The sequence below is a fragment of the Pinus tabuliformis genome, chromosome 2_2 (assembly GCF_031772625.1).
Source record: "Pinus tabuliformis cultivar Carrire ecotype Pingquan chromosome 2_2, CPIR1, whole genome shotgun sequence".
NCBI lineage: Eukaryota > Viridiplantae > Streptophyta > Pinopsida > Pinales > Pinaceae > Pinus > Pinus tabuliformis.
This window is the reverse complement of record NC_142300.1, coordinates 508,859,430-509,147,787: the sequence shown is the minus strand read 5'-3', so window position 1 is coordinate 509,147,787 and position 288,358 is coordinate 508,859,430.

The window sequence follows — 288,358 nt, the reverse complement described above, 5'->3', positions numbered from 1 at the left end:
ATTCAATAAAAAAAATTCCCATCCAATTTGGATTTGATTTTCTTGGTCATTCGGTGAATTATAGTTTCTTGTAGTAAATATGTTGTTTCCTGTAGTACTCTTCCAACATGTATATACTTGCCCATATTCACTCAAGAAGCTTGGTTATTTGTCCCTTAGGGTGAATCTAGACCCCTAGGCTATAATGAATGATTAGGGAAGACTAAAGACCACTTAGGACTTTCCACTTTACCCATGCAAAACATTTCAGCGATTTGGGTTAATGGACAAATTTATGAAATGGATAATACAATTATGATTGCCACATCCAATGAACTCTTTTAATGGACCTAAGCTATTTGAAATGTAATTATTGATATTTGCTTCATGATATTTAATTTACGAAATTGGAATAGGTTTATTTCCTTGTATTTTCCTTCTTGCAATAGGTTAATGTTTCCAATTCGCGCATTTCATTTTCTGCAATTAGTTTAGGATTTCATTTCCTTACATGCACTCCATTACATCATGATAGAAAAGGAAGGACACATTGTATGTTGCACATATAGTGTCAATACCTCTTAAGTTTGTACTAACCCTGGGTTGATAATTAAATTTGGTAGCCTTGGGAGTTGCAGCATTCTTGTTGCAATACCGAGGCTCATCAATATGTATGGTGATGAAGAGTTTATGGGAGAAGAAATTCAATAAGCCTTGTATGAAAACCCTTTCCAATATCAAGAAGAAATTTTAGAAGCTGGCTTCTATGATGCTCTAGAAAATTTCTAGTACAACATAGTAGATCCCTTGGCTAAAAATGAAGTAGATTAGGACCCCAATATCCATATTTGTAATATGTTGTCTAAGAATGATGAAGAAAGTCAACAGTCTTGTCAAATCTTAAGTGATCAAGATAAATTTGAGGATAGTCATTTAAACATTTTATCGAATCATATATTATCTAAATATTTGTTTCAAGAAGGATCTTACCAAAATCAAAGTTCTAAAATTGTATACATTAAAACTCAAAGTAGTGAGTGAGTCATTGGATAGGAAAACATTTTCATAGATTCTTTTAAAATGGAAGATGTTATCCAGAATTTTACATCTCTTAGAAACACAAAATCAAAATTTTTAGACAGCCAAGAAGATATACCTGTTGAGTTGCATGAAGAATTAAACATACAAGCTACCATTGTTCTATTTGAATATTGTCAAGAATACACAATTTTTTTCTCTCATAAGAATGATATAAATGAAAAGTCTATTGAGTTAGTTGATACCTTTTCATTTGAGAATGATCAACTATATATCATTGACCAAGGAGAAGCCATTACAAATGAAAATTTTCATTCAAATTTATTTATTAAACAAGAGCTACTTGTTCACGCTCTAGAGTATCTTTTTGCAAACCTATTAGAGACATCAATGAAGGTCATTTTTGTCTTATTTATGAACATGGGGATTAGTTTCAACTATTATGTTCAATTGTCATGTTTCAATATTTTCTTGTTTCTTGGAGAATTTGAAAGTAGGTTGTAGTCAAATATTAAGATATTTAGATGGCTTCATTGGAAACATTATTTTACATGACTGGAGAAACTCACGGGTTAGAATAGGATTTCTTGTAATAAGCTTGGATAATCAAGCGTACTTTTAGTTTCAGTGTGCTTCTGGATTGCAGTAAAAATAGTTTTCAGTAATGATATTTAGCATGATATTTTCAGTAGTAGTGGTTTTGAGATTTAGGGTTCATATTTCATCTTCAGTTTGAATTTCAATTTCCAGTTTGTACAAAGGTTGTTAGTTTTCAAAGTTATGTTTGCAGTAGCTTTAAAAAAATGGTCACAAGTATCAAGATGCGAAGCAAGTCACAGCTTTCATATTTGGAAGGTGAATTGATTTTCATAGTTTGGGAATTTCCCAATGACTAGGCACTTGGTCTATTGGTGTTCTTGCTACCTCTCAAGGTGACAACATCCCCTTTAGAGCTGGTTGTTATCATAGTTTAGTTTCAAGATAAAGACTTCAGGGGTATTGGCTTGGAGTAGTTTTTAAAAATATTCCACCAAAAATTTAGGCACATAGATAGATCATTTGCGAGTGCTAGTTCAAAAAATTTTAAACAGTGGCATTGGAAAATCAAATGGAAACACTCTGCTTTACTCAATTTTTTCCTATTTTATACATCAAATTTTGATACAGTTTTCGAATAGATGGAAATGAACTTTTGAAAACCAAAAGAGGTTTCTGTTGGATACTGGATCATCTAGAAAAACCTCTTTCATTTTTTACACAGGTATCGCATTTTGGAATATTTGAATGGCTCTTTGAAGCATATTTCTAAAAAATTCGCCATATTTAATTTTTTATATTTCTATAAAAATTCCCAATCAACTTTCAGTTGGATAGCCACCTCATAAATTCGACTTGGGAATCAAATCCTATCTCTTCCTTGGTTTTTTGATTTAGTAAGCTAAATATCATATCAATTAAAAAGGTAAAAAGACTTATCTATTAGGATGGAAAAGAGCTAAAGCAACAGATTCTGATTTTTGGGTTAAAAGCAGGGGATTGTTTCCAGATTCTAAGGAGAAAGATTAGACCAAATTTTAGTAGACAGTTTTCCAGCAAACTCAACCATTTGAGACCTTTTTGCTACCTATTCTAGCTATTGTTTATATTTATTATTATTTGATTTTGTTATGAGTTTTCTTAAATTATTTTTCTTTTGCAAAAGACATTTTATTCAAAAATAGGCTTCATAATTTTCCTATTTATTGAGCAGTTTGTAATGTAACAGAGGATGGGAATTTTTGGAAAAAAAACCTTGCATATTGCTGCAGACTTTGTGAATTGATATATTTCATCATAAATAGTCTTATATGCCTAGTTTCATAGATTCATGTATGAATGATTTCTTGTCTGTTTATACTATGTTTAACTTCTTATTAGCCACACCTTTTGAAAATTAGTATTCAGTATTTGGATAAAGCTGATGAATTAGAATTCATGTGGAATTTCTCAGATTCACATTATTCAGATCCTTAATTACTTTTCAGCTTAAATATCACTGCAAAAATCACAGTTCTCTATTTTGGTGCTTATCTTGTAGTCTTATACATACCTTGATGATAACTTGTCAAAGAAATTGTGAGTTATCCTACCTCTGTTTATAGTTTTTCATGTAATATGTGTTTAGCAAGTTTTTATTTTTTGTCAGAGACTCCATGCCCCATGGTCCCTTTCTATCCATTCCAAACCAATTTCATAGGTTACCAATTAAATATGGCCAATGGACTTAGTGACCTGTTGCTAAAGTGACCTTGAGTGGTAGAGTTAAGGAGAAATCCCTCTCCATATTGAAGGGCTAACTTTCAATCTCAAAGTGTTCTAAAGGTTTCCTCAATGGGTTTCCTTCCACAACCAAGGAAAAATTTTGAGTGATAAAGTCCACTAAATGAGAAAGTTGACCCAGTCCTCCAACAAAAACCTATTCAACCTCCTAGACAATTACATATAAAGGATAATTCGACGTTGAAAGCACCATATAGACTTGGTAGTGGTCACGTGGATGCCATGTAAGGGTCCAAGTGATGTGGATCACCTATGATAATAGGTAAAATCCATGTAGGCTACATGTGAATGACACATGTGAGTCCCTTGCTGGTATGACATTATCTAATTGGGTAAACTTCAAACATACATCAATTTCAATTCCAGAGTCGAATTAAAGATGAAAATTATATCATAATCAGAAAAATCTTGATGAGTTGGATGCAATGGTGGTATTAAGATTTAATTTCACAACCTTTTAAAGAGAGATATCTTTGTAATCCCATTTTCAAGACAAAATTTGGAATCTAGGTTAAGTCATAGGTAACACCTACCATAGTTCGAGGAAAAACAAGGGGGTGGGAGGGAGCGTTAAACATATCCTATGTAGTTGGAGAAATTTATAGGTACTTGCAAGAGGGACATGAGCTATGCCAAAAGGTAGGAAGGAATATTCTTAGATATTTTCAAGGGAATTACTAGCTTTGGTTTACATTATGCAACAAAATATTCCTTAGATCTTGTTGGATACATAGATTTATAATGGGATGGATATGGCATAGATTATAAGTCCACCTAAGGATATGTTCTCTACCTTGGATTTGGTCTTATATGGTTTTTAAGTAAGAGGTAGTTAGTTATTCTTTATCATCAATAGAGGTGGAGTATAAAGGTGCAGTGAACTCTAATACTCAAGCTATGTGGTTGCAACACTTTCTTACATAGTCGGGAGTCTAATTTCATCATCCAATAGTTATCTGGTGTGATGATCAAAATACACTTAAGTTCTATATAGAACTAGTATAAAATTTGAAGACTAAGCACATTGAGGTCCACATGAAATTTATCAAAGGATAGATTTGTGATGGAGCCATTGATATATAATATTTTCATTATTCTGGGTAGATTGTAGACATCTTCACTAAGAGTTTGATTGAGCAAAGCCTAACAAACTTGGAAGAGCTCTTAGGAGTGGAGGAAACAACTTCCTAAAAGCTAATATTGCTAGAATTAACATTATTATTTTGAGGGAGGGGTTTTTTTCCACTAGGTTTTCCCTCTTTATCTCACATTCTGCATATTTGTTTATATGTGAGTACCTAACATGGCTGAAAATTTCTAAGATTCGGTCATAATGCACATTCTTTGGTTCTCCTTCAGGGGAGATATTAGGGTAAATTCATATTTAATGCATTATCCATACATAATTAGGTCCACATATGACCAATTTTCTTCATTTACTAGACATGTCCTACCATTTAGGATCATCGTCCATTTTTAGCATTTTCTATTTTTAATAAGTCTACTTTTAGTGAGAGTGCCACCTAGGATGACATTTAGTAATGACTAGGCAGTAACTAGGCATTGACGTGGCTATTTCCTATCCATTTGTGCACATTACCTTATCCATAGGTCCCCTAATCAATAATTCACACTTCCTCTATTATTTTGGAAGATTGTCATATCCACAACCTTAGCCACTCACTTTATGACCTTATCATTTGACCCTTGGTCTTGATTTTGGAGGTTTCTTGCTATTTTTGAGTTAGGAGTTCCATGAGGAAGCTCTTCATTTAGTTGTAATTTATTTTCAACTTTACTTGTATTTTATCTCTATTTTATACTCTCACTCTATTTTAGGGTCTCTTACTTTAATTTCAAGCCATGAACTAATCAAGAAAAGTGCTTTTCCATTTTCTAGTTTGCATGCACTATGGAACCACAATCTAGCATGCATTAGTTCCATCTCAAGGAGGGCTATTTGTATCTATTGATGTCAAATGAATTCACACACTACATTATCAATAATTTGAGTTGGTCTTTTTAGCTATTTAGTCTTTTTTCATTTCAATTTCATTCTCTTTTATTTCTTATTATGAAATTGACGGTGTAGTATGTTTTACACAATAGTTTTTATGTTTGTTTTTAAAATGCAACATAATTGGCGAGTGATAATTCAACATATATACTCACAACCCATACATAACCCATTTTTTATCAATTCTTTGGTTAAACATTATTTGTATGTTAGCACTATTAGAAGATATTTGTAGTTGATTGTAAATTGATTATTTACATACAAAGATCACAACAAATATGAAATCTTAAGTGAGGCCAACAACATAACTACTCTCAAACTTTGTGATCAACCATTTTTTCCTACCTTTCCATTATTTTGAATTGAATGGGTTTCTTTTATTTTCTTTTCTACAACAATTCAATTGAAAATTAGTATTCCATACAATAATTAAATTTCATGTAAATAAAAGAATAAATCAATGATTACATACCTCTAATGCGCATTATGGTTGAGATGGCTTGCCCTACGATGAAATTATATTCATTTATTTTACCATGTCCTTATACACTTTTTGAATGCCCCTACGAGTACATCTTGACTTTCCCTTTGTTTTTCCTTTGAAAATTTCATAACATTCTTAAAAAAAAATGCAGAATAATAATTCTTTTAAATAGACATGAAAGTAAATATAACAAAATAACCTAATTTGTTAATTTTTGGGACATTTTATAGAAAAAAAATATTTAGTAATAATACTTTTCAAATGCTTATTATTTTTATTGTAAGCCTTTAATATTTTAAGTCTTATGAGTCTCATTAACCATTACTCTCGAAATAGTTCATATAGTTTCTATATAACTTTATTATTGGAGTTATTGGATTTATTTTTGTATTGTAAGTGAAAAACACATATATATGTTCATTGCACTATATCCCTCAATTTTTTTTTTTAATTCTCCCTCATTAACTTCGAATACCACTCTAGATAAACTAAGGACCAACTCATCATCATTTACATACATCATGAGTTTTTAACTCTTAATATGAAATTTCGTCCCTCCCTATCAATCCCTACAACATTTAAAAATAAAAAGTGAAATCGAGTGTTTAAAACATGTTAACTATTAATGTTTAGAAATTCATTTGAGTAAAAATTTAAAGAAAAGCTTCATGTTGATTATGTTTTGATCCTATAAATTCTTCTTTTTACAGCTTTTCTGTAAATATTTTATGCTCCTTCGCACTTAGATTGTGAACAAAATTATCAAGTTTCTTCAAGTTTGCTTTGCATGACATGCATTTACCAACATATGCCTTTACTTTCAACCTACAAATAAATTCAGATGTAAATTCTAATGAAACTTAAAGAACTTGAATTTATTTCTTGTTTAGATTGGCTATCATCACACTCATTGCAATAAGTTATTTTCCTTAAACTTCAATTTGCCATTTATTATCCAAAAAAACCATGAATCATCAAATATGGAAACTAGAATTTTTTTATTTTTATTTTTAACAAAATAAGTTATCAATGCACATGTTAAAAAACTATGTACTAGTGTGTTACACATACATACATAGATATATCCATTGGTATATGATTATCATGTTGTTACAAATTTGAATCATTTTGTTTACAACTTCTTATATTCATGCAGTGCTTTATAAAGTAAAATACATATTGTACTGCAATCACTATATGATGAGCTCCATTGACCAAGAAAATGTAAAAAAAAAAAACAAAAAATAAAACAACAACAACACCAATAACAAAAATTCAACAATAACATGGTTTGGTATTCAATGCAATATATGATTCAATTGCGATAGATACCAAATGCTCCATATACAAGTAAAAAAAATGACTCTAAAAATATATTGCTTAAAGAAAAAAGAACCTTATGATGAAATGTATAGAGGGAAACCAAGAGAAACTTAACAATAAATCTAGGGCTTTTAATATTGAATGTAAATATGAAAACCTTCTATTTTTTTTGGGAATACACTAAAAAATGTTTGAATAGAATAGGATAAAGGTTGAGATGATCAATAGACTAAAGTTACATACCTATAATTTTTTTTTGTATATTTGTATGTGATTGATGGTGATCCCTTACAAAGTTGATTCTTTAAAATATACCCACTTCAAAATATTTGATGGTAAATATCTCTTGCATAAATATTCCTTCTAACTTTTTGAAAATGAAAGAAATAAAAATAAGGTTTTTCTTTTATAAATACACATTTAAAAAATTTGAAATTCTCTCTTATTTTTTGAGATAGGATTGAAAACTATTTGAATCAAATAGGTGAAAAATTAAATTCATCAAAAGAATAAAGTCACCTACTTGGAATTTTTCCTTTGTAGATTTGCATGTGACCTAGAGTGATCCCTTACAAATTTTCCTCCTAAAAAAATATAGAAATTCCAAACATTACTACATATAGGAATAAATTTCAATGAAATAGTACGATGATATGGCTAGAATCAACTGTATGGTCGAAAATTACAAGAATAATGTCAAAAATTTTACTTATTTTTGTCTAGTCCATCCATGTTCATTGGTCTTATGACATGCCATCTCATGTCATCGTAATTGTGATGATATTCCTGTTTTGTCGCAAGACCAATGATGAGCCAATTTGATAAGGTAACTTTTATCCATTGAGTTATTCAAACAGTCTACCACTTTTTTTTACTAGTAAACATTGACTTTGTCAATGAATGTTGGAATTATGACGATACATAAATTTATAACTATGTTGCATTTAAAAGACATTGCACTCAAATGGTCAGTCACTTTTTTTTACTAGTCAAGCTTAACTTGGTCAATTAACTTAGGAATTTCGATGGTACATCAATTTATAAATATGATGCATTTAAGAGACATTGCAATATTTTTGTTAGAACTACAATATTTCTAAACGGTTATAGGCTCTTCTTGTAGAGAGAAAAGTATATGTGTGTGTGTGTCTGTTTGTGTACACACACACACACACACACACACACACACACACACACACACACATATATATATGTATATATATATATATATATATATATATATATATATATATATATTTTTTTTTTTTTTTTTTTGCATGTGGTTCACGAGCACCCTGGTCAGTGAGTGATCGCTACGTCCACGGAAAAATCTGGGCGATAGCTAGGCTAAATCGCCCCTCGGCCTACTACAAGACCTGACCCCAAGGGCTTCGAGTGGATTCGACCCTGTGACCTCCCGATGGCGAGGCACGGTTTTTGACCAACTGAGCTAACCCTTGGGGCTATATATATATATATATATATATATATATATATATATATATATATATATATATATATATATATATATATATATATATATATATATATATATATATATATATATATATATATATATATATATATATATATATATATATATATATTGTGGTTAAGAATGTCAAAAAATACTAGTAGGGAAAAAAATAAAATGGATGATGGGAGATTTTATTTCCCTTGCATTGAATGTGGTTGAATGCAAGAGCTTACAACTCACATGAGTTTTAAAGGAAACAAATAAAATACATTGTAGGAGACATGGGCACATTGAAGGGGGACTGAAGGAATATCAACCCTTGGTAAGTTGTATATTCATTATATATTTTATTTATATTAATCGTATTTGTGGAATTTAATATTGTTATAATATTTGTTATCGGATTAATTTTGCATGATTGCTTGTAATTACAAATTGAAGATGCCCCCCTCGGTGTCTGAATGCACCAAGTAGTAGTAGAAATGATTTTGCGCAAGTTGAGGAACATGGAGTGAATATTGAAGATCAATTTAATGATCCTAAGGAAGAAGATGATAATAATATCATAGTTCAAGATGATGGGGCAAATGAATTGATCCAAGACTTGTTCACTTGACCATTCAATCATCAGGATATTTTTTATGTACCTCTACTAGAAAAGGCAACGAACCCACTTGATGAACTCTCAAGAGAAAATATTCTCTCTACTATATTATTGTTGGTGAAATTCTATCCTAAGGTAGGTAGTATCTTTCATCACATGTTATACATAAAGTTTAATTTTTTCCCTTTTTTTAATTATTAGTTAATGTGTAAAATAAGAATGAAATATTTACGATTAATATTATTTACACTAGATGGATAGTTTTTTATGTTTTATATTGTTATGTTATTTTTTGTTACCATCGTCAAATATGTTACCTTTCACTTACTAAGATTTATATGCCATTATGAAAAAAATTAGAATGGAGTATCAAGTTATAGATGCATGCCATATTAACCATATTATATATTATGGACAACATGCATCAAAAATAAAATTGCCACAATGTCATAGCATTAGATATCGAATTAATCAAATAGGAAAAAAGGTGCCTCAAAAGGTTCTTCGTCATATTACCATAATTGCATGTTTTCAACGATTATTTAGGTACGAAAGCATAACACAGTTTATGGGTTACCATGTGTTATAGGCTAATTTGTCACATCTGATCAATCAGCCTCCAAATGGGATCAATCAATATCATATTCCCCCTTTACATCATCATTGCACAAATCCCTGTGCATGAATCTCTCGTTCCCCATATTTTCTACCCTAAATTGCATCATCTGAGCCATTTTTAGGACCAATGCACCCTGGCCTCTTCTTCAGCAGCGTTCACCTATAGGTTCTCCACTATGGCTTGCATTGATCACTTAGAAGTTGCTCCCTTTTGCACCTGTGTTGGTCCTAGAAATCCAGGAAAAAGAGAGAGAATCCTGAACCATCCATTTCCATAAGCTTCCAAGATCTATTGTAACCATTTACCTCAGATAAAAATTTCGAATCCTATCTCATCCTACCTTGGATTTTCCATCCCTTATCCTTGGATCTCATCCTTCCATCAAGAGTGGATATCAATCCCAAGATTGGTAGAAGGATAAGAACTCCCAACTTACCTCACTCCTCTATATATTTACAACCTTCTATATGAAAGGGGTTGGCTTTTTCAGAGTGATTCTACCCTAATGTTGTTATTGTGAGAGTTACCCTTTCATGCATTTAGCGTGATTAGAGGTGCACTTTGTAACAAAGGAAGGACAAGTCAACAACATGGAGGATCTCTTCTACAATATCGACACCTATTTATGGTTGTAACTCACTCCATTTATATCAATACAAAGAGTTCTCTTTTTTTCCTATATCTGATGTTGTTATTTCATGTATTTAAATACCATGTTGATCTGTTGAATGAAGTAGATAGATGAAAATGCTTCATAGATCTCGTAGTTTCTTGGCTTGTGTTTTCTGGTTGTGCAGGTTCTAATTTTTGCAACTGGAGCTAGGATTGGAGAATTAAATCGAAATAAGGAGCGAAACATATGAAAAATTCCAAGTAGGTTTCTTCCCCTCATCTACTTACTTTAAGGAAAACATTGGGTCATTTGTCATTCTGTTGTTCTAGGTTAGCCACCAAACCTAGGGGAGATATTTTTTTCTGCAATCATAAATCTTGTATAACAAATTAACAACTCCACTGGGGAATGATGTATTCCCTTAGTGGTTTATTTTTCCATTGTGTTTTATTTACCTCTTTCATAGACTTTTTTTTTTAACCATCCAAGAACATACTTAGAAAGTGATTGAAATTAGTATTGTTTTCAATTTTTGTGTTGGAATCATCTTTCCTAGGACCCACACACCCTCTAGTCTATTGATACAGCATTGTACCCCACCTGGGCCCTCTTTATGCCTGTGTTGTAAAGCACTGATGCCTCTTCTGCGCCTGTGTTGATCCCTATTTTTGCAAAAAAAATTCCTTGTTTGCTTAGTGTTGATTTGATTAGCCTACTTCCAACTAACCTTCCTTGAGTCTTGAGTGTCTTGTGGTCTCTCTGAAGCCTCCATTTGGTTTGAATTTGTGATTGATTGCCTTTGGTAAGAATTTGTTTTGATTTTTCTTTCTTCTTATCATTAGGTCGCTTGCAAACTTGTTTCATTTGATCATTGATCACTTGGATGAATTGTTGTTCTAGTCCTCATTTTGAAAAGTGCATTTGAATCAGATTAGACTTTACATCTTAGTTTTCATCATTTTAGAAAATCAAGTGTGGTGAAAAGTAAAAATCTTGCATTGGCATTTAGGGTTTTGCATCTATACTGATTTAGGAACAATTGCATGAAAATATAATTTCATTAAGCATCTTGTTTGCTGCATTTTCTATGCTGGATATTATTTGTCTCTTCCCTTCCTTAGCTAGATTTTCGTTAAAGAGAAAGATTCCATCTCCTCATGCTAGATTTTCAATTTCGGGAATTCAGGTGAATTTGTGGTGAGCCATAAAACTTAAAATTAATTCAAGATCAACTTAAAATTTACTGAATCAACCTAAGGATCATTTGTAACATTAACACAAACACATAGAGGTATAGGCTATAGACGTGTTCCGGTGTTGTTAAACATATGAGTTGACATTGTTTTCCATCATTGTATCCCGGGGGTGAAATCCTCTTCCATGTATGTGAGTGTATAAGATCATACTCCATGTATCTTTGGGTATATTGGTGGTGCTCCACACACGTAAAGTATATGGGAATTCTCTCATTGAACGATTACGCATTAGACATAACTACTACGGACTACACCCCCACGTAACGTCATGTATATTTTGGATTCCCCAGTAGGTTGTTATTCATCCATAGGTAACCAAGTCTGTAGTCTTGTATACCATGATACACTAAACACAACATTCAGGGAGATTTGTCGTTGTACGTTAAGTCCTTGGTTCTCCAAGGTGTATATTGCGGTTCATAGTTTCTCGGTAATCCTTTATGCCTAGGTTGCCCTCTTTTTTATTTATTTCTTTTTGTGTTAATAAAATTTACTATCCAACATGGAATAACAAGATCCCCCAATTTCTCGTTCATGTAGAATTCAAAATAAGCCTCCTCTTCCACGAGAGGCTACTCCTAGCTATCATCAGAAGCATAAAAGAACACAAACTACCGAATTGGGAAACTTGGGAACTACTTCTGTTCCTCCTCCTAAATTTGATCAACTAGAATAATTTGTTCCCTTGAGTACTGAATCCGAGGTTACATCTACTCTTTTGGGTTACCCTGACACAACCGATACCGAATTACCTGAAACTTTGTAGCCTGAGGTTATACAATCTAATCTTCTTGAGTCAGAAACTTTATTTCCTAGGGGTCATTGAACCCGAGGAGTCTCAGTCACCTTCACATGTTACTTTAGGTATTTCATCATCTCTCATGTTGTCTCAGATAGATTTGCCTACTATATATCTCGTCCCCAACGTTGAACCACTTCCACCTCGACTTGTGAGTATCGAGGAGGTCCCACAAGAAGAGCCTCATCCTTCTACTCATTTGGAGGGACTTTTCCTTTGTCCAACCCATCCTCTTCTTCCTCCTCAACCTCATGTAAAAACTCCTTTACCTGGTTCTATTGACTTACCTGTGAAGTTCATGTGAAAATCCACAATGGGATTACTGACCATGACTGGAACTGATATGGCTTCCCATCCTACATCTACCACTACAATTGAAACTTCAAATGTCGCTCCCACATCTATGTTTTAGACATCACTAGAGGCACATCTGTATGGTGTCGTTTCCATCCCACCAGGTTATGAGTCCTTATTTGGTACCTTCTCTGGTGCATCTTCCAGTTTATGGAAATCCCCCATGTCTTCCATGTCAGGAATTCCATCTCGCATTTCTCTTATGAGTGCTTCTTAGCCTACTCCTTCTCCTCCTCCTACACAAACAGTTGAACAATAGGCTGGCCCGTATATTAGTGGGCAGGGTCCTCTTCAATAGCCTAACTATCCTTATGTTGGGTACCCTCCGCAAGTGGGGAAGTTGCCTCCATCATCCCCTCCTCCTTTGGTAGGGGGGAAACGTGTTTTTGGTATACCTAAAATTGCTAACCAGCCTTATTATAGTCCTCCTTATCCTGGGATGGTTTCTAATGTTTGGAAGCCTACTTTTCCCATTAAACTAGGTTCAATGTTGGGTTCATCATTTGTTTCCCAACCTATGCCATTGTCATCTCAAGTTCCTATTCTTCAATCTGTACATCAACAAGCTCAAATTCATGTAACTCAATAAGTATAGGTTACAATCGCATATCCACCCATTCCTTCATTATCTAGTACCTCTCAGGTCCCACTTACTCAGCCTTTACAAGTTCCTTTGCAATCTCAATTGCTTGCACAAGGTATTCTTCAAATTCTAGTAGGATAGACTGAGTATAGCAAGGCACAACATCAATCAAACCCTCTTTATCATGGGACAATGAAAACTCCCATCGTAAAATATTATAGACCTTATCAAGGTATTCCTCAGGTGCCTTTTCAAGGCCAACAAATTCATGGTTATCCAAGGCTGGTCAACAAGGTCACTTGTATTTTGGCTATCATAATCCTCCTCATTCTTGTAACCATGTTCCTTATTACCAGAACCCTCCTTATTTAGGAATGCAAGTGCCTATTTCCCAGGGTATTCCTTCATATCAAGGTCATTCTCCATCAAACTTCAATCAGTTGTTGCCTTTTATAGTGACTCTCAAGTTTCCATATTTGACTTGGCTCACCAATGACCCAATCGCTCATTCGCCTTGCTGGTTGATTATTCCTACTAAATTTCCTTCTAGTATCCCTAAATTCAAGGGGAATCTAGGAGAAGACCCATCGACACATGTCATGATGTATTATCTATGGTGTTCATCAAATTCCCTTAATGATGATTCTATTCAAATTCATGTTTTCCAAAGAACTCTTATAGGTACCACTACTAAATGGTATATTGAGTTACCCATAGACTAATTTCATGATTTCAGCACCTTAGCCACAACCTTCCTCACACATTTCAAGTTTCCCATCAGATACAAAATTGGAATGGAATTGTTAACCAACTTCAAACAATCTGATTCCACTCACATTTTTTATCACATTCATGAGTGGAGGCATCATCGTCGATTGATCAACACGTATGTTCCTTATCAATCGCTTGCGGAATGGTTCAACAAATATTTGTTGGCACCCATAATATAAGATGTGGCCAAAGATGGAGTCATGACTGAAGAGAAAGTAATTGCTCGTACGAAATATTTGGATTTGGTTTATACCCAATTTGGCATGCTCTATGATAAGATATCAAACGCTCTGAGACCTTCGAATATTGTTCCTCCTACGCTTGGTAAATAATCTCATGCTATTTATGGAATTATTGGTTTTACCAGCTTGTATACAGCGAGTAAACCATCTATACTTTGTCCACCCTCATCTTCTCAAAACCCTCAATCCCATCCTCCTGCGACTTTTGCTTCTGAGATAAATGTCATTTCATTTGATAAAAGCAAGTCTCAACAGCAGTCTAGAAGAAAAAAGAAAGGAAAATATAAGAAGAAGAAAGATCCTTCTCCATAGGATAAACAAACAAATCAATATTCTAATGAGAAATGGAAGCCTAGATATCTATTGATGCTCCCAGAGACAACCTCAGATTGCTTACAAGACCAGTGCCTGGGCACATCTAGATTATGTGTGTCTCATATGATTTTCTAGTAATGGAGACATCACACATATATATATATACACACAGATATATATATATATCATATATATATATATATATATATATATATATATATATATATATATATAGAGATATAATGCATTTGTTCATTCACCTAAAGGAGTAAGACATGAATTTCTTGGTACTTCTTCCCATATACAAATCTCAGAGATATGTATAAAACAGTGGAGGCTGAGTACTCCAAGGACTTACATTTTAATAGACTTTTGCAGAGTAATGATAGAGGATGAGAAGGAGGAGTAACTCGTTATATGGAGCTTACAACATCAAGAATTCTATGCACAACACATAGAGCTTGAAGCTTTAAGAATTCCTATACTTATCTGAGTCAAAAGTAGATATAATGGGAAGAAGAGAGGTTGTGTGCTATGATTCATGAAGAGAAACTATTAAAGATATAATCTCAATAATCCATGTAGGCACTAACATTAATAATGTCGATACAAATGAATTCGTGAGGAACTTACAAGCACATGCATAACATAATGATACCAACGAATCTGTGAGGAAGTCTTTAAATATTTCTAACAACAGTAATTACATGAATTTAGAGAAGAAACATGAACAAATTGGGTTTTAATAGAGGGAAAACATATTGTAATAATTGGAGGGGGAATCACTGCCATTTCTCTTCATATTCTGGAAAATTTGTATTGTAAAGCCATACAGTCTAAAAATAACATATAGTGTTTCTTTAGAATTTCTAAACCTTTTCTAAGTCTTATTTTCCCCTATTTATCTGGTGAGGGGAGCAAGAAAATAAATTACAACAAAAATATTTATGGTCTAGATTCAGCTGTCAGGTCGACTAGCTGTATCAGTTATGAATGGCTCTGTGGCCTAAAAATATTACATAATCAAATGCCTCCTTGGAAGGCAGGCATGTTACAGGACAAAAATAAATAAATAACCAGATAGAAAAGTAAATGAAAGTCTATTTGTCCATCTTGTGATCGCCTCTACCTCAGGTTGTAATTTGTTCACAGTATGGCCTCCTGTGCTACTCAACCAACCTCGTCACTTCTGCCTTTACTGCTAGGATTCCTTGTTTTGTGAAGTGGGGGTTGGGTCAATTGTAACTACCCGTCTTGGTGGTCTTTTGCGATGTAGAGGGATTGGGTTCCATGCTGAGCCATTAATCTTCATGAGTCTCGTGTATCGCTCCAATGTTGCACCATGCTCTATCTAAGTCTTCTAGTTGTCGCCCATCTACCCATTAAACCTTTGTACTGCACTATTGGTGCCTTGATGTAGTGGGTGATATGCATTCCAGTTTAAAAGCGCAGTCTCATAGGTGCAGGTTTTTTCCTCTAAAATAGACGAAACGGGCATTTTTATTTCCCCCTTTCCCCCTTTATTATAGCCCCTCATGTGGCTTTCCTCATACGACCAGTTGCTGGAACCAGGGGCTTAGCCCTCAAGTGCTAATGCCTTCAGACCCGTGTCTAGGAGCCTTTTCCTTTGTATTGAAAAATCCTGCATATTGGCGCTTTACCATGCTTTTGCCTTAAGATTCTTCCCCAAACACTTGAGATCACTGATCTGTGGGATTAGGCCCACCTAAGACATCGCAATTGCACTGCAGGAGAGAGGGGCCCTTTAATTTTTTCCTTAGCACGGGGTGGCAATCCGGATGCTAGATCATTATAGATCATGCCATAATAACTTATCGCATTTAGGGAGGCCTTTTCCCTTTGTCACCTGGAATCTCACATCTCGGCGCTTAATGACCTTTTACCTTTAACTTTTCCCCTTAACAGTTGTGATCATCGATCTGCGGGGTGATGTCATCACTACCACATGTCACCCTATGAGTGGTGACACGTGGCACCCCGGAATGGCCCCATTTTACCCATGAAAATGTTGAAAATGAGTGACACATTTCTTCCATATGGCCACGTCACCCTCCATACTGCCACATGGAGGAGAGAGAAAGGGGTCGATCCACCTTGGTTTGGTAGGCATTTCCTTTGTTAATGAATTTTGGCCTTTCCTGGAACTTTGACACTATACTGCAGAATCGGCCCCGCATGGTCTTCGAATGAAAACCCCATCGATCCATCGATATTGCGAGATACAAGATGGAGGGAGTGCAGGATTGTGCCATGTGGAGGAGAGAGAAGGGGGTAACTGAGCCTTCAGTTTCCCATTCTTTCCTTTGTTAACTCTTTTCAGCCCTTCCCTGGCGATGCAACACTATGTTATCACAAAATCAGTACTAAGGGCTGCAACCAAGCAAGATTTCATGTAACTCTTTCAACCAGACTTTAGACTAAGGATTAGCCTCCTTAGTCAGAGAGGGCTCTCTCACAAACTTTTGATAAAAATCATTCACAACAACAGATGGCTAACTCTTCACACATTCATGAAAACAAAGCTGGTTGGACACATATCAAATTGGTCTTCATTGGGCTATGGAGTCTCACACATTTAGTAAACAAAATCACAGTCATTTCATGGAAGTCAAGGCTCTTTGCATCAGATGTTCAAACATATTTCACATAAACCACAGCTTGCCAAACATACAGGAAGTCAGAGCATTAAAAATAAATTCTGAGTGATTATGCTATAACAAGGCTGTAAAAGAACATTAAGAGAATAAACCACCATCATATTTGAACAATTTAATCCATTGAGAATCTTGAGAAGAAACAACCACTGCTTTACTATTACTGTAATAAGTCTTTACATTGGCCCAAATAAACTCTGTTTTTGTATAAAATCTCCAACCTTTTTTACATCAGAGTCATTTCTATATATAGGAAAACAAAAAAACAACTACTTGAGACTCCTCCTCTAGCATGAGGGGAGCTCGAAATCCTATCATTAACTGCCTTATCCATATCTAAACAAACTAATTAATTACAAAGGTATTGCGCTGTGAAAACATAGAGTCCCATTCCCATTGAAACTCTAAGTCTTTCTCCTCGTGTGCATTGATGCTTTCTTGAACTTTGACACCTGTATCATTTCAGTAATAGCCAATACATGCTGGAGAAACATTCACTGAACGAGCAGCTTCGGATACTTGTTGTGTGGATGACTCATCAGTTGATGAAGATCTGTGCCCTATTTTCACGGTCTCTGCCTCCCATTAGTCCTTATGCACTAATGACTATGCTCCAAGCCATTTAATTCCTTTAATAACCACGCATAATCCAATATGCCTTATGATCTGGACACTTTGTGAGCTGAACAGGTGTACCACTCAAAATTTCGGTAACCCTACCAGAACCCTAAAAATTCGGCTATAAAGTAACTTTAGGAAGACTTTAACAAAAATTTCACCTTTTCCTTCAATACTTACACCTGTCACCTTTTGAATATCTGGATAGCTTTGTATAATCTCCATGCTGGCCTCGAGTCATCCTTTTCAAGATTTGCTGACCTCAGCATCAATTTCATTTTTTTACATAAACAGTCATCTACAGCAGTTTCGTAGCGCGCTACGAAACTGCTGTAGGTAATCAAAACAGAATATATGAATCTTAAAGCACTGATGACTTAACTTCGTGATTTCTTCAGCTACTTTGTACAGGTGTAAGGGATCCAAAAAGTTTCAAAATGATGACAACCAAAATTTATCAAAACTTGAAAAGCAAATTTCCTCTTGGATTAATCAGCTAGTTTACCTAGCTTCTTCTTCAAACTGCTAACTTCTTCCTTCAAAGCCTTGTTTTCTGCTCTTAAGCTTGTGTTCATCTGTTTCATGATTTTTACCTGCTTCAGAGCTGGCACTGTCCACAAATATGCATCAGACACTGAGTCATTTTGGCTCATTAGACTTGTTCTGCCTTTTATTACAGCCTTTTTATAATTTGCATATCTCACTGCCCTTTCCTTAGAAACATTTTTAATCTGAGGCACTTCTTCTTGTGTTGTTCCTGCCTGTTGCTTGATAGCCATGACATTTCCACCTTGGCTGATGATGACCCTATTACCCTTGTTTTTACTTCTGGCTGCATGAACTGTTCTGGTCAAAACCTCAAGTACATCTGTACTAGGCACTTCTAAAGGTGCCTTCTCTTTCTGCGCTTTCTCCACCTCTTTCATTTGTCTTCTTGTGACTGGCCTACGTGGCTTGAAAGCATATTCTTTACTAGGCTCCTCAAATCTCAACCTTTTTGAAGCTCTTGGTTTCTTGGTACTTTCGGGTGAAGATTGAGTGAGGTCAATATGCATTGGCTGCACTGGGTGATCTTGCTCAAACTCTATTGGTTCAATCTGTATTGGCTGATCTTGCTCAAGTTCAATAGCTTCAAGTAAGTCACTTAAACTGCCTTTTGAAATAGAGCTTTCTTCCACAGTAATTGACTTACCTTCTCCTTGTTTAATTGACCTCTGGTTTTCACCCTTGAAATCTTTTCAACTTCACTTGGTTTAGCTTCATCCTTCTTTTTCTGGATCTTCTGCTTTGATGACTGAGGTGTCTCCTTAGATGATGACTTAGGTGTCTCCTTTGCTGCCACTGACTTCTCTGATTTCCTTAACTTGGTTTTAGGCTTCTTTTGGTCTGTCACCTCTTTTCTGAGCTTAGCCAGAGTAGGTTCTTCACTCCTTTCTTCCCTTTCTCTCACAGGCAATGGAGTGAGGCCTGTTTTGCTCGGAAAGCCGGCCATAAAAACAAATGAATCCCAATCTCTGCCAATATTTTGTAAACCATCCAATACCAGCAACTTTACCAAGCCATGATGAAACAAGGATGTTTCACAACCATCTTTCTTTAACTGGATTTTATCACACATTTTACTAATGCTTCTGAACAAATAGAAAGGGATATCTATTGAAGCCTTACCTGTGAAATGCAACAAAAGTTTGAAGTGATAGGAATAAACTTTATTGTACCTTCCCTCGCATGTTAGGTATTTCTGGATGCATGTGAGGAGCATAACATAATGTTCTTTTATGTAACTCCTTGGCACCGCTTTGGTGAGGTCCTCATTTACATACGGTTCCTTCAAAAACTCTTTACAGGGACTCATGTCGAATTTAAAGTTTTTGAACCATTCTTGACCTCCCCTCGGAATTTCAGTGATAATGGAAATGGCTTCAGGAGACACAGGAAATTCTAACAATAACACCTTTGAATTCAATCCAGTAAAATTCAATGCGAAAGCCTTCGTTACCTCTGCATGTCCTCCCTTCAATTTCTCACAGAACCTCCAGCAACCAGCATTTCGAAAGGCTCTTGCTACACCTTCATCCCTGAGTGTAACATCAAGCCCCTCTGGCTCTGCCCTCAGGCACTTACCAGATCAATGTTCCCTCTTTTCCATCTTGCTTTGAATATCTTCACACAGGAAACTAATGGCAGCTACAGCTCGAAAACAATCTCGACTTTGGAGTGCAGGCTCGCTTGCAATGATCCCTTTAAATGAGAACTCGGGCTTCTCATACAGCAGACATGTTTACACATTATGAAAAACACATTATGACACAACCATACCTCATAAAATCCCTTAAGATGATATTCATATGCGTGATTCTGGACCTTATGGCGGAATGATGATTTATCATGACCTGGAGAGGACATCAACTGACAAACATGAACGGACCTATGACTCACCCCTCCCAGATTTGATATTGCAAGAAAAAGCGCTACAAAAACCCCGAAACCCCGATTTCGTAGCGCGGACAGTTCAAATTTAACAAAACGCGCTACGAAATGGCTGGTAAACAGTACGCTGCGAAAAGACGGAAACATGATTGCGCAGCTAAATTGACCAAACAGATTGCGCTGCGAAACTGCGCAAAGTACTGATGACATGACATGCCTTAACTGACAATGATGGAGGGTATCTAACGATTTTTTTTTTTTTACTCGAACTTACATCAATACCTTTTGAAATTCAAATTTCAAAATGACACACACACATATAAACCTATTCACAAAACTGAAGACTTTTATATGAAACTTGTGGACAACATTACATACATGAACTATGGTTCTAAGTGATAACACACTATATCGGAAATCGACCCCCACACGGTCTTTAGAGCTTGCTATGGCTACGAGACTATGGAGTCATCGGGATGTGGGGTTGCACCTCATGGAGGAGAGAGAAGGGGGGCAACCTACTCTTGTTTTTTTTTGCATTCCCTTTTTTAAACTTTTTCTACCTCCCCCGGCGATGTTACATTATACCACAGAATCGGCCCCCGCAATGTCTTTTAAGTTTAGAACCCGCCGATCCGCTGATCTGCTAAGCTATGGGACTGCAAGGTCGTTGGGATGTGAGAGTGCGGGATTGTGCCATGTGGAGGAGAGAGGGGGGACTGCCCACCTTGATTTTTTCATGCCTTCCTTTGTTAACCTTTTTTGGCCCTCCCTAGGAGATTTCCCATCATATCGCAAGATCGGCCCCCTCACGTTTTGGAGTTTTTTGTGACTGCGAGACTGATGTGACAACCGATTTGCAAGATGTGGGATTACCCTCATACTTAGCCATTTTGTAGGTTTTCAAGGCTTTCCAAGGTAATCTTCAACAGGCTCTAACATCTGATCCAGGAGTCCTTTTTTGGACTTCTATATACCATTGGAAAGCTCTTCCTAAGAACTAGGCATTAGAGGGTTCTGATCGAGATCTGAGATATTATGTGGCCTAGGAAAGTGCCTCCAAACTTCACTTCTCTTAGACAACCTTGACCAATTGAAACCCACAATTCAGTGAGTGTCAACAATATCCTTGCTTGATTTGTAACGAGGAACTCTTTACACGTGATTGTCCTCACGACGCTGAAGTGAATCAATTTCTTAAGACCTCCACTTCTCCCATAGTGTTGACTGATTCGTTTCCTAATCAAGAGACTCACATGGTTTCTCTGGACCCATTTTCCTCTAACACAGTTTTAATGATTTCCTCTTCAAGACTGAGATATGATGTTTTGGTAGCTACTCAAAACAAGGATTATGGTAATGTGAATCTACCAAATGGTTAGGTTACTGATCAACATGCCAATTCAGCACCATCCTTTTCATATCCCACTCTACCATCGATTCCCACTGAATTTACTATTAAACCTCCAAAGGGAGTTATTCATAAGTCATCTTTCAACCCTTGTGCAATAGCCACTCATAATTATAGCGTAGTTGAAGACTTGGCTTAGTCTCCATCGGCTATGTCAACTTTTGAGGTGTTGCAAAACTTCCTGGCCCAAAAGAAGGCTTTACTTTTAGTTATTAGATGTGTGGATCCATCCAATTCCAACCATGTTTTTTTCTCTAATGAAAACTATACCCCTCAGCCTCCATCTCAGTTAGCTTTTATAATCCAAGTCGTCATCAATGGTAAAAATATTCATTGTTCTATCATGGACGAGGAAGCCCCAACTTGCATTATGTCCATGTCTCACTAGAAGGTGATTGGTTCTCCTCAATTGAGTCATCACCTACTACGTTGAAAGCTTTTGACGGGGGGGCATACAAACCTTGTGGGATTTTAAAATCCCTGCAAGTTGAATTAGGGGGAAAAACCAAGTCAATAGAATTCCAAGTTATTGATGGACCTCTCAATTACATTATTATATTGGGATGTATGTGGGTTTGTGCCATGGATATTGTCGTGCCGACTTACTTTTGTATGGTCGCCTTTCCTCATAAAGGCGGGATTATAGCCATAGACCAACTCATCTTTTATGCCTCCAATTTACATGTTACTGGAAGTGTCCCTCTTGTAGGGGAAACTCTACAGTCATATCATCTTGTCGGATTTGGATTGTTGAACGATATTTCGCTTATGGGGTCCTTTCCACTGCCTCCTCCTCTCCTTCCCAACAACTCATCTTTGGTAGCCTATATCAACATGATATTGTCTTCTACTATCCTCGCTAATCTATGGATTGTACCAGACAAAACTAACATCCAATGTTTTGGTGATTGAATTCCGCTAAGCCCCATTTAGCTAGATTAATACGAAGCCATTTATTCAGCTTGCACAGTTTCGTCTTTTGATTCTCTTAATTGGGTAGACAGATTGCCAAATTGTGGTACGTCTTCCAATCCTTTCTCACGTATATTCCCTATGGACGAAAGCATCATGGAAATCATGATGTCAAATGATGCATCGTGGGACAAAAATCACTATCATTCCTCCTTACCTGATTCCATTGAGGATAGTCTCAGTGATGTATATTCTCCCAATTTTGTCGATCATTTTATGAATTTTGTGTCTGTTCATGAGGTCGATTCAAAAAAGAACCTTTCGAATAGCGAAGAGATAATACCTCTTGATATTTCCATTAATCCAAGTGTTTTCAAAAATATCCATATTGAAGCATCTTGTTCTCCATTTGAGATCAACACTTATCAATCCCTTTTCCATGAGTTAGAAGATGTCTTTTCTTGGACCTACAAGGAGATGTAAGGTATCGACCCAAATATCTTTGTACATGAAATTAAGACGTATCCTGATGCCAAACCAGTCTAGAAGTGCCTCCATCTAGTCGATACCAAGAAGGCTGTTGGTATTAAGGTTGAAGTTGAAAAGCTTCTTTGATTTGGTTTCATATACCCCATTCCTTTAACTGATTAGGTGTCAAATGTAGTTCTTATCATGAAGAAACAGGTCACCATTCAAGTGTGTGTCGATTATCGGGATGTGATTTGTGAATATCTAAAGGAAAATTATCCCAGCTCGTTTATTGACCCGATTATTGGTGACTTCACTGGCTATGAAATTTATTCATTTATGGATGGATTTTTGGGCTATAATCAAATCAACATTCTCCCGGTGGACCAACCTAAAATTTAGTTTATTCGTCCCTGGGGCACTTTCTCCTATAGGAAACTCCCATTTGGTTTAAAGAATGTTGGGTCCAAATTTCAAAGTGCCATGGATTATGCTTTTCAAGATATCAAACACATCATTCAACCATATTTGGATTGCCTCCCTGCTCACTCCAAACATGGGACTAATCACGTGATGCATCTTCGAGATATTTTCCTCCATTGTATACATTATAATATTCACCTTAACCCACACAAATATGTGTTTTATGTAATTTATGGTCAACTTCTAGGTTTTTCCATTTCAAAACAAGGAATTTGTATTGATCCATTGAAAGTATAGGAAATTGTTGATTTCATTGCACCTTGTTCACTTGTTCAGCTTCAACGACTTCAAGCGAAAGATAACATCCCATGAAGATTCATCCCTAATTACACTGAGGTGACCAAAGGATTCACTCACTTGCTCAGAAAAGGGATTCCCTTCCATTGGGATGACGCAACTCAGAAAGCGTTCGATGCTCTAAAAGATGTATTGGTTCACGAATCTCTTATATATCACCCTAACTATCAACACGATTACTTATTGTATCTTACTGCTGCCATTTCTACTATAGAAATGGTATGGTCTAAGAAGATGATTTAGGGACTAAACATCCCATCTACTATATGAGTCGTAATCTTAATGATACCAAAATTTGATATTCCCATGTAGAAAAGTTGGCTTTAGCAATTCCTCAAGCTATCCAAATATTTCACCATTACATCTTGCTTCAGAAAACTATGGTTGTTTCAAATTGCAACCCTATAACATATATTTTGTCACGTAAACTACTAGGGGACAAGTACTCGAAATGGATTTTCATCTAACAAGAAATTGACTTGGAATTCATCAAATCCAAGTCGAAGAGATCCCTAGTTTTCACATATCTGATGTGCAATCTCCCTTCCCTTGATTCAAAATCTACATCTTAAGATTCTATTCCTGATGATCATTGTTTCTGATCTCGTCATCTGACCCATGGTATGGATATTTCCTAATTTATCTCCAGACCCAGAATTTTCAGTCTAATACCTCTTGCTTGGAGTAGCGACATATTCATTACCAAGCCCGAAATTATGTCATTATTGGTGACACCCTTTACTGTTGTGGTATCAATACAATGTTATGAAAGTGCCTCACACTTTAGGAGGTCGAGAAAGTCTTAAATGAATGCCACTCGAGGGAATGTGGTGAACATCTATCTGGCTATGCTACTGTCCAGAAAATTTTACATGCTGGTTACTTCTAGCCTACCATTGTTCGAGATTGCATCCTCGCTATCCAAAAGTGTCATGTGTGCCAAATATATGGTCGTAAGACTTGTGCTCTACCCACTCCATTGCATACTTTTATCATTGTTGGTCCCTATGTGAAATGGGGTATTGACTTCATGACATGTAACCCTCACTCGGCTAGGGGGCATGGTTATATTATTGTCGTTGTTGACTACTTTACTAAATGGGTTAAGGTGATGCCTACATTTAACAATATTGTTGAAACGGTTTCATACTTATTTTTCAACCACGTCATCACACAGTTTGGTGTTCCACAAGCAACAATTATGGATCACATTTCTGGAATCTTATGATGACCAAACTAACTGCTAATAGGGGACTTTCCAATGCACAAGGACTTCACTCAATAAACCTTTGACATATCATGTGTGTTCGTGGCATACTAAACAATACCCCTAATTTGACTAAATATTGGAAAATATGTCTAAAAAATACATTATTTAACCCCCTTCCAAAATGAACCCAATACACCTTCCAAATTAAAAATAAACCCTAATTTCACTAGATATCGTAGGTATACATTTTTTCATTAATAGTTTTTATACCCCTTTATATTTTTCATTAACGTTGAGCTCCATTTTTTATACCTACCAATATAAAAACTCTTTACCCCCTATATATCCCCCAATATATTATGTCATTTTTTCCTCTACATATATCACCCAATATGAACCCACATGGTATGGTATTGTTCCCACAATAAGGCCCCCATGTTCCCATAAAAGTTCCACTCCCTACTATCCTCGGGCTAATGGAAAGATTGAGGTCATCATCAAAGTTCTTAAGACAATGCTTAAACACATGGTGGGCGTCCACAAATTAGATTTGGATTTGCTCATTTATGCTACTTAATGGGTATACTGAACCTCAGTCAGTACAGTTATCGGATTTACACCCTTTTATTTTCGCATATGGTCTGAAAGCTATCCTCCTAATTGAATGTGAAATTCCATCATTGAAAATAGCTATCAAACTTCTTCCTACCACTTCCATAGAGGAGGAGCATATTTTACATCTAACTCATTTAGATGAAACTCAACGTGATGCTGCTATAACTAATGAAGCTCATAAAAGATGCATCAATGCACAGTATGAAAAAAGTGTGAAGCCTCATGTCTTCTCGGAAGGAGAACTTGCTCTTTTGTATGACCAGGAGTCTGATAAGTTAGGTTCAGGGAAGTTTCAACCAATGTGGTTAGGTCTATACATTTTCAAGTGAGCCCTTGCAAAAGGGGCCTATAAGTTAGTAGATTTTGATGCAATTCCCATGGTGCAGCCTAGAAATGGGTTGTATCTCAAAAAATACTATGCTTGATCTCAAGTGTAGTTTTCACTGTGTACATATAGTCTATATGTGTGTTAAGTGTGTTTGCAATGTGTCTTTTCAGAGTTTTACACGGTTTTTGTTGATATCCCTTTTACGTTGGGTTTGCAGATGTTGGTATCTCTTGAAATGTTTATCGGTTATGCTGGTGGTGCCAGTCGTAGTACTTGGAACTTAACTTCCACATCATGGGCTATCTTTGCTCCAAATTGTGAGTTAGTGGGTCTGCAAGGGATTTATATTAGTTGCTCCACCAACAAGATTGCTGAGTATAGCACAATGGTCGAGCTATTGTCTAATGCTATTGAACATGGTATCCATCATTTAGTTGACAGACTTAACTCACAGCTCGTAGTACTACAAATTGCTAGTGTCTATTCAGTTAGAAATCCCACCATCTTACGCACAGTTTTAAGAATACACCTTTTAGAAAGACTTTTTGATTTCATAAAATATGAACACATTTCTACAAATTTAAATACATTGACAAATGCCCTAGCTAATCATATTTTATATAGACATTTGCAATGAATATAATTAATTTTTAATTCACATGACATCATATTGAAAATACAATAGAAACCCAAAAACACTGATATATATATATATATATATATGTTTGGTTTTACATAACTTTCTGTCTAAGACACGTATGGCATATATCGCCCATATAAAAACTACATGCAAGATCTAAGTAGAAAAATCAAAGGTGCTCATGATAGAATGACACAGCACGAGCCATCTTGCACAGTAGTTGATCGATACACCTAGGCACTCCTATGGTGTAGCACTGAAGTCGCAGTGGAAGTTGGTCGATCATGGTATCATCAATTCCATGTGTTAACCCTTCCATGTGGCACTCCACCTCTAATAGGAACTCTGCCACATCTGGATCTCGTAACATATCTCGTCCCACTGTAGTGACTCGTGTTGGTTCTACTACCTCCTCCCGTTGTTGTTCCTCTGCACGATGGATATATGAAGCACCAATAAGTCGAACGAGTCCCACATCTGCATGGAAAATCAATAGTGTAGTATCAGAAACATCACAAAACAAAAAAAAAAAGTGTAAAACTTTCAAAACTTAAAAGGTCGAAATTTCTTACCTACAAGACCCCATTCCTCACCGTCAGGAAGCACAAGCTTAGGGTCATCATGGAAATCCATGCCTTTGTAACGATAGTCATTGATAATGATAAACTGTCAGCACAGCCATCTGAAGAAGGTTGGTGAAAAGCTTATCACCAATGGTCCTGCATGTTGGGACATGTGATCTATCCACCTCTTCAACTGTGAGACCCTCAGATCATAGGCTTGAGTATAATATATTGAGGCTAAATTAATGGAACCAAATGATGCAGCCTAAGCCACACATACCCATAGTATGCAAATAAAATTTCATGTCACCCGATGTCTCTGTCATGTCTCAATATGAACACCAATATCAATGGTGAAACCCTCTTAAGTTAAAGTTTAAGTCTTTTAATTGAATATCTAAGTGGAAGCTATCAAACTTTACCATAAAACATTAATCCTAATTATTTCTATTAAAATTCCCATATAATAGAAATATCTTATAACCCATACTTAAAACCTTACCTTTCCACCATTCCACAACCCTTTGCACGTATATCGATGCTTTCTCTAGTGCATTCAATCTCCGCCATTGATCTATCTCATCCAATCCAATGGCCGTTGTGTCGTCCTCTCGCCAACTAGCCCGGACAATCTCCACCGTCGATGTGACCCATCCAATCGAATGGCTATCACGCAATCTCGCGTAGATTCTTGCACGACTTATATTAGGTCGAAAGCGCACGAGAAAAGTAGTTTTCCCTTTCCATCGTTTTCTACATGTCACCTACTTAGGCTAATCGCATGAAATTATAGAATATCGTTTACCGCTTTGAGGGTGCGTGAGATACTGCTTACCACCTATGAAGACTGTGCCACTATTCAAATAACACGTGGTTTTTAATCTTCGCCATTCATCTTGACTTTATTTTTGCGTGACTTAATCCTAGCCATCTATCTCACACAATCTTGTCCATTGATCTGACTGATCCAACAGTTCTTGTGCACTGTTATGCTTTTTTTGTTTCTTCTTGTGTAAAAGCCCATTCGGCTTTCTACCTATGTATTTTTTCTCACCTTACTGTCTTCACTTGTTTTGATCTCAATCTCCACTCTGTTACTTCATTTCTTCGCGCTTAAGTTTTAGGAAAACTTGCAGTTATACCTCCACTGTAACATTGAAGGTTTTCTCCAATACTAACTGTTTGTAAACCCGTAACACTCTTCTCTGCACTTCTTCTCTGATTTTTCACATCCGCAAACCTATGTTATGCAGAATTACTCTAATCCACACACAATTTATAATTCAATTACTAAATACCACACAACTCAGAAATTTCACTTCTGTATTAATAAATTAATATTTACATAATGACTTCCTTCTCGAACTGATCTTCTATATCAGTGGCCTTTCCTTTCCTACCCATAGGCTTACAGTCAAACCCTATCTAATCTATGAACTCTAATTCTCACTCTAACTAACTAACTCTCTCTATGCCTTTTAGGCTTACATTTATACAAAAGGTTCTGTTAACCAATTCTGGTTCAGATCCTTAATCCGCTGAACTAAATCTTGAATATCCTCTAAGTCCACTTTTGACTCCTCTAATCCCTAAGAATCCTCTATAGTTCCACAAACCATGAAACCAATTTCTAATCTAAGATTTACAATTAATTTCCAAATCTCTCAATCCTAACTAATCACTCATCATCACTCATGGTCTCCTACATTCGAGAGCATTTACAAATATCCTCACAATATCTAATTAATTCCTATTCCAATCACTCAAAACATTAATAATTACATTAATTTGATACATAGGAATCCAACTTCCTTGAAAACACAAGACCCCCTAAGTTAACTAGAATATAATGAAATTGCTAAGCTGGATGCTCCTACATAAAACTCCCAAGGTTAAAATAATCATGATCTCCTGATCATGTGATTTTGACCTTTTTCCTCCTAGATCCCATACTTTGTTCTGTAATTTGTCTTTGGTTGTTGTTGTTGTTTGTTGTTGTTCTCCAAGTTTCCACACTTTATGTTGCTTTCCCCACTAGCTATGCTTTCACATTTTGTTGTTGTCTTCCTCTTGCTGTTGCTTGGCCTTCTTACTGCTACTTTCTTCCGAGGCACCTTCATCATCAATCTTATTATTCTTTCAATCTCTATGTCCAATTTATCTTTTGACTGATAATTACTTTGCCATTTGTTGTTGTACTTTATCTACTCATCTTCAAACTATATTTTGTTGTCTTCTCTTTGAAGTTGTTAGATTCTTACCACCACCCTTTCATCCTTACCCTCTTGTTGCTTTCCAAACAACCTCTATTCAATATCTATAAATTTACTTTCAAAAAATAAATTTCCTTCCAATTCCCCTTGTACTTGATTCCTCTCAAATACATCATTATGTTGTTCATCAATTCCAACATATTTTCCTTTCTCTTCATTGACAACCCTAAGTAATTGTCCTTCACTTCCTTGAATGATTTTGACAATCAGTTTAACTTCTTCAAGCATGATATCTTCATGCTTTTCTTTTTCCTCATCAGCGTGTCTGACCTGGCAACTTCCAATCTTCTTTAGTTCTAAAACTAACTATTCAACTTGAAACATGTCTGTCTCATTTTTATCAAATCCTGTAATCATAAAACAATTATTAGAATTAAAAATATAAGGCCTTATTACCTTTTCCATTTCTGGAAACATCTCAGTATGCTACTCTGAGTTTTCCTTCAATTCCTTTGTCAACACATTAGTATGTTGATTTAAACTCTCCTTCATATCATCTATTTCAATGATATCTCCCTGCTATGGTTCACAATAATGAACTCCTCCTTCTGTAATGTCAATTTGCTGAACTTTTATTACCATTCTCTTTTCCTTCTGATTGTCTTTCACGACAATTTCTTTGTCTTCCTTTTTTAGCAATTTATCCTAAGTATACATCCTCTACTTTTCCAACTTTCTTCTTTGAGAGTATAATTTTCCATATAACTCAAAAATTTCAATTGGAGTAGAATGTTATGAAACTAGCTCACAAAAAGATAGAAAAGATAGTTGAACGCCTTAGAATTCAGCCTCTTTGAGGGGGCAACCTCCTTTACATTACACAAATGAACAATTCTTGGATGATACAAATGACAAGACCTCCTTTCTATATATAGGAGTCTAAGGGGTCATAATATAATCAGAACCAACATAACAATAATAATGTAAGGGCACAATAATAACAATAGTGGGCTTCTATGGGGCATAATAATAACAATATGGGGACTACATGGGCACAACAATATAATAAGGGGATTGTACTAATAACAATACGGGGTTACACTAGTAGTATAGGGACCTAACATGCCCCTTTCCTTCAAAAAGTGTTGTCCTCAATGCTTAAGTAGTTCTTAATGCTTCTATATAAATTCTTGTCCTCCAATGTGGAATCTTCAGCGGGTAAATTCTTCCACTTGATGAGATACTCTGAAATTGATCTATTTTGTAACTGTCGATTCTTGTTTCTGTGACTGCTCCAAGCTCCAATATGATTTTTCCTTCCTCGTCAAGTTCTGGAAATATTGTTTGAACTGGGACCTTCTGCAACTTTTGATTGAGTGGCCACACTTCTTTGTCATTCTTCCATTCATACCTTGATTCGTTTATCCACTCTGGCTGGATAATAGAAATGGCACACAACAATTATTCCACATCCTCATCCTTTGTTGAGAGTGCATCTGCCACAATATTTCGCTTCCCTTTTTTGTAGATGATTTCAAAGTCATAACCCATCATATTTGTGACCCATTTTTGTTTCTCTTCATAGTATAATCTCTTTTCTAAAAAGTATTTAATACTATAATCATCTGTTTTTACCTTGAAGTGTCTTCCCATTAGGTAAGGTTGCCATTTCTTAAGTGCGTGTAGTATTGCCAACATTTCCTTCTCATAAATAGCTTTCTTGAGGGACATTTGTTTGTATGTATGTAACCATAAAAATACCCAATCGCCTACATCAAAACTTATTTCATTGTGATTTTGATCTGCCTGTTGTTTCATTCGATTATGCACCAAAGTGGCATTATCCTTTAAAATTTGGAGAAATTCTTGTTGATGCTCGATGTGATCTTTCACTACTTGAATCTTTTTCTTCTTGATAAGTCCTTCTATATTTAGAGTTTGAGGAGTGGTAATTTCTTCCAGTGCATTACAAGATATGGTCGAATTCATTTCTTAATGCTCTATGTGATCTTTCACTTATTGAACATTTTTCTTCTTGATATGTCCTTCTATCTTGATAGTTTGAGGAGTGGTAATTCTGGCCATTGCATTACAAGATATGGTCGGATTCATTTCTTCTTTCTTGATGTGGTCTTTCACTTCTTGAACCTTTTTATTCTTGATATGTCCTTCTATCTTAAGAGTTTTAGGAGTGGTAATTCTGTCCAATGCATTACAAGATATGGTTGGATTCATTTCTTCTTTCTTGATGTGATCTTTCACTCCTTGAACCTTTTTCTTCTTGATATGTCCTTCTATATTGAGAGTTTGAGGAGTGGCAATTCTTACCAATGGTTTACAAGATATGGTCGGATTTATTTCTTCTTTCTGTAGGGTTGGGTCCTAGCGTATATTCTCTTCTTTTGATGTTTCTTAATCCTTTTCTTCCTCCTCTTCATACTCTATGTAAAATAATTTCTTCTTAGCACACTTATGACCTTTAGTGCATTTTCTGTCACAATTGTAACAAAGCCCTTTTTCTCTTTTTTCTTCCAATTGTTGTGGTGTAACCCTTGTAGGTTGTGGAAGGCTAGGAGAAACAACACTTCCATCTTTATAGTTGTGTGGGGTAGACTTCCTTGTTGCCATAATTTTGCTTCCCACTTTGTAACAAAGCCATTTTTCTCTTTTTTCTTCCAATTGTTGTGGTGTTTCTCTAAAGAAGGTGTTGCTCTTTGTATCCTCATAATGTGTTATCATTTCCTCCGTGAAAATTGACCATGTAACAAGTTGCTTATGAGAACAAAGCCCTTTATACCATAAAAATTGATCTGATTCTAAATATGAAGATGCAATACATACCTTTTGTAATAGTGGTACACCATGTAGATCAAAATATTGCTCCATCTATAGTATCCAATTTACTGGATCATTTCCATCAAACTTCGTCATATCGCATTTTCTTGATTTCAGAAGCTCGATCTTGAAATGACTATAACTCTGTAATTTCAGCTCTTCTAGTTCTGAAATTGTGAATTGTAGTAGCCCTCTATGTCCTCTTTCCAATGCCACCAGTCTTATCAAATTTTGATTCTCCAAGAGAGAGTTATGTATAATATCTCAATATGACCTGATTATATACCTTTTCAGAAGAGCGAACTTGTATGAAGTGCCACGTGTGACTGTTTTGACCTTTGGTTGTGAAAAATATATAACAGAAACTAGAGTTCATCCTATTTCTGTAACTTCTTACAAAATTTCAATCTGATGCCTAGAGAGACAGTTATGATGATTTTCCCTAAGTGACCTATTTGGAATGTAATTCAGGGGTTTGCAAAAACCCTAATTTCCTCAGACTATATCTCCGAAAATATAGCGATATAAGATCTGAAATTTGGAGTTGAGATTCAGACTGACTTCTTCTCAAATGGGTTTTTTTTTTTTAGCTTCTAAAACTTTGTAGCGAAATAGTTATAGCGAAAATCCCATGATGACCTGTTTTAACTTAAATTCTGGAGCTTGTAAAAACCCTAACTTCCTCAGACCATATATCCAAAAATATAGCAAGACAAGCTCTGAGATTCGGACCCAAGGTACAGCACGATTTCCTATCAAATGGGTTTTTTTTCGCTTCTAAAACGTCGCAAAAAAAAGGTATAGCGAAAATCCCACAATGACCTATTTGGAGCAGCGAAACCCTAGAATCCAAAGCTCTAATACAAAATGTTATGAACCCAGCTCACAAAAAGATAGAAAAGATAGTTGAAATCCTTAGAATTTAGCCTCTTCGAGGGGGCAACCTCCTTTCCATTACACAAATGAACAATTCTTGGATGATACAAATGAAAAAACCTCCTTTCTATATATAGGAGTCTAAGGGGTCATAATATAATCAGAGCCGACATAACAATAATAATGTAAGGGCACAATAATAACAATAGTGGGCTTCTATGGGGCATAATAATAACAATATGGGGACTACATGGGCACAACAATATAATAAGGGGATTGTACTAATAACAATACGGGGTTACACTAGTAGTATAGGGACCTAACATAGAATTTGGAAATTTTACACAATTTTCCATACCTTCCTTTGTTATTGACAAATCATCAGAGGTCCTTTCTCACTTTGCTAAATCTTTTGCATAGTCTTCTTCTTTCTTCAATTCTGTGATTGTCTTTTCTTTGTCTTGAGACAAATCTACCTCCCCTTCTTCTTCAATACACTTTTCCTTGTTGTCTCTCTGTAAACCTTCTTCAAGAGCTATCCTTGCCCCATCATCTACATTAATATTCTCCTGCATTTTTTCTTCATCAATAACATTAATCAAATTCATTAGATTACCTCTCTGAGACAATATTCCTTCATTCTTCATCAGAATAAGATCCTGATCTTCCATCTCTATGACAGCTTTAAATGACTGTCTTCTCTCATTAAGTAACTCATCCATAGACTCTTTCTGTTGTAACCAGTCAAATTCTTCCTCTTTTGAGAAATTTTCTTTGTCACCTTTTACTTCAAGATCTTCATCCATCCTAAAGACATCTTCACAAAGTTTCTTTTCTCCTACAATACCTGCAATCATACACAAATTATCAGTTTTAAAAACATGATACCTTGTGGTCTCACTTGATGCTTCAATCATCATATCTCCTTGTTGTCTTGAATTCTCATAATAATTCAAAATATCTTCCACAGATCTCCAGTCTTCATCTTCACCTAGAACTTCACCCTGTTCTACTTCAGAAATGGAAACTTCCATTCTCAACTCAGATTCTCTGAGTTCTTCAGACTTCAATTGAACATTCATTAGCTGTTCAAGCTTCATCAACTCTTATGCTAACTGCATATTCACCTGCTGAATTCTCTTCTCTTGTAGCCTCTGCCACTTTACTTTCTTCCCCATGATACAACCATGCTTTTGGTCATCCTTATTCATCTGCAATATCTTCATCAATAACTCAAGATGAGCTACAATCTCAGCCTTCTCCCTCTCATATTCTTCTTCACTTAATTGTCTCTATATGCCATTTTCCTTGGCATCCTCCTTCTTCACTTTCTTCTACTGTGGTCTTTCTCAAAACCTCTGTTATGACTATCAGTGGTCATTTTCTCCTCTATCTTCATGATTTCCTCACTCGCTTACTATGAACTGTATTAAAGCCTCTACAACAGCAAGTCCTCCCTGTTTTTACTTTCCTCACCAAGCTTTCCTCTATACTTGGTATTTTGGCAAGAACTTGGTTCTCTATTCTCTCGAACCTCTTTGAGAACTTCTCTCTACTCCTTCTAGGCTTCAACTCATCTGCACCTTTTAGGAACACAACTGTCCTCTTGTATTTCAATCACAATGAAATACTAGGATATGGCCACCTCTTCTTTCACTCAGAAATTCTTACCATCTTTCTTCACCCCTTAGCAATTCTACCCACATCCTCTGTGGAATTGCCTTTATGATCTTTCCGTGAGCTGCAACAAAACCGCTGTAGTAACAAGTCCCCCTTGCTACATGATACCTCACTAAGCTTCTCTCCTATGAGCTTAGTCTTTTGGCATCTCTCTAGTTATCTCCTCTAGAACCAATTGAGCACTCCTTGCTCTAGGTTGCTGCAATCTTCTCACCTTCTTATGCCTCTATCTTCAAGATCTCTACATCATCTTGTTCTACCATTCACCTACACCTTGAATGGATTGTTCTCTGTTTCCTTTGAATCTGCAAATTCTGCTACACTTTATCTCTGTGTGCCTACTATTTGTCAGATTTAAAATTTGATCTCCTCTTGCCTGCATACACACCTCCAAAACATAAATCTGTTCTAAGTTTTCTCGAAGAATTTTTCACACAAAATTTCCTTGTTTAGCTCTGATACCAAATGATGCAGCCTAAGATGCACATACCCACAGTATGCAAATAAAATTGCATGTCACACTATGTCTCTGTCATGTCCCAAGATGAACACCAATATCAATGGTGAAACCCTCTTAACTCAAAGTTTAAGTATTTTAATTAAATATCTAAGAAGAAGCTATCAATCTTTACCATAAAACATTAATCCCTCTTATTTCTATTATAATTCCCATAGAATAGAAATATTTCATAACCCATACTTAAAACCTTACCTTTCCTCCATTCCACAACCCCTTGCACATATATCGATGCTTTCTTTAGTGCATTAAATCTCCACTATTGATTTGTCTCATTCGATCCAATGGCCAGCGTGTCATCCACTCATCAACTAGCCCCGACAATCTCCACCGTCAATGTGACCCATCCAATTGAACGGCTATCGTGCAATCTTGCGCAGATTCTTTCACGACCGATATTAGGTTGAGAGTGTGCAAGAAAAGTGGTTTGACCTTTCCATCGTGTGTTATGTATCACCTACTTATTCTAACCGCGTGAAATTATAGAATGTTGTTTACCACTTTGAGGGCACACGAGATACTGCTTACTGCCTATGAAGACCGTGCCACTATTAATCTAACATGTGGTTTTTAATATCCACCATTCATCTTGACTTTATTTTGGGTGACTTAATCCTAGCTGTCTATCTCACATAATCTCATCCATTGATATGACTAATCCAATGGGTCTTGTGCACTGTTACGTTTTTTTGTTTCTTCCTATGTAATAGCCCATTTAGCTTTCTGCCTATGTATCTGTTCTCGCCTTACAGTCTTCACTTGTTCTGATCTTAATCTCCACTCTGTTACTTCATTTCTCCATGCTTTACACTTCCTTCATAAATCCTTAAGTTTTAGGAAACCTTCCAGTTATATCTTCACTGTAGCATTGAAGGTTTTCTCCAATACTGACTATGTGTAAGCCCGTAACACTCTTCTCTGCACTTCTTCTCTGATTCTGCACACCTGCAAACCTATGTTAAACAGAATTACTCTAATCCACACACAATTTATAATTCAATTACTTAATACCACACAACTCAAAAATTGCACTTATGTATTAATAAATGAATATTTACACAATGACTTCCTTCTCGACTTGATCTTCTATATCAGTGGCCTTTCCTTTCCTGCCCATAAGCTTACAGTCAAACCCTATCTAATCTATGAACTCTAATTCTCACTCTAACTAACTAACTCTCTCTATGCCTTTTAGGCTTACATTTATACAAAAGGTTCTGTTAACCAATTTTGGTTTAGATCCTTAATCTGCTGAACTAAATCCTGAATATCCTCTAAGTCCACTTTTGACTCCACTAATCCCTAAGAATCCTCTCTAGTTCCACAAACCATGAAACCAATTTCTAATCTAAGATTTACAATTGATTTCCAAATCTCTCAATCCTCACTAATCACTCATCATCACTCATGTTCTCCTACATTCGAGAGCATTTACAAATATCCTCACAATATCTAATTAATTCCTATTCCAATCACTCAAAACATTAATAATTACATTAATTTGATACATAGGAATCCAACTTCCTTGAAAACACAAGACCCCCTAAGTTAACTAGAATATAATTAAATTTATGAGTTGGATACTCCTGCATCACCAACTCTAATGCAAAGGAAACTAAGATCACATCATATAAAAAAATCTTTAGTTTTCCTCTTTTTCTTTAGTCAGTTGTTCTTTCATATTGACCATAAATCCCTCACTCCAATTGAAGAGTATTGGCTCTAGACACTCGAATCCATATTTCATATATGATCTACTTGCCACATGCAATGTGGAGCTACCTATCAATCTTGCAATAATCAATAGGATCATTCTCAAAGGTAACTGGGCCACATATTTTATATTGATATTTCCATCCTTTGTTGGTTGGTCGTGAGGTCTACAATAGGTGGTTATATAATCTTTCACTATCTCCCCACCATTTTTCCCACCTAGAAGAGATATGGGGGCACCCTTCATGGAAAATCCTGTCAGAAAGAAGATAGCCTTTACCTTTTTCTCAAGTAGATGTTCCCCAAACCTGAACACTTGTGCCTAAACATCCCATGAATGAACAAGGTATTTCAACAACTCCATTTGTTCCCTCATACCATGGAGACAGAAGAATTTTAGTAATCCATAGTTCTTTAATTCCTAGATGGTAGTAGGATTATTTGTTGCATTTAAATCATGTTCCTCATGTTCTCTTTCTCTCCATATGAAAGCCATTTTATGCTAATGAAACCATGAAACATCAACAAGAGATTCACTAGGATCATTTTCATGCAAAATCCTTGAAAAATTTTGAGGAGAAACCAATAAACAAAATTTATATTTGCGCCCAATGCACCCCACAAGAGAAAACTAGAGCATTGCACCTTTGCCTGCAATGCATCATTGCTTAGGTATAATGCACTTTTCGACCCTCTAGGCCTATGTTGGTCCTAGGGTGAAATTTTGGAACCCGGGGCCCTCAAAAACTCAGAAATTTTACTTGAAATCATAAAATGGAACCACTGAAAGAAAAAGAAGTTTCATAGATCCTACCTAGAAGCAACAATACTCTAAATCATCAATTGGATTGGTCGTAATTAGTTGCAGAAGATCGAGGGAAAAAGTACTCAGAACTCTCACTGTTGAAGGAAAATTTGAAATGGTAAAGATGAACAGTCATTTTGAGTATATATGGTCATATTGTTCATTATTTTATTCATATTTGATGTTTTGACCTAGTGACTCATTTTTACTATGAAACATGTATGTTTAATCCTTTTCGTGTTGTTTTGAGTAGGTCTACAATTGTTAATGGATTTTGTTGTGCTTCAATCAGGTTATTTTGACCGAAGAGTACACTTTTATCTCCTTTTCGATCTCTTTAAACCTACGAAAAGGGAACACCTTGGAGTCCTCTTTCAATTGTTTTTAGACTTCCAAAATATGAGAAGATTGTTGAGCACTTGACTTTTCAAACTCGTAAAAGTAAATGAAAAACCGTCTACTAAGTATAATTTTACCCATTCTCTGGACTGAGATAGACTAATTATGAAAAAGGAATAACTTAGTCAAAGATGGCTAAGAGGTTCTCTTAGGTATCATTTTCTACCTTTTTGGGCCTAAGGGACTCCCTACGAAAAGGGACATCTAGAGTTTTCTTTTTCGCCTCTTTTTCAAACTCTCTAAACATGAAAAACAAGTTGATTTTTACCTTTGTTGGACTCCTTAAAACATCAAATAGTGATGTACTCATCGATCATGATGGGACCAAACCACTCCTTCTCTGGGTTCATTAAATATTCTCAGAAGGATTCATCCGAAGGATTCATTTGAAGGATGAACTTACATATCAAGCATTTGTTATCCTCCTCAAGCTTGTTAGAAAAATAAAGAGGTATTGACCAATATGGTTGGGAAAATTGGGAAAACATGGTACTCCATTTTTTAATGGTAGTGAGTTTCTCTTGAACATGACACTTCCACTTCATCTCCATGGTTGTTGGGTTTGGTAATCTGCTTGTCTTTCGGTTCATCATACCTTCATAGAACCTCCATTTTAGTTTTGGGTCAATGCTGCCAACTCCATTTCAAAGTCAACGATGTGTTCGAGAGATGTCATTCAGCTTATATCCATTGCAATACTCTTAAGCCATCATTCCATGTTTTCCTTTCTTGATCTAGTTCCATATTAGCATCTTTCTGTCTCAATCATCATACCCGTTTCGTGTCTTTGATGGGGGATACATCAAGACCCTCCTTCGATGGGTCGCTTCTTGTCGACATTAGCACATTATCTAGGAATTTAACTTTAAAACACCCATCATTACCTTGGTGCTTACATATACTAATGTAAATTTTCCTCGCTCGCGATGATAGGTTTACATCAGTTTCCTTCAACCGAAATATTTTGTGTGGAATTCAACATCAACTCATTTATTCACACCATACAAATTGTACTTGAGTACCTTAAGAACCATTAACATCATCGGTGTTTTCTCTCGTGTTTGTTAATGGCTTACGTAATTGTCTAGTAATCAAATGGTGTCTACCATGTTCAACTTCAACTCGTTAATTCACATGGTTAGACTCATACATTGATTGGTCATGTGAACGAGATAGAAGACCCTGGATCTACTTTCCTCCATCCGGGAAATGATTTCAGGATTATACAGAGATCACTATGTATGATGGCCATCATCATACTAACAGTCATCCATTCATGGGTCCAACATCAGTCATAAATGGACATGTATTTTGATCATTATACATGTAATGTTAGCTTATATGTTGAGTATGGGTATGCCTCCCTCAGAAAAATAATGTCATGATGTAAATGTATTGTAGCAGAAGATGAAACTCGTTGGTTTTTCTTGATCCCAACTTGTCACAAGGTAAAGCACTTCACTCGTCAGTCATCATATTTGAATTTGTGCTTTAGGGAGCACTATGTTATAGGCTATTTTTTCACATCTGACCAATCATCCTCCTAATGGGATCAATCAACATCCTATTCCCACTTTACATCATCATTACACAAAGGCCTATGCATGACTCTCTCATTCCCTGGAGTTTCTGCCCTAAATTGCATCATCTAAGCTAGTTTTAAGATGAACACACCCTGGCCTCTTACTGGACAACATTCACCTATAGGTTGCTCCATTGTGGCTTGCATTGATTACCTACAAGTTGCTCCCCTTTGCACCTGTGTTGGTTCTAGAAATATGGGAAAGAAAAGAGAATTTTGAAGCCTCCATTTCCATAATCTTCTACGATTTATCGTAACCATTTACCTCAGATAAAACTTTCAAATCCTATCCTATCCTACCTTGGAGTTTCCATCTCTTATCCTTAGATCTCATCCTCCCATAAAGAGTGGATCTCAATCCCAAGATCGATAAAAGGATAAGAACTCCCAACTTACCTCACTCCTCTATATAGTTACATCATTCCATATGCAAGGAGTTGGATATTGGAGAGTGATTCTACCCTTGTTGTTGTTGTGAGAGTTATCGTTTCATGCATTTAGGGTGATTGGATGTGGACTTTGTGACAAAGGAAGTACAATTCAACAACTTGAAGAAGCTCTTCTACAAGATCGACACATATTTATATTTGTAACTCACTCTATTTATATCAATATAAAGAGTTCTTTTGTTTTCCTATATGTGATGTCATTATTTCATGTATTTCAATACCATATTGATTTGTTGAATGAAGTAGATAGATGATGCTACATAGATCTCGCATTTTCTTGGCTTGTGTTGTTTGGTTGTGCAAGTTCTAATTTTGGCAGTTGGATCTAGGATTGGAGCATTCAAGCCAAAAATGGAGGGAAACATATGGCAGATTCCAAGTAGGTTTCTTCCCCTAATCTACTTACTTTAAGGAAAACATTAGGTCCTTTTTAATTATTTTTTTCTAAGTTAGCCACCAAACCTAGGGGAGATATTTATGTTCGTAGTCATAAATCCCGTATAACACCATGCATGGAAGAGAAGTGGAGATCCTGTTCTTCAAATGCCTGTAGATGGTTATGCATTTAGGAAATTTGAGAAAAATGGCCATGCTTTAAAGATGAACCTTGTAATTCTAGGATTTAATTAGCATCTGACAGCGTTGATCCATTTGGATAGCTCAGGTCTATTTACTTAGTGTGGCCAATTTTTCTTATCGACAATAACCTTCCTCTTTAGATGTTAATAAAGAGGGAGCACATCATGTTGACAATGATTTTTCCAAGTATTTGATTACATTAAATTTTAAATTAACATTTTCATTGGTCTTGTTTGTTGTATAATATATTGTATTTATTTATTTATTTATATATACATATCATGGTAGTAATTATGTGTAATTTCAAACAAGTAGGTAAGTACCAAATTAAATATATGAATTTATATATCAAGCATCTTATCTATGAGTTACTAAATTTATGGACCAACATCACTACATATGACATCTATAAACCAATAAGGCATAGGCAATTTTAATTCGATGGAATACTTGTATGTACAATTCATGATTCCCCGGGACTAACACATTTTTGTGGTATGTAACGTTCCAATATTGCACTTTAATAGTACATAACTATTTGAATATATCATGTGTGTTTTTTAAATAATCCCTAGGTATAATAGACATTAATCCATCTCTTCTGGATCTTCAAACAAAGGGTAAATTTGCATGTCTACTTTATGGTCTTAAGATGAAATATTTCCATTCAAAAAGTTTAGAAGATTTTTTAATGAGTATAGGCACTTCGTCTCTAAGAATCATAGGTATCATATTACTTAAAAACATTTCTTCAATGGGAAAGAAGAGGCTAGATTAAAACCACGAAGAATGGCACCTCACCTATGAAGTTGGAATATAGTAGAAATAATCGAGGTACATAATTTATGTATGTATCATATATGTAATGTTTTTGAATTTTTATTTTTATTGAATTATTTTACCGTATTTGATAATTATTGTTGTGATTTCTTCTATGCATCATCAAGGTCATGAATGCATTAATAATGGACTTCCATGAGTAATAAAAAGTTATCCCACTCAATTCATGAGGTTGCCCTTCTATGACGAGTTAGGAATAACTCATTTATTTGATACTATACATATCGGGAAGAATGTGACATAAAAGTTATGGAGAATCATAGATGGTAGGAGGGATAAATAAAAAATTATAAAAATTTGTAATGACATTTAGGAAGCCAATAATGCAATGCAAAGTTGGATCTAGTAAAATAACAATGGAGACCGAAATAGTGACAAGGTCTTCACTCAATGAATGTCTGAATAGCACGTGTTCTCATGGCATACTAAACAATACCCTTAATTTGACTACATCTTGGAAAATAACTCTAAAATCATGTTATTTAACCCCTACCATTACGAACCTAATACACCTTCCCAATTTAAAAAACCCTTATTTTCACTGGAAATTTGTAGGTATCCATTTTTTCATTAACATTTTTTATAACCCTTTATTTTTTTATAACCCTTTGAGCTCCATTTTTTATACACAACATATACCTTTTACCCCTATTAATAGCTCAATATATTACGCTATTTTTTCCTCAATATATAGCCCCCAATATGAACTCGCGTGGTATGATTATTGCTCCCCCAGTGAAGCCCCCATGGAAACAACCTTCCATGGTTATTAATAGAGAAGTAATGATGTAAAATAGGTGACTCAAAGAATTAAATTTCCCAAAGGTTTTTCTTCAAACATAAATAGTATCTTAATAAAGAAAGGTGAATTTGGTGGGGTAAAAACACATGATTGGCATACATTCATTAAGGTAATTATTTTAGTATATACATATTTCTATATTTGGTATACATCTTCATAGTTTTTTTGTCTAATTTGCATTAAATAAATAATAGTTGATTTTTATTGTTATAGTACGTTCTACCTCTATCTCTGTTACAAAGTAATTTGTCACTGTCCTCATCTCAGTCCCTCTTATGTGTCATGTGTTGAATAAACATGTTCATATCTTCCCACCAATGCAAGAAGATTAAGCAAATGCTCTCAAATGATGCAAATTGACCCTCATTTCCTAAGTTTATGCCTCGTTGTGCGTAAAACCTTAATATACATGATGGTCCTATGTCATAAACAGGCTCATCGTGACCCCATCATAGGTGTACACTTGTTTCCCGTGACGGTCGAATTTCAAGTCCCGGCACGAGGCTATTAACTATATATCGCGATGATCGGTCTGAATGCATTACCTCTTAGTGATGTCGTCACTGAGACTTAGTTCACAGCTAGCGACGATCCAGATTGGGCGAATTTGTTCCAATAGTCAGCCTTCTAGATGTCTCTAGACCTGGTTGTTGGGTCAGTTTGGGTCGCTGGAGCAGTGCAACGGAACTTCATCAACCATCGGTTTTAGGTAGGCCTCCAACGATGAATATTTAAGGGAATCAATTGTTGCTTTGTCTTTGTTGTGTCTAGACCCACTCTAGGGCTAGAGGGGTTGCCTCTATCCACAGAGGGAACACTTTCCTACCTCACAAGTTGGTGACTCCGCTGGGGAGTCCTTCGTATGTTTTTCTCTTTTTTGCTCTTGTTTCATTTTGATTTAGTGTCTCTTGAATTTTCGGGTTAAACTGTCAGTCTTTTGGGTTACCTGGGTCAATCTGGGAAATCCCTTTATTATCTGTAAGGATAGACTGGTCTTTGTTTGGGAGCTTTCATTCAACTTTCATTGTTTTTAAGTTTGTCACTGGGAAAAGCTTAACAGTCAGACTGATGTCACCCTGTCTGTATTTTAAAGTTTTGTGCGTCGTTGAATTCTGCCGTACAGTTGCGACGATTCCTGAAATTGGCCCGTCGCAAAAGAGACGTGTACTCTCGCGTCAACGTTGCTCTGTTGCTATGGCTAGTGGCTGATCATCCCTAGTTGCTAGTGTTATGCCCACGACGATTCCTGTAGAGTTTTTTTTTCAATTCTACCTCCTAAATTTACTAGTCTTGTTAATCCCCTGTTGTCTTTCTCTTATCCATTAGTTTGTTTTTAATTGCTTCTGGTTAAGATACTCTCTCTTTGGTTTCATTGAGTGAATCTTGCATTTTTGGCTTTGTGACCTAGTTTTTTCAAATTTTTGAATTATTTGGCTTGGTTGCTTGTCTGTCCAAGGTTCATCTACAACCGTCTTATTGATCTGTTTGAGGCTTCTTCATTACTTGTCTCTTGCTGGTTGATTTTTAGTGACAATTATTGAACCAGTTTTTGATATTGATTCGATTTCTTTTCACTACCAAACATAGATCACAATTGTTTGGATCGATCAATTCACACTTGCTTGTTTGTCTCTTTAAATTCAAAACAATCAAAATCAAAAGACTGCATTCATTTAGTATACGAAAGTGAAAGTATATGTGCATTTCAAATTTTCGTGTTTAAGAAATTGAAAAGAGAACTCTAAATCTTTCATTAGTAGTATCGATGCATCATGAGATTAGTGTATTGATGCATTGTGTTTCTTACTGTTTGCATTCGCTTGTGTTTGTTTGGGGATGAAATTTCTACCCTCCTTGAAGTAGGTGTTCATCGAAATGAAAAATGCTTTACTCATTCTAGTTGCATCCTAGGGTTTTTGATATACATACGGTAGGGCCTGGAAATTGAAACCTAATCCAAGATCAACTCTAAAATTTGTTGAATGAACTTAAAAACGCATTGGAACATAATGCAAATTATTGAGAGGTCTAGGCTAAAGATGTGCTCCGACGTCATTAAACCTAGTCACTAATGCTTTCACTTAAGGTTGGGTGATTCCTCCTTCTATGACTCAATAGTTGCCTAGCACGGATTTGTGCTCCCAGTACCATCGAGTATATATCAGGAGACCCCACTAGGTTATCTTCTTATATCCTTAGGAAGTAGTGTCTACTACCTTGCAAACCGTAATGCACCGAACACAACATTCGGGAAGATTGACTGTTGTACAGAAAGTCCTTGGTTTTCATATGATCGCCAAGGTGTATATGCAGTTTTACGGGTTGTTTGGTAAAACTTTTACCTAGCTCTCCAGAGTAGTCACTTTCATTCCTTTTCGACTCCTTAAAAGAAAAGGTCCATCTGAGCACTTGTCCTTTCAGGCTTATTAAACCTCCAAAGAGATAGAGTCACCTTTTCGTCCTTTTCTCGACTCTTGAAACATGAAAAGGTCAAGTTTTGTTCCTGTGTCATAAAATTTACTGCCCACGAAATATTCCTGGTAATAGTTCGAGTTCTTGATTAAAGTGCAAGTGTTTTTCAGGCTCGTTCCTGATGGCAACATTCCCCGAGTCTACCGGCCAAGGTCTTCCCCCAGATGGGAATCCTGATCCATTTCCGCCTTTTGGAAATGTTGGTGCTCCATATATGGCAACATTGTCTTTGCCTGGGTTAACCATCGGTTTGCCCGTTTGGTTGTTTTCAACCTCGGTGGTCCCAAGTGTCATGACCCCTATTCCGTTGTCTCCTTCATTTGAATCACGACACGATGATTCCAAGGTTGAGCCTCCACCTTCTTCCCCTGTTTCTTCGTCTTCATCTCCTACTTCGCCTGGTGAAATTTCCACATCTAGTAACCAGGAGACTAAGAAGAAGAAGAAGAAGAAGTATGATAAGCATGAGACCACCCATGCAACTATTTCCCGAAGTACATCTCAAGTCAGATCACCTTCTACCCCTCCGCGGAAGGTTAAGTTTCCTTGTAAATTATGCAAGGGTGACCATCTTCTTCGTGATTGTCTTGGCATTCCTAGGATCTTAGAAGTATGGTCTCACAATCTGGCTCATCCCTCATTGTCCTCTGAAGCTTATTTCGATGTTCAATCCTCAACTGGCAATGCTCAGAAGAAAGAGAAGATTCGATTCCCGTGTAGACTGTGTGAAGGCAACCATCCCCTTCACCTTTGTCCACTCATGGATAAAGCTTCAGCTATTTTGGAAAGTCTTACAGCTTCTTCTCCTCCACTTCCAGTTGGTTATCAGAGGCTCTTTTCAGACCCTCTCTTGGTTGACAACGAGATTAACCTAGATTCTTTTCTTGTCCATCCTTCTCTTCCCGAACCTGGTTGTGCTCAGCCTGTTCCTGACCAACCATTGGTCGGAAAGAGTGTTGAATTAGATTCACCACCCATTGATCACTCCGTTCTAGAAAAGCATCATGATTACACTGCTCATGTTCTTCTCGTCTCGTCAGATTCTCCTGAGTCCGAGAACGACCCTCCTATCCTAGTTGATTCAAAGAGTCCTTCTTTGGTTCTTGTAGGGCATGGGGGCAATCATATGATACCCCCACCAAGTAGTTCAGTCATTTCTTTCGACTGGTGTCATTTGAATACATTTCGCCTTCCATCCTACGTGCCTTTCCAGATTACCGTACATGCCTATGATAAGGCAGTACCTGGCACTATCTTGGATGAGGATGCATCATGTAGCCTCATGCCTTTCATTACTTGGCAAGCTTTGGGTTCCCCACAGCTTGTGCCGGTCACGCAGAATCTGTTGGCGTTTGACAGAGGAACCAGTCAACCTTTAGGGATCCTCCTGAATCTTCTTGTTACTTTAGGGAGCAAAACTATCTATATAGACGTCATGGTTGTCCAAGGTGCTTTAGATTTCAGTCTTCGCCTTGGCCGCCACTATGTTTATGCCATGGGGGCCCTCATCTCTTCTCTTTTCCATGTGGTTTGTTTTCCACACAATGGAAGAATGGTGACCATAGATCAATTATCGTTCTTTAGTCCCCCGGTGCCTCCGGCACAGCTATCATCCCCTCTTGGTTCTTACTCGCAAGCAGTGCTTTCCCAGCCACAAGTCAATTGTGGCTACCCATTTCATCTCCCCCTCTGCTGATGATCATGCAGATGGTCTCGTACATCATGTACTGGGGGCATTGGAACCCGATCAGTCGTTGTCTCCTCATGACATGCATTCCTCTCAGAGTGCGTTTCTTCCCTCCCGTGAAGACCTCTTGGGAGCCATGTTCTCATATGGCCTGTGAATAGGAGTACAAGGATAGTTTGTTCCTATGTCAACCTCATTAAAAAAATGAACTAAGGAATGATGAGCATAGTTCCCAGTCTTATGTCAAGCTCATTTAAAAAATGAAACCAGGAGTCTTGAGGAAAGTTCTTGATCTTATGTCAAACTCGTTAAAAAATGAAACAAGGGTTATGAGGATAGTTCTTTTACCATGTCAACCTCATTAAAAAATGAAACAACTCCCTTTCCAAATCGAGTCTTTTCTTAAGATCTCGTAAAATCCAAGTCGAGTCTTTCTAAGATCTCAAAACTGAAACTTCATTCCATCCACCTCGTCAAATGCAATGAAGTTTGGGGGGCATGTACCTTGATTTTCATCATTATGCTAGGGGCATGCGAACTTATAACACGCATATTTTTTCATTTCAAGCTTGTGTAAACATGAAACCGAATCCAAGCAGAGTTCTCCATGGTTCAAGCTTGTGTAAAAATGAACCCATACCCGATTTACATCTCGTGATTGTTGTTTTTATCTGTTAAATTCTACTAGATGAGCCTTGGTTGTTTCATTCCATTACCACCATCTCTTTGGCCAATCATATGCTTTCACTTGGTTGTCTTTCCTTTCCTGGGGGACCACAACAATGAGTGGTTTTATTAGCCAACCTCTTGACCATTACATGTTTTGAGTAGTTCCACCATTTCCGAAACCAGTTGCTACCCTTTATACCACTCGTTCCTCTAGGACGAGTCACCTTTAAGCTCTTTTATGACTCGTAAAAAATGAAAAGATTGCCAAGTTTTCCTTTTTAACTCGTTAAATGGAAGTAAAAAGGCAGTCCGCTTTCAGCTCTTTTCCAACCATATGAATGTGAAAAGATAGCCAGACTTTTGTCGTTTCAAGTTCGATTTTGGTTATGAAACGACGTGTCTCTGATCGCTTTTTTACTTTTTCAGATTGGGACCACTAATTACGAAAAGTACTCCTTGGTCGTAATGGTCAACCAATTCTCTTAGGTATTGTTTTCTACTTTTTCGGGCTCGAGGGACACAAATTTACAAAAAAGGACCCCCCTGGACTTTTCTTTTCCGTGTCTTTTTCAAACTCTCTAAACATGAAAAAGACTCCGAGTTTTCCCTATGTCGGACTCGTTAAACCCTGACAACATTGGACTCATCACCATGACGAGACTCGAGCTTCTCCTCCCTAGGGCTCGTTAAACTATTACTAGGTTGGATTCGTCCGAAGGTCGAACTTACATTACAAGCATATGCTATCCCCTTAAAGCTTGTTTTTCAAAAATAATTGGAGTACTCGCCAGCAATGGTGGGGGGAAATTTGGAAGTCATCATTGGTTACCTGCGGCAGCTAGTCACTCTTGAACATTGACACTTTTGCTTCTTGTTGGGTTGGGTTATCCATACATCGTCATTTGGCCTTTCGGGGTTTTGGGTTGCCATTTTGCCTCATTCCATCTTATCCATGTTGTATCCATCGAGTCTCTGATTCCTCGGCACCTGAATGCTGCCACATTCTAGAGTCGTGTTGCCGATATGTTCAAGAGTATAATCCTTTTGCAGTTTACAACCTTACCTCCTCCTCTAATACTCTGTTTCACCATCTACCACTTATTCCTTATCTCGTGTCGTTGATGGGGGAAACATTATGGCCCTCCTACCATGGATCGTCTCCTGTTGACATCAGCTCATTATCTAGGAGATTGGTCTAGAGATCCCTTTCGGTACCTTGGAGCTTGCATGCCTCAATGGCAAGTTTTTCGTGCCTGACAATTGACTTTCATCATTGGTCTTTGATTGGGTGATTCCATGAGTGTTCAACTTCAGCTCATTTTTCACACTTAGTGGATTGTACTGGACAGTACCTTGAGAACAATTAGCATTATTGGTGGTTTCTCTTCCACTTGTTAATAGTTTTCATCATTGACCGGTGCTCAAGCAACTTTCTACCATGTTCAACCTCAACACATCTGTTCGCATGCTAGAATTTTACTATGATCGGTTGGGTTTCAAGACCCCGAACTAAGATTACATATGTTTGAGTTGCGTGGATTGGTTGGTGATTACATACATGACTCTTTGATGGATGGCTGCGACCATACCTGAGTCTTCATGGGTGGTTGTGACCATACCTTTATCATTATCATGGTCTTATCAACTGGGTGGCTACGTCCATACCACAGACCAAGTTTCATATGTCTTTTGGATGGCTGCACCCATGCCTAGACTACATGTATTTCACTATTAGAGATATCATTTGTACTTGCACCTGTAGGTTCTTCTAGGTGGTATTCCAGTTTAGACAGTTTTTTGAAGCATTTCACCCCTCCCGCTCTCTCAGGCTCCATGCTTTAGGGGGCATTTGTTACACAGTAATTTGTCACTATCCTCATCTCAGTCTCTCTGATGTGTCATGTGTTGAATAAACATGTTCATATCTTCCCACCAATGTAAGAATATTAAGAAAATGCTCTCTAATGCTGCAAATTGACCCTCATTCCCTAAGTTTCTGCCTCGTCACACGTAAAACCTTAATATACGCGACGGTCCTCCATCATAAACGGGCTCATCATGACCCCATCGTAGGTGTACACCTATTTCCCATGACAGTCGAATTTCAAGTCCCGGCGCGAGGCTATTAACTATATATCACAACGATCGATCTGCATGCATTGCCTCTTAGCGATGTTGTCATTGAGACTTAGTTCACAGCTAGCGACGATCTAGATTGGGTGAATTTGTTCCAACAGTCAGCCTTCTGGATGTCACTAGACCTGGTTGTTGGTCAGTTTAGGTCGCTTTCCCCCCTTTGGGATGGTAGTTTTGTCTTTTGTGCTACCTTCTTTGAGGATAAGCTCCCTCTCCCTCATTTCATGGAGGCTCCTCCTCCTATAAAATCACTCACCATTGCTATGATCTGTTATTTTTTTAGTTTTTTTGATGGTATAGTGCTACTAGTGCATTTGAGTTTGGTAGATAGCTTTGGTGTGAGTATGACAAGTGTGGGATTGCTAAAAAGTTTGCAAGAGGTTGTGGAGTGCCCTTAACCTTGTATTAAATCTTGTGAGTGAGAGAGAGAGAAATTGTCGTTTGGGAGACCCATCCTTGAGAGTGAATGCTTGAAGAAACATACTGGCTGGACCCTCCAAGAAGGCTTTCGATGTCAAGACTTGGTTGTAAGCTTTGCTCTTGATTTATTATGAATACAATCAACGATGTTTTCCTATGTCTTGTATGTAATTTACTTGATAGCTCATGACTTCTTGACTTTATGAGTAAATAGATCATTGTTGTTCTCGGTTACGTGCCCTGTTGTTCTCTTGTGGTGTTTCGGGTTGATTGCTCATTAAGGAGAAGGAAACGAAAGCTGGAGCAGCGCAACGGAACTTCATCAACCACCGGTTTGAGGTAGGCCTCCAACGATGACTATTTAAGGGAATCAATTGTTGCTTTGTCTTTGTTGTGACTAGACCCACTCTAGGGCTAGAGGGGTTGCCTCTATCCGTAGAGGGAACACTTTCCTACTTCACAATCTCTCCCAGACAACTTCGACAACAACTTCAAACAAGTTATATATGATCTTGCAAAATACATGAAGTAAGTAGCTATTTATACGCAAAGTGTTTTTTCAATTTTTTGTTCAACTCAAAGACATGTGCTTTAATTTTAATGTAATATATTATGTTTTGTTGAAACATGTTATTTTCTTGCATCATCTATATATGGTTGTCATTCAAAGAAATCCATAAAGAGATATGAAGTATTGGAAGAGAGAAATTTCTCGGCTAATGTGTGAAATGAAAAATTATATACCTTTCAAATTTTTCAATGCAGAAGAGCACTATCTCATACACTAAGTTGAGGAGATGGAATTGTGTGGAACCGTACAAACAAGGTCAATGTGGATGGTGGAGAGGCACTTGATCTCATTGAAGGCATTGGTTAGACAAGGAGCGCGTCCTGAGGGTTCTATGGTGGAGGGATATACGGTACATCAATCCATGGTGTATATTAGTGATTTTATTTTTAAATTAGTAGCAATTGTGCATGTGGATCTCATTTGGGATGTGAAATCCATTAAAAAAATTGAAGGGGAGCACCTATTGGGGAAAGGCAGAATGAAAAAAAGTGAGAGGTAATTAAATATTTTTGGAGATTTATAATACATATAAATTTTAATTTCTATGTATTTCATGCTTATTTAATTTTTATTCTTTCATCAATTGTTAATATTGACCATGGTAACTAATATTTATTGGTGAATTACGATTTTCTAATATAGTTGGTCGAGAGTGGGATGCACTACATATGTACATTGCAGTAATATTGATTGGATGAATGTATGGATTGAAATATGTATATAACATGATGGTAGGTTATCAGGGGAAGGGTTGCCTACATTGGTTCTGGAATCCCATTGTAAAGGAGATACTAATCTTATGCAGAGGGAAATTGATTTAGAAAATTGTCTGAAAGATAAATAGGGAACCATGCATTTTCACCCTACAATATTTTATTAAGCTATTTTATAAATTAATGTGAATGAAGGTATGATTTTTTTTCCATATACATTCCAAGTTATATAAATATTCTTATTAATTGAAAAAACCTTTTTTATATGTTTGACATATTATAGTTGAAACACCACAAGACTATGTGGTATAATGGAATTTCACATCAAAAAGTTGGATGAAAATAGCAAAACTTTTGATTTTTGGATAATTACAGTATTCCAGGTCACTAATGTTCCCTTGATAAGTGAAAGACATCCAAAATTCTCTTAAAAATGATACTATGGGTATTTGGATGACATACTTGAATGTAACTTTATATACTTCAAATTGGTTTTGTTCAATTTCAAATGGTACATGCTATCAATGAATAAATGTGATCGTGATAGAACTATTATTTAACATGATAACTTACTTACTATGGTTAATACAAGGTCATTTGAGCTAGGAACAAATTGTTATGTTCTTCCAAGCCAATGTGAACAAGTATTTTACTCAAAGGTACCAGATAGAGGGGGTTGGTCATATGTTGTTAGATATGATCCAAGAGGAAGGTTGATAATGTATAATGTAGCAGAAGAAGACATTATTGAAGAATAATATTATGTAAAGGAGAAATCAATTCATGTGTCAAATGAAGACATCAAATAAGTTCAAGGAGATGTTCAAGACAATGTGCTTGACGATGATAATACTAATGATGTACTTTCAAGTGAAGAACTTAAAGAAGTTGAACCAAATGTATGAGACATTGTTCCTCATGATGATATATATGATGATATGATTGGAAATGACGAAATTGATGATGATGTTGATATGGAAAATACTTTCAACATCAATTCTAAAATAAATGATGCAAAGGTTGACTTGGATGAAGAATAATATTTATGAAATTGAAATGTTGAAATGTATGAGGTATGTGTTTATACGTTTTCAGTTGATTTTTTTGTCTATCATTTACCTTAACAAAAAATATTAGTTTGAATCTATGCTTTATTCTTTCTATGTTTCTTTAAAATATTCTATAGTAGATATATTGGGTATTGGGGAATTGAGAGTGATATGAGGGGGGGGAGGGGAGGGGGCATATGAGCTTCCACCTTCACGTAGTTGGCATTTTTCAGTAGAGAATATATTATTCTTGAAGCTAAGAGAATCTCATTGAGGTATACAAAATCATCTCCAATTTTATATTTGGTTTGTATAAGAATTTTCAAGGTTGTCCATTTACCAATTAGTGGAAATCATGCTTTAATTAATTGACCCCACTCAAAGGGGGTTGTGAATGGGGAAAATGTTGACTTTTTTCCATTTTGTACTTGTATGCACTAAAATTTGACATGGTTATAGTAGATGCATGTGTTGATAGTATGCAATGATTTCGCGACTCAAATACAACTCACACAAAGAATTTGACAATCAAACAACAAAATTAAAACATAAATGTGGAGGAGAGGAAATTATTTATTATTATTTAGTGTTTTTATCGTGGTATATATTTAGCCCTGAGGGTTAGCTGAATTGGTCAAGTACCTTCCATTAAAGCACCTTAATTCTATATTGAGAGATCATGGGTTCAATTCTCTCGATGCTCTCGAGTTCAGGTAAATGTTTAATTCACTTAAAATTTACCAATTAATGGAAATTATGTTTTAACTTATTGACCCCACATAGAGGGGGTTGTGAATAGGTCCAACATTCATTTTTTTTTTTCAGTTTGTGCTTGACAGATGCACTACAGTTTTACATGGTTATATTAGATGCATGATTTGACAGTATCAGAGGGTTTCGAGACTCAAATATGACACACAAAGAATTTGAAAATCAAATGGGTAGCATAAATGTTAGGGACATGAAATTACTTATTACGTTTAATGTCCTTATCATGGTATGTATTTATCCTTGTGGGTTAGTTCAATTGGTTGAGTAATCGTCATTAAATCACTTCAATTTTCTATGGAGAGGTCACAGGTTCAATTCTCTCAATGCTATTGGGGTCGAGTAAATTTTAAATTCACTTACCATTTACCAATTACTGAAAATCACAACTTAATTAATTGACGCCACACAAAGGGGGTTGTGAATGGGTCCAACATTGAAAAATTTTTCAGTTTGTGCTTGCATGCACTGAAATTTGAAATAGTTATAATAAATGCATGCATTGAAACATAGGATGGTTTCAAGACTCAAATATGACTCACACAATGAAATTGAAAATCTAACAACAAAATTGTAAAATAAATTTCAAAGAAATGAAATTATTATTATCTTTTATTGTCCTTATCATGGTATGTATTTAGTCTTGAGAGCTAGTTAAATTGGTCGAGTAACCATCATCAAAGAACCTTAATTTGCTATTGATATGTCACAGGTTCAATTCTCTCGACACTCTTGGGCTCACTTCAACATTCATTTCAATTAAAATTTACCAATTAATGGAAATTATGCTTTAATTTATTAACCCCACACAAAGGGGTTTGTCAATGGGGCCAACAATGAAATATTTTCAGTATGTGCTTGTATGCACTAAAGCTTGAATTGGTTATAATGGATGCATTCATTGATGACATGAGATGGTTTTGAGACTTAAATATGACTCACACAAATAATTCAATAATTAAACAAAAAATTATAACATAAATGTCATGGAGATGCAATTATTTATTCTTATTGGTCAAGTACTCATCATTAATGAACCTTTGATATTGAGAGGTCATGGATTCAATTATATTGACACTCTCAACCACTAACCCTTAACCACCTACCACTAACACATAATCCTTGATGCTTTTACCACAACCACTAGAACATATAACCCATCACCTATGTTGCCAATAATCATTATAATTCTAGATATTTACAGGCTATAATTCTCAACCAATAACTTATATAATATATAATCATTGACCATGAGCCTCATAATCCCTAACATGTATCAAATATCCACTAACTCTTACAAATCCTAACCCCATATATGTTAACCAATATAGAAATTAACCATTATTACTCTTAATCTCCCTCTCATTTAACTCCCAAGTCCTATATGCTCTGAGTGTCTTTCTCTACTACCAATGATAACCTCTAAACCTTAAAACATGGTATACCCTTGATAAACCTAAATCCATCCAACTTCCAACCCTTGTGAATCGATGAACTATAACCACTAGAAATTAACCTTGTAAATAACAATACAACTGACCCCTAAACATTAACCCTTAAAACTTAATTCTATTGCCCCTAAATCCTAAACCCCAAATCTTCATCAATTAAAACCTTAATAAATAAAAAAATTGTATTTATCCTTTTATCATTATCACCCCTGATCATAATAAAACTAACACATAGCCTTATTACCATTATGCCCTAAGTTCTAACCAACATAATCCTTATATTTAAACCCTTATAACCCATCACTCTTATAATATTTGGTTAATTTTAACCTAAATCCACTGCCTTGGATAACACCTTAACCACTATAACCCCCCAACCCCTGTAAACCAAACCACTATATCCCCTACAATTCCCAAATCTTAACACCTAATGACTATATCCCCAAATGCCTAATACTTGTAGCCCATTCTCCCATTACGTAACCCATTAAACCTAAACAACATCAACCTTAGTCCAATAACACTTGACCCCTAACTATTTTAGATTTTATAACCCCTGATCTTAATATTTATAAGCCATGATACATATCAACCATAGTCATTTATAGCCTAAAACCTTACCCCTATGCTTCTATGCACCCTTATCGTAATAATCCATTAACCTCATATTCTTAAAACGTCTAACCCATGTAGACCATAACCTATATAACCCATGTTATCCTTGATCCCTAACTACTATATGGAATAATTAATAAACCTTCCCTTCCTTTCATGGCATGTAAAGCTTATAAATCCTTATACCAATCCCTTTTCCCCTATAAGCCCTACGTAATGGCACCTATAGCTAAAATACTTATTCTTTACAACGTTATATATCTAAACCCATATCCCAACTCTAGTATCTATTATCCTTAAACACTCATAATGCATAACCTCTTGTACCCTTAAGCCATGTAACTCCTAACTAACTATGACCCATAGATCCTATAACACTTAAAGCTTAAATTACTAAAATAAAAAATTATTGAGTCTTATAGCTTGTAACCCTTAGGAACATTGATCATTTAAACTTCTAATCCTTAACCATTATTAATCCTAAACATTAACCCATATATCTAGACCAATATAATAACTAAATCTTATAAATTTTAGTGCATATGATTTCAACCTTCTTATATATTAACCATTATGACCCTTAACCCATAAAACCTATAATTCTTAACCACTATAACTATCAAATAACAGTTAACCCTTATAAACCTAACTCTAATCCATATGATTGCAACAATTTTATATATTAACCACTTTGACCATTAATCCCTATAACCATTAAATATTGAAGTATAGTTTCCATGGAATATCCCCTAACCATTATAACCCCAATCTCTTAAATCTTGTAATGCTTATTAAATATAAACTCTATTCTCAAAATTTTAGCTCCTAAACCATATAACATATACCTACTATGTCTCCTAATGAAAAAATGGTATAAAACATAACCCTTACATTCCTTAGCTATTATCTACAATTACCCACATCTTATAATCAATCATATTTAAAACTTGTAGGACTTAATGATTGTAATATCCTCTATCCACTCTAGAAGTTATCACATAACCCCTATAACTACAAACTATCATTGTATATAACCCAAAATCCAATTACATCATAATCACTAACACATATCCTATAACCATATAACCTTTTACCTTATGTACACATCCCCCCACCATTATCATGTATCCCTAATATTGTAACCCTTAAACCATATAATCCCTATCCCTTAAACCCTAACTAGTAATATTTATAACCCTTAATCACTATCAATACTTTATCGTTATCAATCATAACCATAATGAAAATAAAACACAGTCTTATCACCACTATATAAATAAAAGTTTATTTCAAATTATAATTATAAAAATTAAATTAAATTTATAATTTTTATTTAAATTTCAAATATTAATATGTAATGCCCTTGGGGCATAGAATAGACGTTGGTGAGGTATATTGTTAAGGAAATCTATGGCGTGAAGGTCAAAAGTTTGAAACTCCGTGGGAAAAATTCCAACCATGTTAAGGGTTAGTGTGGCTCAGGCCAAGTGAGATCCGTGGGTGACTTTGACAACACATATGCCCCTCAGTCACAGTTTCTCAAGACAAAGTTTAAATATTCAATCATCTTAGGACTCACACCACTTAGAAACTAGAAAGTATTATATATATATATATATATATATATATATATATTATTATATATATAACATTGTATATATAATATATCATATATAATGTATAATGTATAAATTACAATATATACAATAGATTACATATAATAGGTCTGTGGGCATTGTGTCGAGCATTTGAGAAGGTATTTGAAAAGGAATTTTATCAAACAAGATCACCATTGGAAACCAGGTGGAGCACAAGAGCACCAATGGAAAATAGGTGGATCACGAGAGCACCATCAGAGAACAAGTGGTGGAACAAAAGGAATTGAGTGAGCATGTATTCTGTAGGTGGTGGCATTGAGGCAAGGCATTCATATATTCAGAAATAAAGAGATGGTGTTGAGCACTAATTCCCCTAGAAGATCAATTTTCTTTAAAGGTTTTTCCTAGACTACACTTCTTAGTAAAACATATCCCCCACTTCAAACAAGATTTGTTGGTTGCATGTCTAGGTAGCTTAGTTCACTATACTCAATACCCATAAGGTACCAGAAATATGGAATTTCCTGTAAAAAGGTATCTATTTCTAGATTTTCAATGGCTAAATCTGTTGAATTTGATCATTGTGGATGTCCAACCAGAATCCCCTCCATTTTATAGTGGCATTCATGGTTTTCACAAAGTATCATCTATCATATGAACCAACCATATCTACTATAGGTAGTTATGGATATACCTCTACTATCGTTCTTAATGCTTTTACTTTTCCAAAATCAAGAAAGTACTAAGTAAAGTAGTTACTTATTGAAGGAAGTAATTGGGCCATAAATAAATTAATTCACCATAAATAATGTTCTTTGCTTGATTTTCTTGTTTCATATGAATAAGATAAAACCCTATCTCTCCTTCAATTTTCCTCACAAAGGTGATAGAAACCTATTAGGGTTTAATATTCCCTTTCATCTATTTTAGGGTTTAACCATATTATATTTGTATTTGTTGCACTATCTAGCAAGTTGTCGACCTAGATCCTTGTTACTTAGTAACCTCTATATTTACTTCATGTCTTGGATAACATGATGAGAGGTTTTTTTATGGGTGTTGATGATGGGTTGTTGGCCCATTGGCTAGTGGAAATGTGATTCTTTGGGTTGAAATATCTACGGAGGGGATGGTTGAGGTAGTGTTCTTTCTAAATTGAAAGGTAGCCATGAGAGGCACATGTGATCACCTCTTCTTGCAGAGGAATACCTTAGAAACCCATAGTTGGAAGAGGTTCACATCCTCTTCCTGTCACAATTTGAATCTAGCTTTGAATTTGATGAGCCTCATAAATGGGTAATTATATGGGCTCATTTTACCTCCTAACCTAGTCAAATCAACCATTCTCTTAGCTTATTGTATGATTTTCTAATTATATTTATGGTTACAGGGTGAGTTGAGTTAGTTATTATGCCATGTGGTCTAACATGTATTTAATGTAGATTATTGATGGATTTCAAGGTCAAAGTCAAGGATATAGTGGTCAAACTGTAGTAATAACTCGAAGTAGACAAAGGAGAGGACTTATAGGAGGGAATCCCCCTCTTTTATTTCTCCTCACTTCGAATTCCCTTCATTCAGCTCAGAGTACAAGCAGCTGAATCATGCACTAAAAGGCAACTGAGCAAGGGGAAGATGATTGATAGTTATCTCAAGTTTTGGGAGCCAAGCCTCCCTAATTTTAAGGAAGTTGCTGGTAGCTTCAGATGTATAAGTAGAGAGGCCTAGGGCCTCACTAGGGTTGACTTTTTTGCTTGTGAAAACTCTGCTCAAATTTCAAGCTTACTATTTTATGACAATTTTATGTAATCTTGCTATTTTTTGATAATGAAGATGGAATCCTTTTTGAGCCAGCACTGAGTTACATCAGAGGGCTAAAGCTCTTGGGTTAGGGCCAAATCCAAGTAGCCAACTTCTCTTTACTTGTATTTGTATGCTTTACTTTAGTTTGTAGATTAGTTTGTTGTTAGATGTATTTCTCTTATGGTTAAGAATAGGTTGCTTTTGATGATTTAGTAGTTTGATTCCATTTGTGCCTTGTGTAGCAGGTTAAGCAGTGATTAGAGAAGATTCAAGAGGCTAGCAATAGTGCCTTGGCCTCTTTTCCTCGCAAAGACTCTCTTGCTGCCCCAAAAACACAGATTTTCCTCATTCCTAGGACTTCTAGTGTTTGCAACTCTCTAGTAGGTTGATAGTACAGTTTTGCTTTACTTTAGATCTTCTTTATCATGTCCACTTCCTGATTCACAATAGTCCTTTTGCATGCTTTCCTTTCTTACAGTATTTCCTAGCATTTCCTTTTATACATCATAGTTTAGGCCATTTTAATGCAAAACTCTATTTTTCCTAGGATGCACTCATTTCATTAGTTGCTTGATTTTCTTGGTTGACTGTCAGTTTCTATGCAGCAAATCTCTTCCAGTAGTAGGCCAGCTTACCAGAAATCACACCCTCCATCTGATCCATGACCTATAGGTCTCCCAAACCTCACCTCAATTTTTCCCTAGTTTCCTTCATTTTTCATAGAACTTCTTCCTATCTTTTTGAGCAAACCCAATCATATTTCTCTCTCCTGGTGATTCATGGTAGACCTTCGGTGCCCTAACACCTCATTCCAACCTTCATCCACCTTTTCTACCCACTCTCACACCCTCAAAATAGTGAAAATTTCTCTCGGCCTCTTCCTGTAGGCCTCTTGTAGTTTCCCTGTTTTCCTCTTGTAGTTTTCCTATGTCCTCCTGTAGTTTTTCCTGTAGGCTTTCTTTTGAAGGCCGAGTGTGGGAAAAGCCTTTAGAAGGCCACCTAAGACCTCATAGGACCCATCCACACCATCCTACATCTTCCCAAGCTCCAAAACCACCCTCTAATGCCAGTTGTTCACTGTCACACTCACACACAATAAATTAGATGCATGTTAAATTCACATAAAAATCCAAAAATATGTTTTTTCTTATTTACTTCCATAAATAGCATGGTTAGATGGTGTTTACTTCCTTGAGTAGGTAATGGCATTTATTTCATGGTTTTCATAGTGCCTTTGGCAAAAGTAGACTTAGCTTGTTAATTAGGGTTTACTAGGTTTTGCTTTACATTCCAGTCTTTCTCCTTTCTGCAGTTAGAATAGCATCTGTAGAGTAATATTTATTTCCTTTCATCACACATAGAGCTTCTTATGAAATCTATGGAAGTTGGCTTGAGCTCCTAGTGATCTTGCATCGGCTGACCAAGTGACAACCTGTAGTGAGAACTAGTACTTGTGCATATAGCACCGACGCTTCCAAGTTTGTTACGAACTACCGGGTTGATAAAAGTAAAGTTGGTAGCCCAGGAGTTGTAGCATTCTTGCTGCAATACTAGCGCTCACCACTTTTTGGCACCATTGCTGGGGAAGTGTCAGAGTATTATGTGATTACTGCTTTCTTCTATTTCCTATTGCAACATTCTGCTAATAGTTTATTTCGGCAAAAGTAGACTAGTCATTTCTTTTCTTTCAGTTCTGCATTTCCTTGCTTTCCTTTTCAATTCTGCAAATTTCCATTCAGTAAGTTCATTTCAGCTAGTTGTAATTTTTTTTTTAAATCACAATTTCATTTTCTACAGGTACTTTCAGTTTGGGGAAAAAAAACAAAAAACCAACCAAAAATATTTCCTTTCATGCCTCGTAGGACTAGAGATAACTTAGGAAAAAAATTTCCCAACACCCCCACTACTTCACACAACCAACCTTCTCTCTTCTTCGGTGGCTACAATCAAGAAGAACCCTTGGAGGAACATCTAGACATATTTGAAGAACCTATAGGGGAAGAAGAAGAAGAAAACATTCCTCTGGAGCCAATGGATGAAAACAGAAATGCTAGGGGAAATGGAAAGGGAATAGAGGGTACCTTCCCCATTCGGGAGACTAATGGAGACACCAAAATGAAGAATATAAGTCCTTCAGCCCTACCTCACTACCATGGTCTGACTACAGAAGATCCTGACACCTTCTTGTTCGAGTTTGCTATCATCTGGCGAACTTATGACTATGCATAAGACAAGAAAAAGTTGAAATTGTTCCCTTCTACTCTCAAGGATGCAGCACTGTGCTAGTTCATGGGATTACCTGGCGATAGCATCACAACTTTGGTTCAAATGCAGCAGGTCTTTAACAACAAGTATCGAGACTATTGTAGGTCAAAAGACACTAAAGAAGAAATCTTCTAAATGACCATAGGAAGTGATGAGTCCATAGAAGACTATGAAGAGAGGTTCCAGCTCAGTTACAAAAGGGCCAGGTGTACACTTGACCCTGAGTTTCTGAAGTTGGTCCTACTCAGGAGAATTCAAGAAGACCTTTTAGACACCTTCCATCTACTGGTCGGGGGAGACATCTACCAACTATCCTATGAGGACAATAAGACTACTTTTAGAAACCATTCTAGAGTAGCCATAAAGAAAGGTAGGGGGAGTCAACCCATAGCCAATACCTCTTCTTCCAATTCATCCATTAAAGGTGAAATTGGACACATGCTGGAAGACTTCAAGAGTGAGATGCTATAGACTCTTTCCACACAAATGGATACCTTACATATCAAAAGAAAACAAGAGGAAGTAGAGAGGGCCTTGGCCATTTTTTGCCCTAGATGCACCAGGAGGCATCCTAGGAATGAATGCTCATTGAACTCTATAGAGGTTTGTTTATTCTGTGAAGAAGAACATTCTACAGATAAGTTCCCTTCCTTGCCCAGACTTAAAGCTATATACCAAGCAGTCGAAGGAGTCACTGAACAAATCTATTACATAAACCAAAGGAGGCTGCATGGACCTAGACCATACCACCAGGGGATGCAAGGGACATCTCAGGCATACTACAACCCCAACCAAGTCACCTCCATACCTTCTTGGGGCCCCCCTGCTCATCCTTCTTGGTCCACACCTCCTCCTTGGTCCTTCACATCTGAATATCATGCCCAACCAGCCACCCATTCATTTCAATCCTATGCTCGACCGCAACCTCAGTGGAATGCATCTCATCAGGGATGGAGGCCCCAATACAAATCTCTTCCCACTCTTTTGCCTCCACCACCTGCCCAACCACAACCGTTACCTTCTGCTCCACCAAGGCAACCCCAAATGCCTACCTAACCAATTCTGAACCTGAACAACAGACAGGCTCAGCAAGTGTATAGTGGGGAACCATCATGCCCAACTTATGCTGTGGAGATTCAAGAAATTAACTTGCGATTCGAGAAAGTTCTCCTAGATAGCCAGCCTCCACCCAGGGAGGTTGAGGAAGATAAAGAGGAAAGTGAACCTAAAGCAAATCCACCCTTTCTTGAGAAACTATCCATGACAATCCAGCCTACCCCAGAAGAGACTGAACTCCTGGGAGAATTGAAACATTTATGTGTGAAGATACCACTTCTCCAAGCCATAAAAGATGTGCCTATCTACAATAGGTTGATCAAAGAGAAGTGCTTTAGGCATCCAAGAAGGCGCAAGAGAGATGACCCAACCATCAATGTCATAGGACAACTGTCCGACTTGATGTTGGGGCAGATAATCTGTCCAAAATATCTAGACCCTGGAAGCCCAGTATTTGATGTCCACATTAATGACACAATGGTCCCACATACCTTGATTGATCTAGGAGATACCATTAATGTGATGACAAAGGGCACAATGCTCAAACTTAACCTCCAAGGCTCCTTAAGGAAGACCATGACAGTGTTGCAGCTAGCAGACTGCTCCATAGTGACCCCTGAGGGGACTATGGAAGATGTGATGGTCTCCATTGATTCTTGGGAGTACCCTGTTGATTTCTTAGTTCTCCAGCCAAAGGCAAAGCTCACTGGGTATCCTCTCATTCTGGGAAGAGCCTGGTTGGCTACAGTCAATGCCTACATCAGCTGTCGAGCTGGGAACATGACCATAAAGAATGGGCACATGTCCATGCAGTTAATCTTATATCGTCCCGCCCAACCCTTGTTAGAACATGATCTACCTCTCTAGTTGGAGGAGGAGGATCAGGATGAAGTTTATTTTGCACCACTTTGTACATTAGAAATAGCCATGGGGGGGAAACCGCAAGATGAGGATGATATGATTGAAAATTTGATCCATAATAAACCTCCTAGTGTATCACCATTAAAAGACATAGTAAGAGAAACCCAAAACAACCCCTCAACTGATTTCTGTGTCGCTGACCCCACTTCTCTCTGTGTTAAAAATATAGAGTTTGGCCCAGAAATAACATTGAAAATTAATCCATCTCTATCTACTTCCCAGGAGAAGGAGCTATGCAGCATACTGAGAAAACATCTAGATGCCTTTTGGAGTTATAAGGAGATGAAAGGAGTGCACCCTTGAGTATGTACTCATCATATATACATCAAGGAAGATTGCAAGAAAGTCAGGCATCCTCAAAGGAGGATGAACCCAACACTTAAAGATATTGTTAAGGAAGAACTGCAGAAATTGCTTGACATAGGATCCATCTATCCCATCTCTGACAATGAATGGATCTCTCCTTTGGTGCTAGTGCCAAAGAAAAATGGTAAGTGGAGAATCTATGTCGACTATCGAGAATTGAACAAAGCCACTAAAAAGGACCATTTTCCTTTACCTTTCATAGATCAAGTGTTAGACGGTCTGGCAGGGAAAAAGTTTTCCTCCTTCCTACATGGGTTTAGTGGGTACAATCAGATTCAAATCAGTCTAGAAGACCCAGATAAGACCACTTTCACTTGTCCTTGGGGTACCTTTGCATACCGGGTCCTTCCTTTCGGTTTGTGCAATGCTCCAGCCACTTTCCAAAGAGCGGTATTGAGTATATTTTCTAAATTGGTTCAGGATGCAGTATAAATATACATTGATGATTTTACTCCTTATGGCTCTGACTTTCAGGAAGCTTTATCTAACCTAGGAAAAGTTCTAGATAAGTGTATTGAGATGAACTTATCCCTCAGTCTGGAAAAAGGTGAATTTTTTATGACTAAAGGGACTGTGCTAGGTCATGCAATATCTCAACAAGGATTGCAGGTGGACCCCAACAAAATTTCCATCATCCAAAGGGTCCCACCTCCTCAAAAGGTGAGAGATGTCAGAAGCTTCCTAGGCTTAGTTGGATATTACAAGAGATTCATTAAAGACTTCAGTAAGTTAGCCTCTCCTTTGTTTGGCCTCCTAGGCAAAGATGTTGAGTTCATATGGTCGGAAAACTATGAAAAAGCCTTAGATACCTTGAAGATCAAGCTAGTGACTACCCCAATTCTCAGAGGCCCAAACTAGGCCTTACCCTTTCACATTCACACCAATGCCTCGAACAAAGAAATAAGTGTAGCCTTAGGACAAATTGATGAAAAGTTACCTTATGCCATATACTTTATAAGCAAAAACTTGTCAAAGGCAGAGTTAAACTATACAATGACCGAGAAGGAACTCTTAGCTGTTGTGCATTCTTTAAACAAATTCAGACATTATATCACAAGCCATCAAACCTTTGTGCACACTGATCATGCTGCAATTAGATATTTAATGAACAAACCATATATAAATGCTCACATTATTAGATGGTTGCTTTTACTGCAGCAGTTTGATCTGACCATTATTGATAAGCCTAGTAAAGAGAATTTTGTTGCTAACTTTTTATCTAGAGTAAATTTGCCTGTAGGTGAAGAAGGAATGGTGGATGACCAAATGCCAGATGAACACCTATTTTCTATATCAGTACTCTCTCCATGGTTTTCTGATATAGCAAACTACTTGGTTTCAACACAGTTCCCACCACACCTATCCTCAAAAGAGAAGAGCAAGATAGTAAGGAAAAGTGCCCCTTTCACCTGGATTGGAGGCAATCTCTTCAAACTTGGCCCAGATCAGATCTTGAGAAGATGTGTCAGGGAGGAGGAAGTCTTTGACATCCTCTTGACCTATCATGATGGGCCTTGTGGAGGTCATTTTGCAGCAAAAATAACTACCTTCAAGATATTGCAAGCAGGCTACTACTGGCCCATTCTTCATCAGGATGTGAGGAGATACACGAGCCAGTGTGATCGGTGTCAGAGGATGGGGAAACCCACTCTAAAGGATGAAATGCCCATGCAACCTCAAGTGACCTTTGAGCCATTTGAGAAGTGGGGCATGGACTTTGTGGGGCCTATCAACCCCCCTTCAAAGCAGAAGCAGTACATCATTGTGTGCACCGACTACCTGACAAAGTGGGCAAAGACAAAAACAATCAAAGCAGTGACAGAGGAAAAAGTAGCTGAGTTTTTGAGGGAAAACATATTCTACAAGTTCGGGTATCTGAGAGAGTTGGTCACTGACCAAGGCAGTCAGTTCACTACCAACCTGATTGAAGATCTGCTCACACATCTTAAGATCAAGCACAGGACTTCCACCCCTTACCATCCATAAGCCAATAGGCAAGTGGAGGTCACTAATAGAGCATTCGAAGGGAACCTAACCAAGGTAGTGAGTAGCAGCAAAAAAGACTGGGCAGATAGATTAGTTGAGCCACTTGGGCCTACAACACAACATGGAAGACCACCACCGAGTTCACACCCTATGAACTAGTCTATGGGAAGAAGACTTTGTTGTCAATAGAGTTTGAATTCAATACCCTAAGGATCGCAGCTCAGCTAGACCTAAACCTTAGCCATGCACAGAAGGAGAGATTACTTCATATCAATCGATTGGATGAATACAGATTGCAAACCCTTCTCCATACAGAGGTAGTTCAACTTCAGAGAAAGATATGGCATGATAGAAATATCAGGGAGAAACAATTCCAAGAGGGAGATTGGGCACTACTCTATGATTCAAGATATAAGGATTTCAAAGACAAGTTGAGGACAAGATGGTTGGGACCCTACACTATGGAGAAATGCAATGACAATGGTTCAGTTATGATCAGAACCATTGATGATGAAGCCATCCCCATTCTTGTCAATGGACATCGGTTGAAATTCTACAAGAAACCCCTCTCCAAGTGAGAGTTTATTGAAGATTTGAATAAAATAGTGATGGTAGTTGAGCATGTCTTAGCTTCCACTTCACCCACTCACTAAAGAAAAAAGAGAAAAAATAAGGACTCAAGTGAAAACCTCCATGAGGCGCTTGAGTCCCATCATTGGGTTGAAAACCTCTTCTGAGGTAGCCTAGTGATGTCAAAAGAAAAAATGGGAAAAGAATAATATCCTTGGGTGAAAACCTCCCTTGGAGGTGCCCAGGGCAGGCAATTAAGGTGAAAACCTCTCTAAGGCATCGTAGTTGTTTTCAAAAAAAAAAAAAAAGAGAAAGGAAAAATGAATTTTTATTGCATTGCAGCTTTGCAGGAGGACTACAGGGAGCAGAAGAAGGTGCCAAGGGGACCCTCACATTCATACCAGCATCCATCTCATCTTCTCCACACCTTCCTCCATCATTTTTGGCATCTCTTTCACCCCATTGTACCTCTTCTTCCAAAACTGTGTTTTCTACAGGAGGCTCCTGTAGGAATTACAGAGAGCCAAAAGTGTCTACAGGAGGCAGTTTGAGGAACAAGAAAAGCTTCATGAGGAACCTATAATCCCTCTTACCATCTTCAGACGTCCTTGCCATCATTTCCAAGCCTGCATCACACTCCAAGCATCATTATTATTTTTTTCCTTTCCATGAAAAAACACAGAAAAACAGTTTTTTAGTTAAAAAAAAAAAAAAACAAAAAACAAAAATAAACGAAGGAAAAGGCACCATTAACTTTACCTGAAGCTTACCTACTATCCCTCCATCATTTGTCTCCACCTCTGGCATCATTCTCGAGCTCCAAGCACAAGGAAATAGCTGAAGTTTCAAGGGGAGAAGCAGCTACAGGAGCTCCTGTAGGAATTTTTGTAGCAGCTGATCCCATAGAAGCCCAGCACCAACAGCAAGGGACAGCACATCTGAAGGTTGAAAAGGCACATGCAGCTCAGCTCCAGCAAAACAAGAACTTGAAAAAACACACAACAACACATCAGCAAGTAGAGACAGCATGCATGAAGTAAAATGAAGGCATGCAGCAAAGAAAGCCACAGCACCTCACAGTCAATGGCAGCAAATACACTTAGATTACAGGTAAGTAGCTAAGTCACTCCTCTATCTGCATTTTTGTAATTAGGAATCATACGAAGGCAATGAGATGGTTGAAATTGAAAGAGGGAAAGGTGGTCAGTTAACTTGGCCACCTTCATTTAGTTGAATCCACTTAACCGAGATATCACCCACACGTGCGCACAGTCAACTCAAGCAAAAGATGCAAAGGAAAGGTAGTAGGAGGAAGAGTTAACTTTGATGCAGTAATGAGGGGATGATTATGAGGGGGGTCATTATGACCAAGCAAGTGGGGACCAACGGTCCTAATCTGGGCAACGTACACCTTGCTAGCTCAGCACTCATAACCAAAAACAGCCATAAAAGGTAATGAGCACTCCTCCCCATGCATTCTCACCACCTTTTCTTCAGTTTCTCCTCGTAACTCAGTTGCACAATAGTCTTCTTATGCCCCCACAGCCTCGTATCCACCATCCTCCATCGATTTCCTCCATAGTTTTTCTCTCGGCATTTTCTACAAGAGCATGTACAGGAAATCTATAAGAGGGACAATGGGCTTCTACAGGAGGGGCAGTGAGTCATTTTGAAGGGAGGAAACGTGATTTTTGGCATGAATTTCAGTTTGAAGAGGTAGGGTTCATGAATGCCCTCTGTTGAATATCAAAATGTGAAAGATTTGGTCTCAAATTGAAGATAAAATGAGTCTTTAAGAGGGTAGAAATACATTAAAATAATAATAATAAATAAATAAATAATAATCTATTTTTTCTTTTAAACACAGTCCCCTCTATTTTCTATTTCACTCAAAATTCTTTGTCTCCACCTCCATATCTGGTTTTTCAAAAGAAGTACAGGCAGTATAACAGGGGAGTTTATGAGAAAAGAGCCCACTAACTCCACTAGACTCCATGCACATCCTCAAGTGGTGGAAATATTTACAAGGGAAAACTAGATGAACTTCTTTGAGAAGTTTAGAGGGTTTGATGATGAAATTGCCCATGAATTTTCTCTCTTTCTGGTCCCTCACACAAGAACTCATGCTACTGTAACCATTAGAGGCCTCTCCATTGAGATAACCCATGAATTCATCAGTAAGGTCACTACCCTTCCTCTTGGGCTACCTTGGAGTAAAGATGAGAAAATAATTGGCCAGGTTGCCAAGAGGAAATTTTTCCAAGATAATGAAACCCCTGGTGAAGACAAAAATGGAATTAGGATGGCTAGTGTACCATATCCCTGGGATGAGGTTAGCTACCAAGTGATCAAATACATTTCTTGTGAGGTGAGGCACAACATTGTTTATGGATATCATTTCAGAATCCTCCAAGAATTGAGATATGGCATGGATACCCCAGCACATCCAAAGCTCAGTATCCCTTACTTTCTCCTTTAGTCCCTCATTGACTCCAGCACCAAGGTACAAGAAGGAAATTCACAGCAGCTAGCTCACCATGGCCTAATCAAGATCCTAGTAGAAGAATCCCTCCATACCCTTATAATCCCTATAGCATGGGAAGTTTTCATAGATATGAAAACTGAGGATGACATCAAGGCATTAAACTATGATGTCAGTCCTGCTATCAGTGAGGAGGGAGAACAACAAGGAGGAGAAGATGAAGATAGTGGTGACATAGAAGAGCAAGAGAGGAAGGAGGAGAGAAAAGAAATAGAGGAGGGGAGAGTTTAAGAGACAGAACAGGAGGAAAAAGAGACAGAAGAGGGAGAAAAGGAGGCAGAGAGGGCAGAGCAAAGAGAAGAGTCCCCTGAAACTTTGGAAAGAGAGGCAACAGCTACCCTCAATGCCCTTGGTACACCAGTCAAGCAGAAACAGAAGAGGAAAAGAAAAACCTGCATGTATTTCAGGGCAAGGAAGAGTACCAGAATTAAAACAGGCAAACCTTAGCCCTGATCAAAGACTACCATTAAGATTGAAGATTCACCATCCACCAAGGTGAAAGAATCTCCTTCAAAGACACTCATAAACTATGAAAGGAGGACTACAAGATCTTCTACATTGAAGGGAAAGGCAATTCTGCAGGGCCACAAACCAGACCTACAGGAGGCTAAAAAAGTCCTATAGGAGACATTGTACAAACTATTCGAGACACAAAAACTTGAGGAAAATATAAGAGGATAGCTAGAGGTGAAAGAGAAAGCACAAGAGCTACAAGAACCTGACCCCAAGCCTAATCTTAACTCCTATTACACACTACTTGAGGGAGGCAAGCTAATCCCATAGAAATTTGCGGTTCCACTATTTTTCGAATTGGAAAAAGAGAGAGTGAGAATGCATAGGTGGATGCAGATAGTCAAGTCCAAAGGAGTTGAGGATATTGGACACATGGAAGACAAACTTAGGGAAATGGGCAGGGAATTGAGTGCTCTCAGAGACAGAGAAGTCATTACAAGAAGCCACCTTGAGAATGAGAATGAATTACTAAGGAGGCAGCTGCAGGAGAAAGAGACTCATTTGGCATACATGGCCAGCTTATCCATAGAAGCATTATAATGCAAAACACCAGCCAAATATTATGGCCTCTATCTGAAGGATCAATGGCTTCAATTCCAAATAAAAACTTTGGCACAAAGAGGCATAATGCCTTTCCAAGACTACAGGTAGTTTATGGATTTGTGTGACCAACGCACCTCCGAGGACAAAGTAAAGATGGCAGAGTTATATCTACACGACATGGCCCTCACAGACCTGAATTTGTGGGATCCCAATGCCAAGCTAGGGGATCTGCAATTAATGGCCATGGCATCATGGATGAACCATGAAGAATTGAGGGCAGCAAAAATGAAAAGATTATTAATAAAAGAGAAGAATGAACCATTGATGATAAGAGCTGAGCCATCAGATCCTATGGCACTCACCATCACACACAACCTACTTGCTAATGACCCTCAGATTGCCCTTAAATATCTAGCCAACCAGGAACAAGCCATTGCACACTTTGAAGATATGCTTAAGCTACTTGGGGATGACTATGTGCATGCATGCATGAGAAGATGGAACACCATACCCTATAGCTTTCAGATCAAAGAATATCATTCCCCCATGAGGCTGAAGGAGGCATTGAAAAGAGTGCCCATGTATAAGCACTCCATGCAAAGGATGAAGGTCAACTGGATTGGCCTCAAAATGAGTCCTCCACTCATATTAGGCATGCTGGAAGGAAAAAGAGAAGAAAAAGAGAAGGAGCAGTGGAAGGACATAGACAGAAAGGCAGGATTTTATGGAGAACATGAGCAGACCACATCAAGAGCCTGGAATGCTAGGGAGGCCACCAGGGCTATGAAGGACCAAGAGAATGACTAGGTTGCTCAGAGGATGAGCAACACCTTCAGTATGGGGGTGATTATGAGCCTCATAAATGGGTAATTATATGAGCTCATTTTACCTCCTAACCTACTCAAATAAACCATTCTCTTAGCTTATTTTATGATTTTCTAATTATATTTATGCTTATAGGGTGAGTTGAGTTAGTTATTATGCCATGTGGTCTAGCATGTATTTAATGAAAATTATTGATGGATTTTGAGGTCAAAGTCAAGGATCTAGTGGTAAAACTATAGCAATAACTCGAAGTAGATAGAGGAGAGCACTTATAGGAGGGAATCCCCCTCAGTTATTTCTCCTCACTTTGAATTCCCCTTCATTCAGCTTGCAGTACAAGCAACCGAATCATGCACTAGAAGGAAGCCGAGCAAGTGGAAGATGATTGATAGTTATCTCGAGTTTTGGGAGCCAAGCCTCCTTGATTTTAAGGAAGTTGTTGGTAGCTTCATATGTATAATTAGAGAGGCCTAGGACCTCACTAGGGTCGACTTTTTTGCTTGTGAAAACTCTGCTCAAATTTTGAGCTTACTATTTTATGACAATTTTATATAATCTTGCTATCTTTTGATAATGAAGATGGAATCCTTTTTGAGCTAGAACTGAGTTACCTCATAGGGCTGAAACTCTTGGGTTAGGGCCCAATACAAGTAGCCAAGCTTCTCTTTACTTGTATTTGTATGCTTTACTTTAGTTTGTAGATTTGTTTGTTGTTAGATGTATTTCTCTTATGCTTAAGAATAGGTTGCTTTTGATGATTTAGTAGCTTGTTTCCATTTGTGCTTTCTATAGTAGGTTAAGCAATGTTCAGAGAAGATTCAAGAGGCTAGAAACAGTGCCTTGGCCTCTCTTCCTCCCTTTGGGACCATTATTTGAGGCAAAGACTCTCTTGCTGCCCCAAAAACACAGATTTTCCTCATTCCTAAGACTTCTAATGTTTACAGCTCTCTAGTAGGTTGATAGTCCAGTTTTTCTTTGCTTTAGATCTTCTTTATCATGTCCACTTCTTGATTCATAGTATTCCTTTTGCATGCTTTCCTTTCTTACAGCATTTCCCAGCATTTCCTTCTATACATCATAGTTTAGGCCATTTTAATGCAAAACTCTGTTTTTCCTAGGATGCACTCATTTCATTGGTTGCTTGATTTTCTTGGTTGATTGTCAGTTTCTATGCAGCATATCTCTTCTAGAAATAGGCTAGCTTACCAAAAATCACACCCTCCATCTGATCCATGCCCTATAGGTCTCCCAAACCTCACCTCAATTCCACCCTAGTTTCCTTCATTTTTCATAGAACTTCTTCCTATCTCTTTGAGCAAACCCAATCATCTTTCTCTCTCCTAGTGATTCATGGTAGACCTTAGACACCCTAACACCTCATTCCAACCCTCATCCACCTTTTTCACCCACTCTCACACCCTCAAAATAGCAAAAATTGCTCTCGGCCTCTTCCTGTAGGCCTCCTGTAGTTTCCCTGTTCTCCTCCTATAGTTTTCCTGTGTCCTCTTGTAGTTTTTCCTATAGGCTTTTTTTTGAAGGACGAGTGTGGGAAAAGCCTCCAGAAGGCCACCTAAGACCTCGAAGGACCCATCCACACCATCCTACATCCTCCCAAGCTCCAAAAACAACCCTCTAACGCCACCTATTCGCTGCCACACTCACACACAATAAATTAGATGCATGTTAAATTCACATAAAAACACATAAAAATCCAAAAATATGTTTTTTTCTTATTTACTTCCAGAAATAGCATGGTTAGATGGTGTTTACTTACTTGAGTAGGTAATGGCATTTATTTCATGGTTTTCATAGTGTTTTTGGCAAAAGTAGAATTAGCTTGTTAAATAGGGTTTACTAGGTTTTGCTTTACATTCCAATCTTTCTCCTTTCTGCAGTTAGAATAGCATTTGTAGAGTAATATTTCTTTCCTTTCATCACACATAGAGCTTCTTCTGAAATCTATAGAAGTTGGCTTGAGCTCCTAGTGATCTCATGCCAGCTGACCAAGTGACAACCTATAGTGAGAACTAGTACTTGTGCATATAGCACCGACGCTTCCAAGTTTGTTACGAACTATCGGGTTGATAAAAGTAAAATTGGTAGCCCAGGATTTGGAGCATTCTTGATGCAATACTACCGCTCACCAGAATCACGTGCCTTACTCAAAATTTATGTTGGTAAGAAATTTTTCCAAGATTTGGATTTTGATTTGAGAACTGTAACCATATGATAAAATTTCATTGTTTGGGGGACCTACTACTGCTTGATCGTAATTTTTTACTATGCATGAACCATAGCCTTCACCTTTCATGGATAATTGTCTTCAATTGGTCCAACCCGATCCATTAAGTTAACAAGATAAACTGCCTCTGTAACTACTCACTTTCGATCTAAGGATGGATCTAGAATTTAATCTGGATTTATTCATTGAATCCATTCAAATAAAAGTATTTATAAAGTTAAAATGAAATAATTATTTGATACTTCCACAACTTGATAATTCTACATCCTCTTTCTCTCTCAAATCAGGAAAATTTTGGAAAGAAGGGAGAGCTAACCGTGTATAGAAATATCTTAAAGGGAGGACTAGTCTTATTATATCCTTCCAATGGTGGATGTGTGAACACTAGTCTTGATTTTACCAATGTCTTTGCTAGTCAATTTTGTCCCAAGTTGACAAAACTCAATCGATTGATAATTTGAGAGAATAATTTCACCAACAATAGCTTCAACAATATCATCAACTATTTATAGCTTCACACAGCTATTTAGCTTCATGCTCTGATGCTACCTTCAAATTTTTATCTTCTTATATTCTTTATAACATCCACATTTTTTTTGTAGTTAATTTTTCTTATTTACATATAGGTTGACACATGCTTGGAATCTCCTTCTAGCCCTTAGTGAAGTACAAAAGTATAAAATTAGTAGTCCCTTTCTTGTAGCCTACAAAAACCATAGAGTTGTCATCATGCATGCTCTCTCGAAAAAAGGATGGGTTACTACTCAACATTATCTACTATTTTCATATCCTAATATTCTACACCTACATCCTCCCCATATTCGACAGAATTTTTGGCACCAATGTGAACATCAACTACTACTTGAACAACCCACTTATGTTTCGCTTGAACATTAAGACATTTCTAGAAAATCTCGGGGCTAGTAAGGCACTGATGTAGTTGTACCAATAAGAGGCATTGATGTATTGGGATCTATATGCTTTGTAGAGTATGCGTGCCCTTACTTCGTCTATTGAATCTTGATACCCATAGATATAATTGTGTGACATGAATTATTCTAGCTGCTCTATGCCTAACGTAGTGTTGAAATTGGATAATGTGATGGTCACTTTTATATAAAGAGAGGATTTTCTCATCATCTCGTGGCCTTGGGCTCTGCCTATAGTTGCACTTCCATTGAGTAGAAAAAAATTGATGAGAGAAGAGTTTGTTGTTTGAAATTTCTAGAATAACATAAAATTTAATCTATGATATAACAAACAGAGAAGTAGTAATGCATTTAGAAGGGATTGAATAATATTGGAATGACATCTAGGTAGACATTTTGGAGCTCCAAAATTCCTAGAAAACCTAACATTTTGTCTTTCATGGTATCTAAAGTCTCTTCTATGCACTTGCAACAACTGAAGGAAGCACTATATGCTACGTACAAAAATGATATCATATAAATTAAATCTTTCTTTAATTTTTAAATGAGACCTTTAACTTCTTAGCATTGATTAGTCTCAATGTGCATTTATCTTCGCTAGGCATTCAACAAGTATATTTACAGTAAATCATGCAAGCAAAATTATAAAATAACTGACCAAAATTTTAAAAGTGAGGCTTACATGCATGAGAATGATACCAATGTTTCATGTTTTTTGGGGTGTAAATTCAAAACTACACATGGTTATTCTAGAATAGAACCATTCATTAATTTACTAAATCATGAGAATTTTATAAATTACCTATTTTTTTTTACAATCTTTTAGATTTTTTTTTCTAATTAAAAAATTTTAGAAGTAATTGATAGACATCCATAATTAATCATTACAATTTTCATGCTTGTCTTGGTCTCACCATTTTTTTACGTTGAACCACACTCATTCACGCTTCAACGTACATTCATAACGGGGACTACATTTCAGAAAGAACACAAGAACAAACATAATTCAATAAAGAATAGAAGTATCTTAGAAGGTTAACCAATTGAATTGGAATTCCTTCTTCCTAAGTGTATTTATAGTAATGAAATGTTTGAACCTACTCTAGCTAATCATTTTTTATCTTTTTATTTATCCTTTTATTACATGCATTGATATATCTATTTATGTATAATGTCTAGTGTGTGATGAACAATACAAAGCACCTAAAGGCCTCCCAAACTCATCAATGAGCTTAATGAGATTCCTCAAGATTTTATACCAGAGGGATAAGTGGCATGACAGAGGGTTAAGCGGCATGATATTTGCATTAAGAAAAATAAAGTTTAGGTGGGAATTTGGTCTTCCTTGTATTATAGATAGGAGGATTTCAAAAGAAACTTTTGGAGTTACTAAGATATTGTAATATGTGTAAATTAGACATTGTTTATAACCAAAGTTTGTTGAAGCTACATATTATTGATGAACACCAAATCCCTCTTATTTCAAATGGTATTGTTTGAAATTATATCAAAATTCATAGTCTAAGGATTCCCTCTTATGAGATATGGTTACTTTTTCACATCTAGAGGTCATTAATATAAAGGTTATGTAATATGTACATTCAATAGATTGATCTTTCAAAATAACACACACAACACAACCACATATATAAATTGAAATAAGGGGAAGATAGGGGAAAGAACAAATCATTTCCATAGTGGAAACTTGTTTTAGGAACTACAAGAATTAGTGATAATGCAAAATCAATCTCTTGTTGGTATTGTTTTGGAAAAAAATGTGTGTGTGTGTGTAATGCCCTTTTGGGCACATTTAGATATATTTCATCTATACCCATATTTTTGGGAGATGATGTTTACAAAGGAACAAAAATGAGAAAATGGAAGCATAAAATAGTTAATATGAGGTGATTCCTTTCCTTTTAATATTTCTTCTATCATTTTTACCCTTGAAAAATGTTTTCATGTCTATTTATATTACTCAAATATTATGTTTGATTTCATCTCAATTTTCCTTCTCTATTTTAACATCCACCGTAGAACCATTATTTTGTATCCTAGTTAAGAACTGCGATTGCTATAGAACATCATTCTCCTTGATGATTTCCACTATTTTCAATCTCCCTATCTACCAGGAAAACTACAAGTGTTAGATACTGGCATGAATAGTTCTGGCTTGCTTAGCTAGGAATTATTTTCATCAACTATGTAACACTTTCTGTAGAAATTATGTTGTATATTTGCAACTGCTCATGAAGTTTTAATCAAAATCACAAGACACAAACCTACTCTACTACTCTGTGGAATTCAATTCACAATTTAGAACATCAATCACAAGTACGCAATTGAATAACACACATGCATACAATATTTTTTCAGAGAAAGCAATCTGCTAAAAGCCCAATGCATGCTTGCATTAATCTAATGAATAGAAACGTATTACAATTTATTTGCTCAACTAACCACAACCTGTAAGTGAATAAACTATATTTATGCTCATTGAGAAGCTTTGACCCAGACTTAGTCAATTTCTATCCCTTCTTGAGAAGCTATTGCCTTACACAATTCTTGATGCATTAGGCCCCTATAATTTATGAATTTCTCCAAAATGGATTGTGCAGTTCCCAAGGTTGATAATATGACTGTATGCAACACCTATACACTTAATACTAGTCTAAAATTGATGTTACACTACCTTATAATCTCCACCAAAACTAGGGAACTCGAATTCTCTGCATGAACTAGGTATTTTGGGTTGACTGATCAATTAACTGGATGATCACTGAATTTGACTGAAGTCCCACTGCACAACTAACCTTCCACTAGTTCCTTCAACAATTAGAACTAATTTAATTGAAAACAACTTGAGATAACTGACTTTGATTTCTACAAATTAGAAATCGCACATGCTTAACTAAACTCTAACTTCTCCAACTCAAATTTAATGAGTAAATTTGGTGACACAAGTCCGTCACACAAGTTAACTACATCCAAGTTTTTCACTGATGTGTAAATTTGAATTTTCTCCATTTAATCAAGGAAAAATCAAATTGATAATTTCTTGCTACATTTCTCAACACTCCCTCTTAGCAAGAAATGGATTATCAACCACCCCTATCCTACACTTGTGGAACTCGAATTTACCTCTTGACAAGGCCTTTGTCAAAATGTCATCATCTTGTTCCTTACTCAAAATGTATTGAAGCAACATTATGCAAATCTGTACACAGTGTCGTAAATGGTGATATTGGATATCTATATGCTTGGATCAATCGTGAAAAACATGATTCTCAGAGAGCTTGATGCATCTCTAATTATCATAGTAAATCACAAGTTGGATCCATCATCTGACCAAATAGTCCAACAAGTATATTTCTCATCTAGATCGCCTCACATGTTTCTTTACTTGCAACCATGTATTTTTCTTCAATCGAGTTGAGTGCCACAGATCTTTGCTTCCTGTTGTACCAGGAAACAGTTGCGGACCAAACACTAAAAATTCCACCTAATGTACTCTTTCAATCTGATGGACTTCCCGCCCAATCTGCATTTGTGAAGCCACACAACTTCACACCCTTTTTCCATCTATACCATAGTCCAAACTGGGTAGTGCCTCTGAGGTATTGTAAAACATGGTTAGCTTCCCTCCAAAATAAATTGGTTACCCTAACCATATCCAGGCTCAGATAGTTGACTGCATAGCACATATTTGGTCGTGTGTTCACAAGGTACATCAGTGAACCCACTAGCTGCCAATAAATAGTATAATCCACTTCCTCACCTGAAGTGGCACCCTCCTTCCTCCAATTGGTCACTACAGGTGTCTCCATGGGTTTGAAACTCTCCATGTCGAAATTTTGTAGTATCTCATTTGCATACTTTCCTTGAGATAAAAATAGTTCCCCATTCCTTGCCATACTTCTAACCTGGGGAAGTAACGCATGAGACCCATGTCCTTCATTTGAAATTCCCTTACAAGATCTGATCAGTTGTTCATCACCAGTTAAAATCAAATCATAAACATATAAGAAAATAATAAGCAATTTACCTTCTACCAAGATGTGATAGAGGTATGCATCCACTTCAATTTTAGCGAAGCCCAAACTAGTGAGATAGTTATCGATCCTGGTGTACCAAGCATGACATGCTTGTTTGATATTATACAATGCTCGCTTGATTTTGCACACATGAGACTCCCAATAAAATGTCTCAAAAGCTTTTCTTGCTCAATGTACACCTCCTCCTCAATAACCCCAAGGAGAAATGTTGTTTTTATATCCATCTGGTGGATCTTCCACCCCATCTGCGTAGCCAGAGCAAGAATTGATCTAATGGATGAGTACCTTTCTGCAGGAGAAAAGGTACCCTCATATTCAATTCCCTCAACTTGAGAGTACCCCTTGGCCACAAATCTAGCCTTATACTTATCTATGCTTCCATATACTGTATACATTACCTTGAAGATCCATCTTGAACCCACAACTAATTTATCTGTTGGTCGTGGGACCACTTCCCAATCACTGTTCTTTATAATGGATTCATATTCCTCCACCATTGCATCAACCCATATAGGTTTCTCCATTTATTCCTCGAAAGAGGATGGCTCAGTCTCTACAAGATTGGTCATTAGATCCATGTAGCAAACGTACCGATCAAGTGACCTTCTCTACCTGCACAAATTTGAAGGAGCACCCACATTCTCCCTTGCATCCTGCATAAGTCTCTCAGCTTCCTTGGTCCTTTTCCTACCTTCTCTGGATAGTTCTAATTGAGTGGACATATCCATTCTCTGCTCCTCAATTTTTGGTTGCTCCACAACTTCTTAAGGTTCCTCCTTTGGAGCTAAAAGCTCTTCTTCTGGTGGAATCTAAAGCTCCCTCTCAAGAGAGCACCACATCTCTTTCTCCTCATCAAAATTTACATCCCTTCACACAACTGTCACTCTGAGGGATGGAACGTACACACGATATTTGTGGGGATTTTCTGTGTAACCCACAAATACCCCCAATTCTATTATTAGCTCAAGCTTCTTCCTTGATTCTTTGGAGACATGGTAGTAAATAGAGGCTCCAAAAATCCTGAAGTGTGACACATTTGACTTCCTCCCCGAGAAAGCCTCCTCTGGTGTAATAATGCCCAAAATATGATGAGGACTCTAGTTCTACAAATATATTGATGTGTTGCATGCCTCTTGTCATCACCAAAAAAAGATCATCTAGCCTAATTTACTAGATGGATCGAAGTATACCATGTAAAGCCAATTTCACCCTAGTAAAATTGCTTTCACTGTGAGAAATTACCTAATAAACCACCTTTATTAAGTAATTTATAGTAAAACCCATGAAGAATAATTAAATAAATCATTATTTATTTGATTTTCTTCTAGGAATAATTAATTTAAGGACTGTTTTATTATTATTCCTTGTCAAATTTGACCCAATCATGAAAAGTAAACAGATAAATCATTATTTATCTTATTTTTCTCTAAGAATAATTAATTAATCACTAATTAATTATTATTCTTTGTTAAATTTAACTAAATCCATTAGGAATAATTAAACAAATCCTTATTTGTTTATTATTCCTTAACTAATTCATTGAGATAATAAATAGAACATTTATTTATTTATTATTTCTAAATAAAAGTTTAAATGCTTTTTCCCACCTAAACAAATATAATAAAATATTCCAAGTGGTAATGCCAAGAATGGGATCAATAATATTTTATTATTTCTCATTATTTGATGATAACTCAATATTTTGTTATAAATAGGAGGGTTTTCCATTCATTATTCACTTTTGATTATTTTCATTGTTGCACTCACTATTGTAACTCTGATTATTTTCATTGTCGCACACCATATTTTTGTTGGGTTTATGCATTATAGAGGAGAGAGACTCTACAAAAGCTGAAAGCGTTTGAGGATAGCCAAGAACCCATCCCATAGAGGGGGACTGGTAACATATATTTGTTCCCTTCACAGGTGTTATAATAAAATCATTCTTTACATATCTAGTTTCCATTGGATGTTTTGGGGTTATTACTCTTTATTTCATTGTTTAACTATGATTGCAACATAGATCAGAATTTTGGCAGGTTTTGTTTCTATCAATAGCTACAGATATACAATTTTTAGTAGTCATTTCTATTGTTGAGATTGTTTGTCATCCACAATCTTAAGTGGGTTCTTTTTGTAAATCATTGACAAGAAAACACTACAACAAATTGGCGACTCCACTAGGTTTTATACTTCAGATCCAGAAACTTGGGTGACCTTTGCTTTTCAGCTTAGGGTTTCTTCTTTCTTCAATTCTATTAATGTTTCCTAATGTTTTAACCCTAGATCTGATAAATTTCTGACTTCCGCAAGCTTTCTGGTCATTTCCGCAGGTCATAGGAACCAGCTGTGACAAAGGTGACACTTTTTTTTGAAATTTGCAGACCAGAAGTCTTAGAGAAAAAATCATAGTTTTCAACCCAAAAGGTGTGATCTAGGATCCAGAATGCAACTTTCTACCCAAAAAGTGCGATTTCACCAAAAAAAGGGTCAGAACCTGCGATTTCTGGGTTTTAGGGTTTTTCTCAGATCTATTTCTGGGTTTTGCTGAGAGTCCTCTGCTGGGTGTCTGACCTCTATCTCATCCCACTTAGGCCTTGATCCATTTTTTTTCACTTGTCGAAGTCGAATTTAGCCTCCCTTAGGGCTTCAAGTACACTTTTTCCTTTCTAGGAGGAGTTTAGCTGAGTGAGAAGTCTGAGTTTCTGCAGCACTTTCAGCCACATTTTCTAGATTTGTAACCTTTTGTTTCAGATCTGATAAGATAGGTTGCTACCATACATATTTTGACATTCTAACTTGTTTGTTCATTCCCTTAGGGTTCCATCGGTTGCCCTAGGTGTTTCACCCATATCCCTATATTTTTACAGCAATATTTCCCTTTGGTTTTTTGTTATTATTGCACCACGTTCTAGTAGCTTAGAGTCACTTGATACCAATTACATCGACATTCAGATCTCTTAACCGTTTCAGTGTATTTTCCATCGGTTTAGCCACCTAGCAGTACAGTGTTTGCAAACCCAGTTTGGGCGAGGTTTAGTTAATTGTTTTGTTGTTTATTTTATGTTATTTATTTCAATTTATTTGCAACAAGCTTTTTTCTGTTTTACAAACACGATATGGGCTTAATTATTAATACACTTGCATACACAAGCACACCTTAAGGAAAGGGAACTTGGTTTCCACCGCTAAGCCAAGACTTAACATAATAAATTTATCTCACCGCATCAGAGACAAACGATATATTGTTGGTCTCCCTTCACCATTTCTGTGTTCCATGTGTCCTTCCATCATTGTGCCACCAAGGTGTGAGTCGCACAGACTATTAGGCCTTCACCCCCAGTTTCCACTTGGGCGTATTACTCCTCCCTGTCAGGTTTGAGTTCGTAGCCCTCCAAGTCCCCATCCCGACTCTTCTCCTGGTCCTTCTGATTCCTCATCTGATTCCAAACCTCCTTCACTTCATATCATCACCATGTCTAGACCCACAACTAGTGTAGGAACCCAAACTGGTGGTGGCTCTAGTAATATATTGGTGGTCACATCAAGCGGAATAGTCTCAAGAATGGTTCCGGCAGCTCCCATGCTCCCTTTTATGGTTGGGTTAAGTCTACGGATCTTAACAGGTTGATAAATGACCTCATACACCATGATGCTGGTTGGCCCTCTATGCCAACTAAGCTTCCCTCAGACATCCCAAAGTTTGATTGTATTGCTGGAGAGGATCCTACCAACCATGTCCAATCCTTCCGCATGTGGTGTTTGTCTAACTCCATAACTGATGACTCAATTCATCTTCGGCTCTTCCAATGTAAAGCATTCTTATCATATTTCAAGTTACCTCTCTGGTACGACACTAGTACTGAGCTTTGGACAACATTTTGTCAATCCTCCGCTACTCGCCTTTCTGACCATGTTCAAGAGTGGCATCGAAGGAGGAGCACGTGTCGTGCCCTGCCTTTTGAAGGCCATGTTTATATAGACTAGTTTCTCAAGAGCCTTTTATCCCCCATCGGGAAAAATGTCGCATCCCATTTTCCTTAGACCGAGGAAGAAGCTCTCTGGACTGCTTTGAGATATGATCTGATTTATGCTCAGTCAGGTTATGTCTATACCATTATTCCAGACCTCCCTCGTCCTGGTAGTGCTAATGCACTGGGGAAATCTCACACCAATGACGGTATCGTTGGATCCATTTCACACTCTTCACCATATTCTCACCAGAGTTATGGCTACCCGTAGGGGGGCACTAGTTCCTCCAACATTTATGCCCCTCCTACTAGCAACATGTTTCTAGAGCCCCAACCCATCTACCAAACTGTTGCTCCTTCTTATGCATAGCCTGGCACTCCACCCCCTCAAGAACTAGTTCCACAGCCTCTCAAGCATTCTTAGCCCCAACAGCTACCACCCACTCAGGGTCAAGTGCTCGTGCAGCAGAGTGATACCAATCCCTAGAATTCAAAGAAAAAGAATAAGGGGAAGGGTAACAAGGGTAAATAGGGTAACCAAGATAACCAACCTCGTGAACCCCAAGGGAACCAGCCTAACACCAAAAACCAGCAACAGGGTGGCCAGCCCAAGTAGAACAAGGTTATTCGTATGAACAAGCCTTATGCATGTTATGGTGTACATGGACACTATACACATGATTTTCCCCTCTTACCCCAGATGCACCAAATGTGGGAAGCTCGAGCAGCTTCTTGAGGCCAACAACTGCCTCATAATTCTGTGCCACTGCAACTGGTCGTGCTCACAAATCCTTTCCCTCAACAAGGATTTGTTTCTACTCAACCCCAACTAGGTCAAGTATCCCACCTCCCCCAACCTTCTAGTCCCGGTGACTATCAAATCTTGATGATGAACTCTGATGAGGTTAACCCCTCCCATGTCAACCTACAAACTCAATCGCATCAATATGACAAGCCCTCCACTTCGTCAGTTGTTGATTCCAAAACCAAAGTGTTCGTTGAGCCTCTTACGACACCAAATGGCCCTTTACAAATCCCTCAACCCAAATTTGAGGCCATTCCCAAGATCCAAAAGGTACCATTACACTGTAATACAGTTTCTAATAGAGTTTCCCATACATACAGTATAGTAGACGACTTGGCACAATCACCTACCGCCATGTCGACACTAAAAGTCCTCCAGTCATTCCCTTCCCAAAAGAAGGCTCTACTAACTACCTTCGGTGCAGTGGACCCTTCTGAGGATCTCTTGATTGTCTTCCCGGTTGATACATTAGAGCATCCCCCATTACCTTCATTTTTTGCTTTCCAGATACCAGTTAGAGTCTGTAATGCCATCATCTACAGATGAATTATTGATGAAGGCGCATCCACCTGTGTGATGTCTGCTGCTATTTGGAAACAACTCAAGTCACCCGAGTTGTCCCCCTCCACATTCACTTTGTGTGCTTGGGATGAACACTCCTCCCAACCCATTGGCATGTACCGCGATTGTCCAGTGACCCTTGTGGGCAAGACTGTCCATGTCGATATTGAAGTCATTGATGCCCCTTTGGATTACAACATCCTCTTAGGTCATAGTTACACATATTCCATGTCAGTTATCGCATCTGCAGTGTTCCGCAAGATGTGCTTCCCCCATGAAGGGAAGATCGTTACCATTAATTAGTTGACTTACTACGAGCTGGCATCTGTAACCTCCCATGAGTCCATCATCTCATCGATGTCTGACAACTAGTCTTCAACTCATTGCAACAGTGTCTCGCCTGGAGTCTATAAGGATTCCTCATTGTTGGGTGCCTTCCCTGGTCCTCCCCCTCCCATTTCTGAACCTACTTCCATGAGTGTTTGCATGTTACAAGCATCACGGACTGCCCTTAAACAGTTTGATACACCTAATCAATAGCAAGCTCCTTAGCATCATGTTGTTTCCCTTCTAGCTGAACCCTCTGGACTCCCCTAGGACCTCCTCCATTTGTGGGTGCCTCTCCTATGTTCCCTCTAGGAATTGTACCTCCAGGTCTCAACCATCCAGGAGCTATTCCGTTGGGGCATTATCTTGCCAACCAGATACCTTTCTTATTCCCCCCTCTGGGAATTTTGTTTGTACCTGTCATGGCTTCGCTAGTCCTTCCTAACATGACTCTCAAGATCCTAGTATGGTGAATCGATCCCCTTGAAAACATTCTGCCTGGTTAGCTAAGACCGTATCATGCTTTGACCCTAATTCAACTGGTCCCCATGACCCCTGTCACTGAATCAAAACCATCACCACCTCAACAAGAACCAAATATTGTTGCGAAAGAATTAGGCCAAGGGGCCAAAGCCAAAAATGAAGATTCGAAGGACAAGGCTCCTCAAGCTCCTTCAAACAACTAAGGCCCCAAAACTATGCGCTTTGTGTGAATTTGTTGGGCATGCCATCAAAAATTGTCTCGAACTTCCTCAACTCAAACCTTTGGTTCGTGAAGCATTCCCTGAGTCGAATATTCCGGAAGTCCATGTTGACATACCGGTCCCACTTAAGAAACTCAAAACGATTCGCACAAACCACCCTTGTGCCCTCTGTGATCTTCATGGTCACTATTCCCATTGTTTTCCTCATCTCGACGAGTTTCGCAATTTCCTTGGGATGATTTGTGAATACGAGGACACTCGTAGTAGAGCCTCTACTCCTCTACCTATGGATTATCATACCACCAGTCAACCATAACAGGGAAACATTGGCCCCTCTATTGTGATCCCCTCCCCTGATGTTGAGATGATGAACACCACGGGCCCCATTCTTTACCTGTCGTCATCCTTGAGTTCCTCTCCAACAAACCTTTTTAAGGTTGTTGTGTGCATTTCTATCGACCCTCCTTTGATGGAATCTGAGGTCTCAACATCAGTAGACGTAATTCCATCACATCATGTAGTCAGCCTTCCTCCTATCCGCCCATCTCCCAGCCTAATGAGGACACCATGGAAGCTATGTATGCCCCTAATTACCCCTACACTTGAGTATGGGGGAATTCCTTCATGAGGATTTTGAAGGCCATCTCCTTCCTAATTATCCCAATGCGCTCTACCTCCAGAAATGTTGCTCACATCACATCCCTTTGATTTGTGTGTCTCTATTTCTACCATAAAGTTAGGTAGATTGCATCATCTCATTCGTTGTCTTTTGTACCTTTCAGATGGATCCATCATCCACACCGTATATCAGCCATGTTGATGGTGTGAGTCGCTTCTCCTGGAATCTAGCCTCGACAACTTGGGCCATTTTTACCCCCTTGCATATGTTCGTCCTGTCAAATGGCATGTGCATTGGATCTACCACCAATAATCAAGCCAAATATGATGCAGTGATAGGCTTGTTAGTCGATATCCTTTCTCATCGAATCCTTCATCTTCATGTTCGTTTAGATTCCTTGCTACTTGTCATGCAATTGAATGGTGTGTATCATGTGCATAACCAACTCTATTTAGAAAATATCTACGAGTGAAGCTACTAGTACATGAATTTGAAACCATTACATTTAGTCATGTTCCTTGAGCCCAAAATCACTATGTAGATACCATTACGAACAACATTCTAGATTGGCATTTATCACATGTATACTACAGAAGACAACCACACAAATGGCGAACCATCATCATCATACAAAATGCATAATCATATTATGTATCATAAAAGTGTTTGGATCCCATATCTCTAAATACATCTGGTACGCCCATATCATACTGGGGGGGCACATAGGCCCCTACATCTCCTTTGGAGGACCTAGTGCCAGACGCTTGAATCCCTTTTTCAAGCACTTGGAACACAATGGCACTCCAAAAACTCCTCCTGTTAGGGAGCATCATTCCCACCTTTGCATACCAGATCAACATCCCATTCTTGGGGGCATGATGGTTTTTCCTTGGCCATATTCTCAATTAAGTCTCGGACTAGATCCCACTAAATCTAGGTATGGTCGATTATTCTCCCATTCCTTGGATAGTTTGTACTAACGGCCTCCCTGGCGAGCCATATGCACATCTCATATCGTAGATGTTTGATACCATATTTTTAGATGTTCTACTCCTTTACCACCTAGTCCCCGTGTTTAACTTCGTGGGTGAGGATGATTCTAGACCCTCTCTACTAGTTCATTCTCATTTTCCTTTTCCCTTAATTCTTCACTGGGAACCATCTTTCTAAGAATCATTAAGGCCATATTTAGACAAGTAAGGCCACTTGCCTGAAAGTCACTGGTCCCAATTCTGATGGTTGGTTTCTCTGCTATGATCTCCATGATATTTAGGATCTTTTCCTCCTCTCCAAATTCACCACAGCTCACTTAGCAAATGAATCCAAATTGGACGGAAAACGTCCTTCCATAGAAAAATCCACAATTTTTATGTCGCCCATTGTGACTACACCGTAGCTCAATTTGATGAACCATCAACACCATTGGAAAGCTCCCACCAAGCTCTAAAATGGGTCTTCTTTAGTCTTAGATGATTTGATACTTCACCCGAAAACCATTTTTCCAAGAAGGGTCACTTCATTGCCTCTCAAAATCGAATTTCGTCATAAAGAGACACTTTTATTTTGAGGTCCACCTCCTCTTAATATTTTTTATACCATATGATGATCTTTGTCATGAGTATCCATCATTTACTCATGTTTTCATGGTCCCTACCGGGCCTAGTCTGTGTGGTAGTTTCATCGAGTCACCCTTGTTCATAGCATCCGCGATGAGTCACTCTTACATCCTTGGAGTCTATTTCATGTCCCATCATCTCATGTCATAGTATTCCATCCATATGTTCATACCATCCATCCTTCGTTGCCCATTTTGGCCTCCAGTCATACTCTCCCCATCCCCTCTTGAGTTGAGTCTGTTGCTACTAGGTCAGCCATGCACTTTATGCTTTGACAAGGGTAATCGTCTATTTGTCCCCTTTTCCCCATTATCCCTGGTGTCAGTCCATCAGTCACATTACTATTTTCCCTCATGGTTTAGTTGAGGTTCCTCATTGCCTCATCTATCGCGGGCCCTATTCTATCGACAGCCTAGAGGGCAGCATATCTCGGTTCCATCTTCCATTCTTGTTCGATGCCTTTGATCGAGAAAAGGGTCTCATTATTGCCCTTTTCCTTGGTCGTTTCATGTTCGTGATCCATACACTTGATGGTCTATTGATGCAGTAGATTGTACCAGTGATTCCCAGGTATATGTGAGATGTTTCAGACCTCATGAGCGGGTGGCCCTTCAGGTAGCCCCCCACATGCCCGGATACATACCTACTATGCTACAGCCTCAGATGCAGTTCTATAGATTTGTTGGGTTCATTTCCTACCAATCACAGTGTTCATAGCATGCACATCTCCTCTAGATGATCAATTTAGTTTTGCAGAGCCCTTCCTTGTTCAGCAAGGCTTCTTTGGCTGTTCTACCCACCCTCCCACCCATTTTTGAGGGAAGGGACTTTGTATCTCATGTACTCAGATATTATTGTATTCAGTCCTGGCTCATGTTTTTACAAGGTGCATTATGTATATGGGACACATTATATTATTTTTTGGCTCTGTTATGCCAGTGTGTCATGTACCATTCAACATGTAGTTTATTGTTGAGTTTCATATTTATGGGTGAACAATTATTTTTGTACTAAGTTATTTCGACAATTATGGGTATGCCTCCCCCGCCTCATTGAGGTCCGATGCCACAACAAAAAAGGAGACTTGCATTAGTCTCGCCCCTCTGTCACTATCCTCTCTCAGCTTCTGCTTCATTGGTCTCTCTCTCTCTCCTTGACTCCCCTGTATTGTCTAAGTGATTATGTCTTTACAATGTACTTCAGTCATACGTTTTTCTCCTAACACTCGTACATTGGGGGGCAATCTATTATCACCAAAAAATTGATCATCTAGCCTAATTTACTAGATGGATTGAAGGATACCATGTAAAGCCAATTTCACCCTAGTAAAATTGCTTTCACTCTAAAAAATTACCTAATAAACCACCTTTATTAAGTAATTTATAGTTAAACCCATGAAGAATAATTAAATAAGTCATTATTTATTTGATTTTCTTCTAGGAATAAATAATTTAACCACTTTTTTATTATTATTCCTTGTCAAATTTGATCCAATCATAAAAATAAACAGATAAATCATTATTTATCTTATTTTTCTCTAACAATAATTGATTAATCACTAATTAATTATTATTCTTTGTTAAATTTAACTAAATCCATTAGGAATAATTAAATAAATCCTTATTTGTTTATTATTCCTTAACTATTTCATTGAGATAATAAATAAATCATTTATGTATTTATTATTTCTAAATAAAAGTTTAAATGGTTTCTCCCTCCTAAACAAATATAATAAAATATTCCAAGTGGTAATTCCAAGAATGGGATCAATAATATTTTATTATTGCTCATTATTCAAGGATAACTCAATATTTTGTTATAAATAGGAGGTTTTTCCATTCATTATTCACTTTTGATTATTTTCATTGTTGCACTCACTGTTGTAACTTTGATTATTTTCATTGTTGCACACCATATTTTTGTTGGGTTTATGCATTATAGAGGAGAGAGACTCTACAGGAGCTGAAAGAATTTGAGGATAGCCAAGAACCCATCCCATAGAGGGGGAAAGGTAACATATATTTGTTCCCTTCACAAGTGTTATAATAAAATCATTCTTTACATCTCTGGTTTCCATTGGATGTTTTGGGGTTATTACTCTTTATTTCACTGTTTAACTATGATTGCAGCATAGATTAGAATTTTGGCAGGTTTTGTTTCTATCAATAGTTGTCTACAATGTTTAGCAATCATTTCTATTGTTGATATTGTTTGTCATCCACAATATTAAGTGGGTTCTTTTCATACATCATTGATAAGAAAACACTACAAGGCCTCTACCCACAAGTGCGGGGGTAGGCCCTTTTCATGCAACATCACCCTCATTGCCCCCACAATGTTTTGGTTATTTCTCTTAGCCACCTCATTCTACTGTGGGTTATTGGGTGTTGTCAACTCTCATTGAATGCCTTCTTTAGAATAGAAACTTTTAAGTTCATTTGACACATACTCACCTCCATTATAGCTCCTAAGAGCCTTCACCTTCTTGTCTTTTCTTTCTCAACCATTGCCTTGAATTCTACGAACTTGGAGAATGTATCATAGTTCTTCCACATGAAGAAGATCTATCACTTCCGTGAGAAGTCATCAATAAAAATGACAAAATATTTGTGTATAGCAGTGGAGGCTATCGAGAAAGGTCCACCGACATCATAGTGAATCCTTTCCAAGACTACATGTCCTTTGTTTTCTTGATTATGGAATGAGGATTTTGTGTTCTTCCCCAAGGTACATCCTTTGCATACATCCTGCTTCGTAATTTCTCCTTAGAGGGTAGTAGTTATTTGTTGCATAATCGTCAAGGCGCAATTATGCAAATGGCCAAGTATTGTGTGCAAAATTTCACCAACATCATGGCTCTACACTTTCTCCACCTTAGGGCTTAATGTAGCAGAGTCTTCCACATCTAGCTTATATAGGTTCTTCACACAAAACTTGATCTGCTTCACCTGTCTCGTGGCTATGTGTCTCAAGAATATCTTTCCTTTATTGAAAATCACATCATAACCATAGTCTTCCAAAACTACAACAGAGATGATATTTTTCTTTAGGCCCGAAACGAACATGAAATCCTTGAGCCTGAGAGGGGATCCTGAATCCCTCTAAAAGGTTATTGTACTAATCTTGGTTTTGTTGTACCTTCCATTTCCCCCCAGATCGATGTGCATCTGGAGATATTTCTCCTCCAGGTCACTGAAAAACTCTCTACACCCTGTCATGTGTAATGATGCACCCAAGTCCCAGTACCACATTCTCCCCGTCATTGTGTCAGCCATGCATGCAATGAGGGTAATTTCAAGCTCGAACTACGAACCCAATGCTTCACCTACTACTCCTCCTAAGGTCTTCTTGATTTCCTTTTTTTCTGGAAACTTCATGGCATAGTGTCTGAATTCATGACAATCGAAGCATTTAATTTTGGAAAAATATTTCTTCTTGCCCCCTTGGCTGGATTTTGGTTTGGTTTGAGATTTATTCCCTTTTCCCTTCTTTCCCTTTCCAACCATTTCAAATTTTTATTCATCCTCATCCTTGGATGAGGTCCCATCTCTGGTATTCTGCCTTATTTACTCTTGTACCAAATTGGACCATTAGTGTTCCCGATTCGGTAGTTTCTCCATGCCATTCACTGAATATTGATAGCTATGCCATCTCTTGGGAAGGCTCAGAATGGATAGGCTTACCAAGTCATATTCTAGAACATTAACACCAACCCTACCAATTTCATCATGACATTGTGTGAACCTTCTCAGATATTGTAGAATAGTGTCATTCTTCTACATCTTGATACTTCAAACTTTATCCTTGAGTGTCAGCTTCCTATGGTCACTACTATTCTCTATTAATTCTATCAGTGCTTTCCACATTGTGAACAAAGTTTCTTTTCCATTGAGATTTGAGACAATGTGATCATGTACTCTATCCAAGGTTATTCTCCTAGCCTTGGCTACATAATTCTTCCATTGAGAAAGGTTCTAGGCATAAGATTCTAGTGGTTTTGGAACATTTGTCTTGATGTATTCTAGCAATCCATTTTCATCCAATACCACCTCCATGTGATCCTTCCATGCGATAAAATTAGAACTTCCTTCCAAGGCATGCTCTAGCCTCAGTCCATGGAAGGCCATCTTCTCAACTCTAAAGAGATCCTGCTTCAATGAACTTCAAATTAGATCCTCCTGGGAAACAACTTCAAAATTCCTACTCTAACATCAATCCTTTTATGATACCATTTAGAAATTATGGTGTAGATTTGCAACTGCTTGTGAATTTTTAATCAAAATCACAAGACACAAACCTACTCTACTGCTCTCCGGAATTCAATTCACAATTTAGAACATCAATCATAAACATGCAATGAGAAATAACACACATTCACACATTATTTTTTCTGAGGAAAGAAATCTGCTAAAATTCCCAATGCTTGCTTGCATTAATATAATGATAGATATGTATTACAATTGCTTTGCTCAACTGAGCACAACCTGTAAGTGAATAAACTATCTTCTTTCTCACTAAGAAGCTCTGACCTAGACTTAGTCAATTTATTCCTCTACTTGAGACCTTATTTCCTTACGCGGTTCCTAATAAATTAGGCCCCTATTATTTAGGAATTTATCCAAAATGAATTATACAATTCCCAAGGTTAATCATATGACTCCATGCAACACCTCTACACTCAAGACTAGTCTACAATTGTTGTTAAGTTTCCTTAGAATCTCACCACAACTAGGGAACTCAAATTCTTTGCATGCACTAGCTATTTTGGGTTGATTGATCAGTTAACTAGATGATCACTAAGTTTGACTAAATTCTCACTACACAACTAACCTTCCACTAGTTCCTTCAATAGTTAGAACTAGTTCAACTAAAAACAACTTGAGATAACTGACTTTGATTGCTACAAATTAGAAATCACACATGCCTAACTAAACTCTAACTCCTCCAACTCAAATTTACTGAATAAACTTGGTGACACAAATCATGTCACACAATTAACTACATCCAAGATGTCTACTGATGTGGAAATTCGAATTTTATCAATTTAATAAAGGAATAATCAAATTGAGAATTTGTTGTTGCATTTTTCAACACTTTCAACATACTACAAATCATTAGTGAGTTGTAGGTACTCCAACTATATATCATTAGATTTCTACATATCCTCATTATGGTCTAGATTAATGATTCTTTATATATCATTGGATCATTATAGACCCTCCATTTTCCTAGCATTAGTGACTTGTTATGGATATGAACTTATTCTAGGCCCATTTGAGGTATTTATTGCTTCAAAAGCCACTACAAGTATGTATTATTCTCTTATTTTTAGTGATCTATGGATGTGATAGTTTTCTTGTTGATCATACCTATGCTAATCCCAATAATCATTTCTTCATGTTCTTTAGGACTAGCAAAATATCTAAGGAAGGGAGGGTGTTGCCATATTTAGAAATTTTCTTAGGTCTTCCTTCCATGTATAATAGAAGTGTTAGCCATTATGGTGGAGGTCATGTGAAATTACTAACACCAATGGAATTAATCGATTCTCATATGTTGCATAGCCTTCCATGATTTTCAAACAATTATGACTATCTTGTTGTGTAATTCCCAAATGGTCCAACCAATATTGGGAATTGTTATCGGGAAATCTAGTGTCCATGCAGAGCTGCTAGTCCCACTAAGACTGGTAGCTATCTTAGAAACAAACAAACTAAAACTACTTTCGTTTTCCTTTATGAGAAGTAGATAAGAGGGGAATAAAGAAGACCAACCTCTGTCTTGTGCTTGGTTCCTTGCTTGATTCCTCTCCCTTCTGACAGATCTTTGCCACTCGCTTCCTCGTCTACCCAGCTTCAAAGAGCACCTGTAGAATCAAAGTAGCATAACACTATCCAAGAACAGAGATCTACTATCATAAACAATATAGGACCAGATATATATTGACCACACAAAAGCATATATCATCAATGATACAAGAATGTGGATGAAAACTTGAATAGCTTTATTAATATCAAGAATAGCAAAGAGGATTAAAACCAATTGTTCTGACCCAGCGTCATCCTCTAAGCAAGAAAGCCCTTCTTCACCTCATGAAAAGCTTAGATCACCCAACACTATGATGTTACACCAAGAAACCAGCAGCACTTCCTTACAAGATACAAAATTCCAGCCTCCTGGATCTCTGGGATGAGGGATCCATATATAGATGATTGCAGGGAGGTGAGTTAGCTTCTGAGATTTGATTAGTGTCCTCTCTCTGATAGTTCTTGATTCCACTTGGAGATTGATGATCTCTTACTCATCCCTGGGCGAATGTAGAGAGGAAAGTGTCACAGGAGAAGTTTCTGGAAGATTCCATGATCCTCCACCTCACAAATTGACTCTACCATTTTTCCACTCTCGCCCATCGCACCCCATAGAAGGGATTTTTAGTATGCATCGCACCTGCCGTGTGCATTTAGGTGGGATGCAGCGCACTTTGACCATGGAGCAGGTGAGATGGTCCAACTTTGACCCGTTCTGAGTAGTTTTTCAAGGAGAACTTCTGGGAGATGATGTAATCAGTTGACCTTGTTCTTTTAGGGGTTGGAACAACACTTTTAGAGACTTAGGAGCCCTCGGTTTATGGACATAATTTATTGGGATTGCAGTGCCCAAAAATGTCTATAACAGTTGCCCCCTAAAGCATGAGGTCGTTAATCTTTTAATGTCGGGTGAAATGCTTTATCATGAGGATCCGAAGTTTTTTCAAGCTGGAAGGTGACCTATAATAAGATACAATACAATACATTATCTTCATAATATTTTCATGATCTAGCTGAGGCGGGCATTCCCATGCTCAGCTTTATAAATTCATTTTCATGTACATAATACAGACAATCGTCTGTGTGCAGACTGATGATTCTGGTAGAGCCATCATCCCTTAGATTGGATGATTATCTGTGCAGCAATGATGTACATTTGATGTCTTTATTTCCCTGAATATATATTGCAGCCCAGATGGATGAAGCTAGATCCGGGGTCTTCAATCTCATTCGATCTTCACTCGAACTACAATTCGATCCATGTGAGAGATGTTCTGGAGTCGAACATGGAAAGACATCGCCTAATTACCAGCCAATGATGTAAGTTGTTAATAGGCGTGAGAGGAATCACCGATAATGATGATGACCCTCAAGGTACTACAGTACAATTCACGTGGTGTGAATAAGGGACTTGGCGTCAAACACCACGCAAAATCTTTTGGGTGAAGGCCATTGATGAAAAGCTATCGCCGGAAGTGAGAAACTTGCCATTGAGGCATGCAAGCTTCAAAGTAATGAAAGGGTTGTTCCTAGATCGACTTCCTGGATAATGAGCTGATGTCGACAAGAAGCGATCCGTCATAGGAGGGCCTTAGTGAATCCCACATATATGACACGGAATGGAGCAAATGATTTTAATGGAGGTGAAAATGATCTGATGATATAAGGTTTAGGGTGGCGGTCATGAAATAATGGAGCGTAAATGTATTGCAGTGGATGAGACACAGGTGAATTCTCTTAGTGACTTCTCTTGAACATATCGGCGACACTGACATGATGGATTGGTAGCGTTAACCCAAAATGTGGATGGTGTGATGGACCAATGGTGATATGACCAGTGAACGGAACAACCCAACTCGACTCGGATGCGGAGTGAAAGTGTCATGTTCAAGAGCGACTTGCTACCAATAAAGTTTCTTCAAGTTTTCTTCCCAATTTTTCCCCAGTCATTGCTGACCAGTACCTCTTTATTTTTTTCAAGCTTGAGGAGGATAACATATGCTTGTTCTATAATTTTCCCTTCGGGAAAACCCATCGCTATGTTTTAACGAGCCTAGCGATAGTGAAACTTGTTCTTGTCGGTATGGACAAGTTTGTCGCTATTCGGTTTTAACGAGTTTAACGACAAAGATAACTCGATCCTTTTCAATTTTAGAGAGCCTGAAAGGAACGTAAAGAAAACTCCAACAATCCTTTTTCGTCATATAATCCCTTAAGTCCGAAAAAGTATAAAATAATACAAAAGGGATGAATTTTCGGTAATTTTAACGAGCCGAACAAAACAAGCGCTCGATCTTTTTGTGTAATAATCCCTCAGGTCCAAAAAGATTAAAATCTAAAGGAGGGATAGCACTTCCGGTCACTTTAACGAGCTGGAGAGGCCAATTACTCAGCAATCTTTTCATATTTTATGAGTCAGATGAAAAGAGCTTAAAGGAGACTCGTTTTTCGAGGAACGAGTGATAAATTCGGGTAGCAGCTAATTCCAGGTAAGGTTTGGAATTTTCCAATCATGGCAGTGTCACAAGGATGGCTAACAGGATCACTCTTCGCAGTTGTTCCTCAAAAAGGGTAAACAATCAAATGGAGGTGAATGATCGGCCAATACAGAGTGGAGGTGATGATGAGAACACGACCAAGACTTCAAAGGCTGATGATAATGCATTCACGATGGTTATTTATCGAAAACTGGTTCATTTTTTAATGAATGAGCTTAAACTCTGGGGGAAACATTTGCTCACTGCTTATGTTTAATTTTTAACGAGCTTGAACTCCACAATAAAACTGCTCGATCCAGTCGTATAATAAGGATGTCTCGTCTAAGATGGCATTTTTTCAAATCTTTGCCCCGCATCCTTTCTTTATGCAAGTTAGGAAACGACCAATCCTACGAGTTTAAAGGGTTAGAAGACCTACAAATTTAAAAAATAAATGGTCTCTCTTCGCTTGCATGCCAAAAGGTTTGCATGCCCCCAGGTATAGCGAAAAATTTCTAGGTTACCAAAGATTGTTCTATCCGCACTGCAGATAAAACACTTCCTCGGCGATGTCTACCGAAATAGACAAAGGTGAGTGGCGCAAATTGCCTCCACTCACATAACTTTAATGGAGGAATCTTATTCCGGTCTAATCTCATAAACCAATCATATATCCTTCAGGGAAACCTACCCTATACCCAAGGTTTTTCTGTCGAAACAGACCAGGGTGCATGCCCCCTGGGTTTCAGTCATGTCCTCCCGAATCACTCGCGCTCATCAGGTGGACGGACTGGGGATTGATGAGACATTCCTTGCATGAAAATACCATTCAGGGATGGAATTTGACTATTTACTATGTGTGAGCCGGGGAATGAAAGCTAGTCTACGAGCTTGACCACTCTTCCTTCATGCGGAAAACACATTACTCTAAAGAGCGAGGAGACAATGGCTCCCATGCAATAAATATAGTCGCGTCCAAGGAGTAGATTATAATATAGGGGTCCTTGGACTACCATTACGCTCATGTGAATGGTTTTCCTTCTCAATGTCATCGGCACATTGGGAAGGATCCCTAACGGTCGACTGGTTCCTTTGTCAAAGCCTGTTAGATTTCTCATTTCAGGCAAAAGCGATGGCGAACCAAGCGCTTTCCAAGTAGTTGAGGAAAGGATACTCACAGAAGCCCCTTCATCTATGATGGTACCGGCCATGACCATTCTATATATTTGAGCAATGATTCGAAATGGTACACTAGCCGGTAAACGGGGTCTGCCTAGTAGATTCCAATCGAAGGAAACAACTAGGTTGCTTGGAGGTGGGACCGAATAGACGGCCGAATATGACTCTGACGAACTTCCTTCCTGCGGTAAAGGAACGAGTAGACTGCCCCCATGTTCATCGAAGTCTGTGTTTACGAAGAGAATATGAACGATGTCGCTCTTATTCTCTTCGGTGACTGTATCATCTGAAGATGGACCTTCTGAAGGCAAGACCAAGTGAACTGCCGCCTCAACCTTTTGACTTTCATCTGGTGTGAATTCAGATGGTTTATCTTCAATGATAGACGCTTCGACCGACCACAATGGCGTGTCAGTCGGATTTTCAACTAGTGATGGACTTGGCAAGAGTTTCTTATATCCAGGAGGAAGCCGTAACGGTGAAACCGGATGGTCGTCCAAAACTCTTTTAGCCTCATCTAGGAAGGGACAACGGTGGACGGCGTGATCGCCTTCACACAGTTTACAAGGGAATTTACTTTTCCTTTTCTATCCCGACGCTTCGCTTTCACTAGTTGACGGTGTACTTTCAACATGATCATCAGAGGTTGTTGACACTGGATTGTGCAAACGAGGCGACCAGTCCCTTAAGATCTGAGGGATGCAAGGACAATCTCGATGATAGTGATCTCCTTTACAAATGACGCATGGAGATTTAGGCTTTGATAGTGCAGTGTGTGGATTTTCACTAGATGATGCCTGGTTTCCCCCTGTCGTCTTTGGCTCCTTCTTCTTCTTCTCTTTCTTCTTCTTCTCTTTCTTCTTCTTCTCCTTCTTCTTAGTTACTTGACTTTTGGCTTTACCAGCTTCATCAAGCGAAGAGGAAGGAGGAGAGGGAGAACCGGATGAAGTAGAAGGTTGGGGGGTAGCTTTGGTATCGTCTAGTTGCTTACTTGATTGTTCAGGAATCACGGTGTTCTGAATGACAGAGGTCGAGAAGAGCCATACGGGCAGGCCGATTGTCAATCCTGGAAGCAACAATGTGGCCATATGGGGTGCACCAACATCTCCCCAAGAGGAGAAAGGACTAGGATTTCCTCTAAGGGGAAACCCTTGGTTGGTGGACTCCATTTTTCTCAACCTAAGACTAACGTAGGAAAGGTGACGTTTATTCCGTTTAAAATAAATTTTAGACGCTTTGACACAACTTGTTTTTTCAATTTTTAAGAGTCGAGAAAAAACAAAATATGACTCTAGTCGCCTTCGATTTTTAATGAGCCTGAAGTGAAAAGTGCTCAGATGGACCTTTTCCTTTAAGGAGTCTGAAAAGGAATGAAAGAGACTACTCTGGAAATCTAGACAGAGGGATTACCAAACCAATCGCAAAACTGCAGAATAATTTTTACGGTACGGCAGTCAATCTTCCAAAATGTTGTGTTCAGTGCATTGCGATTGATAGGGCGGCAGAGACGGCTTCCTATGGATAAAGGATATAGCCTATTGTGGTCTCCCAATATATACTCGACGGTACGTGGGAGCACAAGTCCGTACTGGCACTTATCGTCTCAAAGTGGAGGAATCACCCAACCAGCAATGAAAACAACAATTACCAGGCTTTACAACGCCGGAATACGTCTCTAGCCTAGACTTCTAAATGTTGTGCGTTAGGTTCCAAAGCATTTTTAGATTCTTTAAATTTATTTTACAGTTGATCTTGCTTAAGAAATTTGCCTTTCAAGTTCACCGCGTGATGTAGATATACAATTCCTAAAATGCAATCTAAGATGATAAACAATCGTTTAATCTTTTTTTTGTAATGAAAATCCTAGCTACTAAAGAAAGAGAGATGATATTCTTTCAATATAGAGCAGAGAGCACACACTATATGCACTGTCCTAAATCAAACCAACAAACAGTCTAAATGCAAATGCACATGCATGTATTTTTTTTTCAGCCTTCTTAATGTGTGAATGATAAAAAGAAAGCTAAGCGCAAATCTGAATTATTTTTCAAAGCGACATTACTAACAAGCTTCTTTTCAAGACAAAATGAAGACAATGACGACACTTTGTGATTTGAAATTGAAAAATTGCTTTCGACACTTGAAAAACTACTAATTCAAATCAAATACAAGAGTAACAATGTAATCGACTATCAAGAACAATCGGATTCTCTTCTATGACTGAAAACGACACTTGCGACACTTCCAAATCAAGAAACGACAGTTCAATTACGCTACTTCTTTGTAAAAGAGAACTGAAAATGGCTCACAATACATAAAAACATTTACAGTTCTTTGCACAATGGAGGCAGAATAATGGCAAGGAAGGGGGTTTCCAACAGAGGTATACTGACTACAGACAGCAAAACTCTTGAATAGAGCTGAAAAGAGTGAAGAAAAACCAAAGTCTGGAGGCAAAATTAGCCTTTTCTGATCAGTGCACCTGTTACACAGGGATTCCAGTATGCATCCCACCTACAGCACATGGGAAGTGTGATGCATACTGATATCCTTGAAGAGAGGGTGCGATGGTATAGTGCGAGACTTTTGATCCAGTTCTTGATCACAGTTTGCAGCACAGTTCAGGGATTTAGGCCGAGAAAGTGGTAATCAGTAAATGAATCACAGGGATAGATCTAAGGAGGTTACTAGATCCACCACAAGGGCAATTAGAGAGCTTGTAAATCGATTGTTCAGTTCATAAACAAAACCCGGAGATAGACTGAAGCAGCATTGATCTACTTTGCACTTGCATAGCAAATGCAATTCGAAGGCTAGCTGGCTTGACTTCAGGCTCCGTCTGTAAGTTTATAAATCAAACAAATATAGACAAACAAACAATCTATTCGCTCCCCAGCGGAGTCGCAATTTTGTTATCGGGAAATCTAGTGTCCATGTAGAGCTGCTAGTCCCACTAAGACTGGTAGCTATCTTAGAAACAAACAAACTAAAACTACTTTCATTTTCCTTTATGAGAAGTAGATAAGAGGGGAATAAAGAAGACCAACTTCTGTCTTGCACTTGGTTCCTTGCTTGATTCCTCTCCCTTCTGACAGATCTTTGCCACTTGTTCCTCGTCTACCCAGCTTCAAAGAGCACCTATAGAATCAAAGCAGCATAACACTATCCAAGAACAGAGATCTACTATCATAAACAATATAGGACCAGATATATATTGACCACACAAAAGCATATATCATCAATCATACAAGAATGTGGATGAAAACTTGAATAGCTTTATTAATATCAAGAATAGCAAAGAGGATTACAACCAATTGTTCTGACCCAACGTCATCCTCTCAGCAAGAAAGCCATTCTTCAGCTCATGAAAAGCTTAGATCACCCAACAATGTGATGTTACACCAAGAAACCAGTAGCACTTCCTTACAAGATACAAAATTCCAGCCTCCTGGATCTCTGGGATGAGGGATCCATATATAGATGATTGCAGGGAGGTGAGTCAGCTTCTAAGATTTGATTAGTGTCCTCTCTCTGATAGTTCTTGATTCCACTTGGAGATTGATGATCTCTTACTCATCCCTGGGCGAATGCAGAGAGGAAAGTGTCACAGGAGAAGTTTCTGGAAGATTCCATGATCCTCCACCTCGCAAATTGACTCTGCCATTTGTCCACTCTCGCCCATCGCACCACATAGAAGGGCTTTTTAGTATGCATCACACCTCCCATGTGCATTTAGGTGGGATGCAGTGCACTTTTACCATTGAGAAGGTGAGATGGTCTAACTTTGACCAGTTCTGAGTAGTTTTTCATGGAGAACTTCTAGGAGATGATGTAATCAGTTGACCTTGTTCTTTTAGGGGTTGGAACAACATTTTTAGGGACTTAGGAGCCCTCGGTTTATGGACATAATTGATTGGGGTTGCAGTGCCCAAAAATGTCTATAACAGGAATCCTTATGCCACCCTCATTTGACTCAAAGGTGGGGGTTTTTCTAGAGTTATAAGAAATTTTAGGAAACCTTTTGACATCCACAATGTATAACTTCTTCTTATGCATAATATTCCTAGTCATAGCCATGCTTTCAATGGGGAAAAGGATTGCTTTAATGAAGAGTATAGGGTAGGGCGTATTTCCTTTAATATTGAAATTGTAGGTTATAAATTGTTTTGGATCTATTCAATATTCTTCCACGACTCTCTAGATATACTAAACACCAAACCTCACATTCATATAAAATAACAGGAGTGACAAGTGTCTTAAAGAGGATCTTTTTTATCCCAAATCCAAATATTTTCTTATACAATATTTTCAAGCCCATAGTAAGCTTTCCAACCTCCAATTATCCCATCTCAATGCTATAATTCCAATTGATCTTATAATGGATTTTGATTCCCAAGAATTTGTATGAGGGAAATTCCTCAAAGGAGCTATTGTCATAAATGAAAGTATCATAGGTGATTGTCTTGTATTTAATTATCATGACTATTTATGTTGATGTTAAAAATTATACCCATCGTGGAGTAGAAATATTGGAGGATTATGAGTTTCTTGTGCATATCATAATGGCTCCATACTTAAAGAACAATATCCCTTGCATAAAGAGAAGAATTATGACCATACTAGTGAGTATGGGGCCAACACAACCTGCATCTTCTAAACAATCTTCTAGCTTATCAATGTATATGCCAAAAAGGGTAGTGGATAAGGGACACCCCTGCCTGACTCTAATATTGTATTTATTTTTTTCCAACCAACCCTCAGTGGTCCGGAGATTGGAAATGAAATTCTCGTACATCCTTGTCACAAAAATCCTCACTCAAGGGGAACCAATATCTCTTCTAGCCTCCGCCATAGCTTTGTTCTAGGAATGGTGTCAAATTTTTTTCTAAATTCAATAAAATGACATAAGAGATCAATTTTCTCAGTGACATTTTTTAGCAATTATCCTAAGAGTAATAAGTTGGTCCATGGTTGAATTAATTTCCCAAACCCATCATGGCCTTTAGCTATTTTATGATGGCTTTAAACCATAGGATAATCTTGTATTCCAAAAGCTTGGCTAAAATCTGGCTAATCATAATGGTCCTTTAATTAAAGGGAATGTGTTTATCCTCACTCTTAAAGCTATGCATAGTAAGGCTTTATGTCTAAGGCTTAGGGAAGTCTTTTAGACATTGTGTATGTGCAAGAAGATAATAGTTTCTCATATTCTAAAAATTTCAGCTTGGTTTCTTTCAATATCCTTAGCTTTCCCATTAGTGAGACACTTAACCCCAAAATTAATGTCTTCCAAAGAAAACATATCATCCTCTATAGGGGCATTCAAAATGGTGTCCATGGCATTGAGGGTTTAAATATATTTTATTTCTTTTAACAAGAACCTTATATGTATTTATCTTATCAAGTTTTAAGTTTTTTGTTAAGAGCATCCTTGATCATTTTTCTAGTAATTTTACAATCATTATCATACCAATGGTTGGCCGTTATATTATTATTTTTATATGACACCTTGGTAGAGAACTTGTTAATGGTAGCAAAGAGGGTTATTGTAAAATTTTGATAAAGGTTTTCAATGTTATACTTATAAGTTAAGAGGTACAAATCCCTATTTAATTCCTTTAAGAAGAGATCCATTTTACACTTGTCAAAAAGTAGGTGGTTTTTACTTTCAAAATTCTCATGCATGTGCTTCTTTTGAATGGAAAAGTTTAGAGGTAAGGTCAAAGGTATATGATCAAGGTCAGGCTCATTGTTATTTAAAAGGTCAAAGTTTACAATTTGGTTGGAAATAGGGATAGTGGATATCATTTAATCCATAATACTACTTCCAAAGCCCATGAATACAAGTCATTTAGTTGGAGTTTGGCCGCTTAATTAGGCCATTGAAAATGATAAGGTCTTGAGAACTATAGAGTTTGACTAACTCAATAACAAATAAATTTTGGGTTAGGTCTTTAAAGTTTCTTTTGAATTTACTAGCAAATCCAAGGTCTTCACATAGCCAAAGAGGATTAGGGTTTGAATCATTACTTAGAAGAATAGATTATTCAGATGCATTTCTAGTATTAAAGTCTCCTAACAAGACGATACTTCCTTCATTCCTTCAACTATAAATATCCCACTCTAAGGTATTATTAGGACAATTATTATCTATAGTGTTTTTCTTATAACATGTAGAGTTAATAGATGCAAAATAAAAAATTTTGATATAAATCCTCTTTGCATCAATGTTATAAGTTTTTATCAAATTGTATTGATTGAGAGGGTCTATCTTATGAATCCAAATGTGAGGAGAGACACTCTTTTTTATATAACAGACGATTCCTCCAATTTATTTGTGACTGGATTTTTTGTTCCAAGCTTACCACAAAATGAATCCATCTATGTGAGCGGACTTAGACTCATCATGCTTCTTGTTCCAACTAAAAAAAATTATATAAATTTCACTTGATATGCAAATTAACTTAGGACCTTTACACTATGGAAATCCACAATAGTTCCAAAAGAGGATTCAAAGTATTCCAAATTCCTATTTATTACTCTTCTTTTGGACTCTATCCTTAACAAAAGTTTTCCTACTTCTAATTCCCATTTTCCTTCCTTCCTGACTTCCTTTACCTTTTGACCTTCCTTCCTTAATTCATCCTAGTCTGTTGGGATGAGGTCTTCATTTATAAAGATTCATGTCCCTTGGTTTTGATATTTACTTAATACGCCAAATTTAAGGTCACTACAACTTAGCCTAACATGGATCACTCTATTATTATGCTTGAGTATCTTTCCCAACCTTCTTGCTTCTATGAGATAATTTGTTTCAATTTGTGACTTACTATTTAGTTCTTCTTTTACTAATTCTAATGTTTCCTCATCTTTGTACTCGTTTATACTGGTAATCATAAGATTCAAGGCTCCTTCATTGCAGTCGTGATCTAGCTAAATTAGCTTGTTTATTTCCCCTTTGATGGGTTTGATGTATATTTTATTATCTATACTACTTACAACCAAATTATTTCTTAGTGTTTATTTTAACTCTTTAATTTCATCTCTCAAGATGAAACTTTTTAAAATTGTTTATTGCTTCTACTTTTCCATTTCTTGTATCCTATCTTTCTGATTATTTTTAGCTCATTCTTGAGCCCTAATATTCTATTTTCTAATAGTTTGAATTTATTTTCAAGCATTGTAACTAATTCTATTTTATGTTCATTTCTCTTTCTCCTCTCCCTTTTCCTACTGGATGAAAATGATCATAAAGACTTTCTAGGGTAACTTTGTTTGGCCTCCCCTTGCTAGGTTAAGGTTTTGACATATGTGGTGAGGCATTCATAATTTTTTTTTAAACATAAAAAATAAAATAAAGAAGGAAGAAAGAGGAAAATATATAAACGAACTTATGCACTTGGCTTATGAGTGTCAGACAATTGACACATAGATATACCTAAGATTACAGAGATATGGTTTAAAAGTGCCATAGATCTGAGACCACGAAGCTCGTGTATAATACCTTAGTCATGTATAAATCTGTCACAGAGCTTAGTATGATATATTTCAATCCATCATAAAAGCTCATATGATAAATCCATTGTAGAGCTCCAAAAATCTACCGCAAATATTATTACAAGCATCTATTGTATAGTAATTATGAGCATCTATTGAATGGTGAAATAAAATCCACCAAGAGCATTATGAGCATATACCACATAGTATTTTGAGCATCCACCAAAGAGAATTACGACCACTAGTGGTAGAGTATATATAGATAGATAGATAGTTGTATTAATTTTTTCAGTGATTTTTTTTTATGTTGACTCCATATGAATCATTGAAGGAATTACAATCATCTTGCTCATAATAGAAAGTTAAATTATCTCTCTATAAATTTGATATAAAATGATGTTAATAAATAGATTAAAATATTTTATTTATGGTTGACAATAAAATATTTTTTTAATTGATATACACACACCCCACATATTAACTAAACACGTAATGGATTACACATCTCCCTTGTAATAATAATAAAAAAATTATATTAATTTTCATATAAAAAATCAAATATTTTTAATTTTTAATTTAATTTTAACCTATTCAACAAGTTTTAATGTTAAATGTTTTTTAAAGATATTTAAATTAGATGTTTATGTATAAAGAAATAAGTTTGAACATTTTTTTAATTTTATTTTTATAATTAATCAATTATGTAATTGTTAAATAGACGACGAATGAAATTTAAGAGTACAATTTATTTATTTATATTTTGGCTTTGAGAGATGGACAAGGCTCTGTTAGCATGAATATTTTACAGATTTCTTATGTAGTTTGTTCAATGGAAAATTCTAGTGATTCGGTGAAAAAGATAGTTTCTTTTGCAAGTATGGTTGCCAGTCACGCAAGCTCTTTTTCGGTTTCATACAATTCCATGTTGAAATTTGGTTTTGGTCTTCCAATGGTTCACTAAATTCCTTCCCTCAATGTTCTTGTGGATGAGGAAGCTCTTTGTTATGATTTTTTTAGAGCAAGGTTTGGTTTGCATGTTTAATGGTTTTTGGCCACAATTGATTGATCTGCACAAATGGATCACTGAGTCATGGAAGCCCCTTTTGACAAACTAACTGAATATTTACCCTATGGCTCAGGGTTTTTTCATTGTGGGTTTTGATAATATAGTAGACATGAAGGGCATTTGTGAAGTTGGGTCATGGTTTTAGGGTAGTGTCAGTCTCTTCAAGCAACCTTGGACTCCCAGTTTTGATCCATTAACGCCATTAATCTCTATGACTCCAATTTAGGTAAGGCTTCTGAACCTTCCCTTGTATTTTTTGAATCTTCCATTACTTTCCTCTATTAGGAATTTGTTGGCAAAGTTATATCGTCAATGTACAAAAACTGCAAAATTTTTCAAGGCTACTCATGTCTGTGACTACTTATGTCTAATTATGTGTGGAGATGAACTTCAACAAAGGTTTTCCCATGAAGACTCCAAACTGTGTTTGGGTCCAAAAGCTCAACTATGATAATATTTCATTTCGGTGTAGAGCATGCTATGAAATGAGGCACGTAATGAAAAAATACCTGAAGCATTTATAGAACAACAAAGACCGGAAAAATAAATAAATAAAAAATAAAATAAAATAATATATATATATCTATCTATATATATATATATATATATATATAGATATATAGATATAAACCCAAGACTCAAATGGTGGGAAGGAGCTAAGGGTGATTACTATACGATATTTAAAGAGGGAGAGCTTCAGGATAAGAAAGAACTAAAAGACAAGAAGGAAGAAGATATGACCAAAGAAATTGCATCAGTGAAAACAAAAACTGAGTAGGAAAAAGTGCATGCTAATGAGGATTCCCCAAACTCAGCGAAAGTGAAAAAGCAAAAAACCTTAGTGGAAAAGGTCCCCCCCCTTGAATCCACAAGGATTATTTCTGGAAATGAATCTTCTTGGGAAAATTTTAGGTCCCTATAACACTAGTGTATTCCATCATTATTATTAGTGCAGCCCCTTTATTATTATTGTTGTGCCCTTACATTATTATTGTTATGTCGGCTTCTATTATATTGTGACCCCTTAGACTCCTATATATAGAAAGGAGGTTTTGTCATTTGAATCATCGAAGAATTGTTCATTTGTGTAATTTAAAGTAAGTTTCCCACTTGAAGAGGCTTATTTTGAAGTTGTTGATCTATCTCTTCTTCTATTTTGTGAGTTGGTTACATAACATTTGGTATCAGAGCTTTGGATTCTAGGGTTTGGCTACTTCAAACAGGTCATCTTGGAATTTTCGTTATAACTTTGTTTTTATGATGTTTCAGAGGATGAAATTAAAACCCATTTGCATCAAAATCTTGATGAATCTCATGTCCAATTCAAATATTGGCTCGCTATATTTGTAGAGATATGATCTAAGGAAATTAGGGTTTTTGCAGGCTCCCAAATTCCATCTCAAATAGGTGACCTTGGGAAAATCGTCATAACTTTCTCTCTGAGCATTGGATTCCAATTTCGTAAAAAATTATAGAAAGAGGATAGAATGTAGTTTATTGAGTATTGATTTCAGAGCTGAAGGTTGAAACAGTGACATGTGGCACTTCATACAATTTCTCTCTACTGAAAAGATATATAATCAGGTCATATTGGGAGATTAGGCATAACTCTTCCTTGGAGAATGCAATTTTGATCAAAATTGTGGAGTGGTAAAGAGGACTCAGAGGGATACCACTGCTCGCAATTTCGGAACTTGGAGATCAGAAATTTCAAAGATACATTAGATTCAATATTGAGCTCATACAAATCAAGAAAAGGTGTGTAGTCTTTTTAAAAATTTGCATAAGTTTTGTTTGAAAAATTAGTATGAATTGATTCAAAGGGAATAGTGAAGTATAATTATCATTAATTGATGCCCCGAAGAAAGAAAATGGAAAAACCTAGAAGCAACCTAAAATATCTACTATGGATCATGAAGAAGAGGAAGAAATGCAACATGATATATCAAAATTACGATACCAAGTACAACAAATTCACTCTCACAAAAAGTAAAAGAAGCTGTGATGGATGATTTGAAGAATGGCATGGAATATAATATGGATGGTTTGAAGAATGACATCAATGAACCAAAAGGGAACATTGAATATTTGAAGAAATACATGGAAGGTTTGAAGGGAGGTTTGGCAAAGTTGCTACAAGAAATGCTTCCTAATGGCAAAAAGGTAGTAGAGGAAACTCATGGTGAGAACAAAAGAAATGTTAATCATGATTTCATAGACCCTAACGTTGGATTGAAGACCCACCATATTCCAAAGATCAATATGAGGAATTTTGATGGCAAGGATCCTGTAACATGGATACTACAAATGGAGCAATATTTTGATCTCCATAATGTGCAAAACACACAAGGTATGCATTGAAACTTTATATTTAGAAACCAATCAATGTGTATGGTATTGATGGCTTTGCTCTTGTAAACAAATTGTCACTAGGTCAATTTTTATGGAGGAAATGATAGTACATTATGAGGATACAAAGAGCAACACCTTCTTTATAAAATTGATAAATATCAAACAAAAGTGTTCAATAGTGGATCACATTGAAGACTTCCAAAAATTGAATATAAGGGTAAATGATATTCCTGAGCAGCATAGGATTGATGTCTTCATACGGACCCTAAAGGATAACATCCAACATGAGGTTTGCCTTTGGAAACCTCATTCATTGGAGAATACTTTCAAGTTGGCAAGAAAAATTGGAAGAAAAATTATGGCAACAAGGAAGCCTACAACTCACAACTATAAAGATGGAAGTGTGGTTTCTCCTAGCCTTCCACAACCTGCAAGGTTGACACCACAACAATTGGAAGAAAACAGGGCAAAAGGGCTATGTTACAGTTGTGATAAAAGATACACTAAAGGTCATAAGTGTGATGAGAAGAAATTATTTTATATCGATTGTGAAGAGGAGGAAGAAAATGAATAAGAAATGTCAAAAGAAGAGGATATACACCAGGAAACAACATGAGAGAAAGAAGAAATGGATCCAACTATATCTTGTAATGCATTGGTAGGAATTTCCACTCATCAAACTCACAAGATAAAAGGACATATTAAGAATAAAAAGGTAATAGTGTTGATTGATTCATGTAGTACCCATAATTTTATTCATTGTAATATAGCCAAGGAATTAAATTGCTTCTTATATCCAGCACCAGAGTGTCAAGTAATGTTTGCAAATGGAGGAATCATAAATTTCTTAGGAAAGTGCCATAATATCAAGCTATCCATGGGATAATATGTATTGAATAGTCCAATGCTTTCCATTCCAATGGGTCGTGCTAATGTTGTACTAAGAGTTCAATGGTTATAATCTTTGGGTATGATAGCTTTTAATTTTCAAAAATAATTCTTGAATTTTTTTTGGGAAGGAAAGGAAGTTAAATTAAGGGGTGTTGCAGGGAAACCAGGAAAGATAATCATCTCTAATGGCATGACAAAGATTTAAAAAAAAGAACAATGGGGTGTAATTTCATAATTATGTTCACTAGAGGCTCAAACATCGAAATCATCTATTTCTCCAGACCTCCAAAAAGTCTTGGAAAATCATTCCAAGGTATTTGAGACTCCCAAAGGCCTCCCACCTATTCATGATCATGATCATGCTATTCATTTGATTCTAGGAAGTATTCCTCCAAACATCAGGCCTTACAAATATTCCTATGCCCAAAAGACTTAAATTGAACGTATGGTTGCAAAAATGCTAGAGGTTGGTATAATTCAACCTAGTCAAATTTCTTTCTCTGCTCCAGTAGTATTGGTGCACAAGAAGGATGAATCATGGTGCATGTGTTTGGATTATCGAGAGCTCAACAAGCTCACTATTAAAGATAAATTTCCAATTCCTGTCATTGATGAATTATTGGATGAATTACATCGAGCAATTTACTTCACCAAGTTGGATCTTCGTTCAGGATATCATGAAATAAGAATGAAGTCTGAAGAATTTCTGAAAACATCATTTAGAACTCATGAGGGTCATTATGGAATTTTGGTCATGCCTTTTGGCCTTACCAATGCACCTTCTACATTTCAAGGTTTGATGAATTCCATTTTCAAACCCTTCCTTAGAAAATTCGTGTTAGTATTTTTTGATGATATACTAATCTACAACAAGTCTTGGAAGGAGCATCATTCAACATGTTGACAGGGTGTTCAAGCTACTAGAGGAGAAATGGTGGCCTGGGTGTAGGTGATATGGACAAACAGCTGAAACCTGAGATAATTTCTTCAATTTCTAGCTGAATTTCTCCTTCTGCTTCCACTAGTGTATCAGTCATCTACTGCTAGACTAACTGTTATAATATTTCCCTGGCTCCTTCATATAACCATTCTTCCTTTTTAAATCACCCCAACCCTTGTTATCGACACAACCAAAGGAATTATAAAAATACACTATTGCAGGCTTTTCTAATGGGAGTAACGCAAATAGTGTTAAATACACTATCAACGTTAAAACACAAGGGAAGATGTGTTTAATGCAAATAACACAATCAGCGCTTTAACATGGGTAATTCCCCGATGCGATATGCCATGTGGCTATCGGCGATGCCGAAAGTCCACACAATAGGCTCCTTCTGCTCTGACTGTGCGATGCGACAATCCTTGTGAACCCAAAAACTTATCCAACCCACTATATAGTATTTCGGGTCCGAGCTTATCAGGGTTTCGGACTTCGACAGTTCCACGGGTCTCTTCTGCGCCACTTAAGGTTCTACGATGTGAATAAGGGTTCGGACCCGATGAGGATATAAGCCAAACTTGATAATATTTCAGGTCGGAAACTCATTCCGGCTAAGTATTTCATGATTTCTCTGTGTAAACAGAGTTTCCGCTTGGAAACTCAACAACGTTTGTAATGGAAACTTTACGTGCCAATACAAAGGAAAAACACATTAACGAGCTTAAAGCAATTATCAAGAGATAAAACTAAGACGAATCACAATTAACAAGGGTTCATAAGTAAATAAGCGCATACAAATTCCAATTGACGGAGAATCATAAATGCACAAAGAGAGTTTCAATATGACAATGTCTCCAGGATCTACGAACTCAGAGAGTCCTGTTATTTCCTATTTAAAACAATAGATAAGCCCTCTCGGTCCTTATCCTTTACAAAAGCATGCCTTTTACACAGAGTGATTTAAAGCAATTAAACATAAAGCTTGTTACAGCTTATCCATAAGCGATTGTTACAGCATGATTTATTCTTAATTCTATCCTTATCTTAAACTAGAAAAGCATGGAAATTGCTGGCTAAAGGACCCCACTCCTTTTCCTGTAGATTTTTTTGGATTTTTGGAATAAATTTGAAGATTTTCCCTCCAAGTCTCATGCTCTTGCATCAAACTCTTGAGGACAAAATTCTTCATGGGTCCTGTCCATGATTTTATCTACAGAACCACCCAGTTTCTATAGCATGTCTTTTGTAACCCAAGTAGCTTCAGCGGTTGGTTGGTCCTTCCATTTTATCAAATACTGGAAGTACTCTTGTCCCCTTGTTTTCATAAACACATTCTTATCCAGAATTCTTTCTAGCTGCAAATTCTTTGCTGTGGGTAATTGTTTTACCCAGTCAATCTCTTGGGTCTGTTGCTCTTGTGCTGTATCATCTGTAGTTTCACCTTCATACTTGTACAGGTTTGCAACATTAAAAATTGGTGATATTCCAACATCAAGAGGTAACTCAATCTCATAGGCATTTGCAGAAAATTTCCTCAACACTCTACATGGTCCAATTTTTTTGAACTTCAATTTGTTATACTCCCTCTTTGGAAACCTCTCCTTTCTGAGATGTTATAAAACCAAATCTCCAACTTCAAAGTTCACCTCTCTTCTTCTCATGTCTGCTCTGGTTTTATACTTGATATTGCTATACTATAGCTGTTGTTTCACTTGTTCATGTATTGCTTACATTTCTAAAGCAAAATCTTCACCCTCTGCACTTCTCATCTCTTCTTTTCCCAAGTTTCTTAACTCAACTACTCCTCTTGGATGCATTCCATAAAAAATATGGAATGGACTCTGTCCTGTACTCTTGTTAGGTGAGTCATTATATGCATATTTAGCTTGTGCCAATACTTGATCCCACTTCTTTAGATGTTCTGCAGTAAGGCTCCTTAAAAGATTGCCCAAACTCTTGTTCCCAACTTTAGTCTATCCATCAGTTTGAGGATGATAGGCAGAGATGAAACTTAGTTTAGTTCCCAGCTTCTTCCATAATGTCCTCTAGAAAATTCCAACAAATTTGGAATCCCTGTCTGAGACTATACTCTTAGGCAATCCATGCAATCTTACAACCTCCTTAAAAATCAAATTAGCAATTTAAGAAGCATCACTAGTCTTATAACATGGAATAAAGTGTGCCATTTTTGAAAATATATCCACTACAAAAAAAATTGAATCATTACCTCTTTGAGTCTTTGGTAAACCCAAAACAAAATCCATACTTACCATATCCCAAGGCCTATCTAGAATTGGTAATGGGACATACAAACCTGTGTTTTGGCTCCTTCCCTTTGCATTTTGACAGACTTTGCAAGTTTTCACATACTTCTCTACTTCAAATTTCATTTTTGGCCAGTAATAAAATCTGTTCAACTGTTCAAAAGTCTTCTCTATGCCAAAATGTCCTACAAGTCCTCCATTATGTTTTTCTTTGATTAAATTCTCCCTCATTGAGCAGTTTGGTATGCACAACTGATTTTTCTTAAACAACAGTCCATCTTGTAAGAAGTAATCCAACGATTTACTCCTATCCATCAAAATAGGATTTTTACAAGGTTCAAATGCCTCTTTAAAATCTGAATCAGTTTCATATAATTCTTTAAGAAAATCAAAACCCAACACTTGGATTTGACTCTCTTGAAACAATACATTCCTCCTACTTAAGGCATCTACAACTTTGTTTGATTGGCCATTTATATGCTTCAAATCAAAATGGAAACCTTGAAGATATTCTACCCATTTAGCATGTTTCTTGCTGAGCTTTGGCTGTTGCATTATAAACTGTAGTGCATGGTTATATAAATAAAGGATGAATTCCTTTGACATTAGATAATGCCTCCACTTCTTTAATGACTACACAACTGCATAGAACTCCTTATCATAAGAAGAATAATTTCTTTTTGAATCATTCAGATTTTCACTAAAATAGGCTATTGGTTTATATTTCTGGCTTAAAACACCTCCAATAGCTTCTCTGCTGGCATCACACTTCACTTGGAAAGGCTTACTAAAATCAGGTAAAATCAAAATAGGCTTTTCAGTGATTTTCTTCTTTAACATCTGAAAAAAAATTTCTGCTTCAGCAGTCCACCTTGCTATTTGTCCTTCTTTATGGTCTCAATAATAGGTGCATTAATCTTACTAAAATTCTTGATGAATTTTCTATAAAAGCTAGCAAGACCATGAAAACTTCTTACCTCAAAAACACTCTTGGGTGAAGGCCACTCCATGATTGCCTTGATCTTCTCTGGATCCATCTTCAACCCTTCAGCAGAAATAACAAAACCCAAGTACAGTGGCTCCTCTTTCATAAATGAACACTTCTTCAAATTCAGCAATAATTTCTCCTACTGCAGCCTTTATAAGACATAATTCAAATGCCTCATATGCTCCTCCTTAGACCTACTATAAACTAATATATCATCTAGATATACTATTACAGATTTACTAATGAAATCTTTAAAAACTTCATTCATGAGTCTCATAAACATACTTGGTGCATTTGACAACCCAAAAGGCATTACTCTCCACTCATACAATCCTTCATTTGTCTTAAAAGCGGTTTTCCACGCATCCCCTTCTCTTATCCTTATCTGATGATACCCACTTTTAAGATCTAGTTTTGAAAAATACTTTGCTCCACTCAAGCAATCCATTAAATCTTCAATTCTAGGCAAAGGAAATATGTACCTAATTGTGATTTTATTGATGGCTCTTGAATCTGTACACATTCTCCAGCCTCCATCTTTCTTTAGACTCGGCACTGTTGGTAATGTGCAAGGACTCAATCTTTCTCTGATCAGCCCTTTGTCAAGCAATTCTTGCACCTGCTTCCTAACCTCTTCATTTTCTGTAGGAGTCATTCTGTAAGCTGCTTTGAGGTAGACTTGCTCCAGGAATCAAATCTATATGATGGCTAATTCTTCTAATGGGTTTCAACTCATTTGGCAAATCATCAACAATAATATCACAATATTTTTCCAACATTTCTTGAATTTCAATGGGTAAAACAGAAATTTTAGTAGAAGTCATTATTACCTTAGGCTTGTAAATTATAGTAAAATTTACCTCATTCTCTTCAATCTGCTTCAAGTATTCCTTTCCTCCTAACAACAGAGTTTTTGGATCAGTCTTCTTTCCTGGTACATCTTCTTCTTGCAGAGGCAGCGATGTATGATTGACACCATCCTTTCTAAACTTGTAGGTGTTTCTTTTTCCATCATGCATGGCTCCTCTGTTATATTTCCAAGGTCTTCCAACCAATATGTGACACGCATCCATTGGAATCACATCTCATACAATCTTATCTTTATACTTGCCCCCCTGAAATTCCACTTCACACTGTTCATTCACTAACAGTTGATGTCCCTTTTGCAACCATGACACGTTGTAAGGTGTTGGATGTTTCATTGTCTTCAGCTTCAATTTCTCCACCACTTCTGTAGAGACCAAATTATTAGTGATGCCACTATCAATAATCATTTGACAACATTTCCCTTGAACTTTACACACTGTTCTGAATAAGTCTTTCTTTGTGATGGTTCAACTATCTCCTTTACTGGCTTTAGCAAAACTTTATTAACTACCAAATATTCTCCCCTCTTTGGTATATTTTCTTCTTCTGCCACTGCTGCTACTCTTGCTTCTCCCTCAACTAGAGCAACAATTTCATTCCTCTGGCTTGTTCCTACATTTTTTGGGCACTCAAAAGCTCTATGTCCCAGCTTGTTACATATGTAACATCTTATTTCTCTTCCTCTTCCTCTGCCTCCTCTTCCTTAAGAAAAACTCCCTCTGCCTCTTGCATCACCTCTTGTGGGTGCATGCTGGGTTGAGATACTGCTAGCTCCATCTTTAGGTGTTGTAGATCTTCCTCTACCACCTTGACTTCCCCTTCCTCAGAAAGTAGCTCTCCCTCTAGTAGACTGCTTCCTCATGAGTTTTTCTTCAGCTTTTAGTGTTATCTGATAAGCTTCCTCTAGTGTTTTAGGAGACAGTAGACTTATCTCATCTTGAATGTCCATCTAAGGCCATTCACATATCTAGCAACCTTCTCATCTGTATCCTGGGCTTCTCTGGCTCTTATGCTTACCTTGTAGAATTCTTCTATGTATTCTTTCACTATCAAAGACCTCTGTCTAAGATTCCACATCTTTCTGAACAAGATTTGCTGATAATTACTTGGCAGAAACTTATCTCTTAGCTTTGCTACCATCTTGCTCCAATTCTTGATTGATTGCTTGCCAAGTCTCTTCCTTTTTGCTTACACACCATCCCACCAAAGTGTTGCATGGCCTTTTAACTTAGTGACAACAAACTTTACTTTCTTCTAATCTTCTGTTTCTTCATAATCAAAGAATTTCTCCATGCCATTAATCCAGTTTATCAGTTCTTCTGGATTCAGTCCTCCTTCATATATTAACACCTCGGTCTTTGGCCTAGCTATGGATCTCAATACTGACTGAAAGAACCTCATCTCAAGAGTAACTTCTACAACTTCCTCCTCTGCAACTTCAACCTCAGGTTCACTAAAATCTCCATCATCTATGTTTCTGCCTGTTGTTAATGCATCCAATCTAGCTTGCATCTATTGCACAACTTCCATTACTTCAGCGTTTGCAATAGACCGTCCTCTTCCACCATGCCCTTGTCCTCTTCCAACTCTGAAAGCCATAGTAACTTTCCTTCTCCTTCTTCTGAGATTCAATTCAATGTCAGGTGGTTGCTCTGATACCACTAATGGTGGCCTGGGTGTAGGTGATATGGACAAACGGCTGAAACCTGAGATAATTTCTTCAATTTCTAGTTGAATTTCTCCTTCTGCTTCCACTGGTGTATCTGTCATCTACTGTTAGACTAACTGTTATAATATTTCCCTGGCTCCTTCATATAACCATTCTTCCTTTTTAAATCATCCCAACCCCTGTTATCAGCACAACCTTATTACGCAAAGTCCCTTATCCTCTACTGGGACTATAATTCGAAAGGAATTATAAAAATACACTATCGCGGGCTTTTCGAATGGGAATAACGCAAATAGTTTTAAATACACTATCGACGTTAAAACCGAAGGGAAGATGCATTTAATGCAAATAACACAATCGGTGCTTTAATACACTATCGACGCTTTAACATGGGTAATTCCCCTATGCGATATTCCACGTGGCTATCTACAATCACTATCGCCAGTGCCGAAATTCCACACAATAGGCTCCTTCCACTCTGACTGTGCGATGCGAAAATCCTTGCGGACTCGAAAACTTATCCAACCCCTGCTATATAGTATTTTGGGTCCGAGCTTATCGGGGTTTCGAACTTTGGCAGTTCCACAGGTCTCTTATGCTCCACTTATGGTTCTGCGATGCGAATAAGGGTTCAGACCCGGTGAGAAGATAAGCCAAACTTAATAATATTTCAGGTCCGGAAACTCATTTCGGCTAAGTATTTCACAATTTCTCTATGTAAATAGAGTTTCCTCTTGGAAACTCAACAACATTTGTAATGGAAACCTTGTGTGCCAATATAAAGGAAAAACACATTAACGAGCTTAAAGTAATTATCAAGAGATAAAACTGAGGCGAATCACCATTAACAAGGGTTCAAAAGTAAATAAGCGCATACAAATTCCAATTGATGGAGAATCATAAATGCACAGAGAGAGTTTCAATATGACATGTCTCTGAGATCGACTAACTCAGAGAGTTCCATTATTTCCTATTTAAAACAATAGGTAAGCCCTCTCGGTCCTTATCCTTTACAAAAGCATGCCTTTTACATAGAGTCATTTAAAGCCATTATGCATAAAGCTTGTTACAGCCTATCCATAAGCAATTGTTACAGCATGATTTATTCTTAATTCTATCCTTATCTTAAACTAGAAAAGCATGGAAATTGCTGGCTAAAGGACCCCACTCCTTTGCCTGTAGATTTTTTTGGATTTTTGGAATAAGTTTGAAGATTTTCCCTCCAAGTCTCATGCTCCTGCATCAAGAAACAATTATATGCAAAAACCTCTAAATGTTTCTTTGGAGTACAAGAGGTGGAATATCTGGGTCATATTGTATCTCATGAGGGTGTTAAGGTAGGCCCTAACAAAATTAAAGCCATTAAGGAATGGAAAATACCCACATCCATAAATCATTTGCGAGGATTTCTCAGATTGACAGGGTATTATCGCAAGTTTGTTAAGAATTATGGGAGAATAGAAGCACCTCTAACAACATTACTGAAGAAATATGCATTTTCGTGGACTCTAAAAGCAACTAAGGCCTTTGAGTGTCTTAAAGAGGCAATGTGCCAAGCACCTGTCTTAGCTATACTAGACTTCACAAAAACTTTTATTGTGGAATGTGATGCCTCAGGAAATGGAATTGGTGTTGTTTTAAAGCAAGAAGAAAGGCCCATTGCTTTTGAAAGTATTCCAATCAAATGAACGTATTTACACAAAGCTATTTTTGAGAAGGTAATGTTGAAAATACTACATGCACTTAAGAAATCACGACCTTACCTAATGGGAAGGCACTTCAAGGTAAAAATAGATCATGATAGTCTTAAATACTTTTTAGAATAAAGATTATCTTTAGAAGAGCAGCAAAAATGGGTCACAAAGATGTTGGATTATGACTTTGGAATCATCTACAAAAAAGGGAAGCAAAAAGTTGTTGCAGATGCACTTTCAAGAAATGATGAGGATGTGGAAGCATTGCTTTGTGTGATTTCTATTATCCAACCAGATTGGATAACCGAAGCAAAGAATGGATGGAAGAATGATGAAGAAGTCTGGGAACTCATTCAAAAGTTGCAGAAAGATCCAAGTACATATGATACATTCAACTGGAATAATGATTCATTATGTTACAAATCTCGCTTGTACCTTTGTAAGAATTCCCAACTCAAACAAAATATTCTTCGGGAATCACACACCTCTCCCTTAGGAGGGAACTTAGGATTTTTAAAAACTTACCATAGGGTTAAGAAGGAATTTTTTTGGGATGCCCTTAAATCTGATATTCAAAAGTTTGTGGCGAAATGTTTGGTTTTCCAACAAAATAAAGTTGAGACAATTAAGACCCCGAGTTTGTTACGACTTTTATCCATTCCAAGTCAATGTTGGGAGGAGGTTTCAATGGATTTTATCATAGGGTTACCCAAGTCCGAAGGAAAGAGTGTCATCATGGTGGTAGTTGATAGACTTACAAAGTATGCACACTTTTGCACGTTATCTCATCCATTTAAATCCGGTACATTTTCTATTGCATTTATGGAAATAATTCAAAAGCTACATGGAAACCCAAACATTATTGTAAGCGACAGAGATCCTATTTTCACTGGAAATTTTTGGATGGAATTATTTTCTTGCCTGGGTACTCAATTAGCTCATAGCTCATCTTATCATCCTCAATCGAATGGGAAAACTGAGATAGTGAACACATGTTTGGAAGGATATCTTCGTTGCTTTGTATCTGATAAACAAACACAATGGGTCAAGTGGTTACCTTTGGTTGAATGGTGGTATAACACTTCCTTCCATACTGCAGCAAAAATGACCCCATTTATGGCACTTTATGATATCATCCACCATCCATCACATCATCTTTACGAGAAAATTCTAAGGTTCAGGCAGTGGAAGATCACATCAAGCATCAACAACAAGTTCTCCAACTCTTAAAGGATAACCTCACTTTAGAGCATAATACAATGAAACAACAGGCATATCAACATCACAACAAAAGAAGTTTTGATGTAGGTGACTAGGTATTTTTAAGGCTACAACCATACAAACAAATGTCTGTCAAGCAAGCTAAGAAGGATAATAAATTATCACCAAAGTGTTATGGTCCTTACAAGGTGTTGCAAGAGATTGGTACTATGGCATCTAAATTGGAGCTTCATATATCTTCCCAAATGCACCCAATTTTCCATGTTTCATGCTTAACGAAGGTTATAGGTGACAGGCTCCCAATTCAAACAATATTGCCAGAACTTGATAAGGAAGGAAAAATCATATTGGAACCTGTCATGGAAACAAGAACTTGACAACTACGAAATCGATCAATTTCAAAGTATTTCATCAAGTGGAAGAACTTACCCATGAAAGATTCCACACGGGAGGATGATAATTTTATACAGAAGCATCTAGAACTACTCAAGGATTGAGGACAACACTTTTTTGAAGGAGAGGGGCATGTTAGGTCCTTATAACACTAGTGTATTCCCTCATTATTATTAGTGTAGCCCCCTTATTGTTATTGTTGTGCCCATTTAGTCCCCATATTGTTATTGTTGTGCCCCATAGAAGCCCACTAGTGTTATTGTTGTGTCGTTACATTATTATTGTTATGTTGGCTTTGATTATATTGTAACCCCTTAGACTCCTATATATAAAAAGGAGGTTTTGTCATTTGAATCATCGAAGAATTGTTCATTTGTGTAATGTAAAGGAGGTTGCCCCCTCAAAGAGACTTATTTTGAAGTCGTTGATCTATCTCTTCTTCTATTTTGTGAGCTAGTTGGATAACAGAAAATCACACGGTGGAGGAAGAATCCAAATTTCACTCACTGAAGAATGATTCGTCGGAAATAAAAGAAAACATGGGTTCGACTCAGAGTTTGGAAGAAAGAGAAAGGCATTTCACCAAGGAAAACAAGATGTCAAACTTAGTTAAAACAAAAGTAGTGAATAGTGGAATCTAAATGTATATAGATATTGAGAGTTTTTTTAGAGAACCTTTACTTTAAAAAAATTAACTTTTTGTCTCATAAAAAACTAACTTTGGAAAACCTTTAATTAAAAAGTGTTTAAATTTTTGTCTCATAAGAAACTAACTCAATAGTTTTGATTAAGCCACTGTGCTTAATTTCAAACCTCCAAAAAAAATTAAATATATAAATGTCTTCACCTAATAATCATATTTTTTTAAATACAAATCTTACCTATTTCTTTAAAAAAATCAATTATATAATTATTAATAAAAATATAATTTTCCATTAATTAAATTATATTTTTAAATACCTACATAAATTAAACAGTTTATAAACACACTTTAATTATACAATTTCAATCACTAATATTTATAGTTTAAGTCATTTTTATAAATTTCAAACTCATCATAAAAATATTTAAAATTCAAATATTTATATTACATGATTACAAAGTAATGGTCCCCCATGAGATTTTTCCGTTAATATTTTAGTATGGCCCCAGAGTCACCGTCGTAGTCACTATCGTCCTACTAAAAGTACACTGTATTTAAATGTGCACTGTATTTAAGGAAGTCAAACTTATGTACATTCTGATGAATACTAAAGCCGTTGTTTACCGAGGTCATGATTTTGTTTGGAAGGTGAATATTTTGTGGGTTGAAATTTGAATTTTTTCAAAAAAAATTATTTTTAAAAATGTTCAATTTTTTTTAATAGTAAAAATTAAAAAAAAAAATTTAACACTATTAAACGGAGGTCATGATTTTGTGAGTTAAAATTTAAATTTTTTCAAAAAATCTAATTTTGAAAATGTTTAAATCGTCTTTTAATAGTAAAAAAGAAAAATTCAACATTATCAAAAACACTTAAAATCTTGAAACTTAATAAATTTCTGCCCAATCTAAATTCTACTGGAATTTCCATTATTTTGACCACATTAAACCATGGAAAATCATAAAAACAAAAGCTTGACTAATCCCAAGTTTGGTCCAATCAAAGTGAAACGCCCGTTGGCCACATGAACAAATGCCTCCACACATAAAAGAATATGAATGAGAAAAGTCGGTAATGGTTAATTCGAACGCTACCAAAGTACCATCTAATTAAAACTGATGGCCCTTTACATCAACCAAGTCTCTCGTAGATTTCTTGACTAATCGAACTTGCCTTCTCATGGTTCAACTTATTCCACAAAAGTAATGTTAGAACGCGTAATATTTAATGGTAGCCACACATAGCTTTGTCTTTTCTGTATGACACCTTTTTGGAATTTGACGTTACAAATAAACTGCATTTGGAAAGTACCATGCACTTTTTTCTATGATCGATATGGAATAAATATGAGAGGTTTCGCATCCAATTATATGTCTTATTTAATGTTAATTAATTTATTTTAATAATTTTAATTTTATATAAATGTAATTTAATTGTTTTATGTTTTGGATGATTTTCAGTATATTTTTTTTAGTTGATTCGTCAATTTTGCATAATATGAGTGTTTCAGGGTTTTTGAGAGTATTAAATTTATTTATGGTTGTAGTTTATCTGTTATATGTTTTGGAAGTTTGTTGGGTATATTTTTCAATTTAATTTGTTCAAAATCTCGCAGAGATTTGTTGGATCATAAGTTTGAGTTGTGAATTCTCCATAATCCATGTGGCCCAAGGGTTTTTCAAAGTGTTAAATCCATATATGCAGTGAAAAACCAATTTTAAACAACAAAATTAAGACTTCAAAAAAAATATTCATTTGATTTTGGCCAAAAGTCCAAAACATATAATGTTTAGGTAATACCCCATTTATACATTCAAAAACAAATTTTAAACAATTTAAAAACATGATTTAACCAAAACTTGTTTGATTAGATTCTAGCCCAACAATCCAAAATCGCTAGACAACACCTTTTACATATTAGTTGTTATTTTTTTAAATGCTTTTGGATGAAATGAGAGGGATGCAATCAACTCATTGAACCGAGAGGCTCATTTACAACCCAGTGTGATGTGTAATGTTGTCAGTCCGTCATTAAAGTTGAAATTTTGCTCATATCAACCAAAATAAAAAAATTAAAAAATTAAAAAATTAAAAGACTTTACAAAACATTTAAATAATATCAGCTCATAAAAAAATTGCACATGAAGAAATTGGATCCCTCTCGACTCATGTTAGATCTGTATTTAAAATAAATCTATACTGATAGTTATGACTCTCTTTTGTTATCATTCCCATTCTTTTTTAAAATCAAGAAGACGAGTGGAAACTCATCCAATGCTCCATAATATGCACATAATTATGGACATGACTATGAAGGTTCATGTCTTTATTTACTTAATGATCTCTCATGGCTTTTTCCTTGGTATGGTTGCACAGAGAGAGGGTGAGATGAGAGGATGGATGTTTTTAGCTCACTTCTCTAGTCATTACCGCTCTCCACGTTGCGTCTGAGTCAACTTTCTTTGGTGGTTTCTTAGTGACACTATCCTTTGTTTATTGTTGGTTTATTTGTCAAAATCCACACTCACCGTGCCATTTCATAGGATGGTGCTTAAAGCCATTAGCATTTGCATCTTGCATCACAATATATCCTATATTAAAATGGTGGTGATTATGCTTACCTTATTGGTTTTTCTTAATTCTTAGGGGTTTATTGACATGAGTGCTCTCCTTTCAGAATTGGCCTCATCTGTATTTTGTCTTTACAAGTTTGCAAGCCATGGCTTGGCAGGTTCTAGGTCATAGTGGTCGACAAGGTCGACATCGAAAATCCATCTCGTGTGTAGAACAAGAAGCCAAATTATCAACGACGACCTTTAGGATGTAGACTCCGGTGACAATTTCGGATGAAATTGAATCCATAGAAGAAGAGTCATGTCTGAACTGTAATTTCATTGTGGATGTAAAAATTGTTGAAGATATAGGGCCTTAAGTACTTAATTTTGGCAATACATGAAGTAGAAATACTAAGTATTATTAGATAATATATTTATATTGGTGGGGTGAATTAGTTACTTTTTGGACATTTTCTAAAAAAAAATTGATCATTTAATTAAAATTACCTCATCTATATATATATATATATAGATATAGTTATAAAATTAGATAATATTAACTTAAAATTTACCAATTTTAATAGTAAATTATATCTCTTTTATTTAATATTTCCCATTTTATATATATAATTTTTCAAATTAAAATAATAACCTATACTATTATACATAAATATAATATTTAAATCTTTAAAAAATACTTGCTTCAATGGAATACAATACAACTTCAAATAAAAAATATTAAATATAAAATACTAATCATTTACCAAAAAATTGCAAATTTAAAACTTGCAAAACCAACATTATTGGGTAGACGCATGTTGATGTTGTCACTTCACCCTCTACTTAATCCTCAATATGAATATATCATCCTATGCTTATTTTATGTTAGTAGAAACAATGTTGTTTCTTTCAATGTAGCAATACTCATGATAATTTTACTTTCACCCATAACTTTCTTAAATAACTTTGGATGGTAATATCCTTAATATAATATGGACAAAAAAAAAACCTTACTATTTGTTGTTTATAGTTTGGCAAACAATTTTTATTTCTATATAATTTTTTTATAATTATTATAAAATAAAAATTAATGTAAAATAAGGAGAAATTAAATTTTTAAATAATAAATATAATAAATAATTAAAAAGAGTTGTTTTTAAGTAAGATTTTTAAGAGTTTTTAGAGGATTTTTAGTTCCAATCTAGTGAAAATATTTGTGATTAGATCTTGATTTGTGTGGTTTAAACTGGTTTTTAACTATATATAGATTCAACATTTTGAAAACCTTTGGGGCACTTTGATTGTGTAGAGTTCACCCATCAAACTTGTGATTTTAACCAATCTTTACCTAATTCTAAACAAATTAGATCAAATAATATTTTCAAAAAATTACATTTAAAAACAACTCAAAAAATACAAACTAACTTTAAAAAATAAATTTTAAAATAATAAATAAATAAAATCTCAAATTTGAAAATTTTTAAAGAAATGTCCTCTTAATTTTATTAAGATTTTCCATTTTCCAGATTTTAATAAAACTAACAGATTCCTTTTCCATAATCTTATCTGAAAACAAATGGAATAAAATAAATGGAATGGATAATCCGTAAGACATCTACCACTACCTAACGATGGCGCAACTTGCGTTCTGGCTTGCTCCGCAATTGGAGCCCCAAACACGGGTTTTCTTTCTTTCTTTGCAAGTTGCGATGGACCCCACACTGCACGGCAACCCGGTGGGACCCATCATCCCCTGCCCATCATCAACATCATCATGAGGGTCATGCTTTACCGCATGCATGTGCAGGTGGGGTTGCATCAGGGAACAAGTTGGCAATTTGCATGGGTTTGGTGCTTTTATTTATTTCTACAAAGATAAAGATGGACTGAATTGAAAAGACAGACATGTCTTTTAGCACGAAGTTTATGTGATTTCCAAGCTGACTCTCATGATATGTGTACTATATAGTACCTCTTGCAAGTTGCTATTATTGAATTTTTATACAGAGAATCTATGGGTCAGCATTTAAATTTTTACTATAATAGACTTGCCTTGCTTAAGAAGTTTGAGAAAACAAAAATATCATCATCATGATTCGTCATCATGCAAGTAGCCATTTATCTCTTTTTGACCAGCTGAGAGTTTCATGCAATCATACATCATCTTCACAACTGCAATTATGGAATAAAGACAAAATCCACTCTTCCTCCCTTCTCAACGACAAAGCCCTCCAATCTTCACCACCCATGTGAAATACGGATTCTGAATAATGATTGACTACCTTACATTGAAAATTACAACCTAGAATTCTCTATCACAAACTCCACAAATTTTGGTGGACCTTCTACTCAACGCAATGCCCAAAAAACTTGTCATAATAGGCAAGTTGGACTATGAGAGGATAGGAGAGGGTACATATTATTTTTAACCAATTCAATTTTTTAAAAACAAAATTTCTAGGATTTTGTAGGAGAGGGTAACAAAAAAAATTCCAGGGATTTTGTAAAAAGTTATAGTTTTACCTTATTAATCCTATTGATATGGGTTTGGTGAGGACTCAAAACATTTCAAAAAATGAGAGAAAAAACAAAACTTTGTTTTGTTGAGAAAATTGGATTTCACTAAAAACATTGAGTTAGTACTCCGTGGATATGGGTGATATGGTGATGAGGTAATATAAAAAACTTTAAATGAGATACCATCTATTCAAGATGTGTTTTTGCAAATATTTTTCTCTTCCAAATTAAATTGGATAACAATCATTTTGGATACAAGTATTGAATTTCATCTTTTAAGAAAAGCTACGGAACCATGTGGATGAAACACACTAATAAAGATGAGGATTTCTAATGGTGGGAGAGATAATGAATCTCATTTCATGCCTCCACACTTCATAAACGAATGAGTTCATGATCAACCATAGTCACTGACAAAGTGTACAATCTCCATTATTTTGCATCAATGATCATTCTTAGTTGCGTGTGAAATTCAACGCTATGTCAATGGAGTTTGACACGTTGACATGGAGTACACTCGTCAGTGTAAAACTTAGACTAGGATCCAATTAAAACTATCATCAACCAAGTTAGGATTTGACTTATTTAAACAAATATTCATAAAAAAAACATTTGTAATCACCATGTGGAGGTTAAGAAAGAGACACCCTCACTACAAATAGAATTGTTAAACCATATATATGCTCTCATGTCCTTTGCATATTGATCAAGAGAGAAACATGGTCAGTGATTTCCCAAAGGCAACAAATCCACAAAGTAGCACTCTATGTCACATGTTTGACTACAATCTTTTGAAAAAACATTACAAAAAGTATAAATGACCTCTAAGTTTGAAGAATGATCATCATTTTGGATGCCAAAGTACAATTCAAATATAAAGGACCAAATGCTAAGGGGAATCTATGTCGCCCATGGATCATACTATAAACACCTCCATCCCATCATCTTTAATCCTTGAATGCAACTTGAAACACAATATATGTTGTTGCTAAGAACCCAACATGGGAAGTTTACTAGGAAAAACCATGATTCTTGTTTCAAGGTAGTGTGCAAAGGTTGGTCACACATTAGTGGTTTTTTTATGAGAGATTATGATTGAGAGACTAGTGTGGGGATTTCATATGTCCAATAGACAATTAAGGATATTGCACTGGATTATAGTTTATATTATTATGAGATCATATTGTAATAATATTGAAATTTAAAAATTAATTACTTTTTTTAACACCATATTTTTGTGTTTTGTTTAAAGATTTATATTCACATATAAAAAGTATTGAGTTCCAAAGTTCATTTCAATGATTTTCTATCTTGAAATTGAATGCCCATGTACTTTTCCAATCATAGTGTCATGTGTTTGGTTAAATATGTATATTTACAAGGAAAAGATGTTAACCTAACTTCTAAACCATTTTGCTAAATCACAATAAATCTATTTAAAAAAATAAAGAATTAACTAACATGCCTTAGATGAAGAAAGGGTAATATGTAAAACTATTAACCATGTATGAATGGCATCTAAAAGTTCTTCTCACAAATTTAGTCTAATCACTTAATTACCCCCCATCATTGTGTTGGTGTCCAAAAGTGGACCTTGCACATTTCATTCACAACTATAAAAAATGTATTATTGGCACAAGGTTTTTCCTTCATGAACATAAGCATGAAGTGGGCCATTAAATTTATGAGTAACATTATTAGTCTATCCACAAGTTTTTTCTTCCAAGGTACAAAAAGTGAAAATGGCCAATCTCCATATTCAAGCCATTGATTTACAAGCTTAGTGGAATTTATACTTCCACTCTATTTCTAGAATCTATAATACCCAAAAAGAGCTAAATAAAAGTAGTGTTGTAATTATAAGGGCCTTCAAGGCTCTCTCCTCTCCTCGTAAAGTCCTTCTTCTTAATATTTATATGTTCCCCTCTTTTTTCTATATGCAAAAGCATGCAACATTCAATTTAATAAGTATTTCCCCCCTTTAAATCTTTGATAAAGGTTTGGACATGGGAAAATGTCATGAAATAATGGAAAATCTATCCTTAACCATCTCATTTATGGTTTAAATTCATTATTAAGGCTTAAGCTGGGATAGTGGAAAGGCCATTCTTCATCCCCAAAGTTTTGGGCTTAGGTCGAGGTCATAGAGAATCAATCCTATACCCTAAATGTATTGGCACCTTCCATCTTCATCGACCTATGAAGGGATATTGTCAAGTCCTATTTCTCATATTCCACATTTCCTTTCCCACCCCTTACCATTTCCTATGTTCCTTTGATTGGGGTAGAAGGTGGAGGTATACGCCATTTTTTGATAAGGATTCTAGTGCCTAGAATTTGCATATGTATTTATCATCTTCAATAATTATGGGTTAGGGATTATTATTGTGGATTTGTGTGTTGAATCCTTTTTACTTTCCTAATTTCATGGATTAGTTGAGAGCATTCATCCAACTATATCTGATTCGTAAACTGTCATGGATATTCCAATGGAAAATTCGTCACAACAAATCTAATAATATTATATTAAAAAATCTAAGATTCTACACTATCACAATTTTATTAAACTTTAAGATCTATAGATTTGTGTATACACGCGAATGGAAATTATGCAGAAAAGTAGAGAATGACACAATAAGCTCACACACACACATAAGACACAAAATATACTCTCTGGGAAACCCTTTTGGAAGAAAACCGAAGGTGAGGCTGCTTCACTCTCTTTTGTTGTCTGGAAATATGGATGCAGGTACAAAGAAGTAATGCACGTGGCCCATGGGATGCTACAGTGCACATATCCTCTCTGTGTGCTCTACCTCTTATCTATCCTAGATATCTTTGCTCAGCTATGGAACAAAATTCCCTCGAAAGAATGGAATGCCTCTTCCTCCTAGTGGTTTGGTTATAACACAACTTGATAGCCTACTAGTGGTTAATTTTGACTACATCAACTCTTAACTAGAGTTAAAATATATACTCTTATAGAGTATTTTACATTATAATCACGTGAATAGCCCCTTTTCCATGAATAATGGGGGCTGACGCGGTATCCTCCCGAACTATAGGTGTGAAAGCAGGAAGGTCAAATTTTGAGTGGCATAAATTTTGCATATAGAATTCGATTGATGTGCTTCTTACGTCATTGGAAAGACCTCTATGTGTAGAACAACACAAAATGGTGTGGTGATAAAGTGACAATTTTTTTTACCCCCAAAAAACATTGTTTGAGGCCTCAAAATACTCCCGGAAGGTTTCAGACCCTGTTTTGCTAAATTGGGTCCTGCCGATAAAAATGGTCCCATGAGTTGATTCCTCCACTATTTCCACTCCAAATGCATCAAGATGGATGACAATAATATAATGATCCAATTCGGATCAATATCTATTATTGAGATTTGTTTCTAGTTTTTAGGATCTAGTGAGTATTTCTCTCATAGATATCTTGAGTTAGTTTTCTTTATGTAAAGTTATAAAAGTTCATGCTTTTTCCAAATAAAAAATTAGTTAGAGATTTTATTATCCACACTTTTTTGTGTATAACTTTTCTTAAGTGGGATTTTTTGTAACAATGGAAAATACCACATCACTTTCAAATATTCCACCCTTTGTACCACATATCTTCAATTCATGCTTCCATGCCATATCTCACTTTCTCCTCTCCCCACATTCCAAACTTCACTTGTCCTTTATTATGGAGAGTATAACATTTACTCTTCTCCTTCCATGTGGTTAATTCATCTGCCCAATGTTCAACATTCCTTTATAATCCTATCTATGCCCTACATAAAATAATTTTGGTAGCCCAACTCTAATAGATAGATTTTTCGTCAAGTAATGACAACATGACTTATTGAACAAGAGATGAAGTGGTGGCCACATTTGACAAACATTTCACTATAATTGGGAGAGTGACACTTGGTTAGATTTGGAAGATGAGGTGGAATATGGTTATTTTGTTTTCCATGTAACCAAGCACCCTTCCCTCTAGATCATAGGCAGGTCTAATATATTCTTGAGGGCCCAGGTTCGTTCAACAAGGATCAAAGGTATTACAATAATATACTAGATATGAGATCAAAATGCTACTTGTGGGAATTGACCCTGGGTGACAAGGATAACAATAATTCATTCCAACAACCTAAAATAAACCCAATTGACGATGGACATAACTCCAGTAAATTTATGTAATACATGGTGAAGATGATGAATGAGGTGTGTGAATACGTATCTCACCAACTAAGTAAATAGTAATGTGTCCACATATATAAACCATTAGGACTTTCTTCATCCACGTGAAATTGAGTTTTATCTACCATATATTGTGGTTAAGGTTGAAAGGGGTGAGATTGGATAGTGGTTATATCTTGATGTTTAAGATATAAATAACCAAGTCAGGTGTATGAAAGATAATAAAGTGAAGAATCAAATAGAAGATTCCTCATGAATCATATATATATATATATATATATATATATATATATATATATATATATATATATATATATATATATATATATATATATATATTTACATTTTTTCATTACCAATGTTTGTTGTTACATTGTCGGTTTCACACTCTGTAAGAATACATAAAGAGAAGTTATATAATTTGTCTAGTCGAGTGATATGACATGGAGAATTAAAAGTTCATGTGTTTTTTCTATAAATAGGTGACACATGACATGTAGGGCCTAACAATTATTGAAATATACAAGTACCACTTATATGCCTAAAGATGCCATGTTATTTCAATGGCAAAAACTCTTTTTCTTTATTTTGAGAATGCCCATGTTCTTTGAATGTAGAGAACAACCCATATTTTGTACTTCAAATTAAGGAATAAAAAATATATGAGGTACTAGAGATTCAATCCTTCTCCCTCCATATCATATGTGGGCCCAAGTCATGAGATAGTGAAGAGAACATCCTTCACCTACCATATTATGAAGTGACAACAAGATGTTCATTTAAGGGGGAGGTGTTTCCTCAGCCCCCTATGATCCAGAAAATGTTGTGGATATTCCACTAGACTAATTTGTTACAACAAATATACTAAAATATATTAGAAAATCTGAAATATATACTATGAGGGTTTATTTCTCCATAGATTTATGTGTTTATTAATTATTATTTATTGTGTATGCATGCAAATTATAATTATGCAGAAAATAGAGAACAAAAATATAAAAACTCATAAACCATAATTAACACAAGATATATCCTAGGAAACCCTTTTGGGAGAAAACCCAATTGGATGGTGAGTCCACACTGCTCACTTTCCCTGAATAGAAAATGGATGCAAGTACAAAGAAGTAAGGCATGTGGCCCAAGGGCTACTACAGTGCATAATTCGTCTATGTGTGCTTTATCCTTATCCCTCTTAGCTACTTTGCTCGTCTATGGAACAAAATGCACTAAAAAGGAATGGAACCCCTTTTCTCAGTGGCCTCGTTATAACACATTCCAATAACCTACTAGTGGTTATGCATGACTCCTTCAACTCTTAGCTAGAGTTACAATATTGAATATTCTAGAGTCTCCATCATGATCATGTAGTTATCACCTCTTCCATGAGTAATGTGGGTTGACATGGCATCCTCTCGAATCATGGAGATCCAAATAAGAAGTCAACTTCCAAGTGGCATAAAATTTGCATAGGGACTTAGATTGAGGAGATTCTTGAGTCATTGGAAAGGTATATGTGTAGAATAGGACAATAAAGTGCAGGCTTAAGTGAATTTTGTTTACCCCCAAATAAATCCATTTAATGCCTCAAACTACTCCTGGAAGGTTTCATACCCTCCCTCTAGCAAAAATGGACATATGAGTTGATTCATCCACTTTTTCCAATTTGAAAGTATCAAATTGGGGAATTCTATGAGAAAACTTGCGATGTTGCCATGGGTTCCCCCCTCTCCCCTGTGGTAGCTAATCTATTCATGGAGGATTTTGAATCAAAGGCCTTAGCCTCTTCTCGTCTTCTGCCTAAGTTGTGGAAGAGGTTTGTGGATGACACTTTTGTCATCTAGTCCCATGGTAAATAAAAGTTGGAACTATTTTTCCTCCATCTTAACAATCAATCTAGTTCTATAAAGTTCACCATGGAATTTGAATGTAATGGTAGTCTTCCCTTCCTTGACGTCCTCCTTTCAAGGAATGATAATGCCTCTTTCTCTCATCAGGTATATCATAAGAAAACTCATTCGAAACAATATCTTCATGCTAATTCTCATCATTTCCTAGCTCAAAAGCTTGGTGTTCTCAACACCTTAGCAACTAGAGCTTTAAGAGTTTCTGATGAGGACCATCTCAAGGAAGAGAAAGCACATCTCCTAAGTGTTTTCTTTAATAATGGGTATAGTAGACACCAATGTACTAAGGCTTTCCTCAGAGTTGAAAAATGTCCTAGTGCTAAGAAAGATACCAAGGATCGATTTTCTGGTGTTCATATTCCTTTTATCCAAGGGACCACTAATAAGATTGCAAGGATCCTAAGGAAGCATAAGGTGGCTTCAACCTTTTGGCCTTTAAATACCATATGGAGCTCCCTTAGATCTGTAAATGACCTAGTGGACCCCAAGAATATGAAGGGTGTTTACGTTGTCCCATGCTCTTGTGGGACTCCCTACATTGGTGAGTCTGGTCGCTCAATTAATCAAAGGATTCGTGAGCATGTTGCTGACATCAAGCATGGCAGGTCCCACTCCTCTGCTTTGGCGGAGCATGCAGATAAATCTAAGCATCACATCTGCATTGAGGAAGCCCAAGTTGTTGCTAAGGTTAGTCATTTTTATCATCATAAATTGAGGGAGGCCCTAGAAATTAAAAAAAGACCCAATAATTTGAATAGAGATGATGGTTGGAATATTAGTAGAAGTTGGGTCCCTCTCTTGTCCTCCTAATTTGTTTGTTTGTTTGTTTTTTTATATATCTATGTAGGTATTGGCATCCTTTTTATAGTATTTGTTGTTGATTTATTCTTCATTAGATTTTATTTTCTTGATCCTTCATGTTTTTTTATGTATTTTATCATCCTATTTGTAGTATTTTTGTTATTTGTTTAATGGGCATGAGCCCCATATTTTATTGTTGACCCCATTTTATTTATTGACTGTTTTTCTTTGGATATATATATATGTTTCTGTTATTTATTTATTTCTATTTATTTTGACTCGTGTATATTTTGTTTGATTTTATTTATTTTTCCATTAATTATTTTTAATTTAATTTAATTTATTTCCATTAGTTATTTTATTTATCAAATGATCTTGTCTCGATTAGGGTCATCACATGTTTTTATAATTTTTGACTCCCCTCCTTTAAAGTTTGACTTTGATTATTTATTTATTTATTTTAAAAACTAGTTGTTCAATATAACGGTTACTTATTAATATTTGTTTTTAATAAATTAATAAACTAATATCACACTTTAAATATTATTTCGAAAAACTAGTAATATTTGGTTTTAATAAATTAATTTAAATATTATCTTTCAAAAACTAGCCATTTAATATAGCCGTTACATATTAATATTTTAATAAATTAATAAACTAATATCATTATTTAAATATTATTCCTCAAGAACTAGTAATATTTTGTTTTAATAAATTAATTTAAATATTATTTTTCAAAAACTAGCCATTTAATATAGCCGTTACCTATTAATATTTGTAATAAATTAATGAAATAATATCATTATTATTATTATTTTTTTCAAAAACTAGCCATTTAATATAGTCATTACTTAATAACATTTGTTTTTAATATATTAATAAATTTATATTATAATTTAAACATTATCGTTCAAATATAGTCATTACTTGAAATTATGTCTCTACATTGCTCTCTATTTAAGCCTTTGCCATGGACTGCCTCTTCATCTCGTCCTGATGATGAACCACACTTGTTGGTTCGAAATGCGTCGGCCAAAAAATTCTCTCATGTGATTTCTACCGAAAGACTTTGTTTAATTCATTATGGATCACAGAAGCTTGAATACAGAAAGTATCAATGTTATCACAAAAGAATGATCATCTAGCCATAATTTACTAGATGGATCGAAGTACACCATACCATGTAGGGCCAATTTTACCATAGTAAAATTGCTTTCATTGTGAGAAATTACTTAATAAACCACATTTCTTAAGTCATGTATGATTAAACCCATGAAGAATAATTAAATAAATCACTATTTATTTAATTATCTTCTTGGAATAATTAATTAAACCATTGTTTAATTAATATTCCTTGTCACATTTGACCCAATTATGAAAAATAAATAGATAAATCATTAATTGTCTTATTTTTCTCTAGGAAAAATTAATTAATCACTAATTAATTATTATTCTTTGTCAAGTTTGACCAAATCCCTCAGGAATAATTAAATAAATAATTATTTGTTTACAATTCCTTAACCATATTTCTTGAGATGATAAATAAATCATTTATTTATTTATTATTTCTAAATAAAAGTTTAAATGTTTTTCTCTCTAACCAAATATAATAAAATATTCCAAATGGTTAATTCTAGAGTGAGGTTAATAATATTTTATTATCACTCATTATTCGAGGATAACCTAATATTTTGTTATAAATAGAAGGGTTTTCCATTCATTATTCACTTTCGATTATTTTCATTGTTGCACTCAATGTTGTCACTCTGATTATTATCACTGTCACTCACCATTTTTCTTTCCACTTGAGTTCTCATTGAGCTCAAACATTTTATTTGTTGGGTTTACAAATTATAGAGGAGAGAGACTCTATAAAAGTTGAAGACATTTGAGGATAGTCAAGAACCCATCCCATAGAGGGGGATTGGTAACATTATTTGTTCCCTTCATAGGTGTTGTTTAATAAAATATATTCTTTATATATCTGGTTTCCATTGGATTATTGGAGTTACTTGCGGTTATTTTACTATTCCATTTTATTGTTTAACTATGATTGTGGCATAGATCAGGGCTTTGGCAGGTTTTGTTTCTATCATTTTCTGCAGATCTACAATGTTTAGTAGCCATTTTTATTGTTAGGGATGTTTGTCATCCACAACCTAAAGTGATTTCTTTTCGTACGCATTCAAGAAGAAAACACAATAACAATTTGGTGACTCCACTGTGTTTTTAATTCGGATCCGAAAACCTCAGTGACCTTCAGTTTCCAACTTAGGGTTTTTATTTTTTAGTCTCTTAATGTTGTTTACTAGCTTTTTAACCCTATATTAGTGAAATTTCTAACTTCCGTAAGTTTTCTGGTCTTTTCTACAAGTCACAGGAACCAGCCGCGACAGAGATGGAAAATTTTTCGAGACTTTCCGACCAAGAATCAAGGAGTAGAAATCACACTATTCTGCCCCTAAAAAGTGCTATATCCTAGGAATCAGGTCAGTACCTGCGATTTTTAGGGTTTCTGGGATTTTTTCCGATCTGTTTCTGGTTTTTTCGAGAGTTGTCTGCTGGGTTCGTTGACCACTGCCTTACCCCGCTTAGGCCTTGATCTACTCTGATTTACTTGTCGAGGTGGAATTTATCCCCTTAGGGCTTCTAGCATACTTCCACCTTTATAGGAGGAGTTTAGGTGAGTAAGAAGTCTGAGTTTTTGCAGAGATTTCAACCATATTTTCTATATTTGTACCTTCCTATTTCATATCTTCAAAGATATTTCATCTCAAACCTTGTTTAGTCATTTGCCTTAGAGTCCCATTGGTTGCCCTAGGTTTCACACCCATCTCCCTATCTTTTTTTAGCGATTTTTCCCCCTGGTTTTTTGTTGTTGCTGCACCACTTTCCAGCAGCATAGTGTCATTTCATCCCAGTCACACCGACGCTTAGATCTATTGGCCTTTTTCATGTGTTTTTAGTTGATTTCACCACCAACCAACACAGTGTTTGCAAACCCAGTTTGGGTGGGGTTTAGAAAGTTGATTTGATGTTCATTTTCTATTTTTAATTTCAATTTATTTTAGAAATCTTTTTCTTTTTTCAAACACGATCTGGGCTTAATTAATAAACACACTTACACACACAAGAACACCTTAAGCGAAGGGTGCTTGGTTTACACCGCCAAGCCAAGACTTAAATTAATTAATTTATCTCCCCACACAAAGACAAAAACATCTTGTTGATCTCCCTTCACCATTTCCATGTCACTTGTGTCTTACAACCATTGCGCCACCAAGGCGTTTGTCACGGAGACTCTTAGGCCTTCATCCCCAGTTTCTACTTGGCATATTACTCCCCCCCATAGGGTTCAAGTTCATAATCCCCCGAGTCCCCATACCAACTCCTCTTTTGGTTCATTTGATTCCTCATCTGATTCTGAGCCTCCTTCAACGCATACCATCATCATGTCAAGACCCACCCAACCTTGTGTTGGCTCTGGTTCTACCCTGGTGGTCACATCTAGTGGAACCATCTCAGGAACCATTCCGGTGGCTCCCATGCTACCTTTCATAGCTAGGTTAAGCCTCCTGGATTTTAGTCAGTTGATCAATGACCCTATACACCATGATGCTAGTTGGCTAGTTATGCTAACTAAGATTCCCTTCGACCTTCCCAATTTTGATTTTGGAGAGGACCCCACCAATCATGTCAGCTCCTTCAATATGTGGTGTTCATCCAATTCCATCACCGATTATTACATTTGTCTTCGGTTGTTCCAATGCATGCTCACTAGAGATGCTGCAAAGTGGTATGTTGACCAGCCCGCCACCTCTCATTCCATTTTCGAGACACTTGCTAAAGAATTCCTCTCATATTTTTAGTTACCTCTCCAATATGACACTGGTATGGAGCTCTTGATCAAATTCCGCGAGTCCTCTACCACCCGTTTTTCCGATCATGTCCAGGAATGGCTTAGAAGGAGGAGCATGTGTCATGCTCTATTCTTAGAAGACCGTGTCTACCTCGATTGGTTCCTTATAACTCTTTTAGCGCATATTGCCAAAGATGTCGAATCTCATTTTCCTCATACAGAGGAAGAGGCTCTCTAAACTGCTCTGAGATATGACTTGATTTATGCTCAATCTGGTTATGTCTATACCGTTATACTAGACCTCCCTCGTCCTAGTGGTGCTAATGCACCGGGGGCATCTCATGCCACCGATGGTATTGTTGGAGCTATTTCACATCCTTCATCATACACTCATCATATTTATAGCTATACGTAGGGGGGCACTAGTTCCTCCAACACTTATGCCCCTCCTGCCAACAATGTGTATTCAGGACAAAGCACCTCTTATTCATTTACCCAACCACATTAGCAGTGATCTGAAAATGGAATGTACTTGTTTAAGGGTGCAAGGTATCCATTTCCAATAATTTCAACTGTGAGCTAGACACTCCAAATGACCTCTAAAAATGTATAAACTTCTTATTTCTTATACAGAGATAGACTATAGGGGCATTCACCGGACATGTCACCTCTAAAAAGAGGATGAGTTCCAGAGGCTACCTGGCCCTCTACAGGCTCTGCCTAAAGAAATAACAAAGTAAACACTTAGAAGTCTTTGACATACACATACTTGAAGTTTAAGGTCTTGCAGAATAAGACAAGTAACTTTCTGTAGCTGAACAGGTGATTATGTGTGTATGCAAGTTATATTTATTTGTTGTTTAATACTTTATATCAGTTTTGTTTAGCATATCATCTTTGGCAAATAAAGACATCAAAATGATAAAGTAGTTCACCCGCCCTCTGGGCTACATCTGCTGGACCAAGCCTCTCCAATTAGGATTGTCCTCTTGTATTAAAATTGCTACAAAGGCTAATACAAGAATATGGGTGTCTCAAAGGACAGATCTGACTGTAAATACAGAATTAGAAGATAGGAATTAGCCAAACATGCTCTTTCCCAAACACTAAACAATGAATTTTGTACCTTATACAATACTTTCCCCAATTGGCCCTGGTGGCCCTTTAAACTTGCATGGAGAATTTCGAGGTGAAGATGACCTCAATTGGTTCTGAAACCTCTGCCATTAGACTCAAAAGGTTGAAAATAGCAGACATAGGCTTTTGAATCACCAAAAATGGATGAACATAGCCCCCAAACAGCTCCAACACTGAAATGGCCCTAGTGGCCTTGAAAGCTTCCCTGAAGCTAAACAGTGAGAAGAATGCCTCAGCAAGAAAAATGAGCTGCAGAAATGGATTCAGAAGGTTGGAAAAATTCAGGAATGACCTTCATTCCACATTCACTGGCTGCACAATTCCCAATGCAGCTCCAAAACTGATTTGGCCCTAGTGGCTCCTGGAACTTCCACGAAGCAAAAACACCTACAAATGACCTCAAATGGCTGTGAAACCTATTCCAATGGCTTCAGAAGGTCCAAAATACCCAAAATCAAAAAAAAATTCGTCCAAAACCGATTTTCCTAGCCAAAGTTATGGCCATTTACTCCCAACTGCCAGCTTGGCCTAAAAAAACTCCAGTTAACTTTAGTTACGGCCAGATAAGCCCGCCAAATATGGAGCGGCCGCCAAATATTCTGCCATGCTAACTATAGTTACAATAAATGTTTATGGACGTTGGGTGGTTAACCTCGGATTTTGTGCCCGGCGGTTAGGGGCTTAGCCCACGGTTCTCGGCACCTGGTCGTATGGTATGGGGGGTTGGCCCTTAGGGGCTGGCCCCATTTGGGCCCCATCCCAATGAACTTTAAACTTCATTAATAGTTCTGTCCGCCCATATAACAAAGCTTGACCCTGTGGCGTGTTGGTAAGACTTTGGTATGCTCCGCGGGAGGTCGTGGGTTCAAACCTCTTTGCCACCAAACAAACTTTTAACATGCGCCCATACATGCCTCTGCTGACATCACCCAGGCCACGTGGGGCTCTGCGGGCCTGCCACGTGGCAGATTTTGATTCGCTGTCTGAAAAGAATATTCCCTGGAATATTCCAAGGAATATTCTGCGGAATATTCTTTTTTTAATTTTTTTTTGAAAAATTAAAATTTCTAATGTTATGGACAAATTCTTCTTTTTGCCATAACTTCCTCATACGGCAACCGTTTTTCGAACCGTTTGCGGCGCCGGAATCAGGAAGATGAGCTATATCCAGTTGTTTAGGTTCCAATTAGTTTTGAGCACTTTAATTTTTGACCATTTTACGACACTTGGTACTGAGCTCCTGATCAAGCAGATGTCAGGGCCAACAAGTGCATAACCTATTTACCAGACTGTTGCCTCTTCACCATCTTATACCTATGCATTGTCGAGCGCTCCAACCCCTCAGGCATTAGCACTACAGCCTCCCATGCATCCTCAGCCCTAGGAGACACCACCCCCTCAGGGTTAAGTGTTTTCATAGCAGAGTGCGACCAATCCCCAAAATTCAAAGAAAAATAATAAGGGAAAAGGTAACAAGGGTAACTAGGGTAACCAAGGTAATCAACCTAATGAACCCCAGGGAAACCAACCTAACACTAATAGCTAGCAATAGGGTGATCAACCCAAGAAGAACAAGGTTATTTGTATGAACAAGCCTTGTGCATGTTATGGTGTACACGACCATTATACTCATGAGTGTCCCCTCTTACCCAAAATGCACCAAATGTGGGAAGCCCAAGCAGCTTCTAGAGGTCAATTGCCCATGCAGAAACCACCTCAGAATCCCACGCCATCTCAACTAGTCGTGCTCACAAATACTTTCCCTCAGCAAGGTCAAGTAGCCCATCTTACCCAAGCTTTTGGTCCTGGTGACTACCAGATCCTTATGATAAATTCTGACGAGGTCAATCCCTCTGATATCAACCTACAAACTCGCTCGCGTCAATATGACAAGTCGTCGACTTCGTTTGCCACTAAGTCCAAAACCAAAGCATCTACTGAGCCTCTTACAACAAAAAATGGTCCACTACAGATCCCTCAACCTAAAGTTGAGGCAATTCCTAAGATCCCCAAGGGACCATTACGTCGTAACACAACTTCTAACCGAGCTGCCAATACATACATAGTCAACAACTTGACGCAATCCTCTACTGCCATGTTGATGCTAGAAGTGCTCTAGTTGTGCCCATCTCAAAAGAAAGCTCTACTAACTGCTTTGGTTGCAGTAGATCCTTTAGATGATCGTTTGATTTTCTTTCCTGTTGATACGTTAGAACATCATCAATTATCTCCATCCGTTTCTTTTCAAATACCAGTCAGAGTCCTTAATGCCATAATCTCCCGGTGCATTATTGACTAAGGTGCATCCACCTTCGTGATGTCTGCTGATGTTTGGAAGCAACTCAAGTCACCTAAGTTGTCCCCATCCACCATCACTTTGCATGCTTGGGACAATAACTCCTCCCAGCCTCTTGGCATGTATTGCAATTGTCTAGTGACTCTTGTGGGAAAGACTGTTCATGTAGATATCGAGGTTATTGATTCCCCTCTAGATTACAACATTCTCTTAGGTTGTAGTTACACTTATGTAATGTCAGTCATCGCATTTGTGGTTTTCCGTAAGGTGTGATTCCCCCATGAAGGGAATATCGTCACCATCGATCAGTTGACCTACTATGAGCCAACATCCTTGACCTCCCCTAAGTCCATTATCTCATCAATGTCTAACAAGTAGTCTTCTACCCCTCTCACGAGTGTTTCACCTGGAGTCTACAAAGACTCCTCATTATTAGGTTATTTCCTTGGTCCTCCCCCTCCTATCCCTAAGCCTGTCTAATTGAGTGTTTGCATGTTACAAGTGTCATAGGTTGCTGAAAAGCAGTCTAGTACATTTGATCCGCAACCATATCCTTAGTACCCTGTGATTACCATCTCAGTTGAGCCATCTAGATCCATCCCCCCAGGACCTCCTCCTTTTGTGGGTGCCTCCCCTTTGTTCCCACCAGGAACTATTCCTCTAGGTCTCAACTATCTAGGAATTGTTCTGCCAGGACATTACCTTGCAGGACAGATACCTTTCTTGTTTCCTCCTCTTGGAATATTTTCTGTCCCTATCATTTCTTCATTGACTCTCCCTAATATGACTTTGGGGATCCCAGTCTAGTACATTGATCCCCCAAAGAACACTCTACCTGGTCAGCTCAGACCATATCATGCTTTGACCCGGTTCAATTGGTCCATACGACCCCTGTTGTTGCTTCAGTTCCACTACAACCTCAACAGGAACCCACTCCTGTTGTGAGAGCATCCAGACAAGGGGGAAAAGCCAAGAAAAAATAACCTTAGGGTAAGGCTCCCCAAGCACCTTCCACTCCCAAAGCCCCAAAGTTGACACCCCTGTGTGCTTTGTGTGAGGTTGTTGGGCATGCCACCAATAACTGTCCTAAACATCCTCATCTCAAACCTTTGTTTCATGAAACATTCCTTCAATCAAATATCCCTAAGGTCTAAGTTACCTTACTGGGACTAGCCAAGAAACTCAAAATGTTGCGTACAAATTACCCTTATTCCTTATGTGATCATTACAGTCACTATTACCATTGTTGCCCTCATCTAGATGAATTTTATGATTGCCTTCAAGAACTCTGCGAATACGAGGCCACTCATAGTGGATCATCTACTCCTCTACTTATGGATTCTGGTATCACGAGTGTACCAGAACGGGGGGACTCTGGTCCCACCATCATGATCCCTCCCCCTGATGTCGAGATGACGGACTCCACGGTCCATATCCTTTACCTATTGTCATCCTTGAGTTCCTCACAGGAAAACCTTTTTAAGGTTTCTACATGTGCTTCTATCGAACCTCCTTCGTTGGAAACCCAGGTCTCAACATCGGTAGATTTTCCATCTACTAGCTCATCGTTTACCAGTTCAAATGATGTGTATGTGAACCTTCTTTCTCAGGATGATGCATCAGGTATCGTCGCCACATCATGTAGTCAGTCTTCCTCCTATCCACCCATATTCCAGTCTGATGAGGATATCATGGAAGCTATGTCTACCCATGGTTACCCTTGGGATGATATGCACCATCATGTGTACTTCCTTTGGAGGATTTCATGCCAAGTTGGGATGATATGCTTGAATCCATTTTTCGAGCACTCAGAACACAATGACACTTCACAAAATCCTCCTACTAGGGGGCATAATTCCCACCTTTGCATACCAGATCAGTCCCGTCCATCAAATATGCTTGTGGGTACTATACCATGCTTGCGGGCATGATGGTGTTTCCCTGGCCATCTTCTCAATTGATTAAACTCTCGACCTAGATCCCACTGGATCTAGGTATGTTCGATTATCCTCCCATTCCTTGGATAGTTTGGCCTACCATTCTCTTCGGCGAGCCATATTCACATTGTATATCATAGATGTTTGATACCATATCTTGAAATATTTTACTCTATGTCATACCACATTTACCACATAGTCCCCATGTTTGACTTAGTGGGTGAGGATGATTTTAGACCTCCTCTAGTAGTTCATTCTCGTTTTCCTCTTCCCTTAATTTATCACTAGGAACCATCGTTCCAAGAAGAATTAAGGCCATATTTAGACAAGTAAGGCCACTTGCCTGAAAATTGAAAATCCCAATTCTGATGTTTGATTTGTCCGCTACGATTTCCATAAGATTTAGGGCCTTCTCCTCCTCTCCAATTGGAGGGAAAACCCCTTTTATAGGAAAACCCACATTTTTTCTGTCGCACATTGTGACCAAACCGTAGCTTAGTTTGACAAACGTCAGCACCATTAGAAATATCTCATCGAGTACTATAATGGGTCTCTCTTAATTTTTGATGATTTGACACTTCATCAGGAAGCCATTTTTCCAAGAAGGGTCACTTCGTCGCCTCTCAAAATTGAATTTCTTCATAAGCCACACTTTTACTTTGGGGGCCACCTTCCCTTGGCACTTGTCGTCTCACATGTTGATTTTTATCATGAGAAACCATCATTTCCTCATGTTTTCATGGTCCCCACCGGGCGTATTCTGTGTGGCAGCGTCATCGAGTCACCCTTGTTCAGAGCATCCACGATGAGTCACCTTTGCATCCATGGAGTCTGTTCTGTGTCCCATTATATAATGTCATTGTATTCCATCCATATTTACATACCATTCATCTCGTGTTCCCCATTTTGGCCTTCAATCATATTGTCCACCATCCCCTCTAGAGTTGAGTCAATCGCTACCAGGTCAACCATGCACTTTATGTTCTTACAAGGGAAGTCATATGTTTGTCCCTTAGTCCCAATTTTTCCATTGTCCCTGATGTGAGTCCATCAGTCACATTACTATTTTCCCACTTGCCTTAGTTGAGGATCCTCGTTGCCTCACCTATGGAGGGTCGTATTTTGTCGATATCACCACACCTATTCCAGAAGAGCAGCCTAGAGGGTGGTGTACATTGGTTCCAACTTTCACTCTTGTTTGGTTCCTTAGATCAAGCAAAGGGAATCGTCATTTCCCTTTGAATTGACTATTTCATGTTCATGATTCACACACTTGATGGTCCAGTGATGCAACAAATTGTACCAGTGATTCCTGAGTGTGTGTGAGGTGTTTCAGAGCTCATGAGGGGGTGGCCCTTCAGGTATCCCCCCACATGCCCAGATGCCTTCCTATTATACTACAGCCTCAGATGCAGTTCCATAGATTTGATGGGTTCGTTTCCTATTGCTTGCAGCATTCATTGCATGCATATCTCCTTCAGATAATCCATTCAATTTTGTAGAGCCCTTCCCTATTCAGCAGGGCTTCTTCAGTTGTTCTACCCTCCCTCCCACCCATTTTTTGAGGGAAGGGCCATTATATCTCATGTACTCAGATGTTATTGTATTCAGTCCTGGTTCATGTTTTTTCCATGCATATTATGTATATAGGACACATTGTATTATTTTTTGGCTCAGTTATGCCAGCATGTCATGTACCATTCATCATGTATTTCATTGTTCAGTTTCATGTTTCTGGACACATCATTAATTTTTTATTAAGTTATCTCGCCGACTATAGGTATGCCTCCCCCACCTCACTAAGATCCAATAGCACAACATAAAAGGAGACTTGCATTGGTCTCACCCCCTTTGTCAATATCCTCTTTCGCTTCAACTCCATTGATCTCTCTCTCTCTCTCTCTCTCTCTCCCCCTCTCCACTTCGTTGTCTAGTGATTGTGTCCTTACAACATACTTTGGTTGTACATTTTTCTCCTAACACTCGGACGTTGGAGGGAAATCTATTATCACAAAAAATTGATCATATAGCCATAATTTACTAGATGGATCGAAGTACACCATGTAGGGCCAATTTTACCATAGTAAAATTGCTTTCACTGTGATAAATTACTTAATAAACCACATTTGTTAAGTCATTTATAATTAAACCCATCAAGAATAATTAAATAAATCACTATTTATTTAATTATCTTCTAGGAATAATTAATTAAACCATTGTTTAATTAATGTTCCTTGTCAATTTTGACCAAATCCCTTAGGAATAATTAAATAAATCATTATTTGTTTACTATTCATTAACCATATTTCTTGAGATGATAAATAAATCATTTATTTATTTATTATTTCTAAATAAAAATTTAAATACTTTTTCCCTCTAACCAAATATAATAAAATATTCCAAATGGTTAATTCTAGAGTGGGGTTAATAATATTTTATTATTGCTCATTATTCAAGGATAACCTAATATTTTTTTATAAATAGAAGGGTTTTCCATTCATTATTCACTTTCGATTATTTTCATTGTTGCACTCATTGTTGTAGCTCTGATTATTATCACTGTCGCTCACCATTTTCATTTCCATTTGAGTTCTCATTGAGCTCAAACATTTTATTTGCTGGTTTTAAACATGATGGAGGAGAGAGACTCTATAAAAGCTGAAGACATTTGAGGATAGCCAAGAACCCATCCCATAGAGGGGGGCTGATAACATTATTTGTTCCATTCACAGGTGTTGTTTAACAAAATATATTCTTTATATACCTAGTTTCCATTGGATTATTGGAGTTACTTGCACTTATTTTACTATTCCATTTTGTTGTTTAACTATAATTGTGGCATAGATCAGGTCTTTGGCAGGTTTTGTTTCTATCATTTGTTGCAAATCTACAATGTTTAGCAGCCATTTTCATTGTTAGGGTTGTTTTTCATCCACAACCTTAAGTGATTTATTTTCGTTCACATTCAAGAAGAAAACACAATAACAATCAAGATGGATGACAAACAATATATTGGTCCATTATGAATTATACCTGAGTCACCATTATCGGAGGCTTTTGGTCCCTCTACTAAATGAGGTGAGTAAAGTTTTTCTCCACCTTGTTTCAAGAGTACAATTTAGCTTTGCCTAGAAGTTATCATTTCAATCCAATCTGCTAAAGGTCATGTTACCCTTGTCTTATAATTCTAGACCTCTTCTATAAAATTGTATCCTCTATCAACTCTGCCTGAGCATTTGCGGCCAAATCCTCTACGCAAGGTAGGACTTGTTCCTCTTCTTGACCTAGCATGGAAGCCTCATAAAGTTTTAGATTCTCTTCATTCTCCACTATGTAAATTCACATATATGGGGGTAGATTTAGTTTTTAGGTGTTATCTCCCACCTTTTCTAGTATCTCAAAGGGACCATATCACAAAGCTTTTATTTTTTTACTAGGACTCTGTAGCCACTCTTTTTTCAAGTGTAACCATACTTTTCCTACCACCTTAAATGATTTTTTTTTCGTGCTAATCATGCAGGGCCTTATATTTTTTCTATGAATTTTGTAATATCTTCTGTACTTGTATATGGATTTTAGATCTTCTCAATAAATTTTTCTACCTTTAGGGGATCCCTTGTAAGATCGTCCCTCACTACTCTTTTCTACCTATATATAATATCCATATATGAATGTGTAAAATATCCAAAACAAGTTCCAAATGGGAACTTACCAATAGAAGTGTAGACTACTCTATTATAAGAGTGTTTTATATACAATAGATTTGCATCCCAAGTCTTTAGATTCTTCCGATTGTAACTTGTCAAAAGCTACACCAAAGTACTATAGATTACTTATATTTTCCCATCTATTTGTGCATGAAATGGTGTATATGCCTTCAACTTTGTGTCCATATTCTCCACAATGTAGTCCATAATTCATTGAGAAATATCATGTCCATGTCTAAAATGATGCTCCTTGGTATCCCAAAGTGCACCCAAATCTATCCAAATAACAAGTTCACTACATCTTTCCCTCTGCTGGTCCTTTTATGAGGCATAAAAAAGGTATATTGTTGTACTTGCCAACGACAACAAATAGCTAGTCATGTCCTTTCTTGGTTATTCGTAAACCTCCCACAAATTCCTTGGAAAACACAGTGTTAGAGATTGTTGGACATAGTGTTATCATTGACTGGCATAACATTGACTGGCACCTGTGATTGGTCTTGGAGATGGTTGTGAAATCATTGATGTCAAGGAAAGCATCAAGCTGGTTATTTACGTCATCTATAGAGAACCATCATAGTAGCAGGATAACTGAATAATCCTTAAAAACAAGATGACTATGACTGATTGTTGCATGGTTCAAAGACTTGGTTGTTGTAGATAGTTTATGGGAAAAAGATAAAATAAAATTCCTCTACAAAGTGCCTAGATGGATAGCCCTCTAGAAGACCTTTCCAATAGTATATCACACTTATAAAATATCCTAATGGTTGAAGAGTTATTGTAGGTTGAAGTTAGGCGGTCAGTCGTGGTTGAAGAAATTCAAAGGCCTAGGCCACTTGAGAGGGAGATAAGGAGTGCATGATAGAAAAAGTCAAACTCTACACTAAATTGGGGTCATTTGAACGTTAGGTACAATCAATTTATTCAAGGGTGTAGGTGCTGAAGAGTCCCAAATTTAAGTTGTTTTGGGGTGTAGGTGCATAAGCGTCTCGAACCCAAACTTGTGAATCAAGTTGCATGTGATGGCATAGTTCCAGTGCAGACCACACATTTGCCTTTGAATATTTTCTTCAAAGGAAAAATAAGAGTAACATCTGAACCCACATTTCCTCTTTGTACAAGTTGATGACATGATAAAAGGATGTGGCCGGTAGGCGGTGCTAACTAGGAATGGATGATGATGTGGCACCTTATGCAAGTGACATGTGGAAGGCGGTTTTGGAGTTTTTGGATGGCTAAGCAGGCCAAATCCATGTCACACATAACACCATTCATAGGAAGTCATATGGAAAGGCGAAGTCATCATGTCAAAAGAACTATTTTCACCTGATGATGTGGCATAACATTGGGAATTGTGCCGACAACATGCCTCTGTGGAAGATTTTTTGTGTTATATAATTTTTGAAATTCTATTAGAGTTGGGAAGTGGCCTCGAAACATGTGTTATTCAATTGTTTGGAAAGATGTCTTGCTTGATTGAAACACTAAATAAGGATTGAAACTAAATATAAGGATAAGTACATACTATGTTAAGGCTTTAGTCATAGTCATGGTCATATGAAAAAGGAGCTCAAGTTGTGAATAGCTTGGACAATTAAGAATTTGGAATTAAGATTTGTTATGAAATTGAATGATTTTTTGCATTGTTTGATAGTTGAGAACTATGGAAAATAGAGGGTGGGATCGGATTTTTTGATGAGAAGTGATGGATAACCACCTATAGAGAATGAAACACAAAATTGAGTTTGCAAGCTGGCACAATCACAATTGAAGGTATAGAATCTTTAAATGAAAAGTGCAGTTGGTGGAATTAAATATAGAGTTGCTTGACATTGCAAGGTGAAGGAATAGAGTGTTAGAGGAGATCTACAATAATTTGTAGCTAGAATGAACTGAAGTATCTCCTTGAGTAGAAGAAGAATTAATTGAAGTATTTGTTCTCAAGAAATGTATAATTGGAATGAAAAGGAAGAGAAACAAAGAAGTGAAAAGTGTGTGAGATAGCCAAAGTGATTGCACAGAGTAAAGAGAATGCAATTTGATAGCAGTTGAACCTTATAGCGAGTGTGTTGTAGAAAAAACAATGTTGTGGATTGAGTATGTGTGTGTTCCTGCAGAAGAGAGAAATCCTGGTAATGCATATGTTATTTGCAGAAGATGAAGTGGTTGTGTGTGAGAAGTGGTAACAAATTGTAATTAAATTGAATAATGTTAGAGGAGGTCTCAGTTTGAAATACTATGAAAGAGTATATCTAACTGGCAACAACAAGTTTGTGCCTGTATAGATGTTAGGTTGGTTCCTTTGAGCTAGTTGGTGCTTGCTAATTTGGGGGGGTTAGGACCTCCAATGAGTGGGTTCTCACAAAAGGACCTGATATAAATAGAGTGGGCACTTTGAATTTACATCATAATAAAAATAAGCTTTGGTGATTTTTCTCTCAAAAGGGTTTCCACATTAAAACACTGTGTACAATTATGAATGCATTTTTTTCATGTGATTATGTGGTATTTGTTTAAAGTAGAAAAAAATTATAATTACTAATTCACCCCCTCTCTCAATAATTATTGATTCCCAACAATTGGTATTAGAGAGAGTTCATTTAGGAATAATTTGATCGCTGGAAGATAGATCCACAGGGAATCATGGCAAATCAATCCAATCGAGATACCTACATTAGCAAAGTACATATATTTTATGGAGTTAATTATGTATTCTAGAGAGTTATAATGGAAGCATAAATCATGTATCTTGGAGTCGATGTATGGGTTGTAATATAATCTAGATACACAGTTCCAACAACTCCACCGATAGATCATCATAAAAGGAGAGTGTAAAACAATAATGAAAGACCAAGAATGCAATTGTAGATGGAATTAACTAGTTCGTTTTGGTATTAAGCTCAATAATTTCTATGAAGGAGATGAAAAGGTAAAACAAGCCAAGCTTCAAACCTATAAAATTAACTTTGAAAGTATTAAAATGAATGAGGAAGAAAGAATTGTTGAATATTTCCGTACTGTTGATGAAGTAGGCACTATGATTAGAGGGCTTGGTGAAGACATTAAAGAAGAGGATTTTTTTCAAAAGGTTTTGAGATCACTCCCAATTATATTTAAACCCATGATCTCAACCATAGAAGAGATGACATAGTTGAAGACTAACAATAGAGCAGTTGCATGGAACCCTCACTACCTATGAGATGAGAATTGGAGAGGAGTTAGGGGAAAAGGAAGTTGTGTTCAAAGCCTCAAGGAAATCCAAAGAGCACAAAAGACACCTATTGTAGTTGCTACAACCTCCCCTCCAAATTTTTTACTACACTTTGATTTTGGAGCCTACTTTTGATCATGAGAAGTATCATTTTAACTGGCATCAAGTGTTCTTCTTGTACCGTAATGACTTATCCTTTCGTGTAAAGCTTATGATATCTTAACCTTTTTTTCATGATGACAACTAGTTCTTGTCGAAAACCGTTGCATAGATTATGAAGACAAGAAAACACTCTCTTAAACACAAGCTAAGTCTTTTCCTAATTAAGCATTGGTTGCATCCCTTGCCTTGAGGAACTACGCAATCCTATATCACTAGGAACTATGCAATTGCTTGCAAAATTGAGTTGCACAACCTTGTGAGACATGCAACCACTAAGAGAGAAGAATGTGCAATCATCAGTGTGAGATTAAACTGCGCAACTCACTGTGCCACAAAATTGTGTAATCCCTTTTCACTAGGAACTACACAGTCTCTTCTACTAGTGAAATGTGTAGTCCCCTAGATCATCCAATTGCACACTCATAAAAAATATTGAGTGAGTATTATTATTTGATAGTGTGGCGCAAGTTTCCAAGTTTGATCTGAAGACAAGTGTCAGTCTCTCCTTGATTTTAGGCATGCATGTAAAAAATGATAACCCTAATCTTGTGAGTGATAATATATATACGAGAGGTTCATAGAGTTCATTTTCACATTCACCATTGGAGCTCTAGGAGCTTGGATTTTATTTATGCTACTTTTTTGAGTGAGTTTCTCAAGTGTCGCTTTTTGTTTCTTTTTTTGTTGCTTTTATTGCTTTTGTGTTTTCAAGTGTCATTTTGTATGATTCTTCTTGTAATAAATGGTGTTTCTACAATATTTAACTTTCAAAAGTGTCGTTTCAGTATTTTGAGCTTCTTTACAAGTTTCACATTGTAGTTATTGTCTTTTATCCTACCAACAGTTACTGTTGTTTGGTGTATTTATGCATGCATGTTCTTCTCTTTGCATTAAATTCTTTGATTGATGTTAGTGACTGATTCAAAATTTTCCAAGACTGATCTACACCTTCCTCTCCTTAGTCACAGATCTGAAGTCTTCCTTTCTCCTGAAAGAAACTGCGTAATCTTCAAGCCTTGTTGGCCTCTCCCACTACGCATTGTGCAATCACAAACAATATGATCCCTTCCTTGCCATCTATAACTGCACACTGCACAGTCACTAGCCTTCCCTAGCTGCGTACTATGAAATCATAGTTAGTAGTGGCCCTATCTTCCAACTAGAATTGTGCACTGCATGGTCCAAGCCCTCTCTCCCCCAACTAAGACTGCACATTGTGTAAATCTAGTGCACATGCAGTTCCCTTGCAATCTTGAACTACACAGTATTCCTATAAAACTACACAATGCACATTTCTAGTGCCTATTCTACATCCTTGAATCCAACATTGCATAATAATTTCCCTTAGTCACCATTTTCCTGCTTGAAAATTGGTTGTGTAGTTGATCTCTCTTGAACTAACCTGACATCGCCATGAGTGCATAATGAATCTTTTGGAACAAGTGCTATAGTTTCTAAAAAAATTACTCTTTCATCATCAAGTAGCACCATGTCTCCCAAGAAATCAACATCAAAGGAGGTCATAGAGAGCAGTAACGAATAGGCCATTGAAAGTACTCCAAGAGGAGTTCTTATTTTTCTAGATACAAAATGTTTTATCGAGAAGGATTCTATTGTCACTTCACTCACCATAAAATATGCATTCATTGCAATAGAGTTCAAATAGGAGTTAGAGGACATAGAAGTCTACATAAAAATTCAACGATCAGGGTTTCATAAGGTTGCCTACATATTTCTAGTTCTACCATGTGTATATGTTATCAAATGGATAATGCAGGGCCTAGATACCAAGAGTATGACATTAAACAATGTCAGTGGGCAGTAGCTTCCCTTTTATTGACCACATAACATTCACTTGGTCTTGGCCAAGCCCGAGAGGCACCTAGATTTACAATTCTATGCAACTTGGAGTTACCTAATACTAAAGAAGTTATTAAGTCATGGTGGAAAGAATCGACCAAATTTCACTGGAAGCCTGATAATACTTATAAAACCAAGTCTCTTAGAATGGTTTATTGATACTTTATATCTTTTTACTGTCAAGTCTATCGAAAGAAGAATGCACCATCCTTTCGCAAAGTATGGTTCTACATGTTGCATCTAATGGTCACAGAGGGGAATATACTTGCTTGGTCCCATTTAGTGTCTCAACAATTGCATATAAATTTGAACAAGGCAAAAAACACACCGCAAGGTAAGTAACCACAATTTTACATGTCTCCCTACTTGCTAGATGGAATATGTGCTTGCAATGGATTCCCTAGTCTAAAATGGAAATGGACACCTAAAGAGTCCCCTATCCACATTTACTGTAAATTGTTGGCAGAATGCAGCTACCGAGGAGTGTAAGACATACCTTTTGAGCACTTCATCAAGGTCTTATGGAAAATGATCTTTGAATAAGAGGCATCTTGCATGTTCCAAGAGGAAATTAAGAAATAAAAAAATTGAGGAAGAATAACATAAATAGTTGGAAGAAGAGGAGAACATACAAAAGAAAGATGAGGAGCTTTCATGAGAAATTAAGGAGAAAATATAGGCCCAGGACATGGAGATTGAACAGGTGGAGCAAAAATAAGAGGCTGACATCATGCCTATTATAGAACATATCAATAGTTAGCCTTCACCTCCCCTCATAGGTTGCCACATACGATTAGATGAAATGGGAATCTCTTCGCCTGATGATGAGATGATGATGGATATTTCTAACTCGACCATTGACCAACTCAAGAATAGGATAGTGTAGGAAAGGAAGAAATATTTCCCAAATGATTTGGCTCACCCTACCTCCATCCATACAGAGAAGGTGATTGTTAGCAACACCATGAGGAATCTAAAGACAATTGTAGCAACAAAATTGGCATTTGCAGGAGCAACAAAGGAAAACAAAGGCTTCTTGATGGGAGAAAAAAAGACAACAAATCGATCATGTTAATGTTGAGAACCAAAGATTGACTTCCGACGATTCTCACTTGAAAGAACTTCTGATCCGGATTTAAGCAGGAACGCAATAGATTACAGAGATAACCATAAATACAGAGATGCGATAACCATATACACAAAGATGCAGCGGAAATAATACTTCATTTCATTAATGGAAAATACTGAAATATGCTTACAAACAGAAATGGGAAGAAACCAGCTAGGGCGATGGTAGCTTATCTCTGAGAAGAGATGTGCGGCTACATGCCTCTGAACTGTTCCGAACTGTATTACAATGAGGCTCGAAGGCCTATTTATTGTTGAGAAACAATGGAAAACCCTTCACATCCCGAAACCTAACCCTAGAAGATGAAACGCCAAATTGTGGGCCCCGTTTGGGTAAATTGGTACATCAATTTCCCGGGGTCGTAACTTTGGCATACGATCTCCGTTTGACGCGTATGATAGCTCGTTAGAAAGATCTATCCGAGTACTACCACTTTGGGAGGCAACATGAGTCCATGGACTCATGTTGCACCAGAATCCCAAAAAAACGTCGTTTAGGGCCTCAAAACGGCTCCGGAAGTTCAGGACCCGAAAAACTGCTAAAAATAGTAAGTTGTGCTACAATTAAGGAAACTGAAAATGCTGAGAGAGACAATTGTGGGGGTCCAAATGGGTTGGTGGGTGGCCACCAACATCCACCTGGATCATTCCTCCCCCCTTAGGAAGCAATGGTCCCCATTGCGTTGAGTTCCTCCATCTGCTGAACTTGTCCTGCAATCTCTGATGTGTCCAGTGATGGTGGGAAGCATGGTTGACAATGGTCCACATTGAACATTCAGTGCAAGCGAAGGAATGGAGGAACGCTGTGCTTGAAAGCATTGTTTCCCGTAGCCTTGGTACCAGTGTAAGGACCATGTCGGAGTGGTCTGAGTTTCTGATGGGTTCTGGTAAGGCGTTCTCTCTGCATATGCAACCAGGCTTTGTCGCCCACTTGAAGCTTGTGTGGTACCCCTGTGCGTGAGGAGAAGTTGTTCCTGTGTTCTGTCATGACCGTATCCCCTTGCTGCTGCTGCTGCGTGGAGGAACCCTTTGCAGGGGTCATGGATGTAGCAACGATCTTCCCCTTACTTTGGGAGTGGACCATACAAATGAATTTCCTGGTCTGTGATATGAGCTTGCTGCCTTTCTTGGTAGTAATCAAAGATGTGGCAGTAGGTGGGGCTACCTCCGGTATCCTGTATAATGAATTATTCAAAGAAATAATGACAGCACGAGGCCTGGACTCATACACAGCATGCCGCCTCCACAAGTATGGCTGGCCTAATAATACATCACAAACATCCAGAGGTGTAACATCACACAATACCTCGTCTGTGAATGGTTTGATACTGTAGGGAAGGCGGCACTGCTGGCGAACTTTGAGATCTCGTCCTTCATGAAGCCACCCGATACTGTACGGCTGTGGGTGTGGTGTAGTCGGTAGGCCCAACCGCTTCACGACCTCTGCTGAAATGAGGTTCTTTTGGCTGCCACTGTCGACAATGAATTGTAGCGGCGAACCCTTCACCCACATCTGTGAGTGGAAAAGACGCTCCCCTTCTTCTGGATTTTCGGGCTCATCTTTCTGGATCTTGGCGGTGGCAACAGTGGCGCTGGGATCCGCATCAATGATCTGCTTCCCTTTGCCACTCCCCTTGTCGGGTTCTGGCTCAGGGTCAGAACATGCATCTGATTCGGAAGCCTTCAACTCGGCCACCAATGACTGCTTGGTCCGACACTCACTTGTGTTATGAGTGGGACTCTTGTGGAACTCACACCACTTTCCTGTGTCCTTCTTCGGCTTCGTGGTGTTGTTCTTTTCTTGCAGCTTCGACGGGTTGTCTTGGGTCACCCCGCCTTGGCTTTGTCCTTTGGGCTTCGGATTTGCAGATCCAAAGTCTCGCTTCTTCTGTTTGAACTTTTGCTCGATTTTGACAGCGTATCGGTATGCTGTGTCGAGTGAGGAGATGTTCAAGAACACCATCTCTTCCTGGATGTATTTGTGCAGGCAGCCGCGGTATTTGAGTACCAGATGCAACTCAGAATCTTTGATACCCAACTGTGTGCGAAGGGTATGAAAAATGTTTGTGAACTCCGGCACATCTTGGTCTCGTCCCTGCCGCAGTGTGGTCCATTTGATGTATTTGTCCTCATAGCTTCCGACAGGGTAGTACTGCTCCTTGATGGCATCCCGGAAGTCATTCCAAGTGGGTGCGGCTGAAAACAGTGAGCCTGTACTTTCATCCTTCTGCTCGCAGTAGGTTTCCCACCAGTCCTTGACGTGGGGGGCTGCTTTGAGAAGAGCAAAAACAATCTTTTCTCGACTTGAAAATTCGTGAACAGAAAAATACCCATCTAGCAGATTTAACCATTTATCTACGGCATCTGCGTCTATTTGACCCTCGAAGATGGGGATTTCAAAATTAACTTGTACCTTAAATGGCGTGGTGTTTCCAGAGTCGCTGTTGGAAGCCGATGCGTCGCCTCTGGGAAGCCGCTGAAGGATCTGCGCAAAGCTATCCATCATCGCGTTCCTTTGCCGCTCGAGCGCTTCTTCGAGCAAGATTTTGATAGGATCTCCTGCTCCCTCGTCTTTCTTCTCATCCGCCATGGGAGGCCGTCGGGATTTGCGAGGCTGGTCTTGCAAAGGTTTGACCAGTTCAAGCCCTAACTCCTTATATCCCGACCTCGTTGGGGACATGCAAAGAAAAACAGAGAAAAAGCAGACCGCTCTGATACCACTGATTCGGATTTAAGCAAGAACGCAATAGATTACAGAGATAACCATAAATACAGAGATGCGATAACCATATACACAAAGATGCAGCGGAAATAATACTTCATTTCATTAATGGAAAATACTGAAATATGCTTACAAACAGAAATGGGAAGAAACCAGCTAGGGCGATGGTAGCTTATCTCTGAGAAGAGATGTGCGGCTACATGCCTCTGAACTGTTCCGAACTGTATTACAATGAGGCTCGAAGGCCTATTTATTGTTGAGAAACAATGGAAAACCCTTCACATCCCGAAACCTAACCCTAGAAGATGAAACGCCAAATTGTGGGCCCCGTTTGGGTAAATTGGTACATCAATTTCCCGGGGTCGTAACTTTGGCATACGATCTCCGTTTGACGCGTATGATAGCTCGTTAGAAAGATCTATCCGAGTACTACCACTTTGGGAGGCAACATGAGTCCATGGACTCATGTTGCCCCAGAATCCCAAAAAAAACGTCGTTTAGGGCCTCAAAACGGCTCCGGAAGTTCAGGACCCGAAAAACTGCTAAAAATAGTAAGTTGTGCTACAATTAAGGAAACTGAAAATGCTGAGAGAGACAATTGTGGGGGTCCAAATGGGTTGGTGGGTGGCCACCAACATCCACCTGGATCAACTTCAAGCAGTGATACATGGTGAAATAAAAGCATTGGGAGACACCATGAGGAAATGTTATGAAGAGATGGTCACTTTTCATAAGGTGGTAGTGCCCATGCATGACATGTAGAAGAGGTTGTGAGAAAATGTGAAAGCTTTAAAATTAATTCATGTAGTCGTCAACGTGATCCAAGAGTGGGGCACCAATTATAGGAATGCACCAACATAATTGGCCAGTAGAACGAGACTAGAAGCAAAATTGGAAAAGGCCAAAGTTAGAATGCTCACACAAAGTAACAAGCAACTCGATACTTATGTGGCCAACATTATAGCCACCTATGCACAATTGTACAAGGGTTTGGAATCCTTGGTCAGAGCACACAAGATTCCTTCAGTTGGACCATTTATAGAGACAAAGGGAAGAAACATTATCAGGCAGGAAATCTAAGGATACTTGGACAATTTGAGGTAGGTTACTACTTGAAAATACTTGGAGATGACCAGGAAAAACATATAGTTGTATGTAGATAGACCTGCTAAAGTTAATATGAAATTGTTCTTATTATGGAATGAAGTGAAAACTAGCTCCAAAACTATTTATCCAGATGCTATAGAGGCCAGAGTCAGATATCAACCAAATCTTCCTTTGAAGTTTGAGGACATAGTTGCATAACACAAAGCTTGGCACCAATATGTTACTACTGAACTTTAAGTTGAAGTTATCGAGATAAAGCTTCCTCAAACTTAAGATTAATGTATTAAGTTTTGTCTTATTAGGCTCTAGCCATTTTTTCCCTATATGGAGTTTTGTCTTATTGTATTTGGGAATTAAAATAATGAAAGTGTAAATATAAGTGGAAGTCCAAGATTCAAGTGTGGAATGTGAAGAGTCATTAGTTAGAGTAAAGACAAAAAAGGTCCAAGAGTCATGACGGAATATAAAAGGTCATAAGGGGAGATGAAGAGTCATCTCGTTTATTATAAATAATCCCTCATGACTCAAAAAAAGGACTTGGAACTTAATATTTGTAGCCTTGGCTTCTCTAGTATAACATAGGAATATTATCATTCTTTGGAGAAGAAAGCAGTGGCTTCATGTTCCACTATTGGGGCTAGTGTCATATCACTATAATTATATAGTTGGAACTTTTAGTTAAAGATTATGATCTCTCAGAGTCAATACACTTTCATGCATATATCGTGGATGTTGTACTACTAGTATTTATATATTTGCGGTATATGTTGTTTCATTTACTCTAATGTCAATGAACTATTTCATCAACTTTAGTATGCATCTTGTTGAATGCGTGTTGTATATGCTATCATGATCATTGTTATCTTGTGAAATAATTTGCAGGTTAACTAACTAGCCTTCTTTATGTGCTCATTTGTATCTTTTAGGATAGTACTATTACTTTTCTTCAAGAGGCTCACTCTTTTCCTTTTGATGTGAAAGACCCTTTTATGCATTGCAATTTATATCTCACTTAGTTCACATAGTTTCCATCAACAAAGCTATGTGTATATCATCTTATGTGTTCATTGCAACCAAGGCACACCTTTGAGACCATCGATTTGGCAACCGACCGTATTTTGGTTGGGGCTCCTACTCCAAATGGTGTGGGGTATAATTTAGATTTCACATCGGGGATACCCCCTTCCCTACTATTGACATCTAGTACCATCAACAACGACAAGATTTATCTAGTTGTGACTCAGATGAGGAGATGGATTAGTTTTTAAGGAAACTTAAAAGATGCTCAGGAAAATATAAAGGTAACCTACCTTTTAAGTGTTTAAACTATGGTAGAGTAGGACACTTTTCTTTTAAATGTCCATATAAATTTGAGAAGAAAGAGAAGGAGATAAAATAGAAGAGCCCAAGATAGAGCTCAAAAATATCGAAAGAAGAAAAATCATAACAAAAAGAAATCTTACTCTAAGGAAGACAATGAGTCATCCAAGGAATGTAATGAAGAATCCTCCGAGGGAGAACAAGAGGAATGCATGCTCATGGAATTTGAATCTAAGACTAAGTTTGAAGACAATAAAATTCTAAAGAAGGAGTGTTGGACCTCAAGGAAGAACTGGTAAGTGCACTAGAGGAGCTAAAGAAGACCAGGAAGAAGAAAAAGATAATGAAAGAGAAACTTCTGTGAGCTGAACAAGGTATGTATAATTATGAAAATAAAGATTATAACCTTCAAAAAATAAAGTTAGAAGAGACTCTCAGTATTAAACAAATTATATTTCAGCAATTAAAGGACAAACAAAAAAGAGTCATGATAGACGAGAGGATGATAATGAAGCCATGGAGCTAGAATTGTCAAAAAGGCAAGGAAAGACTAGTTTAGATGCATATGATGGAGATATCATCTCTAAAAACTCATCTTGAAGAAGCTAGAAGAAAGGAGGAGCTTCTTATGAACCAATTAGCTGAATGGGAAAATAAATATCAAGAGTTGGAGGCAAAACTTGTATATCTAAGAAAAAATTTCGTGAGATCATGTCCAAGATGGATTTACACCTCATATTTACTAGGGTTTTAGAAGAATTGGATGATCTCCTTAGCTCTCAAAGACCATCAACAAGCAATATTGGTATAAGAGATAAAGATCCTTAGTAAACTTCAAAAGGAGAATCAAGTTACAGGTCCTTAGGAAACAAGGAGCCTAAGAGTTATGCAAAAGCACTTAAAGGAAGATCTACTAAGGATGAAAGCATGATAAAACCAAAAGACAATCAAAAGGATGTCAACCTAGACAAGGCCATGACTTCACCTTAGTGCAAACCTATCCATTAGAAAGAAAGACAACGTAATTTATATAGATCTACTTGACCTCAACATAAGCATTATTTCTAGTACCCAAATTTATTCTATGGAAATTGTTTTATGTGTTATAAATTTGGTCATAAGTTGTTGACTGTAAGGTCATTAAAGTTGAAAGAGATAAAAATTAATGATCTAGAAAATTCTTTGCTGCACATAGGAACTCATTCTCTCCTCTTATGAATGAGATTAAGTGATATGTTTGCATAAATATGGGGATAAAGCTACTGAGTGTAGGAGTAATTTGTTTAATCGTACTAGGAAACTAAATTCCAAACAACCAACTCAAAATAACATAAAATGTTGAAAAACAGCAAGAACTTCTCAATTTGATTTTGCCTTGATTAAATTGAGAAAATTAGAATTTCCAGATTAGAAGACAACATGGATGATGTTAAATTTTGTTACATAGCTTGTGTCACCTAGTTTACTCTGTAAAATCGAGCTGGAGGAGTTAGAGTTCAGTTATGCATGTGTGATTGCTAATTTGTAGCAATCAAGGTCAGTGATCTCAAGTTGTTTTCAGTTAAAGTAGTTCCAAATTTTGGAGGAACCAGTGGAAGCTCATTTAAGTAGTGGGACTTCAGTCAAACTCGGTGATCATCTAGTTAACTAATCAATCAACCCAAAATAGTCAGTGTGTCTAGAGAATTAGAGTTACCTAGTTGAGGTGGAGATTCCAAGGTAGTGTAACATCAGTTGTAGACTATCCTTGAGTGTATAGGTGTTGCATGCAGTTAGATGATCAACCTAAAGGAATTGCACAATTCAATTGAGGGAATTTCTTAAATAATAGGGGTAATTCCTCAAGGAACAACGCAAGGAAATAATAGCTCAAGTCGAGGGAAATTTTGACTAAGTCTGCGTCATAGGCCTTAAGTGAGCAGAGATATAGGTTGTGCACTTGCAGGGTGATCTCAGTTGAGCAAAGAACTTGTAATTCATATCTATTTCATTTTATTAATGCAAGAGGCATTGGAGTTTTTAGCAGATTTATTTCCCTAGATAAAAATACTTGTTGCATGTGTGTTATTCCTTCTCGTGTGCCTGAAATTTTGGTTCTAAATTCTGAATTAATGTCCATAGAGTAGTAGTGTAGATATGTTTCTTGTGATTTTTATCAAAATTTCACGAGGATTTGCAAATCTACAACCTAATTTATATATGGTATCAGAGTTGGATTCACATTAGAGAAGGAAATTCAAAGTTGTATCTTAGAGGTTCGAATTTAAAGATCAATGTAGCAGGATTTCTTTAGAGCTGAGAAAATGGCCTTCAATGGAATAAGGCTAGAGTATGCCTTGGAATGGACCTTTAATTTCATTGCATGGAAGCACTGCATGGAGGTAGTATTGGATGACAATGGGTTGCTAGAATACATCAAGACAAATGCTGCAAAACCTCAAGCATCTGATGCTGAAAACCTTGCTTAGTGGAAGAAAGATGTAGCCAAGCCAAGGAGAATCATATTGAAGGGAGTACGAGATCATATTGTCTTCAATCTCCATGGAAAAGAAAATTCGTTCATGATGTGGAAAGAAATGAAAAAATTGTTCGAGAATAGTTGTAATAACAATGTTTGTGGGAAAACCTTCCCTAAGTTAAGGGTTGATAACCTCAATAGATTAAAGGTAGACTATCAACAAGAAACATTGATTCAATAAATAAAACTATGAAAATACTAAAGTTGGGTTTGTGAAAAGTACCCGGAGGTCCTATGTTTGATGTCAATCCCGTAGGGTCTAAACCCTCTACTTCCTCCAAAGTGATCAGACCTGCAACACAATCCAGAGAAGCATATACATAGAAAGTAGTTTAAAGTGCGTGCATAATAAATATGTTTGATCATCAAGCATAAATATATAAAACATGATATATTAGACATGATTCATAAAAAACTTGAGATCATAACATTTCAGGAACAAGATAGAGCTTCTTTATTGATATCAACAAATAGTAGTGGAAGAATACAACTTGATTCAACCACGACACTAATGAAACCTTCCTTTGGATCTATCCAACCTAAGCCTCAAAGATCACCTCTCAACATGTGCCAAAGGATGTCATATAACAGAAGATGAGCATCTTTGCAAGGAAACAAGGGTTTCCTATGACTGGGAGTGTAGGAGGCACATGAAAAATCAGACTTGATTTGGGGACAAAGGGACCATAATGTTGATATCCTGTCCCCTTCTATGATTTAGGACTTCCCATGAGGTGTATAAATACCACCAGAAATCAGTTGATTCAATTAGGCCATAGGATCTGGTAGGTGGGATTTCGGTGAAACCTGTAAACCCCACTCGAGAAATAGGAAATATTTTATTTTTTTCATATTTTAAATTATGTACGTGGGTTTGGTATTATGGTACCCACGTGTACATGTGATTTTATAAGAGAAGAGTTGTGTATGGAATTTAAAAAATTGTTTTTTAATAAGTGATCAAGTTTGAATGGAAAAGGGTTTCCCAAGGCCATATAAGAGCATCATAACTAAAGGAGAGATGAAGGATTCTATAACAGATTCCCCCTAGTATATGAGGTTAGAAGGGGTACATGATGGCCAAAATGTATTAAGTATAAAGAGAGATCATTTGAGAACTTGAGAGGAAATCACCAGATTATAGCCCATTGAATACCAGTAGAAGGAATAAAAAAGAAGACTCATGTCTGAGGCAGGCATACCCACGCTTAGAGATAATAAAGCATGTTCGTTGATCAAGTATAAAGTGAATCCATCATGTATACATAAGTGTACAAATAAGACTGGAGAATACATAGTGGATCATCTGATCATAGTCGCAAAGGAACATAATGGAGCTATGTCTCAATATCACATATATAAGAACTTATCAATGACACTCAAAGAATGTCTGATCATTGATACTGAATAACTAATCCTCATAATAGTACCATGTCATATAGGTGGAATAGTGGTACTACATAAAACTCGGGTGTCAACATATATAATGTTGCTGAGATGAACTGCAACATATAAGGGTGGCTGGTAGCACTGGTAGAAAACTGAAGGGACTAACAAGCAAACCAAGATGCTGACACAACCTAAGCTCTTCATTGACTACAAATGGTACATTTCTACACTATGGGAATAAATGAGCTGAGGTCGACCATGTGAGAAATCGTTTGATTACCGGTCATTGATGTATACCATTAACAAACGTGAGACAACTCACCGATAATGATGATGATAGTCAAGGTACCCCAGCATGATCTAACAAGTGTGAATAAATGTGCTAAAGTTGAACACTTAGAGAATATACCAATCAGGAGACATTGATGTATTCTAATTTTCGATAGCAAAGGAGTCTACCACTGATGACTGCAAACCCTAAGGTACTGAAAAAAGGACTCTAGATCTTGTTCCCAGAGCAATGAGTTGGAGTCGATGGGAAAGGACCTATTGGAAGGAAGGCATTAAGGCATCCCATGTCAACCAATGCAAGTGTAACCTTCAAGCCAATAATTTTGAAGAACTCAGATGAAAAGAGATGAGTCACCATTCCGAAGTACGTTTTCGGTGTACACAAGATGTGGCTAGTGCACGGAAGAAACCCTCTGAACCAACCAATAATGAAAGCTAACACAGAGTCGAGGAATCCACCAATAGGGTCAAATGGAAACAAAGGTGATGAGCCTCATTGTTGAGTAATTATATGGGCCTTAATTAACCTTAATTCACCTCCTACCTTAGTCAAACCAACTATTCTCACAACTTATTGCATACTTTTGATTATATTTTGTTTATGAGATGAGTAGAGTTGGATATTTTTCTTTGTGGTCTAATGTGCATGTAATGTAGGAATAAAGGATAAAAGAAAGGGAAATGCAGGGATAAAAAAGATAAAAGCAAGGAACTATGGTAAAATACCTTGGTAAAAACTTGAATGGGACAAGGGAGAGAATTACACGAGATAAATCCTCCTCATTTACTACCCCTCCATTCGAATATCCCTCCATCAGTTGAAAGTACAAACATCCAAATCAGGAGTACTAGAAGGAAGCCAAGCAAGTGAAGGTGAAAACAGCAAAATCAGGTGTACTAGAAGGCAACCAAGCAAGTGAAAGTACGAGTTCATCTTGAGTTGGCAGCCAAGCCTCCTTACTAGAAGGCAACCGATCTAGTGAAAGGGAAAGGACGAGTTTACCATTTCAATTGGGAGCTGTGCCTCCCTAATTTTTGAAGGAAGTTGTTGGAGACTTTAGATGTATAAGTAGAGAGGCTTAGTTTTTTTAGTTAGTTAGTTACGAATAGTCACCAAGAATTGGCAAGAATTCTACTTTTTTCTCAAGCTGCAAGTCTTGTAATAGTTTTTGGTTTATAATGAAGATGAGTTTTGTTTTGAGCTAGAACTGAGTTAAATCAGAGGGCTGAAGCTCTTGGGTTAGGGCCTGACCCTAGCAGCTAAAGCTCCTCTTTATTTATTGTTAAGTAGCATAGCTTTCTGTTCATTTGCTTAAATAGTTCATTTCCATTACAACAGTATAGCATATATGCATGGTTTGATTTTTCATTTGTTCAAGTAGATGCATTTTAATTATAGTAGTTCAGCATAGATTTATGGCTTTCCTGTTCATTCACTGAAGTAGCTTCTTGTTTTATGTTTATTTGTTTAGGTAGTTGCAGTCTCATTACAATAGTACAGAGTAGATTAGCTGTGATTCAGTCTGCTTCCATTTATGCTCTCATTCAACCACTAGGTTGGCAAAGAAAAGATCCACAAGGTTGCTCACAGGTGTCTTGGCCTCACCTCCTCCCTCTAGGACCATGACATGAGGAAGAAACCCTGTAGCAACCCCAAAAACATAGGGTTTTGGTTTTCACAGGGAGTTTATTGTTTAACACAGTCACTGAACTCATTTCATATCACTTTGTTCCTTAAATGGTCGTCTGTTCCTTCACTCTCTTCCTATCATTTGATATCCCTCACATCCCTGTCATTCTCCTTCAGCATGAAAAGCTAAGCAGAAGCTGTTAATCCATGTTCAAACAGTTTTTAACCGTAGATCGCTTCACACAGAAAAACTAACCAATCACCACCCAAATTCACTTTTAGCGTTTGACTTTGTGCACTGTAAATCCCAACCGTCGATCTTCCTTGTCAGATCTGACGGCTATCACACACCCACTCACCAACCCACTCGGTCAAATATCCACTGTAGATCTGCCTGTCCAAATCCGATGGCCTTTGTGAGATATCGCGTGGATTTCTATCCGATTGTTATTCGCCTGAGGGCACGCGAAATGAGCGGTTTCCCCATGTTATGTGTCGATCAGGGAGGCTAATCACATGAAATTTGAGAAAAATGCTTACAACTTTGAGGGCACACGATATAATTCTTACCGCCCTCTAAACCTGCTCCCCCATTTCTGCACGTTCCTTTAAGTGCTCCCATCTCCATTGTCGATCTGTCTCCTGATCTGACGATCATCACATCACCCAATCACTTTATCGCCTTAAACTCCCATCGTCAATCTACCTCGTCTGATCCGATGGCTGTCGCTTCACCCGATCGCCAACTGGCTTGGCCGATCTCCGCCATCCATCTGCCGATTGATTCCACCCGTCCATCTCTTGACTTCACCTTCGTGACATAATCTCAACTATCCATCCTATTAGTTAACCTTGTTCGCCAATCTACCTACGTACCCTCCTGTGATCCGATCTCAGCCATTTGTTTGCCTTTCACTAGCCTGATCCAACGGTTCTTAGGTGTTGTTGCTCCCTCATGTCATATTTTCACCAATTTGACCTCCGATTGCTTCTTCTGCTTAGACACAGACTTAGCTTAGTTTCCATTGTTTACCCCTTAATCTAGTTTTGATGCTCTTACTTCTACAACTTAGATAGTTAGCATTAGATTAGTGATTGACCTAGTAATTCTGCTTAGCATAGTTGTTTAATTGGTTAGCTAGGGTCTGGTGTGAGTTTAGCATTACATGATTGCTTTCTTCATTTCTACAGTAGAATAACTCTCCCTTAGAATAGGTTTTCTCTCCTTCCATCAAAATCAAGCTTCTTTTGACCCTATAGAAGTCTGGGTTGGAACCCCTAGGGTCTCTTGTCAGATGAGCAGTGACAACAGGCAGTACCTTCACTTCTACTTGTGTATATTGCACAGTCACCTCCAAGTTTGTACAAACCCCAGGTTGATAAGTAAAGCTGGTAGCCCTAGGAGTTGCAGCATTCTTGTTGCAATACCTAGGCTCATCGAAAGGTACTGCACGAATCCCAATGTGTGATAATATAATCTAACGTCGAACACAAGGGAAAACACTCAGTTAAAGACCCATGATACTGATTGATGTTGAGCACAAGGTCACCTATCAATGATGCAAATAGGGCCAGGGTGCAACTCTAGGCATACTCTCAAAGCAATTTGTTGGAGTCGATAAGAGTAGACCTGCTAGCAAGAAATTAATGGAGACCTTCTTAACCAGCATGAGAAGAGGACCAAATAATTGATATGATACTAAAGATGGTTTTGACAAGCCAGGTATGGCCGACTGAAAATGAGTCAAGAGACATCGTAGAATGGAAAACATAGGTTGACTTCCCTTGAACAAAACCATGAATCATATGTGACTATATGGCAGCAAGCATAAAATAACTTTGTATAAGTTTGCAATGTATGAGGCATTAAAAAAATATCCATATGATTGGAAGAGATAACCAACCAGAGGAGGACTGACTCAAAAAAAGGTTATGGATTTCCTAAATTTGAACTAAGTCCCATCCAAAATGGAGGAAATAATTATTTTGAGTGCTTTGTTCAAGGGCGACATAACTGACTCTTGTTTCCATTAAATATGGAAGTAAATGAACCATTCCCACTCTCTTTGGAATATATAATTTTTTTTTTGTCTTTTTCATATTTAAAGCCTAAAAAATAATAAAATAATGCATATAGTATAGTGGAAAGAACGAGTGTCAAAAATCATATGCTCCAGTTCCTAGGGCTCGAACATTCCTATGCTCAATGCAAGGTGGTGAAACTGGTCATCAACTCTCAAAGGAATGTTATTTCCACAAATAAAAGGTGTCAAGTTGCAGAGGCTAATGTATGCATGGTTTTGAACTTGCAGAAAGGTCATGGTCAAAAGAGGCTTATACACGAGTCCAAATGAAGCCAGCTTAAGGCCAAAAGGGTATAAGTAGTCAATATGCAATGTAGAAATACAACTTAACACATGGGAGCCTCTAGGGTATAAAGCTAGAATAATAGCGAAGAAGAAGAGAAATGAGGCTTCATCGCAAAGTCATGGAGGGACTAAAGAGGACTCTCAAGCCTAAATACTTCATGCAACATGGGCAACATATGCTAGCAAGGATCTAACTAGGAAGCCCATGTAAGGAATGGCTCTACGATTATGTTACAATTTTATAAGACGACGAGTGAAAGTGGTTGAAAACCGCAACATAATGGGGTCGACCGTATGGAAAATTATCGCAGTATGAGATTAAAATGCATAATGCAACAAAAAAAGTGATATATCTCAACCTACATGCCAGTGATGAAAATGATGCCCGCCATGATAGGTCTATGATTGTGTAGTCGAAATGTTGAAAAAAAGTCTCAAAGTCTTAATTTACCCTAAAAATCAACCTCTCCCAACACTTCAAGCCAAAAATTAAAAGTTCATGAAATAATAATAAGAATTAAAAAATATGAACTTTATAAAAGTGGGTTTTTAAAAATTTCATTATAAAAAGACATTTCAACTCACCACAATTCATTTTTACTTCAAAGTGTTGAGAGCTTGAGAGCTTAGGACAAACAATTAGGCAACCACATTCCACAATTTCCACAATCAATTCGTCAACTGAAGGCTCCCAGGTAATTCTAAACTCATCTTGTCATCCTTTTCATGTATTTTGAATAAATTCAAGCGATTTTCCACCATAGAATTTTTAATTTAAATTTTTCTTCTACGTGCACGTGGTTTGACCCTTTGAAAGTCATGTGTAGAAATCCCTACACGCAATTTTTCAAAGGCAAAGATGCGTGTACACACGACTGTCATTTAGAAATACGTGTAGACAGATTTGAAAAACCCAAATTCTAATGGATGAAAATTCTTCAAATTGTAGGATGTCAATTGTTTGGAAGGAAAGGGAGCATAGTGAAGTTGACAATGAGGTTTCAGGAGATCTAGGGGCATTGTATGCATTAAGAAATTGTGGATTTCTCAAAATTTACATGTTGTCAAACATGAAAACCCAAAATCAGTGGCTAGAAATGCTTTTCCATTACTACGACCCAGACCAGGAGGTCTTTATGATAGATCAAATGCCTTTACCAATTTATGTAGAAGATATTTACTTCATTACAGGGCTTTCCCAAAAAGGGGATGCAGTTGATCTAAAAGAGAGGGACCAGGGAGGCCTAAGTGTCTCTGATTACATAGACATCTACTGCAACCTAGGGATAGATAAGGTCGGATCTCAAATTATGATCAAGGACATGAGAAGCTTACCAATCAATATCGTTCTCTTTACCATTGTTAGATTGGAAAGCTCGACAGCTCTACACCAGGCCTCTTGACCAGTCATGTTCTTGGCAGTAGAGTACCTTCGTTCGAAGGTATTTGGTTGGTGTACAGGGCTCCTAACATGTATGAAAAAGAAACTAACTTCAGTGAAATGAGGGAAGACGAAGAATTTTGGCTATGGTAGCATACTTTGCTCCTTTTTCTTTGAGAGAGTACCAACACTCCAACCTAGAGTGTCTACCACCATCAGGAGTCCTAGAGATCTACGAATGGCCAGATGGTTAGATCTGATCAGGAAACTAGGTAGGGGCGAGGTCACCCGAGCAACATTTGATGATGAGTTCTTCTTATGGTGGTAGGAACAAATCATAGCTATAGAAGACATACCTATGTGGGAATATACTACCAAGAGGACGAAAATTTAGCCCTACTTGATGGCACTACATGGGGCGAGATGGGTAAAAAAATTTAAATTTTTATGTTATTTTACTTTTTTTTTTATATGATATTTAAGAAGTTAAAAATATTTTTTGCAAAACAAAAATATTACAAGATTATTAGATAATGATTATGATGTTGGACCAGTGAGGCCTAAGGGTCTGCCTAGGAATTGGTGTCGTGGGAGAGACACGAAGAGAGAAAAAACTGAGACCAAGAGAGTCCTACATACAGTGTAGAGGAACTTGGAGAGTTTGAATCACTAGGTTCCCATGGTAACTATAGAGGATCTCCCTGAGGCCGTTCAAAGGTGGGTGGTAGGAGTACCACGAGAGTGGGTGAGACTCTTTTGATGGGTGTAAAATGCGATCGTCTTCTTCCGTGACACTCATCTAGGGGGGCCCACAGACTTAGATTTTAGATGACTAATCTTTTATGGACATGATTGGGCTTAAGCCCTAATTTTATAGGACATTTGTTCACATCTTGTAATATTTTGAACATATTATTCCTATCTATATACAAAAAATTTCTCAATGGTTTGATCATATATACAGATGATTTCATGGTACTTTTGAATTTAATGTGATAACTGATTAATGTGCCAATCTAATGCTTGATTAGCTATAGAATAAACAAATGAATTTTTTGATCGTGGAATATGAATGAAAGTAATAAAATTAAATGATCTTTTTAATTATCTCACTCTCAAAAATTGGCAATGTAATAAAGGATCTCTCATGTGATATATGTTATTTAATTGATACACCACCAGTTCTGAATCCAAATAAACTACTAACGATTCAATACCAAAAGATATTTCTTCAGATAGTAAATTAATGACAAGGCTGTATTCAACCATATTATTAGATGCAGCACCAATACATGTGCCTCTTGTGACTAACAACTGACTATATGTATATTATATTACCCAAGTGGTGGAATCTGAGTTCCAAGTATGTTTATTAGCACCATCGGTGAATCCTAGATACACCAGATCACTCGTTGAAACCTGCCAAACTAAACCAAAATACCACCATCACCACAAGACCCATAGATAAAAATAAATAACTATGTACAATATTTATATAAAAAAAAGCAAATGCTAGGAAATAGCCTAGGCATAATACTTCTTAAGATAGAGCCCATTTCTAGGCTCCGACAACACATTTCCGTCAAAGTCAACCAACTCATAGGCACCTTTCTTCAAGACCTTTCTAATGATGAATGGACCATACCACATAGGTTTGAACTTGCCTGCCCCCAAGGTGTCTTTATCTTGGTCATAGACCAGGACAAGGTCACCTTCAGAGAAAACCCTAGGATGCACAGTCTTATCATATTGGGTTTTTACTCTCTTTTTATGAGCCTCATTTATTGTGGCTACATCTCAACATTTCTCATCAAGATGTTCCAAATGAATAAGGTGTTATTCAAGACTAGATGTGTCTGGAAGAAGTTTGACTATTAATTTAAGAGATGGAATCTCACATTCTACAAGGAAGATTGATTCCAAACCGTAAACTAGTTGAAAAGGAGTAAAACCTATGGTGGTCTTAACCGACATCCGGTATGCCCAAAGCATGGGATATAGCATGATGTACCAGTTGGATCTAGATTTATTGATTTTCCTTTGCAAGATAGTTTTGAGGGATTTATTCACGGCTTCAACCTAACCATTAGCTTAAGGATAGCATGGAGATGAATTCTCCTACTGAAATCTCAATTCTAAAGCCAGCTCAGACATCATCTTATTATTGAAATGATTTCCATGGTCAGTGACAATCTTGTTTGGATACTGAAAAGAGAAATGACTTGGCTGAAAAGGAAATGAGTTGTTGTCTCACCATCATTTCTGAAAGTAGGCATAGCTTTAGCCCACTTCATAATGTAGTCCACTACTATGATAATGTACTTGTGACCGTTCACCTAAGTTGGGTTACAAGCCGTAAAATCAACTCCCCACTCTGTGAAAGGAATGACAATGATGACGGGGAAAAACAGACCTAGATGAGCGCACATTTTCCAAGTATATATTTTACAAGCATGGCACTTTTTGACCTTCCATGCAATCTTTAAAAATCGAGAGCCAAAAATAGCCTACACGCAATATTTTTTGGGCTATAGCAATCCTAGATAGATGACCTCCACAAGCTCCAGCGTGGAATCCATTAAGAATAGACTCAACTTATTCTAAGGTTAAATAATGCCTAAGGATTGAATCAATCCTGCGACGATACAAAGTGTTACCGATAACAATATAATTCTTTCTAGGTGACGTAATTTTCTGCGTTCATCCTTCGAAAAAACCGGAGGAAACTTCGAAGTTTGGAGATATACTATGATGTCTCCATACCAAGGATCTTGTGAAGAAATGAGGAATAGATGCTCATAAGGAAATGACTCTTCATAAGCAACATATTCTTCACAAGGAAACTCTAAGATCAATTTTGTGAATACTAAATATTTTTTAGATTTGGCAGACATAAATTTGAGATCCAATTATTGTAAGATAACAATTGATTTTTTATATTTTCCCCCAATCACTCACCTACTATGGACAAATTTAAATGGGTTGACATATGCCAACACAAATTTTTTTCTAAGCATAATATAATGACAAAGCCGCTAGACCGCGTGAACTGCTACCAAAGCTAATTTCTCTATATGAGAATATTGAAGTTCAAGACCAACTAAGCCTCGACTCATATAGTAAATCATATGCTCCGTAAGAGAATGGTCTTGTTGGGTCCCTATAATACTAGTGATTACCCCATTACTATTATAGTTATACCCCTTATTTATATTTTTGTGCCCCTATTACCCCCATATTGTTATTTCTGTGCCCCATAGAATCCCTCTATTGTTATTTTTGTGGCTTTATATTATTATTGTTAGGTCGGCTGGATTATATTGTGACTCCTTAGACTCCTATATATAGAAAGGAGGTTTTGTCATTTGAATCATCCAAGAATTGTTCATTTATGTAATGTAAAGGAGGTTGCCCCCTCGAAGAGGCTGAATTCTAAGGCGTTGATCTATCTTTTCTATCTTTTCTTGAGCTGGTTTCATAACATTTGGTATCAGAGCTTTGGATTCTAGGGTTTCGCTGCTCCAAACAGGTCATCGTGGAATTTTCGCTATAACTTTTTTTATGTGATGTTTTAGAAGTCGCAAAAAAAACCCATTTGAGAAGACATCGCGCTGAACCTTGGGTCTGAATTTCAAAGCTTTTCGCGTCATATTTTCGGAGATATGATCTGAGGAAGTTGGTCTTTTTGCAGACTCCTGAATTACATTCAAAATAGGTGACCTGGGGAAAATTGTCATAACTTTCTCTCTGGGAATCAGATTGAAATTTCGTAAGAAGGTACAAAAAGAGGACAGACTGTAGTTTCTTGTATATCTTTTTCAGAACCAAATATCGAAAATTGTACACGTGGCACTTCATACAACTTCGCTCTTCTGGAAAGGTCTATAATCAGGTCATCTTGGGAGATTGTGCATAACTCTTTCTTGGAGAATCCAATTTGGATCAGACTAGTGGCATTGGAAAGAGGACATAGAGAGCTACTACAGGTCACAAATTCAGAACTAGATGATTGGAAAGTACAGAGATACATCAGAGGCAATATCGAGCTCCTACAAAGTGAAAAAAGGTGTGTAGATTTTTTTAAATTTTTGCTTAAGCTTGATTTGAAAATTTATTTTGAAGGAATTCAAAGGGAATATTAGAGCATTATTATCGGTAACTGATGCCTCGAGGAAAGAAAATGCAAACACCTAGTAAGGAACCTGAAAGCTCTAGCATGACTCATGAAGAAGAGGAAGAAATGCTACATGATATATCAAAATTACAAGAACAAGTGCAACAAATGTCACGCTCACAAAAGTTAACAGATGCTAAGATAAATGGCGTGGAAGCTAAGATAAATGGTGTGGAAGCTAAGATGAATGGCATGGAAGCTAAGATGGACAATTTGAAGATAGATTTGAACACAAATTTGAAGACAGGCATGGCAGATTTGAAGACATATTTGACAAATTTTCTACAAGAAATACTTACTAATGGTGAAAAGGTAGTAAAGGAAACTCATGATGAGAACAAATGAAATGTTAATCATGATTCCATAGACGCTAATGTTGGATCGAAGAATCACCATATTCCAAAAATCAATATGAGGAAGTTTGATGGCAAGGATCCCGCCACATGGATATTACAGATGGAGCAATTCTTCGATCTCAATAATGTGCAAAACGCACAAAAGGTACGTATGGCAACTGTATATTTGGAACCAAATCAATTTGTATGGTATCAATGGCTTTGTTCTCGTAAACAATTTATCACTTGGGCAATTTTTACGGAAGAATTGATAGCACATTATGAGGATACAAAAAGCAACACTTTTTTTAGCCAATTGATAAGTCTTAAACAAAAGGGTTCAATAATGGAGCACATTGAGGAGTTCCAAAAATTGAACATAAGGGTAAAAGATATTCCAGAGGAGCATAGGATTGATGTGTTCATAGGGTCTTTAAAGGATAATATCCAACATGATGTTCGCCTTTGGGAACCTGATTCATTAGAGAAGGCATTCAGGTTAGCAAGAAAAATGGAAAGCAAAATTATGGCAACTAGGAAGCATACCACTCACAACTATAAAGACGGAAGTGTTGTTGCCCCTAGTCTTCCACAACCTACAAGGTTGACACCACAACAATTGGAAGAAAAAAGAGCAAAAGGGCTTTGTTACAATTGTGATAGCAAATACACAAAAGGTCATAAGTGTGCTGAGAAGAAATTATTCTACATAGATTGTGAAGAGGAAGAAGAAAAGGAGCAAGAAAGGTCAAAAGAAGAGGATATATTCCAGGAACAAAGCCTAGATGAAGAAAAAATAAATCCGACCATATCTTGTAATGCATTGGGAGGAATTACCACTCCTCAAACCATCAAGATAGAAGGACAAATCAAGAAGAAAAAGGTAATAGTGTTGATTGATTCAGGAAGCACCCACAATTTTATTCATTGTAGGGTAGCAAAAGAATTGAATTGCTTCCTATATCCAGCACCAGAGTGTCAAGTGATGATTGCAAATGGAGGAACAATAAATTGCTCTGGAAAGTGCCATAATATCAAGCTATCCATGGGAGAATATGTATTGACTAGCCCAATGCTTTCCATTCCAATGGGAGGTGCTGATGTTGTACTAGGAGTCCAATGGCTACAATCCTTGGGTACAATAGCTTTTAATTTTCAAGAACTTTTCATCAAATTTTCTACGGAAGGAAAGGAAGTTGAATTAAGGGGTATTGCAAGGAAACCAGGAAAGATAATTAGCTCTAATGGCATGACTAAGCTTCTAAAAAAGGAGCAAAGAGGTGTAATTGCACAATTATGTTCGCTAGATGTTTCCACATTGGAATCATCTATTTCTCCAGATCTCCAAAAAGTCCTGGACAATCATTCCAAGGTATTTGAGACTCCCAAAGGTCTCCCACCTATGCGTGATCATGATCATACTATTCATCTGATTCGAGGAAGTGTTCCTCCAAACATCAGGCCGTACAGATATCCCTATGTCCAAAAAAGTGAAATTGAACGTATGGTTGCAGAAATGCTAGAGGCTGGTATAATTCAACCGAGTCAAAGTTCTTTCTCAGCTCCAGTAGTATTGGTGCACAAGAAGGATGGATCATGGCGCATGTGTCCGGATTATAGGGAGCTCAACAAGCTCACTATTAAAGATAAGTTCCCCATTCCTGTCATTGATGAATTACTGGATGAATTGCATGGATCAATTTACTTCACCAAGTTGGATCTTCGTTCGGGATATCATCAAATCAGAATGAAGTTGAAGACATTCCGAAAACGGCATTTAGAACTCATGAGGGTCATTATGAATTTTTGGTCATGCCTTTTGGCCTTACCAATGCACCTTCAACATTTCAAGGTTTGATGAATTCAATTTTCAAACCATTCCTTAGAAAATTTGTGTTAGTATTTTTTGATGATATACTAATCTACAGCAAGTCTTGGAAGGATCATGTTGAACATGTTGACAGGGTGCTACAACTATTGGAGGAGAAACAATTATATGCAAAAAGATCCAAATGTTTATTTGGAGTCCAGGAGGTGGAATATTTGGGTCATATTGTATCTCATGAAGGAGTTAAGGTAGACCCTAGCAAAATTAAAGCCATTAAGGAATGGAAAATCCCCACATCCATAAAGCATCTGCGAGGATTTCTTGGGTTGACAGGGTATTATCGCAAGTTTGTTAAGAATTATGGGAGAATAGCAGCACCTCTAACAACATTATTGAAGAAAGATTCATTTTCATGGACTCCGGAAGCAACAAAGGCCTTTGAACATCTTAAAGAGGCAATGTGCCAAGCACCGGTCTTAGCTACACCGGACTTCACAAAAACCTTTATTGTGGAATGTGATGCTTCAGAAAATGGAATTGGTGCTGTTCTAATGCAAGATGAAAGACCCATTGCTTTTGAAAGTCATCCAATCAAGGGAAAGTTTTTAAGCAAAGCTATTTATGAGAAGGAAATGTTGGCAATACTCCATGCACTTAAGAAATGGCGACCCTACCTAATGGGAAGACACTTCAAGGTAAAAACGGATCATGATAGCCTTAAATACTTTTTAGAACAAAGATTATCCTCTGAAGAGCAACAAAAGTGGGTCACAAAGATATTGGGTTATGACTTTGAAATCATCTACAAAAAAGGGAAGCAAAATGTGGTGGCAGATGCACTCTCAAGAAAGGATGAGGATGTGGAAGCATTGTTGTGTGCCATTTCTATTATCCAACTAGATTGGATAAACGAAGCAAGGGAGGAATGGAAGAATGACGAAGAAGTGTGGGCACTTATTCGAAAGCTACAACAAGATTCCAGTACTTCTGATACATTTAGCTGGCAAAATGATTCGTTATGGTACAAAGATCGCTTATACCTTTGTAAGAATTCCCAGCTAAAACAAAAGATTCTTATGGAATTGCACACTTCTCCCTTAGGAGGGCACTCAGGATTTTTAAAAACTTACCACAGGGTTAAGAAGGAATTTTTTTGGGATGGCCTTAAATCAAATATTCAAAAGTTTGTGGCGGAATGTTTGGTTTGCCAACAAAATAAAGTTGAAACAATTAAGACACCGGGTCTATTACAACCTTTATCCATTCCAAGCCAACGTTGGGAGGAGGTTTCAATGGATTTTATCACAGGTTTACCCAAGTCTGAGGGAAAGAGTGTCATCATGGTGGTAGTTGACAGACTTACCAAGTATGCACACTTTTGTGCATTATCACACCCATTTAAAGCCAGTACAGTTTCTACTGCATTTATGGAAACAGTTCAAAAGCTACATGGAAACCCAAAGATTATTGTAAGTGACAGAGATCCCATTTTCACTGGAAATTTTTGGACAGAATTATTTTCTTGTCTTGGTACTCAGTTAGCTCATAGCTCATCTTATCATCCTCAATCTGATGGGCAAACTGAGATAGTAAACAAATGTTTGGAATGATATCTTCGTTGCTTTGTATCTGATAAACAGACACAATGGGTCAAATGGTTGCCTCTGGCTGAATGGTGGTATAACACTTCCTTCCATACAGCAACAAAAATGACCCCATTTATGGCACTTTATGGGTATCAACCACCATCCATCACATCATATTTAAGAGAAAATTCTAAGGTTCAGGCAGTGGAACATCACATTGAACATCAACAACAAGTCCTCCAACTCTTAAAGGATAACCTCGTGTTGGCACAAAATAGAATGAAACAACAGGCAGATCAACATCGCAGTGAAAGAAGTTTTGATGTAGGTGATTGGGTATTCCTACGGCTACAACCATATAAGCAAATGTCCCTAAAGCAAGCTAAGAAGGATAATAAACTATCACCAAAGTATTATGGTCCGTACAAGGTGTTGCAAAAGATTGGTACTATGGCATACAAATTGGAGCTTCCTGCAGCTTCTCGATTGCACCCAGTTTTCCATGTTTCATGTTTAAAGAAGGTTATAGGCGACAAGCTCCCAATTCAAACAATATTGCCAGAACTTGACGAGGAAGGAAAAATTATATTGGAACTGGAAGCAGTCACAAAAACAAGAACTCGACAGCTACGAAATCGATCAATTTCAGAGTATCTTATCAAGTGGAAGAACTTATCCGCTGAAGATTCCACATGGGAGGATGAGAATTTTATGCAGAGTATCCAGAATTACTCAAGCGTTGAGGACAACACTTTTTTGAAGGAGAGGGGCATGTTGGGTCCCTATAATACTAGTGATTACCCCATTACTATTGTAGTTATACCCCTTATTTATATTGTTGTGCCCCTATTACCCCCATATTGTTATTTCTGTGCCCCATAGAATCCCTCTATTGTTATTTTTGTGGCTTTATATTATTATTGTTAGGTCGGCTGGATTATATTGTGACTCCTTAGACTCCTATATATAGAAAGGAGGTTTTTTCATTTGAATCATCCAAGAATTGTTCATTTATGTAATGTAAAGGAGGTTGCCCCCTCGAAGAGGCTGAATTCTAAGGCGTTGATCTATCTTTTCTATCTTTTCTTGAGCTGGTTTCATAACAGGTCTTCATGAATCAGAATCATCCCAATGGTTGATTATGCCATAGCGAGATATAAGAGGAAATTCCTGCTATAATCAGGTGGACTCAAAAGAGGAGCAGAGGTCAATGCCTTTTTCAAGGCATCAAAGGAGCACTGAGCAAAATCATCCCAAACAAATGGGACTCCTTTCTTTAGTAATTGCATAAATCTTTTCATAATATTAGGGTAATTTATGATAAATATCCTTAAGAAATTGGCTTTACCTTGGAGACTCTAAAGTTTCCGAACTGTTGATGGGGGAGGAAACTGAAGTATTGCATCAACCTTGAAGGAATCAACACTAACCTCTTCATTAGATACAATGAATCCCAATAACTGATCGAATGTGACAATGAAAACACACTTATTAGGATTCAATCGGATCTTATGGTAACGACATTGTTCAAAAACCAAATGAAGGTAATGTGGATGATCAATTCCCTTTCGAGAATGAGCAGCTAGGTCATCCAGATATGCTTCTATGATGTGCTTGATGTCGTGGAAATCATAATACATAGCCCTATGAAAAGTACTCTAACATTTTTGAGGGCAAAAGGCATCTTTTTGTATGCAAATGTACCCTAGGGGCAAATAAATTCTTTCTTGTGTTGATCTTCAGGACGAATAGTTATTTGATTATATCCTAAAAAATCGTCCATGAAGGAGAACACCTCATTTCCACACACCCATCAATGATCTGATCAATAAAAATAGTGGGGAAAGTATCTTTAGGACAAGCCTTATTAAAATCCCTAAAGTCAACACATACCTAGATCGTTCCTTACTTCTTATCAACAGGGATTGGATTCAAGACCCATTCAGTTAATGGAACGGGGTATATGAAACCACCTTAAGCAACTTTTCAACCTCAACTTTAATAACTACTTATTTACTAGGATTTACCAGTCGAAGCTTTTTTCATACATGCTTAGCATTTTTATAAGCCTTGATCTCATGATGAACTATCGATGGATTGATTCTAGGCATTTATTCATAAGACCAAGCAAACACATCTCGAAATTATTTAAAAAGGTCTGTGTAAATCTTGATTTGTTCATGGGAACATACAACTTCGATGAAGATATTTTTGATAATATTGGGATTCTTGGATATGTTCACCAGAATAGTTTCCAAAATATTGTACATGTTACCTTCGGTAAAAATCTGTGCTGGAGCCAAAGGATTTAGAATTTTGTAAACACTTCTAGTTGAAGAAGGACTGGACAAATTTCAATCAACTAGATGCAAGTAAGGGATAAAATATGACTGATGATGCAAATCATCCCATGGTATTTCTACACCAGTCATTAATTCTAGGATTTCCTCTTCAAATGGTAAGACTATGTCAAGGTAGTCCATAGTTGAAGTAGATTCAAGAGAATAGACCAGAGCCACATCACCATCCAAATCCTCCGATGGGAGAGGAATGGGATAAGAATATGTAGAATTCACTATAGATTGGTACGTGATTTCTGCTGTAGATATAGGGTATGCCATTCCACCTACCTTCACCTCATCTAATGTGGTGGTAGAGGGGGGTAAGGGCCAAGGATCAGAAAAATAATGAGTTCTGAAAGAGCCTATTCAAGGCGCAACCTTGGAAGATTAAATTACATTAACATGAGTGATAGGATGAGGAATATCAAAAGTACCCATTAATGAGGAATGCATTACAACTCCCAAATTCTCCACAAGTTGCTTGGTATTCTTCACCAAGGGGAAGGTAGAATTAGAAGATGCATTGGGATCATTAGGAGAATAAGCCATTTGATCAATCCTAACAATCCTCCCTTCATGGGGAAAGCATATTACGTGAAATAATGATGAAAGCATAACATCCATTGCATAAACCCAATTTTGACTCAAAAAAAGATTATAATCTAGGTTGGCATCAACTATTTCTACCTCGACATTGACAACATTACCCCCAACAGACACGGGAAAGGCTATAAGAATTCCATGAGGCCAATGAGAATGACTATTGAATGTGATAAGGAGAGTAGGGGAAGGAACAACTTTTGGAGACCCAATAACCTTCCAGCATGACATTGACATGACACATGTGGATGGCCCTTCATCAAATACAGTTTGAAAAATATTCACTTTCTGATATGCAGATTTAATCTGGAAATCCATGTGATGAGGGAGTCTCTTTTAGAACTTGACATATCACATGTTATAACAAGAGAATTTTTTGGATCCACTGCTCCGATCGTAGTGAGAAATGCACTCCTTTTTGTAGAACATGATTAGAGTACCTCTAACACTAACATCACATAAGGGATCTAAGCTAGATATTCGACAATAGAGTAGTTTTGAGCATCCCTAGCATTGGGATTAATAATCGAAGGTTTTTAAGAGCTTTTTGGCATCCGAGGTATAGGCTCAACTATAGGCCTCTCGATATGGAGTGGCTCTGGAATATCAGAAGAAGTATTAGCCTTGGAAGGTTCTAGTTCACCATAATCATGTTATCTTGTAGCAACATCAACATGAGACCTCACCATATAGACATTCAATGAAGATTCCCCTTCTTGGTTGCCCCCTGTGGGGCTTCCAGTACCAACATTGGCTCCAAAAAATATTTTCTACCCTTGGGAAAAATGGTTAGTCAACACAACCTGGGAACTTGAGAAACGTTGCTAAGCTAACAAGTGCTGAGCATCCTAAATCTTATTGAAAATATGGGTAAGATGATCCCCACTACATAACTTGCATGGGAACTTTACTTACTTTTTCAATTCCTCCTTGCCCTCTCCAGTATATTACTGGACTTTCTCGCGTCCCCTTTCCCAACTTTATATTTCTTCTTACCATATCCCTTCTTCTTCCCATCAGATTGTTGGTCTCCTTTGGGGTTCAAATATTGGACAACATTAACTGCTAAAAGTTGGGAAGGCATAGGCACTGATGACGATGCCTGCACTAGAGAAGTAGATTGTAAAGACAACTATTGCAGTTCATTCAACAGGTTAGCCATGCTACTATTGATCGACCCTACAATTTAGTCAGCATGGGGTCCTGACTTGGGTTTGGATAGATCAACCTTCGATCGAGGAGCATTAGGCATATTCCTATAGATGAATCCAGATTGGGAATATATAAGTTCTAACTACTGGGCTCTAAAGATGGCATGTTCTTCAATAAACACTTCGAAGAGTGACACATCCTTAGAAATTTCTGGTTGTAAAAATTTCAAAAACCATTCAAGAAGGAACTCATCAGGGACATAGGCCTTAATTAACATACCTTTTGTGCCTCTCTTGGATATGGTCAGAAATATGAGTTGCTTTGTCTTGTTCAAAACTAGTTAGAATATCAGTTCTGACATCATATTGGATAGGCGATTGAAAATGGTTTTGAAAATATAGTAGCGATTTCTCCAAGCATAGGAAAGGTACCCCCTCTATGCTCAACATACCATTTTGAAGCATTTCCAATTAGGGTGCATTGGAATAATCTCAACCTGGTCAAATCGTCCATCAAGGAGTTTGATGAGCACCATAAATGGAATGTGGTTATATGATCATTTGGATCCTCCCTAGTATTCCCTTCAAATTTAGGAATATCATAAGGAAGTTTGGTGGGAACCAAAGGCCAAGCTGAATCGTAATGGATCATATCATTTTTCAGCTTCAAAAGAGCTAGAAAATTTAAATTTTTTAGGAATGGTAAGCGCAGAGGAGGAGGCGAATTCCACCCACCAAGAGCAAAATTTATGATATTAGGAAAAGAGTATCCTGGATTTGGAGAGGCACCAGGTTGCCATGGGTTACTCATAGAAGGAGCTAAACCATAAGGAAATCCTTGTGTTCCAGAGGTATTCAAATGCTATCCACCCTATGCCGCAAGGTTACCATACACAAGATAGTTTCCTCTGAGTGGAACATTAAAAGAAAGGGCTAATCTCTGATAAGGATTCCATGCACTAGCTAGTGGAGGAAAGACCTATCAGATTCTACGGAAGGGAAAGGCATACTCCCTTGTTGACCAAATAAATGGGATGTATTCAGAGTCCCTAAACCACTAACAAAAGGATTTGGCCATCCTTGAGTTGCTTGGAAATGATTAACATTTTGTGCCTATACTAAGTTCAACGATGGATTGGAAGGAGGGATATGATAGCTTCCAAAAGAAAAAACCTGAAAGGATGTTGAACCACTTGACATAGAAGTAATAGATGTGGAAACATCAGATGGAAAGGTTATAGGAACTGGGGGAACCCCACTAGGTGGCATCTTGAAAGGATAGGCACCAGTGAAAGAAGTGAAAGGTTGGGTGCCCCCACTCGGAGCTAGAATGGAGGTAAAGCCAACATCTACTATGATAGGTGTGATAGTAGAGATAGTAATAGTACCCCCTCCTATAATTGAAGGAGGGGTCTACATACTATAAGTATCAACAACCATAGTTAGGCCACTAACATTGGCCATCTAGAAAATAGAAGGAGAGTGAACAAGGCTTGTCGGCCTATGAGTTGAGGAACCCATGTACGATACAATGTACGTAAGATGAGAAGGAAGGGGTGTTGAAGGAGTCACAGGGGACTCAGGGTCATATTCAATATCACTCTTGTCTTCCGATTGGAAGAGCACCCTAGCAAGGACCAATGCGTTTCCTTCCAAATTATGAACTGTACTAGGTTCACCTGTGAAATAAGAGCCCCCTAAAGTTAGATTAATCGCCAATGCGTCAACTTCTACTAGTTTAAAATCACCAACATAACTACTCCTGTGCCTTCCAAATGAAGGCTTGACACTTGTAGGTGAAAGCCCATGAAGCCTCCTAGACTGACGAACATGCCGATCAACCAATTTAAAATTTTAAGAGAATTTTTGAAAGACTCAAAAAATAAAAAATTATGGCAACCTAGGAGAAAAGAGAACTCACTAAAATGTCCCTAAATATATAGCCAAACAAGTAACTTCTAGGTATTTCTACTCTGGTTGATTAGGACCGGACACTAAAATACAAGAAAGAGAAGATAAGGACCTTTTGAAAATAGTTTGGGATAATTGCATCCCAAGCCTACCAATGAAGGTATCAGAAACAATTATGTTGACCTCAAGACAATAACATTTATCGGTGCAAGTACATGAGCTTCGCAAGGGCACCCTCGATAAGTACTATGAAAGTGATACAATGTTTATCTCAAGTACCACAGATATTCCCCCCACAGTCACTTGTGTGGTCCCTAGGATAGGCAACTAAGGTCACTAGTTCGTAATTAGAAGCCGAGTAAAACAGTTGTCAGTGTGGGATCAAACAAGTAGGAGAGGGGGTATCTCTCTTTCCCTATCTTGACTCCTACTCGTGCTTAACTCATTTTTTAGAAGAGATTTCCCAGATAGCTTAACGAGACTAGATTTTACACTCTTTAATCAATTTCTAAGTTTCAGTTTAGAGTGGCCTTAGAGAGTTTACTCTCTGTTATCTCAAAATCATGCCCTGGAAGGCTACAGACCAGGAAGACTTCAAGTAACTATTTCAAACCAATCTTTAGCTAAGGCTTAGCCTCCTTAGCCTAAGAGGGCTCTCTCAAAGGATTAAAGGTTTTTTGATTATGATCAAGATGGCTAACTCTTTGTGAAACAAATAGGAATGAAAATGGTGGAAACAAAATTAACAAGCATCCATTGGGCTTATGGAGTCATATGTGATTTAGTATTAACAGTAGGATTGGCTTTGCATAAAAGTCAAGGCATTCAGATTTCAATATAGGTAGAGCACACCAAACACAAAAAAGACAGCCTACGAGTATATGAAGGAAATTAGAACACTGCAAGTGATTTATAAGTAATCAAATACTCATAACACTGTAGATAACATGAAAAGACAACAAAAGAAACTCATATATTGAACTCTCCATGATTCTTGAGAAGCATAAGCCAGTACTGTATTACAAAAAAAAAACAGAGTCTTTTCACAAGCCAAATATCAGAGCTTCTTTACATAAATTTCCAACCCTTATTACATTTCTCTTTCCCCTATATATAGAGCTCTTCTACCTGACTGAGATTCCTCCTCAAGCATGAGGGGAACTCGAAATCTACTTCTAATGACACCTATTCAAATTTTAACTGCCTATTAAATATAACAAACTGCTACTAGACTTTCTAGAGATCTAAATCAAATAGGAGTCTAACTCCATATTATGCTAATAATAGCCTTAATTACAATCATTCTCGTTCTTTGACATGTGGTCCTTTTTTAGTTTGGCTATGGTGGATGTTCAAAGCTCCATACTGGTCTTCAATGTCACACTTTCTCCATTGCCCCTGAAAAATAGAAAACTGTCCCTGTTTATCGGCCTTTGGTTTTCCTCAAAGATGTTCGAATCCAATGAACTATGCCCTTCATCTTTGATTATACAAAACATATCAGAATGCCACGTCCTTGATGTGCTGTCAACCTTTTCCTTGTGTGAAGACAAAAGCTCCTCCAAGCTGTCTAACATATCTTGGACTGTAGTAAATAAGATCACTTTATGACAAAAAGTTTAGAGTTGGATTCGAATACATGTTTCCTCCACCTGTCTTGACCTTGTTGAAAGTTGATACCTGTAGATGATCCCTTGAAGATATTCCCTTTTCAAAAAATTTCCACTTGTATTTCAAAATCGGTTGACTGAGATTAGATTGTGCAGCTTCAGCAGTTTCATAGCGCGCTACGAAACTGCTGTGCATTAGTCATCATCTTCAGCAGTTTCGTAGCGCGCTACGAAACTGCTATGTTATTCCAAAAAACACAGTTTTAACCAAAATTTTGCTATTTTAAGCCTCTTGATATTTAAACATCCCTTTCAATTGTTCCAAAGATTTTCAAAACTGAATGGAAAGGTATGATTCTTCAAGTGGGATTATAACAAGGAAGACCATCAAAATCTGAAACAAAACCTTACTTGATGTGTGACTGCCTTAAGGAAATTGTTTCTGCTGGCTTAACTGTATCTTTAAGTCTTCAATTTGTTTCTTCATGACTTTGATCCCAGATCTGAGGTTTGTATTGACCTTTCTGATAAATTGAGCTTCCTTTATTGCAGGAATAGTCTAGCTACGGAATTGAACATTGAAATCAACCACCTCGGGTATTTGAAATGTTTGGTCCTCCCACCGAGCTTGCATTTGGTTAAAATATGCCTCCTTAACTGCAAATTTCCTGGCAGCTTTCTTCAGTCTAGCAATTTCAAAGTTGGCCAATTCCAATCTCCTTTTCAAGTCTTCCACACTATCTTCTTCTTGAATGGTAACTACTTTGCCTTTATCCTTTCTCTCATGAGGCTGTGTCACCTCCCTTGTTTCATCTGCTCATGGCACCTGCATTTGTTTAAACTTCCTCATTATGGGTCTCCTGGGTTTAAAGACAAATTGATCAACCTGATCATCAAACTTGAGTTTTTTCGAGGCTTTGACTCTCTTAGCCTTGTCTTTTCCTGACTCTATCAAATCTGCTTGAACTAGTGGAGATTCTTCAATGTCGATGGCTTGCAATAAGTCATTTAAGTCCCCCTTTGAAACATGGCTTTCTTCAATAATCCTTGATTTGCCTTTTTCTTTAGCTACCTGGCTCCTAGTCCTTCTTTTTTGAACTCCTTCACCTATGCTTGATTCATGTGCAGTTTCTTTGACCTAAGCTTTCTCTTTAAGGGACTGCTAGGGTGTATCCTGGATAGTCAGTGGCCTGGTGGATTCTCTTACTTGTTTTTTTGCCTTCAACTTTGAAAACCTCTTGGATCTTGTTTCTGCCTGATGACCAGTTGTTATTGGAAGATCTTTTGTAGCTTGAGGGCTGAGACCGGTCTCGTTCTTGAAACCAGACATGAATATGAATGTGTGCCAGTCCCTTCCTACCCTCTGGAGTTCATGCAGAACAATCAACTTAACCAAGCCATGGTGGAACAATGAAGTCTCACAGGCTTCTTTCCTTAGCTGCACCTTGTCACACATTTTGCTTAAGCTGCGGAATAAGTAAAAAGGTAGATCAATAGATGTCTTTCCTGTGAAATGCAACAGAAGTTTAAAATGGTATGAATACACCTTATTATATCTCCCTTCACAGGTAAGGTACTTCTGTATACAAGTAAGCAAATTGGCATATGACTCTTTGACATAACTTCTAGGAACATACTTGTTTAAATCTGAGTTAATGAACTCCTGCTTCAGAAATTCTTTGCATGGGGTCATATCAAATTTGAAATTCTTAAAACAACTTTCTTGCCCCCTTGGAATCTCTGTAACTGTGGATATTATGTCTGGTGAGACCTACAATTCCAACATACCAACCTTTGAGTTTAGTCCTGTGAAATTCAAGGCAAATTCCTTGGTGACTTGTGCTTGACCTACCTGGAGTTTCTTGCAAAAATTCCAACATCCAGCTTGTTTAAATGCATGCTCGACTTCTCTGTTCTTCAAGGTTATGTCTAAACCTTCAGGTTCGTTTCTCAAACATTTGCCTGATCTGTAGTATTTTCTTTCTGCCGATCCCTCCATGAAGGTTTGAAACACTGTCGCTGCTCAAACTTCAATATCTGCCTTGCTTGAATGGCTGCCTCGCTTGATAACAATGTATTCAAATTGAAAACTTGCTGACTTTTTCCTCATGCAATGAATACAATCATCGTTAAGACTGTGAATACCTGGCTTTTCTTGGAACTTGCAATCTGTGTGTACCAATGTACCTAGCGGCTGTAATGATGGAGATAAGCGGTTGGACATGATATGTGGAGTGCATAAAATGACAATGAATGACGCAACTATAACTTAACTTGACAGATTTGACAGTTAGGAAAGATTCGCTGCGGAATGCACGAATCTCCGATTTCGTAGCGCAGTCAGTGTAAATTTTGAATTATGCGCTACAAAATCACCTAAAACATGTCGCGCTGCGAAATCACCTAAAACATGTTGCACTGCGAAACTGCTAAAAAGGATTTATGCGCTGTGAAAACACTTCAAAATGGTTACATGCGCTACGAAATCACCTAAAGAGCTTTGTGGCACATAGTAACCTTTGAAAAAAACTGACACATGGTTATGAGACCGGTAATGAATGAGAATGACCGGTGATGAAAGAGAATGCATAGTTGACTCAAGACTCCTAAGACTCAGACTCTAAGGCAAACAAAAATCAAACTTAGACTAGCACCGACCTTTACCATCAAACTAATGTGAGACATTTTGGCATTAGAATTCTTAAGTGATAACACTCTCCAGACACCTATTCCAAGGCCCTAAATTCCCTAGACTAATTGATGTATCTATGAAAAAAATAAAAATCTAGTTCATTTTAGATTAAGTGCTTGATTTTATTGGTTGTTACTTAAGTTAGGGGTAGCAGAAATGAAACTTATGATGTTCTGACACAAAAAGAAATCAATAGAAAACTAGGCTACATGTGAAATGCAACCTCTTTTTCTTCAATGAAAATTGATCTCTACAGGGTTCTACAGGAAATATATGAAACAAAAAACTCTTTTTCTCTTTTAAACACGCTCACACATTCATCATCTATCTATAGAGACTAAAAAAGTGCCTAAAATGCAAACTACTTAATGCACAATAGAATTCCTAAATGCAAGATTCTATGGAATTCTATAAAAAACAAATGTGTTCCTTTAATATCCTAAATTCAAAAGTTAACCAAGACAAGGAGAAACAAATACGCAAGAAAAAAATATCTCAAGCGAAGAAAATTCCAACTCCAAACAAAGATTCACACACTTGTTGATAAACAAAAAGATCAAAATCAAAAACCAAAAGAAAGAAAAGGAAAAAACAAATGTTTTTTCTTTTTCTTTTAAGGACTTTGAATAAAAGTTTCAAGAAGGAAAATAAATCAATGATGTTAAGATTAAAATCAAGTAAAAAGAAACCAAATTTCACCAGCCATAAAAAATCACTAAAATGATAAGACCAAAGTGACTAAGAGATCAAAAACACTTGAACAAGTTGATTTGAAAGACACATAAAAGATTCAACAAATAAAAGATCTCAGAAGGCCAAAATATTTCACTGAACCAAAATTGCAAAGAATTTTCTCAAACAAGCAAGAAGAAACAAAAAGAGACAACTTCAATGAAGGAATGAAAACATTGGATCATAAGGGAAGTTGAAAAACAACTCTCTATTCAAGATGCATAGAATAGTCAGACACTTTACCAAAAGTTCTCAAATCCAAACTTAATAATACAAAACTTCAAGAAAATCACAAACCTTAGGTTGACACAATATTTTTGTAACAAAGAAAAATAAACCGACACTAGCAAGAAACAAGATCATTCCAGACTCCAAATGACTCTTAAAAAAGCAGGAAATCCAGGCTACTCCCCAAACTGAAGGTATAAATTTGAAAAATTCAAATTTTCCTAAATGTACGTGACTGTGTATAAGAAAAGCCACATGTGCATGCAACTGTGTATGAATAAACACGCGTGTACGCAAGTTTCTTTGGAAGAAACTACATGTGTACACTATTATACACAAAGAAAAGTGCGTATATGCAGAAAAATAAGGAAAAATAAAAAATGCATGCCTGATCCAAAAAATCAAATTGTCTACCCAGACTGAAAATGAATCAATAAGTCTGGGAAAAATCAAGAAACAAGATAGAAAAGATGAGATTAAGGACAAAACAACCCTTCTAGGAAATACAAGACTGTATTCTCTAATGGATTCACCAGTTCTGTTTGCGGGGAAAACTTCCTTAAGGTAAGGGTTGACAACCTAAACAAATCGAAGGCCGACTATCAACAAGAAGCATACATTCAAGCAAGCAAACTATGAAAACTACTAAAATTGGATTCGTGAAAAGTACCTTGAGGTCCTACGTTTGATGTTGATCCTATAGGTTCCAAACTCTCTTCTTCCTCTAAAGTGATTAGACCTATAACACAATCTAGAGACGAATATACATAGTGAGTAGTTCAAAGTGAATGCATAATAAATATGTTAGATCATCAAGCATAAAGATACAAAACATGATATATTAGACATGAATCATAAAAAACATGAGATCATAACATTTCAGGAACAAGACAAAGCTTCTTTATTGATATCAGCAAATAGTAGTGGAAGAATACAACTGATCCCACCAGGGCACCAACGAAACCTTCCTCTGGATCCATCCAGCCCAAGCCTTAGAGATCACCTCTCAACATGTGCAAAATGATGTCATATAATGGAAGATCAACATCTATGCAAGGAAACAAGGGTTTACTATGACTAGGAGTGCAGGATGAACAAGGAAAATCAGACTTGATCTGGGGACAAAGGGACTATAATATCAATATCTTATCTCCTTCTATGATTTAGGACTTCCCATGAGGTGTATAAATACCACCATAAATTAGTGGATTTAGTTAGGCCTAGGGATCCTATAGGTAGGATTTCTATGTATGCAGGTTTGGTATTATGGTACCCACATGTACATTTGATTTTATAAGGGCAAAGTCGTGTATGGAATTTGAAAAATTGTTTTTTAATAAGTGATCAGGTCTAAATGGAAAAGGGCTTCCCAAGGCCATATAAGAGAATCATAAATACATGAGTGTTGAATGATGCTATAACAAACAGGAAGTCAGTGCTCAAGTTAAACTTAAAAATATCAAGATGTAGAAGAATGACACAATTCAGCAGTGTCTTAGCAGGTTTACACAATTTATTGATGAACATGGTGGGGTTAGTGTTAATGTCCCCAAAGAAGACTTGGTAGTCTTATCCCTTCTAGGCCTTCCCAAGAGCTGGAATAACTATCAAGATTCGTTGAATGGGAGGGAGAAAATACTAAGTTGTGAGTGCTTATGGTCTGATTTGGTGCAGGAGGAAATAAGGTGGAATACCATAGATGGGACTTCATCCAAGGGAGAGGAGGAAGAAAAGTTTTCTTTGGATGGAAAGGCAAAGAAGGGAAAGTGAAGAAATCCCAACCCAAACCACAATCCATTAAAGGGAGAAAAATAAATATTTTTCAAAAATTAAATGCTTCTATTGTCATGAATTCGGGAACTATGCCATGAAGTGTCCACACAAGAAGGAAAGCAAGAATACCTCAGGAGGAGGAGCAAGTGAAGCTTTGGCTTCATAGTTTGAGCTTGACTTTACCATCAATGCATGCATGGATGACATAGTGATGGGGAGTGTGTGGTAATTGGACTTAAGTGCATCTTTCCACATGACAGGAAATAATTTTTTTTTCAGTGATTTGGAGGAGAAATATTTGCAAATGCACATTGAGATGGGAGATGACAAAAGGTATAATATGACTGAGATTGGTACAATCACCTTTCAAAGGGAGTTGGGTTCCCCCCTCAGGCTCAAGGATGTCATGTTCGTTCTAGGCCTAAAGAAAAATATTGTCTTTGTTACAGTTTTGGAAGACCTTGGTTATGATGTGATCTATAGCAAAGTAAAAGCATTCATGAGACACATAGCCATGGGATTGGTGAAGAAGATTGAAGTTCATTTTAAGAACCTATACAAGCGAGATGTAGAGCACTGTTTTGGATTAAGCACAAAGGTGAAGAAGGTGCAGAGCCACGATGTTGGTAAAATTTGGCATAGAAGACTTGGCCATTTGCATCATGGAGCTTTTAAGATCATGTAACGGATAGCCATAGGGCCTCCCCAAAGAAGCACTTGAGTAGTAGGATGTATGCAAAGGATGTAGTTTGGGGAAGTACACAAAATCCACTTTCCATGATCACGACAAAAAAGCACATGCAGTCATTTAAAGGATCTAATCTGATGTCTGTGGACCTTTCTTGATAACCTCCATTGCCAGGCACAAATATTTTGTCATTTTTATTGATGACTTCTCACAGAAGTGTTGGATCTTCTTCATGCGAAATAAGGATGAGAAATTCTCCAAGTTCATAGAATTTAGGGCATTGGTTGAGAAAGAAACAGGCCATAAGGTGGAGGATCTTAGAAGTGATAATGGATGTGAGTACGTGTCGAATGAATTTAAAAAATGCAAAAGAATGCATTTGATGAGAGTTGACGACACCCCACAACCCATAGTAGAAAGGGGTGGATGAGAGAAATAAGTGTAGCATTATGGGAGAACTGCAAGCAATGTTTCATGATCAAGGTTAGCCCTTGCATTTGTGCGTCGAGGCATGGAACACAACAATCTATTTTTAGAACCAGAGTCTTCATCAGATTCTTAGCATGATTACATTGGAGGAGGATTTCTTAGGGAGAAAGTTGGATGTGTCACACTTCAGGATTTTTGGAGCCTCTTTCTACTGCCATGTCTCTAAAGAATCTAGGAAGAAGCTAGAGCCAAAAACAGAATTGGGGGTATTTGTGGGTTACATAAAAAATCCCCACAACTACCTTATTTACTTGCCATCCCTTAGAATGAGAATTGTGCATAGGGATGTAAAATTTGATGAAGATAAAGCCATGCAGTGCTCTCTGAGAGGGAGCTTCAGATCCCACCAGAAGAGGAGATTTTAGCTCCGAAGGAGGAACCTCAAGAAGTTGTGGAGTAGCCAAAAATTGAAGAGCAGAGAGTGGAGAGAGCCACTCAAGAATAACCATATAGAGAAGGCAAGAAAATGGAAATGGAAGCTAAGATACTTGTGAAGGATGCAAAGGATAATGTGGGTGCTCCTTCAAATTAGCACAGGTAGAGAAAATCACTAGATTAGTGCATTGGTTATGTGGATCTAATGACTAAGCTTGTAGAGACTGAGTCATCCTATTTTAAGGAAGTAATAGAGAAACATGTATTGGTTTATGCAATGGTGGAGGAATATGAATCCATTGTAAAGAATAGTGTTTGGGAAGTGGTCCCAAGACCAGCAAATAAATCAGTTGTGGGTTCAAGATGGGTCTTCAGGGTAAATCATGTAGCAGATGAAAGCATAGATAAGTACAAGGCCATATTTGTGGACAAGGGGTACTCTCAAGTTGAGGGGATTGAATTTGAGGAGACCTTTTCTCATGTAGCAAGGCACTCATCCATTAGATCGATTCTTTCTTTAGTTACATAGATGGGGTGGAAGGTTGACGAGATGGATGTAAAAATAACATTCCTCAATGGAGTTATTGAGGAGGAGGTGTATATTGAGCAACCAAAAGGCTTCAAGACTTTTGATTAGGAGTCTCATGTGTGCAATTTCAAGTGAGCATTGTATGATCTCATGTAAGCTCCCCGTGTTTGGTACACTAGAATCGATTACTATCTCACCAGTTTGGGATTCACCAAAAGTGAAGCGGAGGCAAACCTCTATCCTATCTTGGTAGAAGGTAAATTGCTGATTATTATCTTATATGTTGATGAAATGATTTTAAATGGTGATGAGAAACTAATCAGATCTTGCAAGGAGGACCTTGCAAGAGAGTTTGAAATGGACATGGTTCTCATGCACTCCTTCCTTGGATTGGAAGTATGGAAAAATGATGGGGAATTTTTTTGCCTCTTAGGGTAAGTATTCCAATGAGATACTTCATAGGTTCCACATGGATATTTTCAAACCCATGGAGACACCTCTAGTGACCAACTGGAGGAAAGAGGATGTCACTTCATGTGAGGAAGTGGATGCTACTATTTACCGACAATTAGTGGGTTCACTAATGCATCTTGTGAAAACATGACCAAATATGTGCTACGCAGTCAACCAGTTGAGCCATGCTATGATTAGGCCAACCAAATTATTTTGAAGGGAAGCTAAGCATGCTCTATGGTAACTCAAAGGCACTAACGAGTTTGGACTATGGTATAGACGGATAGTGCAAGTGAAGTTGTGTGGATTCACAGATGCAGATTGGGCGGGGAGACCATCAAATCGAAAGATTACATTAGGTGGAATTTTTAGTGTTGGTTAGCTTGTATGGGCTTGACCCAGGTTCAGAGGTGATTTAGCCAAGAAAATCTCGGTACTACTAGCCCTTTCGGCAATAGTCTGCAGAGCACGGACTGAGGTCTCACCTGAAGTGGTATGGGAGGGTGCTAGAACCAGGTTTCCACACCCTAGGGATGTCTGATGAGCTTCTAGAGGTATGCAGTATGTCACTACGTGCACCTGTTAGTCCCTCATAACCTGTGATGTGGCTTTCGTGCAGCCCTACTTGGGGTGCAACCCATATTATACCCCAATTCCTTGCTATTTAATCTGTTATTACCCGATTACTCAACTTATTTGTGTAAGACTAGTGATTATTAACATCATATCCAACAATCATATCAGTGCACGCGAAAAAAAATTTTATAAATGTAAAGAAGGCAATACACAAGAAGATACATTGAAATTGGAATAAGCTTCTCTTTATTATTCTTCAATCAAGATTATAGACTCGACACCACCCTGCGCACTCAGCTGCAGGGGTCCGCGCACTCAGCTGCAGACTCTACTAGGCCTCTATGTACTCAGCTGTGAAGCCTCTTCCTACTACTATGACCCAGTACACTTAGACTCTTACTCTATGCTTGCACTATGCGTATTCATCTATCTCTCCCATTCACTCTCTTTACAACTTAGAGCCTCGCTCTATTTATACAATCCCATGGTCCGCGGACCATGGGTAGGCCAACATGACATTACATTACTTTACAATACTTAGGGTGGACAACCCTATGACTCATCCTATACTTCATGCTCCGCGCCTGTAATTCGCAAAGTCTTACAATACATTTGACCAAAACTTAGGCTTTGAGCCCCAAAACATGTTGTGGGGGGATTCCATGCCCAACAGTTAGGTCCACAACAATTTCTTGGTACAATAGGAAGAAAATATTTGTGGCACTTAGCTCAGAAGAAGTAGAATACATGGCTTCTAGTCAAGCATCATGTGAGGTTATCTGGATGAGAAAGACACTTGTTGGATTATTTGGTCAAATGATGGATCCAACTATGATTTACTGTGATAATCAAAGTTGCATCAAGCTCTCTAAAAATCCTATTTTTTATGATCGATCCAAGCATATAGATATTCAGTATCACCATTTATGGGATTGTGTGCAGAGGCGAATAATGTTGTTGTAGTACATTTAGATAAAGAAACAAGATGTTGACATTTTAACAAAGGCCTGGTCAAGAGGGAAGTTTGAGTCCCACAGGTGTAGGATAGGGGTGGTTGATAATCCCTTTCTTGCTCAGAGGGAGTGTTGAAAATTGCAGCAAGAAATTATCAATTTTATTTTTCCTTAGTTAAATTGAGAAAAATCGAAATTCCACATCGGCAAACAACTTGGTTTTTGTTAACTTCTGTAGCATGGCTTGTGTCACCTAGTTTACTCAGTAAATTCAAGTTGGAGGAGTTAGAGTTCAATTTTTCATGTGTGATTTCTAATTTGTAGCAATCAAGGTTAGTTATCTCAGGTTATTTTCAGCTAAACTAGTTCCAACTTTTGGAGGAACTAGTGGAAGTTCAGTTAAGCAGTGGGACTTTAGTCAAAACTAGTGATCATCCAGTTATTTAATCAATCAACCCAAAATAGTTAGTGCATGTGGATAATTTGAGTTACCTAGTTGAGGTGGAGATTCCAAGGTAGTATAATATCAGTTGTAGATTAGTCTTGAGTGTACAAGTGTTGTATGTTGTCAGATGATCAACCTAAAGGAATTGCACAATTCAATTGAGGGAATTTCCTAAATAATAGGGGCTATTTCCTCAAGGAACAACACAGGGAAATAGGAGCTCAAGCAAAGGTAAAATTTGACCAAGTCTAGGTCAGATGCCTTCAGTGAGTAGAGAGATTGGTTATGCACTTGTAGGGTGAGCTTAGTTGAGAAAAAAAATTGTAATACATCTCTATTTCATTTTATTAATGCAATAGGAAATGGGGATTTTAGCAGATTTCTTTCCCCAGATAAAAATACTTATTACATGTGTGTTATTCCTTCTTGAATGTCTGAAATTTTTGTTCTAAATTGTGAATTAATGTTCGTAGAACAGTAGTGTAGATCTGTGTCTTGTGATTTTGATTAAAACTTCATGAGAAGTTGCGAATCTACGACCTAATTTCTACATAAAAGATTGGAAACAAAAGATATAAAATGAGGAATGTAGTGTTGTAATGTACATGCATGACTAAGAGGAAAAGCGGTATGTGGATAGTGGATGCTCCAAGTACATGACTGGAGACAAAACTAAGTTTATTTTTATTAAAGAAAATGGGAAAGTCAATCTAAAGTTTGGGAACAATGCCTTCGACAAAATAAATGGGAAATGAATAGTTAGCCTAGATAAGAAGATTAAGGCTCAAAATTTCCTATATGTGGACGACGTCAAACACAATAGTTCAAGTGTTATCAGATGTGCTCGAAGGGTAGAGAATGGAAAGCAATAAAAAATCCTAGTAATGTTTACATCTTTGATGATTCTCGAGTGAAGTGTTATATGAACAAAGTTGATGAGACATGGTTGTGGCATAGAAGAGTGGGTATTGTTAACTTTGACAGTTTCGTGAGGATACGAAAAACATATATAGTAAGAGGCTTAACAAACCTATTGACACCATAGAGCATAAATTCCAAGAAGTGAAAGGTATTTTATTTTTTTCATCAATGATTTCATAAGAGCCATGTGGATCATATTATTAAAAGAGAAATCAAAATCCTTGAGCATGTTAAAAATATTTAAGGTGCGGGTTGAGAATGAAAATGATCTAAAGATCAAGTGCCTGCAGTTAGATAAAGGAGTTGAGTACACTTCAAGGGAGTTTGAAAATTTCTATGAAAAACATGGTATTAGGAGACAATACTCTATTGCAAGAACCCTTCAATATAATGGAGTTGTAGAATGAAATAATAAAACCATTCAAGATATGGCTAGGGCCATGATGCATGAAGGAAAAGTGGCAAACACATTCTGGGGTGAACCCGCTCAAGTTATTGTTTACTTGGAGACACTACCTCCTTCGTAGAAAATTCACTTTGATGATTGATCATGGAGGGCTGAACTATTTATTGGAGAAACCCATTCAAAATGCAGGGCAAGCTAGATGTCTGTTTATGCTTAATGAGTTTGACTTTGAAATTAAATATATAAAAGGCAAGAAGAACAAACTATGGCTAATGCACTCAACATGAGGGTGAAATTAAACCAATTAGCATCCATAAGTTCCTATGGAATCGATCTTGAAGAAAATATAAAAAATGTGGGGCAGTAAGATGAAAAGTATCAAAATTTCAAAGAGAAGATACAACAAGGCTCTCAAGGCAATGAAGATAAGGACTATTTCATTACAGAAAAGGACTGACGTTAGAGATATTTTGAGGTCTAAAATGGGCCTCAAAACACAAATGTAATACCAAAATCAATTTTATAAGAACCAATAGGATTCAAGATGATGATATCAACCATGGGGGATGATTCACCATATTTGGAGTAAAAGAGTTAAAAAAAATAAAAATAGAAAAGTAAAACTACTTTTTCAACTGATATTTTAGACTTATCTCCCTACATTTTTACTCAAAAATATAGTGGTAACACTCGTTGGATGCATACTTTAATTCTTCATCTAATAAGTACCAATGTTGCATATTTTTGATGGACCTTGCTACATGAAAAATAAGAAATACATGAAAAATGTGATTGCAATAACGTTTTTTCATGTATTTCTCATTTTTCGTGTAGTAGGGTCCATCAAAAGTATGAAACATGGGTACTCCTTGGATGAGGAATTAATTTTTCCATACAATGTGTGCTCCCACTTGAAATTTGAGTAAAATCATAGGGAGATACGTTGAAAATACAAGTTGAAAAAGTAGTTTTTTATTTTTTTCCCTCAAAAATTTGATGATGTAATCTAATATTATTTTATTATTTCCACTATTATTTTATAATATTCCTTAGGAGGCCCATTTTATAACTCAAAATTTCTCTGATGTTAAATTTAAAAGCATAATTTATGTACCAAATAACAATGACTTGAAGAAACTCATATTAAAAGAGTTTCATGCCAAGTCATATTCTGGCCACCCAGGTTACCAAAAGATGTTGACAACCATCAAGAAATTTTATTTCTAGTATGATTTAAAAAGGGAAGTGGCAAATTTAATGTTGAGTATAAGCACCCGACTAGTTTATTACAACCCATTCATGTTTTGAACTAGAAGTGGGAACTGATTTCCACGGATTTTATTACAGGGATGCCCAAGACACCAAAACAACATGATGCAATCATGGTAGTGGTAGACTAATTGATAAAGATGACTCACTTTGACACTGTTAAATCTACAAATTCAGCTAGTGAGGGGGCACAATTTTCATAAAGGAAATCTTAATACTACATGGAATACCCAATAAATTATCTCAAATAGAGATGTCAAATTCACTTCATAATTTTGGAGAGAATTATTTACTGGCTTGGGAATTGAGTTAGCATTCAACACAACATACAATCCTTAGACTAATGGGAAAATGGAGAAAAAAAAAATAATTCTTGAAGACATGCTAAGAATGTATGTAATGCACCAGTATATGAAGTGGGAAGAGTACCTTCCACTTGTGGAATTTTCATACAATAATGGGTATCAATAATTGTTGAAAATGAGCCCATCTGAAGCGCTTTAGGGGAGGAATTGTAACACTCCTATCAGCTAGAGTGATCTAGTGAATAAGGTCATCATTGGGCATGATATGTTTAAAGACATGGAGCAGGGAATGCAAGCCATCAGAAGAAATTTAAATGTGGCACAGAACAAACATAAAAGCTATGCGGACCAACATAGAGTGCACAAAGAGTTCCAAGTAGGGGAATATGTATTACTACGAGTGAGAGCCAAGAAGATTTCTTTGAAATTTCGACTGTGAACCAAGCTGGTACCATGGTTTTGTGGGCCATTTGAAGTGCTCAAAAGAATGGGGTTAGTGGCATACAGACTAGCTTTGTCTCCATCAATTAGAGTAAATGATATTTTCCATGTTTTATTGTGTAAAATATATATGCAGGATGTTGATAATGTAATTGACTAGTTTGTGTTATAGGTAGAACCAGAGGGAGATTTCCATCCCAAACCTCTATGCATGTTAATTTTCTTAGGGATATATTGTTCTTTGTTTTATATAATTGCATTTCTTCATTTACATATTGAATTTATCCCACGAGATCATATCATTATTCAAATTTACAACATTATTCAACAACATATGCAGTTATATTGAAAGAATAATATCATCATCAAGGCAATGAAACATAAAGGAACAATATAAGAAAAGTATTCACACATATAGACACCAAGATTGGTCAAAGACCAGGGAAAACCCATTATGGGGAAAACCCTTTCAAGTTTTTCTTCTTATTAGATTTTCATTGAATAAATCAATCAAGAGAGAGTACAATGATCCATGTCTTCAACGACATAACTATTGAGCAAAATCAACTAAACAACATCCAAGAGATGAATCCAAATGCTAATAGTAAAAACTCTGATTCAAAAGCCTACGATCAACTATCAAACATTGTGGTTAACTGTAAAAATGAAACCATAGGTTCCAATTGCATAGAGAGAGACATGTGCATGGGGTTGGAACCCTCTAACCACACTTATGAGCTTATGTGCCTGTAGTTGTAACAAAAAATTTCTTGTGTCAAGCCTATGATTTGAAACCAAAACCCTAAACCTACGTATGAGCTTTGGACCCTACAATTTTAGTCTTGTACGAACCAATCAACACTACCCATCTTTAGACTTATGAGAACCAATCAATGAAGAAGAGAAGAAGAAGATTCTTGGTGGTATCCAAATGAGTTTGAGGTCACTTGTATTTATAGGCTTCTAAGGGTGTCTAATTTCCTGTTAGGGTCGACCTGTCCTTTTGTGCACATTTGGGATTTACTTCAAAAATACACTTTCCCTTGTCCAAATTGAGCACTTCAATAGTCAAAATTGGTCCTCTTGAAAAGGGGAATCTATTCCCATGATTGGAATTTTTCACTGAGCTACCGAATTAACACTCCCTCTCAGCTAGGGAGAAATTCCAATTGTGTCACGTAATCATCAAAAGTATCCTATCATCAAATCATTCCCTATCTGAAGTATCTCATCATCAAATGTCGACATTTCTCATCTCAAATCATCTATGCTTATCCCTTATTATCTCTTGCTTTTCTCTACTCATATGTTGAACGCTCTTGAATCTAAAAGAATAATTTGACATCGAAGAGGTTATCTCAATCTGGAATGACATCAGGGAGAACATCTTAACTTGAAATCACATCGGGGATCTCAGTCTCAACCTAGAATCTAATGACAATGAGGAACTCTTGGCTTAGTGGGTCTTGAACAAGGTTCAGAGTTAGTTATGCCAAACAAAAACACACACTACTAGCCCTTTCAGAATCAACCTTCATAGCGCGGACTGAAGTCTCACCTGAAGCAATATGGGGGGATGCCAGAACCAAGTTTCCGCATCTGGAGATTAATGTGATGTCGTTTTGCGCCCTATATCTGCCTCTAGGCAGATCTATAAGACCTTAGGGCTTGGTACTGCAATTCCCTTCACTAGGCCTTTAGACCTTAGCGAAGGTCTATGCCTATCTTTTGTGGACCCTAGATAGCCGAGTTAGCCACTTATGCACACCTTAGATTGACCTTAGATCAGTATTTACTCAGATCTTCCTAAGTGCCTAATAAACTTCATTGAAAGTGTTATCAAATTGACGTAATCACTTAACATTTATTGCATTCAGGTAATAAGATAGATCAAGTAAATTCGCACATCAATACATCATTATTTCACAAAGACATCTTTTCATCATGTCATATATTGCAATAATACATAACAGAAGTAAAGAGATAAAATACAGGAATTTCTGCAACAATATTCTTTATTGATCTTCAGTATTGGTTTACAGACTCAAAACTTCCCTGTGCACTCAGCTATAGGGGTCTGCACCCTCAGTTGTGGACACTACTCTAGGCCTTTGCACACTCATCTACAGAGCCTTTCCCCCCTCTAAGACTTAATTCTCTGTGCTAACTCACTAGACACCTTCGGTCGTACCCATAGACAAAGACATAGATCTACCTTAGACTCTCTAAGACACACCTATTTATACAATCCCATGGTCCATGGACCATGGGTAGATCTCAAAAACTGACTCAACTTTACATAAACAAGGGTAAAATCCTTTTTGACCCTTAACTAGCTACACGCTCCGCATCCACAATTCACAGAGACGTTACATCTTTTTACATCAAAACTTGGGCTTTTTCCAAAAAACTGACCTAAGGGACCCCATCCCAATAGGCCCCCAACACAAAGGCCATGACTTTCCCTCGAGTCACTCGGTTGGCATGATGATCTTGCTACGAAGATCCCCCATCTCCACCTGCAAAACTACTACTTCAGTCGCGCTCTGCGTGACTACCTGCTTCACTTGTTCAACCAGCTGCTTTGTGGTTCGCCCTTTGCCGGCCTGCTTGATCTTCTGTTGTGTGAGCTGCAAGTTCATCAGCTTTTCCTGGATGTTGGTGGAGACTTTGTAGGCCTCTTCCAACCAAGGATCCAACCTATCCTTAAGTATTTCTTCCTTTTTTTGTGCTGCTTCCACTTGTGCATGAAGTTGCTTCCCCTCCTGCAATTTGGGGAGGCACTATGTTGTAGGAATAGAGCACGCAATCTCCCTAACCTCGTCATACTATTTCTGGAGTTCACAGATCTCTATATTCAATCGTTGTAGGTTGGGATCTTCCTGCATGGTTTTCACCAACTCCATGGCCTATTCAAACAACAATGTGCAGTCCACGACTGTGGCATCCACAATAGCCATCCCTTCCTTGATGGAAGCTCTATGCTGTTCCTTGACTTCGGGCATAGTCGAAGGCTGTAACTTAAGATCCAGTTCCATGATTTTCATGTTGAGTTCAAATTGAACTCTTTCCACCTCTGCCTTTGCATTGCAGATGCCTACAGCTAGCTTCCAGATCTTGGCCTCGAGTGGTGCCTCCTAAGGTATGTGCAACTCCAGCATTGTCCTACATGCCTCTACAACCACAGCTACCAGCTAGGCGCTCTACACCTGGATCATTTCCCTTGCCTTCAAGGCCTCCATCTTCTCAGTGAACATTTGCTCATTGTTCACCTGATACTCACTTATTAAGCTGAGAGCATGCTACTCCCACGCTCTCAATTCCGTTGTTATGCCTGTCTGCAGTGCATGAAGATACTTGTTAGGGAGTGCTGCAATATTGAGGTCGATGTTCTTTAAGGTGCTAACGATGATCTTATCATTAGCCAACTCCACGCTCAGGGACACTTCTGGCAGAACGACTGTCCTGAGATCCACTATCCTGACCAGCTCTGCAGCCTAACTTGTCCCTGGTGCCAGGCTCATCTGTGCGGTGCTCACCTGACCTGCGCCCACCTATATCTTTCTAGTCTAGATCTGCAGTTTGCGCAGATCCTTCTGAACATTACCCATTGACTACATATAATGTTGCTCGAATTACTGCAATAGTTCGGAGGTAGTGCTGTGCACTTTGTCCCCGATCTCATCGAGATTGCCCTTCATCAGCGTAATGGGATCCAAAGGTGGTTTTGTCGCCTTTATCCTCTTTCGAGACCCTTCTTTCTACTGTTCTCTGTACCTCTTTACCCAAAATGGGGTGCTCTGTCCCTCATCACATCCACCAACCTACGTCGACTGCTCTTCCTCCTCGGTTTTATGTGAAGGGGATTTATAATTGTGCTAAGAGTTGTGTTGTTCTTGTTCAACCTACTGCTTTGCAGCACACTCCTTTTCCATTCGGGCCTTCTCCTCGGCCTCCTTCTTTCATTGTGTGGCCAACTCTGCATTGTCTGCTTCACTACATCCTTCCAGTTTTTCTCTATTGAGCTCCCCACGCCTTTACTGGTACCTATGGCCAAGTTGGATGGAGAGTTCCAATCTTCTTGCCAGCACTTAATTACTTCCTGAATCGCATCATCCGTGGCAAGAAATGGTAGATCGAACCACTTTTGCTGTGGGTCCTTCTGTGGCCGAATATAAATGTGGTGGAAGTCTACCTTGAATTTTGCATATTTGGACAACTATTCATACATGGTTGGAGACAACCGTGGGCATTGTTTGGTGACCGCGAAGGTGCTCACCTCCATCAAAACCCAGAAAATCTACATTTCGGTGACCCACACGGGGTCCTTCATGGCCCAAAGGGAGGCAAACTACACAGCCTCTAACAATCCTGCCTTTAATGGAGGGAACTGGCTATCCTCCGAAAACTCCCAAGCAACTAGCACAATGGAGAGTAGTAACCACGCGTAGTGGAAGGTCTTGCTCTCATATTGAGCCTCATGACAATTCACAAGGAACTCGCTAGATAAATAGCGTAACCAGTTAAACTGCACACCCTCCGCACATTGTGCGGTTAATGATACCATCAGTGCCAAAACCTTGTCTGTGTGGAATTTCCTCATAACTTTGTAGGCTAGTATCTAGGTGGAAATTTTTACCACGGGGTCATTGATGGATGTTATGGAGTACCCGTGCAGCTTCTTAAGAAGCTGAAATTTCTTCTTCATTTTCTTTGCCAAGTCTCACTTGCTTGTGTTTCCGCCAAACTCCTTGGCCATATTCAAGCCTTCATGTGGCATGATCGTGATCCAGCAGACAAGCATGTCCATGATGGGGATGGGCACGCCAAGCCATAAGAATCCATCATGCACCAGAGTTAGTAGCTGCTGTATACAGGTGGTATTAATGTTGGAGTGATGGTAGTGGGGAACCCACAGCAGGTTCAACAACCCGAATCACTCTACTCCATGGATCCATTGAACTGAATCCAACTTAGTGACACCTGAGTCTTTGTAATATACTCGCTTCATATAATTCTCTGTCGCGAGGTGGGGGAACCTCTCATGGTCAGCCAGGACCCAATCATCAATCTTTAAAAGAGGAAACTCCGCCCTCAACATCTATATCTTCAGTGCCCTCTTCGGCCTCTAAATCTACAAACTTCTTAGGTTGCTTGTCCTTCTTCTCTGTTTGGGTAGTAGAATTATTTCTAGATGACTCGTGCACCAGTACCAGCCATTTCTACTTGTCTTTATTTGGCTTTTGGGTCTCGCACACTGGTGTAGGCTTTGGCCGAGGTGACCTCGGTGCCGTAGGCATAGGAGCCGAAACCTCCATGTTCACAACCTCTGGAGCCACTCCTTTGGAGGCAACAGTTCCTCCGGTGCTTGCGATCTTAGTGGGACCTAGACCTGACATAGTGCTACAAATGAATTGTCAGGTTTCCTCGGGTAGATTATCAAACACAGAGCTTGTGGCCAAATCCTCAAAGAACTTATGATTGATAAGAGACAGACAACACAACTCAAAAATTTATAAGGGAATTTGAATTCAAATCCAACTGTTCCCCCTAAAATTCATCCATTAATGTTGATTTGGTGGCAGATATCCAAATATTTCAGCCTTAAATTCTACCCACCTGCTCCTCTTAACTGTCTCTTGGCTGTCAAATCATGAACAGTGACTCTAACAGTGATTTTATGGTTGTGATGTGCAGTGTCTCCCTCCATAGCGTAGTTCTCTTCACACGACTTCTAGTATGGTGACATCACCCATTTTCGCTCAGTCCCCCTATCACATAGTCCCCAAAACCGATCAGTGTAGTTTATAGTCCTGCGCTCCCTTGCAGCTACCTGGAGTACTAAGACTGTCATGCCGTCATGTAGTCATTGAGACAGATCTCCTGCATATGACTTCAACTAGCTTCCATTCACCCTTCCCAGAAAAAGTTCTCTGTTCAGCTTCATGAGCTGAACCGTGTCCCCATCTATGATTTCTTTGATGACATATGGCCCCAACCAGTGCATCTTAAACTTCCCTGGAAATTTAGCGAACTTACTATCATATAATAAAATCAAGTCATTTACCTTGAATTTGCACAACTTGATGTGGCGATTGTGCCAAGCCTTTTCTCGTTCCTTCTGGACTTGTTGATGGAATTCAGCCAAGAATCTATCTTCTTCGAGCTCTTTTAGTTGCGCAAGTCATTCTTCCAAAGCTCCGCAGTCTACTATTCCTGTGAAAGCCGCTATGTGTAGAGTAGGCATGATATATTCAATGGGCATCACAGCTTCTATGCCATAGACCAATCGAAAAGGTTTTTGACCTGTTAGCTTTTTTCAAGTAGTCCTATATTCCCATAACACTACTGGCATGTGCATGTTCCAATCATTTTGTTGCGCGTTGCAAATGTTTGTCAGTGCATTCTCCAAAATTTTGTTGAAGGCCTCAATTGTTCCATTATCTTGACGATGATATGGCGTACTCTTCTAATGATGCACCTGGAATTCTTCTATCAGCGCACTGATCGTTTCATTAAGGAAGTGCGTACCGTGATCACTCATTAACACTTTTGGGCAGCCAAACCTGGTTAACACATATTCAAATAAGAACTTTGATGTCGTGGCCCCCATATAATCCTTCACTAGTTGTGCCTCCGCCAATCTGGTCAGATATTCTATCGCGATGATGATATAGTGTGCCCCTGTCTTCTTGCCTAGAGGCTGAATCAGTCCTACAAAGTCAATTACCCATTTATCAAATGGCTGCAATGACACCTGAGGTTTTAATGGAAGCTCATCCCTCGATGATGATCTGTCAATTCTCTGACATGCATCGCATGCCCTACAATATTCTTTAGAATTTTTTTGCAGTGTAGGCCACCACAACCCTGCGCACAAAATATTTTGCGCCATTGCTTTTCCTGCATAATTTCCTCCCGCAGCCCCTCCATGAGCCTTCGCAAGGATGTTGTTTCTTTCGAAATCAGGCACATATCGTCAGAGAATCTCATCTAAACCCATATTATATAAATCTCTTGTAATTACTGAGAAGTCCGCTGCGCGCACTGCTAACTATTTCTTCTGTTGGCTGCTGTATCCTTCTGGAGCTGTCCCTGTAGTTAAAAAGTGGATAATATCTGCAAAATAGTTATTTGCTAGGTGCATCGTGAAGAGCTGCGCATTAGGAAGTCCTTCCTCCAAATTAGTAGGCTCCTCCCTTGTTTCAATGTGCGACAAATGGTTAGGTCCTGCATTCAACCTTCTTGGCTTCCTAATGACCTCAAAGTCATATTCTTGAAACAACAACAACAATTTGCATATCTTCCCCCCCAACACAGGCTTATTGACTAGGTACTTCAAGGCAGAATGGTCTATGTACATCTTGAAATGTCCTCCCAAAAGAGAGTGTTTGAATTTTTGGAGCGCATACACCATAGCCAATCCCTCACACTCTATTGTTGAGTAATTCTTCTCAACCTTTGATAACTTTCTTCTTGTAAATTCTATAGGGTGATCCATCTCGCCTTCACTGGCTTGTGTCAATGTTGCTCCCAAGGCAGTACATGAGGCGTCAACGTGTACATGGAATTCCTTCTTCCAATCTGGGAAGACCAAGATCGGTGTAGTGACCATCTTTTCCTTCAAGACATCCAGATTGTGCTGAAATTCTTCATCCCAACATAATGTATCATCCTTCTTCAATAATTTCTCCATAGGCGCGGTAATCTGAGCATATGATTTAATGAACTTTCGATAATATCCAGTATGGCCCAATGTTGGGTGCAGCTATTTGACACTCCTCAGGGCCTCCAAATTAATTATTACCATGATCTTGGTAGGGTCCACCATTAGTCCTTGCTTGCATATCACATGACCTAGAAGAATCCCAAAGGGGACACAAAACAGGCACTTCTTAAGGTTTAGCACAATCTGATATATTCGACAGTTATCCAACATTAGGCGTAGACTAGCTATATGGAACTTTACTAACCCAAACACTATCGACTCATCAAAATACACCTCCAAGAATTTGTGAATGAATTCTTTGAACTCTGCGATGATTACGCAAGAGAATATCGATGACGCATTCTTGAGTCCGAATGGCATGACCATGTACTAAAAACACCCCCATTTCATCGTGAAGGTTGTTTTATTCCTGTCTTCTAGCATGATCTTAATCTGATGGTATCCAGAGAACCCATCAGTGAATGAATAGGCCTCTTGTCCTCCAACATTGTCCAATACCTCATCAGTAAATGGTGTCAGAAAAGGATCATGGACGCAGGCATCATTAAGTTTCTAAAGATCTATGCAAATCCGTATTTCTCCCTTCTGTTTCTTTTCTTGGACCACCATTGGGCTCACCCAATTGGATTCCTCAACAGGTTCGATAATGCCTGCCTTAAGCATCTTGTCCAACTCCAAGCGGACCTTTTCCTTATATTTGGGATTAAGGCAATATGGCCTTTGCTTTGCAAGCTTCGCGTCCAGTTTCAAAGTTATTTTCATCACACCCAAATCACCTATGATACCTTTCAAGTCTGAAAATTTTGTAGGAAAAATATCTTGGTACTCGCGGAGTAACTCAACAACTTTATCCACTGTGGCATCATCCCAATAATCTTCGATCTTCACAAATTTTGGCTCTGCTTCAGTACCAATGTTTACTTGTCTAGTTTTCAACAGCGTGGTGATATCCGTGTTTTCTATCTACAGACCTTTGACCTCACGGTGGCCCTCAGCTTCTAGGATATTGACATTTCATGGATCCTCATCCTCCCCTTCAACAATCATATTATAGCATTCCAGTGCATGGTGCAGCTGGGTACTCCAATTTGGTTGAACTAATTCCAAAGGATCCTGTGGAATTCTAAAGGTCGTTGCCTTAACCTCCTGTAGGGCTTCATCAATGCTTTCAAACCCATATTCAAAGCTGAAGGTCATCAAGAATCCCTCTCTTAAGATATCCCACTCCGCAGTGCCATGGCAGAGCTCTGTTTCCAGGTACCAATTCATGGGGATTATATCCAGAGTGTGACAAAATAAGTGCATCCACTCTGGCTGCAGTTCTGTTTCATAGACTTTAGTCCACTTTGCCAAATGACCGTGAGGGTCATTTCTTCCATCTTATTTCTTGGTTAACCATACTTTAGGATGACCAAATCGCATTCTCATCATCCTTCTGTAATTGCGGCATTCATCAAAGGTGTCCTTGTATGTACCCCACCATCGAGTGAGCGTAGCGTGTAGCGCTAAATCTAGCACTTGAAAGTGATGATCCTCTGGGACTTCTCTTTCAAAAGCATCCAAAAACTTATCTACATCAGTTAAACCATCACAATAAGGTAAATTTATTACCTTCAATGACACACAGCACAACGATTTAGTCATCATGTTGCAGCGCAGTGTAGATACTTCATGTAGCCTATTCTTCCAATGTTCCAACTCTTCATCCGAATCTGAGGTATAGGGACTTTTGTAGTCCCATGAAATCCATCCATCAGCCATTGGATTAACCCAATATTGGTCTCACACTGTGATTTTGTAGATTTGATCCAAATAGTCATCACTTTCTTCATAGTCGCGGACTGGTTCGGTATAGCACAACCCTTCTACAGGGCCCAATGGTACTACAACGCGGAGAAATTTTCTCTCAAATGACATCATCCGCTTCTTCAAGTTGATGACTCCATTCATATCAATGGCCCAGTCAATTCCAAAGAGCGCGGGGTATGGATTTTTTTCATCAACGATTTCTATCACTTCAAAATCAGCCAGTGCACTCGTACCTTCTATATCTATAGTGACTCCATGTAGTCATCCCATAGGGATAATATTCTGCCGGTTCACCATCCTTAGTTGAATCGAAGACCACTGTAGCCCTGGTCTCCCCATCCTCTCCCATGTCTGTTTAGGCAAAATGTTCGCAACAGATCCCAAATCCAAAATAACCTGGTCCATCTCATAGTCTCCTATCTGTGTGGTGAGACTCGTCTCACACATTGTTCTTACCTTATGTTTACCAATATTGCGGACTACGCGGTGTCCCTCAGGAGCATTTTCCTTTCCAACACACTTGTTTATCAATTCTTGTAGCCCTTTCACAGCCTTGCTATTGCGCAGTAGTTTCATACAAGTATCCAAGAAGGTGGTAAGCATAAAGGGGTCAACCTCTGTAGGTGCGTTGGTGTCTCCCAGTTTGTTCTGAGTCCTTGAGGTAGAGGCCTCATCAAAGCTTTTCTTCACTTCCATGAATGTTTCCTTCACGGGATCCAAATCAAAACCAGCCTCCTTTTCCGGGGCCTTGCGGACCCATCCACCTTCTTCAGGTTGTTTTCCCTTATTGTCACCTGTCGCGATCCTACTTCACAGCACGATATTCAAATTTGGATCCTCTTCACGGGGCTCGGCCCTCATCATCTATAAGTTTTGGGTAGGATGCTGAGGCTTCACCTTCTTCTCCTACATCTTGGCCATCAACACAAGACATTCTTTGATTGTGTGGTCAAACTGAGTGTAGTATTGACATGACGGGCGTGTATGATTCATACACTCCCGTACATAGTGTCCTGGTGTTCAGAAATTGTAGCAAATGACTTGCCCACGACCTCTAACAGATCCTCCTCCTCCTCAGCCTCGTTCAAGCCCCTGACATATTTTGTGTGCTCCCCCAACGCCTTGATCTAGAGGCCGAGTTTTTGCTTGTATTCGATATGTATGTGTTCTTTCCATCATTAATTTGTAGCTATAGAAGTGGTGCTCATCGTGGCCCACTAATTTGCAGAAATCGCAGAATAATTGTTGTGATGTATGTACAAACTTTTGCAGCAAATGACAGTTATCCGTTATATGTTTTCCAGCCACCTGACAAATAGCACACCATAGCGCATGCCCCGTACATGGTCCTGATGGAGCTCCCTCCCTGAGGGGCATTGGTCCCCCCCCATGATATAGTTTGCGAAGACAGGGCAATGATCTTTATCATGCCCTTGACTCTTACATTTGAGGCACCAGACTTCCTTGCACACCTTTGGCTCGACCTCCTTTTCTTTTTTCAAGCTCTGTAATTCCAAACAGAGGTTCTGCAACTATGAATGAATTTGTTGGAATCCCAAAGGCATGTCCTGAATAGGTGTTTCATGCAGTCTCATCACAATTTCCAGAGATTCTGCCTGAGTTCCTATCTTTTTCTGTGATAAAGAAATCCTTAGGTGGGGTAGGAGCGAGGCTATAAACCAATCGTGGTGCTGACTATCTGTGAGATGCATATTAGCTTCACAGATCCAAAACTTTAATCTTTGTTCTAACTCCCAGGGTGTTTCACCAGGCCTCATCGTGATTTCCTTGAATCCAACTACTGATTGCGAGTCAGACTTAGGCTTACCAAATTCTTTATTCAAAGCGGCCTTAGTGTCTGCTAACGATGCCAAGGGATTATCAGTGCAGTACTTGACGTACCATGCTAGAGCGTGATCCTGCAGAGTGGTAATCAACTGTGCCCTCTGTTACACAAAAATATCGTCACCATGATTATTTGCAGTCAGTATGGGTCTATTATCACTTGTACTGTCCTCCTAAGCATGTCTAAGACCTCAGCTCTTCAAATCAAGCTTTAGAAGTGGGAGAAAGACATTAAATATCAATGTAACTCTGGTTCCGCACTTTCTCTCATGGTCACCTGCGGTCCCGCACCTTCTGTATACAAAAGCTGCGTACCTACCCACTCTGTTCCTAACGGTGTAGGTGCAGACCCCTGTGAAAGTCAAAAGGCGCAAGTTTTATCTTAAAAAACTCACTTTGGGTTAATTCTAGAGTTTTCTAGAAGGAATTTTGACGTGGATTGTTCGCTCTGAGGTGGTTCATGCATCCCAAAAGAGAAGGAGCTAATCCCTTGACTAAAGGAGCTATCCCTTTGAAGGAGGGCTTTATCCCTTTGAAGGAGGACCTAGTAACTTCCCTCCATTGCACTATAAATACAGGCATTGGGGTGAGGTCTAGGGAGGTTAGAAGCTGAACATTTTGAGGGTAAATGCTGGTGAAATTAAAACTCTTTGGTTGAGCTTGAGAGGAGAGATCACATACCTCTTGGTTCCATTGGAGAGTGAGTGAAACTTGTCAAAGTAGGGGAGACATTTTGTTGGACCCTGGGAGGAGCTTGTACAACGTCAAGGCAAAGGTTGTAAAGTTCTTCTTCTTTTGAATTAATACAATCAAACTCATTTTTCTCAGCAAGTATCTTATGTTATTTGTTTCATGGACTCCTTGACTTTCATGTTAAATATGTTTTATGCAATTGGTTTTTCAGGTGCTATTTAATGTGTTTGCCTTGTTTGTGTTTGCAGATTCGTGAAAAGGAGCTCATTTGGATCAAAGGAGCGAGGGCATCCACAAGCTTGCGTTGGACCAAAGGTAGACCCTAAAAACACTTGTTTGCTAATTGTTTATTGAAACATATTTAGATAAAGATAGTGTCTGGTTGGTTTGCTTGTCGTTAGGTCTTCTTTAGATTCTAGGAAGGTCTATCTTGTCCGCAAGATCGACACATTCAGTGTGACAAAATGGCGACTCCACTGGGGAATTAAAAATGTCGGAGCAACTTTTCAGAGGGCGATGTCTTATGCGTTTCATGACATCAAGCACATTGTGCAACCCTATCTCGATGACTTGCCTGCTCATTCATTACATCGAGCTGATCACCTTGTCCATTTACGAGCAATCTTTATGAGGTGTAGGCATTATCGTATTCGGTTGAACCCACACAAATGTGTCTTCTGTATAGAAACAGGTCGATTGCTAGGATTTGTAGTTTCAAAAGCCAGCATTCGCGTTGATCCCTCGAAGGTCGAAGCTATCATCAATTTGCCTCCTCCTTCGAGTCTTCGCCAACTCCAAAGTTTGCAGGGGAAAGCAAACTTTTTACGACAATTCATTCCTAACTACGCCGAGGTTACAAAGGGTTTTACACGACTGTTGAAACAGAACACTCAATTCTCTTGGGATGAGATAGCTCAGAAATCTTTTGATGCACTCAAACACGCGTTGACCCATGCACCGTTGTTGCATCCTCCCAACTACAACCAGGATTACTTTTTGTATCTCGCCGCCTCCCATTCCACCATTGGAATGGTCTTAGTTCAGGAAGATGAATTCGGAACGGAACATGTGATATATTACCTTAGTCGAACGTTAAATCCAATTGAGCTAAAATACTCACATGTGGAGAAATTGGCATTGGCAGCCGTTCAAGCTGTCCAACGTTTTCGTCACTACATTTTACTACGTAAAACTATAGTAATTTCGGATTGCAACCCTATGATCTACATTTTGACCAAACAATTGCTAGGGGGAAAGTACTCTAAATGGATCGTTATCCTGCAGGAGTTTGACTTGGAGTTTGAAAAATCTAAGTCTAAGAAATCTTTAGTTTTTGCAGAGTTAATGTGTGACTTCCCGCGTGCTGACACGGAAACTGTGGCAGAGGAGCCCATTGCGGACGAATCTTTGTTTCTAATCAACACTTTAGATCCGTGGTATGGGGATATCATCGTCTATCTTCAGACCCAATCCTTTTGGCCAGAAATTTCAAGGACGGAACGTCGAAAAATTCGCTTCCAGTCCCAACAATTCAAAATTATTGGAGATACTCTTTATCGCCGTGGGGCGGACTCTATTTTTCGATGTTGCTTAACTCACGAAGAGGCTGAAAGGGTTCTAAATGACTGTCACTCTGGAGCATGTGGCGGTCATATGTCTGGGTATGCCACAGCCCAAAATATATTGCGCGTTGGCTATTTCTGGCCGTCCTTGTTTAAAGATTGTATTACGACGGTCCGAAAATGCCACAACTGCCAGATTTTTGATCGTAAGATGCGCGCTCCACCCGCTCCTCTCCACACTATAATTGTCATTGGTCCTTTTGCCAAATGGGGTATCGATTTCATTACATGTAACCCTCACTCGGCTAGGGGGCATGCGTATATCATCCTTGTGGTAGATTATTTTACTAAGTGGGCCGAGGCGATGCCTACATTCGAGGCAGACGGCAAGACAACTACAATTTTCATTTTCAATCATATAATTGCTAGGTTTGGTGTCCCACAAGCGATAATCACAGATCATGCGCGTCATTTTCGAAAAGTTATGATGACCGAACTTACAGGCCAGCTTGGTTTACGTCACGATAGTTCAACTCCTTATTATCCACAAGTGAATGGTCTGGTTGAGTCCATCAACAAAGTTTTAGTTATCATGATCCGACGAATCATTGGGATTCATCAGTCGAATTGGCACAACATGCTATTTTCAGCGCTTTGGGCGTATCGAACTTCAGTAAAAACATCAACAGGGTTCACTCCTTTCCAACTAGTCTATGGTTTGGAAGCTGTGTTACCCATTGAGTGCGAAATCCCGTCACTGCAAATGGCCATCGAGTTACTTCCAGCTACTTCCAAAGAGGAAAAGCGTTTGTTATACTTAGCTCAATTAGATGAGAATCGACGTAATGCTGCATTGGCGATCGAGACTCACGCAAAACGTATGAAAGCTCAGTATGATCGGAATGTGACCCCTCGAAATTTTTTGGAAGGAGACCTAGTGTTATTGTATGATCAAGCTAATGATAAATTAGGTGCTGGGAAGTTCGTTCCTATGTGGCATGGTCCCTATATTGTTAAGCGAAAGCTAGCAAAAGGGGCCTATGAACTGGTAGACTTTGATGGGGACTCTTTGGGTAAACCCAGAAATGGCCTTTACTTGAAGAGGTACTATGGTTAAAAGAATGGGTTATGGAGATTTTTAGTTAGGATAGTTTTTCTTTCTAGCTGGTGTGTTTTAGTTTACAAAGTGTGCTTAGCTTAGAGAGTGTTTTTTCGTCATTATTCCTGCTTATCTTGGTTTTACTCTTGATATTGCAGATGTCGATGCCTCTCCAAACATACATTGGATTTGCTGATGGTGCTTGTCGTAATACACGGAACATCTCTTCCGCGGCTTGGGTTATCTATTCGCCCTCTGACGAGTTAGTTTCTATGCATGGGGTAAGCCTCGGTCAAACAACAAACAACATTGCAGAGTACAGTGCGGTGATTGAGTTATTGTCTGAATCTATTTCATTTGGGATTCGGAGTTTGATAGTGAGGTTAGATTCTGAACTCGTTGTATTACAGCTTAATAGAGTGTATGCCATTAGAAATCCAGTGTTATTAAGATTATTTTTGAGAGTGCATCTCTTGGAACGTGAGTTTGATTACATTGAATATCAACATATTCCAAGGTCTTTAAATACATTAGCAGATGCAATTGCTTCTCGAATGTTAAATAGACATTTGCAATAATCATACATGTAAATTTAAAACCATTCCATAACATGATTTACAAGATAAGCCGATAATAGTGATATATATATAGGATGTGTCAAAAAATACATCGTCTTCGATCATAGGTTGAAAAACACCTTATGATCGGCAAAAATGATAAGTACAAAAAACAAAAATGTTACATGTGCCCACAAAAGGCGATCATCCTATCATTGGTGATGATCTCTATAAGAAACCACTGCCCGGGCCACCTTGCAAAGGAACCTCCTAAAAGGTCCCGGGACTCCAATCACATAGCGTTGAAGTCGACGAGGAATGTCGTCTATAGTGGTCTCAGGAATATCCCCTGTCAAGCGCTCAAGATGACCCTCCAACTCGGCCAAAACCTCTGCTGATTCGTCCTGTGGGGCTAGCGCGGGTGCAACTGGTTGCCTTGTCTCGAAAGGCCGGAGAGCGGCTGGTCGCTGTGGACCCACATCTACATTTGAAATTTTTACTATCAGTTTTGAGACGATGGAAAAATAAAAAAAAATTTAAATAGGAAAAGTTGAAAAGGATTTTACCTGACTCGTCCCACTGCTCTCCTGGTGGAAGAGCCATGTCTGGGTCACCACGAAAATCTATCCCAGCGTAAGGGAAGTCCTGAATGGAAAAAACCTGGTTTTCCAACCATTGGAAATACTCAGGTTTGAACCGAGCAACCTCTGTCCTCTCGTCCGAGTGACGGGCCATGACTGCGACCCATCGCATCAGTTTGGGCTCTCGAGGAAGCCCAGCTCCAATAGTAAGATGCTGTGGGATCAGCATAGGAACCCTCTCCAGGCCAAAACTCACGACCAAAGCCCCATAACCAAAGGTCTTTAGTCGTCCGCTCTTGGCCCTGGTCAGTTGGCCTTTCACATTGGCCAGCACAGCATTGCACCAGTTGAAGATGGTGCCTTGAAAGCAATAAAATGCCATACGCATCTGGGATCCGGTGGCAACATGTAATGCGGAAGCTCCGCAAAGTCTGGTGATAGTAAACACAATCACCATGAGCTCAGGACGGGATATGGTCTTTATGTCTATCCCTTTGTCTTTAGCCTGGTTGTTGCAGTACTCTAGCCGGAGGCTATCGATAGACTGGCCACCTGGCCTAGTCCCGTATAGAGTCAAAGTCTTCGCCTCTCTTAGGCAAACCAGTCAAGAAATAAATGTCCTCCAGCTCGATTTCGAGCCGGTGCCCGCTAATGAAGAAGCACTGGTCCTGTATGCTCCATCTGTCAACCAGCCACTGTAAGAAATCCACCTGAGCCCTCATGCCAGGAATGGTCCAGAATTTTTACAGTCCGCACGCCCTCAAAGCATCAAGTGAAGGCTGATGATTCCATGCGGCAGTATCCACGTCCTCATGCTCTCGTTCACGCCAATCTAGCATGATGTACTCTCTGCATCAAGTATAAAGATTCATTAAATTGCTAGAAAACATTTTGATTGGTCCATTTTTGAGAAATTTTAGGTTCAAAACCCTTGCGGCGGGGTACGCACCCTCCAAGTTAGACACAGTGAGTGGGTATGCACTTTTTCTACATGGAAGGTGCGGACCCCGAGCTTTTTCTCAATGGAGAAAAAGTCGGGGTCCGCGGGTCCGCAATGGTAAACCTGCGGACCCCCGCGCGCGGGTTTTGCGCCTAAAAACCCTCCCAAAAAATGAAATGAGGGACTAAATCAAAAAAATAAACGGTTGAAAATGAAGAGTAGGATGATGTGGATTACCTGGAGAAGACGGTGCTCGATTCCGACGGTTGGATTTTCCACAATCTTCACGGGAAGTTTTCTAAGCAAAAGCACTATTTTCTCACCCAAACTCGAACGGTAAAAGTGAATTGACAAAGGCCCTTTTTATAAGTTTTTTGAGTAAATAAATCACAAATTTGTTTATGTTTCACTTTGAAAAGGTATTTTGCAACGCTTTTATCCATTTCAAATAGGTATGAGTAATGTTTGTGTTTTTGTGCAGAATAAAGGATTATTCAGGCGAAATCTATCATTTTCAACGAAAAAACAAGTAGAGTCATCTTTAAGCCCTTTTCTGACTCCTAAAATATGAAAAGATTGCCAAGCGTTTCTTTTACACTCGTTAAAACGGAATTAAAAGACGGTCTACTTACAGCTCTTTTCCGACCGTAAAAACATGAAAAGATTGCCGGACTTTCGTCGTTTCGAATTCGATATTGGTTATAAAACGACGTGTCGTTGATCGTTTTTTTTACTTTTTCGGATCAATGACACTAATAACAAAAAGTACTCCTTGGTCGTAAAAGATCAAGCGGTTCTCTCAAGTATTATTTTATACTTTTTCGGGCTTGGGAGACACAAATTTACGAAAAAGGTCAACCCTGGAGTCTTCTTAAGTTTTTTCAGACTCTCTAAAATTGAAAAACGCCGAGTTTCTCCTATACTGGACTCGTTAAAATTTCACAGTAAAGGACCTGTTCAATTACAAACAGGAACGAACCATTCCTTCTTAGGGTTCGAATCTAAACTAAGTTGGACTCATTCGAAGGATGAGCTTATAATCAAGAAAATGTTATCCTCCTCAAGCTTGTCAAAAATAAAGAGGTACTTGCCAGAAATGGTGGGGGAAAGGGAGAAAAATGAGTCTGTTTGTCATACTTTGTAACCACTCTTGAACATGACACTTTCATTCACCTGGGTTGGGAAATCCTTTTCCTAACAATTGGTCAAACCACATTGAAAGTCTTCAGCCGGTTTCTGGGTATTAACTTTGGGTCAATTGTTACCAAGCCATCTGTCGTGTCGTTATGTGTTCAAGAGGTCACTGCCAATAAGCCATTCATCTGCAAAATATCTGTCATCCATCTTGACCATCCCTGAGTCAGTCCTTGCAACTAAATTTCTTCAACTTGATCTATGATTTCGTGTTGTGGGCTTGCCTACGACGGATCGCTTTCTATCGACATCAGCACATTATCTAGAAAGATGATCTAGGAATCGTCAGTACCTTGAGATCTGCATGCCTCAATGGCAGGTTTCTCGCCTTTGACGACAGTTTACATCATTGACTTTCGATCGAAGGATTCCGTGACATGTTCGACATCAACACATTTATTCACATCTCATGGATTGTACTGGGTACTTTGAGAGCCATTGACATCACTGGTGGTTTCTCTCACACTTGTTAACAGTTTACATCATTGACTGGTAATCAAGTGGTTTCTACCATGTTCGACTTCAACACATTTATTCGCATGGATAGAATTGTACTATTTCGGGATATAGAAATGAAGACCCTGGATCTAGTTTCCACCATCCAGGCTGTGAGGAATTTTGTATTCATTATGTTGTGGACTATTCATAAACATATGGCTACGTCCATACTGTGTTCACATGAGTCTATACTTATGATGTTTTACAAGATCATTCCTGTATCAGAGCAGTAGATAGTTTTCTAGTTAGTTTTGATCTGAGTATGGGAATGCCTACCTCAGCGATGATATGATCTCATATATATATATTGCATTGAATGTTTTTACAGGTTCCGACCGGGCTCTCCAAAAGATGATCCTCGAAATGATAAAGTACTTCACTCTTCCTATATGATAAATGAAATCCTCATCCACTACAGACTTCGCACTTTAGGGGGCAATCTGTTACACAAAAATATCGTCACCATGATTATTTGCAGTCAGTATGGGTCTATCATCACTTGTACTGTCCTCCTAAGCAAGTCTAAGACCTCAGCTCTTCAAATCAAGCTTTAGAAGTGGGAGAAAGACATTAAATATCAATGTAACTCTGGTTCCGCACTTTCTCTCATGGTCACCTGCGGTCCCGCACCTTCTGTATACAAAAGCTGCGTACCTACCCGCTCTGTTCCTAACGGTGTAGGTGCAGACCCCTGTGAAAGTCAAAAGGCGCAAGTTTTATCTTAAAAAACTCACTTTGGGTTAATTCTAGAGTTTTCTAGAAGGAATTTTGACGTGGATTGTTCGCTCTGAGGTGGTTCATGCATCCCAAAAGAGAAGGAGCTAATCCCTTGACTAAAGGAGCTATCCCTTTGAAGGAGGGCTTTATCCCTTTGAAGGAGGACCTAGTAACTTCCCTCCATTGCACTATAAATATAGGCATTGGGGTGAGGTCTAGGGAGGTTAGAAGCTGAACATTTTGAGGGTAAATGCTGGTGAAATTAAGACTCTTTGGTTGAGCTTGAGAGGAGAGATCACATACCTCTTGGTTCCATTGGAGAGTGAGTGAAACTTGTCAAAGTAGGGGAGACATTTTGTTGGACCCTGGGAGGAGCTAGTACAACGTCAAGGCAAAGGTTGTAAAGTTCTTATTCTTTTGAATTAATACAATCAAACTCATTTTTCTCAATAAGTATCTTATGTTATTTGTTTCATGGACTCCTTGACTTTCATGTTAAATATGTTTTATGCAATTGGTTTTTCAGGTGCTATTTAATGTGTTTGCCTTGTTTGTGTTTGCAGATTCGCGAAAAGGAGCTCATTTGGATCAAAGGAGCGAGGGAATCCACAAGCTTGCATTGGACCAAAGGTAGACCCTAAAAACACTTGTTTGCTAATTGTTTATTGAAACATATTTAGAGAAAGATAGTGTCTGGTTGGTTTGCTTGTCGTTAGGTCTTCTTTAGATTCTAGGAAGGTCTATCTTGTCTACAAGATTGACACATTCCGTGCGACACCCTCTTCATATTATCTTCTGTAATTTGATGCACTACCTACACAACATTTGCAACGAACCAAAATTGATCTGCGTCCTCACTCCCTATACCCTTGAAAACTAGCAACTTCATTGTATTCGACATGTTGAACGGCGGCGATGGTGGTGGTGGTGTGGGTGAAGGTGTATGTTGTGCAGGTGAATGTGGAGGTGGAGTGGATGGTATCTGTGGAAAACCATGTCTTATTAACTGGACAACACTCTGCGGTGAAGCCTGTGCTGATCCCTCGTCGTCACTCATAGGAGGTCCAATCAACGAGCTATATTCAGGGCCTGGCCTGTTCTTCCCCTATCTCTCAAGTGCTTCCCACTTTGCGTAGCTCTAAACATCAAGTCAGTGGCATAACCCGTTTCTCACACAACAACATCTTAATCCAAGTATTCAAAGATTTTAGGTACTTACCTCATGGTCCTTTGAAGAAGCATCTCTCTGCTTCACTGTAACTAATAGAGGTGTCAACCGCGAACTCTATAACAAATCCTCCTATAACCCAATCAAGCCAATGGTCAACAACATGTGTGATCTTATCTTAAGAAGCCTCCAAACTCTACACTAATTCTAGAGTCCACACTATTGGACCTTTAGTGTTCCACCTTCCTTGGTTGTATGCCAATTTAGCTATCCACTCGTATAGATCGATCGGGAAGGTGCAGAAGAAAATCTCGTGTATTTATGTGTATAAGTATCTGTCCAGCCATTATGCTTTCAACAGGCATGGATTCCTATTTTCCTGCGCTGCGAATTCTTGAATCTTTCTATCCAACCACTTCTCAATTTCCTTCTTGGTTGGATTCCAGTGACGCAACATCACACATCTCTTTATGGAAATCCCAGTCTCGGCAACAGAACCATTTGTTGGCTTAGTGGGTCCTGACCCAGGTTTAGAGTTAGTTGCGCCAAACAAAACACTACACTACTAGCCCTTTCGACATCAACCTGCATAATGTAGACTGAAGTGTCACCCAAAGCAGTATGGGGGGATGTTGGAACCAAGTATATGCATCCTGAGATCAGTGTGATTTTGTTTTTCACCCTAGATTTGCCTCCATGCAGATCTATAAGCCCTTAGGGCTTGGAACCGCATTTCCCTTCACTACACCTTTAGACCTTCGTGAAGGTCTACGACTGTCTTTTGCAGACCTTGTTAGGGCCTGGATCTACCTCAGGATGAAGGAAGGCAGGTCTAGGGTAACATCAAACCATGCTTAACCTGGTAGCTAGCCCTACCAGGTTGGGAGAGGGCTCTCTCCTTGTCAATCTCAATTAGGATATTGGCAATTAGGCCTTGAGATGATTGAATTTAATGTAGATTTTAGGCTAGGTATAGTAGCTCAGGGTTTCTGGTTTGATTTTTAGGTTTTGGTTGCTGGATCAATTGGAGAAGGCAGATAGGTTCGGGAAATCAACTCAGGGATACAGTCATGTTCTGTGGGGCAAGGTAGAAAAGGGTTTATATACTTGAAATGGATTGAGATGGTATATTAAGACAGCTGAGGAGTTGACGAGGGCTTAAAGAAACTATGAACCCTCTTCAAATAGTTGAAAACATTGAAAACCAAATGCATTCCCAAGACAAAGCACAACAGTGTATTTTGTCCATTCACCTTGATTCATTTAGTTTTAGAAGAGAAAGATGGATTTGGATACATAGAAAACATAAGAAGAACTCATTACAAAGAAGAAACAATACATAAACTCACTGTCACAAGAATCCCACAAAAATAGCTGCGAAACCTAGTTTTATTCCTTGCCAAACTGCTGATACAAATGTTCAATGAGTGCCACCACTTCTACCAAAGTTCAACCTTTACAAATGACTAAGAAACTACATAATATAGGCAAGGAAACCACTTATGCTAGCTATCAGGGTCGAATCCATGAGAAAATGGGTGGTTTCAACCATATCTAAACTAGGAACACAAAAGTAGGCAGTGGAACAACTTGCCTCTAAAACTTAGGAAACCAATTCATTACAACTCAAAACCACTTGGAACTTGATGTATCTACCCTATGAGGTGATTTTCATCTATACTTACATCAAATACATCATTTACCATGCATACATTTACCTAAACAAGAAGAAAAGTCAACCACTAAAGAAACTGGGCAAGCTTTAGGGAAGCTTTTGGAGGCCTTCCACTCATCCAAATCAAGCCCAAGATGGATTGTTGGAAAGCTCTTCTTGTCTAGTTTTTGGAACACTTTCAATTTTCTGATTTGGAGTTGATTTGACCCTCCAAAAGTTGATTCTCCCAAGACTGCTTCTTGTGGGTCCAAAAAGTGGCAGAGAGAGCATTTTTTGGGTGTTTTTTGCCCTTTTGGTGGCCTAGATATTCTCCAAAATTGACGAAACTTTCTGGGTTGGCTTATTTTTTGATGCTCAATCCAAAGCTATAAGCCATTTTTCAATAGGATGCACCAATTCAATGCGTAGCGCTGGTGGTGCTGCGCATCAACCAGAATTTCCTGTGTTTCTATTTTCAAAAATGCAAAATGACAATAAGTTTCCAAAATTTCCTCAAATTTGGTAAGAGGGAACCTCATTAAGTGCTTTGTTGAGCTAATGAAGCTTCAGCCAAGATTTTGAGTTTATCACGTTCTTTCTTGGCCCTCAAGGCTCTCCTTAACATAGCTTTTAACCTCTTTACCCTTGTTTTGGAAATTTTGTTCCGAGTTAAGTAATGATAGGCCATATGGCGCAACATTGTCTTCTCTTTGTTGGCTTTCTCAAGTAACTTCTCAAGGTGAATGTTCACCCTTTCCAACCATGTATCTTGGTTATTCTCAATTTCTTGCTCAAGGGAGGTCATCTCGATCTTTGCTTTCTTTGCCTCTTGCCTATCTTCCCTAATCATCTGCAGGTCCATAATAGTTTTCTTATCTGTCAACTGTTTGTTTTCCTTCTCAAGAAATTTGATGATCCATTTGGCCCTCTCAAGGTTAAGTGATAAGGCTTGAATTTCAGCCTCCTTCTCTTTGATAATCATGTCCTTGAGTCTTGAGCTTTGAGAGCCCAAATCAGTAACATCCTCCTCAATCAAAATAAACTCTCTATCTTTCCCTTCAGGAGGGCTCTCCTCATGCATCTTTTGATTCCCTTTATCTCTGCCCTTCTATTGCTACCCAACCTATACCTGTTTAGCTGGAGAAGAAGGCAAAGCCCCTTCCACTCTAGGTGGAGATAGCATTTGCCTGTGGTCTGTAGATGAAGGCGAGACCCCTTCCACTCCTTGTGGAGATAATACTCACTTGGCAGCTACAAAGAGCATCCAAGTGCCTCTTTCATAGATAACAAACACAGGAACCTCCTCTGTTTTATTTTTAGGCTCCTTTTGTTTCCCAGAAGGTTCACCTTCCTCTTGGGGATCTAAAAATATTTGAGGCCCCTTGAAGCACTCATGGGCAATGAAAGTTTCCCATGGCATTCCAAACTGAGTGAGATGATGCAAAACAATAATTTTTATGACAGAAAAATGATAAATTCTATTGAGTTGTTGTGGATATGGTTTTCTCTTTACAATCACTATCATCCTCTCTATGTTTTTGCATATGAAATAAGAGATGCTCATCATTCTGACCCTGGTGAAGTGCATGAGCAATCTGATGTGGCAGGCATAAAGTCTAGAGAACCTACCCTCACATGTAAAGTATTTAATGATAAGTTTCACGAGTGGAACATATCGGTCCTCTAGGAATTTAAAAGGAAACACCTGCTGAGTTTGCCATGGTACTTGGCATTGATATAAGGCTCATAATGTTGCTTACTAATATTTTTCCTTTTGTTCCAATTTTCCCATACATCTGGAATTCTTGTGGCCTCTGCAATGATAGTTGGTGAAAGAGTGAAGTTTACCCCAGCAAGATGTACCATATTGTTATCCATGTTTATCACAAAATGCCTTGCTAGCTCATGGTGAAATTTGACCCTCTCAACCATTTCACAAAACTCAAAACAGAACTGATATCTAAAACATGTGATGGCTAGTGGGCAAGCAAGAAGTTCACTCATGCTTATAGGTTCCTCCTTGATGATTTTTCCACCTTTGTGAGGCTTCCTAGACTACACATTTCTTTCTCTTGAGCTATCACTAAGTGTGTCCTCTTCAAAATCTGATTCACTGCCTCCTTCCGTGCTTGTCTCTATGAGAGAATGTGGTGATGATATGGTGAATAATGGATAATAAGTGGGAACAAAAAGGTGAGTATGAAGATATTTTGTAAATGGAACAATAGTAATGAGATGAGATAGTTGAATGAAGGGAAGGATTTGGGCAGCTAGGGTTTTTATTTATGGGGGACTTAGGGTTTTATAAAGGGGATTAGTTTCTTAGTGAAAATAGGGAAAGGGAAAATAGAATCAAGGGATAGTTTTAGTGCAATGAAGTTGGGAAAAGGGACAAGGGATTGTGGTTTCACAATGATGTGAAGGTTTTGCAATGATGTGAAATGGAGTATGGAGGCAAGCTAGGGTTTGACCTTTAGGAAGCAAAAATCATGAACCAAACATGGAGAACCCTATTTAAGCTTATGATATATGAACACTTACTTGTTAGGAGGTGAATCCAGCAAAAGAATTGATAGAGGATGATTTTGGGTGAATTGGAACCTTGGCAGCTCAAAGCGCGGTGCGTTGAACCCAATGCGCAACGCCTCCCTGATGCATAGCACCAGTGTAATTTCACACAGGAAAAAGTTTCTTGATGCGCAGTGCCCCTCTGATGCGCAATGCCAACCCTCTGATGCACAGTGCCAAGCAAACTTGCTGCAAATTTCAGGTTTTCTTCCTCCTTTGCTCAATCTTCCTTCAAAACACGATTTTGGCTCTTCACTTGACTTTTTCACAATGGAATGGCTTGCTATCATGAATTTTCTTTATATGCCATACACTTTGATTTTTCTTCATTTGAAACCCACTTTTCTAAAGTCTTAGTAACATTTTCAAAACTCTATTTTTCAGTTTGAAGCTTGACCCCTTTTCTTAGCAATTTGATGGATTGATGTCTTGATACTTTTTATTTTCCAGTGGCAGGAATTGGCATGGTGACCAGGAACAACTGTTGAGTGCTTATTACATATAGAAACAATTAAATTACATGAAATTTTACAAAAATGGAACAATACTCTGTTTTCACCTCAAAACAGAGTTTTGAGGTGAAAAAGATTTATTGAGCATATCAGAAGTAAACTTATGACTTTATGAACCTTCATGTGCCTGCTGACCTCTTTATTTGAGCATGATTGACAAACCCTAAGACCTAATGGGACTAAACCCTAGGACTAGTTGTTATACATGAAATGAAATAGGATGACTGTGAATGACTAAAAAAATGTGTAAACAGGTTAGCAGGTGGATGTCATGAGGGAAACTGACATGAAACCGCTACCATTAGTTGATCCATGACCTAATGGAATGCAGCTGATCGAATGAGACACCTAATATGCATGAAAAAGAGCAATTTGATCACCGATGGAAGTGTGAAGACACTGACACTAACAGACCCTAGACAACCAATTTAGCCACTTACATGCACCTTAGATTGACCTTAGACCAGTATTTACTCAAATCTACCTAAGTTCCCAATAAAATTAACATAAAGTGTTATTAACTTCGCATAATCACTTAACATTAATTGTGCTCAGGTAATAAGACAGATCAAGTAAATTCACGCATCAATACATCATTATTTCACAAAGACATATTTTCATCACAACATATATCGCAATCATACATAACAGAAGTAAAGAGATAAAATACAGGATTTTCTGCAATAGTCTTCTTTATTGATCTTCAGTATAGGTTTACATACTCAAAAATTCCCTGTGCACTCAACTGTAGGGGTCCGCGCACTCAGCTGCGGACACTACTCAAGGCCTCTGCACATTCAACTATAGAGCCTTCCCTCCTCTAAGACTCACTTCTCTGTGCTAACTCACTAGACTCCTTTCCTCATTCCCAGACACAAAGACATAGATCTCCCTTAGAATCTCTAAGACACACCTATTTATATAATCCCATGGTTCGTGGACCATGTGTAGATCTCAAAAACTGACTGAACTTTACATAGATGAGGGTAAAACAATTCATGGAGACTTTACATCTTTTTACATCAAAACTTGGGCTTTTGCCCCAAAACTGACCCAGGGGACCATTAGGAGAGTTTTGAGGTCTAAAATGGGCCTCCTAAGGAAATTATAAAATAATAATGGAAATAATAAAATAATATTAGATTACATCATCAAATTTTAGAGGGAAAAAAGAAAAAACTATTTTTTCAAGTCATATTTTCAACTTATCTCCATGTGGGTTTACTCAAATTTAGAGCGAAAACACTCATTGGATGAAAAATCTGATTCCTCATCCAAGGACTACCAATGTTGCATACTCTCAATAGACGATGCTACACAAAAAAATGAGAAATACATGAAAAACTTGATTGCAATCACATTTTTCATGTATTTCTCATTTTTCATGTAGCAGGGTCCATCGAAAGTATGCAACATGGGTACTCCTTGGATGAGGAATTAAATTTGGCATCCAACGAGTACTCCTGCTCTAAATTTGAGTAAAACCATAGGGAGATAAGTTTAAAATACGATTTGAAAAAGTAGTTTTATTATTTTATTATTTTTTAATCTTTTTACTTTTTTATTCCAAAAATGGAGAACCATCCCCCATGGTTGACATCATCATCTTGAATCCTATTGGTTCTTGTAAAGTTTATTTTGGTTGTACATTTTTCTTAGGAGGCCCATTTTAGACCTCAAAATTCCCCCAATGCCCCATCCCTTCTAAATGGGACGCCCTTACTCCAAGTCATATCATAGGGAGAAAACAAATTCCACCCTATGTCGAGCAATATGAGTCATCGCATAGGGAAGAAAACATCTTCGACCCTATGTTGATCAATATCTCATCCATCCTATTGCCCAATTATATTCTCAACAATGGCCATCAAGAGTCATATGGTAGAACACCTATATCATAATCATATTGGGTTACGCACCTCCAAGATCTCTCTCAACCCATTGGGTAGACAGGGAGAGGTAATCCCAACAAGCCCAACTTGTGGGTATGATACCAACTGTGGTATACTTTGCATAGACCAAGATAGGGGAGAAACATCTCTGACTTATGGGTAATAGATATGGTTGATACCTTATTTTTCAGAGATCCCTCAACCCCAGTCCCCAGGAGCCCTACATCTCAATTCCTCACTATGGAATCTTAGATAGGGGGGAGGAGTTGGCTCAGTGTCCTTGACCATTCCTACTCTATGTATGTCAGAAACATATCAAAATTCTCATATTCAATACATTCTTAAACATGATATTGCCTCATATATAATTTTAAGATCAACAATCTTCTCATTTCATGTTCATGTAGGTCATCAAATCAAATATTATGTTATAATAAATACATGTCATGAAAGGATACCTTAATCATCTTCCCTCTCATAGAGGCAACAACCACAAGCCTAAGCTTGTCTCGTATATCAACATTGTCTCGATGTATGAAGATGTCTTAGACTCATCAATATATGAGATTTTATGCCAATCGGATTCCACACTTTTACTGTTGTAATGTATCTCTATCATATCCAAAACTTTCTCAAACATCTCTTCAAAGAGATTCCTCAACTGAACCATCCCACAACTAGTCATGCTAGCAATAATGTACCCAACCTTGATTGTGCTTAAAGATACAAACTTTTATTTCCTACTCATCAAAATGTCATGGGAAATACCAAGCTAAAACCAACACCCATATGTGTTCTTTCTGAAAATAATGCTTTCCATCCCAGTCAACATTAGTGTATCCATGCCATCACACATATTTGGAATTATATTTCAGACCAAGATTGATCATCCTATGCAAATATCTCAAACATGTGCTTCACAGAAACCCAATGTCTATGAAGTTTCTCTATCATGAATTGACTTAGCTTGTTTTTTGCAAAACATATATCTAGATGGGTATTCACAAGGAACATCAATGCTTTAATCAACTATCAATTTCCAAGTCAGGTTCAAAAATATCTCAGCATGAATCTTGAAATTCAATTGCATTGGGGTGTCCAAGGATTTTCATTTCCTCTTTCCACAATCTCTCCAATAGCTTCACAATATATTTTCCTTTTCCAAACTTCATAAAGGAATTCATCATGCCAAGATTATTCATCTCGAACTTCAGAGGCCAAATCCCTCTAATTTTGATCATCAAAGGATCATTACCTATCAAGGATATACCATCATCATATAAAACCAAAAATCAAAGGCATACCTTGTACCACTTTAAAGCAGATGTTTGGATCAGCACATCTTCCTGACTTCGCCAGGTAATAGTCAATGTGGACATACCAAACTCACAAAGCTTTCTTCAAACCATACAATGCTACCTAAAAACATTATACTACTCAAACAAATATACTTAGCCTCAAAATACTATGAAATCAAATCAACTAGGTCATTTTATGAAGCCTTAAATTCCAAACCAAAAACTAATATCAAAGCCATTAAAAGTTCTTGCCAATATCACTGTTAAACTCTTCGAACTAGGTATTAGGTAGAGTTCACACCCAAATACCAGGTTACAACCCTATATATTATCAAGTCAACAATTTTTATTTACCAAGAAATATGTAGCCAACTTTATCAAGCCTTCCTCATGATCATAATATGAACCATTTATGTCCCTAGATACAAATGCATACATAAAGGATAAGCCATATAAGTTTCATCCATTCATTATGAGATCACTACTTACTGAATCACAATTATTTATGCTTCAATCAATGTGTCAAAGCCAATAATTTTAATATGGAATCAATGTTGAATACCGATTTTAATTATTAAGAGTCGTTATGCCCATATTGTCATGTAACATCAAGGTAAATCACCATTGTTAAGTACCAAATTAGATCAAAACTCTAATTTGTTATTACTGTGAATTCAATCAATACATAAGCCAAGACATATCTATGAACTCTCAAGCATCATGTCAAAATTATAATATTTCTCATCTATATTAAGTCAATCCAATAATCCAAATCTTGTCAATTCCTTGCAACTTTTGCCAAATATTGTCATATACTAGCTTAAATGATCAAATCAAGGCAGACATATTGATATGCATATTTCAATCTCCTGCAATCATAAGATTAGCCAAGACATTCACATTCTCTATTATAGGTCAATCATTATATAGATCTTAAAACCTTCCCTACTTGGAGAAATCTCTATCCTCTGCTTCATGTCTCAAATGTAAGATACTTTCTAAATGTCATGAGCACCAATAAATCATATGTACTAGAGATCAAAATTACTTTCATATGCACACATTAGTCATGTATGAAGTTGATTTTTTCATCATACCTTAGGGCTTACCTTGCCATCCATTCTTGTAGCTAAATCATAATACATAAATAATACACCATACATACCTTTTAGTATTCATATACTTGTGCAAATTGTAGCTCTTATTTGTCATTGGAAGTCGTAGCACTTATAATTTCCAGATGCTACTTTGGAACCTTTTCATTAGGTACCACCAGCTCTTTTCTACTAGATCTCTTTTCCTACACCTTAGATGATCCTCTAGAAGGATCTTCTTATCACATCTCATCTAGAGATTAGAAGTATACATATACTTAAATATTCATGTAGGAAGTATAAGAAATAATCAAATCAATAAGTCCAAGCAAGAATAGTATAACAAAGAAATATCATAAATCTAAAAGGTACTTATCACTAATGAGAAGTGATCATCTCCCTCTTGAACCAGTTTTCAATTTTGATTATCGTCCATTATCCTTATAACAATGTTGCTTCCAATATATCCATCAACTTCATCAATACCCAAGGCCTAATTGAGACTAGCCCAACTAGGGTTATGTTGAATCTGTCACAAATGTTAGAATAACTCATTGATCATGCTAGGTTTTCAAGCCTGCATAACTTAAACCTTTATCATATTCTAGGGTTTCTTCCAAACTCTAACCTCATGATATCCATCAAACCCTAATAACCAAATTTCCTAGGGTTTCCTTCAAACCCTAGTATTCTTTTAGGTCTCCTCCATATTATCTTACTTCCATCAATGGTGTCTTCATAGGGGTGATCTCTAATGACTTTCCATAAACCCGTCTCTAATACCATATTAATTTTTCTTAGGGATATATTGTTCTTTGCTTTAGATAATTGGATTTCTTCATTTCCATATTGAATTCACCCCATAACATCACATCATTATTTAGAAAGATATGCAATTATATAGAATGAAAAATATCATCATCAATGCAGAAGAACATAAATGAACAATATAATAAAAGCATTCACACATAGAGACACTAGGATTGTTCAGAGACCAGGGAAAAGCCCACTACAAGGAAAACCCTTCAAATTATTATTCTTATTAGTTTTCCATTGAATCATTCCGTAAAGAGAGATTCTAATGATCCATATCTTCAACCACATAACTATCCAACAAAATCAACTAAACAAAATCCAAGAGATGAACCCAACAATGTTAATAATTAAAACCATAATTTAGAAGCTTACAGTCAACTATCAAACTTTGTGGTCAATTGTCGAACTCTATGGTCAACTATAAAAATCAAACCCTAGTTTCAAACTGCACAAAGAGAGTGATGTGTGTATGGATGGAACCCTCCAACTACACTCATGAGCTTGTGTACTTACGTTTGTAACTAAAATATTCATGTGTCAATCCTGTAGTTGAAAACCAAAACCATAAACACACGTGCAAGCTTCAAACCCTACAATTTTGTTCTTGTACAAACCAGTCTCTGTGACCTAACTTTAGACCTATGCGAACCAATCAATGAAGAAGAGAAGAAGAAGATGCTTGGTGGTATCCAAATGAGCTTAAGGTCACTTGTATTTATAGGCTTCCAAGGGTGTCCAATTTCCTGTTAGGGTCAACTTGTCCTTTTTTCACATGTGGGATTTACTTCAAAAATATACTTTCCCTTGTCTAAATTGAGTGCTTTAATAGTGAAAATTAGTCCTCTTGAAAATAGGAATCTAGTCTCATGATTGAAATTTTTCACTAAGATGTCAAAGTAACAATTCATCCTACATCAGAGCTAGATCACGCTCTAGATCTGACTAGTAGAGCTTGTCAAAGTGCAGTGGAGGCACTTTGGTCCCAAGGAATCCATGTGGGAAAAGGCTAACTTGATGCAGGTAACACATCCTTTCTTATTTGTTGAGTAAAGAAAATGTAAATACTTTTTAATTATTACACCAAGTTAATTATATAAAGCTCCATAATCAATAATGCTTGGTTGAAAGCATGATTTGCTGTATATGATTGTTGAACATTGAGGATGGTGTCCCCCCCGAAGGGGGAGGGGACTGTGACATCCCTTGGTTTAAAATTCACTCATTGTAAATAACTGTAATTATTTAAATGGCTAAGAGAGGGACATATATTCCATTTCTTGGGGAAGGAGATTGCTTTAGGGAAATGTTGTTTTAAATATTAGTCCTGGTTGGTTGAAATGGTCTTAATCGGTTGACTTTGCAATAAGTTTAACCAACAAGAAAAGGACAAGCCCAGGTGTCCTTAGCCTCTAACAAAAAGCAATAAAGGACAAAGTATTGAAGATTGGAATGGGTTGTGTTGTCCAAGGAATGAACTATGTGGAAACCTGGAAAAGGATGGATGGTTGGTTAGTTGGGGGAGAACATTCATTCACGTGTTCACTCTCTCTCATGGGCAAGCATAGGAATATGAAAACAAAATAAGTTCCCCCACTCATGTTCACATGCGGAAACAATGGAGGTGAGAATATAGAGAAGGCAATGACCAAAATTTTTTGTTGTTAAGTGTTAGAAATATTGAAATCTAGCCGAAGAATTCTCACAGAGGCTTTCTAGGTGAAAAAATTATAGAGAGTAGTAGCTTTCATGAAGGCTGAAGAACCATTGGAAGCTTGTGGATTGATGAACCACTGGCTAGGAGAGAAGCACCCAGGTATTTAGAGAGTTGATGAACCACCAGGTGAGGACAACATTGGTGTTTTCTCAAACTGATGAATTACTTGGTAAAAATGCTTCTATGCTCCTTCAAAAGATTATCCACTGATGAACCTTCTTTAATGTGGACTCTCTCTTCTCCTGAAAGTCAGGTGAAACTCTCTATTTTGTGGTATCTTGGCATGGATGTTAGTTGTTTTTGAAAATATTAACTGGAAACTTGTGTATCTGGTTGATGAAGGTAGAGTGGCCTAGTAGCATCCTGTTTTGGTTGTAATATTGGTGAAATTTCCCTCAGTAGCACTCCACCTCAAGCACTTGAATCTGGCTCGGGGTTGAAAAATACAAGTAACAATTGTTGTAGCTTGTCTATGGTTGGGTGGAGAGTTAGAGTCCCCCCATCAGTTTCCAGATATCTTATAAGATAAGTACACTCTTATGCTTTTTTCTTGTTAATATTACGTTTATGACTATTGTGTGTTACATTTATGACTATTGTTTCAAATTACTGTTGTACTAATTCCTAAGGAGTGTTTTCTCTTGCATAAATGAGGAATGCAAAATTATTGTGTTCAAATGTTATGGAATATCCACCTTCATGAATGGTTTATTTATGTAAATCTGCTGAGTCTATTGGTTGGGTTATACGGTATGTGTAAGAAGAGGTAGATAATGTTTGTTAATTAGTTAAGTTTAATCTTAGGAGAAATCACATTTGGATGTCTCTGTATGTAAAATATATGTACACACACACATAGATATGTGTATGTGTGTGTGTGTGTGCCTTGTAGGCTACAGGACGAGGAGATTTCAAACCCATGTATATGACAGGCTAGATATCGGCCTTAGGTTCCAATTTTATCAGACCCTCCATAGTGAATACTTGGATTAAGTCCTTAAAAAAAAAAAGACCAGGTTCAAGCCCCAAGTATATCTATACACACATGCTTCATGCAAGGGCTGAGACTCAATAACATATCTAAGTTGCACATCCTCTACATATCCTTTCTAAATGTATTGTATTCAAGTTTCAGGGATTCCACCCATGTGTATCTTTCAACAAGTTTTTTTGATGTTGAGAGCTTAGCGTAATGGTTTTGTGACCTTCGTGAGCTAAGAGATGAAGCAAAATCATGAAAAATATGTTGCTCGAGCTGAAAGAAAGGAACACCTTAAGTCTGGGAAATTTCATGAGGAAAATAAAATACTTTCCAAGTGTAAAATACTCATAGAAACAAGTCAGAAATATTGGTGAGACCCACCACATCGGGGGTTAGGTTAGTTGACCTTGCTGGTTGAGTCGAGTCTAGAACTTAGTTGGACCTAGGGTAATTGGGTGGGACCTACTAGCTCAAGGGTTGGGCAATTGTGTCTAATAGCATAATCAAGTATGAGGTTGGCACGACCTACATGTTGGGGTTAGGGACTTCGATACATTTTTTGGTGGTTTTGCAAAGGAAGGGTGCTGGCTTGTTGGAGCCTGACCCAGGTTCGGAGTTAGTTAGTCAAGAAAATCCCTGTACTACTGGCCCTTTTAGCAACAGTCCGTAGAGTGCGGATTGAGGTCTCACTCGAAGTAGTATGGGGGGGTGTTGGAACTAGGTTTCCACACCCTTGAGATGTCTAAGGGGATGGCTCTATCCAATTGTTCATCCCTTCACGCCCTTCCCTGTTCCTCGCACCCTTATACACTGCCTTCACACAGCCCTAACCAGGGGCTGTGGAGCTTCCACGCTGCTAGAGCAGTGTTATACATTATTCCCTTAGATACGCCTGAGATCTTACTTACCAGTTAATTATCTTCACTTAAATGGATGTCTTATGTTATATTTATTTATACAACACAATCATATGAGTTCGCGCAGAAAATAAACAGTACACTTGCAATTTATACCCAATCATACATTAAGACAAGAAAAGATTCACAAAAATATAGTAAACTTCTCTTTATTATTTATTTCAACGGTTATAGACCCAACCTGCCCTGTGCACTCAGCTGCAGGGGTCTGCGCACTCAGTTACGAACTACTAGGCCTCTGCACACTCAGCTACAAAGCCTTCTCCTACTCTATGACCCAAAGACACCTTTTACACTTCAATTCAATCACTTAGGCTTATCATGCTTCCATTCTTCCTTATGTTCTTCGCTCTTTTCTACACTTAGAGCCTTGATCTATTTATACAATCCCATGGTCTGCAAACCATCGGTAGGTTCATCAAGCCGACATTACATTACAAAAACAAGGGTCGACAACCCTGTGACTTTATTATGACTTTGCGCTCCGCGCCCACAATTCGCAAAGTCTTTATAATGGATTTAGTCAAAACTTCGGCTTTAAGCCCCAAAAAATGCCTTGGGGGGGATCTCATGCCCAACAGGCTCCCAAAAAATACATCGTGACTCGCCCTCGAGTCACTTTGTCGGCGCAGATATCTTCGTGTGGAGTCCCTCCAAATCTGCTCGAACTGCTATGCTGCAAGTTCGGCAACGCACTGAGTTGCTACATGCTGGATCTGTTGTACGTGTTGTTCCAAGACCGCGGTGTCGAAACTGCTTCTCTGCATCTGTACCTATATCCCCTGGATTTGTGCGAGCTTGCCTTCAATTTTTGCTATGATGGTGAAGGCCTCGTCGATCCAAGGCTGAACGTGTACCTTCAGGACTGCTTCCTTGTGCCGTGTAGCATCCACCTGTTCTTTCAGCGCTTTGGCCTGTTGCATCTGTGTGAGCCTCTGTGTGAGGGCCACCGTCTGTGCATCTTCTTTGATGCTATCATACTACTGCTAGAGTTCACACGCCTCTATCTCTAAGTGCTAGCTGTTGGGGTCCTCCTATAGATTCGTGAGGACCTCAAATGACTCCTCCAAAATGTTAGTGCAGTCTCTCACTGCACTGACGATCTCATCCAGTCCCACTGTAATAGCGCTAACCCACTGTTCTCTTACTTCCAGAGGGGTGGACGGATGCGCCTTCAACCACAGCTCTGTGATATGAAGGTTCAGCTCCAGCTAAACCTTTGTCATTTCCTCCCGCGCCTCGCGCACTCCTGCTACTAGCCTGTGGATGCGTGCCTCTGCTGATGTGTTTGCTGGGATGGTCAGCTCAGGGATGCTTTGACAAGCTTCGTCCAATACCTATAGCAGCTGCTGGTTATGCGACACCACTTTGTCACGCTGCAAGCTCAACTATTCCATGTTGATATTCTGCTCACTTATTACTTGCAGTGCGTGGCTTTCCCTAGCCCGTAGTTCTGTAGTAATCCCATCCTGCCAAACATATAATGTCTCCCATGGGAGTGCAGCCATGTTGATGTCGATACCCTTCAGTGCGCTGATCGTAGGCCTGTCAGCCTCATCTGTTGTCACTAGTGCCCCTTCTGGGAGCACTATGGTATTTGTCACCCGAGCGCATATCATCTACTCTGCTGTAGTTGTCCCTACTATGAGGTTGGTCAAAAGGATACCATCCTAAGGAGTGTGCACTTGTAACTCCTGCAGATGCACTCTAAGGGCCCCCAACACAACTTGGTTCTCCTGCATAAAATTTTGGAGGGCCTCGAAGGTGACATTGCACACTGTCTCACTGACATCGTGTAAATCACCATCGGTAAGGGTGATTGGGTCAATAGACAAATTCAATGCCTTGACCTTCTTGCGCAGCCCCATTTGCTCAGTCGGGTGTTGGCACTTCAGCTATGTTGACGTGGTTTGTGGGTTCATGCCTCCCTCTTCTTCCTATACTTCCTACCCATGCGAAGGCGACTTTTGGCCCTCGCGTGCCTTCGCGGCTGCCTCCTGCGCTGCTGCTGCTGCTGCGGCCTTTTTCCGTTCAGTTGTTGTCTGTCTAGCGTCCCATGCCTCTTGTGCTTCTGCTACTACTGCCTCCTTCCTTCTCTTTCCTACCAACTACGCCATGCACAGTTTGGCCTCCTCTTTCTTCCTCTACGGTGAAGACTTCTCTAAGGGGGAGGGGACTGTGACATCCCTTGGTTTAAAATTCACTCATTGTAAATAATTGTAATTATTTAAATGGCTAAGAGAGTGTTATAGACAATTTTGTGCCTTACAGCAACAAGCATGAATTGTCAATAATCCAAGGGATCCAAAGTTCCCTAAACATGATGTTCCTACCCCTAGAGGAACAAGGTCAGCAAACCAACAGCTCTCAGATCAGTTCTCCACCTGAAAACACTCAAAAACAAGCAATCCTGAAATCAAAGCAGGTGCTCCACTAGGTTTCTGCGCTGAAACTCAGTTGCTCCATGGTGTACCTGCGTTGCAAAGCAAGTGGGACAAAGGCCACCTGCGCTGAGCGAGATGGGACAAGTGGCACAATGAGTCATTGCTTTGGAATCTTCCAAAAATGACACTTGGATCAGGGATTTCGCCTTGTGATGAGTTAGAGGCTTTGTTTCTCCAAGTGGAAGCAAGGTTCACCAAGTGGACTCAAGAACTGAAGATCAACTAAAGATTAACTGAAGAGAGAGAGGACACAAGGCAGCTACACATCAGTTGCAAGCTGACTCATCCTTTCTCAATTCATCTATATATTGAGCTCTCTCCTATGAGCTCAGGAGGCTGGAATTTTGTGCAAAGTAATGATATGCTGTTGGTTTCACTATAGAACTATTGGGTGATTGTTTGAGAGAGGTGAAGAAGAGCAATTCTTTCTGCTGGGAGGTGTTGCTGGGTTGGAGCCTTCAATGGTTGTAATACTCTCAGAACCTTTATTTCTTCATTAATAAAAGCTATTGATGTTCTTCTATGTGCTCTTGTTTCAATGATATATTGTGATGATTGCATGTTTGGTTTACACTAATCCATGAACCAGTTATGATTGCATGTCTCTTGTAGTTTCCTTCTTTGTTATTTTGCAGGATCTCATTGTAGCTGGGCGAGCAAAAGAACAAGGAGCTAGGAGCAAGCAGCCAAAGAGAAGAGTTTGGATTCGACATTAAGCGCAAGGCAACGGTTAGTGCATTTCTCCATTCTCTTTTGCTTTCATAAAGAAGTAAACCTCAAGTAGTTTGTTTTACAGTTGTTGCTAAGGAACTGTCACCCTTAGAGTGGGATAGGGTCATCCGAGTCAGATACTTTTCCCTACAACAAACTGGCGACTCCATTATGCTGGTATGCAAAGACCGACTGTTCAGGCAATTCCATCGTACCCTGGTTACGCTTCCCCTAACTTGAATCAACAGTTACCATTCGTGGCGACCTTAGAGTTTCCTGATTTACATCGGTTAACCAATGATCCGATTGCTTACGCCCCATGGTGGCCAGTGATCCCGCACAAACTTCCATCCGACATTCCTAAATTCAATGGAAATCCGGGTGAAGACCCGTCGAATCATGTGATGACATTTCATCTATGGTGTTCGTCGAACACTTTAAATGACGATTCGATAAGGCTTCACCTCTTTCAGAGGACATTGACAGGTCCAGCAGCAAAATGGTATATAGAATTGCCTAGAGCTTTGTTCGACAATTTTAGCTCCCTTGCCACGACATTCTTAACCCACTTTCAATTACCAATAAGGTATGAAACGGGAACAGAGATATTGACTAACTTCAAACAGACGACCGCAACTCATATATCAGATCATATACATGAGTGGCGACGTCGACGAAGAATGGTTAAAACATACGTTCCTGATCAGCTTTTAGCTGAGTGGTTTATAAAGTCGTTACTTCCGGCCATAATGGAAGATGTGGCAAAGGGAGGAGTCGTAACAGAAGAGCAGGTTATCGCTCGTGCACAATATTTGGACTTAGTATATACTCAGTCCGGCACACTCTATGACAAAATACCAGACGCCCCTAGACCAGAGTTTTCAATCCCTCCTCCTCCTAAATCAAACAGTGACTCTCATGCCGGTGATGGCGTGATTGGCACGACAAACACAAATCTGAAAAGGACCAATCAAAAGAAGGCCCGTAAAGATTCGAATCAAAATGCGCATGAAGAAGTTCTTGCTTCGGAAGTAAATGCTGTATCAGCAGATAAGGGCAAAGAAACCAATCAACGAGGAAGCAAGAAAAATCAAAACAAAGGGAAGAAGAAGAAACAAGGAGAGTCATCTCCTCGAAAAACTTCTTCAAGCCCTCCTCGAGATAGGAAACCACCTTATGGGTGTCAGATATGTGATGAGGATCACTGGACGAGAGAATGTCCATACAAAGCTGATCTAAAAAGATTCTTAAAGAGTTCGCAAACTCCAGCTGTGTTAACTGATCCGTTTCCCAATCGAGGAAAAAATCTGGTTGGTAGTGGAAATGCTTCACCGTCGCAAGTGCTCATGTTATCGATATCGAAGCAACAGAATGATGCTTTGATTTCGACAAGGAACAAAGATTACGGGAATCCACAGGTGTCGAACGATAAAGGTAAAGATCAACCTAGCAGTTCGACAACAACTTCGACAGAAGTTGTGCCCCCCATCACACATGAATTAACAATAAAACCGCCAAAGGGGGTAGTACACAAGTCGACATTTAATCCTCGTGCCAGAGCGGCACAACATTATAATATAGTGGAAGATTTGGAGCAATCTCCATCTGCTATGTCGACTCTTGAAGTACTACAAAATTGCCCATCCCAAAGGCAGGCATTGTTATCAGCAATTGGTGGGGTGGATCCTAAAGATTCCAATCTTGTATCCTTTGATCACAAAGGATATGATCCTCAGTTACCAGCTCAGCTAGATTTCCTCGTCAAAGTGAAAGCCCTCAACAAAACTGTTCATCGAACAATTATTGATGAGGGGGCATCGACATGTATTATGTCGATGAGTTGCTGGAAAACTTTAGGATCTCCAACCTTGTCGCGATCATCGACAACATTAAAAGCATTCGACGGAAGGACATATACCCCTTACGGTATCCTTAGTAACTTGAAAGTTGAACTAGGGGGCAAAACAGTAGAAATAGATGTTGAAGTCATCGATGGCAATCTTGACTATAACATCCTACTGGGAAGACCATGGATTTATGCCATGGAAGCTGTTGTGTCGACCTATTTTAGGAAAATCGCATTCCCCTTTCAAGGAGGGATTACGATCATTGACCAACAAAATTTCCTCCCTAATGGTTCACAAGTTACAGGAAGCGTTCCTCTGATCCATGGAAACGACCATTCGTTTCAAAATATCGGAGTAGGCCTACTAAAAGATCCTACATTAATGGGAACTTTCACCCTTCCGCCAACGTTCATTGTGGGAGAAGTGGCGACAGTAGGAAACTGCAATATGATATCTTCCGCACAAAAGATGTCAGAAAACGATATCAGCATGGATCATGCAAAGGTTTGGTCCCCAAGCCCAATGGAAATATTGTAGCAATCAATTTTCTTGGCCTGCGGGGCAACCCCAAATCAATCAAGCATTTGGATAGATAGGTCTAGAGAATATGGCACCCCTTTTAAGTCCTTGGTCGCGAGTGCATGGAACCGACAAAGGAATAGTCCAATCAATGGTAATTGACGGGGCACCATGGAATGATTCCCACCATCGTTCCCTTCTCCCGGGTTGTGGGGAGGATACTCAAAATAACCTTTATCATCCTTCAGTTTTCGATTTTCTATCGAGTACTGTAAATACAGTGGGTGACGAGGATAGTTCTTATATTATGTCAACCTCGTTAAAAAATGAAATAAGGAGTCATGAGGATAGTTCTTTTACTATGTCAACCTCATTAAAAAATGAAACAATCCCCTTTCCAAATCTCAATGGTAAACCTTCATTCCAACCAACAAAGTTGAATGCAATGAAGCTTGGGGGGCATGCACCTCGATTTGCATTATTATGCTGGGGGCATGCAAACGTATCATCGAGCAGTTTTAGCACACAGTTCATGCTCGTTAAAAAATAAATGCAAGATCCGAGCAGTTTTAGCGCATAGTTCATGCTCGTTAAAAAATAAACATAAGTTGTGAGCAATCTTCCCCTAGAGTTCAAGCTCACCCAGAAAAAATGAACCGGTAAATAACCCTGGAAAATGTAACCTTTGACAGCCATATTAAAGCCCTTGGTCGTGTTCTTGCAGTCTCACCTCCATCCGTTCATTTGGCCAATCGTTCATCTCCATATGTTTGTTTACCCATTTTGAGGAACAGCTGCGAAGAGTGATTCCACTAAGCCATCCTTGTGACACTGCCGTGATTGGAATATTCCAACCTGTTCCTGGAATCTGTTGCTGCCCTGTTAATCACTCGTTCCTCGAAAGACGAGTCGTCTTTAAGCTCTTTTCACTGACTCGTAAAATATGAAAAGATTGCCGAGTTTTGGCCTTCCAGCTCGTTAAAACGACCGGAAAGCTATCCCTCCTCTAGATTTTAATCTTTTTGGACATGAGGGATTATTGCACAAAAAGATCGAGCGCTTGTTTTGTTCGGCTCGTTAAAGCAATCGAAAATTCATCCCTTCTGTATTGTTTTATACTTTTTCGGACTTAAGGGATTAGATGACGAAAAAGGAATTTTGGAGTTAACTTTCCGTACCTTTTCAGACTCTCTAAAAATGAAAAGGACCGAGTTTTCCTTGTCGTTAGACTCGTTAAAATGATTAAATAGCGACAAACTTGTCTTTAGACGAGAACGAGTTTCCCTATCGCTAGGCTCGTTAAAACATAGCGATGGGCTTGCCCGAAGGGCAGGTTATAGAACAAGCATATGTTATCCTCCTCAAGCTTGACAAAAATAAAGAGGTACTGGTCAGCAATGACTGGGGAAAAATTGGGAGAACCTCACAGCATTAATGGTAGCAAGTCGCTCTTGAACATGACACTTTGTCCTCCGTATCACATCGGGTTGGGTTGTTTCATTCACCGGTCTCATAACCATGGTCCTCGCCACACCATCCACAATTGGGGTAATGCTACCGATCCATCACATCAGTGTCGTTATATGTTCAAGAGACGTGGTTCTGCAAAGAGTCAACCGTGTCCCACCCACTGCCATACATTATCCTTCATCCACTTCATGACCGCCACCCTGAATCATACATCACAGTTTGTTTTCACCTCATCACAATCACTAGCTCCGTTCCGTGTCACTGATGTGGGATTCATTAAGGCCCTCCTTTGACGGATCGCTCCTTGTCGACATCAGCTCATTATCCAAGGAGTTGATCTAGGAACAACCCCTTCAGTACTTTGAAGCTTGCATGCCTCAATGGCAAGTTTCTCACTTCCGGCGACAGGTATACATCAATGACCTTCGACCAGAGGATTTTGCATGGTGGTCGACGCCAAGTCCTTTATTCCCACCATGTGAATTGTACTGCTGTACCTTGAGGGTCATCATCCTTATCGGTGATTCCTCTCGCGCTTGTTAACGGTTTACATCATTGGCCGGTAATCAAGCGACGTCTTTCCGTGTTCGACTTCAAGAAATTCTCACATGGATCGACTTGTACATCGAGTGAAGATCGGAAGAGATTGAAGACCCCGGATCTAGTTTCATCCATCCGAGCTGCGATATATATTCAGGATATAAAGACATTTGATATGTACATCATTGCAGCAGATGATCATCCTTCTCAAAGGATGATAATTTCAGCAGAGAATTATCAGTCTACAATCAGACGATCGTCTGTTCTATGTACCAAAATGTATTTATAAAGTTGAGCATGGGAATGCCCGCCTCAGCTAGATCATGAAAATGTATGAAAAATAATGTATCGTATTGTATCTTATTACAGGACACTTCTTAGCAGATTGAATGAACTTCGGATCCTCTCAATAAAGCATTTCACCCGATAAACGACCTCATACTTTAGGGGGCATCTGTTATAGACAATTTTGTGCCTTACAGCAACAAGCATGAATTGTCAATAATCCAAGGGATCCAAAGTTCCCTAAACATGATGTTCCTACCCCTAGAGGAACAAGGTCAGCAAACCAACAGCTCTCAGATCAGTTCTCCACCTGAAAACACTCAAAAACAAGCAATCCTGAAATCAAAGCAGGTGCTCCACTAGGTTTCTGCGCTGAAACTCAGTTGCTCCATGGTGTACCTGCGTTGCAAAGCAAGTGGGACAAAGGCCACCTGCGTTGAGCGAGATGGGACAAGTGGCACAATGAGTCATTGCTTTGGAATCTTCCAAAAATGACACTTGGATCAGGGATTTCGCCTTGTGATGAGTCAGAGGCTTTGTTTCTCCAAGTGGAAGCAAGGTTCACCAAGTGGACTCAAGAACTGAAGATCAACTAAAGATTAACTGAAGAGAGAGAGGACACAAGGCAGCTACACATCAGTTGCAAGCCGACTCATCCTTTCTCAATTCATCTATATATTGAGCTCTCTCCTATGAGCTCAGGAGGCTGGAATTTTGTGCAAAGTAATGATATGCTATTGGTTTCACTATAGAACTATTGGGTGATTGTTTGAGAGAGGTGAAGAAGAGCAATTCTTTCTGCTAGGAGGTGTTGCTGGGTTGGAGCTTTCAATGGTTGTAATACTCTCAGAACCTTTATTTCTTCATTAATAAAAGCTATTGAGGTTCTTCTATGTGCTCTTGTTTCAATGATATATTGTGATGATTGCATGTTTGGTTTACACTAATCCATGAACCAGTTATGATTGCATGTCTCTTGTAGTTTCCTTCTTTGTTATTTTGCAGGATCTCATTGTAGCTGGGCGAGCAAAAGAACAAGGAGCTAGGAGCAAGCGGCCAAAGAGAAGAGTTTGGATTCGACATTAAGCGCAAGGCAACGGTTAGTGCATTTCTCCATTCTCTTTTGCTTTCATAAAGAAGTAAACCTCAAGTAGTTTGTTTTACAGTTGTTGCTAAGGAACTGTCACCCTTAGAGTGGGATAGGGTCATCCGAGTCGGATACTTTTCCCTACAACAGAGAGGGACATGTATTCCATTTCTTGGGGAAGGAGATTGCTTTAAGGAAATGTTTTTTTAAATATTAGTCCTGATTGGTTGAAATGGTCTTAATCGACGGACTTTGCAATAAGTTTAACCAACAAGAAAAGGACAAGCCTAGGTGTCCTTAGCCTCTAACAACAAGCAATAAAGGACACAGTATTGAAGATTGGAATGGGTTGTGTTGTCCAAGGAATGAACTATGTGGAAACCTGGAAAAGGATGGATGGTTGGTTAGTTGGGGGAGAACATTCATTCATGTGTTCACTCTCTCTCACGGGTGAGCATAGGAATATGCAAACAAAATAAGTTCCCCCATTCATGTTCGCATGCGGAAACAATGGAGGTGAGAATATAGAGAAGGCAATGACCAAAATTTGTTGTTGTTAAGTGTTAGAAATATTGAAATCTAGCCGAAGAATTCTCACAGAGGCTTTCTAGGTGAAAAAATTATAGAGAGTAGTAGCTTTCTTGAAGGCTGAAGAACCATTGGAAGCTTGTGGATTGATGAACCACTGGCTAGGAGAGAAGCACCCAGGTATTTAGAGAGTTGATGAACGACCAGGTGATGACAACATTGGTGTTTTCTCTCACTGATGAATTACTTGGTAAAAATGCTTCTATGCTCCTTCAATAGATTATCCACTGATGAACCCTCTTTAATGTGGACTCTCTCTTCTCCTGAAAGTCAGGTGAAACTCTCTATTTTGTGGTATCTTGGCATGGATGTTAGTTGTTTTTGAAAATATTGATTGGAAACTTGTGTACCTAGTTGATGAAGGTAGAGTGGCCTAGTAGCATCCTGTTTTGGTTGTAATATTGGTGAAATTTCCCTCAGTAGCACTCCACCTCAAGCACTTGAATCTGGCTCAGCGTTGAAAGATACAAGTAACAATTGTTGTAACTTGTCTATGGTTGGGTGGAGAGTTAGAGTCCCCCCGGCAGTTTCCAGATATCTTATAAGATAAGTACACTCTTATGTTTTTTTCTTGTTAATATTACATTTATGACTATTGTGTGTTACATTTATGACTATTGTTTCAAATTACTGTTGTACTAATTCCTAAGGAGTGTTTTCTCTTGCATAAATAAGGAATGAAAAATTATTGTGTTCAAATGTTATGGAATATCCACCTTCATGAATGGTTTATTTATGTAAATATGTTGAGTCTATTGGTTGGGTTATATGGTATGTGTAAGAAGAGGTAGATAATGTTTGTTAATTAGTTAAGTTTAATCTTAGGAGAAATCACATTTGGATGTATCTGTATGTAAAATATATGTACACACACACATAGATATGTGTATGTGTGTGTGTGTGCCTTGTAGGCTACAGGACGAGGAGATTTCAAACCCATGTATATGACAGGCTAGATATCGGCCTTAGGTTCCAGTTTTATCAGAGCCTCCATAGTGAATACTTGGATTAAGTCCTTAAAAAAAAAAAACCAGGTTCAAGCCCCAGGTATATCTATACAAACATGCTTCATGCAAGGGCTGAGACTCAATAACATATCTAAGTTGCACGTCCTCTACATATCCTTTCTAAATGTATTGTATTCAAGTTTCAGGGATTCCACCCATGTGTATCTTTCAACAAGTTTTTTTGATGTTGAGAGCTTAGCGTAATGGTTTTGTGACCTTCGTGAGCTAAGAGATGAAGAAAAATCATGAAAAATATGTTGCTCGAGCTGAAAGAAAGGAACACCTTAAGTCTGGGAAATTTCATGAGGAAAATAAAATACTTTTCAAGTGTAAAATACTCATAGAAACAAGTCAGAAATATTGGTGAGACCCACCACATCGGGGGTTAGGTTAGTTGACCTTGTTGGTTGAGTCGAGTCTAGAACTTAGTTGGACCTAGAGTAATTGGGTGGGACCTACCAGGTCAGGGGTTGGACAATTGTGTCTTATAGCATAATCAAGTGTGACGTTGGCACGACCTACATGTTGGGGTTAGGGACTTCGATACATTTTTTGGTGGTTTTGCAAAGGAAGGGTGTTGGCTTGTTGGAGCCTGACCCAGGTTCGGAGTTAGTTAGTCAAGCAAATCCCTGTACTACTGTCCCTTTCAGCAACAGTCCGTAGAGTGCGGATTGAGGTCTCACTCGAAGTAGTATGGGGGGGTGTTGGAACTAGGTTTCCACACCCTTGAGATGTTTGAGGGGATGGTTCTATCCAATTATTCATCCCTTCACGCCCTTCCCTGTTCCTTGCGCCCTTATACACTGCCCTCACACAACCCTAACCAGGGATTGTGAAGCTTCCGTGCTGCTAGAGCAGTGTTCTACATTATTCCCTAAGATGGGCCCGAGATCTTACTTACCAGTTAATTATCCTCACGTAAATGGATGTCATATGTTATATTTATTTATACAACACAATCATATGAGTTCGCGCAGAAAATAAACAGTACACTTGCAATTTATACCCAATCATACATTAAGACAAGAAGAGATTCACAAAAATATAGTAAACTTCTCTTTATTATTTATTTCAACGGTTACAGACCCAACCTGCCCTGCGCACTCAGCTGCAGGGTTCCGCGCACTCAGTTATGGACTACTAGGCGTCTGCACACTCAGCTATAAATCCTTCTCCTACTCTATGACCCAAAGACACCTTTTACACTTTGATTCAATCACTTAGGCTTATCATGCTTCCATTCTTCCTTATGTTTTTTGCTCTTTTCTACACTTAGAGCCTTGATCTATTTATACAATCCCATGGTCTGCAGACCATGGGTAGGTTCATCAAGCCGATATTACATTACAAAAACAAGGGTGGACAACCCTATGACTTTATTATGACTTTGCACTCCGCGCCCACAATTCGCAGGTCTTTACAATGGATTTAATCAAAACTTCGGCTTTAAGCCCCAAAACATGCCTTGGGGGGGATCTCATGCCCAACAGGCTCCCAACAAAAACATCGTGTCTCACCCTCGCGTCACTTTGTCGGCGCAGATATCTTCGCGTGGAGTCCCACCAAATCTGCTCAAACTGCTATTCTGTAAGGTCGGCAACGCACTGAGTTGCTACATGCTAGATCTTTTGTACGTGTTGTTCCAAGACCGCGGTGTCGGAACTGCTTCTTTGCATCTGTACTTGTATCCCCTGGATTTGTGTGAGCTTGCCTTCAATTTCTGCTATGATGGTGAAGGCCTCGTCGATCCAAGGCTGAACGTGTGCCTTCAGGACTGATTCCTTGTGCCGTGTAGCATCCACTTCTTCTTTCAGCGCTTTGGCCTGTTGCATCCGTGCGAGCCTCTGTGTGAGGGCCACCGTCTGTGCATTTTCTTTGATGCTATCATACTACTGTTGGAGTTCACACGCCTCTATCTCTAAGCGCTAGATGTTGGGGTCCTCCTACAGATTCGTGAGGACCTCAAATGACTCCTCCAACATGTTAGTGCAGTCTCTCACTGCACTGACGATCTCGTCCAGTCCCACTGTTCTCTTACATCCAGAGGGGTGGACAGATGCGCCTTCAACCACAGCTCTATGATATGAAGGTTCAGCTCCAGCCAAACCTTTGTCATTTCCTCCCACGCCTCGCGCACTCCTGCTACTAGCCTGTGGATGCGCACCTCTGCTGATGTGTTTGCTGGGATGGTCAGCTCAGGGATGCTTTGAAAAGCTTCGTCCAATACCTATAGCAGCTACTGGTTATGCGACACCACTTTGTCATGCTGCAAGCTCAACTATTTCATGTTGATCTTCTGCTCACTTATTACTTGCAGTGTGTGGCTTTCCCTAGCCCATAGTTCTGCAATAATCCCATCCTGCAAAACATATAATGTCTCCCATGGGAGTGCAACCATGTTGATGCCGATACCCTTCAGTGTGCTGATCGTAGGCCTGTCAGCCTCATCTGTTGTCACCAGTGCCCCTTCTGGGATCACTATGGTATTTGTCACCCGAGTGTGTATCATCTACTTTGCTGTACTTGTGCCTACTGTGAGGTTGGTTGAAAGGGTACCAGCCTAAGGAGTGTGCACCTGTAACTCCTACAGTTCCACTCTAAGGCCCCCCAACATAATTTGGTTCTCCTGCATAAAATTTTGGAGGGCCTCGGAGGTGACATTGCGCATTGTCTCACTGACATCATGCAGATCACCATCGGTAAGGGTGATTGGGTCAATAGACAAATTCAATGCCTTGACCTTCTTGCGCGGCCCCATTTGCTCAGTTGGGTGCTGGCACTTCAACTGTGTTGACGTGGTTTGTGGGTTCATGCCTCCCTCTTCTTCCTCTGCTTCCTACCCATGCGAAGGCGACTTTTGGCCCTTGTGCACCTTCGCGGCTGCCTCTTGCGCTGCTGCTGCTGCTGACCCTTTTTCCATTCAGTTGTTGTCTGTCTAGTGTCACTCGCCTCCTGCACTTCTGCTACTGCTGCCTCCTTCCTTCTCTTTTCTACCAACTACACCGTGCACCGTTTGGCCTCCTCTTTCTTCCTCTACGCTGAAGACTTCTCTATTTCTGAGATGTCTAGAGTGTGCCACTCCAGTGGCCATGTCTCCAGTACATTAAAGATTACATTGTCTGTGGCTACAAAGGGTAGCTCTCTTCATTGCTTGGCTGGGTCCTTGCGTGCTCTGATGTATATGATGTGGATGTCCACTTTAAACTCTACAAAACTTTATAAGCTGTTGTAGACAGTGGGTGATAATTGTGGGTTGTAGTTAATCCTTATTCTGAGGTTCATTTCCATGAACACCAAGAATATCTTGTTGTCATGAATCCAATTTGCATCCTTTATGGCCTAGAGTGAAGCATACTTTGCAGCCTCCAACAGATCCCTGTCAATTATGGGGAACTAACTATCCTCTGATAATTGTCCTGCCACGAGCGCTATGGACAGCAGAAGCCATGCATAGTGGAATGTTTTGCCTTATTCCTAGGCCTCAGAACAATTTTTCAAGGAACTCCTTGCAGAGGAACTTGGACTAGTTAAACTAGATTCCCTTCACGCATTGCTCAGCAAGTGCTACCACTGGCGCGGGTACCTCATCTGCACGGCACTTGCGCATAACCTTACCAACCAGTATTTGGGTCGCCACTTTCACTGTTTTGTTATTGATTCTAGATATGGCATAGCCCCTTTTCTTCTTCACCAGCTTGTATTTCTTCTTCATGGCCTCCGTGATGGCCAAGTCACTGCTCTTCCCCTCCGGGATGTTTGTGGGTCCTCTCCTTTGCATGGAAGCTAGGTAATGTGGTGAATCAAGTCTTCCATGATGGGGATGGGCTCCTCCAGCCACAAACACCCCCCATGCACCAGGCAAAGTAGCTGCCTAATGACGAAAACTGTTATTGGGGTGCAATGGAAATGCGGCACCCAGAGCACATTAAGTAGCCCTGCCTTTTCCACTCCACGCAACCACTTTCATAGCTCTAATTCTGTAACCCTCCCCGTGGTGTTTTGCTTAGGCTTCATGAGGTGTGCGGTCTCAAGGTGAGGGAACTTCTCATGGTTAGAGAGGTCCCAATATTTAAATTTTAGGCTCGGCAATCGTCCCAGGTGCTTTCCCTAAAAAATAATGTTGTTTGGGAGGAGCGAGGTCTGGAGAGAGCTCTTGGTCTCGTCAAGGTCCTTGGGCACTTTAGCCTTCCCCTTCCATGGGGGGATATAAGCAGGCAGCTTTGTTGGAGGGCACGCAGGCTCAGTTTCCTCCTCCATGCCTTCATCCTCGTCTTCTTTGATGATAAGGTCCTCCAGGTCTTCTTCTTCCTCATCGATTTCTATGGTAACAACTTTCCCCTTCTCTTCCATCGACAGCTTGGTGCACAGTGGGTTTCGCGGGGACACATGTATGGGAACCATCGCCTATTTTTCTTTCTTTGGTCTTGGCGTGCATGGTGATTTAGGGATTTCTGCAACAATCCCGCTGCCTTTAGGGGCATCTCCCATAGTCAGGGCTTGCGCGGCCTCTTCGGTGGTCATCTTTGTCATTTCCATAACTTCCTTAGATGTTGCCATTGTGTCTGACCAGAAATCTATCACTCACGGAATTAGGGGCTCTATTAACACTCTGCATAGGTGAAACAAGGCTCTGCTTAGGCTACATGGGTATACAACTACTCAATTCTCAAATGACCAAGTGTTGTTTGTTGGGCAGCCCTTTGTAATTTATAGCGCCTTTTGAATTTGATTTCGACCATTCCCCCCAAATCTGATTCATTAATGCTCCCTTTATGGCAAATTTTTCCAAATCTTGCCCATAAATCGCATCTTAAATGCCTGCTGCCCACTTCATTTGATCTCAAGTTGATCATCACATCGTGAATAGTGACTCCAACGGTCACTTTTTGGCCAACCTGCGCGGCAGTGTAGCCCCCCTTGCGCGGTCACGGACCTTGTGACTCTTTGCTTTTGCGCACAGCTCTAACATCGCGCAGCTTCTGAGTAGAATAGTTTACAGTCGCGTGCCTCCTTTCAACTGCCTAGAGCACTAAGACTGTACATCCCTCAGCTAGTCAGGTGGTCGTGCCACCTGTATGTGATTTCTTCTGGTCATCCATAATTTTTCCTCGAAAATAACCACCTTTTACTGTTATTGGCGGTGTCGCGCACCTCATCATCTGTAGAGCACCACCTTGGTTAATTTTCTTAGTAATATGGGGTCCAAGCCAAGGCATCAAACTGATCAATTCATGGTGATAGTCCACAAACTTGTCAGTGTGATGATGCGCACCCTATTTTGCAACCCTAGTCTTCTTATCGAGAAAATAGTCCTTTATCTCGTCCTCCAACTTCTTGACTTCTGCTTCTACCAGAGCACTTTTCTTCCTTAATCACACCCTTTCTCTCTCATGTTCTTGGAGCCTATAATTGCCCTGTTGGATTTCTTCCTCAAGTCCCAAGCATTCTGCTTTTTTTGGCTGTGCGATCCCTTCTTTCGAGCCTCCGTGAACCGTCGTATCTATCGTTGTTGTCATGCACGGACTAGGGATTTCATGCTCCATGGGGATTACAACGTTCACTTCATACTCCAGCCTCGAAGGCACTTGTGCCGTCAGGTTCTTGGACACAGTCCTATATGCCCATAGAACCGTTGGTACGCGCAGGTCCTAATCAGTCCGCTTCACATTATGGACCTTGTTGAGTGCTTTGAATACTTTGTTAAAGGCTTCTACATGCGCACTTGGTCTTTCCATACTCTGTGGTTCCAACTGGAGGGGTCATTCGCACCATTTCCTTGCTCACACCTACTTACTGACCGTGTCTACTACCGTGAAGACTGTGTGCATCCGTGTAAGTTTCGCACCATATGCCTTCATCCTCCTGGATGGCTGGGCGCACGGACCGTTTCATCCGGAAATCTTGTCTGTTAATCACATCTGAGGCTTCCCAAACCCCATGCGCATCATTCTTCTGTAGTGATGCCAGTCCTCAAAACTTCTTTGGTGAGTACCCCACCACCTTGCAGGCTTAGTGTGTAGTACCCATTTCAAAGCTTCAAAACGTTGCTTTTCCGGCACTTCTCTTTCAAATCTACTCAGGAAGTCCTCCAACTCACATAAACCATCATACATAGGCATCTCCCTTACCTCCGTTGATATGCAGCATAGTGATCTTGTCATCATGTTATAGTTTAGCGTGGTTACCTTGTGTAACCAGTTCTACCATCGTTCTATTTCCTCATTTGAGTTTGATGTGCAGGAGCTTTCGTGCTCCCACGAGATTCTTCCATCCACGGTCGGATTCACCCAATCTTGCTCTCACGTAGTTATTTTGTAGATGCAGTCCAAGTCATCGTCACTATTGTAGTCACGCACCGGATCTGTGTAGCGTGATCCTTCTATAGGGTCCAAAGGTACAACCACATGTAGAGACTTTTTCTCGAAAATCATCTTGCGCTTCTTCAGATTTATCACCCATTCATGTCAGTGGCCCAATCTATTCCTAATAGCGTGGGCTAGGGATTGCTGTCATCAACAATATCTATCACTACGAAGTCTGCTATAGCGCTTTCTCCTTCGATATCCACTATGATTCCCTACAATATTCCCATAGGTAGGATATTTTGCTGGTTTGCCATTCACAGTTGGATAGGAGACCATTGCAGTGTAGGCTTTCCCATGCGCTCCCATGTCTGCTTCGGTAGGACATTCGTGTCTGATCCTAGATCCAGAATCACTTGGTCCATCTCATATTCTCCAATCTACACGGTCAATCTCATCTCCCTTCTTGTTCGCGTTGTGTGCTTTCTGAGCTTCCATACTACATGCTGTTCTACTTGGGCAGGCCCACCGCATCTATTTATGAGTTCTTGTAGCCCCTTTATAGCCTTGCTATCATGCAGCAGCTTCATGCATGTTTCCAAGAACGTGGTGAGCATCGATGGGTCCATTTCCAGCTTCGATCTATCTTTGCTTCCTAAAGTGGAGGCCTCAGCGAAGCTCTTCTTGGCTTCCATGAAGGTTTCCTTAGCGTGCTCCAAATCGAACTCTGGCTCCTTCGTTTGAGCCTTGTGAACCTGAGTACTTTCTTCAGGCTGCTTGCCTTTGTCATCTCCTGTCATAATTCCACTTCGGAGCACAATATTTACATTAGGGTCTTCCTCGCATGGCTCAAACCTCATCATTTGCAGGTTCTAAGTCGGGGGAGGTTGGAGTGCTCCTTTATCGCACAACCTCGCTATCAGTGTGGGGAAATACTCCATCTCATGATCAAACATTGCACAATACAAACATGATAGCCACGTTGGATTTGTACAATTGTGGGCATAATGTCCTGGCCCTCCGCAATTGTAACATATTAGCTATCCGCGACCTCTTCTTGGTCCTCCTCCACCTCAGCCTCGTCTGCGCCCCTGAAATCCAGTTCACACCATCCCTGTGTTCTGGTCAAGGGGTCGCGTTTCAGCCTAAAATCTGTAGGTAGGGGTTTGATCCATCATCAGCTCATAACTTCTACAGGTGTGCTCATCATGTCCCACTATCCTACAGAAATTATAGAACAATTGTTGTGAATTCTGCGTGTACTTCTGCAATAAATGGAAGTTGTCCATAGCATTCTTTCCTCCTATCTAACAAATCGCACACCATAATGTCGGCGCTACAATAGGTCCTGCTTGTGCCTCTGGTCTTAATGACATTGGTCCTCCTCCCATGAGGTAATTCATGAACACTGGGCAGTGGTCCTTTTCATGTCCCTGACCCTTGCATTTTACACACCATACCTCGTCACACACCTCTCGGCAAGCTATCCTATCTTGTTTCAGACTTTGCATTTCGAGGCACAAATTTTTCAACTACATGTGGATCTGCTAAACTCCCAGGTTAGGATCTTGTATTGGTGTCTCATGCAGCCTCATCGTGATCTCCAAGGCCTCGACCTGAGTGGTTATCCTCTATTGTGACAATGTGTTCCTTAGGTGCGGCGTTAGTGATGCTACAAACTATGCGTGGTATTGTCCATCCATCAATGTCATATTAGCTTCACGAATTGTACATTCCAGTCTCTGATACAACTCCCAAGGGGTCTCACCTGGAAGCATCATGATCTCCTTGAACCCAATGATTGACTGCATCTCTGACTTCGGCCTGCTAAATTCTTTGTTCAGTGCAGCTTGGATATCCGTGATCCCCGCATTCAGATTTTCATTAGAATGCTTAATGTACTAGGTCAGTGCACGATATTGCAGAGTGCTAACCAACGTCGCTTTCTTTATATTGTCATTCGTGACTCCCTGCGCTTCCCATACAACCCTTATCACGAACCAAAACTAGTCTGGATTTTCATTCCCATTGAATACTTTCAATTTTATCGTGCTTGCCATATGGATTCACGGTGGTGGCAGAGGTGGTATGGGCAAAGATGGTGGTAAGGATGGTGAAACTGGTAGTAGTCTGGGTGGGGGTGGTATGCGCGAAATCCTCTGCCTTATCAAATTGATCGCACTCCTTCGGGAGACCTTCGTGAGCTCTTCCTTGTCCCCTTGTGGAGGTGAAATCAAGGGGCTATTTCTAGTTCTGTACTACCTTCGTTTCTATAGATTCTCCCACTTCGCGTAGCCCCAAACATCAATTTATTTGCATAACCCATTTCTCACATAGTAGCATTTTAATCGAAGTGTTCAAAGATTTAACGTACTTACCTCATGGCCCTTTGAGGAAGCGGTGTTCTACCTCGCTATAGCTAACTGAAGTATCTACTGTGAACTCAGTGATGAATCCTCCTATAATTTGATTGAGCCAGTGATCAACAGTGTGTGCGATATTATCCTTCGACGCTTCCAATTTGCGCACCAATTCTGGAGTCCACACAATAGGTCTATCGAGTTTACACCTTCCTTAGCTATCTGCTAGCTTTGCGATCCACTCGTATAGCTCAGTGGGGAAAGATGTGAAGAAAATTTCATGGATCTCTGTGTATAAGTAGCAGTATAACCACTCTTCCTTTGATAGTCGTGGATTCCTATTTTCCTACGCTACGAACTCGTGAATTTTTCTGTCCAACCAATCTTGAATTACTTTCTTTGTTAGATTCCAGTGATATGACATTAGACATCTCTATGCAGATCCCGGTCTCGGCAACGAAACCATTTGTTGTCTTGTTGGGGCCTGACCCAGGTTTGGAGTTAGTTAGTCAAGCAAATCCCTATACTACTGGCCCTTTCGGCAATAGTCTGTGGAGTGCAGACTGAGGTCTCACCCGAAGTAGTATGGGGCGGTGCTCGAACCAGGTTTCCGCACCCTTGAGATGTTTGACGGGCTAGTTCTAACCAACTGTTTGTCCCTTTGTAGAGGTTACTTCGCACCCTTCCCTATTCCTCACAACTCGATACAATGCCTTCTCGCAGCCCTAACCAAGGGCTGTGGAGCCTCCGCGCTGCTGGAGCAGTGTTTTGCGTTATTTCCGTAAGACGTGCCCAAGATCTTACTTACTAGTTATTTATCTTCACGTAAATGGATGTCTTATGTTATATTTATTTATGTGACACATTCATATGAGTTCGCACAACAAATAAACAATACACTTGCAATTTATACCCAATCATACATTAAGACGGGAAATGATACACAAAAATATAGTAAACTTCTCGTTATTATTTCTTTCAATGGTTACAGACCTGATCTGCCTTGCGCACTCAACTGTAGGGGTCCACGCACTCAGCTGCAAAGCCTTCTCCTACTCTATGACCCAAAGACACCTTTTACGCTTCGACTCAATCACTTAGGCTTATCATTCTTCCGTTCTTCCTTATGTTCTTTGCACTTTTCTACACTTAGAGCCTTGCTCTATTTATACAATCCCATGGTACGCAGACCATGGGTAGGTTTATCAAGCCAACATTACATTATGAAAACAAGGGCAAACAACCCTGTGACTCTATTATGACTTCACGCTCTGCGCCCACAATTCGCGAAGTCTTTACAATGGATTTAGTCAAAACTTGGGCTTTAAGCCCCAAAACATGCCTTGGGGGGATCTCATGCCCAATAAAGGGTCGACCTCTAACCCTAAGGAAGATGCAGATTCCACGAAGTCTTTCTAGGTGGCATAGTGCCACGAGGGTACAATGTGGGGTATCACATGGGTGCCACATGGAGGTTAAAGATGACATGGTGGAATTTAGTATGTTGGGTTAAAAGGATCATATCACTTGATTTGGGTTTTAGATCAAGGAAAAATATATATTGTTGGAAAGATCTTAATGAGATGAACCTAGCAATGTTATCCATTTTAATTTCTAAAGATGGAAAAAAGTGGAATTTTAGACCCCATTTCTGTAACGGGGCCATGGAGATTGGGTCAACATCGTAACTATCTCCTTCTAACCTTAATTTTGGGATGGGATATGACTGGGGTACGTTTCAAAGCCCTACCCCTATCATAGAACAAAAATTGTTGATCTAGCCTTAGTAAGGTGTATCTTAGATGTTTGGAAGGGAATAAAATTAATAGCCATGGAAATCACTTTATGGTCAAAAGGCTATTTACATAGGTGAGGATCACTATTTTCAATACCATCTTTTGATCTAAGCAATTCATGTGTTTTCTATTGTGACTAGCAAGCTATAAAATTAAGCTTTCAAACCACTTACTAAGTTAACAAAGCTTTAAAGTCGCTTTAAACCAAACTATATAACTCAATTACCTAAACCTTTATAGGAGAGTGTTGGCATTATAGCGCTAGTGTTGTCCCTGATGGTAACCTATACAAATGTCAACCCTACAATTTGTTGTGAGGATTATATCGATTGATTTAATCGCAACTAGTAGTACAGGATGATTATGTCACCTTGGGAATGTTGTAGTATATCAACATGACCTAGATGATGGACATAGATGTTAATATCACAAAATGTTTACATGTTGATTAACAATACCAATGTGACTAATGAAAATTACATATAAGTAGGCCTACATGGAGGATTTTTAGTTCATCATTGCAGAAGTAATATATCAAGTACATGATTGGTGGATTAATTGCAAGCAACTACAAAATCTTACAAAGTGATCCAGAAGCTTGAACAAGTGTCAAAGAATAGAAGAAAGAATTTGGGCAAGTTCTGGACTAAATAGAGAAGGTTTTCTCCGATGCTTTGCCCTAGATGCACAGAGAAGGGCTTATGAGTGCAGATAGATAGCTCTAGTTTCAAGGAATTAGGCCTATGAGTGTGGCCAAAAGGCCTCCCAACAGCATGGAGGAAGGCCTAAAAATTAAAAACTTGCACACAAAACTAGGGTGTTTTCTACTTGAATTTTGTGCATGGGGTTGTATTGACACGATCAATGAATTACATTGGTTTACCTTCTTGTGGTATTGAAAATACATTGGTTTTTCTTGAGGTATTTGGAGATCAAATTTTTATATAAAGGAGGTTGATCAAGATCAAAGTGTATGCATTTGATGATATCTCTCTTTTGATTTGTTTACATGTGGGTGTGCACCACGATATGAGGTGCTTAGATCTAAAGGAATGGTGATAGATATCTGTTTCACATTGAAATTATGACTAGAATTTTTGGTTGTAGGAGTCAACAGTGTATTAGTGAACAATTAACTTAGAATTGCCAATGTTTTACTTACAAAGACTTGTGTGAGCGCATTGTTGATTTCTTTATGAATTAGACTGAAAAATTCTTACATTATATAGGGAAAAAATGTGAAGGATTTTTATTCTTGGTATTTAAAACTATTGTGATCATATTGCCAGTGATGTTTTTGCAATCCTTGGTGAAGTAAGGAATACTAATTTGCAGCTCCTTGCTCAAGTATATTTCTAAGATTTTACACTGTGGATAGAGGACTTTTTCTAGAAATTATTGCAAAGGATTTCACAAATGTGATGTAAATTATGCATTTTCAATAGAAACTACCTTTTCTATAGAGATATTTGAATTAGTTCTTGTTACTTGTGTGTGTGCAAGCATCCTCCTTATCTCTGGTGAAATCATTTGAGTGTATAGATCTTAGTGACTGAATATTGTATGTAGGACAAAAGCTTATGATTTAGTGACAGAGAAAGATGTTGGGATCTACCATTGACTATGAATATAAAGTTGTGCTTTATGATCTATGCTTGGATGCCTATAATTGTAGAAAAAATATGTGGATGCCATGACTGTTTTTTATTTCCATGGGCTATACTTGACAGAGATTAGAATGTATGTCATAGCTCTTCTCTTGATGAAGTACTTTGATTCTTCCTTTTGATAACAAAAAGTATGGTTCAATCCTTGTTTTCATGCATATATCCATGAGTATGTTGTGCCCATTCTACATATTATTTTTTATTGTTATATATAGATCTATAATATGTTTTTGAAACTAGTCAAGTTTGTCCTTTTAGATCTATGTTTGATTTCGTGACTATACATGTTGTTGCTTGTTTACCATATGAAGTTGGTTTTCCTCTAGCCTTGTTAGAAAAACAATGACTTGTGAAGAATGTTGAAGAATGAAGTTGATGATTTGGTATTCGATAGCCAATATTTTTCAAAGAAGGTTTAGAGTTGTCCTTGGGTGTTGGTTGCTTGTGGCAGAGCTTGTTTCCTTGAATGTATGATGACAAACTTGTGTGGTGCTTTGTAATAGTGAATACCATATGATTTTGGCAAAGGCTATTGTCTATTGTAGGGCATATCTAAATCTATCAACTTATGTCATGGTTTCTCCTTAGTATGCAGTAACAGTAGTATTGTCTTCATCCTAGATCATCGGTATTGCCTGTTGATGATTAATGAGATAATGACACATCCTTTGCAAAACATATTGTTTTGTGACCTATTAGACAAAGATTGTTCATATTTATTTTTGTTCGTTCTCTTCTTCTAGATTTATGAACATGATTTGATATTGCATCTTGATTGATAACATTTGGTATGTACGGTAATGGTTGTAAGGGCTTGGCTTTGTAGCTTGTGTATTGAAAATGTTATCTCATATGATAGTATTATCATTGGATCTACTAGATGCTAGGTAGTAGTAATTATGATAGTAAGTTGCAAGGGAATATTGGCTTGGATGTTTGGTATTGTGCATTTAGACTTGGATCTTAGAATGATTATTGGATGGTCTACTTCACTGCTTTATTGATATGATTTCAATGGGATATTGACATTTAGTTTGACATCATTAGTATATTTGTTGACACATTGATAATGGTTTGTTCATATTTGATTTGATATTGACAGTAGTATCTTGGCTTGGTTGAGAAGGCATATTCAGTTTGCTTCAGTGATTCAAAATTGGCATGATAGTGGTATAGCTTGGTTTGATCAACTTGGTTGCATTGGGATATTGATAGGATGATTTAGTGATCCGATGATTAGCATGTTTGTATTTAGCTTTGATTAGGTGCTTTGTACATAGTTATATATTGGTTTGCTTCAATGATTTAGTGATATTTAGTCTTGGTAGTGATTAAGTTTGATTCATTGATCCAATATTTGCACATCATTATTTTGCATTAGTATTAATATTCAATGGATCAATTATGGTGTATTCATTTGATTTGGTGATTCTTTTGGTTGGCTTACTTCAGTTGGTATTCATTGGTTTGATATTTAGAATTAGTATTTAGTGGTTTGATGATTCAGTAAATCGGTTGGTTTACAATGCTTCAATATTCAGTATAGTATTGGTTTGAGATAGTTATAGGGTGTAGGTCCAGTTTAAAAATTGATGAAAGGTGGCCTACAAGTTTTGATGGTTGATTGATAGGTGGATCCAATATGAAATTTATAAAATGCGGTCTACAAATGTGGTGAGGGTTTTAGCCTTCAGTGAGGGAGTAGGTTCTTCATTCTGGTATGAGACGATAAACTTGATCAAGGGTTGTGTCTCCCTTCCAGTGGGTGTTAGAAAACAAGTGGAGGTTGTAGACTCGTTCAAGTAGAAGGTTGCATGATGGAAAGAGTCTACGCTAGTACAAGATCAAGATGTAAAGTAATTTTCTCTGTAATAATAGAAGAAGAAGACAAAATGACAACAACAGTCATTTTCTCCCACATTGGGTCTCTGCCTAAAACCATGGTGTCCATATGTGATTGATGTGTTGATGTGCTTTGTTGATTACATGCTTTTATGCTTGATGCTACTCATGGTTTCTTGAATAAGTTCACATCTATAACACAATATTCTACTAATGAGATAATGGTTCAGATGCATTAACAGGAAAAGTATACACTAAGTAAATTTTTAATCAGGAATTAAATACTGATTCAACCCCCCTGTTAGTATTTCTAACAATTAGTATTAGAGCAGGTCTCTCCAACAGAAGCTTAACTGCTTGAGAGAATGAAAATGGCAATGAAACACAAGAAGAAATGACATAAAAGAAGATTTCAATCTAGGAAAGCATTGACAATGATATATCTAATGTCATGGCAATATCTGTGTTGGATTATTGGGGCCTGACCCAGGTTCAGAGTTGATTTAGCCAAACAAATCCTGGTAATACTAGCCCTTTCGGCAACAGTCCGTGGAGTGTAGACTGAGGTCTCACCCAAAGTAGTATAGGAGGGTGCTAGAACCAGGTTTCTGCACCCTGGAGATGCCTCATGAGTTCAATTGGTTTGTGGTTCAACCCTATGTGCACATCGCTATGCACATTTTCTCGTACCTCGCAGCCTGAGATGCTACCTTCGCGAAACCCTACTCAATGGTTGAATGATGTGCTTTTGAGTTATTACCCAACACTTCATTGATATTCCACTATTAGTTGATTAACTCAGCCTACTTGCATGATTTAAGTTATACTTAACAATATAAATCATTCATACAAGTGTGCGGAGTAAATAAATAGTATATTTGCAATTTATATTAAACGTGCATTAACCTAAGAACAGATACACAAACTGGTAACAAAACTTCTCTTTATTAATTTCTTCCTTGGTTAAAGACTCGACTCCACCATGCGCACTCAGCTGCAGGGGTCCACGCACTTAGTTGCAGACTACTAGGCCTCTGTGCACTCAGCGACAGAGCCTTCTCCTACTTTATGACCCAAAGACACACTTAGTCACTCAAACTTATTCTTTTCTCTTCGCTATCTCTTACACTTAGAGCCTTTCTCTATTTATACAATCCCATGGTCCTCAAACCATGGGTAGGCCGACATTACATTACAAAACTAGGGCAAACAACCCTGTGACTCTATCATACATTTCGCGCTCTGTGCCCACACTTCGTGGACTCTTTACAACAATATCTGTTAAAAAATTGGGCTTTGAGCCCCAAATATACCTTGGGGGGATTCCATGCCCAACAGGTCCCCAACACAAATATCATGACTCGCCCTCGAGTCACTCTGTCGGCACGAGAATATTTGAACAGAGTCCCTCCAACTATTCTCGAACTGTGCTGCCCAATGCACTGAGCTACTGCTTGCTAGATCTGCTACATCCGCTATTCCGAGAACTCTGTGTCTGGGGTGCTTCTTTGTATTAATGTGTTCATCCCCTGTATGTGCGCAATATTTCCTTCGATGTTTTCATTGATAGTGAAGGCCTCGTCGATCCAAGGCTGAATGCGCGCTTTGAGAACTGCCTCCTTGTGTTGTGCCATGTCCACCTGCTCCTTCAGTGCTTTAGCTTACTGCATCCTCGCAAGCCTTTGGATTAGGACTATTGTCTGCACAGTTCCTCAGAAGCTGTCGTATTTCTGTTGGAGTTCTCACGCTTCTATCTCCAAGCGCTGGATGATGGGGTCCTACTATAGAGTTGTGAGGACCTCAAGTGCTTATTCCAACATGTTGGTACAGTCTCACACTTCACCTCTAATTTCCTCCAGTCCCGCTATGATAGCACTAGCACATTGTTCTCTAACTTTTGGGGAAGTGGTTGGTTGCACCTTTAACATCAACTCGGCGATATGAAGATTCAGCTCTAGTTGGACCTTTGGCATTTCTTCCCTGGCCTCGCGGACTCCTGTTGCTAACCGGTGGATCCACACCTCCACTGGTAGATCTGTTGGGATGGCCAGCTCCAGGATGCTTCGGCAAGAGTCATCTACCACCTGCACCAACTGTTGATTTTGCGATACCAAGTCGTCGGGCTGCAAGCTGAGTTGTTCCATGTTTATCTTTGCTTGCTAAGGACTTGGATTGCACGGTTCTCCTTAGCACGCAGCTCTGCCATTATCCCATCCTGTAATAGATATAGCATCTCACGTGGAAGGGCAACCAGATTTAGGCCAAGGCCTTTCATCATGCTAACCGAAAATATATCGGCCTCATTCGATGTCACTAGAGCCCCTTCTGGCAACACTATTGTGTTTTCCATCTGTGCGCGCAACATCTACTCTACTTTCAAGGATCCTGCTGCGATGTGGGTTGAAAGGGTACCAACCTGAGGGGGGTGCACCTATAACTCCTACAACTGCCCTTTGAGGGCCCCCAACACAGTCTGGTGCTCTTGCATAAAATCCTAAAGAGCCTCATTGGTGACATCATGCACTATCTTGGCGATGTCATGCAGATCACCCTTGGTTAGGGTGATCAGGTCAATGGCAAATTTTGAGGCCTTGACCTTCTTCCTTGATCCTGCTCGCTCGACCGTGTATGGGCGCTTCAACTGTGTGGATGCGGTCCCTAGGTCCACCATTCCTTCTGCTGTTTCTGCGTCCTTTGCCTCCTGCCCTTGCAAGGGTGTTGCTTGGCCCTCATCCACCTTCACGGTTTCTTCCTGTGCTACTGCTGCTACTTCTATGACCTTTTTATGCTCAGCAGCTTTCTGTGCCGCTTCCCGCACTGCTCGTACCTCAGCTGCTGTTGTTTCCTTCCACCTTTTCTCAGCCAATTGTGTGATGCACAGCTTGGCATCGTCTTTCTTCTTCTGCACTTCCACCCTCTCAAGTTCTATAAGATCTGGGGTGTGCCATTCCGGAGGCCATGCCTCCAAGATAGTGAAAATGGCATCGTCAGTGGCTACAAAAGGTAGCTTCATCCACTGCTTCATCAGATCGTTGCATGCCTTGATAAATATGTTGTGCATGTCTACTGTAAATTCTGCAAAACTCTACAGAATGTTGTACACCATGGGTGACAACCATGGCTTACGGTTGATCCACATCCGGATGGTCATCTCCATGAGCACCTAGAAGGTTTTGGTGTCGCGTATCCTTGTCACATCCTTCATGGCCCAGAGCGAAGCATACTTTGCAGCCTTCAGTAAATCTCTGTTAATTGTGAGGAATTGGTTGTCCTACGGAAATTCCCCCTCTATGAGCACTATGGAGAGCAACAACCATGCATAGTGGAAGGTTTTACCCTGCTCCTGGGCTTTGCGAAAATTTTCTAAAAAATTTTTGCAGAGGAATTCAAACCAATTAAACTAGACCCCCTTTGCGCATTGCTCGGCCAGTGCTACTACCGACTTCGGTACCTCGTCGGCGTGACACTTCTGCATAACTTTTCCTGCGAGGATTTTGGTAGCTACGAGGACCCCTTTGTCCTTAATGCTGGAGATGGCGTAACCCCTCTTCTTATTTTCCAACTTGTACTTTGTCTTCATGGACTCTGCAAGGGCCAAATCACTGCCCTTCCTTCTAATATGGTCGCAGGGTCCTTTCCTTCGTATGGGAGCTCGGAAAAGCAATGAATTAGGTCTGTCGTGATGGGAATGGGCTCCTCCAGCCATAGATACCCATAATGCACCAGGCAGAGCAGTTGCCTGGTGACGAAAATGGTTATTGGGGGGCGGTGGAAATGCAGCACCCAAAGTAGGTTCAGCAACCTGACCTTTTCCACACCGCGCAACCACTTCCGCGGCTCAAATGTTGTTACTACCCCTGTGGTGTGCTTCTTCATGAGGTTCCCAGTCTCAATGTGAGGGAACTTCTCACGGTCAAGGAGGTCCCAATCTTCAAATTTCATGGTTGGCACACAACCTAGGTGCATGCCTTCAAATGTAATTCCATCTAGTAGGAGTGGGGTCTAGAGCAAACTCTTGGTCTCGTCTAGGTCTTGTGGTACTTTGGCCTTCCCTTTCTGTGGAGGGACATAGGCAGGCAATATTGTTGCAGAGTGCGTAGGTTGAAATCCACCTCCATGCCTTCGTCTTCTTCCCCTGCGATGATAAGGGCCTACAAATATTCTTCTTCCTAATCTGTTTTTATTGTGACAAATTTCCCCTTTTCTTCTATCGATAGTTTTCCTAGGTAGCAGGTTCCTTAGGGACACGCATACATGAACCATTGCTTATTTATCCTTCTTGGGTCTTGGCATACGCGGTGATTTGGGGATCTCTACGACAACCCTGGCACCTTCTGGAACATCCTCCATAGTTAGGGCTTGCGCGGCCTCGCCAGTGGTTACCTTTTCTATTCCCAAACCATCCTTAGTTGTTGTCATTGTATCTAGGTTGTAATTTTTGACTAGCGAATTCAGGGGCTCAATCAATGCTCGACTCACAATGCTCAGGGCTCTGCTCAATCGATCAATCCACAAATGACTAAGTGTTTTTTGCTGGGTAGCCCTTTGTGTTTTATAGCACTTTTTGAATTCGAATTTGACCGTTCCCCCCAATTCCGAGTCATTAATGCTTTCTTGGCAACAGATTTTCCCAAATCATGCCCATAAATCGCATCTTAAATCTCTACCACTTGCTCCATTTGGCCTCAAGTCGAGCCTCCCATCGTGAATAGTGACATCAATAGTCGCTTTCTGGCCAACTCACGTGGCAGTGCAGCCCCCCGTGTGCGGTCGCGGACCTTGTGACTCTCTGCTTCTGCGCACATCTCCAATACCGCGCAACTCGTAGGCAGGATAGTTTATAGTCCTGCACTCCCTTCCAACTTCTTGGAGTGCTAAGACTGTCCTTCCCTTGGCTAGTCAAGTGGTCGCACCACCCGAGTGGTGGTCCATCCTGTCCTCCATCATGGTTTTTATAGAATCCCCACCTTGTATTGTTACGGTCGACAACGCGTATTTCACCATTTGCAATGCGCTTACCAGGTCACTATGGTTAGCAATATGAAGTCCAAGCCAAGACATCATGTTGGGCAGCGGAGGCCCCGCGTAATAGTTTTTGGGTTTAGAACCTGTAATTTAGGGTAACGATATTGTAAAAGTTCCACGAAGTGCACGAGATGAGAAATGTAATAGATCAAGTCAAAGGGTTGTCCACCCAAAAATAATATAAAATAATAGGAAGTGAGTCAGCTTGCCCATGGTCCACGGACCATGGGAATGTATAAATAGAGTGAGGCTCTAAGGGTAGAAGTAGCTTTCTAAAAAGATTAGATGTGTGATGGGTTGGTAAAGGTAATCGGTGTTCTATGTCTGTAAGTTCAAGTCAAGGGTGTTAGTGGGTAGATGGGTAGATAGAGGCTCCGCAGCTGTGTGCGTGGACCCCTGCGGCTATGTGCGCAGGGCAGAAAGAAGATTGTACTGAAACGACGATATTAATAAAGATAAGTTGGTTCTGAAACATTGTGTTGATTCTGGGTTATTGCGGATCTGGTTATATTCTAGTTTATGCGAAGTTTAGCCTGTCTTTATGAATGATAATAATGCGCACTGGGTAATATTGTTAAATGTTTGCTTAATGACCATAAGAAGTAGAGTAACTCTATAATAAATTCATTAATAAGAGAATGCACTTGTGCAGATCTACGCAGAAGCTTGACAACAGTACAGAGTGGCGCGAGGTCATAGAACGGGTCGTGACCCCTCCAGACCACATCAAGACATCCCAAGGGTGCAGAAACCTGGTTCTAGTACCCTCCCCTACTACCTCAGGTGAGACCTCAGTATGCGCTCCATGGGCTGTTGCTGAAAGGGCCAATAGCTGCGGGATTTGTTTGGCTAATAACTCTTCCGAACCTGGGTCAGCGCCCAATAAGCCAACAAATGGTTCCGTTGACGGGATTGGGATCTGCCTGAGGGATGTTTGATGTTGGAAGTTTGGAACCCTATGAAAATTGAAGATTGATTGGATCAGGAGAGGTACGAGTTCGTAGGTAGCCTTAGCACACCTACGCGCAAACCAAAAGTTTAGCATGGTGAACGCGATCAAGTTGCCTGTATTCAAAAGAGTAGGAAGTGAAGATCCAGAACAGTTTTGGTCCGTAGTAAAGGTTGTATTGGAAGCCCAAGGTGTGACAGATGATAATATGAAAAGGGCTACTCTAGTAAGCGCGCTGTAGGATTGCGTGCTAACTTGGTATATAAAGTATGCAGCGATCCAGGATGTGTTGAACAAAGAATTTAGCCAGCCAAAATTAGAGACCCAGTCAATCATCGAGTTCAAGGAGATCGTGATGCTACCTGGGGAAACCCCATGGGATCTGGATCAGAGACTGAAGAATACAATCCGAGAGGCTAACATGACACTAATGGATACACAACACCACACGTGGTTTGTGGCGTCTTTAACGCCACACCTGAGGATAGCGTTGTCACAGCAGAAGATCTCGACCTAGGCTGAAGTATTAGAAATAGTGATGAGGTTGCTTGAGACTCTAATACAGGATCCTGCGTTGGGATTTCAATAGATCCATGCGCAAATACAAAATCTCTTCTTGGAAATGTAGAGTTTGAAACAGGAGAAGGCACCTAGGCCAGAAGTGCACAAGGAGGTGTGGTGCATAAAATGTAAAGGCCAGGGCCATGATAAGGATCATTGTCCAATATTCACAAACTATTTGACAGTGGGGGGACCAATGCCATTATGACTAGAAGCACACGTGGGGCCAAGCGCAGCACCCTCGCTCTGGTGCGCAATTTTCCAGGTGGGAGGAAAGCACAACAAGGACAACTGTCACTTACTGCAAAAGTTTACCTAGACCCCCTAGTAGCTATTTTGCAATTTTTGCAGATTGGTGGGCCACGATGAACAAGACTACCGTAGTTATAAATTATTGATGGATCGCACACCTGCCTACAGGATGCAGATTGAGGTGCGAGATCAGGATCCAGCTGTGGCGATAGCACGCAGTGGGTTCCAGGGGCATGACGAGGATGGGGAGTAATGGGGCCAGGAAGGGGCCGCGAGTAGATAATTTGTTACAACTGTGGAGGACCAAGGCACTACGCGCATGATTGTACCAACCCGACCAAAATATTGTGCTCCTACTGCGAGCAGTTCGATCATGAGATGATAGAGTGCCCCACACTAATAGCGCAGATATGTGAGAAAAGGGCAGCATAACCTATGATGACACAGAACGTCCAAATGATGAGGTCTGAACCGTGCGAGGAAGACCCCAACATAAACATGATGCTCAGAAGTGGCACAGCCACAGGGGAGGATAAGGGGAAACTAACTAAGGAAGATGCAGAGGTTCGTAAGGAGACAAGTCTGGAAGCTAGGAAGAGCTTCGCAAAGGTCTCTACCCTAGGTAGTAAGTATCAAACTGAGCCAGAGAGGGATCCCTCGTTGCTAACTACCCTTTTAGAGACATGCACGAAATTGCTCCACGACAATAAGGTAGTTAAAGGATTACAAGAGATAATAACTAGGTACGCAAGGTCAAGTGAACCTCGCATGATCCGAAAACTGGGGAAACATGCTTTACGTACTGGACGCGAAATGCGATTAATGATGCAGATTGGCGACTATGAGATGGATCAGATCATTCTGGACTTAGGCTTGGATGAAAGTGTGCTGCTTAAACAGACTTGGGAGCACATGGGAAAGCCCTCATTGCAATGGTCTCCTATTAAATTGTGGGTGGTGAACCAATAGAAGATCCTGCCCATGGGGAGACTAAAAGGAATTACAGTAGATATAGAAGGCGCGAGCACACAAACGAACTTTGAGGTAATAGAAATGGTGGATGAAAGTAGCTCTTACCCTGCATTGTTAGGGATAGACTAGGCCACGGATATGAATGGGGTCATTAATTTAAAGAAGTGGAAAATGATATTTGAGAAGAAGTCACTCCGCATAGTCATTCCGCTAGACTCAGCTGAAGGAGCACATTACACTGAACTCGTGTGCGATGAAGGAAGTGATGATGAACTTGATTGTATCTACAAGATCACTGCATGAAATCAAGATTGGGGCAATCCGACTGTAGAAGGAAGAATATCATGGGGGCGTGCAAAGTCCTGCACTGCGAATTCAAATGAGGAAGATGAGTGGTGGCATAATCAGTTGAATAGAGTAATAAAGTTAATCTGCAACATAATGACTAGGTCATTGTATTGCATAAAATCTCAGGATCGAGAACTGCCGATGTACGATGGGCTGACAGTGGTAGATGAATTCATAACCAAGTTTGAAAGCGCGGTACTAGAGCACCAACGGTTCGATGTGTTAAAATGGGAATTGCGCATGATTCCTGCATGTTGGTGGGGAACACATGAAGGAAACTTTGAAGACTGACATGATTGCAGGCGGATGATGCAGATAAGGTTTGGGAAGCTGGAACTATGAATAACTGAAAAGTACGGTGGGAGGGATGACTCGCGTATGCACCTCACTAGATGGACCCAGGCCTATGGCGAAGAGCCTCAACTGAAGTGGGTACACTTATTTTATCATACCCTAGATGTCATCCCAAGGAACTGGTATACTGAAACAGAACTCTGACATGGTATAGGCAAATGGGATATCTTGCGCGAAAGGTTTTTATTGACATTCTTATATCAGGACCAATGGATGGATACTGTCGACAATGCATTGCAAGTTGTGAAGGTCACCATTTTCAAAGTACCACTAGAACCAGAAGAAATAGTACAGCCCGATTGGTCGCGTTCACTAAGCGAGGCCCTAAAATGTTACAACATGCAGATAGAAGATGATGAGGATGACCCCAGAAACATTAATATTCCAGAAACAGAGGGGAGTCTCGAGGCTTGCGGACCATTGATCGAGGACCCCGACATCACCGTGCAACTGAAAATGAAACAAGTGAACATTGGTACGAAGGAGGAGCCGAAGTATGCAACGCTTGGGGACTATTGGGATGATGCCACAGTGGATAAGGTTGTTGAGTTACATCACGAATATTAGGATTTATTCTTGACCAAAATCACGAAGTTAAAAGGAATCCTTGACGACCTAGGAAGGATAAAGATAACTCTGAAGCCAGATGCGAAGCCAGTCAAGCAGCAGCCCTATTGGTTGAATCCAAAATATAAAGCAAAGGTCCACGAAGAATTGGATAAAATGCTTGCAGCAAGAATAATTGAACTAGTAGAGGAATCCGATTGGGTAAGTCCTATGTTTATATAGGAGAAAAAACAGAAGGGAGAAATATGCATCTATGTGGACCTCAGGAAGCTCAACGATGCATGTGTTAATGATCCATTCCCAACGCCATTTACAGAAATGTTGGGGGATAGGAAGCCTACTCCTTTACAGATGGTTTCTTGGGGTACCACCAGATTAAGATTGCATCGGAGGATAGGAGTAAAACAACTTTCGCTACCGAATGGGGCTGGTTTCAGTATACGGTGATGCCCTTTGGGCTAAAGAATGTGTTGATGATATTCTCACACGTTGTGGTAGCTGCATTCAAGGAATTTATACATAAGTTTTTATAGGTATATCTTGATGATTCGACCGTATTTGGGCTAGTTAAGAAACATACCATGAGCTTACGTTAATGCTGGATACTTTCCGATAGCACCAGATTACGCTAAATCTAAAGACATGTACTTTCCTTGTCCCCTTCAGGAACTTGCTCGGCCATATGGTCTAAAAGAAAGGCTTGATGGTACACTCGGCGAAGATTGCTGTCATACTCAAACTGTAAGCACCGAGAAGTGTCAAACAGCTGCGTGCCACGTAGGGACACACTGGTTACTATCAAAATTTCATCAAGAGCTATGCGCAGATCACGACACCGATGGAACAGTTGTTGAAAAAGGACGCTACTTATTGTTGGAATGAATAATGTAACAAAAGTCTAGAAACTCTCAAGGAAAAGATGGCATCCACCCCCATTTTTATCTTTCCAAAATGGGATATCGAATTTCATGTGCATGTTGATGTGTCATGTATCGTGCTGGGCATGGTACTAGCACAGGAAGGAGCAGAAGGAATCGATCACTCGATCGCATTCGCAAGTCGATGATTGTCCAAAGCTGAAAAGAACTACTCCGCTATTGAGCATGAGGGGTTGGCGATGTTATACGCACTCCAAAAATACCGCCACTATCTACTCAGGGGACACTTTAAGATGTATATGGATTATTCCGTGTTAAAATACTTAGTGAATAAGCTTGTGTTGGGGGGGCACATTTGTAGATGGTTGTTATTGTTTCAGGAATATGATTTTGAATTCATTGTAAAGCCGGGGAGTCTAAACGCAGGCCCAGATCACCTGTCTTGAATTGAGAATGGTGAAGAACCCACAAACCTAGAGGAGGGACTACCTGATGCACAACTCTATGTAGTGCACATCACAGATGGCCACTTTGAGGATATAATCCACTTCTTAACCACAGGAACCATGTCGTAGGGATATTTGGTTTAGCAAAAGAAAGAACTGGCGATACACACAGCAGAATTTACTGTTATTGTAGGGGACCTCTACAAAATGGGAAACGTTGAAATATTACACAGATATGTACTAGAATTTGAGTGAGGACAGATCCTTGCTGAAGCACATGGGGGAGTTGCAGGAGGACATTATGTAGGATGTGCCACAGCACAAAAGATTCTTCGCGCAGGAATATGGTGGCCAACTCTACATCAAGACTCAAAAGCGTACTGTCGGGCCTGCAACGTATGTCAATAGACTGGGAAACCATCGTGGAGGGATGAAATGCTGCTCAATCGACAAATGACGTTGCAACCATTCGAAAAATGGCAATCGACTTTGTGGGGCCTATCACACCTCCAGGAAAGATGGGTGTGTGCTATATCATCACAACGACATAATACTTGACCCAATGGGCAGAAGCATAGCCGGTTAAGGATTGTATGGTCGCTACAGCTACAAAATTTTTGTTTGAGCATGTGTTAACACAGTTTGGATGTCCCAAAATTCTGATGAGTGACCGCGGAACACACTTCCTGAATGAGACTATTAGCGCACTCACTGAGGAGTTATAGATATATCATCAACAGAGTACACCGTACCACCTACAAGTGAATGGGACGGTTGAAGCTTTTAACAAGATTTTGGAGACTACGTTGACAAAGGTATGTAATGCGCAGTGAAATGATTAGGATTTTCACATACCTGCTGCGCTATGGGCATACCGAACAACATGCAAGAAGTTGACAGGCCAGACACCTTTCTTATTAGTCTATGGCAAGGAAGCTGCCATGCCAATGGCATACATTGTACCTAGTTTGCGAATAGCAGTGATGTCAGGCATGGCAGACCGCGGGGCTTTGGAAGAGAGGATCGCATAACTGGAAGAATTTGAGGAGGAACGGTTTCCGGTAGGATCCCACTAGTAGGCACAAAAGCAGTGGGAAAAATCCTGGCATGATTGCCATATCAAGATGCACACATTCAAAGAAAATGATCTAGTCTTACTATACGACAGCAAGTTCGAGAATTCCTGGAAAGCTTCGAATGCATTGGTTGGGACCCTATGTAGTCAAAAAAGTTACAGATGGTAGCGCAGTCCATCTTGCCAAGTTGAATGGAGAACCTTTCCCAGGAAGAGTAAATGGTAGTCACCTGAAGATCTACATGGTTGGGCCAACCACTTGACTAACCGACCAAAGGACAATCTCACCACTCCAACCAGTTGAAAGAGGGTGCGGGACGATAAAGCAGTCTGGGGAGGAATTGTGCGACAACAAGGGTACGTGTAAAATTGATATGTCACAAGGATCGCGGTTGTGTGGAAGGAGCTATGCCGCTGCATGGACACACCAAAACGTGACCATTGTTGTCACTATTCATGACAAGGTGTCTGAGTTATGGCGAAAAGGAGTGGGCGGCGGGCAATTAAGAGACGAGGTACAAGCCAGATCCAGAATGATCTGCCGCAAGCTTTATGATATGGCACCAGAAAAGGAGGGAACCGCTCAATTTGAATTTCAAAATGCTTATAAATCACAGGGGGGCATCAGCCTAACAATCTATGGTTTCGAGAGAAGTAAACTATTGTGCATTTCCATCGGTATGGAATTGTTCATCATCGACGCTAAAGCAGTCAGCCCGGGGGTTGTAATCTGGCCAATGGAGTTGCAGAACTTTCTGGATAGTGTGGTGTCAATGGCTACGGGCGCCGAGCAGAGTTCAGCACCGATGGTAGGGGATGTACCAGAAATTCTTAGGCATGAAGAAGAACTGGTCTGGATGCTGTTGTCTAACCCATGGGCTGGCTGGTGACCCATAAAATATAGAAGAAACACTTTGAATATGAAGAAAATGATGGAATTATAGTTAATAGTTCTTCTTTGATGCACCTTGAAGATTGGGCTCTCACGGACAGTAACAATTTTCTTGCAAAATTGCAACACAAGCTGCAACAGACAGTGCATATAGTAGACTAGAAATTGGAAATTGTCTGCGTTGACATGAAGAGTTCCTGTATGCGGTGCCCCAGCTTGAGCTAAAATCCTATGAAGGGGTGTTCTGTGTTAACCTTGCAGAGCAGAATGAGCATCATCGGTTGCACAAATTAGTAGAGGCAATGGAGCAGGAGCTTGAAGAAGCATTGTAGGAGACAAAGAGGGATCAATAGAACAAAGTTCGTCACTCACAGGGATGGTGGACCGCAAAGCCTTGGCAGCGCGTATTGTTGTATTGTCGAGTGACTTGGGACGAGTCATGATGATTGTGTTGGGAGCTTGTTGGGTAGTAGAGGCCCTATTTAATGGTTTTGGGGCTTAGAACCCATAATTTAGGGTAATGATATTATAAAAGTTCCGCAAAGTGCATGAGACGTGAAATGTAATAGATCGAGTCAAAGGGTTGTCTGCCCAAAAATAATATAAAATAATAGGAAGTGAGTCGGCCTGCCCATGGTCCGCGAACCATGGGAATGTATAAATAGAGCGAGGCTCTAAGGGTAGATGTAGCTTTTGAAAAGATCAGATGTGTGATGGGTTGGTAAAGGTAATCGGTGTTCTGTGTCTGTAAGTTCGAGTCAAGGGTGTTAGTGGGTAGATAGAGGCTCTGCAATTGTGTGCGTGGAGGCTTGATAGAGTCCGCAGCTGTGTATGTGGACCCCTACAATTGTGTGCACAGGGCAGAAAGAAGATTGTACTGAAACGACGATATTAATAAAGATAAGTTGGTTCTGAAACATTGTGTTGATTCTGAGTTATTGTGGATCTGGTTATATTCTGGTTTATGCGAATTTTAGCCTGTCTTTATGAATGATAAAAATGTGCACTAGGTAATATTGTTAAATGTTTTCTTAATGACCATAAGAAGTAGAGTAACTCTATAATAAATTCATTAATAAGAGAACGCACCTGTGCGGAGCTACACGGAAGCTCGATAGTAGTACAGAGTAGTACGAGGTTGTAGAACAGGTCACGACCCCTCCAGACCACATCAAGACATCCTAAGGGTATGGAAACCTGGTTCCGGCACCCTCCCCTACTACCTCGGGTGAGACCTCAGTCTGTGCTCTATGGGTTGTTGCCGAAAGGGCTGGTAGCCATGGGATTTGTTTGGCTAATAACTCTTTCGAACCTGGGTCAGGGCCCATAATGCCAACACATCAGACTAACCAATTCACGATGATAGTTCTCAAACTTGTCAGTATGATCATGCAGACCTTGCCTTATCATCCTACTTTTTTCGGCAAGAAACTCTTCCTTTATCGTGTTCTCTAGCTTCTTGACCTCTGCGTCCATAAAAGTGCTTTTCTTCCTTAACCATACCATTTCTTTTTCAAGTTCGCGGAGTCTAAGGTTTCCCTATTGGATTGCTTCCTCAATTCCCATGCATTTTTTTCTTGCGGATGTGTGATCCCTATTTTCTAGGGTTCACAAACCATCGTATCTATGGGTGCTACTATGCGCGGTCTAGGATTTGCTTGCTCCATAGGGATTACAGCCTCTGCTTCATATTTCAGCTTCGTAAGTGCCCGTGCAGTTAGGGTTTTGCACATGGTCTTATAAGCTCATAGAACCGCTGGTATGCGCAGGTCCCAGTCAGTGCATCTCACATGGTGGACCATGTTCAGTACTTCGCACACTTTGTCAAAGGCTTCCATGCAGATAATATTTGGTGTGCTTGGTCTTATCATACTTCATCGTTCGCGCCTTCAGCTTGACCGCTTCTGCTTGTTGGTCTTGTTTCCAATTGTGAGGACGGTGTGTGTTCGTGCAGGTTGCGTATGATATGCCTGTACCCATCTTGAGAGGTGGGTGCGCAGGCTATTTCATCTATCATACTTGGATTTCATCCACATATAAGGCTTTCTAAACTGCATGAGCATCATCCTTCTACATTCGTGCCAGTCCTAAAAACTTCTTTGATGCATAGCCCACCATTTTGCGGGCATTGTGCGTAGTGCCCATTTCAGAGCGTTGAAACACTGCTGTTCTGGCACTTCTCTTTCAAATTCGTTCAGGAAATCATCCACTTTGGTCAATCTATCATACATAGGCAGATTCCTTACCTCTATTTCCATGCAACGCAGTGACCTTATCATCATGTTACAGTTGAGTGTGGTTACCTCGTGTAACTGGTTCTGCCATCGTTCTATTTCCTTGTCCAAATCTGAGGTGCAGGAGCTTCACACTCCCACGAAATGCTGCCATTTGCTGTTGGATTCACCCAATCCTGCTCTCACGTGGTTATCTTGTAGATACAATCTAGATCGTTGTTGCTGTCACAGTCGCGGACCAGCTTTGTGTAGCGCGATCCTTCCATAGGGTCTAAAGGTACCACTACGCGTAGTGACGTTTTCTCAAAAATCATCTTGCACTTCTTTAGATTTATCACTCCATTCATGTCCATGGTCCAATCTATTCCCATTAGCGCAGGATAGGGATTGCTATCATCAACAATCTCTGTCACTTCGAAATCTACAAGCGCGCTCGCACCTTCGATATCCACCATTATTCCTTGTATTCTCCCTATAGGTAGGATCTTTTGTTGGTTCGCCATTCACAATTTAATAGGAGACCATTGTAACAGGGGCCTACCCATGCGCTCCCATGTCTACTTTGGTAAGACATTTGCATCTGATCCTAGATCCAAAATCACTTGATCCATCTCATATTCTCTGATTTGCACAGTCAATCTCACCTCCCTTCCTATTTGCATTGTGTGCTTCCCGAGCTTCCGGACTATGCACAGTTCTCCTGACCCAGCACACCTAGTGATGAGTTCTTGCAATCCCTTCACAACCTTGATGTCACGCAACAACTTCATGCATGTCTCCAGAAAGGTAGTGAGCATTGATGGGTCCATCTCTGGTTCTAGTTTGTCTTTACTACCTGAAGTGGAGACCTCCGTGAAGCTCTTCTTAGCCTCCATGAACGTTTCCTTAGCGTGCTCCAAATCAAATTTTGGTCCCTTTATTGGAGCCTTGTGAAACTAGGCACTCTCTTCGTTATGCTTGCCCTTGTCATCTCCTTTCGTGATACCATTTTGGAGAATAATGTTTACATTCAGGTCCTCCTCGCGCGACTCAGACCTCATCATTTGTAGATTCTGAGTCGGGGGAGGTTGGAGTGTTCCTTTATCACACAACATCGCTATTAGTGTGGGGCAGTCCTCCATCTCATGATCAAACTGGGTACAATATAAACATGATTCTCTCATTGGATTTGTACAATCACAGGCATAATGCCCTGGCCCTCCGCAATTGTAACAGATCAGCTATCTGTGACCCCTTCCTAGCCCCATTCCACCTTGACCTCATCCGCACCCCTGAAATCCAGTGCGCGCCATCCCTACATTTTGATCAAGGGCTCGCGTTTTGGTCTGAACTCTATAGATAGGAGTCTGATCCATCATCAGTTCATAACTTCGATAGGTACGCTCATCATGGCTTACTAACCTACAGAAATTATAGAACAACTGTTGGGACGTCTATGTATACTTCTGTAATAGATGGTAGTTATCTGTAGCATGCTTCCCTCCTATCTGACAAATCGTGCACCATAATGTAGGTGTCGTGCTCGGTCCTTCTTGTGCCTCTGGTCTTAATGGCATCGACCCTCCTCCCGCCAGGTAGTTCGCAAAGACTGGACAATGGTCCTTGTCATGTCCCTAGCCTTTGCACTTTATGCACCATACCTCCTCGCGTGCTTCTGGGTGAGTTGTCCTGACTTGTTTCAAACTCTGCATCTTAAGACACAAGCTTTTCAATTGCGCATTGGATCTGTTGGACTCCCAGGTTAGGATCCTATATCAAGGTCTCATGCAGTCTCATTGCAATCTCCAAGGCCTTGGCCTAGGTTGACAGCTTCTGTTGTGATAGCGCGTTCTTTAGATGCAGTGTTAGCAATGCTACAAACCATGCGCGATGTTGCCCATCTGTCAAGGTCATATTGGCTTCACAAATCATACACTTCAATCTCTAATCTAGCTCCCATGGGGTATCACCTAGAAGCATCACAATTTCCTTAACTCCAATAATCGACTGTGTCTCTGATTTCGGCCTATTAAATTCCCTGCTTAGCGCAGCTTGGATATCCGTGATCCCTGTGTTTAGATTGTCATTGGAATGCTTAATGTACCATGTTAGTGCATGATCCTACAATGCACTTACCAGCGTTTCATTCTTTATATTGTCATCCGTGATTCCATGTGCTTCCCATACAGCCTTTACCATGAACCAAAATTGGTCCGGATACTTGTTCCCTACTCCTTTGAACACTGACAACTTTATCGTGCTCGCCATATTGAACTGTGGTGGTGGCGGAGGTGGTGTGGGAAAAGATAGGGGTGAAGATGGTGAAACCGGTGGTGGTGTAGGTGGGGGTGGTATGCATGGAATTCGCTGTTTTATCAGAGTGGTCACACTTCTTGGTGAAACTTTCGCGAGCTCCTCCTTGCTCTCCCACGGAGGTGAAATCAAGGGAATAGTCTCTAATTCTTCGCTACCTTCGTTTCTGAAGATCCTCCCACTTCACGTAGCCCCAAACATCAATTTATTCGCATAACCCACTTTTCACACAGTAGAATTTTAATCCAAGTGTTCAAAGATTTAATGTACTTACCTCACGATCCTTTAAGGAAGCGTCATTCTACCTTGTTATAGCTGACTGAAGTATCAACCACGAACTTGGTGATGAACCCTCCTATAATCCGATTGAGCCAATGGTCCACATCGCATGTGATCTTATCTTCCGATGCTTCAAATTGATCCCACTTTGGAGTCCACACAATAGGCTTGTCGAGCCTACACCTTCCTTGACTGTCTGCTAGCTTCGCGATCCACTCGTACAACTTAGAGGGGAAGGATGCAAAGAAAATTTCGTGGATTTCTGTATATAAGTAGTGCTCTAACCACTCTTCCTTTGATGCTCATGGAATCCTGTTTTCCTGTGCCGCAAACTCTTGAATATTTCTGTCCAACCACTCTTCAATTTATTTCTTTGGCGGATTCTAGTGACATGACCTCAGACATCTCCTATGCAAATCTCGGTCCCGGAAACGGAACCATTTTTGGCTTATTTGGGCCTGCCCTAGGTTCAGAGTTGATTTAGCCAAACAAATCCTGGTACTACTGGCCCTTTCGGCAACAGTCCGCGGAGTGCAGATTGAGGTCTTACCCGAAGTAGTATGGGAGGGTGCTAGAACCAGGTTTCCGCACCCTGGAGATGTCTGATGAGTTCAATTGGTCTGCTAGTTGATTAATTCAACCTACTTGCATGCTTCAAGTTATAGTTAACAATATAAATCATTCATATAGGTGCACGGAGTAAATAAACAATATATTTTCAATTTATATCAAATGTGCATTAACCCAAGAATAGATACACATATTGGTAACAAAACTTCTCTTTATTAATTTCTTCCATGGTCACAAACTCAACTCTGTCCTGTGCACTCAGCTGTAGGGGTCCACGCACTTAACTATGGACTACTAGGCCTCTACGCACTCATCTACAGAGCCTTCTCCTACTCTATGAACCAAAGACACACTTAGTCACTCAAACTCTTTCTCTTCTCTTTGCTATCTCGTACACTTAGAGCCTCGCTCGCCAACATTACATTACAAAACTAGGGTGGAAAGCCCTGTGACTCGATCATACATTTCACACTCCGGGCCCCCACTTCGCGGAGTCTTTACAACAATATCGGGTCAAAACTTGGGCTTTGAGCCCCAAAACATGCCTTGGGGGGATTCCATGCCCAAAAATCTACATTCATAGTTCAAGGAAAAACTATAATGAAAGATGTCAGCAAATATTCATATTCATGAGCACCCCATTTTCTGTTGATAAAAAATGATGAAGATAGTGATCAAGAATCATCAGGTATTGGATCTTGTTCTAATTGTATTCCATTTCCTTGTACATGTAGTGAAGATGGCAAGGAATCAACTGAAATTGGTCTCATGGGTAGAAGTGAAAGTAATTATTCTTTAAAGAAACCAACTACAAAAATAGTGGAACTAGAGGCAGATATTAAAAAAATCACAACTGAAAATTGAGACCATCAAAATTTATTACAACTGTTTGATGAAAAGGAGAGTTCCTACAAAGAATAAATTATCAGGTTAAAGGCAACTAGAAGAAGGAAGCAAAATTGGAGAAGGAATGAGAAAGCAATATAAGGAAAAGGAAGATCAATGTCGAAGATTGGAGGATGAAATAAATTCATTGAGAAATGAACTTGGAAAGAAGGAATCTAAAGAAGATGCAACAACCAAGGAGCTTAAAGAAAGAAAGAGATATTGTGAAGGACTTGAGGCAGAGATCATCTCTCTCAATTCTGATCTTGAAAAGTCAAACAAACAATATGAGGACATACTTCAAGTATTTGAAGGACAAGAAAATGAGCTTAAAGAAGGGATCATTGAGGTAAGAACATAATTGGAAAAGACAAAAAGAGAAAAATAGGTTGAGGTAAGTGTGCTAGAAGGTAAATTAGCAAAAAAGGATAAGAAATTGAGATTTCAAGATAGATAAAATATATTGGATCATATTCTTAACAGTCGAAGGTCTCCCTCCATTAAATCTAGTCTTGGACTTCATGAAACTATAAAAGGAGAATCCATCTCACAAGCTTGTTCAACTAATATTGAGGTTAACAAAGAAGACTCTAAAAAATATGGTGAATAATCAAATTTCAACCAAACCAAAACCAAAAAGAGTGAATAATCAAAGGAAATCATTTTCTTCCAAACATATAAATAAAAATCGATTCTCTCCATGACGATTATATTGAAAGTTTTATCTGTCATAACTTCAGACAAATTGCAGCCACTTGCATAAGAATATTCATAGGAGGATCATCAACTCCTAGGTACTCCGGTTTCTTTAAAGGGTATTGTTTTTTGTGTAATGTATTTGGTCACAAAGCTATTAATTGCAATAAGAGAAATATGAAGTAGAAATATTATGATTCTCTTTCTTCCTTTTCTAGTCATGTAAGGTGTTACACATGTAACAAGTTTGGACATGTAGCAAAAGAATGTAGGAAGAAGACAATGAACTCGTTAAAACAACAAAACACATAGACAAACAAGAAAGTTGGATTCACCAACACTCCTCATATTAAGAAAAAAGAAGAAGAACAAGTAAGGTGTGGCATTTCTATATGTGAATTTGAAGAAGAAGAACAATGGTACATTGATAGTCATTGCTCTCATCACATGCCAGGAAATAAGGACAAATTTATCTCTCTTAAGAAAAATAAGAGTGGTAAGATTGTTCTTGGAAATGGTTCATCTGCAAAGGTAATAGGAATGGGTAATGTTGATCTTGATGTTAAGAATAGAGAAGTAACTAATTTATTATTGGTTGGATGGATGAATAAAAATATTTTAAGCGTAGGCCAAATAGATGCTAAAGGGAATGTAATTATATTTACATCAACTGAATGAAAGGTTATAGAAGAAGACACTGGAGAATTCATAGTAAAAGGTTTCTAAAAATTAGATAAATTATATGTATTAAAGAAGAATCTAGGTACAAAGAAGATGTCTAGATCCTCTTCTTCAAATTTGGAGTAAAGGAAAATGGTACCCACTACAGTCTGTTATATTTGATTCTATCTATAAAAGGACTACAAGAATGCATATGAAGCAATCAGGTCCATAGGATCAATGGTTCATGATCTCAGGGGGAGCCCTGCATTGATGATGATTTCATATGTATGATTATTTATGCTACTAATTCTATATTTTTTATGTATAAGATAAGATATGTCATGTTTAGGGGGAGTTTCTCATATGTTCTCAACAACTCATTGTTCAAATTATGGTTTTGGCATCGATAAGTTCTATAAATTGCGGCCAGGATTGGTTGGCACAGGTTTAGGGGGGACATCCTCTATGTTTCCAATGCTACATTATTGATTCGCTATGATTAGCATAAGCACATATGATATATGTGTTGGGCAAAATTAATTGCTTAATAAATAAATAAAACAACTAATCACCTAGACGTTAATTATCAACCCAAGGAGTGTCTTTTTATTTCAAGGCAATCAACAAAATATATGCATAACAATTACCAGCAACTAACACTGGTTCTATATGATTGTGCTCTATACTGTCAGCTGATTCAATAAGAAATAAAATGTAAGACTTGAATAATAAAACTAAAATTAAAAAGAAGAAAGTAAATGACAAGAAAAACAATTATGCTAATCACACAAATTGAATCATTGCTAAATTAAACCACACATTTCTGAATTGGAAATTTAATTTATTGCACCCAACATAATTCAAATGCTAACCTAGAGCAGTAAATTAAATGAAATCTAGAAATTGCAGGAAACAACAAATCTGAAAATTGCAGCAACCAACAAATTAATTTGAATTAAAGGAAATTTACTTTAAAGAACAATGATTGAAATTCAAATAAACAAGCACATAATTAAACTAATTTAGATGTTCAAGGTAGCACCTCATCCAAGGTAGTGGGCTCAACTGCCCAAGACTCAGTTCCACCTTGAGAAATAACTCAGATCAGATTACAGATAACAGATGTAGAACTCAATGGATAGCTTCCTTGATTAAAACATATGAGAGAAATAATTACATAAAATTGAAGTTCTTAGCTTTGCCTCCAATTCAACAATTTTTCATCTCCCATCTCTTATCTCATCTCCTACATCCTATCTAATAATTGTCCATCTCCTATCTCCTAATTATCCCCTCTCTCTTTGATCTCTATTTTCATTTAAATACATAGAGAGCAAAGGGAAGTTACAAAAAATTTGATTACAAAATGATTTCCATTACAATTTTGGATTGATTACATAATCTTAATAAACAAGATCAGACCTGAAAGATATTCCCATCATGATTCAGTTGGAACAAGTCGAATCTAGTATTGCAATTGGGAGAATTTGGAAAATGGCCGCAACAACAAATCTGAGAAAATCACCTTCAGAGAACCTATCATTTCTCTCAATCCGAGCCGAATTTTGGAAAATTTTTCATTACAAAATGGATTTGGTCCGTTCTGCACAAAACCCATGTCTCGAATGTTCCAGATTCATCTTCATTTGACTGAAACAACCAACATAAAACTGTCACTTCTTATCCCAGTGAATTTTTGAGTTGGAATATTTGATTATGAGCTAGAAATCAAATTTACAATCTGGAAAAGATCTTGGAGCCTAAAATCATGAGTGATGTTATAAAAAATTCATTAATAAGCCATCATTGGAAAAATAATGCATAATAATCTTCAATATATTAAAAATAAATGAGAAAAAATAGTATTTATCCATAGGAGCATATATAATTATAAAATGGAATTATATGATAACTTATGATAAATGATGTGATAAATAATGGTAGAAATGGATGAAATAGACATTAAGAAGTGATATTAATAATGATAAATTAGTGGCCCAACATACCCCAAATTGAATTTGTTGCATGTCATCATGCAACCCAAAGCTCTGTATTAACCAAGCTATAATAGAAAAATGTTCATCCCAACTCATGAAATTGATGGAACAAATGATTTCTTCCTCGAATAATGAATATTCAATTTTAGGAATGTGGATGAAGGCGTAACAATTTTCACATTTACTTTCAACTATATGTATATGAAGTTGCAGCAAAATATGATATAAGTAACGGTAAACTTCATTAACCATTTCCTCAAAAACTACAAACCAAGTTTTGTTGAAATTTTGCAAGTAGATTGCTACTATATTAGTGCTTCTCTAATTCAAAAATTAGATCACTTTGATGCACGGATCATGAGATATAAGAAAAATGGTTGTAGGTGATAGTGCATGATTTCTGAAATTTTACAAACTAATTCAACTTGAACTTTTATGGGTTTGTGTATTTTAATGATACCTCTTTGTTGTCCAAAAGTCACAAGAATTTAGTTCATAGTTTTAAAGAGATACGCAAATCAATTTCTGCATTGTATAAAAATGAAATTGTATGCCTTAAATGAGAAAGAAAGTAGAAAAAATCCATCATGTGTAGCAATTCCTCCCCCAAATTGAAGAATTAGCATGCCCTCATGCAATACTAGAAAACAAATTGAGGTGGTTGCAACAATTGTTGTTGAAATCTATGCTTGGTGTAAAACAACATGGAATAAGGAAGGTTTTGAGTATGAATAAGGAGATCGATGGATGATAAAGGGTATTAATGGCATGATCATGATAAATAAATGAATGAAAGTAACACTCCCGCAAATTGAAAGCTTCTATGTCTCTGAAAAATGGGAAGTGCTAAAGATGTGGAATGCAGGGAAAATTTTAAGAAACCCCCCTAAATTTACATGTATAATAAATGGGCAAATCTCCATGGTATATAGGAAAAATGGAAGGCGATTTTATCAATAATATGATATGTATATATAATTTTTTGGTGAATCTCTCACCAAGAATGGCGAATATTTTACTCAATTATAAAATCTTGTGTGTATTGAATACACAAATGAAATCATTGCATTTCTTTAAAATATCTTTTGAAATCAAAATTACCGAAATTACATATCGATAACCTAGTGGGTGTAGGATAAAATTCACCCGTGCCATTCACAGAAAGCATGAGAAAAAACCTAATACTATATATAAAACCAAGAAAAATTCAAATTCATCACTTCTAGGGACCTTGTAACCACCCTACCAATACACAAGTATGTTCCTGTTTGCAATTAGAAAAATTACCCAAATTACAATCTGTTTACTCCAGCATATGTTGGAAAGTTATAGAAGGATAACTAGTGCAATCAATCCATTCCTTTTAGCCCTGGATTTGTTTCAGTTTAAAACAGAAGTATACAAATATACTTGTCCAATGTCTATGCTTTAACCATTCACCTTAAGATGTTTTTACAATATAATTTCCTAAGTCTATTTAATATCTTCATTATCATAAAAACCAACCTATATCCATCTTAACTCCACATCTACCACTCTTAGGGGGATGAAATCTATTTATCCCTCTGAGCACTTGGTAGACCTAGAATTAATATGGATCTAAGATGATAGAATTTCCCCTTTAAATAGTTTATGCTCACATGAATACCATGGTATTACCATGGGTCAATACCATGGGTTATCATAAACCTGGAGCTTAAAAATTACTATTAGTAATTTATAAAAATTAATAAAATTAATAGTTGATTTTTATTTTATTTTTTATTTTAACCAAGCTAAAATGTTTAACATACATTAAATTACAACATCCATTTTTACTCTTGATTGGATCAAATATTTTTTCATTCTATGCTAGTTTGCATATCACGATATTTGATACCTATCGGGGGTTAGTAGATCCAGAGTAAAGATGGATCTATGCTGGTTTAATTCCCCCATTTAAATAGGCTACATTCCAGGTGAATACCATGGGTCAATACCATGTGCCATTTTGGTGAATACCATGGGTCAATACCATGTGCCTTTTTTATTTTTATTAATACTAATATTAGGGTTAATAATGTTTTTTTGCATGGTATTAATAACAATCTAGTCCATGGTATTTGTCCCATAGTATTTTTCCCATAGGTTTCACCTAAATATAATGCATTTTTTGAGTGTTCATAAATATAAGGTGACTTATGGAGTAAATATAAAAAAAATGTTTTGTTTGTTTACCATACCTCTCGTTTATTTATATTTTTATTAATTTACCATACCTCTTTTACAAATATGGTATTTGGCCCATAGGATTCACTTAAATAAAACCTCTTTCTTGAGCCTTCATAAATAGAACGAGGGTTATGGACTAAATATAAAAAGAGGGTTTTATTTATTTACCATGCTTCTAGTTTATTTATATTTTTATTTATTTACCATACCTTTTGAGTAAGTATAAAAAGACATTTTATTTATTTACCATACCTCCACTTTACTTATATTTTTATTTGTTTACACCCTTGCATGTATATAAGGTGACTTATGGAGTAAATATAAAAAATGTTTTATTTATTTACCATACCTCTCATTTATTTATATTTTTATTAATTTACCATACCTCTTTTATAAATATGGTATTTGGGCCTTTGGCCCATAGGATTCACTTAAATAAAACCTATTATTGAAAATGGGCGAATGGAAGGTTGTAACTCCTAATTTCAAGGGCTAAATTTACCTTTTTTACCCTCTCCCTTAAAATAAGGTGGGCTATTTGAGGTGATTTGTAAAAATGTACTATGATACAAAATATTTGCCCACTAAAAATTTACCCCTTAATTTCGCCAAAGGGCGAACATTCACCCCTAAAATTTTCTATGGTGGAATGAATGATGATAAATAATGCTCAATGGATTTTCATGAAATTCTCCTAAATTTTTAATAAATCATAAACTTATGCTATTTTACCTCAAGTTTTTCCTCCAAAAAAATGTGAAATGATGTGTACGGAATGACATTTGTTGAAGCTGATGTACGCTAAGTTGATGCTGAAAGTGATGCAAAAGGTGGAATCCACGCAAGCACATCCTGCTCGAACAATTGTTCACATTTGTAAGTTGCTCGAGCCTCTTTTGTTAGTTGCAATAGTGTGGGATTGCTATGAATAGAGTTGACCCCCATACTTGTTGTCCTCCCGTAAACAATTCACTATCCTGCATGCAATTTTCTTGAATCCACAGTTTTGGTTTTGAACAACAACAGGTAAGTCACACGTAAAGATTTCAATTAGAAAAAACTTTTGTGTAAATGCAATAATAATATTTTGTCAAATCATAGCGCTTGACCTCTCCCCTCCAATGGGAAAAGGGTGCCTACAACCATAAAGCATAGGAAAAAGGGAAAGGACGTTGGGGATTCATAAATGCGGCAGGACAATAGTCAAAGCAGCACAAATACGACAAAAAGACAATAAGAGCAGTACAAATCGTGAAGATGGGAAATGACCACAAAAGGAGTAAAACAGAGAATTGATCATTATGAAAAGAGATGTTTCCTTAGGTGAAAAAATATGACAAAAGCATGATAGGCGATAGATGATAACAAATGTTGGTATCGATTGATTGGACAATATTGATATAATTCATATAAAAGTATAGTTTACCATGCATATGGGTTAATATAGTTATAAATGCTATTCAAATGGTAAATTCACCTTTAGAAATGAATCAATAGGAAATAATGGGATAAAGAATAATTGAAAATGTAACATAGAACTTTAGTACCATAAGTAGAGCCACTACTGCCAACAGGCATTCATAGCCTCGATAGGGTTGCTTTTTAATGCAAAAATGAGTAAGAATCCTTTATTTAGTATTTAGATGGTTGTTTATTGCTATAAATAGATCACTATGTTGGCATGGTAACCAGATAATTATAGTGCCATTCATGAGGATATAACAAAGGGATCAGGCCGACTCGCGATGAGACCTCCTGTCCTTTTGACAGTTTTGACTATCTAAAAGGCCATTACCCTAGTGTGGTGGTCATAATGGAATGTCACTTGTTACATCCTTATGATCATGGTAGGCTGGCTCATAATGAGATCCCCTATCCTCTTTAAGAATATTTGTATTGTATTTCTATATTTTTATTGTAAAGGGAGGGAGGCTCATTTACTCCTTAAGAGTTAGGGATGGTGTGAGAAGTAAAAATGCCAATGAAAGTTATGCTTTTATCCCGATATCATCATATCAAAGGGAATTATCAATTGAAACTGTGAAAGGTAAACTAGCATGGTGTTAAGATAGTGAATCATTTTATGATATGTCCAAAGAGAAGATATTCAACCAGTCATTATATAGATAAACCATGTCAGTTTTGGAATAAAGATAACCATCAATGGTTTTACAAGTCATAATGGTATTAGTATTACTATTTTTCCTTCATCTTGGGTACAAATTTCCAATCCAAAAAGATGGTTTTGATAGGAAAGCATGGGAGAGAAAAATGGCTGCTTGATTAAAATTGAATGATAATTATGCGGTTATTGGAAGAACAATTATTGATCACAAGAAAAATAAATCATAGCTATTTGTTCTACTAAACAGAAGTTGTTCAATTGATTGAACAACAGCTGTTCAACTAATTGAGCAACAATTATAAATATGCCAAAAATAAATCAGGGTTGTTCGTTCTAGCGAACAACAGTTGTTCAATTGACTGAACAACAACTATTCTATAGATTGAGCACCAAACACACCAAAAAGAAATTGGAGTTGTTCGTTCTACCGAACAATAGTTGTTCAATTGGCTAAACAATAGTTGTTCAATTGATTGAGTGTCAAACACACCAAAAAGAAATCGGAGTTGTTCGTTCTACCGAACAATAACTGTTCAATTGACTGAACAACAACTGTTCAATTGATTGAACAACAAACACACCAAAAAGAAATCATAGCTATCCATTCTACCGAACCACAGCTGTTCAATTGACTGAACAATAGTTGTTCAATTGATTGAACAAAAATTATAAACACACCAAAAAGGAATCAGAGTTGTCCATTCTACTGAACAACAGTTGTTCAATTGACTGAACAAGAGTCGTTCAATTGATTGAACACACACCAAAAAGGAATTAGACTTGTCCATTCTACCGAACAATAGTTGTTCATTTGACATAACAACGACTACACATTCTCCAACAGAATGAAAACTACGACTTTGAAGGAAGCAACACCTGAAACACAAAAACATAAGAGAAATAAAAAAAGAAACAACACTTTATTTAAAAATAGTAAATAAATTAATTAATTAAGTTACAACAACTATGATGTTGTTTCCTAAGGGAACATCAATCTGTTTCTAGGAACAACAATCTATCAATGGAAAAAAATGATCTCTTGGAAAAATGCTTTGGCAGCAGTGACATGAATCTTCAAATGGAAATCAATTCTCCATTTCTTCTGTTATGAATCCATTAGTAATGAAAAATTCTTCACGTTGTTTTCTCCATGTTGGTGAGCAATAACGGGAACAATTTTGTAACAAGGTATTATGTTTCAAATTTTTTTAGATCGTGACACCTAGAAAAAATCAAAATCATATGATATTAAATTTCCTAACATGTGTTTGGATCAAATTCCCTTATTTTATTAACATTGTCTTCAAGAATAACTCGTTCATAAATTAACCTTCTTTATTATCCTAGGACCTGCAAAAAAAGAGCGTCTACCTGCAATAAAACATTAAATCATGGAGAAAGAGAGGTGATCGGGCTCCCCTAATCCAAGAAGTATGCAAAAGGAAATAACAATAATTTACTTTGTAAAACAAATCCACGGAAAAAATAACAAAGTAAAATTAATTTATTACCTGCTGGAGAGCATTGGCCAATCACGCTAACCTGCAGTGTTTTAATCATCACTTCTTCTTCTTTTTTCCGATTTGAGTGATTCCAAAGCCAAATGAAAGTGAACTCAGAGGGATATCTTCAATAGAAACATGTTTTAAAAATTACATGAGCTGATTTGTCTAATTTTCTTAGGACGACTTGAATAATAGTGTCATTTTCGATTTCCCAACTTAGACCAATAGTTGATATTTTAAGCATACCTTTTTCGTTTGTTGACAGATTGATCTGATTCGAATTGGAAATAAAAAAAAATTATTTATTTATCTCCAATATAAACAGGCTTGGGATAAAAGAAGAATTGGCGGGTCAAATACGCAAGTGAACAGTTGGAAAAACAAAGTTTTAAAAGTGCAGATTTACGATAGACAGTTAGTATTTTGGTCATAACATTCGTATATGATACCGAACTTGAGTGTTTCAAATTTCCTTGTAAACTATATTCATAGGGGAATATCCATAGAAATAGGTTTTAAAATTATAGTCATTTAGGCCTCCAAAAACGGATTGTACCAACTCTTTTCCTGAGCTGCCTACTAGACACCCTGTCAATGTTTTGGTTATAAATTCTTCATTTCAAATCCAAATGGAGTGATTCAAATTGGGTTGGAAAGTAGACATCAAGGGATACTTAGGATAAAATCAGGTTTTAAAATTATTTCCTTTTGGTCCCTCAAAACATGACTGTCTCAACTGTGTTTTCAGAACTTTCATCAAGCCCGCAAGCCAACAAATATGATATTCAAGTAGTTTTTCCAAATTGGTGATAAAAATGAATATGAGTGTTTGTAGAATTGTTATTTTCAATAAAATATATCTACATACACAAATAAATTAAAACATTTATCTCCGATATTGATTCGCACAGTGTGTTGCAATAAAATCAACTATTTTTATATATAAAAAAATGTATTTATTTATGTCCTTATTTATTTTATTTTCTACACTAACCTACTATGCTTTAAAAATGAATATGCTTATGTATAACAGTACTTCCAGTGGATCCATTTTCGAAATAAGGCCTCAAGTATGTACATACCGGAATTTGAAAAATGCATGTTAATAAATAGTAGGGTATGAGAAGCCAATTTCCCTTGAAAAGATGGTGTCAAAAATTGTTGAAGTATGGAGTGATGGTGTAAAAAAATGATGGAGTGAAACCAATCTTCAATATATCCTTTAATTTCTTGATTTCCCATAGCTATCATATCATGAAGTTCTTGAGCTTTTAAAACGGCTTGTTGGTGCAAACTAGAAGAAACCTCATTTTCTTCCATAACTTCTACAATTTTTGGATTTGAAACATTCCCAATCTCAATATAAGTTTTTTGTAATGGTGCATGTGAGATAGAATGGGTGGGAAGGGTAGGTAAATTTTACAATTCAACACTACAAGCATGTTGTACTGGTTTATTATGGTGAGGGTATGGAATTCGTTGAGCAGGAAATTGTGTAGGGCATGGAGCATTTTGATGATGTAATTAATTAGGTTGTGTGGACGGTTTTGATATACAAGCAAGATGTTGTTGAAAAGCTAGAAAAGAATATGGATGATGTGTTTTTGCTACAAGATATGAGAAAGTATCCATGTAATCATAAGATGAACCATGCTAAACTTGTAGACAAGATTAGTGGGGGTTATATTTGTTGGAAATAATACTTAGAGAGGAGGGGGGGTGGTGCGCGGGGGTGAATCAGTATTAGTCAAGTCAATAATATTTTTCTTTTCTTACTCAATTTCATATACACTACTTCAATGAAGGAAACTTGCGTGTGTACGCATCTATGTTTAAGGAAACAAGCATATATCTAGCAAACTAATGATTTTGTTGATTCATCATATGTTGATCTCTAATCTGAGTATCAATACTTTATTAAACATTAAAAAATAACCATGTGCAGTTAATAACAGAAATAAACATCACACATAAGCATCACACATGAACACTAAGATGTAAGGTGGAAACCCAATGTGGGTAAAAACCACCGAATGCTATCATCTCTGTCTTCTTTTAATAATAAGAAAATTTGTTTACAACAATGTACTGGTGCAGACTCATACCAGTACGCAGGCTTCTACCTACAGAAGGCTACAACCTTCTTTCGTTCTCCAGCTTCTACTGGAATGGAGCTTCAACCCCTTAGCTCTTGTACTAACCGATATATTTACTAGTACGTAGGTGCTGACTTACATAAGGCTACGACCTTATTTCTTCCTCTATGTACCACGTTTCATAAATTTTTCAAACTGGATACTCTTGGAACACAACACCATAATATGAAGGCCATGTTTCATCCAATTTTCATACTGGACCCATGAAAAACATTGAAGCTTAAAATCAATCACCACTGCAATACATCCATCAACTATATTTGCATCAACCAATCATTGAAACTCAATCTGAATCAACCAAACTCAATCAATAACTAACAACCTCTGAACCTCTGACACAACTGAATCAATCATTCATTCATACTTTAATCAATCAACTTCAACAGATAGATTAGTACATAGTTCTGAGTTACATTATCATTCAGAATCAGTTTTCATCTTAAAACCAAGCTTCATATTGTATATGCTATTTGGCAGAAGCCAACCTGTGTGTATACGCATCTTCCCTGAAGCAAACCAGCGTGTAGGTCTACAAACACTTTGCTGCACTTCCAAGCATCAAACATAATCATACATAGAGCATAGAACATGTGTTAGTGATCATATCTAGCCCATTCATTATCAGATCACATAATGATAAGTCATTATGATCCTGATCCATCATTAGATTTCATCCATTAACACTGAAGCTAATCATAATCAACCAATATGAATATGTAGAATTCTGTCACTAGAAAACAGTCACCAAAACGCATTGCAGAACCTTGAATACTGCAACATCAAATAGAACCCTTATAGATCATACTTCAGAAGATATACACTACATCCATAAGCTGAACCAGCGTGTATACACCCTTTTACTAAGGGAAACCAATGTACAAATCTGCAAATTCCATCATGTGAGGTATATGCTACTTCTGTATGTTGAATCAGCATGTATATGCTGTTTTGCTAAAGCCAACCTGCGTACAGATCTGGAAATGCTAACTTAAAGAATCACAACTATTTTAGACTTCATTCATACCCAGATCATCACATTTACATAATAAAACATGCATCAGTATTCAGATCTAGAATGTTCAAGATCAAACTACATAATGATAATACATTTCAAGCCTTAGGATCCCAATCCATCATCCATATAGGTTCATCCTTAGTTCAGATCAAGCAAAGCATCACAAACCCATAACCTGCATGCTTGATCTCATACTTCATCAGATATTCATTACTTACACACTTACACTTTGGCCTAATGATCTTCTTCTCCTTATATAGGTTTAGGCCTCTCTCAATACCATGGTCCAAAACCACGTAGGATGGATACCTTGGACCCAATACCTGAGGTAAATACATCGGACCAAATACCATGGACCAATACCAAAATACCATGGACCAAAACATAGTTTTCCGACATGTACGTGCCTTTCCTTCTGTGAAAATGTGTGTGTACATTATACGTGCCTTGGTATATAGTGAACCTGAGTGTATACACGACTTGGTATATAGTGAACATGCGTATATACGTGACTTGGTATATAGTGAACCTGCGTATACCTTTCTTTCTTCATTCTTGCTATTTACTTTCTGTGATCTCTCATCTGAGAGAGTTTCCTTCTGAACTAATTCCGTGAAGCTGCCCTACATTTCATCACATCTATAAATATTACTATCATTCATTCTGTCACATCTGATATTTCTTTTGTAGATTCATCTAGTTACCATGTACAAGTGAGTTGTTCTACTACAAGTGGGTTGCCATCAAGTACAATACATTTATCATAATGACAACAATCTCCCCCTTTGGACTTGATGGCAACAACAACACCAAGTCACTCTCTCCCTTTGACATCAAGGGCAAAGGGCGGACCAAGATCTTCTCCCCTAAGAGCAGAAGACTTTCATATCTGAATAGCTAAAAATTAATCATGCTCCCCCTAGGCACATGCTGAATTCTTTGATTGAACTCCCCCTTTGTTCATGCTGAGATGTACTATATCATCCATGCTCCCCTTGAGCACATGCAGAGTCTACAAATATTTTCAAGAAAATAACATGACTCTATAACTCAACTATGTGAGTTTGACCTTCCTATCACCAATGACTCATACATACATTCATTCTCCCAACCAAGTGGGGATAAACTTGACTCATCCACCCAACCAAGTGGGGATATACCAGATACCAATTGTTTATACATGACTGAAATATTACATCATCCTTCCCATGCATAGTGGTGGTACAAATTACATCATATGACCAAAAGGGATTCATCAAAAGACTACAATAGACAGAGACAACTATTACATCATGGGTCTTGATATGACCTTTACATCGAATGATATACATGATATTTATAACAGAGACCAAATATCTAAACAAGACCATGATAGTTATCAACAACTATCATACACAATGTATGATCTGCTCCATAAGCATTTGTCAACAGCATCCAGACCAACAACCTGTATATGTCCATTAGTGTAGATATCATCAACCTGTGACAAGGTATGTCTGCATATAGATATCAACTCATCCTCTTGATCTTGAGCATTATCATAACCTTCCATGAATCAATTCTGCATATGTCATACAAAATTATTCACATTATATCATATGTGAAAAAACACCACAGTCATCACATCTTCATGCATGATCTTTTATACCATCCATGTATCATCACTTGGGAACATCCCACATCTGATAAGCATCAATCAACATATGTGAGTATCAACCTATCATCATATAGGTAAGAACTCATCATCATCATGTCTTCAAATAGCTATGTCTTCATGTGACCTATAATAACTCCATTATCTTGGCCAACCAACAATGCAACTTTGAGTAATCATCCCTGTATCCAGCATACTGTATATAGCACTATGTATCTAGCAAGCTTTGAGCTCAAGATCTTTTTTCAAGACTTCTTGATATCATCAACAACAACAATTCTCAACCATGTGAGAGCCAAAAATTTAGGAATCCCCTCCTTATCCTTATGAAGATCACCATGTAAGCAACATATATGCATCATTAGAGAATCATCCAAAAATTTGATCTAAACACCAACTATGTGACCCCAAGAATCATATGAGATTTTGTCATGGGCAACTCATAACCATATCATAGCAAGATGTATCATTTAGCCTTATAAGCATCATCATGATTGATTAGGTACTAAATACTTATAAACATAATGGCAACAATGCTTATTAGAAGCATAGCATGTTCTACCCCTAAACTTGATCCATCTGTTCACTATTAGATCTAATCATTCATATATGAACAAGAAGTATCAAGGCATCATCATCAATCAGATATACATCAAGTTAACTTGTGAGGATGAAAAACAACATCTTATGAGTATCAATACATTTCCATACATTATCAGCAAATTGTAACCATCATCAAACAGAGTAAATAATTGATTGAACCATATCAGACCCTTTTTCCTGAGTCTGTCCCATTTCTTTTCCTCAAATTAACATATATGTGACTGTGCAGTATCTAACTCACATATATATGTTACTTCTCTTCATGAAACTTGCGTATGAGATTTATAACACTAAAGTTTCACACTTTCAACTTCCTCTGAGTCTGTCATGTCTGTACGTTGTGCTATGCCACATCTTTCTGACTGTACTTCCTTCTTCTTCCATATCTTCAAGTGTGATGATGTTTTCTCCTTTTGGTATGGTGCCCGTACTTTGTTCCTGCATTCCTTTGCTATATGTCCAAGCTTGTTACATGCATAACATCTCATATGTTTCATATTCCTTCTATAACAGTCAATGGCTTTGTGACCAAACATATTGCAAGAAAAACAATATCCCTTAAAGTACCTGGAACGTGATGATCTTTCTGTGTGATGGTCTTGAACCATTCTTCTTTTGCATCTGGCTGCAACATGTCCAAAATTATGACATACATAACATTCAACATTATTCATTTGAGGAAATAACCGACTATCACTTCCATAGTTAGGAGTAAAATATTTTCTTTGAAGAATTTCTTCCCTTGGTTGATGATGGGATTGACCTCTCATTTCCTTGTTGAGCATTTCAGATTTTGCATTAGATTTCCTTATCTTACTTTGTGAACTAGATTCACCTTCAACAGATTTATGAAAACCAAGACCAGTTTTGATAGCAAGAGACCTTTGACTACTAATAATATCATCTAAGATCTTAGTACTATCTTGAAATCGTAAGAGCTTATCCTTTTCTTCTAATTTATCTATTAGAATATTTACCTCAACCTGATGTTTCTCTTTCTTTTCAAGATATTTCTTCTTCATGATTCCTTCAGCTTTTCTTCCTTCTTCCAATTAATGTCTTAATTCAAGAACTTCGTTGTCTTGTTTTTCAAGAGCTTGGAGTAGTTCTTTATTTTTCTTATTTGATTCTTCAAGATCTTCTTTTAGTGAGAGGATCTTAGCTTCAAGACTTTCATAGTAACTGGATCTATATTTGAGTTTCTTGATTGTTGTGCTCCTTTCATTTGCTTCATTTCTTAATGATGTCACTTCATCCTGTAGCTTCTGACATTGATCTTCCTTTTCCTTGAATTTATTCCTTACCTTGTTTCCTTCCTCTAGTTAAGCTTTTAGTTTGGTAGCTTCTTCTCTGGAGGCACATTCCCTTTTGTCCAATAGATATTGTTGATCTATAATTTTGTCTGTAATTAAGAGCAAATTCAGTTGTTTCGCTATCACTTTCATCATCTTCAAATGGATGGAGAAACGTATCACCATAGGATAAAAATTCATACCTGATAGTTCTTTTGCTTGTTCATCTTCATTATGAGGTGATTCTAAATCTGAAGTGTTGCTTCCAAATATTCCCCAATCGATTCTCCCACTGTCATAGTTCCTCTGAGATGTCTTCTTCTTTTGAGGCACTTTCTTCTTTAGCTTCTTTCCCATTGTTCTATGGATCTCCTTCAAGAAATCAACCTTCTACCAAAGGACCTGCTCTGATACCAATTCTTGGAAATAATACTGAGAGGGGGGGTGAATCAGTATTAGTCAAGTCAATAATATTTTTCTTTTCTTACTCAATTTCATATATGCTACTTCAATGAAGGCAATGTGTGTATGCAACTGTGTTTAAGGAAACAAGCATATATCTGGCAAACTAATGATTTTGTTGATTCATCATATGTTGATCTTTAATCTGAGTATCAATACTTTATTAAACATTAAACAATAACCATATGTAGTTAATAACAGAAAGAACCATCACACATAAGCATCACACATGAACACCAATATGTAAGGTTGAAACCCAATGTGGGTAAAATCCACGTACTTCTGTCGTCTCTGTATTCTTTTAATAATAAGAAAATCTGTTTACAATAATGTACTAATGCAGACTCATACCAGTATGCAGGCTTCTACCTGCAAAAGGCTACAACCTTCTTTCATTCTCCAATTTCTACTAGAAGGGAGATATAACCCCTTAGATCTTGTAATAGCTGATATATTTACTAGTACGTAGGTGCTGACCCATAGAAGGCTACGACCTTCTTTCTTCCTCCAGGTACCACGTTTCATAAATTTTTAGACTGGATACTCTTGGAACACAACACCATAATCTGAAGGCCACGTCTCATCTAATTTTCATATTGGACCCATCAACAACATTGAAGCTCAAAATCAATCACCACTGCAATACATCCATCAACTATATCTGCATCAACCAGTCACTGAAACTCAATCTGAATCAACCAAACTCAATCAATAATTGACAACCCTTGAAACTTTGACACAACTGAATCAATCATTCATTCATACTTTAATCAATCAACTTCAATAGATAGATTAGTACATAGTTCTGAGTTACATTATCATTCAGAATCAGTTGTCATCTTAAAACCATGCTTCAGATTGTATATGCTATTTGGCAGAAGCCAACCTGTGTGTACATGCAGCTTCCCTGAAGCAAACCAATGTGTATATCTGCAAACACTTTGATGCACTTCAAACTTTAGACATAATCATACATAGAGGAGAGAACATGTGTTAGTGATCAGATCTAGCCCATTCATTATCAAATCACATAACGATAAGTCATTATGATCCTGATCCATCATTAGATTTCATCCATTAACACTGAAGCTAATCACAATCAACCAATATGAATATGCAGAATTCTGTCACCAGAAAACAGTCACCAGAACACACTATAGAACCCTGAATATTGTAACATCAAACAGAACCCTTATAGATCATACTTCAGAAGATATACGCTACATCCATAAGCCGAACCAGTGTGTATACACCCTTTTACTAAGGGAAACCAGCGTACAGATCTGCAAATTCCATCCTGTGAGGTATATGCTACTTCTGTATGCTGAATTGGTGTGTATACGCTATTTTTCCAAAGCCAACCTACGTACAGATCTGGAAATGATAACTTAAAGAATCACAACTATTTTAGACTTCATTCATACCCAGATCATCACATTTACATAATAAAACATGCGTCAGTATTCAGATCTAGAATGTTCAAGATCAAACCACATAATGATAATACATTTCAAGCCTTAGGATCCCGATCCATCATCCATATAGGTGCATCCTTAGTTCAGATCAAGTAAAGCATCACAAACCCATAACCTTCATGCTTGATCTCATACTTCATCAGATATTCATTACTTGCACACTTACACTTTGGCCTAATGATCTTCTTCTCCTTATATAGGTTTAGGCCTCTCTCAATACCATGGTCCAAAACCATGTAGGACCGATACCTTGGACCCAATACCTAGGGTCAATACTTCAGGCCAAATACCATGGACCAATACCAAAATACCATGGTCCAAATACCACGGACCAAAACATAGTTTTTCGATATGTACGCGCCTTTCTTTCTATGAAAATGTGTGTGTATGTTATACGCGCCTTGGTATATAATGAACCTGAGTGTGTACGCGACTTGGTATATAGTAAACCTACGTATATACACGACTTAGTATATAGTGAACCTGCATATACCTTTCTTTCTTCATTCTTGCTGTTTATCTGTTGTGATCTTTCATCTGAAAGAGTTTCCTTCTAAACTGATTCCTTGAAGCTGCCCTGCATTTCATCACATCTATAAATACTACTGTCATGCATTCTGTCACATCTGATATTTATTCTGTAGATTCATCTATTTACCATGTACAAGTGAGTTGTTCTACTACAAGTGGGTTGCCATCAAGTACAATACATTTATCATAATCCCAACAATCTCCCCCTTTGGACTTGATGGCAACAACAACACCAA